The sequence below is a fragment of the Carassius gibelio genome, chromosome B17 (assembly GCF_023724105.1).
Source record: "Carassius gibelio isolate Cgi1373 ecotype wild population from Czech Republic chromosome B17, carGib1.2-hapl.c, whole genome shotgun sequence".
Taxonomy (NCBI): domain Eukaryota; kingdom Metazoa; phylum Chordata; class Actinopteri; order Cypriniformes; family Cyprinidae; genus Carassius; species Carassius gibelio.
Window position 1 is genome coordinate 14256149 of NC_068412.1, and position 288358 is coordinate 14544506.

The window sequence follows — 288358 nt, forward strand, 5'->3', positions numbered from 1 at the left end:
AATTTTGATTAATAATATGTTCTGTGACAATAAATAAATAAAACGCCATGTGGAATAGCCTATTGCTGACTATCTATCCTGTTATTGTTATCCTGCAGTGTTAATTTAGTCGGATGAATGACGTTATTCATTGTCGGGAGTCACGACTTCTAGGTGCATTTAAAGGGGCCGGGTGCTGTGTCTGTCGTGTGTGAGCCGCTGCAAACGGCTTTTAATTTTTGGTAACGCATGAGTACTCTAACGCGTTACTTTTATGAATAGGTAACGCTGTATCATAACTGATTACTTTTAATTGATGGTAACGTTGTAACTTAACTAACTACTTTCCAAAGTAACTATACCCAACACTGATTGCCGCCCACTAATATTTGCACCCTTGGTAAATATGAACAAAGGCGGCTGTGAAAATACATATCCATCATTGATCTTTTTGATCTTTCATAAAAAATAAAAAAAAAATCTAAACTTTAAAGGGGTCATAAAAAAGAACATTTTGTGTATTTGGTGATGAATGTGTTTATGCGGTTTAAGGTAAAAAGGTAAAAAAAAAAAAAAAACATTATTTTCCACATACTGTGCATTGTTTCTCCTCTATGCCCCGGCTTCTGAACCAGGGGCGGAGCGGGGGGGTGGCTAATGGGGCTTAAGCCCCGAATGTTTTGTCAAAAGCCCCGAATCTTTTAGCTTTTTTTAAATAATTTCAACTTTGTTTCATTTCCTCTCAGTCTCTCAGGCTGGAGCGGCAAAAAAAAGAAAAGAAACAAAAGCTCTATTACTGTGCGTTGTGGCGGACGGTAAAGCATCACGCATCACTTCGCTTGTTTGGCAACTGCTGATAAAAACTAACGAAGAAGAATATAAATCATCTTCTTCGTCGTTGTCATTAGGGGCTGGTGGGCTTTTTATTTCACCGCCGTCGTAGCGAGCTCACTGACTAACCGCCTGAAATTAACATTATGGACATAATTTTTTTTTAAAAGGAACTCGTAACAGCAAACCTCACCGGCCAGAGAGAGATTCAAAAGCAATATATCCCAATGTATCAAATGCTAAGTTATTTCAGGGCATGTTTTACAACTGTTCTCGGCACATTAGTGGGATAAGAAGATAGATTCATTGAGAAATATAGCTGGAGAACAATTAAATACAAAATAGTTTGTAGGCTCTACTGGGTGAATAATTTTTTTTTCTGAGTAACCATCATTTTCCCAGATAGTGTATAGATTTTTAGGCATCTCTTTTATCTCAAACAGCCTGAAAAATAGTGCATTTAGCTGACATAAATGGGGGAAAAAAATCTCCCCTGCGGAGTACACCCCTGCAGCCCCCTAGGTTTGGGCTAAGCCCCGAATGTTTACATCTTCTGGCTCCGCCCCTGTTCTGAACTGTCGATTTCCACAAGGTTCATCTCTCTGAAAAGCAAGGTGTGCTGTGATTTGCCGAATGCCTCAAGCCTGAGACTGAAATGTTACGCCACTTAACATATTGTGAAGCCTTGTCCGGCCAGAGCAATGGACCAAAAACAAAAAACCCCATTATAAACAGGATTTCTAGTCGTGTCTTCTTTTGGAAGGCAAAAACAAAGTACACTCCAAAGAAAAGGACAATTTGAACATTGCATCATTTGATCCCTTTAATCAAAGTAAAACAATTGAAAGTGGGGTAAACTCAGATTATTAAAACACTGAGCCCACTCCCTTTGTTGTAAAGCAACCCCACACATGGATGGACGGTCTCAGGATGCTTCACTGTTGGCACAACACAGGACTCATGGTAGCATTCACCTTTTCTTCTTCGAACAATCGATTTTCCGGATGACCCAAACAGTTAGAAGGGAGCTTCAGAGAAAGTAACTTTGCACCAGTCTTCTGCTGTCCAATCCTTGTACTTCCTGCAGAATTTCAATCTGTCCTTTAATTTTTTCTTGGAAAGAAGCAGCTTCTTGGCTGCCCTTCTTGACACCCAGCCGTTGTCTAAAAGTCTTGGCCTCACTCTTTGTGCAGATGCTCTCTGCTGCCATTCCTGAGCAAGCTCTGCACTGCTGGTGACACGTTTCCATAGCTGACTCCTCAGGAGGAGACAATCCTGGCACTTGCTGGACATTCTGGGGCGTCCTGAAGACATCTTCACTGCAGTTGTACCTCTCTCCTTGAAGTTTTTGATGATCCAGTAAATGGTTCTTTCAGGTGCAATATTATTTGTAGAAATATCCTTGCATGTGAGGCCATTTTGATGCAAAGCAATGATGGTTTTTGGAGGTAACCCTTGCTAACAAGAACACAATGATTGGAAGCACTTCCCTTCATTTATAGCAATCAGTCTGCTCTTACAAACTAATTAGTATGATAGTGATTAACCTGAATAGTACTCATTTACACTTTCGCATGTGCTGCTGATATGATTAGTCAGTTTATGTTAGCTGGTCATTTGATTAGTAAATTTGTTTGTGTGTGTGTGAAAAGTTCATTTTTTGGACAGTGAAGTTTTTAGCAATTATTTAAAATGCATCTGATTATTTTGATCAATAATCTAGAAACAATGTGAATGGACCCCATGAACAGCTAAGCAGCAAACTTTGCAAAACACAAAATGTATGTTTGGAACTCCTGGTTCAACCAAAAACAAACTCCAGCACATTCAGTTGTCAGACACGACTGAAACTTCAAATAGGACTGGCTTCTATGGTCAGATGAAATATAAAAAAGCCCTTTCTGGCAGCAAATAGATAAAAAGTAGCCCATGCCCACAGTTATACGTATATTGCTGGATCTTTTTTATTTTGGGCCTATTTTTCTGCCGGAGCTCCATGAAATCTTGCTCCAATGCATGTCATCGTGGATCCTATCAAATACCAACAGATTAAAAAAATCTAAGCCTGACTGCCTCTGTTAGAAATCTTATAATTTACCATGGTTGGATCTTCCATGGACCTGGGAATCTGGAGAGACTCTGAATAAAGGAAAGGTCTCTGCTCTCTTGTCAGGTGTTCTCCAAACTTATCAGGCATTATAGGAGAAAACTCAGAGCTGTAATTCTGGGAACAGGACTTTGCAATAATTGGGTGCCAATAACCATGGCTAACGTGAACTAGAGAAAAACATTCATTTCATAATTTGAGTTTCCCCCCTCTTTCCATTGTTTTACTTCAGTGAAAGGTTAGAATTGTGTAAATTTGTTAAATGAAAGATCAAAAGGATAAACAATGCAAATGTTATTTTCACAACCTCATTTGCTCATATTTACTAAGTAGTATGCCAATATTAGTGGGGAGCACTGTAAGATATGTCACATTTCGTGAAATTGGGTCCCTTAAAGAGATGTTTTTACTTAAAATACAATTAAACTTAAAACCTGTCAGTAGCATACATTTTTAAAGAAGATCAGAACCAGATTTAAATCTTCCCATGTAAGCCTGAACCAAATGTGAAATATAAAAACAATATTTATGAATGTAAAATAAGATGTTTCATAATATTTTATACGTTTTATATATATTATAACATGTAAAATGTTTCACAGAAATGATTTGGTTTGGCCTAGTGGGTTAGTTTTACCTCAAAAACTGAGCCTTCTCAAGTGCCCAAAGGCATCATTACCTATTAAGAAATCCTACGGGAAATAATTAACTTTAGAATAAAAGTAACATTTGATAATCAAACCTACCTAACCACAACCTACCACAAAAGCTACCTAAAATACTCAGTTTGTCAAATTAAAGTTAGTAAAGTATAATAACTTACCTGTTAGTATAGGGCCTTGTCAGCCTGAAAACTCAGGTGTGCAAATATGTACAGTATGTATAGCAATCAGTGTTGGGTATAGTTACTTTGGAAAGTAGTTAGTTAAGTTACAACGTTACCATCAATTAAAAGTAATCAGTTATGATACAGCGTTACCTATTCATAAAAGTAACGCGTTAGAGTACTCATGCGTTTTCAAAAATTAAAAGCCGTTTGCAGCGGCTCACACACGACAGACACAGCACCCGGCCCCTTTAAATGCACCTAGAAGTCGTGACTCCCGACAATGAATAATGTCAGTCATCCGACTAAATTAACACTGCAGGATAACAATAACAGGATAGATAGTCAGCAATCGGCTATTCCACATGGCGTTTTATTTATTTATTATCACAGAACATATTATTAATCAAAATTCGCACTTACTCAGCCCGGGTAGCCTAGGCTACTGTATATTATGAGCACCACAAGATAACTCCTGATTTTTCTTTAACTTTAAATAATGCAGTTATCAAAGTACAAGTATGCTTACTTGTAAACACAACCTTAAACAGGCTTGCAGATTTAAATCCATTTAGAAATGATGAACAACCAGCCAGCCAATGATCTAACAGAAATTAACAGCTGCCTGTCAAACAAAAATGATAACAAACCGAATTAAATCCTTCACTGCCACACAGGCAAATGACAAATCGCTTAATAGCCGAACTAATTATTATTAAAGTGTCACTCACAGTCACAAGCCTAAATTCGCTGTAACACAGTCCTCTTACATTTACTCTTCAAAGTAGTGATTAAAACGTAGCAGAAGCAGATTTTCGAAACGTTTGTCCGACAGTCGATTTCTTTTTCGTTGACAAATTGAAAATAATGTGCGTACTTGTACTTCCATAAACCAAACGATATCCTCTCTGCTATCTTGCCGGGAGTTCGAAAAAAAACCCCCCACACACACAGGGTCAGGCGCAGGGCACAGACGTATCACAGCCATTGACTTTACGATCACAGAGCTTCGGCTCCGCTGATACATCCGCAGGTGGCACAGTAGACCTAGGCATACTGTCTGACAAAAAGCAGGCTGCAGTCGGGATTTTCCTTTCCTTAAAATAACGGATTACTTTAAAAAAAAAAAATAACGAAGTTACTGATTACTTACGCACGAAACTAACGCGTTAAGTTACACATTCCAGGAAAAAAGTAATTAGAGTACTCTAACGCGTTACTTTGTAACGCGTTACCCACAACACTGATAGCAATACAGTTGTGTTTTTAGCAATGTTAAATCTCCTTTGCTACTAATAAAAATGTCTGCTAAAATGTATCAAATACCCCTGATTCATTTGCTCCCGCATCCAAAAACATAAGGGATCACTCTTGTTTAAGGGTGTTTCATCTAAAGGCAGATTTAATTGCGTAAGAGATCACATGTCTGTGGTTTCTTTGCATCACTTGCCAACAGCCCAGATGTACTCAAGTTTTGAGATCAATGCAGCAATGTGTATTTTTTATTTTTTTTGCTGGAGCAGAATGCAGACTGTGTTTGGCCAGGCAAGAACTTGGCCTTGTCTGTGCTCTGTGAATCTCAGCAAGGATAACAGCAATCAGATGTGATTACCTAAATGACGTCAGTGGAGTGTGTGCCATCCTACCTTAGTCACTACTGTAATATAAAGCACTGAAGAAGTAGATCGGAAATAATATGCATATATTTCACAGAGAACAAGTGTTTTTATAATGATAAATGCCACGTTTTATTTCTTTCACAGAAACACTTGCAATCTATGCCTTTTACCATTTCTCTATGACCATTCTGCTGGTGTTCAGTACTAGTAAATAGACTAAACAGTACCTCCCTTTGGAAATAAGAAATGTAAAAATGTACAAATTGACATATCGGGTAAATGTGAGACAGACAAAAGCAAGGAATTTCTCAAGCTTTTGAAGAATAAAAAGACCTAAACAGACACTTTTAGTTTCTATAAATGAAACAGAATGGTTTGTAAAGGCTGGATTATTTACACTGTTAGAGTATAGTGAACTATTATTATTGTCTAAATGTAAACAGATACAATTCTATTTAGTTAGTTTGAATTGGCTTGCACTAACTGAATAACTTTCTGTTTAGAGTCCCATCTCTCTCATTGCTCTAACTGAAGATTGTTGGACACAGCTGAAAATAAATGAAGAATGGAAAGGTGTGTAAAATATACATATTTTAAATCAGTCTCTAAACACTTCTTAAAATTCAATTTAATCACCACACTCATTCTTTAGCAACTTCACCGTTAACAGTCATGTGCCACCCTTCAAACTTAACATGCTTGATAATGCCAATACTTCTTTAATGCCACCTCTTCCACGAATGTGATCTGGATGTGGATTCTGTGAATTTAGACTTTAAGTGCTCACTTTGGTCGAGTCTTCCATTGTCACAGTGACAGAAACACATCAGCATGGACCAATCGAAACAAAATCCCTCAAAGACATTCTGCTTCCATTCATTCTTCCCTCAACTTACCACCAAGAAGGAAACATACATTTCCTTATTAACCTGCATACAGCAAGCTAAGAATTCGATTCACCAACCAGTAACCCTCTGTTATTTTAAAACAATTTTTTTAGAACACTAATGTTTTATGAAAGATAAAGCTTTCACTCTCATAAGAGCAAAACTACAGTTTACAGTACTTCCCCCATTCCCCCGTCTACCTTATTCCTTGGGGACTGCTATTGGCCAGCACAAGCATGGCCTTCCAGTCTTTAGAGTTTAGACCTCTGTGGTCTTCATATTGAATGGACAGCTATCTTTTACAAGTTAGGTTTGAGTTGACAGCCCTAAGTGCTGCCTTGAGCGCAGACCGTGCTGCTGGAGGAAATGGGCAGGGCAAAATGTCTCTCAGAGCTAATGCAGCAGTCTGTAGACTCGGCCATCTCTCCTTCTCTTTCGCAGATGGCAGTCATTGGCCCACTGGGAATGCGACTACGGCTGTTGTACCGGCTGCTGGCTGCAGAGGGTGGTGTGCGTGAACGCCCATATTTTAGGGTTGTTAGTCCAGTGGTAAGACGGGGCAAGGCTCCCTCTGTACGTGCCCACTCTTCATATGCTCTCCTGCTGCTTGTCGGAGAGGTGCACAGTGTGTCAGATTGTGCATGCTCTGAATTAGCCCTCTGAAAACGGGGGTCTGTGCATTTGAGAATCTCAGTGGCTGACATGCGGAAGCCGGATTCTGAGCGGCTGCCCTTCTTCAGAAGCAGAGCTTTAAAACTGTCATTGCTCGTGGATGAGCGCCGCAGATTGCGCTGAATGGAGCCGGTCTGACGTGGCAATGATGTTAGGCTGGGGCTAGAGCCTGTTGGAGTGACAGGTGGGGACGGGAGGAAGTTACGGCAGCGTTCCTCTTCAGAGTCGCCACGGCCCAGTACCTTCCTCTTTGACCTGTGGATTAACAGACAGCAGGACAGGTTCTCAGGTAAGACTTTGGCATGGTTACTGCATGTCTTGCTGTTGATGTTGTTGGTACCATGAGTGTAGAAATTCCATGTGTAGCTTTTTTTAAATCTAGAAGTAAGTGAAAGTGCAACTGTCATTTGTTTCAGGACCGTAAACAGACGCCACTGTCTACTTGGATAAAAATGTTGGAAAATATATCATTTAGAAGGGATGGTTATTTGATAACAGATAACTAAATACCACTACTTTTAGTACTTTATTGCTTGTATTATCTTGTAGGAGTTACGGTTAAAGTTGAGGTAACAGTAAATTTGCATTTAAATAATTCCTTAAATAATACCACCCTGCTTCCTTAAGATTCAGAACATCATGTTCCCTTAAGGTTGTTTAATTTGAGCACTTGGATGTTAGCTCTTTCTAGGCATTAAACTTTGATTCACACAAATTAATAATGACAAAACTTCTAAGAATAACACTGCATCATGTGCTTTTTAGTTCTGTCCTACAACACTATGACAGTCATACCAGAATAATCTACCCAGCTCTGTTTGCTTACTTTCAGGTTGGTTGAAATACATTAAATCGTAACCTAACAAAAGGTGTGACACCACAATACAAACACTGTGAAGCAGAGCTTGGGGATTAGAGAGGGCAAAAAAAAAAAAGAGATTGATCAATTCTTGTAAAGGAGCTACTAAATTATGGGTGTAATCTGACTCTAGCCAAACTACAAATAGACAACAGCAGCCAAGGGCTTGATTACTTGCCAGTCCAATCCACACCTGTAATTTGATGTTCATGTTCTGTCTGCGCAGACTGCTCCAGATGACACGTTTAGACAAACAATTCAACACAAATGCATGAAAACATGACAAACTCTAATAACAATCAAATTGAATGATTAAAAGATCCCAGCTTGTAATAAAAGTCGGAATCATAAAATTTGTCTAGACCATCCAAAATACATGGGTCATTAATAATTCAATTCAAAGAAATACTAAAATGCATTCTATAGAACTTTGCATCAGCCAAATAAAAAAAAAATGTGTTTGTGTAAATTGAAAATATCTATATTAGTATATTATTTCTTAAAAATATATATTTCTATTATTAAGTATTATTATTATTATTATTATTAGTAGTGATTCTGATGAAAGAATGAATAGCTTCACAGACAGATTCATCTATTATGATCTATTATTCATCTATTATCATCATGGTTGTGTGCATGAAAATAAATTAAAGTATTAAAGCTGAATTAAAATGTAATAATATAAGTGTACATAGAGTTGACTTTAATTTTTAATAATGCATTCGTTTTTTCCGTATGAATAACCCATAAACCCATATATACACACTATATTCAGTATTTTTATTTTCAGATTTTCTGTGGCATAAATAAAAAAATAAATCTATTTGATGTCTAAATTTGGCTAATATGTGGGGAAAAGATATAATTAAATCCTCTTCCTGTAATTATTAGTCAGTTCTGAGAATCTAAATTTTTCTCAATCCTGTTTATTAGACAAAACAAAGTTATTTTGATGATCTGGTCACTAATCACATTAAAATGAATTGGCACAAAAAAAAAATTGTGACGATTAAATATTCTGAGCTTTCCTGAATAAATTATGTCAGGTGTTTTTACAGGTCAATACAAATGTAATACAATGCTTTTTAATGCAAATATATATAACTGATTCATATTGAGTAGTGCAAGAGGAACTAAATTATCCATTTACAAGTAAATTATCCATATTACGATCCATCAAAACTTTTAAACTACATTTCCTTTTCAAGCACAGCCTACAGCAGTTTTATGCTCATATTTATCCAAATAACATTTTACTTGTACGCATAATGCAGGCTCTACTGGCTAAATAGAGGAAAACATAACATTACCTATGAATGGCAGCAAAGAGGTCCTCTGTAGTACGGGGACGAACAGGCGTCACCATCTCCCCCACAGCCTCTCCGTTAGCATTAATACTAGATGCACTTTCAGTGCTCGAGTCAAACACAGCACCTACAACCCACACATAAACACTCAGCTTACCTCTCAAAGTGAGAAGAAACAATGGAGACTGCGCATACACTGACTGAAAATCAGAAAGGCATAAAACCCATACTGCAAAAGACATTTTCTGCTCCTTAAATTATTCACACTCCTTTGGTAGTCCTGCTGTTGTGCAATAACTGCACTTTAGTGAGCTCTGCTGAGAATATTATAGTATAAGCCCGCTAACCATCACAGACTCAAGGGCTCTCATTCAACTTTCTTAGCTGATTCAAGGGTAAATAGTTATGTAATGGATAAATGGAATCATAGAGTTCTAGTCATTCCTGTAGCACGTAAAGCAGGACCTGTGTGGGTGGTAATGAAGAGCATCCACTCTGCTTCACTCACAAAGGGGGATACATTTGAGGGTTGGAGGGGTGTTGATATAATTATATTAAAGCAATTTAATTAAACTTTTCAGAAGAAAGATGATCAAGATCATTGAGGCTGTATAATACAGAACATATAACCTAATAAACATAATATTATCTAGTAATTCATGCAACAAAAATGCAGCTTTGCAGATGGATCCAACGCTGATAATGAATTTAAATGCATGATCAAATGGCACAATCATTGTTTGACACACTAAAGTGATCCTCCATACACAGAAACTTTCTTTCTTTTAGGCAAGTAATAATAGAAGCCCTTACCATTTTCCTCATGGTCGTCCTCTTTAAAGCTGATGGATCCCGAGCTGCTGCTTGAACCATCATCTGATGTACTTTTATCATCACAGAGCCCAAAGTCCTTATCACTCAGGCTGAGGTCATGCTCATGAAGAATGAGATCAGAGAGTTGCAGGTCTTGCAGACTGCTTGATGACAACTCACTGCTGAGAGACTGTCTGCCTTTGACCACAGGGGTTGAAGAGTCTGAGTCACTCTCTTCCTCAACCTCTAGGTCCAAAGGAATTGCTTGCATATTAACTGCATTTGTCGAGGATGTGCCATTCAGTTGCCCTGACTCAAGAATTTCTTGCACTTCATGAACCTTTTGAAGCTTGAGTCCATGAGAGACAGGTGGGTGCATAATGGGTGGTATAATAAGGGAAAGACTGGGTTTCTTAGGTGATATAGGAGGCTTCTGTTTTAGCTGAGAACTTTGAGAAGAAGCTGAGGAGTTTGTGCATTGCAGAAGCTCATGGGAAGATAAAACTGGAGATGTCTCAGAGAGGTGCACTAAAACATTCTGGCCAGTATTCCTGACACGTTCATCTGGGCCAGGAGGTAAAGAACCAGTTGATGCCTCAGGGAAATCTTGTAGAAATTTGTTAACTAAATATTCGTGTTGAGATGCATTCATACCATTTTCTGACTGACCAACACAGAAAGCAGTCCATGTTTGATCTGTAGTGTCACTTTCCAGAGACTTTCCTAAGTTTGTTTTAAAATGGTTATTTGCTTGGTCATCAAAATCATCAAAACTGGCTGCTGTAAAAATATCTTCTATTTGCATGAGCTTGACAGGTCTTAGCTGCACCATCTGAAGAGCTTGGGCAGTGATTATTGGTCTCTGAGTCTTCTCTTGCTCTTCAGTGTGGTTGATGTTAAGTGCTTTTTCAATTTCCACAGCCTTCTTAAATGTAGGACAACTCTCTGTGTTCAAAATGGCTGCTGTTTGAAGACCCATCTCAAGTAATGGTGGTGGAGGAGGAGGTGGAGGAGGAGGAGGAGGGGGAGATAGAATGCAAGGTGAAAGTTTCGGTGGAAGAGGTGAAGGAGGTGGAGGACTATTTATACCTCCGTTGCTTGACAGAGATTCAGAGATCTTTGGTGGGGGAGGGGGGAAATCAATAGTGTCAAACTTTTCAGATGTCTTGGATGAATCTGAAAGTAAATTATGTCTCTCTTCCAAGTCAGAGGATAAGTCGGGTAGAAAAGGAAGAGGTGGGGTTGAGTTTACCATGGCTGCTGTCGGAGAGAAAGAAGCAGGGCTGGGTGATTCACATGATGTAATGGTCATGTCAGGTAGAGGTGGAGGTAGCGGTATGTTTCTGATGGAATCTGAGGTGTTGGAGGACAAGGATGTAGAGGAGGAAGACACAGAAGACCGCAGGGAGGACTTTCTTTCAGGCACTTTTGGTTTCAGCTTCCCTGCAGGTGATTTTGCTCTTATTAGAGAAGTAACTGGAGTGCCTGCAGTCGGAGTGTTGGACTGACTTGAATAACCACTTGATGGTGATGTCAGGCGATGAACCTTGTCAGGTGATGAGGCCAGTTTTGACTGAATCCCACTACTGTTGCAGTGGGACGATGGGAATCCGATGTTGTAGGCTGCGTTTCCCATGATTACTTGATTCTCCTCAGTGCTTGCAGATATTCTGATTTGGGAGGAGAGACCCTGGTCAGACCGTGGACCTTGGTAATCCATGTAGAAGTCCCAGGACTCTGCGTATTCTGAGCGCTGACTGCTGCTATCACTGTGTGTAGGTGTGACCGGACAAACAGCAGCTGGTGCAGACATCCCACTGCTTGCTGCACTTATGGTGCTCTGGCTTCTGGGTCGGAGTACCCAAGGGTCTTCAAACCCATTGCAGGGTGCCTGTTCAGAGCAAGTTTTTAGGTTAAGCTCTAAGGATTGCTGGAGACTAGAAATCAACTGCTCACTAAGGACCGAACCATTGTGGTGAGTCTTCCTCTGAGGTTTGCGCCTTAAGGAATCAGTCCTCGCTGGTGGGAGTGGGGGCTTTTTGGCTTTCCGCAGGGAAATGCTGCGAGTCAAGGAGCGGTTGCTGTGCAGACTTGCACGATCCCCTTGACTGTGGTGGTCCTTGCATTCATACAAACTGTGCCTTGCATCTCCCGCTTTATTGATGGAGCCATGACTATGCGACTTCAAACCGGAGTCCAGGTGCTTGGAGCTGTAGAATCCTTCATTGTCAACAGAAAACAATGAGTTTGAGTCCATCATGCTGGTAGAATGTTCCTCACTGACAGATGAGGAGCAGCTTGAGGTGACCTTGTCTTTTGGAGAAACGTCATACATCCACTGGTCAGTGGTTAGAGTGCTGCAGCTTTGATTGCTGCTCTCCGAGAAGTTGGAATCCCTGCGGACACAGTTACGACTGCCACAGTTTCTGCCATCAAGTGTGCTGCACTGGGACTCCGTCTCTGTATGGAAGCCTGTACAGAGGGAGGTTGTGGATTCATAGCAGGAGGAGACAGCCGACAATGAGGCATCAGCAGTACTAAACATCTGGGCTGAAGACTGAGGTGATTTCATCTGGTTATCCTCTGTTCTTTTGTGTCCGTAAAGAATGGAGTTCTGTAGTGCACCACTGAGACTGAACAAGCTTGGGCTATTATTTTGATCAGAGCCTTGGTCATTTGGATTTTCAGCAAGTTTGGAGCTGTTTAATGTACTGCTTCTGGAATCGGACAGCATATGCAGTGATGATGAAGAACCATGCTGCATGTCAAACTGGTAGGACAAGGAGCTTGTAGAGCCAGAATTTATCCTGTAGGGGGAGCTGGTGTACTTTGGTTCACAGTGCTGATGCGCAATGTGAGAAACTTGGCGTGGCAAACTGTGAAAGCTCTGATCACTGTCATTAAGCTGAGTGTAACTAATATCATTACAGTCACTCATGGTGGAAATGCTGCTTGAGGAGGAGACGCTGGCCATTTGGGCAGCAATTCCGTGGCCTCTCTGTGCTCTGATTCTGCGTACTGAGGGAGGAACAATCTTCACCTCTTCTGTTTGGCAGCTGGAGTCACGGGTGTTTAAGCATCTCAGGGTGGAGTTTACGCTTCCCACTCGACTGAGGGTGGAGTACTGATCTGCCATACACATAGAGTGAATTCTGTCATCTTGTTCTTTATTTGCTGTAAGAAAATAAGGAATGAGAATTACAGATATATGGTGTATGTTTACACTTGATTGTCTTTATAAATACATATACATATATATAAATTAAATTATTGTAGTTAGAAATTGTTATTTAATATACAGGATATAGTATAATATAAATATTAATTAGTAAAATAAATAATAATTCACTAAAATCAGTGATAATTCAGATTTTATATATATATATATATATAATTTAAGGTTCCAACATGTACTTAAAGATGCATTCAATAATTGTATATTTATTTTGTGTTAACATGACATCTTGGACCACACTAACACCTAGTGACATAAACACAGAATCATGTTGAAAAATAAAACTTTAAGTACCAATGCCATAGCACAAATTCTATACTGGCAGACAGATTAATGCATTTCCAAAAGTGAAAATGTCCAACAATTGGGGATGCCAGCCTCTAGGAGGTGACATTCAATGTAAAATATAACAGCTTTTATTAGATTACTGATATGACTGGACAAATTTTTGGTTTGGGGACATAATTTTTGTTAAAGGAACATTCATTCAAACATGTATAAAACTTCTAATAAAGTGAGTGAGTGCACCCTTTACATTGTTTGAGAATGGTGCAGTGTACTGTATAGGATTGCAACAATGAATAGGAATCACACCTAGTTCAGTCTGGATGTTGTCAGGAACTCCTGTTATTGTCTTTCTTCTTTGCACCCTCTTGGGTCTTCTTACTATGGTATCAGTATTTGCTGCAGAGCGACGGAAACTGGCCTGACGATCAAAGTTCTCACCTAAAGATGTAACAACAGAAGTATATAAAATAAAACAAATACAGTTTTTTGTTTACATAATATATGTGCGTGTATACGGTGTATATTATGTATAAATAAATACAAACAGGCATGTATATATTTAAGAAACATTTTGTTTATACAGTATATTCAATGTATACAGTATATTAAATAAAATATAAGAATATAAATATATTAATGTATATACATGTTAATATTTTGAAAATATATACAATGTGTGTGTATTTATATATACATAAAAAATATACACAGTATACACACATGTAATTTACAAACTTTTATTTTGGATGCGATTAATAGCGATTAATCATTTGACAGCTCATATTTATATATATATATATATATATATATGTGTGTGTGTGTGTGTGTGTGAGTATTGGCTAATTTTCCCTATTTTTACATTTAGATTACCTTTGACATCATCTTATGCTCACACTTATAGTTTAATAATGGTAACACTGTTAAACGTAATCTTTATCAGATCTCAAACTAATGTCCATTTTAATTATTATAACATGAAAAAATCTACTGGCCCGAGTTTTAATATTGGTCTTATTCAAATTATTATTATCCAACTGTACAAAACAACTGTTTACTGAAAAGATATGTGATTATCAATGGAATAGTTAAGAACACCTCACTAAAAACATATTATTTCAAATTATATTTGATTATTTAACGATGGATGTACCTGTAATGTTGATGGGAATGATATCAGTGGCCACCGACTGGGCCTGCAGTTTCATCTTCTCCTCGGGAGTGGGCAACGGCAAACAGCTGGTCCAGCTTCTCTGGATGTCCATGTCATGTTCCAGTAGAGGGGTCTGAGGAGGCATCGAGTACACAAGCTTCTCCTCTTCATTAGGTGACTCTGAATCCTGCGCACAACACAAACAGACTGATTTAATGAGGTCAGGCTTCGGTGAATGATAGCCTAGCCAATGCCCAGAGATAGGTATTGTCTGATATTTGGTCATTTTTATTGTTAATTTAGTCAAGTGCTTTCCAAAAAGAGCAAAGTAAAAAAGACTCTTGAAGTGCATTTCCCTCCAGTAACGTCGTGTGACTGAAATATTTCTCTGAGCAATAAGCCCAGGGGAGCCCTGAATGGAGGAGAGCTACAGTCTAAATTATTCATGTTAATTTGAGATCAGTGTTACAGTCAGTGTATTCAACCATAATGTGTCTCGATACTCTTTTATTTATTTTTAAAAAAAAATTGGCAAAGAGACAACTTTGATTCTTTTGTCCTGCTTTGCATAACCAGTTAGTATAAATTTGCAAGACTGCTTGAGGGAAATACACCATCTAATTATGTATTAATGTCTAATTTGTGTAATCTACCATACTCAATGTCACCAGGTCTTTGAGGTGAAAAGACGCTTACGGCGAGTGACTTGCACTAGTAGGTTCGGTTGTATATGAAGGTGCTATAAGGACTTATTAGGATCTGAAGCCACCTTTCACAAAGCACAGGGCTACCACTGACTAGCAACTGCAGTGAGAGCGGTACCTTTCTGTTCCAAGATCTCAAATGACAGCAGAGAGAGAGGCAAGACTGAGATAGGCAGTCTAGGACTTTAAACCGCTTGGTGGGAGGAAAGACAAAATTGTAAATAAAAGAACAAAACATGACCAAGTGAAGTGAGACATTACCTTTATTTAGGATTACAGAATGTGGAATGAATATTTATTGTAGTGCTGGAATAAACAGATAGCATGCAAACAGCCACTAGGGGGCAGTGCAGAACAAGTGACCCGAATCATGTCTTCAAGTTGAGTATTTAGGAGAAAAATGGGCCTTTGTCTGTTTCATGCACATATGAGCATACATTAGCTCTCATTATAATACAATACAACAGTTCATTAATTATTGGACTACATAACCAAAAGCATTTTCAATGACAGGATTTTGGTGATAAAACGGTGAAACTGATTATAAATGGCATGCCATACTGCATAGCCAAACTAAATAAAGTTGTTTTTCTAGCAGCAGCATGCATGTTAATGTAAAGGGATGGACTGTGATTAAATTTGTGTCTAAGGTTAGGTTTACCTTCTTTTTCTTCTCTGTCTTCTCCTCATCCAGGTGCACATTTTCACAAAGGCTGGTTGCAGAGAAGGCAGGGGTTTGGGAGTAGTACTGGGAACTGCGGAATCCATCTTTCCTGAGCTTGTCACACTCTGGAGAGGTAAACATAACCATCCAATCATTAACAATTTGTAGTGTTAATGAGTCTGTAAAGACTATTAAACATATCGCAGTCCTATAGCAAGAATTTAAACATTAATTCATGCTTGTTGTGCACAAGCAGCTCAAACTGATATTTTTTAAAAATAATAGAGGCAATAAAATCAAATATTTATTTCCTTCAGACAAAAATCACCCTGTGGAAAACTAAATGAAGCAATAAAAGTAAAAAAAAAAGCATATTTCTTAGAAAAAACAGCTGCAGTGCACATGTTCTGTAAGTGGAAGGACTAGTCATCAGCAGAATTTAAATAAATGAAATGCATAACTGTTTTTGAGAACAATGGAAAGAAGATTTCACATAAAGGCTGAGGACTCTTGTATAACACTCAGAAAATTACTTAACTGCAGAGCCACATTGTCCTTTTGCCCTCAGTCCAGAAAGGTGAAAGGAGAATGATAGACTGTGAACTTATGCTCTAGCAAAAGTATGGCAGAACAATAGATAGATAGATAGATAGATAGATAGATAGATAGATAGATAGATAGATAGATAGATAGATAGATAGATAGATAGATAGATAGATAGAGAGAGAGATATTTATGTCACTAAGAGCTCCAGCCAAATAAAAGAGTAGTGTCTGTTTTTACTGTAGGACTTTAGAAGTACTGTAGGAGTTCAACCTGAATATGTCATAACTGACTGTTGGGTTATGGATGGCCTGCAGAGTTGGGGCCTCCACCTCCACCTAATGCCGCTGACATTATTCATTTATTTCAGCTGATCACCTCCTCTGGCACCTTCATAATGAGCGCCTGCTGAGAAACGCTATTAGCTATTCTCTCTCTCCCTTTCTCGCTCTCTCTCTTCTGTCTTTATGCAGAGCTCAATGTAATCACTAATCTTCCTGCAGTAGCACATGATAAGACACGGCGCCTTATCCAGCGTAGCTTGCAGTTTGCACAAACTGCACAATATCTCAGCTGGTTACTGTGTTATAATCTATAAAATGTAAGCAGAGCAAATCTTGAGTCCTACATTCGCTTTACTTTCAGGATATAAACTGATCATTATTATTTTTTTATTAAAAAAAAAAAAAATCAACTTTAGGCACTACATACTGTATATATATATATATATATATATATATATATATATATACACACACACATAGTCTTACAAAGATATTAATAATGCATAGAGGATGGTAATAATCTTATATGTATATTGTGCACTGACCAGGTGATGAGACACTTCAGACCTGCACAAACCTGCAAAATCAGCAAGCCTGCAAACAACGTATAATGCAAGAAGGAACAGCTTAGCCTGCATTCTTAATGTATATTAATATTTCTCACACAAATGCTGGACAGAGACAAGAGGTTCATTTAAAATACATGAATTATAAAACAAATCACTTTAACCAGAAGTAAGCTGTGTTTCTCTTGCTGTGTTTTATGAGAAGCACATTATTAGCGTATATAACAGTGTGGGTATGATTAAGGAGGCTTAAAATAAGTCAATAATTATAATTAGCTGTGCATTTTGAGCTGTGATCAGTGAGTAGAGGCTAATACAGTTTATAATGTTAGTAGCTCAAAGAGTGAAGGATAGACAAAGAATTAAAGAGAGAGAGTATAATCCTTAGGAGTTAAGAGGACTTAACTTCAAAACTTTCACTTTACCTCTTATTTCTCATCTTATTGCAGGCAACATAGTGTCCATAACAATTACTTCATGTTTCTAAAAGCAGCTTCGTCTACCATCTAAGAAGGGGTTAAAGTAATAGATCGGTCAAAAATTTAAATTCTGTGATAATTTATTCACTTTTAAGTCAATACAAGAATTTCTTCTGTCATATGAACATCTAACAAAACATCTCCTTTTGTTTTGATCTTCATTGTAAGCAAGAATGTTTTACAGGTTTGGAATGACATGAGGGTATCAATGGATGATAGTGTCTGATTGGTGCAAAGGAACCATTCAGTACAAATTGACTGTTGTCACAGAGTGAGGAGAAGAACATTCAGAAGCTGTGATGGGGGTGGTTGATGAATGCAAATATACATATATTTAATTCACAATTATAACAGACAGACAACAGCCATGACCCTGCCAATGCTCACTGGGAAAAAGGGAAAAACAGACATTTGGTGTGCCACCTGCTGTCCCCGCTGGAGCCAAGACAACTCACAAACATGCACAAGTACATTAGCATTCCAGAACACCTCAGAGGACTAGTTATTTAGGCAATAGTAAGGTCAAATGAGAGAAGAGCCCTGAAAGTAAAATGTATCTGGTTTCCAGATACAAAGGGAAGTGATGTTGTTCACCTGTTATAGGATAATATACCCGAGTGCAGCAGCAGCAGCATATTTTAAAAAATCCCTGTGGAGAGTATATTGATGCGAGGTAACATGAACCAAAAAACGTAGAAGATTCAGAAACATAGAGAGTGTAAAGTCGACACGAAACATTATTCACAATCCAATTACTTCATTAAGTGGAACTAATGGATATAGACATTACGTGCTAATGGGTATGGTGCCACTTAATGGGAAAAATTTGGTTATTGTCTCTTATTTTAAACGACTATGTCAAGCATCTCTCCAAAATCACGGAGAGGACATGCATTTGCTTCCAGTATATTAGAGACAATTTGTGGTCTATGCTCCTGTGAAATCATTTTTTTTTTTAGTTTTGCAGTGAGATTGCATTTGAAAGCCGACCCTTTGGTCCATACTTGGATGCTGAGGGGCAAGTACTGTACATCTTTGAAGATATCAATGTATCCCTACTAATGCTGCCATTGTATTGTTACTATTTATTACGTTAACATTTTATGGCTATAAGATTTTGAAGATTTTTGAAATCCTGTATTAGAGTAGTCGAAAACACTGGTTTTCATTGTGATTCATATTATGTTTATTATTAACATTTTGATTCATATCAACAGTTCATAACAACTAAGTTAATGCAAGGTACACAATACATGATTTTAGGCCTGATTACTTAGCTGCCAACATGTTTTTCTGGAGATCACCATCAGGCAGGTAACATTTTGATGAAAGATTATACTACTTTAGAAAAACCTGCGCTATGCAACAAGTAAATCAACCAGTGCAGATTATTATATGTAGTGGAAAATAAAACGGTATTAGCAGTCAATATGGACCTCTGAGGTCTAGAGTTGAAGCAGGTTTATAACATTTGTATCAGGCAGTGTACTGTCAAAATGCTCTGCCGTTTTTTCTGCTCTGCTCATTAAAGGGTAAAATGGTTGTGCAAGAGAACTCTCTGCACAGTGGAAATGTTATCTTCATTATAATGGTCAATGGAGAAATCACATATTCCTCGGCAGGGCATTTTGTATTTGCAGATTATACATGAAACAATTATGCTGAATCTTATTTTCTAATGAATCAACGATGGTACTGTTTAGCTTATATTTAGAAAAGAAAAAAAATGGGGAAAAAATTTACTGTAGTTTTAGTCTCTGACCTCTTAGAACTGTTTTCAGGTTGACTTTGGCCTGATGGTGAAGGTCCTCAACGCAGGCTGGTCTGGATCCTGGCACGAAGACATTCTCCTGTTGGTGCGAGGGGGCTGTGTAGTGCACGGACCACTTGCTCTCCTCATCTAGACTGGACACCGCTACAAGAAACAAGGACAGATTCAACATGTTTAAAGGAAGAAGGTCAGGGGTTTCCGTAAAAGCAATCTGTAACTACTTAGACTGCTGAAAATGGTATATGTGACTATGGACCACAAAACCAGTCGTAAGTCGCTGGGGTATAATTGTAGCAATAGCCAAAAAGACATTGTATGGATCAAAATTATTGATTTTTCTTTTATGCCAAAAATCATTAATATATTAAGATCATGTTCCATGATGATATCTTGTAAATTTTATATCGTAAATATATAAAAACTTCTGTTTTGATTAGTAATATGCATTGCTAAGAACTCATTTGGACAACATTAAAGGCGATTTTCTCAATATTTTGATGTTTTTACACCCTCAGATTCCAGATTTTCAAATAGCTGTATCTCGGCCAAATATTGTCCTATCCTAACAAACCATACATCAATGGAAAGCTTATTTATTCAAAAAAAATGTACAATTAAGAATGGTTTTGTGGTCAAGGGACACATTTAAAAAAATTTAATTGTCTTTTAGAACTATTTAGGGGTGCAAATACAGCTACCTGGCTGATATTAGTTATATTTTTTAATCAGCGCCATTTTAAAACTCCGAGATAATCTTTAAAAATATTAATACATTAGTAAGTCTCAAAATGTATTTATTTATATACATTACATAAAAGAGTACAACATTATAATAATAGCCATAATAAAAAAAATGAGCCAGAATTTTTCAATTAGTTTTAATTCTAATCAACTAAATCCAGATGTCAGCAGGAAGAGATATAATTCAGACAGAAAGAAAAACTCGGCCTTTGGCTGCAGCCGCTGGGCACATAAGATTTGGGATCTGCAGTCATGTGCAGTCTCTTAAGCTCCCTCACAGAGAACACACGGGCCAATCAAACACTTCTGCACCACTGCGTCTAAAGACACTGGAGACATGCTTGTCTCGGGCTGGTGCCTGGACAACCCAGATTAAACGATCAATTATGCCAAGGCCCTCCAGGTAAGATTAACCAGGTCAGTCTTATCCATGCAGTTTTCCATAGAAAAAGTATGACAGTGATTATCGATTATACACAATAATAGTTTCCTCAAGTGCAAAAGGTCATGACCTCAACAAACACACAAAGGTATAATTCACTAGTCCACCAAAACGTCAATGACTCTGTTGCAATATACCCTAAGGCTAATTCAAATTAACCAGTATTGTTATTGGTAATCAAATATACATACACACACACACACACACCATTGTTTCACGCCAAACCAACAGTTCATATAAGTAAAAAAATATATATATTGATACAATTATTATTAATATAAACCAAATAAGATTCAAATATTTGTATTTAATATATTTGAAATATAATCAGAGAATGTATATGCATTGCTCCTTTAAAATTAAAATTTGAAGCTATATCACACCAGCAGCAAGAGCGATATAACACGAGTGCTGTTTTTGTCATGAAGAACACGATCGCAAATGTGATTTTATACAACAGTTCAGTAAATAAGAAATTAATATTGTGTTGTTTATTAAACACAATATTGTGTGTTTTTGTTCAATTTTGACAATGAAAATATTACCTAAAAAGCCCACAGCAGAACTGTTGTGTGTCTCCGAGCAACACAGTAGTGTTGAACCAACGTGTGAACCAATGGCTGCGTTTACACTTGGCACTGCTTTTACACATTAACATGCAATCACCATGAGCCGATCAAACAAAGTTGCAAAGTCAACCTGAAGTGGCTTTATTTCTTATTTGTTTTTTTGTTTTGTTTTTTAAGCATTTTCAGTCGCAGGACATTTTACAAATCAAAGATAAGTGTAGTATGATTCTAACTAGTGCTCCACATGGGTGTTTTCCATCTCTCTTTGCGAAAGAGGGGCGGTGTTCTGTGTGACGTCCACCTGCTGGCTGGATTGCGTTTACATTATGCTGAAATCCGATCACAATGCGTCCTCGACTACCTCTGGACCAGGACAGGCTGATCAGATAAGCTTCTGTTCAAAAGTGTGTTTACACTTGTCTTTTCAATGTGCATGTGGACAGCATCCGGATACAGGCCGCATGTTAATGCCAAGTGTAAACGCAGCCAATGATTCAAAAACCCATCCTTAAAGAGAGCCATTTACTTCATTCCTGAATCAATCAGCCATTTGAAAGAATTTACCACAACCTACTAGCCTATTTAGTATCATTTAATTTATTAAAAAATATTTAAAAACATTCAAGGGATAGTTCACCAAAAATAAATAAATTAATTCTGTCATTAGTTACTCACCCTTATGTTGTTTCAAACCTGATTGACTTATTTTCTTTTGCACAGCATAAAACAAGGTATTTTGAAGACTGTTGGTAACAAATCAGTTTTGATCACCAGTGACTTTTTTTAATTGCATGAACAAAGAATACTGAGTTGTTTCTCTCTTCTTTTATGTTCAGTACTTTATGTTAGGCCATTGTAGCCTAAACATTTAACACAATAATAGCTTTAAATGATCTTTTGGGGGTATTTTCACAGACAAATTTAGTTTGTCAATTAGACAATTTTAGTTAGTAAGCAGCACCCTGTAATTAATAAGATAAAAAAAAAAATATTGACTGACAGCCCTTACAGCCCCTAATAATATATATATATTAATCTAGTTTTTTATTTATTATAGAAACTAATAAATATATGTAATGTAAATATATATATGTGTGTGTATGCATATATATATATATATATATATATATATATATATATATATAATCTGCAACATTTGGTGAAAACTCAAAGTAGAATATATTAAAAATGATAAAAACCGGTCATCATAGCATTACATCATCAATCCAAAAAAAAGAAAAAAATCACTCAAAGTTGCAGAACAAGGTTGTTATAATAAGTCCAATGCCCAGCTATAAAAAGAAACTCGTAAGCAATTGTAGCATGCGTTCCAAATCAGATACATGCAACCCACAGCAGCAGTGATGAATAACTCCACAGTCTACTTGACCTTGAGATGCACGTGTGATAAGATAAACCAAAACCATGATAAGAGGAGCTTACCCTTCTTTTTGAAGTACTTAAGGACAGATTTAAGAGTGGTCGAGATGAACACCATTGTGACGGGTGATCGATTCCCCTGAGAGATGTGCACATAAAGATGTATTAGTCCACCATCGGAGCGAGTGAGAGTGAGGAAGAGAAAAGGAGGAAAGACCCACCACTACCCATACAACACTCTCTCTTTTCTCTTTTTACGCTGACTGGCACAGCATGCAACACTCCCCCTCCTCTTCTACCTCTCTCTCTTTCTCTGTCACTCTCTCTCACACACATTTGCCCACCCTAGAGGATACTCATGTACTGTTTGAGTTGTACTCTCTCTCTTTCTGCGTCTGCCTTCCTCTGCTCATCAGTTGTGCGTCTCTCCTCCCCTCGTGTCTAGCTGTAGCGCATGTCTCTCTGTCGCACTGCATAGGTTTAAGTCTCTCTCACCTTGCCTGTACTGCTGTGGATGTATAACAAACTTGGATCTGTGCCAAGCACTATGGATCACTGACAGTCAGCCTATTGTGTTTCTCTACACCGCCGCAGCCCCCGCCACTCCTCCTTTCACTCTGTCCTTTTTCTTTTGAGCTGGGGGGCCCAAGACGAGTTTGAAAAGGATCCTAGGGCATTCAGCAGAGATTAAGGTGGTGGTAACCCACCCAGCTCCTATTTAGGGGCTCATTGCTGCAGTATTTCATTAGTGTTGAAGCAAGTGTAAGTTTCTTTTTCTTCCTTGCTCCATTTTTTTTTTCTTTTCTTTTTTTCTAATGAACCGTGAAGGGCCACTCAGCATTTTCACACGTGAGGCTAGTCAGAACTGCATTTGGATTTTGATTCAGTGCACATGACTCTGTGGGTTTGCGATATTACTTTATGCCTTTGACATACAGTTAACCTTTGGGGCAGAGAAAACACATTAAGTCTTCAGACCTTCAAGTTAGGTTTCTTGAGCAAAAGACAATTAGACCTAGTATTTACTAAGCATGGTGTGCCAATCAGCGGTGCTGTAAATTAGAGCCCTCTGTTCATCATAACACACTCAGATGACACACAGATGGCCATGATGCATTGACATTGATCCAACGCAGCTACCATCATATAGAGCGTGACGACCACTCAGTGGCACAGCAAATGTCTCTCCCTGGTTCTTGCACTTCATGAATAAGAATAGGCTACAAAAATCTGAAGTATGCTGTAACCGTTTGTAAGGGCGATTTTACAACAGTGGTAAAAATGTTAACTGCCCCTTTGCCACTAATAAACTGATTTGGTAGTTTTCCCTTTTGTCAAATTTAAATTTACTGGAATTTATTCCAGTAATTCACTTTATTTTGGGCAAATCTGAATAAATATTGTGCAACAAAATTGCAGCTTTGTGTATTTTTAATCTGTAGTGAAGGAATTTTATGATTTTGATTTTGGCTCCTCTCACAAATTCTGGTTATTGAAAATGGTGTATTTAAAGTCGTGATGACCAAAAATCGGAAAAATGCCTGGTAGAAGGGCTACCAGAGATTTTAGCATTTTGCAAGCCCTGATTTGGCTCAAAAAAAAAAAAAAAAAAAAAGAAAAATGGTCATCTCAGTTCCCTACATGGTAGCTACTGCTTCTAGATCCACATTGCTTGTTTTTTTTTCCTGGTTGATGTTGTCTGTTCCGTTGGCTTACCCTGGCTCAGCTAAATGTCCCTCATAATGAAATTGGGGTACAGCTCACTAAAATGCTAAAAACGTTCTGCCTGACTGATCCTATTGTGTTTAGTGGTTTCCAGCACCAGCCCTGAAACACACATACTCATATACACACACAAACTAGCACTCTTCCTCTACCATGTCCCAGACAAGACATTACCTGAAGAAGACAAACTTGTCCATGTAAAGCAGCTGGAGGGCCAACATAAATGCCCATTTAATAACCCAAGATTGTTTTTCACTCACTGTATACCCAAAGAACATATGGCAAATTGCATACCTATGGAAGAAACAACTCTAAAATGACTTGCATCGATATACAAACCATGGTCCAGTAGGGATTTTAATGCTGCATTCATGCTGATACAATAGAAATGAATAGGACCGTAATGAGACAGAATGGGGATTGTGAAAAAAACTCCAGCAGTGTGTGGACTCCCTCGAAGATGTCTCAGCTATTGTGTGTCGCTGTGTGAAAATGCCAGACAGACAGAAAAATGCAGTATAACACAAAAAACAGGAAGGAAAAGAAAGAAAGCACTTGAACTGTAATGAGGAATGGGTTTATTATGTATTATTATGTATAATATATAAGCAAAAAAAAACAAAAAAAAAATGAGTTTAAATATGCATCATTTATTTTTTTATTTTTTAAGTTGCAATGCTGGCTTCCAATTGGTGCCCAAATGAAATAAAAGAAAAACACAAAATTTTACATATAAGTGCATCCCTATTTAAAATCCATTTGCTGCATGATGCTTTTGCTATGAAGATCAGCAGGGCAATATCCTTAGTATTTTGAAGTCAGAAAGGTTTCATAAGCGATAACTATTAAATCCTGAATCAGAATTTTCCATATCGATGTTTATTCCGCTTTCCTCTGAATAAACAGCCTTAACAAATGCAAATAAATATTCACCGCAATCACTCTCATATTCATATATGCATAAGAGAGATAATAGTAGCTGAAAAGGTCAGGATGTTCTATCACCTTTAATCAAAGCAGTCATCACACTGACGACGTTCCCTTCATAGTGAGCAAAAACATGGCTGATTAGAGAGAATGAAAATAAAAGTCCCCTAGCAACAGTAGAGGAAAGAGAGGGCGAGTCACGTGAGGCCTGCCCACACCTGCACAACAGCCCTTATCATCCGGCCTGCATGCTACGCTTCACACAACGGACCCACTGTTGGCAACAGTTTAAAGGATTCTGATTGACTGAAGTATTTGGTTAAATGTAAGTATTTGATGTTTAAGACATTAAAGTGGTGATAAAAATTGCCCTCACAAATGTAAGAAGTGCCCCTTAATGGAAAAGTACATTTCTGACCCTGCTAGCAACACCCTTGCAACCACAGCATCTTAGTAACTGCATAACACCACTCTGAAAACCTTTCAGAACACCTCAGCAAGTGCAGAGCAACAGCCATAGTAAACATGTAGCACTCGGGCAAAAAATAAAATAAAAGTTTATTTTACTATTTAAAGTGCTTTCTCCTCAGAAAGCCTTTTACAGTACATTTACTGTTTCCCCAATGTAAAATAGCTGATCTATTTAAACTTGTGGTGAACATTGAAGATGCCAAATTGCTTCATAAACAGCCTAATGCATTATATTACTTGGTGGAAAAAGTGATTATCGTCATTAATACATTCCCACCATTTTATGAATGCAATACGTCTGCTAAGGCAGTGTAACAAACAAGTCTCTCTTAACTTATTGCTTTATTACTGGGTGGGTGACTACTTATGACCATCAAAATAAAGGCTATAAGACAATACTGTTGACTACTAGAATTTATGATAATTACGCATGGCAATAAAATCACAACATTAAAAATATTGTATGGTAAGACAGAGCGAAATAAACATGCATATGCAAAAGAATCTAAGTCTGTATGAGACTGGAGCTCTTTCTCTGCTTATAACACACAGCAATAGCCCTTGTGCCTGACTCTTACATGACCTGCATGGTTACTAGGGTAGCTGTGTTTGATTTCGCTGATAAAATCCATCAAGGGCTCTACATCTCGGCTCAATTCTAAATCAACAAGACCCACACACAATATTGCCTGCGTGGAGCATGTGAAGAGGAACTGCTGATTTTCAAGAGCACTTGATGTGCAAATGCTTCTTAGTTTCGATTGAAAGCAATATGTGGACTGATTTACAGATTCAAACATTTGGTGTGTTGGTCAAAAAGATGATGTTATGTGTCCATCTACTGAACTAAGCAAAGGTGGTTTCTGTGATCATTTGATAGCAAGAAGGTCAGCCACTGCAGAGCCACAGGGTCAGCTCTAGCTGTAAGCCAGTGAGATCAGGACAGTGGCTCAGAATGTGAAGAAAGCTCTTGTGTCAGCACAAAGCAGACCAGCTCGAATAAAAGCCCAACTACACACACAACATGCACATAAACGTAAAGATGTATAGGAATATTCATCACTTTAGATAGACACTGAATTTTCTTTCTATGGTTCACAAATGAACATTAACTCTCTCTTTCACTGGAGAACAGTTAGGAGGAATAGACATTCAGATTTCTAAGTGCGGAGCATTATAACATCACTCGAGTCCCTCCCAGACACAGGCCTGATAAATAATACAGCAGCTAGCCACTCTGCTGTGTCTGCTCAGACATATGTGGAGTATTGATCATTAACATGTCTGTCCCAGCATCGGCTCCAAAGTGTGCCAATATCTGTGTCAGAAAACTGGGCCAGTTCCAGCACAGTGAGAAATACGATCCCCTATAGCATCTCCTGAGCTCATATTGGGATTTGGGATGGTATTTTTACAACCTGGCGTAAAGAAACTCTCTTCTATTCTCATCTTATTGAGTACTAAATATGTTTATGTTAATGTTATGTTAATGTTGCATACATTTGTTAAGAGTTTTGTAGTGGACTATTTTTATGTGCTGTAAAAGAGATACCATGTGTGCAGACATGAGAGACATCTGTGTTTGGACGTATTCCCAGACTGATCTACATTTTGATATCAGATTTTTTTTCTCAGTTTCCGTTCACTTTCCAACTTTCGTATGGAAGAGAGCAGTACGAACAATCTGCTAAACTTCTCCATTTGTGTTCCACAGAAGAAAGTAAGGCATACATTTTTGGCATAACATGAGGGCGAGTAAATGATGACCGAAATTTTATTTTTGGGTAAACTGAGGTCCAAGTCCTCTCAGATGCCTTAGTAAAAAAATAAAATAAAATAACATTCAAACTGAAAATAAATAATGAATCTGCAATGTAAAAGAATGGCGCCATCTTGTGGTACTACATAGTATCTCAGCATTTCATAAACTGACACTTGAGAAGGGAAACTTGATGATGGCAAAAGGAAGTGCAGGTCAGTGCCCCGTTGGAGTGACATTCATAGAGAAAGAGGTGGGCATGTGTGTGTGCTTCCCTGACCAGCTGTGTGTAGCACAAAGCCTATTTGAAAGTCATTACACTAATTAGACCGCATTAGAAGTGTTTACCACACCGTATGGACTGTAGGCCACCACACTAAATAAGTATGTGTTACTGTCCAACACAGAAGCTGAATCCAAATGACTGCCTACAAACATTACAAACATTAGTTACGAACGATACATATTAGGACAGTTGATTTTGTAAATATTTAGTCATATTTGGTATAGTTTGTCTTGCTTTACTGACAGTAGCACTTGAAAGTAGTGATTGCCAAAAGTTTGTGTAAAACCCTAAGAACATGATTTGAGAATTATCCAAAGCGAATCAAGAACTGGATTTTAACTGTAGGTCAGTATGTTTTTTTTTCAGAGACATCTGTCTGCACATCTGATGTAAGTGAAGGGAGCAGCTTGCCTGGCGGATGGGATCAGATTTTAACAACCCTAAGAAATCAGCTATGTCCTGTGCCAAGAACTTGAGGCTTAGTCAACGTTACACACTCTACAATCTTTTAATATAAGGCCCAAACTAAAACTTTGCTCTAAACAAGCGTGTTCTAAGACTGCACATGAAAAGGGATTTATATTACATGCAATATGCACACATATTTAGTTCTGGATTTAACTTCAGATGCAGTGGGCTTAATCTGAGCAAATTGGCTCACTGGCTTCTTGAGAATCAGGTTTGTTTGTGACATATTAAGACTGCAGAAGTACATCTTGTTAACTAAATTTTTACAGTTTGTAAATATAAAAGTCAAAATGATAAAAGCACATGACGAAATGAATAAATTAAAACTTAAAACATAAATCTTAAAAAAGAAAAATTGAAGTTCACTGTGAAATATCCTTTAAAGACAGCTAAAACCTAAATTGAAGGACATCTCATTGAACATTCCTGTATTCTCTTAATGGAGCAGATTATCAAGAAATCTCTCTTTAGTTCAGAAACACTTGCTCTATTGTGTATCTCCGCACTAGACTTGTCATGGCCTGCCTTGTTCCAGACTCTAAACTGGGCAACACATTAAACTACACTTTAATCACCGCACTTCTACTTTTTGCCACCTGGTTAACTTGTTAAAACCCATCTCTGAAGTTTTAACTCCTGCTAATACCACTGGCCATTCTTTGTTATGCCAACAGAAAATACAAAGTGAGAGAATAAATCTATCTTTGAGCACCGGCTTTTGCAACAAATGTTTTTCTGATGAACAAGAGCGAACTAGATTTGAAGCGCTACCTTTCCGGTCCTGGCAGGATGGACTGAAAGTGTAGTTGGGGTGGCCTTGCAGTGGGACGCCCTTTCGAGCTGGTGGTCCTGCCCAGGGTTTGGGCGCCCATAGTGCATCTTGCTGCTGATGTATTTTGGAGGTGAGGAGTCTGCGACGAAGGCTGCCCTCCGTCTTGGGCTGGAGGCGTAGTTTGTGAGTATAAAGAGGAAGAAGTTCATCTTCGTCCTCATAGTAGGTCCTATTCCAGCATTTCCCAGCTGGTTCGGTAGAGAGGCAGTCTACGTATGCAATCATCTCAACTTTAGTCCAGGTTGGGACATTCAACCACAGTTTCCCACATCCACCCTTTTCCTTTTTATCTCCACAAAGCCAGGACAACGATAGGCGTCCAGAGAAACCTCCACACACATTAGATACTAGCCAGAGTTGGACAATATTCTACAAGAGAAAATCTGGGTTCTCCATAGACAAAAAAAAAGTAAATCAAGAATCAGTGAAAACACATCAGGTATGTTGTTTTCCTCTCGCTAACTACCTGTAACTACCTAAAGCTTTAGACTGAGGGAATACGCAAGTTAGCCTGCTTGTCTAATCTGTAAACCAGGATTATCCTTTCACATCCAAGCGCTGCTGAAGGCAGGCTTTGCACTGCAGATGGTCACCTGGGAAAAGGTGAAAATAACACTGAACTAAAGGTGGTACAATTATCATTTTTACCTAAATGCTTACAAAAAGGTAAAAAAAAAATACCATGGCTGAGCAGATGAGAAGAGTTTAACAGTAATCTCTATTAAAACTACAAAAAATGTTTAAAAAGGGACAGTGTCCAAGACAATATTTAACACAAAGCATCTGCACATGTCTTTTGTCTTTTTTTTTTTTTATTTTTTTATTGTTAGTCTATATTTTAACCATTCTGTTGAACATTTTATTTAAATTTTTTTATAAACTGCATAAAATCAAGTCGAACTGTTTGATGGAGGTTGGTATAAAAAGTATCAATGTATTAATTTGATAATAAAAAAAAGAATTACATATAAAAGCTTTTAGTAAATCGCTATTAATCGCTACTTTTTAATAAATAGCTACTAAATAAACAAATACAGATCAACACTTTACTGAGCCATTAAAGCAAAAAGTGTTCAACTGGGTCTAACATATCTTCTTAAACCATCTTGGGTCACTTACACAGCTGTTTGATGTCTATAAGAAGAGTAGAAACTAAGAATTAGAGAGGGAGAGAAAGACGATATGACCAACAGATAGCAGGACAGAAAGAGTATTGTACTCTGTTAAACCAGCGAATGTAACTGTCTAATTCCAGATATTGTGTTGAGCCTCAGGATGGGTGGCAGAAATCTGGGGCTGGAAAGAGAGCCCTCACTCAAATCGATTGACAACACACTCCTAAATTGTATTTCAGCACTTTATGTGTACATAGACAAGCTGGATATAACATAATCGTCCATTTCATCGTGATCAGATCTGATTAAACTCCATCCGGGGTCTAATCCAAACCCTTGAGCCCAATTCTTTGGATGACCGCCAATGGCAGGAACTGGACCAGATGAGAATTCCAGCAACCAGAAGCTGTCCTGCCAAGAGCTTAAACTTACATACAGCCACCCTGGCCCAAAGAGAGCTTTTCACAGAAATACTATCAGATCCACATAAATCTAAGCTTATCATTTAATTAACATGCTTGGCTGCAAGTACTGAATGCATGTCAGTTCTGTGCTCTGCGTTGACCTAAATGAGCCACTTTGAGGGTTTATCGTGGTGCAGACAATTCAGTTTTCGAAGGCTCCTTCCCAGAAACATCTTTTGTTGCAAGCAGTAAAGTATGTGTTCGTGTGGTCATTGCTCACTAGTCTGCAAAGCATCTGGATCCACTTAATTGAATGAGCAGTAATGCATTTGTGGAGATGCACTGCAGATTTGTTAAGCTAAGAGATACAGAGGTTTCGCAAATGTAGCACTTTTTGAGATACGAGAGAAGAAATACGAAATGGCATGTTTATTCGTTATGAATAAGAGCGAGAGAATGTGAAAACACCTAACCAAATTAGACACCTAATAGAATCCCACTTGCTTCCAAATTTCTTTTGCCTCCTACAGAAGAAAGTACATTTAGATTAGTTCCTTCAACGAATCACACAAACCAGCGGCTCTGAATAGAGATTGTGCGCCCCCACTAGGTGCAAGTCTGCACCGCCCGAGTTCCTGCTTGCTTGGGCGCACAAAATACAAGGTCGGACGGTTTCAACAAAAGTTGCTATGGAGTCCCTGTAAGTGGGCCAGAAACACCTGCTGGAGCAGACAGTATGCTCAACTCTGCGTGCACAGCTCTATTGTTGTGTCCATTTGGATCGTATCCTTTGTCATTCTCGACTCGGTGGACGTGACCTTGATCAGACGGAGCTGTTGTGTGGGAAGTTGGCTGTCATTTAATATCCTGTATACTAGAGGTGCATGAATGTTGGAGTAGATCTGCATATGGATTTTACCTTTAGCTGACGTTATTTTTGGTTGTTTTTAGGTTGTGTAACCAAGAACCGATCTTAAATCAATGTTGCATTGGTGTCAGATACAGAATACCAAAATACAACAGCATCAACCTGACGTTATATTGATATATAAATCATTTAATAGAATTAAATAACCTTTAAATAGTACACCTCAAAATGAATAACCATATTTAAACTGTAAATAATAAAATTTTGATGCCTGAATTCACATTTAGGCTACAGTAGCATTTAAAAGCAATTCATTCTATTTTTTATTGTCTTAGTTTTCATTTATTTAGCCAAATGCTACAAAAATTTAATATTGACCATAACAAAATATGATCGGCTTATCCTATACGCCAGAATTAATAAACTGGAGCATCCCTAATCTCAAATCAGGCTTTACACAAACTTGTGGAGTTCATTTCAGCTGAAAAGCTGCTGTCATTACAGCAAAAGGAAGACGTGCACAAATGTACATGTTTCAGATTCCACTTCACTTGTATATATATATATATATATAGAGCTGTCTACTGTATACATCCATGTCCAATATGGATTATTGGAATGCCAATTTAAAGCTGTTTATGACCTTCCCTCGGTATTCCAGTATTTGGACCACCAGTGTTCCCAGCTAGACTGCTACAGTATATATATTTGGTGAACTTTCAATGTTGTAACTACACAGTAATGCTAGTGCACCACACAATCCTTTTAAGCAATAGATAACTTGATTACAAAAGACATTTGTACAGTGCAAACATGCAGCCCATAAAACAAATTGTACAGATGCACTGCATCACACACTCCTACGAAGAAGCATCCTGGAGGAGGAAACCATTTTCAACTTTAGGGGATGCTTTTGGACTGCATTTCCAAATCCTCCCATCTGTCAATCTCTCAATGTTTTGTCCCCCATTCCTTCCACAGTGTTTTAAAGAATGCAGTAACATCCGGAGACTTTGAATCAACAATAAAATCACTAACTCCCTCGAACGCTACCATCTTGGAATCGTCCCCTATGGCATTTCTGAAATGAATAATGACCCCTCTTTGCCTATTATCTCAACCCTGAAAATATGTGCAGGCCAAACTCGATGGTCTCCACCAATGTTCCAGGGATCAGAATTCCACTTATGTGGAAGGGAGGCTCGGCTCTGCACACGCCTAGCGACTGAGACCCTCATGTGGAGCTGACATATCTGGAATGGCCATCATTCTTCAGGCTCCAGGCCAACGCTGGCTAATGTTCATGATTCATAACTGTCACAGGAACCGTGAATGCCTTGTGTGAAATGGGAAAAAGTGCATAATGAGACATTCATGCTTGCATGAGATTCTAACCCAGGTGTTTTAACAATTAAGCCTTTGGAAAAATGATCATCCTCACAGCTGAGACACCCATAAGAGACTCCCATCTCCTGCATCTTCAGTCCAAAGCAAGCAAGAACAAGGCAAAGTCCTCCTACTTGAACAGCTATGATGGGATGATTGGTCCTATGGGTTGGATCGCAAAAAAAGCCAGACAATAACTGGATTACATCCAATTAGCTGCTCTGGCTCTTCTGGAAAACAGCAAAATAGAGAGCGAGGAGGCAGGTACCTTTATCTAGGTCAAGGAAGCTTCATTTATTAAAAAAAAAAAAAATCTTACACAGAAGAGCACTTTGAGGCTTTTAAAGTGAATTACAGTCCACGAAATACCAGTCCCTGCCTCCCACGAGAGACGTCTTCACTTTTCATTTAAGTCACAGAAGGACGCTGATTTGATTCAAGACCTGAGGAGCAGCTGACTAACAGAATGCCCTTTTAGCTGCTCATTAGGGAGCCGCTAAACCGTCTCTCCATCATGTGACACTTTTAGAGAAGCCTGTGGGTTGTGGGTCACCGCATACATTTGCACCCGATGATTACACCTCTGACAACAGGAGTCAGTCCATAAAGCAAACTTTACTTTATGAGAGCAGATGCACTCACTTGGAGGCTGGTGTGCAGTGTGTTGGTGTACAATTAGCTGAAAAAGGAAAATCCACAAGGGTTTTTGAGGGAAGAGGAGGAGTGCTGCTGGTGTTGATATGAGTGATATGAATGCACTTATTATGGAGCTTGACTTTAAAACACGAGCCTGTCTCAACCTGCAGAGAGCCCTCAGCTACAGGCTGACTGAATCCAAGGTCATGGTGCTGCTGCAAAGCACAGATTTTTGTAAACAATACTGTTCACAGAACAGTGAAGTATGCTTTAGGCCAGTTTAATGGATCTGAGCCATTACATATCTATTTCAATCTATCAAGTGCAGAAAATAATGAAAGAACATGCACTATTCAACCCAAATAGCCAGCAAATAGAATAGTTTTAATAAAATAGAAGTATTTTTCTGAAGTTTAGTATAGGAGATTGGGGCTATTTGTCACAGTTCACAGTTAAAAGAGAGTTCATTTAATGCACACTTTCTGTTTTGTGACAACATGCCCCATTAGCAATGTAGGAGTTGTCACAAACTTGCCATTATTTCTAATATAGACTTTTTTTTTTATCATAAAAAGCTATGAATAATGGAACAAACTAAATTTAGAGGAACAATAAAAATATTACATTTGAAAAACAAAACAAAACTAACAATTGTTTTGATAAACATATAAAAAATGAAATAAAATTATAATGTGTGAAATGTGACGCATAAAGAAAAATGACACCACTTAGAACCGTTTTGTGTTCCCTTAACTTAAAAGGGTAAACATGCCAAAACTGTTGAAAGAGTAACCATTTAGGCTATTTTTATTTTACCCTACTATCAAAACACTAAAGAAAAAAGTCAGGAAAGATAACTTTGAAGACTTTCACTTTGAAAATCATTGGCACTAACCAGTCATAACAAAAAGCACTAAATACCAATGTGACTTTTCATAACATGACCTTCAGGTCACTGGTGAGTAAAAGAGGTGACCAGCGTCAAAAAAATCAGGTCACCATACTGAGCAGATTATTTATGCTTGACATGAAAAATACACTGGATAACAAAAAGTCACAAAACAACAGACAAGTAAAAAGAAAAAAGAGAAAAAAAGAGGTGAACGAGAGCAGATCATCCACTCAAAAGAAACACACACTTGGACAAACACACACAACATTGCAAAACAAAAAATTACTATATTCATGTATCATTCGTGTAAAACAAAATGTGCTTTTTTTAAAAGAATATCCTTTCTATTATTTTTTCATATGATAAACATAAAGGAGAATGGGACTGTCAAGATCCAAACGGACAAAAACACCATAAAAACACTTCTATGATACTTCTGAAGCTTCATTATAACCACACAGAAAAGAGCAACCTGCACATTCTTCAACATGTCTTATTCACATGCAGGTTTGTAATGCCAAGAATGAATAAATGATGATTCATTTCAATGTCTGACTGAACTATCCCTTTAAACTAAATGCAAATTTAATTCCATACACTATTTAAAGAGCAGATGAGGAACACAAAATGCCCGCACGGACCCGAAACCAGAAAGAATGACAAAGCTGCAACACTTGCAATACAAACTTGTGTTTGTAAAGAGAAATATGCCACGGAATCACGGCTCGCTGGAGTTCACATAAAAGACAGATCAGATAAAAGTTTCCTCCTTCCTTATAAACAACCTCGCTCTCATCACCTCAAAACTCTGGCACGGTAACCGTAACTTTTCTGACAGATTCCCACTCGGAGCCGCACTTCCTAGCAAGAAAACAAAGGATCCGGAGGAGAGAGCAGCGCTTTGAAACAGAGCAGGACATTAAACTAACAGCTGAGCTCGATCCCCTCCCTTTGTTTTCCATCAGGGAATTCTTGCCCTCTGAAACTGCAATGACTTACGTATGTCTCCTAGCTGTTCTTTGTCTTTCTTCTTCCAGTCCTGAAGGTCTGACACTTACCTCTGAGACAGAACATGTCTCTCCTGTCTCTTCCACTGCGTGCTGGTATTCGCGGGGAAGTGTGTCAAGAGTTTTGCAGCGCACTGTCCTCACACAGCCCCCGTCCCTCCAGAGCACAAACACTCACACAGGTTCATAGACACTATCTGTAACCCCCTCCCTCGCTTTCACCCACGTATACACACACACACACGGTGGCAACCTGCCAGCTCATGCGCCCTGGGAAAGTGTTATCCCAGCCCATAGTCCAGCCGTTCCATAGGACTGACACTGCAGGACAAAGGACAGAGAGGTGGAGAGATTGTGTGAGAGAGAGAGAGAGAGAGAGAGAGAGAGAGAGAGAGAGACCCCCTCCTTCTCTCTCTCTCTCTCTCTCTCTTCATCCCCATCTGCAGCACTGCAGAGCATTGATTGTTCTTAACTTTGCTGTCAGCAGTTCAGCCGTCGCTGGCTTTTGACACACACAAAGTTAAATATAGCTAAATCCCCTCGACTCAATTGTTTGTTACAGGAATAAAAGGTCATTGTCCTAGGCTGTCATCGACCGCTAATGCTCAGTCTAATAGCCAAAACACACAAAACATGCTTTGTGCGCTGCATTTTAAACATGTCATGTGTAGATAGTTAATCTAACAACATCTGAATGCAAATACAGTATACATGAAACCCTTTTCAACTCTACTAGAACGTCATTTCTGTCAATGTAATAGTTTTGTCAATGCCAGTGCTGTTTTACTTTAACTGAAAACACTGGTGTTGACTGTGGAGTGAGAATAAATAGGATGTCTTCTTAACTAATTAAATCAAACTGTTAAACTTGGACTCCTTACAAGAAAATCCCGGACTATCACAAGGTAAATCAAATCACGTTGCTGGGAACCTAGTTTTAAATACTGTATTTTTACTAAACCTGTGTGATAGACTTAATAAACACAGTTAAGTGAGACTATACAGGCATTTTATTAAAATAGGGTGAATCTGTTAATCAGCCAATTCAAAAATGTCCAGGTCATCTCGAAAATTAAAAGAAAAATAAGAAATTATACGTGGTATAAGGAAAATTATTTTCATGACAATCAAGCATATTTTAACCCAAATTTTCATTGCCATAATGCCACATAAACAATCCTTTTTTTTTTCTTTTTTTTTGCCAAATTAGATTTTTTTTTTTTTCTGATAACATTGTGCAGGAAAGTCTCAGTCCTATGTCAGGTTTTTTTTTCTCTCAAAGCAAAACATTTGTTTTATTTTTATTTACTAATTTTTATTTTAGTGTAACATACTGGCTACATGTTCTTAAAGTTCACCCATTAATAGACCAGGTTTATATTTCAAAAAAGCGCTGGTCTTTGAACTTTCTATTCAAATAACCATATATAAAATGTAGGTAACACTTTAGTATAGGGTCCAATTCACACTGATAACTAGCTGCTTATTAGCATGTCTATTATTAACATATTGGCTGTTTATTAGTGCTTATAAAGTACATATAATGCATGACATCCATAATCCTACCCAATTCCCTAAACTTAACAACTACCTTATAAACTATAAGTAAGCATCAAATAAGTAATTAATTGAGGCAAAATTTATAGTTAATGGTTAGTTAATAGTGTGAATTGGACCCTAAAATAAAGTGTGACCACATGTATCATGGATTCCACAAAATATTGAGCAGCACAGCAGTTTTCAACATTAATAATTATAAGAAAGGTTTCTTAAGCACTAAATCAGCATGATTTCTGAAGGATCATGTGATGCTGAGGACTGGAGTAATGGCTGATGAAAATTCAGCTTTGCCATCACAAGAATAAATTACTTTTTCAAATATATTAACACAGAGAACAGTTATTTTAATGTGTAATAATATTTGGTAATATTTGTTTTTTGTTTGATCAAATACATGCAGTCAGTAAGAGCATTTCCTTCAAAAAATATCTCACTGAACTTTTGAACACTAGCATAGTAACTGTTGCATGTGCAATGACAATGCCAAACCCATACTCTGTCGGTCACCCTGACACCTTCCAGTCCTGATGAAACCCTCGACAAAATGTTCTGTACAGGCGATAGCACAAACCGACAAACTCCACATGTCCTCTGCTTACCTCTGTGATGGAGAGGAGCATAAACCCACTCATCATAGTCATCGTCATTATCCAGCTGCTCTCTGTGGCAGGGTAGGAATCGTCCACGCTGCTCAGAAAGAGTGGAAAGACCCAGAGCACCAAGGGTTCGAGGTACAGGGTGACTCTTGCCTTCTGCCAACTCCCCTCTGTACCTCAGAAAACTCCTCTCTCCCCACATCTCCAAGAACCAGTGCCAACAAAAGCCTGACTTGAACCGAAGAGTCAGGCACGTCTCCAGATGCCCCACATTTACGCAAAACAGCAGCTTAAATCACTCAAACATGAAGGGATTTATAAACAAGGGCGGGCCCTTTCTAGAATATCCATGCTTCAAAATATGATGAAATTGTCCTCATTAGCTGCACTACAAGTAGTGCTGGTCTTCGGCATGCCTTTAAGCTCCAAAATACATTCTTCTTTGTTTGTCTAAGTGAGTTTGACTCCAAACAAGCAAAGTGCACTCTCAGGAAGTCCTAAGAAAAACTTTTGGACACAAAGTAGGGAACTTCCTCTGCTCCCCAGCTGTGACACGTCGGTGCGCTGGCGTGAGCAAGTGTGTGTGTGTACGTGAGCGTGCACATTCATGTGCTCCACCAGCTCGGCTGTGTCTGCTCCAGCACTGTTTCTGTATACTCTTTCTTTAGGTGGAGCAAAATAAACTCCATCTGTTATGAATAAGGCGATTTGAAGTGATATTAAACTGAACAGCTCCTGGCTAAACCTCAAGATTCTCACACTACTCCTGTCTGATCTTCATAAGGCAACACTTTAGCGTGGTCCACATGTACTCTATAAATAGATAAGGCGGATTAATCGCTTTAGAGCGTCTTATGGCTGAGCAGGGAAAGGCTCTTAGTCCTGACACATAATGTGTCTGTTATTTTAATGAATTTTGCATGATTATTCATCTATGATGAGTACAGACGGACAGTACAGAAACAAATACACAAAAACAGGTTAATGTGAATGTATCCAATACAAAAACACTGCAAAATCAGAGCAGATATGAAATGTTACTTGTTCATTGACTTTGATCAGCTGCAGTAATAGCATTGCTTTCCGAGAAAAAAAGGAATAAAAAAAACCCCACAATATTTAAAATCTCACATTTAGAGGTGGATATACATCTCTTTCTTAGTTTAAAGACTGTCCTTTGATATAAAGAATTATTTATGTGATTCATACATCAGCATTCATACATTTTCAGAGTTCCAGACTGTGACTAAAATGTTTGCTAATGCAATAAAAATGTCCAGTCATGAAAACATTGTGTAAGGTATCATCTCATAGGATTCCAATATTAAATTATATTATAAGATTGCTATATTTGTTTTCAACATGCAAAAACCACTGCAGCACGAATTGTGATGTCCCATTTTCAAACAAGTGACTCTTTTGAACGAGTTCTTTTTAACGAGTCAGTGAAAAAGATTCAAGGATTTGCTTATGAGTGACATTTATATCGCACAAATAGTATTTTTATCAATCAGCAAATTAAAGAAATTCTTCTGAATGAGTCCTTCTCCCTTGTGGTGTGTTTCTTGGGTTGTACGTTTTTACCATTTACCCATATCGGTGCCACCAAAGAATGTTTGATAATAGTGAGAACGTGTGCCAATTGGCACAATCCGCTTGCCCATAGTCAAATTTTTCCCAAAAGCTTTGAAATCTAGCAGCAATCCAAATCTTCCAGACTGTTTTACATGGCATTAATCTTGAAGCTACACACTCTGACCCTAAAATGCTCTGAGGATGGCACCAAAACAGTTCCAAAGTCTTATATGCCATGCATAGTTTTGTTCAACACAACTCCGCAGCAATGCATGTAAACTGACATTGACTTTAAAACATTATTTTAATTGACATGAAAAAATGTTAATTGTATTTGGGTCAAAGTCATTAAGATGTCCACATCAAAAGAAATTTACAAAAGTGATTTTATGTCCATTTAAGCACATTCAATTTAAGTAAAGTGCCTACTTTTCAAATAAGTTTTTGGAGAATAAAATGTCACAATTTGGTTCAAATAATGTTACATTGTAAGTCAGTGTAAAACAATATTTAAGTGAAAAATTAAAAAAACATGTTTATTCTGACATGCACATATTAAAATATATAAAATAATAAGGGAGCATGAGTAAAACATTCTTACTGACAAATGGGCAAAACCTAGTGGCAAATTTAAAAATGTCATATGTCATATGTCAAAAATCCTAAATTGATTTTTGTTGTAAATATGCCTGTCAAGATTGTTGCACTGAATGACATTTTAGTGAGTGTCTTCTGTAAATCAAGGAGAAATTTATGATATTTATAATAATTTTTGCTTAGAAAAACAAGAGCAAAATTGCAATTAAATTAAACAGACTTTTAAAAATGGGGGTGGGGGTGGCAAAAACAATTTAAAGCAGTATTACAATTTTTGTTTTTATGCTTAAACCCTTTTTCGTCTTTGACCCATTTACATTGTATTAAAAAAACGTTTTATGTGCTCTTGGCATGCTTAAAAGGATCATTAAAGTCTAGTTTCTGGGGCTGTCTAGTTAGTTAATATCTAGTTTCTGCTGCTTAAGGGTGTTACAGTAATAATAACTTGAAACAATAATACAGTCGATTACTTTTGACATTGTTAGGATATTTTATATCTGAACATAAATGTACACTATGTCCAACTGCAAATTAGCAAACATATTTCAGCCACAAGAGGGGGCTATGAACTCAAACATTCTCTTTCACTCTAAGATTTGCTTAAAAGGAAAACTTTTTGTAGTTGTAGCCAACTACTAAATTTGTTAATGTCAATCAAGACATCATTATTCCTTATATTCTGGGATGATATTCAAAACTAAAAACATCAGATAAGGCATGATAAATAAAGAAAGGGGGAGACAAACCATCAAGCCAGAGCTGTAACAGATACCTGATACAGAAGCTTGTCTGAAACGCTTAGCTACCTTCCTGTTTACACAAGATTTTCACTTCTGCACAGTGTTTTTCTGCCATTTTGCCATTTAAACAGCATCAATTATTTTAATTAATTTAAGAATTCATTTTATTTTGAGGTTATAGTTTGAGGTTATTCTCATGACAACTTTTCTTTTGGCAAGAAGGTTGCCATATAAACACATAAAAACAAAGTTCAGTTTGGTTCTGTATTTCAATGCATAAAGAAGCATTGAATAAAATGTAATGACGCTTATGGTTTTCAGTAACTACTGGAATCTCTACAAGGAGCATGTGCTCAGACTGCAAAGTTGAAATGAAATGGAAATGCAATCTATTCCAGACAGACCATAACTGCGGCTTTAATTATGAGTTGGTCGACTCCACCCAAATAAACCAATGAATTCAAATTTCTTCTTCTCCACACATATACTCATTCCAAAAATTAATGTTGGAGGTATTTTGAAAGGCACTTTCCCCCTCTAAAGCAGGACTAAACAACCCTAGGATCAGATGTTTTAAATTAGGACTCAATTGGAAAAAGGAAGCAGATTTCAAGTCCAGTCATATGACCTTTGCAAACTAATAAGTCACATCAAGGGCACTTGTTGAACCATTACCAATGACCTTAACTGACTAATTTTACCCTACATTTCCCCTTTTATCTGTTTTATTTCTCTAGGTTGCTTGTTTGTTTTTGCACAAAAATGCAATAAGCGATCTGAAAATCGCTTAGTTTTCTTCTCACCACTCCTTGTGGAAACAGACCAAACCCAGAGCAGTTTCTATTAATTATTATAAATAGATATATAGTCTTAAGACCTTTCACAATATTCCTTCTGCGTGTATTATTTATTGCATCCGGCTCGGAAATTCAGACACAGACATTAAGACATTAACTTGTAGAAAGGTGATTCTAGGTGATTCTGGCCTACTTGAAATACGTTAAATAATTAATTATATGGACTGAGCTGATTTGTTTCATGGATCTTGCAAAGAGGCTTGATGAAATTATAAACAAAGACCATCCCAATGAGAATTTAGCGTTATTCATAACTTGAGATGAATTTGAAGAGCTCTTTCATCTTCGCTTTCATTTGTAGAAGCCAAGCAAAAAACGACACCAGATATATCTCTGATCAAGAAGACGCTATATATTTTTCATACAACACGTCTACAAAAGGCTGAAGGCTTCATTTCAAGTTCAGGGAGACTTGTTCACAGATTTTCCCCTACAGGCTGCTGCCAGTTGTTATAAGGTTTCTTTCACTCTATAGCCAGACTTCACAAACAGGAAACATTCGCGAAACCAGAAGGAAATCCTAAAGTCTGTCACTGTCCTATATCTCATGATATCTTGAATGATCATATCTTTGTTATTCCAGTATCACAGCTGTCACCACAGACTTCAGTAAGGTCAACATCTGTATCAGCAACCATCTTGACCACAGCGTAGTATACTATAGTGCAATTTAGTAATCTTTTAAAGAAATAAACTTTTGACTGTGAGATATGAAATCACAATAAACACTGGTGGGAAGTGTGGAAACATATGAAATGGAGATTCTCAACCAAGTCAAACGCCAAAATATGAGTTCATGCAGTAAACAACCCTACAAATTTTGAGGAAGATCCTTTCAAAAATACTTTTGACCACCCATTGTGACGGTGCAAACACTGACTGTTAATAAGCAAAATACTGGCCTTCATATTATTACAGCACGGATCCAAAATTATAAAAAATGATCCGTGTTTTTCTACTTTGAGACAGATTTAATAAGACTAACATACATTGTCTAAGCCTGTGTGTGTGTTAATGGTATATGGGAGTATGGGTTGAAAACGATAACTCAAACTCGGTTAGACTGCACCGTGGCAGGGGGGCGATTCTTCGCTTCCAGACTTCCAGGTGTGAATCTGCTGGCTGACTGAGGGATTTAGGAATGTGCTGGATTTTTCCACCAAGGAAAATCATATTTCTCTTTCAGCCCGAATAAGCATCCCTCACTGACCTACTTCTCCACATTCCCGTGAGATCTTTTAATTAGTCTGAAGTGAAGGGCAAACTGAAGGGGAATCTACACAAAAGACACCCACATGCTGAAGAAAAACGATTCCCAGATACCATCATCTGGAATACAGGGAGTAGAATTCAGTCGTAAACAGATTAAAGCCTACAGTTATGCAAAACTTTTGGAATTCCCAAAACACAATAAGCAATTAGAGCTATTTTGTATAATTAACAACAAAACTCTGTTGGAAAAAAACCCCATCTTGAACTAGCCTAAGGTGATTTGCTGTTTTTAGCGTTTTAGAGGGAAACCAGCTTTGCTCACTTGCCCAGAATGTGAGACCTGCTTAAACCAGCTCAGACCACCAAACCAGCTTAGGCTACTTTAAGATGCCCTTTTCACCCAAGAATAAAATGAAAACCATTCCAATGCCATTTTTTATAACATTTTACAACTTACATTCCTTGCAAATGTTATTCTGAGCTAGTTAGGCAAAACAGTCTCGACAGAAAGTTGGACTGAGGCCAGAAACAGAAGGCAAATGATCTGGAACAGTAGAGACTGAGAGGCTTTTGCACTGGAAATGGGACTAAAGGCCAAGAGGACTTGAATCAAACTCAATGAAAACATCAGCCCCTGACCTCTGTGAGTCATGTTGGCCTGAACCCGAAGCAGTCCTTTACTCCAACTCTGCCATGACTAAATAAACTCAATAACAAAAGCGTTTCAATCTCAGAGACTCTACTCTCGGTGCCAAGCTGGATGTAAGTTCAGGGCCCCTTCGTCCAAGCACAAGACACCTATTGTTAAAACAGAGCTGCCACAGGGCAGAGAAGTCCCTTAATGACGCTGAATGCACAGTAAACTTTCCGCTTAAAAAGAAAAGGTATGTTGGATTATTCGATTCTGACATGGTATACTCAAACTTTTACATTAGAAAAAGTAAAACCACACTTCAGTCCCATTATTGCACTACTCTGTAACTCCTCCATATCTACCATTAATACTCCCCACTGCTCTAGTCCTTTGTTCTATGTAAGAAGTACCTGCCATTCTCCTTCCATTATTGTAATTCAATCAGACCTCCTCCTTTTGTTCTATCAAATTAGATTCTCTGAGAAAACCGATGAGTTGAAATCTTACCGTGGTCTGCTCACTAGAGCCTTTCATATCAAGCATGCTTTTTAGTCCAGCTCATGAATCCTGCTATTGAAAATCATCATGAGAGAGGCTTCATAATGCATAAAGAATAAAAATGTAAAACGGGCACACAAACCATCTCATAAAGAAAAATCGAAATTCTGTACAAGTGCTAATACATACAACAGCTTACATATTAGAGCTTTTACAAATTAGCCAGATTTCCTAATATGTAAAAAGAAGTTTTACCAAACAACTTTACGGCCAAAATAATGTATTTAATTAATTAAAATGGAAAAGTAGTAAATAGTGTGTAAATACAAAGCCCTCTGCCTCCATTTACATAACTCACTACACAGAATCATTTCCCAACAACAGCTTACATAAGGAAATACAAATAGTCCGGAGCGCCCATAAAAATCAGTCATGAAATAAAAACAAGCCCACCAAGTTCCACCAAGATGGACTTTACAGAAGTTCCAGTTGGAATCTATTGTCTGGCTGAGAGAGATATGTGATACAACTGTTTAAACAACAGGATGTCACAAGAGTGCAAAACTTTCCCATATGAGTGAAACAGCAGAGTGATCACGAGTTGTATTTCAGTCAGTGAGCATAAAAACACATTTAACAGAGCTCCATAAAATGTACAAGTACATGTAAGAGGTTTTTCTCTTTTTAGTAAAGTAAAAAGTACGGCAAATATCTAATCATTATTCATTTATCTCCATAGTAAAATTGTAATGATAAAGACCAAGTAACTTCATAATCAACATATGTGCGCAGCGAAATAGTTTGTAGGAACTCTACAATGCACCCATTATTGCCATTTAACTTAACTCCATTCACTAAAGACGTGTGCCTTGAACTTCACTAACTTGTAAATAAAATATTCAAAGAAAAACATTCTGATCCAATTATAGCCTATTGTTGGATAAACTTCCAGTATTTTGGTCAGGCCATTTTTGAAATAAGCATTCAACCTTCTGCAGGCCAGATTTCGAATCTTAGCTTGCAACAGTCCATATTTCCTTCAATATGGACTTCAGAGGATTTTAAACTGATACCAGATTTTCATGGATTTGAATAGATTAACACACCAAGGTTCCAGCTTTCAACTCTTAGGAACTCAAAGCTCTCTGCTCGTATTAAGTTATTGCCCAGTTGAGCAGAAGATAAAAAATACAACGTCAGTGTCCATTCCATTTGCAGATAAAGAGTTGGAGGAAAAAAGAAAAAGCACACAAACAATGGGAAAAAATTACATTTCCCTAATTATAATGAGGAAAATATATCCCGAAAAAGAGAGAGGGTGTGCATCCATCTGGCTGTGATAAAAACAAAAACAAAAGTTTCAATGAAAGCCTTCATAAGGGCTGGACCAACATCTGGTTTCGACATGCATTCCCCCTGCAGACGAACTCTGAGGTATGGGTTGGAGTTGCTCTCTGAGGGAAGGAGGGAGAGGTAGGAATAAAACAGCTGGACTGCATACAGTCACACAATGTCTGTATGGTTTATATATTTCAGACCCAACAGTAAATATACTACGCTTTATTGCTGCTATTGTCAAAACAAACAAAATATGGGGGGCTAATGTGCAGAAACAATCGTGTTTATGCAAAATGTTTAATTCCTTTGTGCATTATAACAAACCTTGACTGCATACAAATATATCAGGTATTGATTCATGTATTTATTCTGTGTGCATTTATTTATTAATAAAAATTAAACTACTTCTGCCTCCGAAACAGAAAACTTTTTAAAAAAAAATTTTTTTATGGACATCACCACCACGGACATTGCAGGCGATTCAAAATAATGGTCAATTTATATATATATATCCAAGATCCAACCAATTTCCCATACACAAAATCAAGTCTTAGCCTTCTTTGTTTTTCTCAATAAATATATGATTTGAAAAAATGTAAGCAAAATGGGATGCAAATATGTTGAATCGAATTTCCATCCTTTTTTAGTGTGCATAACAATAAGGTTTGCAAAGACTATAAATTAAAAACAAAATAAACTACACCAAGTAATGAATACAAAATATAAAAAATATATATATTTATAGTTTAAAAAAAAAATTCATGTACATCTGATACAAACCAATTAATAAATACTTCATAAAAAACTAATCTGGTAAAAAAAGTTTTGGGGAGTCCAACAAGTGTGTTTCAATAATTTATAGGAACTTTAAAGAGCCAGTAAGATGAAAATTCTAAGCTCCCTATCACTGTTTATAAGTCCTGTACATTAGGTTTAAATCCATCCAAGGTTTAAAAAACATTGTCATTTTGTCAAAATATCATTTTAAAATTACCTCAATTCTCAGAGATCCCCAAACGGTTCGCGCGAAGCTGTTCAACTTCAAAAGATTCAGTTTCCTTAAACCCCACCTTTCGGTAGCATACTGTGTTCTGATTGGTTAACTAACATAACCAGTTTGGATTGGTTGTTCCCCACACATCTCCACGGTAAACTATGCATTAGCATCTGTTTGGGGTGAATTATGTCTTATTCCTCTCATCGCGAAGCAAACAGTTAAATAAAAAACTTGAACAGTCTCGCTGCTTTTTCTTCTGTGTGTGTGTATTCAAGCCGCGCGCTTCAGTTTGAATCTGAATAGCATGTTCAGCGTGGGGGCGTGGTCACATATAACGAAGGGAGACATGAAAAACAGACATCGTGTTGTTTTCATATGGATTACTTTATCACAGAATATCTGTTCGGCAGCACTTGTTTAGTTTTAAACTAGACATGTCAAGCTTTCTATAGATATTTCTCTCATGTCTCTTCGTTGAGTATTCACGCAGTTTCACTTCATATTCATGACATGTTTGTACATGACGATCAGCGCAGACAGGTTTTCAGACAGCACACATACTGATAAGACGCTCGGGAGAAAACAGACACATAACTTCATAATCATACTTCGCGTTGTGATTCGGAGATGCTCGTTGTTCTAAATAAAGTTGGTAATGAACCATCTTTTATGGCCAAACGCTTCGAAATCCCGCTTTACTCACCGAGATTAGAAAAGCAGTCATCAGTGAAATGTTGTGAACACAACAAAAGGGATTTGTTGTACTGCTCTGGTATTGTGGTGAAAATGAATTTTAGCCATTGGTTCTTCTGATCTTCATTCTTTGGCAGTGAAAATAAAACAAACGGTCTCCTTGACATGATGCTATCACACCAAACAGAGCGTCTGTGTGGTGGGGGTGGGGCAGGTCAGAGTTCCGTTTCTCCCAACACGGTAGGCGGAGATTATTATGCAAAGTGCTCCTAGTGACGTACATAGAGATGGGCAAAAGATTTGAAATCTATAACGACTCGTTTTGAGTCGACTCCTTACTTTAGAAGCCAATAACTTTATAAATCGTGTACTTTTTGGTTTAATTATTTGCACATTGTTTGCACAGATGGACAGCTACATCATACACTGTAATACAGGTAATTTTTGATTTCCCATCTGTTTGGCTCTTTAAAATCACAACTGAGATCACCATATTCTACATATATTTGATCGATGCATTTACTATATCTATTGAAGATAGTCTTGTGTTATTTGTCATTTGTCTGATCATTTAAATTGTATATCCATTGTATCCAGTGTCTATAGATTCCATGTCATAGCATACAGCAGACAAAGAATCACTCACTTTCTTTTTCTCAGTACCTTATAATATATAGTCCAGGGCTGGAAGTCTGGAGCACACATGTATCCACTTATGCTCTGCTTCCTGCACTCCACTCACCTTACTCTAGGCTTAGTTCTGGAGGGAGGGCCAGTGAAAACACCCATTGTTTTCTTTGGAGGTGAAAGCATTGCAGGGAATCGCAGAACAGAAAGTGCAACATATCAACCATGGAGATACAAAGAAATATGTGGGTGTAGAGAAAAAAGGAAATAAAGAAGACTCGTTTCTGCCACCTTGAACAAATCCTACAAATATATTCCAGAATAATCTATCGTGAGCAGAAAGACAGCATTCACATGCTCAGCACAATGGAGAACATCGGCCCTGAGAAGACCTCAATGAGTGCTGGGCCAACCATTATTACTGGCACAGTAGTCTGTCCCAAAAGCCTCTATTTTTTATGTTCTAATTGGAGCTGGAGTTCACAAACAGAGAGTGAAAAGTGGCAGGCAACCACAGGTGCCATGAGATAAAAGTACAACACAGCACAAGCCTGAAAGGAATTCCACATCCAGACAAAGCTAAGCATCTAGAAAGGAATTTGGAATTAATGATCTGGAATCATGCACTGCTGTTATGGCAAGCCATTTTAACGTTTATTCCTAAAATTAACATGCATATTTGATCTTAATAGCATTTATTTTAGTATTTTAGTATTCAAAAAATACTGTAGCAACTTTTACATTAGCTACAATATATTTAGTTAATCACTGCTTATTTGTTTGCTAGTCAGTATCCAAGTAACAGGTATCCGTTGGTATTTTTAACAAATTGTTTAGTTTTGCCACTGGATTCTATGGCTAAATCGTGTAGGAACACTTTTCATTTAAAAATTGCTAGTCAATTTCTCAAATAATGTCACACATTGAACTAAACATGGCATTTTGAATTAGAAGACTATTTTTTTTTTTTTTTCATGTGTGGTATACTTGTTTCTTAGTTATAATCGGTTACACATTCGGCATAAATAGATAAGTAGGCCTTGTGGTATCTAATGAATAGTAAAATCTAAATTGTGAATAGTAATGTAAAGAATACTGAAAAAAAAAAAAAAAAAAAAAGGTTGCATACTAATCATTTAAAAATGCGTACTGTAATATAAAAAAAATAAATAGGCTACTTGTTAGTTTTAAGGAATATGCTTGCCACATTGTAGTTGAATAGATGAAGGTAAAGCACTCACGGATCGTGGTCCTCTTGTGGTTGAGATGTCGCACAGTGTCCTGCAGTGAGTCGAGCCTGTGCTGCAGCGCAGAAGCTTTACTGATGACCAGCGCTGATTCAGTCTGGATCTCCGCAAACATGCTGCTCGCGTGCCGTGACAGATCGGACAGCTGACGGAGGATGTTAATCAAAGTGTGACAGTTCACAGCATCCAGGGAAGCAAACACATCACCGTTAACTTCCAGTCGTTCTCTGTTTATTCTGCCCAGACTCCGGGGCTCCACTATTCTCTTATGAAACGTCATTTTTTTTCATGGAAAAGATACTTTTTTTGGTTTAATTACAATAAGTCCACTTGTTCTTTATTAGTGCTGTTGTCCATTCCGGTGTCTTAACCTGTTCTGCAACCATCCTGACATCCCGCCTCGTGATTCAAAGGATCCTGCCCTTATTCTTCTGTTTGAGTGCTTTCTTAAACTTTCTTCTGGGGGAATCGGTTATCAGGACAGACTCAAACCCCGGAACCCGGAGGAGCCCAATGTGAGGATCTGGAGTTTGAGCAGGACTGCGGATCTCACGCCAGCTTCTGATAAACTAGCATTGCTTTAATCAGAGGTGGACAGTAGTGAAGTATTTTTACTTTACTCAACTACATTTAAAAAGTATCTGTAGTTTACCAGAGTGTTTTACATCGGAAAACTTTACTTCACTACATTCCAAAGCATGTTACTGTACTACATTTTTATAAATTAAAATTACTGACACTTCAAAAGTACTTTTACAGCAAAGTAAAAAAATACTTCACTACTGTCCTCCTCTGACTTTAATTAATTAATACGGAATTGAATTTTTTTTTTACAATAATTATTTTGTTATGGCATGATCAGAGTTTGTTTTACTCATGATATCAGGAGAGAGAAGATTAATCTCTGACATTTGTCGAAATTGATAATGATGCTCCAGTCGACAAGTTAGCCATTTGTGCATACTTTGTACCTTTACAGAGATATGTTATACTTAACAGGAAGCACACTTTAAGAATAAAATATTACAGGAACGAAAGTGTTTCATTACTTCATTTAGCAGGAAACCTAATTGGAAAGGTATCCATTAATGTTATGCAGGTAAAGTGCGCCCTCGTGTGGCATCTATTTGGAAATGTAATTTCTTTTCTTTTGTTTTGTTTTCTTATTTTTTTCTAGGCTAAACTAGAAAAATAGCTCTTGTCTCAAGTTCATGAAATACTTGGTGTTTGCAGAAACCTTCTCTGTCAAAGTAATTATTTTCATAATATTATTTTCACAAGAGTAATTAGATCCATAAGATTAGGATTCAAATGTAGGCCTATATACTGTACAACGATCCATATAGACATGATTGAAAATTATATTTGGTTAAATAAGTCATTTAAATATAGACTATATTGCTGTAAAACATTAGTATTTAGTAACTGTGAATTGAAAACAAGCTAGATGGATACACTTATTTCTGAAGCTGATTTGTGTGGCAATATAAAGAATTTATTGTTTTGGATAGATAGATAGATAGATAGATAGATAGATAGATAGATAGATAGATAGATAGATAGATAGATAGATAGATAGATAGATAGATAGATAGATAGATTCGATTAGATTCAACTTTATTGTCACTACATGTAAGGTACAAGGCAACTAAATGCATCTAGCAGAAGTGCAATAAGCAGTAAGTACAGAATATACAAGGTCTACAATATGTACAATACATAATTTACAGATTTTAAATACTATGAGCTTGGTCTAGGTGTAATATGAACATACTATACAGATTGATTATGTAAAAGTGTATGTAGGCAGAATCTATGAACATAATTTACACTAGTAGTAATGGAGAGTAAAGTGCATAGAAAATATTTCAGAGTGCAAATGTATTACTCAGTGTTCCTGGATGAACAGACAGTAGTGCAAGTAATAACAACTGTTTTTGCTTGTTGTAAATAAATAAATAAATCAGTCAGATGTAGTGATGAGGAGGGCTGAGGAGTCTGTGTGTGTGTGTGTGTGTGTGTGTGTGTGTTGGGGGGGTGTTGAGGGGTGTCAGAGGGCAGAGTTCAGTAAGGAGACAGCTGTAGGGAAAAATCCTATGGAAAAAGCTGTTCCTGAATTTTGTGGTCCTTGTCCGGAGGCTCCTGAAGCTCCTACCGGAGGGCAGGAGGTTAAACAGTCCATGGTCAGGGTGAGAGGAGTCCTTGAGAATGCTGCGAGCTCGATGTAGACAGCGTTTCCTCTGGATGTCCTCATGCAGGAAGTGTTGTCCCTGTGATGCGTTGGGCAGTTTTCACCACCCTCTGCCGTCAGCAACTGAGCAGTTCCCATACCAGACTGTGATGCAACTGGTCAGGATGCTCTTAAAAGCACACCGGTAGAAGTTCACCAGGATTGCTAAAGACAGCTGGTTCTTCTTCAGTGTCCTAGATAGATAGATAGATAGATAGATAGATAGATAGAGAAGGGCCTGGTGTGGATTGAGTGTAATGTTTTGTGTCTAGGGAGGGAGGGGCTGAACAGATGTGTTGCACTGAAACGCTCGTAGCTCCTCCCATCATCGGCTCTTAAAGGCTCTTGTGCGCGCAGCGCTCGTGCACGTCTCGTCGTCAGCCATGTTGTCATGTTGTTTGTCTGACAGCGCCGTATAGCAACAGGTTGTCAAAGACTCTCAATAAAACACTGCAGAAATTCTTTAAAGAAACCCTGAAAGCCGCTTGTCATCACGTTAATTCAGAGGACAATGGAAAAGGATATGTTTTCCTCCCAGGAGAGTTTTCGCGCAGTCAATAATGCTGTTGTGTAATGTGAGTAACGTTAACGTACCTCTTGTAATACTGCTCAAATGTCTGCTCATGTTAATGGTATATGAATTAATCACACTTTATAGCTAGTTAGAATACAGATACAGTACCTGTTATACAAATACAGTCTATGGTAACTTGCATGTAACGTAATTGAACATTTTCTGCTGGTTTTACAGTGGTTGTGTGATGAGTTGGGAAGTGTCCAGTTTCACACTTTTCAAAGTCCTTCAGAGCTTCATAGTACAAATATTAGAGTTCATTGTGAGTCATGTGTCAACTCATGTAAAAGACATGATTCAAAGTGCTTTCGAGCATACTTTCTTCTCACAAACCTGCCAGACGAGAGGCAAACCCGTCTTTCTGCCTTTCACTCTCAGATAAGATGAAGCAGATACTGTCTAGTGGAGTTAAACAAAATACGTTAGTATAAGTTAGCATAAATGGTTAATTGCTTTTGTATGAGATATTTTATTGCTACAATGACTCATTCTCTACGTGACAGTTTCCGGAACATGATCTAATAGATAATGATGATGATGGTTGTTTTTCTAAACTTAATGCATTGGCTAACTAGACAAAATTTTTGGCCATCACAGTCATTGGTCAGTGTTTCTGATCCTTTTATTGGTCTGCCGTCTTTTTTGTTCCATAGCCTGGACTTCATATTGATCAATTTGCTCCTGATCTCTCTCTCTCTCTTAATAATGTGCTATAATTTACTCTATTCTGTAAACGGTTATATGACATCACATAACAATCTTGTTGGGCTTTTAGGGCTCTTTTAAATTAATATTAATCTGCGTTAGTTGATTCCTTTTCAGGAAATGTCCTTGTAAATTCTGGATCAGTGAAGGAGAATGATTTGTCAAACCATAATGACAGATTTTTGCCCTTTGTTTGCAGGTGAATGAGCACATTGCACATAAAATATGTTGGTGGAACAGTGCACTTATTGTTAACTAAAACAATTTATAATGTGATCATTGAAATACAACCGAAATAAAATAATAATTGGCAAAAAATAAATCGCAGAAACTCGTAACCAGATGAATAATTTTAAAATGAAAACTGAAAATATAAAAATAAAAGCTAATACTAAAGCTATAATACTAAAATATATATGTACAAGAAAAATGGCAGTTTTTAAACATAGGCCTACAGCCAAGGAAAATGTTGGCAGGGCAAGTAAAAATTAAAAACTCATGGCCCAATAACTGCGCCATCAAGATCCTTTTTGTTGAGCCCTGATGCAGTGATGTTTTAGTAGTGTGATGTTTATGTACAGTGTATTATGCTTTCTTGCCAGCTGTCTGTCTGTTTGTTCAGGCTTCACTGACGTGACCTGCATGACCTTCTGCACATAAAGCCATCTGACAACGTCTCTCAGAAAGTGGAAGAGCTCTGGGTTCTTGAAATCAGTTAAACAGACGTATTTCAGTTAAATGGATTACAAAACTAAAAGAACAATTGACGAATAAGCAAATATAATTTAACAGTATAGGGACATGAAATTGTACCAACCGCCCTCAGCACCTCTGGTAATAATGCCAGAGATGTTTTATTTATTTATTTATCTATTTATTTATTTTATTACATGATCAAGGCTACACGCTCACTTCTACAAGCAATGCTTTCATTTTATGAGATCTGAGGATTCAGTGGCAAGAACAAAAGTGAACGGTCTGACACACAGACAGGGTTTGTTGGTCTTAATGTGGCTTAATGTCCTCTCCGACCACGAGGCTGTGGGTCCAGAGCGTTTAACATTGTTTGTGACCTGTTGACATCCTGTTTCGTTTTTGCTTTCCTCCCACTTCCTTTGTTCTTTTGTGGCTGTTAAATCATACACAGGGTGGAGGCAGGAGGTGGCGGGACATGCCCAGCTATGACCTCACAGTCTATCTTTGCAGTTCTCACATTGTACTGTACACGTCATTAAAATAAAGTTAGTGAAGGAAGCATGACACCATTACATTGTCCTTTTCTCTGTGATTGAGAGTTTCCAAAGAATTCATATAGTACCAAAGAATTTGACGTTATAACTGACAAGCTAATGATAATATTATGGAAAGAAAAATTTATTTTTAAATGTTTTATTAAGAGCAGAATTTTCGATATTTGCTGTAGATCAATCCATGCAAAATTTGACCCAGCTGCAAGTAACATGCAAAGCCACAATGAAATAACATTGGTCTCTCAAAGCTCTCAGGAACACAGCGGTTTTGGGTGATTTCCATTTGACTCAATATGTACTGGAAAGAGAGCTATGCAACGCATGCAGTTTCCAATTTAAATATAGTTATTCTCATTTAAATATGCAGTTTGTGAAAGATCATTCAATTAAAATTTTACATTTAATGTTTGTTTGCTTTTTATTAATCGTTTTATTTAGCCGTAATGGTAAAGACATTTTTAATGTTACAAAAATTAAATAAATGCTTTTTTTGAATGTTTTTATTTTTTTCATCAAAGAATCCTTAAAAGGTATCATTGTGTCTACTCAAATATTAAGTAGCGCTTAATACAAATGTTTTTTTTTTTTGTAAATAATGATAATAACTAAAAAGTTTCTCAAGTAGCTTTGCCATAATCACAGGAAAAAAATGACATCTTAAATATTCAAATAGAAAATGGCAATTTTAAACCGTATTAATGTCACACTATTATGACTTGATGAGCATTAACAATTTCTTAAAAAAATAAATAAATAAAAACACCTGACCTGCCTAATATTTGCACAGATTTGGTGTCATGGCATTAAATGCAAATAAACAAGTCACTCAATCTGTCCACCGCTCTTTGAAAAAAAGAAAAGCACAGCCAGAGTGTTAGATGGGGAGAGAATGAGAGAAAAGGGAGTGATACGACACGCATGACAAGCTTGCCCTATCCGAGCGCTTTTCTGGAAGCTGGTCCTGTCTGACTGCATTCTGTTCCTCTATTGACCTGCTCCCACAGCCCTACCAAATACTGCCACACATCACTTCCTGTCAGCTACTTTCTCCCTGTTTTCAACGTGTGTATATTCTGCTATCAGTGATTGGTTTTGAAGACCTGACAGCTGTCAGTTACAGCAAAACTGGTCTGTTAAATGACTTCTGATTAGTGGTAGTCATATATTAACCTAGCTGATGCTTGGACATTTTGGGATCGGCCGATATTAGATAAACTGACCACTTAATAGGGGTGTATAAAACCAAAAAAATGTCATAAGTCTGGGTGGTCTAAATGACTAGTCTGTGGTGGGACAGTCTTGTATAATTATGCTGGATGGTGTCTGCCAGCTTGGACTGGCCGATATGTTGATATGATCATATATATATATATATATATATATATATATATATATATATATATATATAGAGAATATAGAAAATGACAAATCATAAACAAAAAAAAAAGCAAAAACTTAAAGTTGCAAGAATGAAATAATTTAGTAGAAGGGTTGGGAATCGGAAAGCTATTCTCTAAAGCCCTACAGACAAAGATACAGTCCTTCAGTTTTCAAATAAACTAATAGTTTTATATTTGCTCATCCTTTTATCCCTGTGGCAGCTGCATATCGTAAGGCTGCATTTATATGACTGTAATTTATTCCTGCGATGGCAGAGCTAAAATTTTGGCATATTTGTGTTTGTGTGCGTGTGAATGAAATGTAATGCAAATAGGATCTATATACATGTTTTTGTACTTGCATATATGTAAATCATTGTCCATTATGTCTGTTTTGGTCTCTGCCTGTACCCATATCAACTCACCCCAGTCATATTTAATATAATTATCTGCCATCTCGATCTTTTTTCATGTGTACAGTACAGAGATGATGTCAGAATATAATTGATTTAATGTGTGAATCAGAGTTCTTGGCTGACTCCCATTAGTGACCCCCACCTCTGACATTTACCGGAAGCATTACCGTAATATTTATTCAATTTGCAAGAGTTATATATGATTTCATCCATCAGTGTCAGGCTTACAGGAATAAACCTACATAGTGCTTTTATTTCATTATACGTCCGAAGACATTATTAGGAGATATAGAGTGACAGCTTACAATTTTTGTTGATTTAAATTTTGCATTTGTACCAATTTACATATTTTTGCTCAGTTTAGGCCTTTTTATAGACTTGAGGTATTTTTCCTCTTTGAGAGTGAGCTTTATATTCTACTGTATCAAATTCATTAAAAGTTCCGTTTGTTGGGTTTTCTTGGCTCTTATTTCATGATTCAGGTTTTACGGGGTTCAAGTGTTGTTTCCACCCAAAGTAATGATCAAGCTTTCTTTGATCGCAGTGAAATCAGTTTCTGATGTTATTAGAAGGAGGATATCGATGCAGTCAGTCATAAAAGTGTCATTGTTTATTAAGATTTTGCACATAGAGCATTAGTCTGTTGAAAACATTTGTATGGGGAGTTTATAGCGCTCATCTCCTCCCTCTCACCCTTCCTCTCTCCTTTACACATCCTCTTCTCTCTCTTTCACTCTGAGAGTGCAGGACGGAGATAGCGACAGCCCTGCACTCCCCTGCCTGCATTATTAATGAGTGGACATTTCTTCTTTCTCTCTCTCTGTGTGTGTGTGTGTGTGTGTGTGTGGTGCAGATGACTGATCTAGCCAGCTGAGACGAGGAGATCAGGACCGCGCTCCTTGTATCCCTGCCACCTGCAGCCATGAATGGTAAGAGCTCTGCTTTATATTTCTATGTGTGTGTGTTTACCCACGTGTCCCAACCAAGAGGATTTGTGTGTCAGAGGACCTTTAGCCTCATAAATGCAGTAGAACGTGAGTTCTTTCCTATTTATCGTGTCTCGTTCATATTTGCGGTGTGTGTGCAGGTGCTACGCTGCTCTCACACACTGCAGCATGCGTTGCTCACACACACTAGCGGCTCTGACCATCCGCTTTGATTTCTGCCTGTCAGCAGCCCATCTGTCACACTGACACCTCACTGCTTATTGATTTAGCTTTTTTGATAGCTGACTTGTGCTTGTTAAAATGGATATACAACATGCATATTGCTGTACATTTGAATAACTTTTATCGGTTCACCCTGTAAATGTTTCAAGGGATGTTGTTTATTGAAAGTTAAGTTTTATAAGATATTCTGTGGCATGTCTGCCTTTTCTTTTGGAGAATGGTTGTTTTTAAGAAAGATGAATGAATTAATGAAAATGAATGTGTTCAGTTATTCAGACAATTCCAGCCAAAATGGCTGCTGTTCTCCTTGTTTTGGATAAGCATTCAAGAGTTAAATTCAAGGGACTGGTAGAAAAAAAAAATGTATCTAGCTATATAATGTGATGGAATGGATATGTTATGCTCGGCTAATCATATTGTGAATGTTAAATGGCAGTTTAAATTGCCAGATTTTAAACTTGGCTCCTCAAATGATGTCATTTCCTCTTCATTTAAAATGGCAGCTCACTCTTAATGTTATGTAAAAATTGAATGCAGTTGGTGGTGATAATTTTGTAAAACAGAAAGTACACTTTTTCAAGTTTTTTTTAATGAAATAGTTGAAATGGAATATATGTGACTTGCAAATGCATGTACAACTTGTTAAAAAAAATCAGAAAAATGTCATGATATTTTTATAGAAAATGTGTATAGTTTTTTTTGAAAGAGTGTTATGTCTACTGCAGCTTTAAGCTGACATAACTCTGTAATTTCAATAAATATCAGGGTGACACGAAGTAATATTTAATTTAAATATTTTCATCTTAAATCTTATGAAGTCAGACCTAGACAACACAAATGGGAATGTGAAATAGTGTATATATATATATATTTTTTTTTTTTTGTCTTTGCATTGTACACTTGCACCGGAAGACCGAAGCGATGTGCCACATATATAATTCGAACAGCCTGACTATGCAAATCCCAGTGTAGCTTGACTGTAACTGTGCATTTAAATGTACCTGCTGATATTAGAATATTGAATCTGCCTGCACTATTAGTAGTTTATTTCTTATCCCTATTTCTTTTTTCTCTTCTTTATCTTTTATTCATTTTGTCTACGTTTCTTGTAAGGTGGTCGGAGTATTTGGGCTATAACCCCAGAGGAGAGGGACAAACATGATCAGAAGTTTGACACCCTCTTGCCAGTACAGGGCTTTGTTACAGGTATGTGATGGGGAGCCATTGTTCAAATGTGTTAATTTTAAAAACCTTTTATATTTTCCTAATTATTATTATATCAATTTTTAATGTGAGTTTAATCTCTTGAAGTTAATAATATATAAATTCATTTACATTGTACTTCATATAAAATTATTTACCAAATATTTCATTTTATTTAATATTTATATTTTATTACATTTTTGTGTATAGGGGAGAAAGCAAGAAACTTCTTCATTCAGTCAGGGCTTCCCCAGTCTGTGCTAGCTGAGATCTGGTAAGAAATCCTGACCATGCACAGTCTTTAAAAAGAAAGAAAAAATAAATCGATGGAGAAGTCTTGACCCGTTTGTTTGTGTTTGGTAGGACCCTGGCTGATATGAATAAAGATGGTAGGATGGACCGGCTGGAGTTTTCTATAGCCATGAAGCTGATCAAGATGAAACTGCAGGGACAGAATCTTCCTACAGCTCTGCCCATCATCATGAAGCAGCCACCTGTGCCAGTTCCAACCATGCCAGCAACACCTCTCGGTACGCTGCCTAACTACACTATATCCTGCAGAGCGTTGATCTAAGAGGCCACTGGGATTGTAGCATGCTTGCACTGTAACCAAAATGTGAATCAGTACACCGTTTGTTGTTGTGCCTATAGATTATTAATGTTAATCTAATTATCACAATACAGAACAGGCCAAAGTATTTCTTTAGTTACCATATCCGGCTGTAGTCACACATGAATGCTGCCCAAACAACAATATTCACTGTTCAGCAATCTGGCCTGCATTGTATGGAGGTCATTTATGTGGAGGTCATTGAAGTCTTAAAGGTCCAGTAGCAGTTTAGTGTTAAAAGGATACCCTCAAGTCATTCCGAACCCGTAAGACCTACAAGAACACGTTTTGTGTGCAAAGAAAACAAGCTGTTGCTTGCCTCCATTTTGGAGAGTATCACGCTCATCATGTATGAGCACACTTCCACTTCCACACGCATTAACACGGACATGCGTTGGCACACAAGACACAGCAGACTGGATGAGGAGGAGAAGAAGAATTATTGATTTAAAGGTTGATAAAAGTGCAAAAGATACTTCCCCATTTGCTAGTAGAACCTCAATCCTCGTGAAAGACCTTCGTATGACAGCAGGTGCACAGCTTGATGGCCACAAGAAGAGTTGAGTTGTAATGTGGAACAGATGGCTGTAACCACGACCTTCAAAGTGTACAGGAAAACATGTCTTTAGCTTTTTAGCTTCAAGATTTAGCTCTTGTTTTTCATATTTGTAAAAAAGCTTTCTATAAACACTAGTGGTTTGAAAACCTCTCAAGCAACCTTGTCTTATTGTCTAGATGTGTCTGTTTGAATTTGCCCTTGTGCTTTTGCAGGAATGGGAACTATGCCAAATGTACCCATGATGCCCAGCGTGCCCATTCTGACCCCTATACCAATGACCACAATGAGCCCCATGCCGGGCATGACTCCCATGATGGGCACCGGGCTGTCAGTGCCAGTGATGCCCACCATCAGCTCTCCAGCCCTGCCTAATGGACCTATAGGCATTTTACAGCCGACCCACATCCCTCTCTCTTCCAGTAAGACAGCAAGTCAAGCCTGAATCTAGTGAAATTGTGCTATTTGTTATTTAAGATTATGACCGTTCGGAGATTCAGTGTGGCATTTCTGATGGTACACTTCAGGTCTTTATTTTGATGATATTTATTTTACATATTATTAAACAGTTTGGGATCAGTAAGATATACTCTGTGTGTGTGTGTGTGTGTGTATATAAGTGCTTTCAAATGATTAATGGCAATTAATCTCATCCAAAATAAAGGTTTTTGTTTACATAACATATGAGTGTGTACTGTGTATATTTACTATGTGTAGATATACATAAATAAATACACATGCATGTATATAAGAGAAAGGTTATGTTTATATATTATTTTGGAAGCCATTAATCGTTTGATATATATTAAATTTATATATATATATATAATTTTTTTTAAAAAAATTTTTATATAAACTTCTTCCAAAAACTTTTAAGAATCTTAATCATATTTTTGAATGTTAGTGTTACGTCATTGTGGATGTGTTGTAAAGCCAAGAGCCAATGTGAATATACAGTGTGCCAAAGGTGAAATGACACTGATCTCTCACTGCAGTCAGCATTTTCTTTGCTTCAGCCTTCCCGTGTAACGCCTAGCACAGCTTGTACCTATAAGACTGAGCTATATCTTGATTTAACAAGCAGCTCTTTATGCATAAACTGTCTCAAAATGACAACTTTGTGTCTTATGCTCTTGTGCACGATGTGTTCCTTCATTAATTGCTTGTACACTGTCTCTGAAAGAGTGTTACTGCCTACATTTTTCTTTAAGGTGTGTTTGTTTGTGTTTTTTTTTCCCGTAGCTCTCCCAGTTTCAAGTTCCTTTTCCTCTTCTCCACTGGGCTTCTCTGCCACTCCATCTTTGCTGGACCTGGGCTCGAGCAGGTCAGGAACTTCCACACATAGACCTTTATAGTGTATAATTAATCCACTGCCTGTGTACATAATACTATCTGCACACAAAGTGACGTGTGCGCTTATGTCTACAGCTCAAACTCCTCCTCCTCCACATCACTGACCAGCAACTCTCCTAAGGGTGGCCCTTCTGATTGGACCATCCCACAGGCATCACGACTCAAATACAGGCAGCAGTTTAACAGCCTGGACAAGCAAATGATTGGTTATCTAACAGGTATTTAATTACAAAGGCTTTAAAAAAGAAAACAGTCGTTTGTCTTATTATTGTGCAAATAATTGCCAGACGGAATAGTTCAGATAGCACTTATGTACTGTAGGTTCTCTTAAGGATGCCTGGGGACAAAACTTTTAAAATGCCTCTGTGATAATCTCATGGTTTTATGGTTAATATGGGATGTAGAGACTTTAGCTGAAGGCTAGTAGTGCATTAGGATGGCAATCCACACCCATGTGGCTCATCCGCAAAGCAGTTGACTGTATCACTTACATACCTCATGACAAAGACCCATGTGCTAGAGAGTTTCAGGAATGAGGACGTAGGTACAACATGACTTTGGAAGGTTTATTTCACAGGTTTATGGCATTGAGTATAAGCCCACTGCCTACATCTCAGGGGCAAGCTGTTTTGTTACACGAAATTTGAGAATGGCACTCATTTTTCTGTGTGAAAAGAGTTTCTAGATGTCGTAATGTGTTGATGGTTTAGGAGGTTTCTAGCATTGTGACAATAGAAATAGCAACCAGCTCTAGTCAGACCAGTTGTTTTAGTACAGCAACAGTATCAACAAGCTGGTTGTAAAAAAAAAAAAAACCTTCAGTTAAAAAAAGACACGGCAAATAGGCATTTTTCTCCCCTATAAATCTAGTAAAAATCATTTTCTATGAATATGGTAATTAGCATCCATATGAATTCTTTTATTGCTTTTTTTTTTTTTTTTTTCTACAGGTCCTCAAGTGAGAACTGCAATGGCTACAACAATGCTTACTCAGACTCAGCTAGCTGCCATCTGGTAGGTGTTTGCCCCTTCCCAGTATTTGCATAAAGCATTTATTTATTTATTTATTTTTAAGAAATCTTGGTAACACTTTCTATGAAGCCCGTATTTATAACACATTATAAGTGTATTCTTAAGGCATTATAATGAATGCATAATACATTATAAAAAACATAATATGTTGTATCATCTAATGAATATTCATAAGAACAGTTTTAATATATTATAATATTTACTTATTTGTGGTTATAGCTTTTAGGAGTATATTGATTTATAACACAATGAACACGTTTTATTCACTTTTACAATTTATTATATTTCTCATAGTTATAATGTATTCTAAGTCTCGTAGCTTGACGTTTTTCTGATGCTAGTGCTACTTTACTTAAAGCGGTCAAAGACTTCTTATATGTAATAAGAAGAAGAAAAAGAAGACCGTTTCTCTCTGATCTCAGCCATAAAATCAGATGAATGTGTAATCTGACGCATTTGCTTTGAACTATTTTTTATTGTAATATCAGTTTGATTATTTTGATGGTACCCTTTAGTCTCCTGTTGATAAGTAACTCTGTAACTACATGTCAACCAGAGTATTAGAATGTCTGCTACTGTAAACATATGCTAACATTTTATTTTGATGGTCAACCAACAGATAAACTGACTATATTGTTTTTGCAAGTACATCATCTTACTATACCATACTAGATTCTACCGTTCTTGAGCTAACTAGTACTCTAATGAGAGTTAGTTGGCATGTAGCTGATTGATTAAGGGGACCATCAAAATAAAATGTAACCATATAAAACATTGCATTTTTTTCAGTAGGAGTATTAAGCTCACATCAATTAATTAACATTAGCTCCACAGGAAACACTCAAATAACACTCAACATTTAACCACTCACAAGCTGTAGTAAGATACTGTGCAGATCTTAAACAATGTCAAGACATGATACAGTCCATTATTCTGTAAATTAAGTTGATTTAATATGGTGTTCATTGTGTGTTATATAAACTTAAAACCACATAGACGTAAGTATTATGTTTTATTATAATTGTTATGATTATTCATGAGTTGATATATTATTAGGTTTTTTTATAATGCATAATGTATTCATGATAATGCCTTAAGAATACCCTTATAATGTATAATAAATACGGGCTTCATAGAAAGTGTTATTACCGAAATCTTAATTAAGGGATATGTTATTGCACAAGAGCAGGTGCATGCAATTTATATATATGTGATTAACAGTTGTTTACGACAGGCCTAATATTATGAAACATGTAAAAGTGGCTTCAAAATACTTCTTTTCTTTGTATATGACATTTTCTGTTTAAAATTTAAGTTAGCACATTTCAGATTGTATAAATATATAGTTACATGCCTTGATTTACTGACATGTTTTGTATGTTTCTTTGTCAGGAATCTTGCTGATGTGAATAAGGATGGTAAACTACAGGCTGAGGAGTTTATTCTTGCTATGCATCTGGTAGACATGGCTAAAATGGGACAGCCGCTGCCTATGGCACTTCCTTCAGAGCTGCTAGCGCCAACAATGAGGTACTGTTGACTAGTTTGTTACCTGATATCTGATTGGCTGAAAACTTTCACATCCAAACCATTGCTCATCAATGTAAAAGACATTTTAAATTACTGTCTGAATTGCTTAAATTGTTTTGTCAATCTTTTTTCTCCATAAATATGAACATTTAGGGGGAAGCTTGGTGATTCTGTGAATGGAACCACTCCCTCGATCTATGCAGGCCTGGCTGAGGACCTCTATGAGCCTGAGCCTCCACAGAAATCAAGGAACAATTGTATGGGTTTAGTCCACACCCATTATTACATAATACAAATATCTATTACTGTCACTTTAAAAAAAGAATCCTCCCACGTTTACACCAGGTATCAAAGAGTTCAAACAGACACATTCTATTTAGGCACACAGATTGTGTAATATTATTTGTTTTGGGGAAAGACATTTAAACAATTGGTATAAATAATTTTCTGAATATTGAATAAATCTAATTTTAGTCTGCTTACCTGGCTGTGATTTGCACCCTACTGATTTTTCAGCTCCCTCTCTCCATATTGCTAAACATTTATAAATATTGTTGTATTAAAAAAGAGGGATATGTTGCCAAAAAGAGGGATAAAACATTTCACAAAAACAAGTTCTATTTTTTTTTTTAATCAAATATAACAGCTGCTTGAAAATTCCAGTTTATTGTAATAATACGAGTGCTTTGTCTATCTAGTGACTTTTGAGGATAAGTTTAAGAAAAATATGGAGATGGGTAATGCTGAGCTGGAGAAGCGCCGACAGGCCCTGCTTGAGCAGCAGCGCAGAGAAGAGGAAAAGAGGGCACAGAAGGCCAGAGAAGAACAGGAGAGAAGAGAGAGGGAGGCACGAGAGCTGGAGCTGAAGAGGAAGAGGGAGGAAGAGCTCCGACTGGAGCGACAGAGGGAGCTGGAGAGACAAAGAGAGGAAGAGAGACTCCGAGAGCTGGAGAGGAAGGAGGTGAGAGGAGGTTTCAGATTCCTTTAAAAAATAAATGTTTACATTTTATACTAACCGCTGCTTTGGTGTTCCTTACAGGCAGCCAAGAAGGAGCTGGAGCGCCAGCAGCAGCTTGAGTGGGAGAGGAGGAGAAAGCAGGAGCTCCTAAACCAGAAGAGTGAGGAGCAGGACGAGATCATCAAGCTCCGAGCCAAGAAGAGGAGTCTGGAGATGGAGCTGGAGGCTGTGGTGAGGATTTAGGACATCAATTTAACAACACGTTTCTATTATGTACAAAATTGTTGTAATACCTATTTTTGATAAAAGATCAAAAATGCTTGATAAAAGATTTCTCTCTCTTTTTAGGGCAACAAGCAGAAACAAATCTCTGACAAGCTTCGAGATGCTGAAGGCAAAAAGAGAATTCATAAAAATGAGCTTCAGATGATCAACCAGAAGAGAGACTCCTGCATCACAGACATCAGCTCTCTGCAGAAACAGTTAGAGGTCTGACTGCTGCATCCGTAACGGCACATATGAATTCTGAACGGGTCTTTGTGTATTCAAGTTAAATCTATTGATTAATTTTATACTAAAATGTCCATTTATTGTTTAAAATCTTTTGCAGGAATTTAAAAGGAAGTTGGGACAGTCGACCATAGAACAGCAAAAACTCAATGACAGACTCCGCAGCCTGAGTCTGAACAACCTCCCTAGTAAGACACATGTGGCCAGTTTTGCTATTTTAAACTTTTTTTGTGTGTGTATGATATAAGCATCTGGAATTGTGAACAAAAACTTCCCTTATAATTGTGTGTAGTTTTCGACCTATCTGTGTTTTTTGACAGCCGATGCCAATGCAGATTATCTTTGGAAGCGGATATAATCCCGATATAATTTTTCTATTATTAATATTTAAGAAATTGTAAATAATTTGACTATGGCTTAAAAAATAAATTTGTAAAAGGTTTTTTTTTTTTAACAAATAAATAAATATTTTATAAAGTTATAATATAAAATAAAAGTAAACACTGTAAACAACAGGGCACTCAGTATTCTGGGAAGTTTGTGTGCATTGGGAATCATATTTTTCAAATAAAGCCAGGGTAACCCTCATTTTACATACAGCACAGAGTGAAAATGACATGAATATGACACATATGTATAAAGCGCAGCATAATTTGAAATCACAATCTCTCAGCGCCGTCAAAATAAAAGTCCTGCCTCGAACACATCGGCCAAGAAAAAAAACGTATCGACCAGTGCCGATAAAAAAAAAAAAAAGTCATATATTGGTCGACCACTAATTGTGAGAGCACATATAATTTGCACGTTTGTTTGTTTGTTTTTTGATGCAGCTGTGGCAGTGAAAACTTTACAGAGGAATGTAGAAGACAAGGATCTTACCTGTCGGAAGCTTAAAGAACAGCTTAATGCTTTGGAGAAGGAAGCTGCAGTTAAATTAGCAGATATGGATCAGTATAAGAAAGAGATCCAGGTAAGCCATTAATATCTCTCAGCCATGACTAATAAATACCTGCAAACCATTCAGAGCAGCACAAACTGAGCTGCATGTTTAGTTAGACTAGTTGCACTAGTTTACAAGATGCTGCTGACTGACAGAGGACATTTTAACTTGAGTGAAAATATTTTATTCCCCAGCTATTTACCTTTTCTGTAACAAACCTTCCTTAACCGATCAGTGCTAACAGCATATAGACTGCTCCTGATGACACTAATGCGAGTAACCCCTATGCTTTTGTCCCTGTGTCTTTATCACTAGCTGTAGAGCTTTTCTGTCTGTCTGTCTACTTGTCTGTCTCTCCCTGGCTTTCGCTGCAGTTTGAGGAAATGGATGACTGCATGCTTAAAGGCCTGCTCTCTTTACTGCGTTGCCTCAGCAATCTCTTCTTCCTTTTGAAGGTCTCTTTTTTTCCCCCTTTTCCTGCTCACTTTTACTGTAGCAGCTTCACCTTTTTTTCATTACCAAAGGTTCTTTACGGCACGTATTATCAGGGATGGAAATTCAATTCACTATGCATTCTGAGTGAAACAATATTTCAGTGTGAGATAATTTAGGGGGAGATTTGGGGTTGAATATAAACAAGTTATGTGACACTGTATTAGTGATTTTATAATATTTCCTGTCTATCTGATCTGGTTTACATTAGAAGTCATTTCAGAGGTGGGGAAACATTACATTTTTAATTATTATTCGTAAAGGTTCCCACGTAATATTTATTTTAGGAAGTGTCAGTTAGGAGCAGTGTTATTTTAGCATCATCGGTAGACTATATTGTTTTTCGTAATATTTTTAATTAGTATTTATTTTTAGTGTTTGTTTTAATTTGTTTTTAATTTTTATTCATTTTGTTGTGTGTTTTTGTCATTTTTATTAGTTTGTGTTTAAGTTTTTGCATAGTTAACTAAGAAAGCACTGTTTTAGAGTGCATTCTGGCTTAAAAGTTAGTGCAAATCCTTTTATTGTGATGTCCTTCTGAGTGGAAAAGGATATTCGATGAGGAAAAACTAGTCTAAATGGATTTTGAATGTGGAAAATAATGCATTGCATACCAGAATGGAGTCAGATGTCTGCAAGTTTGCTAAAAACATTACCTTATGGTCTAAATTACAGGTTGTGTTTATTTTTTATAAAAATTTTAGCTAAAAGGTATCAGGTATCTGTGTTAAGAATGTGAACTGGGTTGTTTTGGGTTACAGTTGAGTTCAGTGTGTCATAATCTTTTGGTTTGTTAATCAGGATCTCCGAGAGAGCCAGAGGACACAACAGTCTGCTTTGGAAAAACTACGCGCCATTAAGGAAGAAAAAATCAGAGAGCTAAAGAAACGCAAGCAGGAGGAACTGGAAAAGAAGAGGAGAGAAGAGGAAGAGCAGAAGTAAGCTTTTTATAAAAAAAAAAAAAAAAAAGGTTTTCTTTTTTTCCTATAATACACTCAAACTCACATGGAACTTCTAAAGAATTCATGATTTCACAACCAAAAATTCTTGCACTATACAGGCGCATCAAACTGGAGAAGGAGCGACAGTGGCAGGAGAAACTGCGGCGTGAAGAGGATGAGAAACAGAGGAAAATACAGGAGGAAAGAGAAGCCAAACTTCGTGAGGAGGAGGAGAAGGAGAGACAAGCTCGTTTACAGGCCGCTAGAGAACAAGCAGAACGAGAGCGCAAGGCCCGCGAGGACGAGGAGAGGAGGCGCAGGGAGGAAGAGGAAGAAAGGAGAGAACAAGAGAGACGCAGACTCGAGGAGAAACGGAGGCAGGAGGAGGAGGAGGACCGCAGGCGGCGAGATGAAGAAAGGAGGAAACTGGAGGAGGAGCGGAGAAAACTGGAGGAAGAAAGGAGAAAACTGGAGGAGGAACGAAAGAGACAGGAGGAGTTAAGATTGGAGGAGGAGAGGAAGCGTGAGGAGCGGAGAAGGAAAGAGGAGGAGAGACGAGAAGAGGAGAGAAGAAGGGAGCGTGAGGAGGAGGAGAGGAGGCGACTTCGTGCACAGGAGGCTGCCATGAGAGATGCGGAGGAGAGGAAGAAACTAGAAGAGGAGAGGAAAAGAAAAGAGGAGGACCGGAAAAGGCAGGAAGAGGAGGACAGGAGGCTTCGGGAGGAGGAACAAAGGAAACAGGATGAGGAGAGGAAGAAGAAACAGCAGGAGGAAGAGGCTACAGCTGTACGAATAAGAGTCGATGAACACAACAAGAAGAACTCTGTTAAATCAGACATTGTTGCTGCTCTTCTGCGCGGCCTGGAGGAGAGGAAAGGTGAGAAAAAGCGTACTGTAAGATTTGAAATCAGCTAGCATGACTAGTTCAGTTCTCGTATCTCTGATATGATTGGAATGATTGAAAGTATCCTCATGATTTCAGGCAGCAGACATCCTCGTGGCACACAGCACAGGAGATCAGCGGCACTGACAACGTTTAAAGCCCTCTACCCCTTCACTGCCAGAAACGATGATGAGCTCTCCTTCGAAAGCGATGACCTGATTGAGGTCAGTTTGGGAGCAAATCTCACAAAACTTGCTAGTCATCTGCACCAAATCTCGAAGACAAAATATAAGATGCTAGCTTTCGCTTTTCTTTATTATATTTTGAAAAAAATGTACCTGTTAACTGTCACTCTGTCCCGTATACGGGACACCTACGTTTACTTCACTATATTACAATTAAATCCTAATCTAATCATGACAAACTATATATCGTTGGAAAGGTCTAAGACTCCTAAATAGATATTTTACCAATCTTGTTTTGTTAAAACTTATGTAAGAAAAGTAATAAATTAATTTATGGCAAGAGTGCACCTCAAAAACCTACATCATAACAGGAGTTCTGACTGACCTTTGTCAACAAAAAAAAAGAAATTCATCCTTTGAAACCCATTTTAAAACTGTACATCAAAGTCATGTTACAAAATATTTCAGTCATGAATTATAAAAATGTATGTTTGGATCATGCACTTTCAAGTCTGTTCAAAAATGTGAGTGACAGTTAAAAGGTGAAACCTTTATATATGCATTTTTTTATTTATTTTTTTCTTTTACTGATGCCACATTCAATTTCTGACATACTATTATTTAACGCATTAAATAGATAAAATGTGGCACAGAATTTTACATTATTATAAAAGATTGATAGTTTAAACAAATACGGTTCTTTAACTTCATAAAAAAAAAAAATCCTGAAATGTGTCATGGTTTTGGTGTCATTTTTCTTGACCATTATATCGGCATTTTAGAATGATTTCTGAAAAATTATGTAACATGGAACACATAGTAGTAGTGACTGCTCTATGGCTAATGATAAAGAAACAAGGACAGTTACTTTAAATGGTAATAATATTTCTCAATATTACTGTTTTTACTGGATTTTTGATTTAGCTTGGTGACCAAGACTTTCAAAAAAATGTTTTACTCATTTATAGTACACACACACACACACACACACACATTCTGATGTGTGTTCTCATATTTATCTGTAATTTCAAATAGATTTTTCTTTGTATGTTCTGTGTTGCAGTAATAACAACTGGCATTGAAAATATTTGTGATTGTGGGAACATGTAGTGAAGCTGTGAAACTCTGGTCAGCCTAAGGTTCAGATTTCGAGTTTACTCAGCTGGATCTGTGTTTGTTTAGGTGGATGAGAGCGTGGAGCGAGAGCAAGGTTGGCTGTATGGCAGTCGGCAAGGGAAGATGGGCTGGTTCCCTGAGAGCTATGTGGAGAAGCAGGTCAAATCAGAGGCTCCGCTCATGGCCAAACAGGCCCTAAAGCCACCGGTCTCCATCTCTGTCAGGTGTGCTCTCCAATCTGAATACCTCATACTGTTCAAATGCTTCATTTACACCTCTTGCACAATCATTTTGTACAACCTTTCTCAATCTGCACTCACAGACAAAGTCCATGTGGGTACAGAGCCATTATAGAAAACATTCACAGCTACAAACTGCATTTCTTTCAAGACATGTTCACACCAAGTCTGAAAGTATAAACCGTTACGAAGTCACAGTACAAATTATCTGTCAATATTTAGACTTTGTGTGAATACAGTTCATGAAGATGCACCGTTTCATTTCGAATGTTGAGCATGATGGTAGAACATGTGGAATATTGTAAAACCTTCTTCACCAGCAAACTGAACGAAGGACCGAGTGGATCACGGTTGAACTCCGCTTTCACCCCCACCCATGCCACAGGCTCCGCCTCCTCCAACCATGGTCAGGTATGCAGGATTCCTTGAGAATAACCGCTTGGTGTTTATGTTCGCTACAATCCTTGTGGTTAAATGCAATTACATTTGCTGCGTGTTTTCAGGTGGTGGGGAATGTGCAAGCTCGAGCTCTGTGCTCATGGACCGCAAAGACGGACAACCATCTCAACTTCTCCAAAGATGATGTGATCACAGTCCTGGAGCAGCAGGAGAACTGGTGGCTTGGAGAGCTTAATGGGGTTCAGGGGTGGTTCCCCAAAAGCTATGTTTCAGTGCTGAGCGCCAGTGATGCACAAGCAGAGTAAATACAAACACTGTGCCGAAGTGGTTTAATATGAATAAAAACAATGCTGAGTGTGTAGCTGTGAGTGTTACATGTACTTTGTCTGTGGAAAAAGCTAACGTGAAATGGTGTTTTCAAACTAAATCAAGTGATTTTTTTTGCATACTAAAACTCACTGGTGTCTTGAGGTGCAGAGAGACTAATTCTGATGTTGTGTTGCTATACTTTCTCTGTTTGCGGTTGTCATTATTCATTTGGGATTATTCACCCCTTAGTTCCACTGATGGATCTGATACAGCAGATGGATCCAGCTATGAAGGTAAGAGAAAATACATTAGGTTTTTTTTCTCTGAGGCAGAGTCTCAAAAAAGTACAGTTTCCCTTAGTAGCTAAGAGAAGATATCTTTGGTGCAAAACTGCATATGATACTGCAACATAAAAATGATTTGCTATTATGCAATAAGAAACAAAATGTAGTTTTGTGGTTCACAAAAATTGACATCATGAAGATTGCTCAATTATTAAATTTCTTATCTTATTATTGAATTTAAAGTATGGAGCTGGTAGGATTTTTTTTTTTTTTTTACATTTTAATATATTTAGTTATATTTTTTATATATTTAGTTTAATATATTTAGTTAATTTTTTGAAAGAAGCAGTTCTCTCCACTGTATTTATTTGATTTAAAATGCTTTGTTTTTTTAATGTTGTAAAATGTAATTTATTCCTGAGATGATGAAGCTGAATTTTCGGCAGCCATTACTCCAGTCTTCAGAAATCATTCGAATATGCCAATTTGCTGTTCAAGAAATATTTTTTGTTGTTATAAATGCTAAAATCAGTACATATATTTAATATTTACTTAATACTAATCCTTTGATTGGGGTAAATCTTTTTTATTTGATGAATGAAATATTCAAAAGAACTGAATTTTTTTAAAATAGAAATTTAGTAATTTTTGATCAATTAAATGCACCTTTGCTGGGGGAAAGAATTGATGCATTCATTTATTTTAATTTAAAGTCTTACTGACCCCAAACCTTTGAACGGTAGTGTAATTATTTATTTAATAATTGATTCTTTTAAACATTCTTTGAGGGCAACCCTGACATTTATTTCCTGTGTATGTACAGTATATTAATTTCCTGTGTATTCTGTGTCTGTTATGCTTGTGAACACACCACACATGAATCTCTCGACATCAGTATTGTCCTTGTGTTCTGAGTTACCCTGAACCATGTTTGTATGTTGATCCTGTCATCAGAATATGTGGCTCTGTACACTTACGAGAGCCCTGAGCCCGGAGACCTGACCTTCACTGAGGGAGACACCATCCTGGTATCAGAGAGAGAAGGGGAGTGGTGGAGAGGCAGCATCGGAGACCGAGCAGGAGTCTTCCCCTCCAATTATGTCAAGCCAAAGGAGGCTGATGTAATTTTATTTTGGAATTTAATGACATTTATACATGATGTTGGTTTGTGATTTTAATAATAATACAAAATTCTCCTTGTTAGGCATCAAGTCTCTCTGGGAAACTTGGAACACCTGCAAAGAAACCAGGTCAGTACATAACAACATCAAGTTATATGTTAAAATGAAATCACAGTAATTAAATCTAGCTGTTTAAACCTATAATGTGGTGTGTTGTTTGTAGAAGTGGCCCAGGTGACCACTGCGCACACAGCTGCAGGTGCAGAGCAGCTGAATCTCGCCCCAGGACAGCTCATCCTCATCCTCACCAAGAACCCATCCGGCTGGTGGCTCGGGGAACTGCAGGTGAGGAAGCAGTTTATGCTTAAATGAGCCGTTACCTCCAATTACGTTAACTAAAGAACTAATAAAAGTTATTTTACTTGATACTTTTTCCATGTGTTCCATCATATGGCCCATATTATTTATAATCAATGTATTTGTGTGATTCAGTTTTTGTTTTACTGTCAATAGTTATACAGTATATCTGGAATTGTACACACAATAATTGACGATTTAAATGGTAAAAAAAAAATCTGCAAAAGTTTTTGATTGTGTCTTCAGGCCAGGGGGAAGAAGCGTCAGAAGGGCTGGTTCCCTGCTTCACACGTCAAGCTTCTGGGCTCAAACAGCGGCAAATCTACACCTGCGTCTGCGGCTGGTAAGAAACAGAACAGCTTTCCAGGGTTGGGGTTTTTCGGGGGAATCTCTCCTCATATCTCTCTCTCTCTCTCTCTCTCTCTCTCTCTCTCTCTTTCTCTCTTTCTCTCTCTCTCTCTCTCTCTCTCTCTCTCTCTCTCTCTCTCTGTGCTCACTCTAGTCGGCCAAGTCATCGCCATATACGACTACACTGCAGTGAATGAGGACGAGCTGAGCTTCTCAAAGAGTCAAGTTATCAACGTGCTAGACAAAAGCGATCCTGACTGGTGGAAAGGAGAGCTCAATGGGGTCAGGGGCTTGATTCCTACCAACTATGTGAAACTGACCACCTCTGATTCTGACCCCAGTCAGCATTGTAAGTAGAGACCCATAAACAGACCAGTCTATTTTGGTTATGTTTCTAATCATTTTACCGGGTTCTGGTTGCGTCTGCAACTATAAAATGTGCTCTCTTTTTTTATTTTGAAAATTAAATTGGTTTCAGATTATTTAAAGAAAATGTTTTTGCTGTCTATGTTTCTTAAATGTGGGTGTTTATTATATGAAATGATTTGTATTTATGTATTACATGTATTACAATTTTGTTACATTATTATAAAGACATTTTTATCCTGCTTTTAAATATAATCAGTATTTAGTGTTATTTTATGGTGCCTTATGGTTCAGTTTATTTTTGCAGTTATAACAGAAAGGGTTTTTCCAGTCTTTAACACTTGTACATGTAGTATATAATCTAATCTTAGACCTTTCCTCTTCTCAGACTCCATATTTGGCCACACATTTATTTCTCACACAATCCTTTCCCCTTCGACTTTGTTCTTCGTTTGTGTCCTTCTCTGTAGGGTCGTAACACTTTTCCTTCCCTCATAAGAGACCCACTGTCCCCCTCTCACAGTGGAGGTGGTCCTGTTAAACCACCATTTACTCACCCAATCACCCTCCTGTATCTTTTCTCACCAGTCTTATTTCTTTTAAACTAAAACAAGGGTTTTTATTCCATTGACTGCTAATCCAGACCGATCTTAACGGATTTGTATTGGGTTAGTGAATGTGGTTTTCCTTTTTTGAATTTTCGTACATTTTTAGTTTGTTAAAGGTGGCAGCTTCTTTTATATGTTCATTTTGGGATGGTGAGATTTCACGGTAAAACTGTTGCTCCTCAGTTAGGTCATTTAAAAGATGTTACACTTTAAGTGTGAAACTGCCTCAGTAAGTCATCACAATCAAATCAGTGATAAACGTTACTTGTATAAGCTGGTTATAATGCAACTTTAATCTAAGTGTTATTAGCCTCTGGTTATTGAAGGCATCAAAGAACAAACTTGTCAGTTTTTGGAGGCACTTTCACCTTGAATCTTTAGATGGTTTTCACTCTTTTGCTTCCATTTTAATTATATTACATATATATAATCTCATTATATTAAGTTTTAGTTTGAAATCAATGTAAGAACACAAATGAAAAACAACTTGTTACTGTCTATGGTGTATTTGCAAATATAGTTCTGCTGATGCTGTTTTAAACCCAATGCTTTTGCCTTATATTTACTGCGTTTTATGCCATGTTTGTGCATGACTCGCTTCTGTATAAACAGATTTGTTAATAATACATAGGAAACTATGCAAACAGTTGTGAAGTTGTGGACCAATGCCTTAATATCATTTTATTGGATGTTGTTAATGATACTCAAGATATCTCAAATACTTGGATCTTGTACTTATTTGATTTGAAGAAATCTAGACATTAAAGTCTTTTGAAAAAAACAAAACAAACGTTGTTCCTTTTTTAAAAAGAGTTCAGTGCCAAAAACACTTCCAGATATGCATTTTTATGTAGCCATGTAATGATCTAATTGTTTGATTATTATTCATATTTAATTAGATAGTTGTGTCTCATATATTTCACCACCTTCATGATCAGTTTCTAGTGACTTGCTGATAGTATTCCTCTAGCTAATCTTCACTGCCATCTGGTTATAATTATCCTACTGTTGTATTATGGGTAAACAGAATAATCCCGCATGCTTGCAGTGTTCATTACAGTAAATGAGCAGGTTTACAAAACACATTCAGGGGGGTAAACTGCTGTTTTTACGGCTCTGGGATGTGGACGATGAAGGCACCTCTAAAGGCACCCCGGATGGTCACACGGACAGACCATCAACAGGTAAGGATTGATGCTGAAGCGGTTTGCAGTGTCATCAACATGCCGCAACTGACATTTATCCTGCTTTAAAGTGTGCTTGCGTGTGTTTGCAGTAAGGTGGTTGACGGATCTTCAGCTTGTGTGCGTTTTGTTGTGTTTATGGGCTTCAAGTGTCTGGGTGAGTTCACCTGTACTGTTTTCTTTTAGGGTGTGCTGACCAGAGCACTCTGGATTCAATAAGCCCGGAGGAGAGGAAACGGCAAATATACATCCATGAGCTCATTGAGACAGAAGAGAGATACATTGAAGACCTACAACTAGTCCTTGAGGTACACCGTCACCGATCAGTTAATTCACATTTATTTATTTGGGGTTTTTTTTTTTTTTGCTTTTATCCAAATCAACTTAGTAATATGAATAAAACAAGCAAATTACAGAAAAGCTGCCAACCGTTTTAGTGGTACCACAATACCAAGAAGAGTACTCCAAAGTTAAATTTTTTACACTTCAATTATATTTTGTGTTATTTATTTAGTATGTTATTAAATGGAAGTTTGTGTTTTCAGTTTAAATATTTTTATGATTTTATTAAATTACATATATATATATATATATATATATATATATATATATATATATATATATATATATATATATATATATATATATATATATATATATATATATATATATATATATATATATATATATATATATATATATAATACTAAGCTTTTTTTGCAGTATTCAGTATGAAATGATTTTGTGAAAGTAAAATATCCAAAGTAGTGTAAGAACTGTTCTTCAGAAAAATCTTTAAGGTCTTGCAGATTCTTCTATATATACACTACCAGTCAAATGCTTTTGAACAGTAAGATTTGTAATGTTTTTTTAAAGAAGTATCTGCTCACCAAGCCTGCATTTATTTAATCTAAAGTACAGCAAAACAGTGTTTTTATATATATATATATATATATATATATATATACATACTGTTTAATATAACTTTTTTATTTTTTTTATATTTAGTAATTTATTCCTGTTATTTCAAAGCTGAATTTTTTGCCTCATTTCTCTCTGATATGCTATATATATATATTAGCATGTATGTATGTTGTTGTTTCTAAAAATTATATTTTTCTTGTTGTCCTTCTTAAGGTCTTTTACAAACCCATGTCTGAATCCGGTCGTCTCACTGAGGCTGAAATGAGCATGATATTTGTCAACTGGAGGGACCTTATCCAATGCAACTCCAAGATGCTCAAGTATGTGAGGTTAACTTGCAAATATTCTTTGTCTTTTACCAATGCAAAGTGTATCATGCATGATGTGTGCATTATCAGGGCACTGAAAGCAAGGAAAAAGACCGGGGGAGAGAACATGCCTGTTCAGATGATCGGAGACATCCTGGCCTCTGAGCTGTCACACATGCAGGCCTATATCGGCTTCTGCAGCTGCCAGCTGAACGGTGCCACGCTGCTGCAAAAGAGAACCGATCAGGAGCCAGACTTCAAAACCTTCCTCAAGGTAGCCTCACATACATCACTTAAACCCTGGACCCTGGACCACAAAACCAGTTATAAGGGTCAGAGACTGAGATGTATACATCATCTGAAAGCTGAATAAATTAGCATTTATGTATTGTTTGTTAGGATCTGACAATATTTGGCCAAGAGACAACGATTTGAAAATCAGGAATCTAAGGGTGCAAGTCCTTAAAAATGCATATTACTAATCAAAAATTAAGTTTTGATATATTTACTGTAGGACATGTACAAAATATCTTCATGGAACATGACGTTTATTTAATATTCTAATTATTTTTGGCATAAAAGAAAAATTGATTATTTTGACCCATACAATATATTGTTGGCTATTGCTAGAATTATACTCCAATGACTTTATTTGATAAATTATTAAGTGAAAGGCTATATTTTCAAATAATTATGTATGGCATATACATTTTTGAAAGAATATATATCCCAGTAGTATAATAATATAGTATAGTAACGATTAATAGTGTAATAAAATATTATAATTGTACGTAATTTATATCATAATCAATGTGAGTTTTTGGTTTGAATATTTTCTTGGGAATAATGTTAATTTTATTTATTTGATTTTTTCTTCAGAAAATTGCTACAGACTACCGTTGTAAAGGAATGCCTTTGTCCAGCTTTTTACTCAAACCTATGCAGCGGATCACTCGCTATCCTCTCCTTATTAAAAAGGTGAGTACATTGAAAATAACTTATTTTAGATCCGTTTCATTATTCTGTATCTGTTATTTTAGATCTTTATCGTTATTGCAAATAATTAGTTAATCAAACCACTGAGGGTGCTTCTTAAATTAGTGAGGGTGTGAGGGTGTGAGGGTCTTATTTCATCACAATCTCACATAGTTGCATTATAATCAATGAAGTTTTCTACACATGCACAATGAATCTCCTATTTACATGGTGTCTACACTGTTATAATGAGATGATTTGTTCTGAATACAACACCTGAACAAAAACTCTGACTATTTGAGCAGTGAGTGGATTCTAATTAAAATGCCTCTGATTGCCTGTTCAAGAAATCAGCAGATATGTCTGTGATCGCTTAGCACTCACTAGCACCCACTTTGAACCGGGCCTGTTGTTAACCAATATTTGTGTGTCCAGATCCTGGAAAGTACTCCAGGCAGTCACATGGACTATAATCAGCTGCAAGAGGCTTTGGAGAAGGCAGAGCTGCTGTGCACACAGGTGAACGAAGGTGTCAGGGAGAAGGAGAACTCTGAGAGGCTGGAGTGGATCCAGTCCCATGTGCAGTGTGAAGGCATCACAGAGGTAAATTAACACAGCACAGTATCTTTTTTTTTTATACAAGAAATAGCTGATTGTCAAAACATGCATTACAAGATCAGTCGTAAGCCATCGTCTAGATGTACACTACCATTCAATAGTTTTGAGTCAGTGAGATTTATTTTGAAGAAGTATCATCTGCTTATCAATGCTTCATTTACTGAACATAAATGAAGTAGAAACAGTAATACTGTGAAATATTACAATTTAAAAATAATGGTTTTCCGTTTAAAACATTTTGTAATACAAAATGTAATTCATTCATGTGACGTGATTCATGTGATTACTCCTCTCTTTAGTGTCACATGATTCTTCATTCTAATATGCTGATTTGCTACTAAAGAAAAATTCAATACATAATACATTTAATAATCATTTAATGCATACTTTCTCAATAAAGTGTTAAATTCTTTTAAAAAGATCTTACTGACTAAACTTTTGAATGGGACCATGAAATTTGAGGGCTGATTGGTTGAAAGACTTTGGCTTAAACTTTCACGTACAGCAGTGTATTCGATTTCTACTCTTCTGTTGTGCCACTCGTCTAGAATCTGACCTTCAGCTCTCTGACCAACTGCTTGGGTCCTCGGAAACTGCTGCACAGCGGGAAGGTGTTTAAGACCAAGAGTAATAAGGAGTTATACATCTTTCTGTTCAACGACTTCCTGCTGTTCACTCAAGCGGTCAAGCAGTTCACTTTCTCAGGAACGGACAAGCTCTTTAGCCCCAAGTCCAACACCCAGTACAAGATGTATAAGACGGTAGGGTTCCACTCCTCTTTACAGAGTAGTCTTCCTTTATGGTTAAACCTTTGAACAAAAGAAAAAAGCACTGGGGCATTGTATGTGTTTGTGTTCCCAGCCTGTGTTCCTCAATGAAGTTCTGGCGAAGCTTCCATCAGATCCGTCCAGCGATGAGCCCGTCTTCCACATTTCCCACATAGATCGTGTGTACACACTGAAGACCGAGAACATTAAAGAGAGGTCTGTTTCAGCCAACTGTTCACATGATCGGCCGCTATTTACATGACACATGAGAGGCTTTATGAACCCTTAAAGGAATGTTGTTATCGCCACACTGTATGGGCAGAGAAAAAACATCGCTTTTCATGCTGCTGAAATGCCACTGCAATTTTGATGCAAATGAATGTTTAGAAAAAAACACGTAGTTTTTGCTTCAAGCTACATTTTATGACCGGAAATGTTTGATCTTCTTGGTATCCTGCTAGGACTGCATGGGTTCAGAAGATCAAAGCAGCATCAGAAGCATTCATTGAGGCCGAGAAGAAGAAACAGGAAAAGAATTATCAATGTAAGTTTTATTTATATATCATTTGGAACACTGAATAGGAGTATTCACCTAATACACAATGATCCAAAGGTTTGAGGTCAGTAATATTTTTGTGAATTTTTTATTCAGTAAGGTACAGTAAATTGATCAAAATTGACAGTAAATGTATAATGTTACATAGGATATCCATTTAAAAATGCTTTTGTTCTGAAAAGATGAATACCAGTATTTTATTAAGTAACAAGTTTGTTTTGAACATTGATGACAATAAGAAATGTTTCTCGAGTACTAAATCTGAATATTAGAATGATTTCTGAAGGATCATGTGACACTAAAGACTAGAATAATGGCTGCTTAAAATTCAGCTTTGCCATCACAAAAATAAATTACATTTTAAAATGTATCAAAAGAGAAATAAGCTATTTTAAATTATTATATTTTGATCAATTAGAGACTTCATGTTCATGTTTTTATATATATATTTTTTTTTTACAGCTCTATCAATGAAGGCAAGTGGAATTGGTCGCCTGCTTGTCACCATCTTGGAGGCAACAGAGCTAAAATCCTCCAAACCAAATGGTGAGTGGTTTTATTAAATGAGACCCTGGACCACAAAACCATTGATATGGGTCGATTTTAAATTTTTTAGGATCGGACAATATTTGGCTGAGATACAAATATTTGAAAGTCTGGAATTTGAGGGTGCAAAAAAATAACAATTCTGAGAAAATTGGCTTTAAAGTTATCCAAAAGTCCTTAGCAACATATTACTAATCAAAAGTTAAGTTTTACCAAATATTTTCATGGAGCATGATCTTCACTTAATATCCTAATGGTTTTGGCATAAAATAAAAATCAACCATTTTGACCCATACAATGTATTGTTGCCTTTAGCTACAAATATTCCCACGCTAGTTATGAATGTTTTTTTTGGTCCAGGGTCACGAATAACAATAATAATAATGATTAGTTTTTTAATTCCCCAAAACATTACTTAATACATGCACCTTCTTTTCTTTTTTTTCAGGAAAGGGTAATCCATACTGTGAAGTGACCATGGGCTCTCAGTGTTACACTTCCCGACCCATCAATGACACTGTGAACCCCAAATGGAATTTCAATTGTCAGTTTCACATTAAAGACCTGTATCAAGATGTCCTCTGTATTACGATTCTTGATCGGGAGCAATTTTCACCAGATAGTGAGTGTGAAAATAGCAAGTATAATACTGTTTCAATAGAAGTAAATTTGAAACTGAACTACAGTATATTTATAATTTAGCATGTATAACTTCACATTCCCTAAAAACTGGCATTGTTCCATTTGTCTTTCTCGCTCAATAGACTTCTTAGGTCGCACTGAGGTTCCTGTAGCCACTATAAAGAAAGAGTTTGAGAATAAAGGTCCATCCACTAGGAGTCTGCTGCTTCATGAAGTTCCCACTGGAGAGGTTTGGGTTCAGCTTGACCTGCAGCTGTTTGACCACAAAGCCCCCAATTGATGAGGATTGACTTCAAGACTGCACTTCAAGCACATCTTCTCAAGATTGCCTTAAAATGTTCTCAACTACTTTGGAACGTACTAATAAATGTGTGACCATAAGGAAGATGAGTTAACGTTCACAACTTTGCCAAGTTTAGATTTTTGATTTAGTGACGGGAACAAAAAGGGAGAATTTGAGATTATTTTTGTTAGTTTTATTGCCGAAATAATTTACTACTGGATGTAGAGATATCTCAGGACCTATATTTTGCTTCAGATATACTTTCTTTATTGCTGTACAGAAAGCTATATTTGTTATAATCGTAAATTGCCTAGATCTGAAGTTGATGAGAACTTGAATATTCTCATAAGCAACTCTAAACCAGGTGGTGCTGTTTTTAATTCATTATCAGTTTGCTCTTCCTGCCAGTTCTTCCATTTAACTTCACCATTATAGAATTAATTTGCACCAACCAGGTGATTTTCTAAAGTCTTACAACCGCTTGTTCACCTGTGTAACATGGAAGGAACTTTTCTTTGCAGAAGCTTACTAGTTTTTATGTAGGAAGGTACAAATGAGGTGATTAACCTGAGATGATTAGTGAAGGTCAAATCACTGTTGATTTTGTGTGCCTGACTGAGTTTTATTTGTTTATTTATGTGTCTTGGACTATCTGCAACATTTAGGCTGCCCACTATATCTGGATTGCTGTAAAGCATTCAGAAAAGGTCTTAATATTGTATATTTTTGCTAAGTTGGAGTAGTATGAACGTTTACTCACTTCACTGCTTTTGTCTCTTGGGTTTTATTTGTTTTAGTTATAAATGTAATAAAGTTGTTGAATATTCTCAAACTGTTTTTGTTCTTAAAATGTTTTTTTTTTCCTCACACTCTATTTTCCTTCTCTTTCTCTCGCCATTTTTCGTTTCTTTTTTTGCCAAGTATCCGTTTTGAAAAACAGTCTCTTAAGCACAAGTATGCAACAGAATCAGGTTTCAGATGCAAATAAAATGAAAATACTGCAACGTATAATGGTTTATTGTCTTCATTACAAATTAAATGTTTTATTAGTTGTAAGAGAATAAGTTTATATACAGTCATACGTCAATAGTCATGAATATTAATTAGGGCACTGTTAATATTCATGAGTCGGGCGGTTGTTAAGGGCGACAGCGTTCACCAACTTTGTTGTGAATGGACAACATGTATAATAAAAGTTTCAAACACTTTCTGAGGTTATGAGTTAACGTACATATAAATATGAACCCATTTCCAAAGTTATTAGAAGGCAGTCTCATCGACACAAAACATGTAGAGTCCGCAGCGATATTTGTGGCGAGAACTGGCGACGTAAGGGCAGCGTCCAACTTTACAGTAAGTTTACTGCATCTCTACATTCTGGCAGACAAACGTGTGTCATTGAAGGTTTTATCGATTATATTTGTTTACAACAGACATTTCCATTTAGATGAATCAGTTTATTCTCTTAAAACAGGTATGTCCAGAACAAACTCGGACGTTTCTAGACGCATTCAAGCAGGTGAATGTAACGAGGCAGAGAGGACTCGACTTCAGGAGCAAACACTACACCTGTGTGCGTGCCGACAAACACTCCATATACACCAAATGTGTAGGTAACACACCAAATATACTCTTACATTTAATCAGACCTGCTCAAAAATGCGCATTCCGACATATAAACCCAGTCAATGTAACGTATATTAACGCACTTTCGTCCCGGTTTTTTTTTTTTTTTTTTAGTTCACATTGTACAAGTTTTTTAGTTACAAAACTGCTTCATCTTAAAAAAAAAATGAATATGTATATATATTTTTTTCAAATTAATAATGCCAACAATGCCAATTTTTTTTCCTCTCTAGACAGTAACAACACCAGTTTCAACATTTTTGGGAAGTAAAAAACAAAACAAAACAAAAAAACAAAACTTTAATTCAAAAATTAAAACGGTGTCTGTATAAACTGGATATTTTCAATGACGAGATCAAACAAATGTAAACACATCATCAATATTTAATCATGTCATCACATCATACACTGATTTATTTATTTTTCTTTACTGTTTTTGTGTAGGAAGGACATGGCCTGATATTGGTGAGAACGGCACTGTATGTGATTGTTGCCACATATTCACAGAGCATGTATCCAAGTATCTGTGTCGAAGCAGTTGAGAAACTAGGTGGGCTCAAATTGTATCCACATTGTTCAAAATAAACTTTTCTGCTCAACTGTCTGAAAATAATGTTTGTATTTTAGCCGAGTATCTGCGTGAAAAGGGAAACTGAAGCTCGTCGTGTAAGACCAGAAGAGGTGAAGAATCTATTCAGTGGGATTTTTAACACTATTGATGAGAAACTATGGACTGTACTCAATCTGTTTAGTAACAGTGACACCAAGGTAGGTTGTTTCAGTATGAAACAGATAAACAAGAAACATAAAAAGCATGTTTTTGCATTCATGTAATGGGATTTTAATTTACACATTGAGATTTAGCATCTTAAAATATACACACGACTGTAGTTTTACATCTCAACACTAAACATAACAAACTCAACTGCCACAACTTAGGCAACAAGATCTTTCACAGAAAGAATATAAAACTCCATAGAGACTGCAAACAGAACAAAAGCTATTGCAACTGAATGTTATTTGTGTTACCATTCATATAAACAGTGAACATGTTACACAGTCTTATATTATTCAGCTTTTTTGTTTAGAATAAGAAATCTCAATGAACTGAAGATGTATATTGTAAGAAAGAGCAGAAACAAATCTATAATGTTTGACCTGATCATTCACAGTGTTGAAGTTTGTAGCAGTCAACCAATTAGAGATCAGTACAATTTGCATTTTCATGTTGCACACATATTTTACTACATACTCTGTTTTTTCATTGCAGAACAATAATACGTTAAAATACAAAGTTCTTTTGAATCAATCCCATAAGCCCATTTATCATTCATGCATCACATCAGTGCTTATTTAATGTGCTCCTTGATAACCATGGACCTAAGAATAAGCAAGAGCTTGTCCATTTACGTATCACGCAAAAACCTTATTCATTTACTAGAGACATATTTCAGAATACAGTAATTTCATAATACACAGTCCATTTCATCCTTTAATAAGATAGAAATAATACACACAATTGGGTAAAGGTGTTGGTAGAATACAAGGATTATTAAAAAAATCTAAGAAAATTAACAATAATAGTATGCACCATGAATCAGGAGATGTTATATACTTAATGATTGAAATAAGCACATAATTACATAATTCTCAGGTGTGTGTGTTTATATATATATATATATATTATGAAAATGAGTAAGATTAAATATGACATTGATCTGAAGGAATTAATACAGGTAGGAAATACTTCATGACCTGAGTGTTCTTTGCATTGTTGTTTGCTTTTGTTTAGTTTCAGTTTTTCTGCATGATTTAGATTTGCTGGTCAGAGTTATGAACTTTACATAAAATACACACAAATAGTAAGGAATGCAAAGTTATCACATAATAATAAGCATTTGGCAAAATGTAAAGTGTGTACGTGGTAAAAAGGTCTTGAGGATGCACAATTAAGATCGATCCACTTGCGTTTGTTGTTTTGTTGTTAAAGAAATGGAGTAGCAAAATAATTTAGACTGACAGTAATATTTTTTTGTTTGTTATGAAAGGTCACTTTAAGTTTCAAAAGATTACCTTGAGTAAATTCTGTATCACCTGAGAAATACTAAACTGGCTTTATAACTACTGAGTTCATTTACTGTTTTTTTATTTTTTAGTTTGATGAAACTTTTACATTTCTCTCAGCATGTTTTTTTTTTAAACAAATGGTCAAAAACTTTTTATACTATGTACTAAAATAACTGTTCCCTCATACATCCTTACAACCTTGGACAAAGCCATTAGATATTTTTTAATAGCTTAATGTAATTGTATTGTTGGTTATGAATAATGCTTTTGACACTTTAAAATAACTGTAACCTCATCAATAAACAAAAAAATTCCCTAATATGAGCTGTGTAATATGCTACCAGATTATTTCCAGTAAAACAAAATATTAGCACACACAGAAATGATAAATGTTTGTAAAAATGTCAAATAATTAAGGAACAGGAAGAGGGCGGCATACGGTCTGCAAAGTGCTAAGTTGCTTGTGCGTAGAGGAATATCTGTGGCAGTGCAGCGTCAGAGCTGAGTTTCTAGGGGATGCTATCTTTTTACAGAACTGTATGTCCTTTTAGCTGCTCTCGGCATGTTTATCCTGCTTGTCTACCTCTGGTAACTGATCTCTCCAGAAGGTGAACTGGCTGAAGGTGTCTGAACAGGGGAAGTCGGTGGTGTTCCCTCTTATCAGAAGAGGGAAGACATGATCCACAACCTCACATAGACGTCCGTAACTAAAACACACAAGAATATACAGATGAATTTCCTGACAGACTGACAAATTTCAAACTATCAGACACTACTAAATTACCTACTGTTAGATTCTAATGAGAATCATTGCTGATAATGTAATGGTATTATAAATATTTCAAAGTGAAATGTCCAGATGCATTTAAATGAGACTTTAGAAGGAAATAGGGGCTTAATTATTATACATAATAATTATAAATAATTTTAAAACAAAAAATAGTAGTTTTTCTTTTAATTTTGGATAATGGAAATGACAAAAACAATCAAAAGTATACAAATGTCTGAATGCATTTAAATTAAAAATAAAAAAATGAGATAATTATAATATAAATGATGTACCAAACAAACAAAACAGGGTTAGTTTTATTACAATATATATTTTTCTTTCTTTAACAATGAGACACAGACACGTTTTGATTCGATCCAGAACTGCTGCAGTCACTTACGATGATATGTTGGTCTTTGCATGTTCTTGGATGAGCTCTCCCTTAGGATTCACAGTGAATATTCTGTTCAAAGGCACTCCAACCTCTTTATATGAATAAACATCCTGGAGAGAAGAACATTCCTTAGAAATGTGTATATATAAGATGAAGGTAATGTTAGCAATTATTGCTCCTAGTACTTACTGTTTCTCTGTTTCCAAAAGCAGCATAGAAGGGTTCTGTGCTTGGATAGAACAGGTTTTTAATGTCGGTCAGACATTCAATTTTAAACTTCTCTGGCTTCTTCTCAATGATCTCTCTGAAATTAAAAGAAAAGACATCACATCAGTAACATTTAATATGGCATTCTCTCAGTTTTACATGTTATACAAATTATACATGTTTTGTGTGTGTTACAACCTGTGAAATGCAGATAACAGACTACTGGGACTAAGCAGCACAGGTCCCATGGGTAGCATGGTGCCTCTTTCATTAACCCAGTGCAGGTAACCCCGGGTCATATCAGCCATGCCAATCGCCCGAGCTGAACAGTACATAAACTTGTAGCCATTCCTGTTAGGCAAAGATAATTAGATATTTTAGACATTTTGAAAATGGGTCAAAAATCTTTTTGCTCACATGTGTGGTGTGGGACTCACTGGCTAACTTTGTGGTAGAGTCGGGCAATGCCCTGATGGGTCCAGTCTTTACCCAGAGTGGGTAAAATGTGTCCCAGGGTGTCAGACCTGAAGAAGATTTTGCTATTTAGACCGTACCTTTATCTGAAAAGCCCATTACATTGCCACAGAAAGTTGCCTTGAGTAGTCTAACCTTGTGATGGTGCCATCGATATCTGAAATCACTATCTTGTCATCCCAGTTCCACAGATAGATGGTGCCCTCACAGCGGCAGGTGCCCTGATACTGGGTGGTGACGCTGAAGACCACATCATTGGGGCCATCTTTTAAGTGGAGACTGGCCTGTGAGGAATATGCTTGTAGCGTGGGTTTCTATAACCTATTCTCTGAATGGATTTACAGGCTTCATGGAAAATGAGACGCTTACTAGCTGTTCTGAGGACAAACGAAGTGTCTTCCTGTAGCAGTGGCCTCCAGTGCAGAGGAGAACCTCAGGCTGATTGCTCACAGGATTCTGTTTAGCACCTCCACTGTCATCTTCACTGGATGATGATTCATCTTTTAATCTATGAAAAATACCACCAGTCAAAATCTATACTCTATACATAATCTACATTCTCAGTCTTCTAAAATATGTTTTGTTTGATAAGAAACAAGATTGAGCTCATATTCTAAAATTTAGTTCCTATTCATGTTTTACGACTTGTTTTTTTTTTTTTTGCGGGGTGGGGGGGGGGGCGTTAAATAAATGTGCAAATACCAATAATTTGATGAGAAATTGTATTAAAACTCATGCGTGATTCATTCGAATACTCTCCTCCCTTACATTTTGTGTCTGAAAGGGAAATTCCTACAAATGCATATTCAATAAGGTTAGGCAAAAAAATAACTTTGTCCATGCATTTTCAGCACTAATTCTTCACTGCATGTTTTTAGTAAAACCTGACAGTACTATTTTAACACCAAAAGACAGGCCCTAAGTCTGTTGAATTCTAAAGACCTGAGAGATGATATAAGATGTTAGTGTTAAGCTTAATTACATCTTTTGGATTGACTAAAGACAGATATGAATGTTCAGTGCAAATATTTGGTGCGATCAACATTATAATTTGAATGAACGCTATTAATGTGTCTTTACAGACTGATTTGCAAACTGTCAATGAAACAGTTTTTTATGGAGAGTCAAAAAAAATCTCTTTTCCAGTGCGTTGCGTGTGAAACTGACAAACCAATAAGATTTGCGCTTATGATCACATGTCCAGAGCTGCTGCTGTTACACATACTTACGACTTGGTGGTGCTTACGAACGAACAGACTTTTTTGCTAAGTGGAAAAATAGGCGTAGAGGAATGTGGAAGCGACTCAGTTTCTACTCTTGTATTTGGTGTTATTTTTTATACAACTGTACTTCAGCTGAAATATGCTAAGAGGTACCCTTTAATCTATTAGGCAGAACAATGCTGTGTATTTCTAAATATGAAACATCAGGTACCTGCTCACAGATGCTGTTCTTATAGAATCCTCTCCACCTTCAATCTGGTCAGATGCTGATTCCTGTTGCAGTAGGAATGATAGTAACTCATTTGCATGTTTTTTTTTTTTTGCATATATAATATTTGCAAACCTGCCAAGTCAAAAAGTCTTGTCATAAATCTGGTGTTGATTCACCCCCTTAATTCAATTCAATTTCCTTTATGCGATAATGCAACTATACCGATTTGGAGCTGTTGTTTCTGCCCCGCCATGAAAACCACCAGCGTCCTGCTTTCTTGGGCATCTTCTCCTTCATGATGTTCTCCACTGTGGCCTGGAGCAAACGCACAGAGCCCCTGATACTCAAAACTCAAAAACTAAATGACAGGATGACTGTGACTGAACGAACATGCAGCTAATAAAATCAACACAAATCCACAAAGACGTACAGGACTAGAGCCGAACACGCTAGGAAAACAGTATGTGAAGAAACCAAGAGCAGAGTAGACGTAACTCAGACAGGAATACTTGGGATGGGATGAGGGGAGATCAATTAAAAAGAAAAAAAAAAAAGAAGAAGAAAAACAGGGAGGAGGGAAGAGACAAATTTAAATGCTCTGGAGTGCCATGAGAGCCGGGGTGTAATATACACAAGGACTTTAAAAAGCCATGAAACACTTGTAGACCACTTGAGAAGACAAACAATACAGAAACAAAACGGTATTTATTTTCTACCACTTTAATCATCATTTACCTATTTAAACTGTGCTATTCATTTGGTTAGTATTGAGGTAGTGCTGACATTTAAATAAAACCTAAATAAGCAAAGGTGTCCAAATTATTATAAATATTCAAAAGTGAGACATGTATAAATGTATTTGACAGAAAATTATGTTTTCAAATAAACATGTTCTTTGTTGCACTGTAATCCACCTGCAGGGGGCGCATGAATCCAACCCTCAACTAATTTAGTTTAAGTCACTTACATATAGTACATGTACATCACTGAGCAATCAATGTTTGACTTTGATATTAACAAGCTTTATTTAAACTACTATAAGGTTACATTGTCAGTGTTTGTTGAACGAATACCTAAAGACCTTTATGTATGTGTGTGTTGTTTATGCAGTCCTTACCATTGGCAAGGGCTTCTGGAAAACCTGCATGGCTAGTACGATAGGAGCGGCCGTGGTCCAATTATAATACCTTCGTGGAGAGAACAAAATGTGCGGAAATAATTGACAAATGTAATGAAACACGTAATTGTAAGTTTAGGTGTATTTTGAAAACATTTTGATGAATGACGTTATTTAAGTGCTTTTATGTGGCAGGATGTGTGACATACTTAGTGCCAATCTTTACGACCAGGTTGGGATCATCAATGATAGATGGATTATCTGCAAACTCCTGATAAGGTATTGCTCGTTCCTCAAATTCCTCTGTGAATGAAAGATTGTAAAAACTATTTACTCCCCTAGCTAATGAAATCTAGGAAAAAAAACTGGATATTAATACAGAACATACAGAATAACAGAACAGCCACAAAAAATTGTTCAAAGGTGGCAGTAATGACATTTTACATCAAATTCTTATTTTTTAAATACTTTAAAATATAAATCAATTATACTTAACAATTTTACTGTTTTTACTGTTATCAAAATAAATTATCAAATAAATAAGCTTCTTTCTTTTAAAAACATAAAAAATATGACCATCCCCAGACTGTTTACTAGTAGGTTACAGTACATCACAACTTGTTCTTTCACCTCTAGTGATCTCTCTGTTTTCTGTCAGTCCTCCACAAAGAGAGATGGCAATATGAGGCAAGTCTCCTAACTGGTCAGAAAAGCTGTCCACTCCACTGTCCATCCCACTGCTGCCTACTGATTGAGGGGACTGACTGGCACTTCTCGAATCTGCCCCGCCCCTCGAAGAAGTTGCTCCATCACTGAACAACACAAAATCATTCTGACAATTAAAACCATTTAAAATACTCACATTACACCTGGATCATAAATGAACAAGTGAACATGTACCTCTTTGGAAAGTACAAGGCTGCCACCTCAGGCTCCAACTCTGTGATGTCATCCAGGTACACTCCATCTGATCCCAGGTGTCGGCTCCTTTTGTCTAGGAATCAATGTAGGATGGCATTATATGCTTCAGCCAAATACATTTTGCTTTTTAAGTTAATCATAAAAAGGCATTTTTAGAGCCCTAATGCTCTTTACCTTTTTTCTTGGATGGAGAGTCTGTCTTTCTAATTGCAAGAGCTCCAGGACTGTGCCGCCCCTCTTCTGGGTCTGTGATAAGATGGGCGGTTGCACTGATGGCCTCCACATCTACAGCAGCGGCAGATGTTACCTCTCCAACCCTGAGATCTTCCACATAGACATCACTGCTGTGAGCCTCCACCATCCCATCCCCAGAGATGGCTCTGAAGTGTGTGCTTTCAGATGGTGGGATTGATCTTGGGGTCACCACCATGGGCTCCAACATGGGCTGCAGGAATGACGGCTGTGGAAAGAGAAGATGTAAAGTTAGCCGCCTCACATTTGTTAAGTGGTTGTTGTTATGTGGCATGTCTTGTGATTATTGTACTTTGGCAGCATGAGGCAGCTCTCCCCACGTCCAAAGCATCTCAGGGTTGTCCGGTTTCCCTCCGCTCCTCTGACTGGACAGCAATTCGGAGTCACTCTTGGGTGTAGATGGCAAGGAGTCATTTGGGCTGCTGTAGGGAAAAATGACAGACATTTGAATTAACTGTAGATTTGTATTTATACAGCTGTTGTGAAATAAGCTAGGACCAATGCCTTCAACTTTTAATTCTTTGTCCTGCAAAACTAAATTCTATGCTTGACAAACAGGACAAAATCTTTCAATTGGACAAAACTCTAGAGAAATGTAGGGCTTTTTAATACAAGGGTCAATATCACCATAGAGTGCCTTTCAACCCTCAAAATACTCAAACATTTTGAATCAAATCATAAATAGTATACACTAAAGTACTATAGAACCATATTAGCTGAGCTCGCATCCACATCACATCACATCAAATTGAGTAATCTGTTTTTTAACAAAATATTAATATGATCATTTTTTTATTCTATTATTTGACAATATTCTATTATCATTCAAATTTAATGAGCAGAGTGCATCGACATAGCAAAATAACACGCATCTTCTTGCAAAAACCAAAAAAAATTCTAGAAAATGTTCAAATGTATCTAAAGAGCCCAGTAAAGCTTTTGTTATGAATATAAAAACTTAGCCTAATATAACATACCCTTTCAAAATTCATTTTTATGTTAAGTTATCATGGTAAATGAGTTGTTAATTTGCAGGACACCCTACAGTGATATTGACCCACACGTTATGGCTTCGTTTCAAATTGAATTACTCTTCTATAGTGGCAGCAGTGGTTACCTGGGTGTGGACTGAAACATGGCTGTTTGTTGAGGGCAGGAAATGGACAATCCTGAATTGGTGCAAATGGGTAAGGTGCAGATCTTCTCCAATCCTTTGCTGTGGGTCAGAAAACAAAGATCTATTTTTCAAATGTCTATTAGTTTGAATGTCATACAATAATAAATAATATACAGTTTAAGAAAAATAGTCTGTTGTTAAATAAACACATCTGAATGTTCTGGTATGTATTATGATATATAAGTTTAATCATCATATTGTAGCTGTGGGAACAGTTTGCTGATGATTATCAATATAAATTGATAAAGCCTTCAGTCCGGTCTCGGTTACAGTCAGCAATACAGCATATACTGGGTTTATTGGTGTGAGAAACATTCCTGTTGGCCTGAATATTTATTTTACGTGTAATCAAATACAATATGATGCAGATGTACACGTTTTTGGATTTCACTTCACAGACATCTTACTGTCTTTTCACTGAAGTGTTGGCACTGCAGTTTTTCGTTTAGATTAATTAATTCAACTGACAGGCACAAATACAATTCTGTTTTTTTTTTCTTTGAAATGTAAACAAGAACTACTAGTCGTGGTACATTGTTGTCTCTTTTGCTATGTATTATATACATGGTGTGTTCATTCTCTTTATTGCAATTTTGCAACTTTATATATTGCAATTGTGTCTTTGTTTTTCATAATGAATGGCTGAAAGTAGGGAGTCTTAAGTGGCATACCTTTGAACAGCAGTCCAGCTCCTTTCATACTGTGTGTATGTGCTGCTAGTTCCTTTCACCCGCTCAGCAAATAGTTCATGAGACATGGCTCTGAAAACACATACAGTATATGCAAACATATACGTAAGTGTATATATATCTGCAAAAGTTAAGAGTAAGACATTGTTTACATTTGTAGTACATTTTTACTTCATGCGTATAGATATAGCCAGTGATAATCTGCAGTGCTTGTCATCAACAGGCTCATTCTTCCATGAAGACAGAGAGCATTGTGGGGTTTCTAAAGAGCTGAATTCAAACTGCCGCTTTGCCAAGCAACACATTCTTGAGTTTAGATTCATTCCCAGCTGACTGTTTTGTCAGTGGCCTTTACCGTCACTTTTTTTATTTATTACTGGTACCTGGGAAACAGATTATTGGTAATGCAAAGCATGTAGTGCACTAAAAGTTTGACCTTTTAACTTGCTAATACAGATTGAACAGATAAAATACATAACTTGTCACTGTCCACTGGGAGTGAAAGAAAGGAAAAGGATGTTTATGTCGTTAAACTGGTTTATATTGCAAATAATTTATTTTCTTAGATATGTGGGGGTAATGCTAGATTGCCCAACATTACAAAGGACTCCCATCGAGCTGGAGCCAGAATTGGCATGGTTTCATGTATTTCGTGGAAAAACATTGGAGGAGCTGTTTGAGCCACTTGTTTACTTCAGCAATAGGACTGGCAACCTCTTTTTCTCCACTTAGCCCACCTCCCTCTCTCCACTGGAGAGCTTATTCGAGGAGTGAACAAACAGACAGCCCACATCACAATACCACTGCAACTGGATTAATTCCAGCAAACTTGCAGCAAAATAATTATGCCACTGCAATCACACAATTGGCAGTGTTTTCAAATGGGTTATGAGAAGGAGGATCTCTCTGCATTATCAGAACCATCTGCTCTGTCCTAAATTCTGTATGCTCTCTATGCTCTATGCAGGAAATAAGATAAGCTTCACAGCTCCTGCCAAGTTGAGCCCGCAGAAAAGTGGGATTTAGATTCCGTGTGAGATCTTGGCAAGACCACTATCCCCATTTACCCACATACAATGTAAGTGAATGGTGACCCCGGGGCTGTCATACTTCAAAAAACACCATTCATCTCAGCACTCAAAACTCATTTATGTTCTCACATACATTAAAAAAGCCCCAAAAATGTCAATTATACATTAATTATATTACATGTCTCAAATCCATTTGCAATGTGCTAAATTAGAACGTGCAAGGCCATATGGTCTACTATGGTCTATAGTTTTAATTTTTATTTTTGATGTTTGGCAGCCCCTGGTATGCAAAAGAATGGCATGGATGCTTTTTGTATTTCAAAAAAACTCATACAGGTTTGGAATGACATGAATGTCATTTGGAATATTATTTATCAGAATAAAGACTTTCTCTATATCTTCAGTTTTTTTCTGACCTGCTTCCTGTAGTCTCTGTGTCATCATCAGAACTCATATCGATGGGAAACATGTCTTCATCTTCCGAAAAGTCTCCATTGTCCTCTCGCTTCATGCTGTCTACTTGAGATTTTCTCCTCCTCTTCCTTCGCTTCTTCATTATTGAACTGTCACAAGGGGACTGCATGGATCCCAGGGTTTGAATGGAGGTTTCGTTTCCAGAGTCAGACAGACGTGATGTGCCTTTTCCAACTTGGGCCTCCATTAAGGCAGAGCCCTCTGAAATTATGGGCGATGTAGCCAAGTGGGACGGCACCATCTCCTGTAGGGAGAGTAATAATAGTCCTAAATGTGGAGGAAAACATCTGTATATCTGCAAACACAACCATTCACTCATATAACCACAAATGTAGACCGTAGCCATAGATTTGGTTTGACTTTCCACTTAAATCCCAGAAGCACAACACTGTGACCCTAATGCCTTGTGATAGATCACTACATCTTAAATTAGAAACAAACTCATGCACGTGCACAGTTTTGAACTGTCTCAAAGTCATGGTTTCATGAGACATAAGTGCATGGCTGACCATTAATATATGATAGTATAATGTTCAGTTGTTTATGTCACTCAATAGCCCTTGAGAACCAGACAACCAGCTCATACATCAGTTATCACTTCCATTCAAACAGACAGAGCATTATTAACTCTAGCTCTGCCAAACATCATCACCACAACATATACGCTGATTATAGTCAACAGCAGGAACCATAACAATAACTAATACAGGAAACCAGTGTTCTGGAGCACTTTCACTTTCTTTAAAGTAGGACAGGTTAAAGTTAGTTAATTATTTGCACCCCAAACTAATGCCATTGGTTGAGGTTGGCAGAGGGTCAAATCCAAGTCTGAATGGCTAATATAGATTATTTTCTACCCTTTATAAATTCTTTGGCTGCCAGCCTGCCACAGAGAAAAATGTGATTTATCAGGATACCTATTTAAGTAATATATGTTATCTGACAATTTGTGTATGGTATTACAAAAAAACAACAAAAAAAAACAAATCCCTTTCAGGAGCTTTAATCCCAAATTCACTGGACTTCAGTGAAATAGATAAAACATACAAATCTTAGCCTTAGCAGTAACTGTCACATTACATGAATGCCGTACACTTTGGTTTCCCATTGCTTTTTACTATAAGATACAATATGCTAATATATGCATGAAACTAATATAGGTTTAAATATTAGCTTTTTTTTATTTTATACAATTTAATTTCAATACATACCTTTCAATACAAGTGCAATTACATCAGCATAAGATCCTAAAATGCTACACCAGAGATTCAATGTATTCAGTGTCCTTCTCTAGAACTGTTACACTTATATTCATAACAGAATATCATATTAACATAAATTATGGTTTTCAAGTTTCTCTGGTGAATGCAATCCAGTGATAGCTCTCTGTTTGCTACTATTTAGTCAAATGAAGCAAAAACATCTAAAACGGTTCAGACAAATAGACAGGGATTCTGCTGGAATTAATAATAACACAATTTAGTGAGCACACAATAACACAAGGCAAATGTTGAGGGATCACAGGAAAAGGGTAACCATTCTAAACGCAGTGTACCTCAGCAGATATTCATCTAAGGCATCTGTGCCTGTGATGAGCAAGAAACCATCTGTGGTCAGAAAGTAATGAGGAAGTTTGAAAGACTAAGCCATGAGGATAACCGACATACACGGACAGAGCTTTTCTAATCTTAGCTGTCGGACAGTATTCAGGGCTTTTCTCTGGTACATTACGTTGCCCTTTAAATTGTCTGGCTTTTGCTTCCAAGCTTGGGAAGCATAAAGATGGTGCCTTTGCAGACAGAACAACAGTGCCCTTGGCTCAAAAAGTCTGTTCTAGAGCAAAGTTTGCAAGCTCGGGTAACAGAATGCATGCAGCTGGATTGTTTCCAGTAAACAAGTTCAGATTTCAAGCTATACTCATGATAAGACTTGCATACCTCGTGTTACATTTCTCAGTGCACAATAATTCTTGGCTGCAGTAAAAGCAGTGCGCCATGATTTATTGTTTGGTACAGGACGCCGGTACTCACCTCATCACTTTCTGTTTCTTTGACAAAGAATGCCTCTCCATTTTGACCTAGTTTCATCTGTAAGCTGACCGGCTCCCCATTTATCTCAATGTCAACCTGAGGAGAAAGGGAACATGGAATGCTGTCACTATAATAAAGGCAACTTACAACAGTAAGCCATGTGCAACACAAGGCCAGTGACAATGCTAATTTTATCCCATCTTCAAACAACAACTTCAACTATCCTCGGAACACAAGTTATGTTTTATATATATATATATATAATCCTTTTTTTTCCCTTCTTTTAAAGTCCACACAATCTATATTTGTTTTACACATCAAAAAGTACAAAAAGACATTGTAAAAGTAATCCATTTGAACAGATTTAATTTAGGCTTTTATTCACATTTAAACATTGATCACTGCACATAAATAGAGGACTTTAAACATGGTTAACGGAAGCCTAAACGGAAACTGGACTTGGTTGATGCAAGATAAAAACCCTAATTGAGCATGTTTACATGCATACCAATGGGCTGATATAACTACCAACAATCAGTTTATTGCATTAATCTGATTTACTGGTTTGCATCAACATCAATAACCTCGTAATAAAAGTAAACATTGTTTACAAAAGTTTGGCTTATGGTTACTTCCATGTAATTATTCATATTATTATAATAGTAAGTACATGTAATGTGTAACAAGGACAACTTAAAATAATTTTAACTTTTTTGAATCAAGAAAAATTGGATGGTCCACAGCAGGTGGATGCAGGTTAAGGTGTTTATATGCTGGACAAAATGGGTAAATATACAACTGTGTCAAGTTTATGACCTTATGCCACCAGTTTGCCATATTTACGTGACCACATGCTTTGACCACAAACATAATTGGTTTAAGAACGTGAATGTAAAAACACTCATTGGACTTGCAGAAGCTTGAATATGCTTGTGTGACACATGACCTCAAAAGTAAAAAATTAAAGAATATAATTTTTGGGAGGTCAAAAAACCTTTAACACACAAGATGAATCAGTGAAATGGTAAGCTGCAATAATATGGAAAATCTCATATGCTGCCACCCTAAAGCATGTCTGTGTTAGTGCTTACCACTTTCTCCCGGGAGCGCAGAACTCCCATCTTGCCGAAACGGACGTGAAAAGGCGAGCACTGCAGAGTGCCGTCGGGCTGACGCACCACAATAACATCGATACAGCCGGACAGGGTGGCGGGGTTAAGGCCTCTGTACAGCTCCTTCACCTGCACAAAAACCTGACCGGCTAGCTGGCCCACGTAGTTCATAGTCTGAATCTGAAATAGAGAGAAGGCAAACACAAAACTATTCAAGTCAAAACCTTAAAATAATCCTACAAATTTCCCTTATTGTTTTATTGTTACAATTAGAATGTTCTGTGCTGCTTTTTCATATGTAATTTTTTTCTGTTAATACTTTTTTTATCATTAAAACAAGCTGTATATTTCTCTGTCAACTTCAGCACTACAATTAATAACTGTTTGTGTGAAAGTGCACAGGTCTGTAAAGTGTGTAAAGACAAATGTGATTTCGATGAGCCATTTGTGTGTGTTTAGTGAGCATGATCAAGCTCAACATCTCTATGATAAACACTTTTCTAGGATTGTGCAAAATATTGCAGTTGCAAGCCTAACCGTTAAGAAAAAACCTGTAGGGTGAACTAGTTCTTATAAAAACATGCAGTCTTGCTCAACTCAAGCCCAGATTTCTTTGGCAATTTAGGTGAAAGGTAAATGATCATAGAACCCCTTAAGACAGCACACAGAAGATACAATGACGTTGCTCAAAAAAGGATTACAAGTGGTGTTCCTCAAGCATTGCCAAGGATTTAATAATGCCTGGTTATTAAACCCAACCCAGAAAACTACTGTCTTTCTGTAGTGCACAGCACGTAATGTTTAAAAGTAATTAGCTAATTGCAAGTGTCTGCAATTTAAAAAAAAAATAGTGTGCACTATTACAATATGCAAGCTAGGGCTTGCGTATTTCCGACAAGGCAGAGCAAGTTGGCATTATAAAGGGAAGGAAAGAAAGAAAATGTATTTTGTATGCTTGAAGAGCTCCCGCACTTTTTGAACAGTTAATTTAATGACTTGCCCAATGACCCCTCCAGCTGTTCATGATTACTAAAAAAATTTATTTAGAATTAGATTTCTGGCCGGATTTGCATTTGTTCGTCAAGTGCCAATTTTCTGAATTAACAGAATTAAACATTTACGTTAAGTTCTGTACAAATGACCCTCAACGGACCGACTGAAGCTGCCTGTGGTCAAACATTTCAAGCCAAAGATATATATTCTGTATATTAATTACAGACTTTGCCTTGAAATCACAGTTTTAAAATTCACTAATCTTTTTAGGATTTCCCTGACTGGAAAGTCTGGCTTTTAGAAAAACCTGACAATCTTATTAGCCCAAATAATTTGCCCCCTAAATTCAACCCTGAGATTGTGTAAAAACCTTCATTGTTCATACGCGACAGAATTAAACTGCACATTTACACAAATACACGGTCACATGGGACTAACATGGCTCCAATAGTTCTGCTGTTAGATATTGGTGCCAATAATAGCACAAGCATCCAAATGTACAGTGCATCTATGATGTTTGATCTGACACTAGAGCTACAGGACAACTACTGCATAACTACCTAATCACAAACACTTTAAGACTCATTTCAACTGATTAAAACAGAATATCATCCAAAGAACAAGGAGGTCAATGCTAAGGTCATTAAAAAGAAAAAAAGCAATAATGATGCATATATATATATATATATATATATATATATATATATATATATATATATATATATATATATAATTGCACGACGGACCCTTACTGTCACATACCCAATGAATGTAAACAATCATTCGCTGTGCTATAAAAACAGAAGCCCTTCACAGTTAACCCAAACAAGTGCATGCATTTACTTTTGCAAATGATTATACAAAGGATGGAAATGAGAGGCCAGGGATGGATGAAATACATACTGTACATACGTTGGATGCGGCAGAGGCGTTAAGATGTCACAGCCATTCAAAAGTACTCAGCGGATCCTCGGACGCGGCTGAACCCGGTTGATGCTCGCTGTTCTTCGCTCATGTATTTTGTCTGGTCACTGACTGTCTGTGTTGGTGTTGTATTTAAAGCAGGGTGGAAACTGTTTGCAGTGAGTAGCAGTCCGTGCCTCTGCAGCTGACATCACAGTTAACCCTTTGCACCCATCTACATTACTAGCTACGCGACGCGACAAATAGCTATAAACCCCCATTTACAGTCAATGAAGCTGCCTAGTGCCTACTGTATCCGCGCGACGCGTCTTTCAAGGTTGGGTTTGGAGTCATGACGTTGCCACACAGTGGACCAATCAAACACTTTGTTGATGCGATGCGACGCGACAAGAACGCTAGCGTTGGCTATTCGACACCGCAAACGTGTCAACATTACCTGTGCACTAAAGTTTTTTTTTTTTAAGCAGTTAACGTTTATTCGAGGCTATTTTTGTTCACTGTTGTGGTTGCGTTTTAAATAGGCAATGTTTAAATCATCGACTGAAATCCTCATTTATCTGTCTAATTTGTATTTAATTATAATTCCTTGCTGAATATGGCATTGCGGTGGTGAAATATGCTGACCATGCATTACATTTAATGCACGCATTTAATGGATTTTACACGCCCAATTTTGGTCACGTGGCAGGAAAGCAGCAGCAGCTGAACTGGGCATTCATCTGTTTACAAAAGCATGAGCATTTGTGTCTGTGACTGTAATCATAGAAGGAGATACGTGGGTGCTTGAGTGGTGGTTTACTGATTATTATTCCACCACCATTGCAAGCTGTCAAAATTGACATGTTTTGCTTGTATTTAATGGCTCATACAGCTTGTTCAATTTGCATATGGGGACAAAAAGAAAAACTGCACAGAGAAACTGTTAAGAAATAGTGTGGATGTTGGTTTAGATCCTGTACATGCCACTAAAATCATACTTTCTTCTCATTTTGATATAGCAGTTATTGTGTAGTGTAATGTACCGTGTTAACCCAGGTGTCCTTTGAGAGGAATTTCAGACCTTGTGTTTGTTTGAATGGTTCAGAGGACAATGTGTGTGTGTTTAAACTGCTGGAACTGCTGTCTTTCTCTGAAAAGGGTTACTTAAGAAATCAAAGTTACGTGTATATGCATGAGTGTATGTTTCTGTGAAGTGCTATTCAGGCAATAAACAACCTAAGAGAGTTTGGTCATGTTAAAGCAAAGCCTGCCCAGCTATCCGATTGCACAGCATACTCTCAGCATGCACTATCTATTTCATCATGATCTGTTGAATTCTCCACAGGATACACCAGAACTCTAGACACTGGTGGGGTCTGTAGGAATCAGAAAATGTGATTTAAAGAGTCTGGGGTCGTGGAGGAGACTACCAATGCTTTATGCTAATAAACACATTAATGTTAACTAATATTAACATACTTCATTCTGTATCTTGATTAGTTTAGCTGTCTCTTGTCAGTCATAACAAGACTTTGTACATAAATAGATCAAATATTCAAAATGATTCAAATGATCAAATTCATTTAGCTTAATTATTATCTTATCTTCCTTTAAGTCTGCCCATATGATTCTTTACAGTGCAGTCTATAAGCTTATAGCACATGACTGATTGTGAAAATACATTCCCAAGAAAACTAGTGAATGCATTCCTGTGGAGGAAGGGGGAGTTGACTGGGTTGGACTATCTCCACCAATCAGAGCCAGAGGGGTCTATGACACAAGGCATGTGGGGTCATGTGTTGACTAAACTGCTGACATTACTATTGTAGGAGGGAAGATTGACACTGAGACTCTTCGGTGAATTGGGGCCTGTTTTTCTGCATCGCTTCATTGTATTCCTGACATCCCAGAGCAGTACAGCATGTACTACAGGCAGTAAAATAAGATCCTGCTCAGTTAGTATGATGGATTGGGTTGTAAACAAGTGGTGAAAGTATGTTTGAGAGCATAACATATGACAATGCACCACAGACTGTGTGAACATTTACAAACAATTTAATAATAATAATAAGGATTACGCCTATAACCGGATTAAAAAAATCTATCAAATGAAATAAAAATGGTATGATGATTAATTTAATTAATCAATTAGTTAAATGTATCATTATTTGCTAAAAAAAAAAAATATATATTTACAAGACTCTAAATTTGATTGCAGACTCTCAAAAATCAAAAGTGTGAATTCAAACCTGAATTTCTCAGATGGTAGTAAAAGTAATTAGTACATTTTTATTTATAATTTTATTTATACATGTACATTTAAAAAAAAAAAAAAAAAAAAAAATATATATATATATATATATATATATATATATATATATAAACTTTTATATTTTTAGCAATTAAAGACACTAAATAAACACTTTATATTAGCAGGCCTAATTAAATTAAATTATATACTGATAATACTATAAAATAATACTTTTTTCTTTAATTCCCCAAAACAATTTCAAGGCCCCCAGCCCATTTTCTAAACTTATTATATTCTATGGACATTTTTAGACAATCCCATGAATTTATAAGTTATTATATAGTATAAGGGGTGAAAATGCTCCATATTTTACAATTTGGCATAACAAGAAAAATATTAATTTTACTTTTCCAGGTCTCCAAATCACTTTTTATCATCTTTAAAAACTTTATTTATTTATTAATTAATTTATTTGTTTTTATAAGTCCTTGGTTGAGAACCACGGGACTTAAGAACCTTGCAGGAACACAATGAAAGAACATGAGGGGAGATATTGAGACTATATTGTACCCTCTTGTCTTTTCTGAACCACACCACTCAGACTCAGTTTGCAAAAGTGGTATCCGAAGAACAGGCTTGGCTGGAATATCATGCTGATGTCTGTTTATTATCAATCAAGCTAAAGACCCTGTTCTCAACAAACAGCAAAACAGTTTCCCTGGTCTCAGCACAAGCAGGCTCTCTCTTTACATCAGTTATTTTAGCCTTGACGTAGCACTGGCCGTACTTAACTGCAAAAAGGGGTTCAGTTACATCACTCAGTATTAACCTGCATTCTGCGTACTTCTCCAGACATTGCCTGACCTTTAATTAAACATCTTATGGCACCCCTTATTAAAAATACTCTAGCTGAATAATAACATTGTACAGACGTCCAAACACTTTGAAGAATGAATTTGCTCCGAGGTTGAACCCAAACCTGGTCAGTTTATTTGGAAATGCTTGTGTAATCAGACACAGTGACGCACTCAATGCTCTTTGGTTCTAGGTCACATAACATGTCTCTGCCGATGGATCGTCCCTCAGTTCAGCCTAACGGGACATTTGACATGCAGGTGCCAAAAGCTCCTCACAATTTACAGACTAATTAATAAACATCAAAATATAAGAAATATGCAAATCATATAAAATTCTAGAAAATGTTCTCAAACCCATGCATATCATTCACACTTTTATTAGAACATGCTAATAATTTGTTCCTGAAGTGCGAACCTTATTTGAAAATAATTATTTCAGAACAATCATTCATGCCACAATCAACACAAAAATACGTAGAATATGCTATGAAACACTAAAGCTATTCAAAAAGCTATTAAACTAATTAAATCATGTTTCTATAATATCTATCTCAGACAGACATTTTTCAGTGTTTTAGTCCATCATACTGAATATTAAACTGACAAATCATGGTGTGTTACCCATGTCAAGCTCGTCTCATTTGGGCTGAATCTCTCATTGTATCCTTCCACCTGATCCTCTGCTATCATGTTTCTATTATCCACTCGTGTATATGAAATAAGCCTTTACTAAAACTGAGACTATAGTCAATATAGAGCAATGCTTGTGCTAACAACTGAGCAGTGAGCTATATACTGGGCTTGAAGGTGTTTTTGTATACTAATTTTACCAAGTGTTTTCTTGGAATGGTGTCCACAGGCGAAACTTGAGAGGCCTGGCATGAAGAGCTTCAAGCGGTCAGGCCCGCTCTGAGAGAGGGGATTCATTGAATCATTCATTAAAACAATGATTCATTCATGTAACAGTGCAACTATTCTGTGTTGCTCTGAGACAGGCGACAGATGATTTCTGCTTTGACTTTGAAGTGTTGTAGCAATTTATTATTTAAAACCTAAGTTACTAAGTATTAACTTCTCATGTATTGAACTGTAGTATGAAACACTACTACACTTGAAATCATGTTAATCTGAATATCAGAACTGTGCTTTTGTGCTACCTCGTGCCTGTGGTAGATTTATATTTGACTGAGCATGATCTTCACTGTTCACACTAACCATTCCCACTAACATTTGAAGAAATAAAAACTTGAATATGGACAAAATTGTTGTAGTTTGTGTAAGTAAATTAAGTGTAAGTCAATTATTTTCATACAACAACCAAATATTGAACTGGTTTAAGTTTATTTATAAGTTCTGAATTTTGATGAAAAATATATAATTATGATGGATTTTTATATTTTAACACACAAAAAAGTTAAAGACATTAAGTTACAGTTAGGCAACAACAACTGTGGACCTGGTAATAATGTTATTTTTAAGCTGTGCATGTTAGTTTCAGGGACCTGTCAGATCATGTCACATGTCATTTCAGGAGGGGCGGGTTATGATGTTGCTGACTGACCCTTACCCCACCAGAGACGGCCAGAATGTACACTTGCAACACACTGTTTCCACATGCTTCAGAGAAGATGACATAAACATTCATACCGATGACAGACTGTGTGTGTGCTCTTAAGAAGCTGAGTTACATTTGAATGGCTGAATATGACAAATGGCTAGCACAAATATGCTGTATTTTAGCTCAAAGATTGAGTGTACTCAGCAACCAAACGTGGATTGATTTCCAAATGATTTATGATTGAATGATATGTAATCCTAAGAGTGACACCGATGAATTTAACTGCAAGCTGCAGTCGTGTTTGGGGATGGTGTGGGATTCCACAGAAACGTGACACATGCTGTGGTTGCAGTAAACATTTTGAGTGACACATTGATCCCTTATTAACAGAATGACGAATGGTACATGCTGTTAACTGTTACATAACATGCCTTGAGGACATGTTATGCATGATAAGCAGGATAATGCTCCCATCCTGAGTATGAGTATGATGCTGAGAAGATGTGTTGAAATGGTTGAATAGATTTATACTTTCCTTCAGGCTGTAAAAACGTGATTGTGATTGCTCTCTAGTGTTCATACAGTGGTACAGCGGAGACTGTAGAGATTTGAAATGTGTAACATAAGGACAGACATACAGTAAGACATAAGTACTTTAATGACATTACGCCCTCATCACAAAACACGCCAAACACAGCTACAAAAATACTCTTTTCTACAAAATACTTCAAATTGTTCTTTTAACACTTCATAACTGTGCATTAAGCTTACGTTAAAAGATCCGGCGGTGACAGAAAAAAACTATTAAAACACCACACCGTAAAAAATAAAAACAGAAAGGTCACAGTAAATAAATACATTTTAAACAAAGATGTGAGTAAATCTGGTTTTGATGGTGCATCTATATGTAATGCAATAATCTAATCTTATACATTTCCTGTATGATCTTAAAGAGAGAGAGAGAGAGAGAGAGAGAGAGAGAGAGAGAGAGAGAGAGAGAGAAACAACAACAACAACAACAGCAAGCAAGCAGTAGATTTACAGCACATCCAGTGCATTATATACAGAGTGTATGTTATATACAGACAGGACAGTTGTGATTGACTTGTCATATGTGTTTTCCTGTGAGGAAAAAGAGAGGCTGGTCCTCTTTGGCGTTGGCGGTCTGAAACTCATCGCTGAGACGAAACCTCCACTCCTCCTCCAGTTCCAGACGAACTACAGTCTGACGCAGAGAGCTGCGGTTAGGACCGATCACACACAGAGTGGCTCCTGGAGCAAAAAAAGAGCAAATACTTATTAAACAGAGGATCATTTTCAGACAGATAGATGGATATATTATTTATCTCCCTGGTCTTTACCTTTCAGGAACTGGAACTTTTTAAGGAATCCAGGAGTCACAAAGGAATCACAGAAGTATAAGAGGAGGCCACTGAAGAGCAGCCCAGTAGTGCTGAAGTTAACAGAGTGAGGTCTGGAGCTGACAAAACAAACAGTCACCTGGGAACAGACAACAAAACAAAAATACTATTTCATGTCAAACTATGGAGGATAGATCACACCGTGGTGATACAACAGGTAAGAACCATGATATTACCATCTAGTTCCACCAATTCAGGGCTGCAAGATTTGGGAAAACACACACACACACACACACACACACACACACACATACAGACACACAGACACACACATTGTCTCAAAACTTAATTTAACTAAAAAAATTTAATTAGTTAAATAAACTGTGACTATGATTTCAAATGCAATTTAAAAATATAATAGGGCTGCAAAATTTAGCCCAAAATCAATATGATTCTATAATAATAATAATAATAATAATATAAAAAGTATTTTTTTTACTATTGTTATATTTCACAGTAAAAAACAAACAGACAAACAATTAAGTAGAAATGTTATAATTTTATTTTACAATACATCGACAACAATTATAGTCCTAATTCTTAATTTGTCAAACATTAAACCAGCTTTTATTTAGGCAGAAAACTGCTTTAACAGCTTCACCTTTGTTGACAACAGTGGGTTTATATGCCACATTGCTTTCCCATATGCACATTTGAAGCCATCCATACCAGCACATGCACAGATGGAGTTTTGCGATTCTCTGAAACATGCAGTGCTTCTATTTAATTGCAATTGAGATTTCAACTCCAATTGTCCAAACCTACATCAGTTTACTCTGGAATGTTTTAAGGTATTAATGGTCTGTTGAAGTACCTCTGGGCCGAGGTTCAGGTAGCAGTCGACAGAGAGGACGGGGTGGCTGTAGTTTTGGGCGCTGAGGGGGAAGAGGTGATGGCTGGTGTGCTGGAGGTATTTCTCCAGCAGTAGCTGAGCTGGTGTGGCCAGGAACAGGTGCTTGCTGTCTGGAGCACAGATGTACTGAGTAGGCTGGATTGTGGTGGGGACATCAGTCATCTGTGGAGAATTTATAAGAACCATTATTATAGTAGTTGCACGGAATATGATTGATATTACAGATCTATAAAGTAAGACATCAATACAGTTTTGGATGTTGATTAGAAGCTTGCCTTGGTCTTGATGATGAAGGTCTCATATCCACCAATGGCGATCTGCTTCTTCATCACGCTGAAGCTGTTAAACCTGCAGATGAGGAGGCCTGCACTGTGGGCACGCAGGTTGAAGTCCACATCATCACATGTGAAACTATTGTGGAGAGAGTGAGATGTTAATATACTTGGACAATAATGGAGGAGGTGACAACCAAAGTAGCTGGACCTTCTAGAAACTCACCGGTTCTGGTTGTACTGCACATTCTGTGTGAGGTCCACGTTGAGTAGCAGGAAGTCGTGTAGGTGTCCACGCGAGAAGGGCTCTTTTTGCTGTCCGGCCCCACCTCCACGACTGGACCACTTCCTCATCCCGCATAAGCCATATTGAGCAATATCTGGAGAAGACTCCATGTGCTGAAGAACCTGTTTCAAGGACACATTTCTTTCTGTCCCTACGGTACCGCTGAAAAACATACATAGACAAAAAGTGATGGACCAATATTGAAATTCTGTTCCTATATTTCTTGACCAATGTCAGTCTTTTTTTGATGACTGGATACATCTAATTGTAAATAAATGAAATCACAAAATGAAGCACCTTTTTGGATCAACGTCAACACTGTTCCACATTACACAAGAATCGTCTGCGAGGATGATGAAGGGCCAGACGTCTTGTGGCCGACTGCCATGCTCCACTCTCCGGCTACGCTCTAACTCCAGGTTATGATAAGACAGCTCTTTAATCAGAAAATGAGCTGCTCCTGAGTACATGGGAGAGAAGGCAACTTTATTAAAGACCTCACTGACATCAGCATCAATAGATCAATATGATAATCTCCTGATGGTTACCTATTCCTGCTCCATTGAAGATAGTGGGTAGGACAAGCATTATATGGTTGGGCCAGTATTTCTTGTAGACGGCCATTTCATACTCTTTAATCACTAGAATGTGCAGGTGGGCGGCACCTTCCATGGCATGATACAGATTAAACAAGCCGTGCTCATGGCGACCAGTGGTGGGCGTGAATATTGGGCTTTTGATGGCATCAGGATTCTGTAAACATCAAATCTGGCGTCAGTTGTCAAGCTTATTTAAAAAGAAGACAGTAGCTGTATATTAAAACTATTCAGTGCACATATAATTTCTATCATGTACTCATGGCACATTTTGCCTCTACTAGTTGACTGCTGGTTTGTACCCAATCGGAAGTGAGGGGCAGTCTCATACTCTCCAACTGGCCTCCTGATTGGCTGAAGGAGAAGTGATGCTCCTTGGATTTGGGAATGATGAAGTAGAGCTGGATTTCCTCTCCCAGTAGAAGGTGAGAGAAGGTAAAGGCATGCAGGGTGGACTACAAAATACAGTCAGACCAAAACACACACATAATAATATAGATTAGTCTATGGATCAGAATCTCAATGGTACCAGTGACCAGATTCAAGCATTCAAGAGCGCTGTGTAATAAACTGTATTAGGGCTCACCTGATACTGCGGATTGAAACCCATATACTGGTGACACTGCTCACAATGATGGTATGTGTTGTAAGCTGCATATTTAGAGAGTTTTATCCGTGCCGTTCGCCTGTGTAGATACACATCTTCATGCCTTCTGGAGTTTCCATCTAAAGCATTAAAGAAATAAACAAACCATTTCAATTATACTAGCCTATTAAAATAGCCAGAACTACTATAGTAGGGCTCAACTAAACCCTATGTGATCGGCTTGATGGTCTCACCATTTGAATTTGGAGTGAAGTCTGGTGAGTAGACAGTGCTGATGTCCTCGTATTTAGGATCATGGATGGTGTAATCAAAGGGCATCACTTGTAAAGTGTCTGTATTGGGCCACAATGCAATGGGCTGATGATATCGCACCAAATCTTTCTCGCAGTCTGGAGAAAAAGGTATTAATCAGTTCACTGATACAGCGCTAGTGTAGCAAGACTCCTGAAGAAATGAAACTTATGAGTCCAACAGAAGACCAATATGTGCTAATTTAACTGACTGAATATTTGGTACACTTTAGACGTATCAGCTAACACTTTAGTTTGGGGAACAATTGTCATTATTAACTAAAACCTTTGGCTCAATAAATTCCTAATTGGCTGCTTATTAATAGTAAGGTAGCTTAGGTATGGGGAAGGATTACTACTATACCATTAAACTATGGCCATGCAGAATAAGGCATTAATACATGCTTTATAAGTACTAATAAACAGCCAATTTGCTAGTAATATGCAAGCTAATAAGAAACTAGCTAGCAATAAAAATTAGTGCCTAAAGTGTTAACATATGACATCATATTACAACATTTGCGATATAATATAATACTTACTGCAGTTGATGTCCTCCTCATCGTAGATGTCCACCTCCATCAGCCTGATCAGCATGCGAGAGAGAATACCCAGAAACTGCAGATATGCCCCAGTCTTCCCCACCTGGACACACATAACAAATTCCATTTGAACCTAGCAGCCAAATACTGACAGTAGCATCCAGTGTTTCAGGTGCTTGTTTACCTGAGGTGGCCCACTTAGCAGCAGCTTTCGTGGGTGGAAGTTATCGGTGCGGCCTTCAGCTCGGTTGCTGCTGTCCATGTGGTGGGGTTTGGGGACCGTCCACTGGCGATAGTAAAGCGACTGCTCGGTGCAGGTCATCATTTTGCTGAGGAGGGGTCTAAAGGAGCTGACCCACTCTACCGCAGAGTGAGGGAGGAAGGAAGTGGACTTGGGCAGGCCACTGGAATCCACTGTGGTGATGAGGTCGTAGATGGCTTTAGGCAGCAGCACCACTGGAGGGCGGCTGAGATTGCGCGCCCAGGAGCAGCTCCGCCGTAGAGGAGAGGCCTGTGTGGACGAAGAGCCGGATGAGGTGGACTTGGACTGCCGCCTCTGGTTGGGCTGCTTGTCTGGATCCAAAGGAGTCCAGTCAGACTGAGGGTGCTGAGAGCCAGCTGGGGAGGCCTGGTTACCCAGTTTAGGGAGATCGTTGTTTACTATAGACCACCAGAGAGATAAGGTCAGTGCGAGAGAAGTATGTAAGTGTGTACGACCTTTGAATTCACCAGTTTCAGGAATCTTATCTTATCCTAAATCCCAAAACAGACCTGTTTCACATGCTTTATTAGCATCAAAGCAAATTTAGGCACTCCACTCAGGATATCAGTTTTATTTATTCAGTATACCAGTTATAAACAGAAAAAAATGGTTTGAAATTGAAAGAATGATGCTACAACTCACATTTGGTCCAAGAATTACAGGCACTTTTGTAAGGCATGGTTTTAACTAACAGCCCAGTGTTACAATTAAAGGACAACTTCTGCCGACAAATAAACATGGGGCAGGTAACGTGGAGAAAGAATATACATACTTCATTAACATATACTACAGGCAATGAAACAATACAAAGCTTGTTGAAAGTTATCCTTCATTTTAATTTGAAGTCATTTTTAAACAATTACGGACATATTTTTGGAAATGTCTCCAAAGGATGAAACAGTAGTCACTCCATTTCCTCTTACTTCCTTACACGAGGTGTTGAAGGATAACAAGAAGATGCTGCATTCTCGGGAGTGAATCCTCTTCCTCCCAAAAGCTGTTTTGAAGACTGTGTTAAAACTCAGATGGCATGAGACTGAGCTGACTAATAGCTTGAGTCTTTTTCTCTGGCTGTCTGAAGGTTTGGGGCAGTTATGGTGTGCCTTCATCAAGTCAATGTTCGTCCAATTTAGTTTTTACATATACCAAATCATTTCCTATATATTTAAAATAAAAAGCTTTATTCTCAGTTTAGTCAATTCTTCATATTTTCTGGTTTTGCAATACTGACCATCCACTACAACCTCCTCATCCTCGTTGTCAGTGCTGTTGAGTTTTTCCGGGTCACTCTCAGACAGGTCACAGCGTGCGTGCGGCCCGAGCTGGGCATCTTGTTTGGTCTTCAGCAGGTACGCGGCCAACCCCAGCTCCTGCTCGAGAGTGGTGCGCTGCAGAGACCAGCAGCTGATAACACGCAGGTCACAGTACTTCAGAGACCTGAGGACAGAGGAACCACACAGGAGGCCTGAGTATAAACCATCAGAGTAAAGCTGTTGTTTTAAGAACTACTCTTTTGCTAAGACTCTATTTGACCATAGAATTTCCATGAATTTTCCATTTCTAATCATTTGTGATTATTAAATGAATGAATGATTCATTTGGATTCAGATTGATTTACTAATGAACCATTCATACTAACATACTAAATGAATGATCTCGTTTAAAAAAAAATGACATTAAAAAACTGAACTACTAAAGCTTGCAAGCATGTTTTATTATATATTATTGCTCTTTGTCAACTCTGTCAAATAACCTCTAAACTAAACTAAACTAAAACAGCACAAACTATTTGAGTAAAATTGCAACAGGTAACAATTTTTCTGAAGTTTAGCAGACCTGTGCAATTTCCCAAAACCATTATTTGGACTAACAAAGTGGGCCTTTTATAGCTTGCTAATTTAATGATTGATGAATCATTTCTAGGAAACTACTCTTAAGTAGTTTTAATTACATGAAATGCAATAAAAGCGCTGGATGCCTGTAATGTTGTCTAAAAAATAACAAACGTTTTACATCAAGCTTATTCAAGTCAACAACTTAGTTCCTGTGAGTGTTTTACCTGGGTAAAGACTCTCCAAGAGGATCCATGCCGGTTAAGATGAGGATACAAGGTAAAGCCTCCAGCTCTAGATATGTCAGAGGAGCCCAGTCTGGGTCCAAGATTTTCAGCCATACCTGGAGCCATATAAAAAGCAAAATGATCTATGATTTAGGGATATAAAGTAGAATATGGACACAAGAACAAATTTTATTTATTTTAATAAAATAAAAAAAATAAAAAAGATTAAAATGAAATACCCTCAGCTGGTCCAAGAAGTGTTTTCCTACAGTGAGAGCAGAGCATGGATCTCCCAGGATGACCTCAAACTGCTTGTGAAGGCCGAGTCTGTTGCGGACATGGCAGAGGCGCTGGTGAGCGAAGGCAGCGAGAGCTGGGGAGGGGATCCTCAGGAGTAGCATGTGACCGTGATGGCTGGGACACCGCTGGGATGTGTTGAGAAGGCACTGCACCATCTCCAGCGTCTCCACTGAGATGTGCTTCTGCAGAGCCTGTAAAGCCTGGCCGCCCGCTGTTGCCATCAGGGCCAGAGAGTAATGCTGGATCAGCACATGGGTGCGAATCACTGCACTGTGTAGTTTCGGGAACCTGAGACCACATAAAGAGATTTGTCAAGCTGCTAAAGCTTCATACAAAGAGAAGGAACAAGGCCAAAGTTTGGGATCTTTACTGAAAACAAACCTCTCTTCCAGAGCAGCAGCCATGCTCTCAAATGAACTGTCATATCGTAGCAGAGGAAGGCCACTTCCAGAGCGGGTCGTCTCCAGCAGCTCGGACACACCAAAGTACTTTGTCTTCTCGTGATAAAGATCCACATCCTAGGTGTGAAAAAACAAATTGACAAAATGTAAAATCATTAGTCATGGTTAACCGCAATGGAGCTGGTTTAAACAGTTAGTATGTGGTATTCTTACATTGTTGAATCCAGAAGGCCAGTGGATTTCATTGTAAGGGCTGATTCGTGTGTACTGAGTCTGCAAGGTGAAGGGGAATGAAGTCACGTGGAGCGTCAGGATGTTGGGAGCTTCTCGAATCTGCCTGCAGTTCAACAGACCGTCCACTAGTCCTAGACTGGAGTCTCCTCCACTGCACTGCCCACTGTCACAAGAAAAAAGACACAGAGATTGTTCCACCAACAGCCAAGCAAAGAAGAGGCTTAAAAGAGAATCATAGGAGACATACCTGCTGATGTCCCAGTGTGCGTGATCGTGCACGAGTATGAAGAGCGTGTAGGGGTTCATCTTAGATTTCTGAATGAGGCTGTTGATTTTTCCCACTGCGCTCTGGTTCAGTTTTACCACGTACTGCTCAGCCTCCTTCACCGACAGGCAGTCTTGGTCCAGTCCTAACTCCCGTAACACCCCTGCAAATACAAAGCAGGAAGTGAGATCTATCTGCAATATGTAACGGACAAGACCTTCAACTTTCTTTTAAAAAGGGAAATATGTCAAAATGGGGAACTGTGTACTGTTGGGCTATTTTTTTTAAAACAAAAAGTAGATTAATGAGTAGATTTTATATTTATCAGGGATATACTTATTATACTTAAGCATCCTTGCATTTTTCTGTCATATATTGTATATTGTATGTACTGTATTTCACGTATACTGAAAAGTTTACCATATTTTCCACACTGTAAGGCGCACCTTCAATGAATGGCCTATTTTAGAACTGTTTTCATACATTGGGCACACCGGATTATAAGGCGCATAGAATAGAAGATACTGCAGTCAAACGTTTGACTGTGTTTGCGTTATTCATCCACTGGATGGAGCTGTGCTAAAGGGAATGTCAACTAAAACTTGATCCATATATAAGGCGCTCCGGATTATAAGGCGCACTGTCGTTTTTTGAGTAAATTAAAGGCTTTCAAGTGCGCCATATAGTGCGGAAAAACGGTAAGTACACACACACACACACAAAACTATTATAACTGCGTTATAAAAACTACCTAGTCGTTTAATGAGAGTTTACTTTAAAGTTTACTTTCGTAAACTAAAATGTGGACTAAAAGTGAACAATTGTAACAGTATCAGTACAAAAACATAGTTTACAACTGTTACACTTAAAATGATACTTTTATAAACTATGTGGGACAATTTACTTCCAAGAAGTAGTACACTTACAGGTATTCTAATAGGACACTGACTTTAGTTTACTTATTTAAATTTTACTTAAGTTTTCTTGATGATATTAAAAACAAGTAGTTATCTTTATAGTTATCGTTTTTGGTGTGAATGGGACTTAAGGGTGTAGTAGAGTCTCATGGGTATTGAGTAGCAGTGCTCTACCTGAGTTCCACAGGTGAAGGACGACTTGATGAAAAGTGACCTCTGAAGGCGGAACGCAGATCAAGAACTCAACCTTGTCGAAGGAACCGAGGTCCAGGTTCTGTGTGCTGGAATCAGCGATGGCGCAAACATGCGAGAGCAGCTTCCGAGCCACGGCAAGCTGTATGGGCCGGATCTCGTGCCATTCTACATAATATTCTATTGAGAAATATGAAGTGTCAACACACCTTATGCTCAATGTATACATCTCATGAACTTCTTACTTGGATACTTCCAAGCACAAGTCAGTCTCACCCGCACACTTGGCTTTAGGACTGTCTCCTGATGGTTCTATGCTAGAATACTGGGCATTGTTCTCAGGACTGGCTTGCTCCAGCAAGGCCTCCACATCTCCATCTGATAAGTGGTATAGAAATGCACTTAAATTCTGTATGGGGAAACCACAGCAGTGAGATCCATGTATGAAACCAGAAGCCTTACCTGGACCCAGGGAACTGAAATAGGATCCTAACTCTGCTGCCATCCCAGAAGACAGTTCATGGACGATCTCTCTCACACAATCACTGGGAGAGAGGAGACTCTCAGCTAAAGCACGAGTCTGGTGCTTCCCTGTGTGATAACGTGGATATCGTAAAATTTTAATTAAATTTCAGTTTACATTTTGGATCGACATGATTATTGCACATGGTTATTAAAATTATGGGCAAAACAGATAAATACATTTTCAATGTTAAAACTTGAAAACTATAAATGTATAATATTTTGTGTAAATAAATCAAAATAAAATTTATTTTTAGCATTTTCAAAGTTAAAGTGATATAATTAAGATAGGAAATAAGTTGAATGCTATAATGTTAAGCACATTTACCAAATTTTAATGTAAAGCTTTGTTATTATTTAAAAAAAAATGATAATAATTTACAATTTAATTATACATATAACAGTGCTATTAGATAACATTGAACATGCACAAATAAATAGCTAATATGCATATCTATAATATGATACAGCCAATATGATACTGATATATTGTGCATCTATAGTCTAAAAGCATAAAAAGCATTCCTATTAGTAATACATTTATAACCCACATACCGGTCACCACCACACATGACTCTATTTCCTGGCTCCTGTTCATGCAGATGATCACCACATAATTGGTCTTGTTCAGTCTGCCTTCTACTAGTCTGTGGAAGGTGTCCTCCAGCGCTTCAGCTAGAGAGGGCGCCGTGTCCAGCACCAGAACTCCTTCCCCGCATGAGCTGGTGGCCAGTTTGGCCAGCCATGGGAGCTGAGAGGGAGTGAGGGGCTGTGCGAGGCAGGGGAGAGGAGGTGGAAACTGTGCATGCGTCTGCTGATACTGCCGGATCTCCGTCAGGTGGGACTCGCGCCAGGAACGCATGAAGATCTGCTCCAAGTCTTCCATCAGAGGAGCCTGGTCAGGTGCTTTTGAAACATCATAGGAAAATGCACTTACACATACTGTACAGACACATATAATATTAAGGAGTCATTTACAGTATATAATGTAAAATAAGAAATCACGGTTACAAAATAATAAAATATTATATTTTAGATATACGGTCCCGGGGTAGCCTCAAGGGGGGTGCTAAGAGGGTCATAAATGTATTAATTATTTATTTTTTTGTTTATATTTTTTTTATATTTAAGTTTTTTTAACAGTGTTATGGTTAAAGTTTTAAACTTCAGATTTTAAATATATTTAATGTGATAATGTTTAACACTGAATTTAAATATTTGTACTGCTTTGCTTTCCTTTCTTAAAAAAATAAAAATTCTTTATTATTTTGTTTACTGTAGTTTTAAATTGTTAGCCCGTGTTATTTTAATTACAGTAATTAATTTAATTTATTTATAATTTATAGAAAATTATAGGATTTTTTCACACTCAATTAGCTTTTATTTGTATATTTTCCATTTTTTTATTTGGTTCATTGTAGTTTAGATTTAGTAATTTTGAGCATTTTTTTCTTTTTCTATTTAGCTTTCATTTATATTTATTTCAGTTTCAGTTTATCATTTTAGTACATCAAACAAACCTTGTTACCTTGGCAACTAACTAAAATAAAACAGGAAAATGTTAATCTAATATTTAACAACACTGATGCAAGCAACTATTGTGCATAAAGCAAAGTTTAAAAAGTTAATATTATTTCATATTTTATTCAAGTGCTATTGTTTAAGTGCACTGTGACAATAAAAAGGACAGTTATTTAATTTAGGAAACAACATCTTTATGATATTTATGTGCTTTATATTTTGCTCAAACAGTACAAATTGATCTTTTTACATGGAAATATAGTCGCCTTTATATTTTAAGAAGTGACTCATCATAATCGAGTTCTCTGGCTTCAAAATGTTTACTGTTGGGCTTAAACAGACTGTGTGGAAGGTGCATGAAATACTATAGTTCTCACCGAGCTGCACTAGATAGTAGACAGTCAGCAGGATGAGCATCTCAGTGGAGATGGGCTGAATGGGAGCGGTGCCGTACTGCTCGTAGACTCGTGGGAGGTTCTGGGAATTGCGATAGCATTTCTGCAGCAGGCCACTCACCAGCACATCCCCGAGGTTCCCACACAAATGTGGCAGTGTCCCGTGTCCTACAGACAAAAACACACACACAAACACAGTCTAGCTGAACAGCTGGCCCAAGATAAAGTGGTGGGAACCGCTATCGGGTACATTTCACGTTCCACAGTAGACAAAACAGATACAACACACAGAAAACTAAAAATTGTTTACGTGTCTAGGTCGATCCTATATGTTTTTTTGTTATTTCTAAAAATCTATAAACATTTTCAATATTTAAAGCACACAAAGTGTAATTAATTTTTATTTCACAATGTAATTTAAAAAAAATATCATTACAGAAACTGGCATTATTGTAAATAGAGTCTGAAAAATGCATATCTTTGTCATTGGTGAAAAACAGATCGCAAGAACAAAACAATGTTGAGTTTTTACCTTTAAAAATGACCGGTCGTAATCCACAAGTATAGAGCAGGTGATCAGGCACTGTGACAGACTCCCCAGGAGCAAGGGGTGGCGAGGACCCAATCGACAAACACCCAGATGCCCCACTATCCGCTGAGGACAAACACATCCCCACATACATTATTAAAGCTGATATATTAGTAAGTAGCCATCCACAGTCCCTAAAAGCAATCACAATACTACATCTCTTAGTTCCGTGATTCCTAATCTGGATGCAATATTACAGTACATGTTTTGAGGCTAAAAAAGGCTTTATTGCAAGAAAAAAACTTTAATATCTAGGGATGCTCCAAACTGCTGATCAGTGATCATTTCCTTTGATTAGGACCATCACCTTCAGCTCAACCTTGCCAAGACAGAACAGCTTGTGGTTCCATCAAACCCATCTTCATCGCAATTTCCCCATCCAGCAAGGCATATCATCCATAACTCCTTCAAAAACCAAGGAGTTTTGACTTTCTCCGACTACATTGCTTAAACTGCCTGGTCCTGCAGATTTGCTTTTTTCAACATCAAGAAGATCAAGCCCTTTCTTTCGGAACATGCTGCACAACTCCTTGTTCAAGCTCTTGTTCTGTCCAGGCTGGACTATTACGATGCTCTCTTGGCAGGTCTTCCAGCCAATTCTATCAAACCTTTACAATTAATTCAGAAGCAGCAGCAAAATCAATTTTTAATGAGCTGAAAAGAATACACCTGCAAAACGAAAGAATTTGCCTGCAAAACCACCACTGGCTCTGCACCCCTTTACCAAAATTCATTACTTCTGACTTATGTGTCCTCTACAAGCTTGCTTTCTGCAAGTGAACGTTGTTTTATTGTGCCATCACAAAGAGGCTCAAAATCACTTTCACAGACTTTTAAATTAAATGTTCCCTCCTGGTGGAATGACCTGCCTGACCTTTTAGACTTGTACTCTTTTCATTTAATAACTGCTTGTTTTCTTACAAAGAAAAAAATAAACTAGTTTTTCTAAGCTTTTTGTATTCTATTCTTTTAATTTATTATTTTATTCATTCAATAAGCTAACTGAGACTTGTTATAGCACTTGTATATCATTGCTCTTTTGTTGATTTTGATTGCTTCCATTGTCCTTATTTGTAAGTCACTTTGGATAAAAGCGTCTGCTAAATGACTAAATGTAAATGATTCAATACATGGTCAAAAGCTCAAAATAACATGGTTACAAGATAAAGGTACTTTTTTTTAAATAACTCCCATCATTTGGTAACCCATAACTGTAGCTGCTGTTCAGTCTGCAAACATGTGCTGCTTTCTTTCCACTCTTTTCCGAACTATTTAAAGCAACCTGATCTGCTTTGGGTAGGAGACAGAATTGTCAAAACATGCACCTTAAAATGCAATTTAATATGCAAACATGGCAAAACTGTGCCAAAAAAAATAATAAAATAAATGAAAGAGAAACTGATATTACAGTACCTATTTCCTACAAATTAAATTACATTTATTATGAATAAAATAAATAATAATGAATACAATATAAAATATTTACATTAAAACAACAAAACAATAAATTGGCATTGGGTTGAATTTCATATCAATCTGACATTAGCAAATAAGTATGCTGGGCACAAAAGGTACCAATGGGAACCACTGTCTTAAGTAACACTTGCTATTATAAGTGCTGATGAGTCACCCATTATTTCTAAATAATGCTGCTTTTTTGAGTGTTTGCTCAGTGTTCTCCAGAGAAAATCAGAAGCACACTCTGTTCAGGTTTGATGAAAAGCAAACATATCTGTAATTATAAAGGCCTCTTTGGCAGAACGTGTGCTGCAGTCAGATCGCATCACATTTTTGGCACTCAAGATACAGGGGTGTAGAAATCCCTGGGGTTTTGGGTTATAATCTCAATTTTTTTTTTTTTCTCTCTAGCCTTAAGCCTTCTAGCCATAAGGCCTTATAATAGCGCATAATGTATTCAATCCTATATATATCAGCACTAATTGCTAATTTAATGGGGGAAAAATCTAATATGATTCCTACAAAAGTATATAATATCTAACAGTAGAATGTAAGAACAGTAAATGTAGAAGCCAAAATACTGTCTGAAATGTAGCCCAAATATTGCTGTTCACTGACATATGAGTGTCTACCTGATTTAGTGCCATTGGTTGTGCTGTTGGGTGCAGGTCTGGGGGTGACTTCTGTGGTAGCAGAGGATTCTGGGGACCATCCCTTGTGCCTCTTTTTAGGAGGCCCAGAATTCGCCATAGAGCCTTGAAAAGAAGCACAACTGTTCAACAGGATTAACAGAAAAGTTGCAGAGAACATCCATCCATCCATTCTGTTTTATAACACTGTAAAACTTAAGAGTCTTTACCAAGCTTAAAGTTAACCCTGACAAACTTTTATTTTTTCTTACTTAATTGTAAATCCCAAAACAACAGAATGTAAATACATTGCTAAATTCACATGCCATAGGAAGTGATTATTATGTTATACATTAACCAGACTGTAAATGTGAGCGCTTGTGTCCCTTGATATGCAAAGAGAAGCAGAACAGAAAGGGAGATGTGTTAAGTCCTAATGAAAACCAAAGCATCAGGAAGTCTCACATTTTATAACACAGACAGAGAGCAGGAGAGAGAAGGGAAGAGACTTTACAGCAGCACTTTATGGAGGTGATAGTCAGAGAGTGCTGAAAGAAAAGAGGGATCTTTTACAGCCCCAAATGCTGAATGATGACAGACACCAACAACAAAAGAGAAGGAAAGGGTCTAGACAATACAGCTGTCTCTTTTTAAAGCATTTCAACATTTCAAAAGGGGTGCTCTCTTTCACTGGAGGTGTGAAGTCTAGATGGGGGGATTCGTTTAGGGACAGCCCCTTAAAAATCTAGGTTTCCTTTTTCTTTGATCCAAGCTTGAAACATTAATACTGAGTTAATAGTAGGCTCTTTCGCACCGGAGTAACCTTTTCAAAGTAGAAAAGGTTGGCCAAAGTTCCAGTTTTTGGTGTTCGCACTGCAGGAACTAGGAATGGTTTTAGTTCTAGGAATTCCATTTGGGGGACTAATTTAGTTCCTGTTTCAGAGTAGGGTAGTAGTACCAGTACCAGTGGCATAAGTGTATGCTGATTGGGCAAATGGGCACAAAACACCAGCTATACGTCATTTTTTAAAAGCCATGTAAAAATATTTACTCCATGAACATGGAAAACCAATGTTTACCTGCTGTCTGCAGCATTGTGTTCTTTTCTCAGCCTTGATGATAACACTAAGTTTTTATAGGAGATTTAGTGAGAATTGTATGCTCTTTCAATTGCATAAATTGTGCGTTTACATTTAATTTCCATACGAAACCCATGACATGCAACAAAAACAACTCTGAACACAGCGTCCTCCATTCACCGGTTGTTGATGTCTGTAAATTCCACAGATTCAAACATTTTAGCAGAGAGCTTCAGAGTTCCTGCTGCCGGTGCGAACTCAACCAGGAAAACGTCCCAAGGGATAAACTGGTTCTCTGGGAACTACGTGGTGCAAAAGCTCCTAGAGACTGACTGCTGGAGGGCAGGATTACCTATTACTGTGGGCTTTCCAGGACCATTGGCCACTATTCCAGGCTGTGCTGGAGGCTGCTGGGGTCCAGGAACATGACTGCCATTGGTTAAGGGAGGGGAACCCTCAGATATATGGAGATGGGTGTTTAGATCTGTGTGATGGGGACAGGATAATCATATATCATAGATTCTATACTTGAAAAAAAAGTGAATAATCATCAGACATTCAGAGTTTAGAAACAAGATAGACAGTTAATGTCTTTTCCATCCATTCTTAACACACTGTGTGTTTCCTACCTGAATGGTTAATTGTGTTTAAGGCCGTGTGTCCTGAACTGGGAAGCAGGTCAGTGGGCCCATGTCCGGATTGTTCCTCTGGTCCAGCAGCTGCATTGCAGACTGCATGTCTCATTCGGCTGTCTGCACATAACATGAGGAACAAATCCATAAACCACAGTTTAACAATCCCTCTGCAAGCTTTGCCTGGCAAATAAATTAAGTTGAAAAAAAATAGGCCGACATTAAAAGAAATCACACTTAAGAGCCACATTACACCAGATGATATAATAACGATCATGATGAATTGAACAATATTAGTGTCCACAACACATCAACAAAAGTTATAATTTAGTTAATGAAAAACATTCTGGAGTTATGTTGCCGTTCACTTTAAATGCTCACTTTAGGTGGATTCTGACTTGGCTGTTATTTTGATTGTTCATCATTTGGAATCATTTTCTTTTGTGGAGCATATAATGCTCACTAAATATGCGCATACACTGCCAAAGCTCTTCTGCCTAATGTTGACGTGTCTCCATGGTAGCAGTGAGCTAAACTGAGTGTGCTGGCCATCTGGACTGTCAGTCTGAGAAGGCAAGAGCTGCTGAATGGGTCAGGCTGACCCAGGATGCTGAACAGGGTCAAGTTAACCTTCCTGCTAGCCGCTAGTTGTCAATATCCCACCACCGATCTTACCTATTCCTTTCCAGCAGATTGGTGGTCCCTTGACTAGAATGCCCTGTGCATTTCTGAGCAGGTGGTACTTTAAGTGCTTCTGCTTCTTAGGCTGTGTGGTGAGCTTCAGGTTGATGTGATTGGCAAACTCAGTGAAGTAGCGGAAGCCCTTCTCTCCGCAGCCCATGCAGTTCCCTGAGAAACCTAAAACAGACAAGACATCCGGTGAATATCTGCTCTCTTATATGTAAGTCTTTGAGTGCCCAGATGTTGTCTACATTCCTTGAAGACCAAGCACTCAGTTTCCATAGCCACAAACCATCACCAGGGGTGAGGGTGCTGAGCGGAGTTGAGGTCCATAGAAACCCAAATTAAAGAGCTTAAAATGTCTCTCTGACAAATGAAAATGTGGTCCCATGAGGTTAGGGTACCCTGACCCAAGAACTGGCTCTATGCTTAGGGCTTTCCCATTTCTACCTCTCTCTCTAGATCTTTTGCTCTTTTTTTGTTTCAAGAGGCTGTTGCAATACACATTATGTTCCAGAGAATCAAGCCTGGAGCCATCTTTAGATGTTTAGTATCATCAAGTAATGAAAAATCTATATTTTTAACAACACTAGTAACAACTATTTAGTAACCGCCCCAGAACAACCCACCAATCATCTAGTAATCATCCTGAATGATCTAGCAACTGTCTGTCTATCTATCAAGCTGCTTATATGAGGGTCATAGAAACCCAAATTAAAGACCCACAAATGTCTCTCTGACACATGGAAATGTGGTCTCTTGAGGTTGGGGTATCCTGACCCAAATCAGAGCTTTGCCATTTTATACTTCTCTTTCTGATTTGTATTTTTATTTTGCAATGCAGGGAATTAAAATACTGGTGCATCAGGCTCAGAGTGTCTTACCTAAAAGTGCGTTACGTCCACATTCATCAGGGAGAAAGCGCTGGTCCACTGCACACACCAGAATGTGATCAGGCATGCTGGGAGATTTCGCTCCGACGAGCAGAAACCCAGGAGGGACTTCCAAAGACTCGGTGGCCATGGATGAGAGCCGAAGGTCTTTGCCTGCCTGACAGAACCCTGAAATGCACAAGTTTGTATCAAGGCACAGTGACTTTATGACCGTACTGAATCACATGCTCTGGCTATAAATGTGCTGACTTACAGCTAAAATAGTCAATATTTATCTGTTGTTACATATGGCTCATCTGATCTCACCATCTGTAGTACAGGATCCCTCTGGCGGAGACCTCATCTGATATTGGATCGGAGGGCTGTTTGAATCGGAGCCATCCTCTTCATCATCATCCTCATCTCCTCGACCTGTAAACAATTATTTAAAATATAAGATACTCAAAACAAAAAAAAGCAATTCATACAGAAGGTGTGATACCACAGAAGGCAGAGTAAAAGCTCACCATCATGAGAGTAAGGCCTTTGCTCTGCTTCCAGGTACAGCTGAGTGAACACAGGTCTGGGCACCACTGTGTTGGAGCGCAGTGACGCCTCGATGGAGTTGTGCAGCACCTCCTCAAACCGTGTGCTCTGAAGGTGTCCTGTATATGAATTCCCCATGACCTTTAATAGAATGACGTTCATTCGTTATGAAAAATGTAAAAGGAAATGTGAATTAGCCTAATTAAAATGGCTAATTCACAAATGTTCTTCTCATGTACTTAATCTCAACAAATAAGTGATGTTTTGCACTGTATTGTAAGCATTCTCTATTAAAAGTTTATAGACGTCAAAGGTACATTATTTCTGTCAAATTTTATTACACAAATTAAATGTATAATAAATGGTAATTTTTGAAAGTAAATAAAAGTATATAAAAAGGAATATATTTGTCTGATAGTGATACTACTAAAAATGTATTAATAAAACATAAAGGTTAATTAATCATATTTCATTGTGGGGCCAATGGAAAGAAAAACAGTAATCATACTGAAAATTAACAAAATAAATTATTGCTACTACTTAGTTTTATTATTACTCTTATTTAAGGTTATCTGAGGACGTGATTTGGACAGCACACAAACATGCCACTCTGACTGTGCAGCCTGAAGTCAGCTCATATAATCTGATTTGATGTCAGTGACTCATCAGACAATCAACCTCTCTCTCCATGGTCAGTAAATATGATTACACCACAGAACAAGACCGAGCTCAAATCATTTACAACAGTTTCCCCGGAGGAAGAAAAAATAGAGGATTTTTGTAGGGTGTCCAATTTGCAACCTCATAAAGTCACCATGATCCAATGTCAGGGCGTCCTGACCCAGACTGAGAGAGAGCGAGAGAGAGAGAGCGAGCAAATGAGAATGACCTACCTCCATCAATAAACAAAGTTAGGAACTGGAAAAGGCTGTGCTCACAGGATGAATAATGCCTTTTATAGATTAACTCATTCGAACGTTGTGTGAGGAACAAACTGGAAGAAGTTACGGAAAATCAAGACATAGCTATGCCGTCATTATTATTTTAAGTTGATTCAGTTCGCAAAACTTGTTTGAGAGACTGATCTGGGATGCTTTCCCCAAAAGCATTGTAAGTCAAAGTAGATCATATAAAAGAGACAGTTGGTGCTAATGATTTATACAGTCTACTAAAAGTGTAGTCATATTAGTGAAGTTTCATTCAAACTTTGCAGGCACTGTCATTAGTGTAGTGATGCACGAAGCTTTGCTCAAATACAAGTCACTTTCAAACCAAACAGCTGTTTGTCAACAAGGCAAAATATGTGAGACCAAATTACTAACAAAATCTGCATGGGGAACTTCTTCATCCATATGCGAAACTCGCAAAATGTGTGGGTTTCTACTAGTGCGGTCAAACGATTAATCGCGATTAATCGCATCCAAAATAAAAGTTTTTGTTTACATAATATATGTGTTTGTACTGTGTATATTATGTATAAAAACACACATAGTATATATTTAGGAAATATGTAAAATATTTAAAAAAATATGTAATATTTTAAATATTTAATAAAATATTTTTCTGAAATATATACATATGTGTGTGTATTTATATAGGCTATACATGATAAATACACACAGCACACACACATATACTATGTAAACGAAAACTTTTATTTTGGATGTGATTAATTGCGATTAATCGTTTGACAGCTCCAGTTTCTACAGAATCGATTGGATTTTGTCTGAAATTTTGCAGAGTAACAGTAAATGTGGTTTACTATGAACTCAGTTCACAGATTTGATTCAATCACAATGGTTAACAGCTCACAGGAAGAGATTATCAGTAAATAATACATTGGATTAGATGGCTTTGGTCCCGATTCATTGCAACTGCATAAAAAAGGACAACCAGCAAAGGCTTCACAATATGTTTTTTGTGTTCCGATAAAGAAAGAAAGTCTTACAGGTTTGAAACAGCACAAGTGAAGAAAGAATTTCCAAATTTGGAAGAACTATTCCTTTAACGTCTGCTTTTATTTTATATGTAGGTAAAGAACACCCAACCGTGTGAATGGCAGCACACTGAAGCCACTAATGATAAAAAAGCTCTAGGGCACCTTGGACATAATCCTCTCTCTTTTAAATGCTCTCTGCCATATGCTACTTCTCTGAGCCCCAACGCTCGTCCCACACACTGGGAAATTAACAACACGGTAACACCCTAAAACAATGACGAAGACCAGCAACATGTCATATAAACATCAACCATTACCACCAATAAAACTTTTATAACCAGAAAGGGAAATTCACGTGCTCTCATAATATTGCTAGCCAGAATCTCTGGGGTCCCATGGCAAAACAACAACCTTTTTTGATTTTTTTGGGGATTTTGAGCTTGGCAGGAGCCCTGCCATGACCCAAAACATTAGCATTTTGTGCTGAGGGGGAGAATAGGCAGTTAAATAAACAAATGCTAACACAGACAGGCTCTGCAGATAGTCAAGGAGATAAAAGAGCAAGACGTGATAGCAGCGAGGATGTTCAGCAGCCCCATCCTCCCAAACAGAGCTTCCTTACAGGGAGGTGATGAGGTCTTTCATCTTTCCCGGACTCCCCCCCGGGATAACATCACCCAACTTTTATGTCTCTGTTTATGTCCTTCTCTCTTACAATCCCATGATCTCTCTCTCTGTCTGTCTGTCTTACCTACCTACACATCTTTTTTACCCCCTTTACGCTACACTTCAAATGTGGAAAGCTAGAAAATATCACAACTGTGACACATTTGTCCCCTCTATTTTACGTCACATTGCTCCACCAAATGCCAATAGGTTTACTGACCTAAGAAAAGCCAACAACTGGACATCAAAAATTGACAGTAAAAATATTCATTATGTTACAAAAGGTTTCTATTTTAAATAAATACTGTTCTTTTGATCCTTCTACTGATCAAAGAATCCTGAAAACACTGTTTCACAGTTTAGAAAAATATTAACTGTTTTTAACATTGATAATAATGATAATGTTTCTTGAGCACCAAATCAGCAAATTGGAATGATTTCTGAAGGATCATGCAACACTTAAGACCAAGGAAAATTCAGCTTTGCCATCACAGGAATAAATTACAGTTTAACATATATTAAAACACAAAGCCGTTATTTTATTTTGTAATAATATCTCAGAATATTACAGTTTTTACTATGATATTACTATTACCGTACACAATTATTACTTTGATCAAATAAATGCAGGATTGGTTAGCATAAAACACTTTAAAATATTAATAAATAAAAATATTACTGACGCCATATTATTAATGGTATTGTATAAAAACATATATAATTTTATTTACTATTTTAACTGTATTTTGCTGAAAATATTACTCAAATTTTCTTAAAGGTCCAAAATTTCACTTTTTAACAACCACAAAGTCTTCTTCAGAATACTACAGTTCTACTAGGTGAAGAGATACACATAAAAATACAGACATTTGGACAGACTCTCTATATAGATGGGTATCTGAAGCTTTGAAAGAGAAAGAAAGTGCTACTTTCACTATTTTTCCTTCTCTAAAGAGGATGGAAGAAGGGGGTGGATGGCTTTAAAGACTTTTAGCTTTGGGAGTTGTATGTGTAAGTGGGGGCTGGGGTCATTCCACGCTCCTCACATACAATAAAACCGAGCAGACGACCAGAAGAAGAGCTGGAAATGAGAGAGGAAACTTATTGTTGAGCAGGGAGTGGGTGACACAGCAGGTCTGTGCTTCGCCTCTGCCCGACTGCGTCTCAACTGGCGCACACACACACACACACACACACACACACACACACACACACACACACTTCTACGTGAAGCCTGCCGCATAGCAACAGGCCAAAGGTCAGGGCTGGCAAACAATGTTTGGGCAGTGCTTTGATGTGCTCAGGCATGGTCCAGCTAGAGGCTCAATGGACACAAAGAGGCTGAGAAGGGCAGTCAGATAGCACTGCTCCATTCTTCTCATCACCTTTAGCCTCTGACCTCTGCACTCCTGCGAGAGATCACATTTCAAGGATGGCCAGTTGCATTCAGACAGGTCTTTTTGTCCAATCTTAAGGATACTGCGGGAATAATTTGTTCATTTTCAGCAGGAGCAGGCATATAATTTGTGAATAAAAATGAAGATAACATCTCAAAGCATAGTGATGTGTCACATTCACAGACCACCTGTCCTAAATAAGCCACACTTCCACCAGTTCTGCAAAGTCAACTGCGTCAACTGTGATATGTGCAGAAAATACCACTCTGGCTCTGAACATTGTGAACATTGCTTCACAGAGCCCAAACATCCTCTATTATAAAAAACTAAGCTGTCTAGTGTCTTAATAACAGATATAAGTCATCTCTTGACAGCTGAAGTAAGTGGTCCGTTCTGAGTTTCAAGATGCCCTTTGTTCAGATCAACACCTGAGGCTCTTGTTACCGATTTCTATAATTACTACTTCAGTTTGACAAATAGTTTGGACTTTTGGAGCCTGAAAAGGCTTTTGTTTTCTTGTGACAGGACTTGTGAGGAATAAAGGCTATCTCCTAGGTTGTTTTCTTCTCTGTGGTTTTTGGCTTTTGAAACACACTCTCATGGTAATTCGTAACTTTGGTGAAATGGTGGCTAATTCGAATGAGTGTGTAAGATCTCATTAGTGCGTTTTGTATGATTACACCCCACTGACAGATTAGGGGTGGACATTCATTGCATTTTTATATTAAATCCATACGAAATCTTAATGCTTTTTTTGCTTTCTCAAGTTATCGAGTTGGATTTTGTGGAACACTACAAAGAGGATCAACATAACACTGAATCAACAAACAGGCTAACTAATACATGCTAACTAATAGACATGCTACCTGTTCTACTTGAATAAATTTTCTAAAAGCACAATACAACTGCATCATTACTAAAGAATAATTTAATGCAGTATATAAGAAGATTCAGACAAATGTGAGGGAGTAACAGTAATTTTTCCTAATGTAAGCACACTTGATTTGCAGTTTCAGCTCTCAAACTTTACTGCACCGTAAGTTTTAAATTTCTCTCATTAATATTGTTACACTTTTGCTACATGGATATTAGTAAAAGTTAGTTTTTTATTTTTTAGATGCACACAATCACATGGGGCAAAATGTTGTTCTAGTATCTTAATGTTTTTTTTTTTTTTTTTTCTACTATGCACTATACTTTTTATTTAAATCGGTATTGTAAAGCAAATGGTGGTGCTTTTACAGCCAAATTTTTAGGAAACTCATTGCAGCAAGCAGCAGTGTTTGTCCTTGAGAGAAGAGATAAAATGTTTGCTTTGTCTACAGTTTGAAATTGAGGGAAACCCAAAAAATCTGAGTTTACATTACAAACTTTCATACTCTTTCACATTATGAACAGAGTATACTTCTTATAAATGGGATAAGAATAGGAAGACATACACAATTCTTTTAGCCGCTATTTGTAATTGTATTAGACAAAAAGCTTTTATTTAAATAATCATTCATTAAAAAAAAAAAAGTTTAGAAAGAGCCCTGCAGTCAGATATAAATTGAATCACATTATGGACAACATTATTGTGCAACAGGTTAGCACTGTCAGCATGTAATATGATAAACAGAATGAAAAATTTAATACAATCCTCTACAGTATGGCCATTAACTCTTCAAAACATTTACAGTGCCTATTAATTACAATACATTTGTAAAACATTGTAGTTGTTTTCTCTTTGTATTTCATAAGTATGCATTTAAATGGTCGAGATGTTGACTTAAAATTATAAAATTTTTAAATCAGAAAGTTACATTAGTTGTAAGTGTGGAAGTTAGAGAGATTGCTTTTATCGAAAAGCCTTTAAAGGTCTTTAAAACATACAGTCATAGTTTTCGTAGGAGATGTGCTGAGATCAGAGAACATCAGGATGGAAACAGCAGACTTTCCTATATATTTGTATTCAGTATACTATAGATCAAGTCATGCAATTACACTAAATGCAAGCACGATCTTACCTTTAATTCACTAGGAATGCACTCAGATATTCCAGGGGAAATTGACTGGGATCGGGCTGTTCATAAACATATCTCCGAGATGCGCGCGCACGAGCAGTCAGCCCTGCTGTGAAAATGCCGCTGGCCGCGTGTGAGGGTTTGTTACAGAGAACAGGACACCCCTCTCTCCTGATGTGTTGGAATCGCCCCTTTATCCTCTGCCCTGTGATCTCACCCCTTATGTCTGTGTAGAGATGGTATCGCCCAACTTCACCGTTTGAGTGGCGTTGGAAAGGTTTTGGGAGTTTATGGAAACTGTCAGATGTGTTTTATACACCAGGTAACGTTAAGTTTATACTTTTTATCACAAATAATAAATACACAGGTCACAAATGCCTTGCGTCAGTACTGTTACTGAAGTAAAACCATGGTCAAAATAAAAACAAAATAAGTGACAATATTGTGACATTTGCTGCGCTTTTCTAGTATTTTTTTTTAGAAAACAACTCTCTCTCTCTCTCTCTCTCTCTCTCACACACACACACACGCACACACACACGCACACACACAAATAAGTGACAATATAGTGGTATTTGCTGCGTTTTTCTGGTATTTATTTTTTAGAAAACAACACACACACACTAACGTTATATACTTTACATATATAGTGGTCTCAGAGTTTTTCATTAACCTTATAAACAGTAACAAGTGTATGAATATGTAATTTATCGAAATATTGACGTACAAGCACGTATTCAAACATAAGTGTATCCACCAACTATTTATCACCATCTGCTGGACAAAGACAGTCACAACACAATTTGTGTTCAGAGTTTATTTCTTTTCTTTTGTAGCCTACTATTTTCCCAATTCAAACATAGGTCCCATTGAATAACTGAGACTATATCATTAGCACTTTACAAGATAGTTGTTTATTAAAATTAGTTAACACTAGGTAACATGACGTAATATTAAACACATTTTTTTCACAATTTTTTAATGTTATATATATATAAAAAGCATGTAAGTATAAATAATTATTCAGTTACAACAAAATTTGTGTTTGGGAGATTGGCCAATGTTTTTTTTTTTTTTTTTATCTTTTATCTTTTCCGAACTTCCAAGCTTCCACTATGTAACTGAGACTACATAGTAAAAATGGTCTAATGGAAAGATATACGTGAAAGAATAATCATGTGTTGTTTTTATTTTATTAATCTGGATTGTGATATTGCTGATGTAATAATCACATGCTAATATACACATGTAGTGAAATGCACCTCAGCATGTGAAACAACCCTGTAAGAAAATAATTGTACTAAAATGTAATTTTAAGTTGGTTGCCATAAGCCATATATAACTATAGCATTATTCATAACAAACTGAGATATACTGATTGTCTGTAGATTATTAGATTCTGACCAATTAATCAGGAAGTCAAGTAATCTTGAGGCACATCACATTCCTGAACAATGAGTTTCATGCAATTTCACAATTCAGGGCTGCATTTCTTGCTTTAATGCTGAGATGTGAAACATGCAAACTCAAGATTAAACAATGTGTTGTTTTTGAAATCTCTAAAGAGTTGCTCTAACGTAACCCTTCACAGAATATGGAGGCCTGTATGAAGATAATGACTTCTCTCATATGTTCCCTCTTCGTCCGGTGACAGAATTATTAAATTGACATGAGCATATCACGTAACTGCCAGCCATCGTGTGCTGCCGCCACCAAATGTTCATTTCTCATTTTTCCCCACAAGTCCCCGTCTTTGGCAATCTGTCATCCTGACGGCTTCTTATTCCCCCACTAAGTGCCCACAGGCGAATGTGACGCTCATTGGTGACAAGAGCATTTTAGGTTGTCATGCACTAATGCAGAAGTTCCCGGGGACCCAACCCGTGTATTCATCTTCATCTGCTTGACTTTGCTCTTTCCGCTGTTGTCATAGCTTTGGTAAATTAAAGATAGCCCCTCCTTCTCCGTGAAGAGCGCTGTCAACAATTTACCCAAATGCACCTCATTAGCTGGTCACGCTGCCACTCAACTGCAGATTTAGGCTTTTAATCCAGGTGAGTTATTGTTACTCTGTCATTAACAGGCACTGGAACCTAATGAGAAAACAAGAGCTGGAACCAGGCCAAAAAAAAGAGAGCTTGCTGGTGATTCATTGGACCAGACCACACCAGATCCCCCCGTCCCAATGGGAGATAATAAGGCCATTTATATGGGTGTCAGTGGACAGGAAGCACGACCATATCTGGACTCTGAAGGGCAGACAATCAAGTCTTCAGAAGAAAATGTTAGAAGGTGAAAGCTGTTTTCCCCCTCCTAATAATACTTCTGGCCTTTTATGTTTTGTGTATGTATTTAGTTGTCTCTTGACCAAGAGTAACTTCAAAACTGTACAGGACGTCCCCCTCCCAAAATTACTAAATGTTGTCAACCATCTAAACTGGCAAGACTTTATAATAAGGTTCAAATAAATAAAGTCTTAAATGTAAATTAAGATATATTGTTATGTTTGTTGATCATGATAAATAAATTGTAATGTTTACAACGTAAAACGCTAAAAATTTACTAGTGTATGTAAAATTAAAATGTGTAAATTGAAATGCAAAATTTTAGGAACTATAAATAAACAACAATTTTGCATCAATTATTAAGTTAATCTAAAAGATTAAATAATGTTATTTCATGTTTGTTCATAGTGCATTCATTTTAATTTATATAACTTGAAATGTTAAAAATATACAATATGTGAAATTTTCATTATGAATCAGGAACTTAAACAATTTTTGGTTATTCTAAGTTATTATATCTTAATGTGAATGATTCAATATTAATACATATACTTCATTCATGTTTGTTCAAAATGCATTAATTTTAAACGATACAACTTTAACCAAGACTAATAAATGTTAGTTATCATAAAGTAATACATTAATTATGAATGAAAACTTAATGCTAATGTTAAATATATACTAGGATGTTGACAAATTAGGACCAAATATAGCATTAGGTAGCGTGAACTAATAATGAATAACAATTCGAAATGCTTATTAATCTAGGTTAATGTAAATGAATAAATACAGTTAATTTGTTCATAATACAATTTTAATTCATACAGCTTGAAATATTGTAAATGTAAAATGAGCAAGAACCCAGACTGATAAATTCTAGTTATCATAAAGTAATGCATTAATGATATCTCTAAATTAGATAAGCATTGTCTTTTAAAGTGCAACCACTCATATCTCATATATTTATTTTTCTAGAAACCACACAGACTTTTATAGTGATGAATGCTGTCTGGTGGGATGCTATCCCTTTAAACGTCTGCCGGCGGGACAGGTATTTCTAATTTACACACCGTGATTACCAAAGTCATTTTAATGAATATCATTGCGATTTTGCAAGCTGTAAAGCATATCATTACCATAAGGCTTTTACACACTGTCCTAACTAGGGATGCGTTCAGCAAAGCCTTAACAAAGTCGTTAAAACCATTTAAAAAGAGCCTTATTTGAGAAGCAATCAAATTTTAAATGATTTTATTACCAAAAGAGTATTTAACAAGTAGCTGATTAAATGCCAAAGGCAGGTTATCTAAGTTTAACCTTCAGAAGAGAAAATGATCAGAGGCTGCCCCTGGCATTGCTGGATAGAAATATCATCCCCCATTATCCCGCCACACCTGAAGTTGCAAATGGCCTTTTGTGGGAGGCATGGAGGAAAATTATGTGATTCAATTAATGACCGTCTTTATGTGAGAGGGGAACTGTGGCACATTGTATAGGATAGTATGGAGGTATGAAGGGTTGGGGGCTGGAGCAGAGTGGACTGAATACGAGTGGAATCATCTTTAAGATGGATAGCATTTGTGTAATATAAGAATAAATGATGATGACCTCATACGCCTGTGCTTATGTGTCATCCAGAGCGTCAAAAACTCATTTCCTTATTTTAATGAAAATTAATTGAGTGGGTAAAACAGTAAAGAGGAAACATATAAAATGCTTCTCATTATCATTAACAAATTATGATAGTATATAATGAAATCATGATAATACTATAAAATATTATATTTTAAGCCAGAATTCTACCTGTTTTTGAGTATGTGCATGATAAATCTAAAATATTTTACAACAAAGTTGCTCATAATGCCCCTCACGGTTAATTAAAAAGTGTCCTGTGCTTATCTGCATACAAAATACATTTAAACGGTGAAAAATGGAAAAGAAACACACAATCATCTATGAAATATGGCTCCTACCTTGCTGACCATTCATAATTATTCTTTTAATTATCTGACATATAATTTGAGTGCTGTGGCTTCTCGGGGTTGCAGATATTAGGCTGTAAATATTAATGGACGGAGGCAATTCACTCACAAGAGGGTTGCAGAAGTAATGAACAATGTGACAGCTGAGTCTTAATTAAGCAGGAAACACCAAGACCAGATCAGGTCTGGACCACCAGAGAGAAGAGTTCAATAACACTGTCTAATCATGCACTTACCAGTTTGTACTTGCTCATTCATTTCTTTCAAATATGCTAATTCATTTCAACGCAAAACATTGATGGATCGATCCAACAAATTGAATGATCGGGTACATTGCGATTATAAATAATGCATTTTCATGACTTTTGGGATTCCTTGTTAAAGCAACAAAATGCACATTTACAGCCCTACAATGTATGCATATTGTTGTTATAAATTCACTTCATTTTAACCCTGAGATATTGTATCCGTAAGCAGTTTGCGTCAGGTGCTCTCGGTGGCTCCTGTGAGGCCACGGGTAGATGATGAAGTATCAAATGTTAGCCGGCCTCTGTGATGAAAGTCTGAAGCAATAAGCTCCAGTAGCTAAAAGGATCTGGTTCAATAGCGATTTACCTCTAAACTGCTTAAGGGTATCTCACAGGTGCCAAGAAGCTTTTTATTTGATACAGTACAGTAGTATTAATTCAGGTTTCTTGTTTTCATTTTTATCTCAATTTATGTCGTATGCCGTGAGTCTCCCTGGGAAAATATTGCCTCAAAGCGCTGTCATATGAAACGAATAACAATCGGCTGTTTGACCTGGCTGTAACAAGGTTAATTATATTTTGCCGTCTCTCTTTTCAATTTTTCTGCCCGATGAATGAGTGATATGTGAGCTCTTGAATATTTCAAGGTGAGCAGAAACAGAATAATAGCTAGCAGTGTTTTGAAATACTTCATGTCACTGTGATCCGAATGTAATTAGGGCTAGGTTTTTTTTTTTCCTCAAGCTTTTACCCTGGACTGTCAGGCACATATTTGATAACAAAGTCCACCTATTTTAAGGTTAAACTAAGTTAACTTTAGCCTGCAGTGACACAATTCATTGTATTAAGTGGTCACTCCCACAACAAAATGAAATGATAAACTATGCAAAGTAGTAGTGGGCCAGAATCAAATTTATATTATTATTAATACAATGCATATTATTATCAATAAAATAGAATAATCTTTGAGCAAATTATAATACAGTTCCATTAGTTTTGTTTCCCTGTTTCTGTTTATAGAACATATTTAAACATATAAAAATAAAATAGATATAAAAAATAAATTTGTTGGACAATGCCATGGCAAAAATGCACTGCTCTATAAAAAATAAAAACAATATAGTATGTTTAACAGATTTACATGCGCATTAACGACTGATCTCTATGATAAATGTTCTAATAATGCCTTCCTTAATGCAAGTTACTCGTGTAAGTGTTAGCTTGCAAAAATAAACGTCAATTGGTGCACTGTACGCTATTACAATCCTACACAGTAGCATTCAGCCTTAATTGTCAATGGGTAATTAAAGTCCAAAACGCCATTGGTGTGATGGCTTTAATTGCCCCTTTAAACACAATACATCGTAATTAAGCGCAGGGCGCGCGGGGTGGAGGGTGAAGGTGACAAACGGATGGCAAATGATCTGAGGATACGCGGATTTGATCCACAAGTTTAATAAGATGTCACGCTCGTTCTCCGCCTCGCGAACGTCTGCTAATTTCGGCGCGCACGAGCATTCTCTGGAGGTGAATCAGCGCGCACGGCCCAGAGCTCCCACACACCTCTTTTTCTTTTCTATTCAGAGAGCAAACAGCTTGCATTGCCCTGCAGGTATCGCAGGCATACGCTTTCACCTTCACTCTTTCTCTCCGGTCACTCCCCAGAAGAGCGCGCGGCAAAGTTTTGCTCGCCTTCTGCCCCTTTTTCCGCGCGTATGCCGCGCGCAGGCAACGGTGCGTGGCCCCGCTCAGCCTTATTAAAAGTGGAAGGCGATATTTCACCCTCAAGAAATATAACAAGATAGACAAGTGAGCAAAGCTAATCCTGGGGATGAAATTAGCAGGCAGAGTCCGGGGCCTGCTGGAGATGATGAACGAGGTTGAACTACCTCACACAGGCGCGCGTCCGCTGGGATAATTACGCCAAGCTCCCGGGCTTGAATCTGTCGGTGGGACTTTTTGATGGCTCTATTTCAATGGGGGCTTGCCTGTGAAATACATAGTAAAAGCTATTAAAATTGAAATTGTTCTAGGGTGGTGTTGGGAGAGCGGGCTATTGACCCTATCAGGCAGTGTTTAATAAGGTGTGCCTTGCGTGGGGATTCTCAGGGCGCTCGGTGTGTCTTTGACAGTTTCACACACACTCACCCTCTCTGTTCCTCACATTCAACTTTTCAACGGAGACAAATTTCATGAAGATTAGTATCGATAACTAGACCACTCAACTGACTTAAATAGGATTTTTTGTGTGTGTGAATGTTTGTAAATTTGACAATATTACAATATCTAACGTGGTTTCAATTGCATTCGATTTATGAAACATTTATATATGGTTTTTTAAAATAGATATATGAATCCTTAAAATGTACATAATTATTAAATACATTGTTTTAACAATGATAAAAACTTACATTTATATATTGTAAATATATTTTTATTTGATATATTATTATTAATATATGTTATATATTAATATTTTATCTAAATATTGTTTATAATATAAATACGATCTATTATATTATCTTTGTTATAATTTTTCTATTAAAATATATTTTTGATATATACTTTTTTATAGTATATAATTATAGTGATAATAAGTGATGCATGTAGCCATATCAAAAAAATAATTTATACATCCACTGATTAAATAGGTAAAAACAGGTGTTGACAGCACGTATTATTGACTGTAAGAACATATATCATGAAGTATTAAAATGTGCTTAATTTGGTTATATCTCAGTTAACATTGTTTATTCAGTTCAAAGATCTACTCAACCTGGCTAGGTAACATCAATAAAAGTACATTTTAAGGACCATGAATGGCTGCCTGAGATACAAATAGCACAGTTTCACTATTGCTAGTGCTAGTTAAGTCGAGTTTCTTTAAATGACCAGCCAAGTTAAACATACAGTGCATGGGACCATGTCGAAATACGTTATCGCTTTACTGATATATACCAGATTCAGAATAACATGATATACACACATGATTTCTTCTACAAAGGCACACCAAAGACATTATTTATGCAAGTAAACATCAGAGGACGCATTGCAAACATCAAGGAGATGTTTGTGCATACGCTGCAGTTGGGAGGGAGATTTTACTGGAAATAAATGTGAGATTCCTCAGCACTTGGCTGTGGGTGGAGGTGTTCGGGTGCACATGAGGATAAAGCACAGTAGAGTCGCATCAGGCTTTGACCAATACGCTGACCCGTCTCCAGGGGAACAATGACTTTGAACATTTCTGCACCCGGCCCTGGCACCTTCATTGTACGAGTGATGGCGCCGGCAAACCTATTCATCACTTTCCACTAAGTTACCTCCTCTTTGTTTTAGTCCACAAATGTAGGTGGAGGGAAACAAAAACTGAGAAGCATACACACATTTACTCTGCATATACATTGACAAATACAAACATTCAAGATTAGGTACATCCTTAAAAGGAGTTTGAATCTTAATTAGGGTAAGACTATCAGTATACAGTTACAAAGTTGACCCACTGAATGACAAATTACAAGATTTGTTTCTTTACATGCTTATGCATTTAATATGCATTGCACATAATTCACTTATGTATAAAATACAATATAAGCAAACATCTATTCTTGGATGAAAATGAAAGACACTTGGAAAAATCTGTTGTTGAATATGACCAGCAGATGGCACCCCTTACCATGAAATGGTACATTTTTCTTCCAAATCACCTTTGCAAAAGAACTCCGTGAAATTCAGAAAAAGCTAAATGTGTTGTTTAAGAGGATGATCCCACTCTCTTGTCTTTTTTTATTTTTTTTTATTTTTTTTATATATAATAATAATTTATGGAGTCTAGCAAAACTCCTGTCTTTTGTCCTTGGAAAATTAATTAAAGTCAAAATATGCAAGCTTTCACAATGATACACTGCATGTGCCTTAGTTTTGTCCTTCTGCTCTTTAAAACACTTTCAAAACCAACTCATTTTGCCTACAATATAAAACTCATGCCCCCATAATTGTGTGAGTTAGAGAACTAATTTTAATTGTTTAGTTGCTAAAGTTGCATTAATGATGACACAGAGGCATTTTCATTACTTTGTGTGTGTGTGTGTGTGTGTGTGTGTTTGTGTGTGCAGGATTTGTATGCATTTCAAATTCCCTGTTTAGCATATCTGTTTATTTGAGTTATGAAAGGGCAGTCTTTATGAATTTTACTATTATGTCAAAAATGTCTTCCCATCAAAAATGTAGCATTGTTTTCAGAATGTTCGGGGTTAAAGTCGAGCATTTTTGTTTGACAAGGCTGCATGTTTATGCAAATGAAAAGCTTGTAAATTGTTCCCATCGTAGTTCTGTGAATTTCCAAAATTATTTAGCTGCCTGGTAGCTGTCTTCCTTCAGAAGAAAGGGAAAATATATATTCTTGGGAGAAGTTTTTGCTCATTTAGTGAAGCCGTAATGATATTTGACTGAAGATTAGAATGGTTGCTGTTGCTTAATTGAGTTACTTGAATGCTTAGAAAAAAGGAGAACATAGTGTAGATTAAAGGGAGATGAAGTAGAAATTAAGCTTTGTGTGAAATTATCATGTTAAAAAGCACATACAGTGTGCAGCTCAAAGAGAACACAAATTTTAGAATGTTAAATGTGCATAATTATATAGTGAATATAGTAAATGTTGTAAAGAATCAAATAAATAACATAATAATAAAAAAATGAATTTAGTTAAAATCCAGCCTAAAACTGTCCCATGGATTCCAGCAGTGCTGAGCGCAGCTGCCAGTGAGGGTAAATGAGAAAGTGTGTTTGCGGCTCCTGCCACACTTAGCAGTTACGCAAATCCAATTGAATTTCCTCTCATATGCTCTCACAGGTATCTTTTGTCCTTTAATCAAATTCTGTTTACGGTTGAGGCAATTATTTCCAATTTACCCACTTAAAGGAGAATGAAAGTGGTCCACCAGGAGACTTGCGAGGGGAGGGGTGCATTGCGCAAAAGTACACAGCTTGCAAACAGGTAACCTCTAAAAGAGCATTTTTGCTTTATCTATGCTCATTTCCCTGTGCTATGATTTAATTTCCCTGCTTTTAAACATGACGAATTACTGCTCTTGTCTTCACTTAATGCTTTTAACAGATCCCAATAAACTGCATTAATCGGCCGCGCGGCTGGCCCGAACCTTCAAGCTGGAGCTGCTCATTTGCCCTATTAGTGAAGAGACTTGAGCCCATAACCAGGTGGATAATCTCCCGGCTTTACTGCTTTAATTATGCCATAATCAGTGCAGCGGTTGGCCCTGTTTAAAAGCAGCCAGGAGCGACACCTAACTGATACCTCGTCTCTCGCCGCTAGCCCATATTCTCTATGTCACAGCCAAGCTCCTCTTTGACGAAGCATGATGAAGGGCGCACTAACTTTGTAGGACAAGACAAAGCTCAAACATATGGCCAGAATCCCCCAGGTGCCTTCTTCAAGAGGGCCGGTCTGTGATCCTTCCACAACTCAGTGCTGTTTTCTTTCAAATTCTTTCCTCTTGAGCATCCACCGTTGCTGGATCTCTGATTCATGACCAATTTTTTTTTTTTGCCATATAATTGCATTAGTTGGTCTTGCATCAATTTCCAGAACCGTCATATGGTAAAAGATATATGACAGGACAAAATGTGAAGCTTTTAATGGCTTAATGAGAATATAGAGTCTCATCAGTGAGCCGTGTGCTCAACATGGCAACATTTCATTTCAATATTTACATGTTTGTTTCCTCAGTTTATCTTGTTAAATGCTTCAGTAAAATGTTTTAGGCCAAGAAATAAATATCTGCTATTTACCTTCATTATTATAAATCAAATGAGCACTTTCCAGTGCGTTAATGAAGACAAAGTGAAATATGGATGTTTTTCTCATTGCATTCGAGACCAATTAAGTGGCCCATTTAAAGCTAATTAGCCACTAAACTTCAATTTGTGTCATGCTATTCACTCTTTTTGAATTTCTCTGCAGTCATACGTTAGTTTCTACAGCAAATCAACAACAGACATCTGTTTCAAAAATATTCACAAATGTTTTACTTCTCATAAACAGAAAGCACATTCAGAACAAGCTAATAGTCTTGACGCCTAAGCTGTGCCGACAGTCCTCCCATCAAAGTGCATTTCTAGTCCTGGAGGATTGCATTTACAGGTACCTCAACAGTTGTCACTTCTTTTTAGAACCGTTCCTGTTCTAAAAGCTGAAAAAGATATTATTTTGATATTGGGAGCGATGTCAACCCTGACATGCACTTTCAAAGTCATCCAAATAAGTCAAATAATATTTTAGTTAAACTGACAGGTGTAATTTGAGCAGTCAATAGGCAGTATGGTAAACGGCTCTCACTGGAATCTCTTTAAACAGTCAGAACCTGTTTAGACAGATTTGTGACAGCCACAGATATCTGCAACCCGGTTCAATTTCACCACTTGACATTTTCACAATAGGTGCTGGAAATAGCACAGAGCCATCCAAGATTAAAACAAGCATGCTAATGCATGCTTATTCAAGTGTTTGATGTAGCTGCGCAGTTGTAGCATGTGCCTTAAGACACGCAAAACACTCCTACGGTTTTACAGTCAAGCCTTTTTTTCCTCTCTTGGCAGTCAGTGGTAAAGAGTCATATGGTAATTCTTCTGGATGAGTTTTTGATGGCATGCCAGCAGTTTTCTTTTCCGCTGAGTAATTTTCCCAGCTTTCCCTCAATAAAGTGTAATCCTCCTTTCGTCTGTCTTGCTGCGAGCTTAACACTGCCAGAGAGAACGCAAGAGGGATGTGCACAATATTTTGACATTTATAAATGGCATGAATTGGAGAAGAGATGTGTAGTTAAGTGAAGCTCTTTTGGTGGAGAACGTGGGTGTTAAATTATATCGCCGATGGTTTTTATTACAGTTACTTTCAAAGAATGCAGGAATCAATATGAGAACATTTCACTTTCAAAACGCATAACAAATTTGTAAAATTAAATTGACTTAGTTTAAGAGATTTATGAGCACAAATAACATTAAGCACACATACATCTTAATAATTTACTATTTTCTTAAGAGGCTTGTTTGAAGGTCAAAGTGAAAATAGCAAAATGTGTGAAAAATAAATATAAAAGTGAATATACTAACATTTATTTGAAATACATTTATTTCATGCATACTAGAAGTACACTACAAATACATTTACATATTTATGTACTTAATAAAAATACCCTGCTGTTCTGCATTCTGCAGGTGTACTTAAAGTCTGCTAAATTTTGTAGTTAATGTATTTTAAGTAAGGCTGAAGTCCAAATAAAGATATACTGAAGTATATTTGATTGTGCTAAAGTGGAACTATTACAAATATATTTCAGCTACATTATATATTTTATATAATTTTTATATATTCAATATTTTATATATTTTTTTTTATATAAAATGTATATTTTATATAATTATGTCTTAATATATCAGGTACATCATATTCTTGCATTTAAAGACTGATGTTATACAGCGATCATACAGTCCTTATTAATAGTGACATTAAAACACATTTTAAAATTATTATTAAGAAATGTACATTGTGCATAAGTGGTACTCCAAATAAAGTTGAATTATTATTATTATTTTAAAGCGATATGTCAGTAAATATGTTAATAAGAGATTTAAACTATACTGTACCTAGTATTACTTTTACTTTTTTACATATATATTACCATTTTACTGTCAGTAATTTACCTACTGTATAGGGTGCAAAGACACATTTTTGGATCACTCTCTGATCCAACACAAGTTTTGTTTAAAATCAACAATTAAATAATAAAAGGTTTGATTTGATTATAAATTAGGTAAATTTAAAGGATGCCCCTACTATATTTCTACACAATATTACCTTTTATAAGTTGCAAGTGAGTGGTAAAAGGTAATAAAGTGAAATAGTGTGGATTTAATGTACTATAGGACCTACAGTGCTAAGACAAAATTTGTCCCAGTTTTCAAACGCTTGCAATAGCAAGGTGTGTATATAATTCACATCTGAAACTAATGTAATAAAATATTTAAGATGTTAAAATGGGCAAATGTGATATATATCTCATTTAAAATAGAAGTTCTTTAAAAAATCATTTAAATAAAATGATTCTTTAAACCTCACATTCTCCATAGAAAGTCAATATTTTCTAATAATGTGCTCTCTTAATTGAATAGACGGACAAAACAATTACGGACACATCTGCATGAAAGGATAGAGCATGAGAAGTGTTTTATCACTCCCATGTGCACACTCACTCTTTCTCTCAGCCCTTCACCTGCTCTTCTCCTGGAGGGCTACAAATGCAGCGGCTGATATGCATGGAGCTCCAGTTCCCCCCTCCTCCATCATCCAGTGGCAGGGGAGGCAGGTTCTCTGTGCTGGCCTGTGGTGATTGATAGGATAGGGGCCGCTGCGGTTTGGGTGGCTAGTAGGGTGCAGTTATCAGGAGGGTTGACACGTTTGCTAGCCCGACACTGGTGTTCTGGTGGGGCACACGTCGTGAGAGTAAAAGGCCCATCACTGCAGTTCTGTCATGAGGGTCCTCTGAACTACAGGCTACAGAGATACCTGGCAGTCATATTTTTTTTTTTTGTTTGCTGTGAGATCATTTTTTAATTATTTTGATTTTATGGATAATAACAAAATCCAAAAAAATCTCACCAAAATTCTGCCTCAGTAAGACAATGATGTTTTGATAAATATAAAAAATGTCAATCTAAAGTGAATTGTTTTAAATGTATGAAAAAATACAGTGGTTAATTTAAGTATAAAAATGGGTATTCATTTTTTTAGATTTATTCAATTGTTAATTTGAATTGTGTTTTTGAACTTGACCAATAGATGGTGGTAATCTAAAAGTAGATTTAAGCTATGCAATGTAATGCAAAAATCATCAACAAAATCAGTTTTACCATGTGTGGATGATTGTGTGCAGTTTTGAGCAGCATGTGATTTGGACATGGATCTGCCAGAGGGCTTAGTTTCTGTGGTAGCAAGTGGTATTTATTTTTGCAGATTTGCAGATGCACGTATAAAAGACGATGGTGAAATTGAATCAGAGAATTCAGGAAGATATAGTGACGGTCTCTGGAGACACCAGGGTCACATGGGAGGGTTTTCTATTCTAGCGCTCTCGTCACAACAAGAAAAAGCTTATTAATCAAGTCACTGAATAATCAAGTATGATACATTTTTGTTTCAGATCAGATTTTTTTTTGTAATACTTAAGTGCTGTAAGAGAAGCACTTTTTAAAGTTTACTTAAAAAACAAAAACAAAGGTCAAATACCCAAACTCTCACTAGACAGAGACAAACAGCGCTTGTAACTAGAGGAAACATTAGGTAAAGAGAAAGAAAAAGCAAAAACGTCCTACAAAAAAAAAAGTATGAGGAGAACTTTGCGGGTTTTGCTGGACTGCAGAATTTCCAGTGGAGGGTCTCAGTGGACCGGGTTCTGGGGGGCTGCTGTGTCCAGAGGGGATGGGTGTCAGGCAGGTGTGCGTGTCAGTGAGTAATGGCACTATCAGCTCGCCGTTGTGATCCATCATGCACGGCGGCCACGGCCAGCACAGGAATCACAAGCACAGCAACATATCATTACACAAGGTTATCACTGCCCCATTACAAGCCCCGATCAATCTACTCTTCCACTGGGCCCTCCGTTCTTTTGTTTTCTTCCCTCCTCTCATTTTATAAAACGATGCTGAAGTAGTTTAGTACTTGCTAAATACTTTTTATGTTGGAAGGGCAGTTGCAAAGGCTGACGTTTAAGTCCTCCTCTCACTGCTTCTGACAGAACTGCTGGAAAGCCTAGAAATCCTGTAGAATTCAACCTGATAACAACTTCCTTTGTGAGATGACCGCTAGTGTGTTAATACTGAAAAAAAAAGCCGAATGGAAAGGGAAATTTAAGTTTCAGTTTCAAAGGAATGCTCTGGATTCTCATGCAAATTAAACCACTATAAATCCAAAAACTATTGTTTATTTGTAATATTTTAAATGAGAAGTAAAGCATTGCTTAATCAGCTTCAGCCTCTCCATATGTAGCTGTGTGCACTCTACAACAAAAGGCAAAAAGTCATTATCGTAAGGGGGTATTATAATTAGCCAAACAATAAAAGTTTATTAATGAACATTAAAATGCAAAATAGTGAAAAGAGATCCTATCAATCAAAGATGACTCCCTTTTTTAGTTTTAATTAGATATTGCAGTTAATGGCATGAGGGGGAGTTTTGAGCAACTTAATTGCAGTGGTTTAATGGACCAACATCTTTTAAAAGTTGAGGATTCAAAAAAATGCATTTTTATTTCTGCTGCTACTAATAAAAAGTCAAAGTACAGATCCCACATGCTTTGAAACCAGTGAGGCTTGTGGTTCTTGTTGCTTTATTTATTATAAACACTTAGATGCTAAGTTATTATTTTAAATATTACATTGTGGACCTCTTCCCTTTGCAATTATGAAACTGAGCAGATAAGCAATGAGACAAAATCAAGCAAAGTATAAGTTATGCTTTTACATGAAATTAACCTAGCCAAAATATAAAAATAAAAGTGTGCTTTTCTTACAGTCTTTCTTGTATTTCACTTTTACCACTTTTTTTTTCTACATGTCATTCCTTTCTCAAGCTCCACCTGATTTGGGCTTTAAATATTACTAACAGTACATTAGCTCTGGTGAAATGTTGAATTGGACCCAAGGAGCTATTTCAGAAGCAGGACAAATTCAAATCGGAGCGCTCTACTTTCCTTAGCTGGGTGGTAATTAGGACATGATTTGAACTCTCTTTAGCACTTGTGCAGTCAAAGAGTGCTCGGACTAATATGCATTCAAGAAAATATGCTGTGTGATTTCTTATCAATCATTCATACTTCTGTGTGGTTCTTTTCTTAGTAGAGTTGTTTTATTTAAAATTTACCACACAGCATTTTGTAAGTTAGTAAATACTTAATATAAGGAGGAGTTGTGGCGATGGAAGAATGTTGTTAGATCTGTTATGTCCTCATGTTGTGCCTGTTGCACTCTGTGATGTACTCATCTTGTGTTTAGGACTCCACACATTTTATGTTTTTTAGAAAAACTTATTTTTCATTGAAAACATGAAGTTGTTGCTTTTGCTACCCGAGCGGACCCTTCAAAATTACTTTTGGGTAACACTTTATTTTAAGTCTAGTCTAATTCTCACAATTGATAAACCATTAACTATGACTTTTGCCTCAATAAACTCCTAATTTGCTGCTTATTAATAGTTTGTAACATAGTTGGGAAGCTTAGTTATTGGGTAGGATTAGGGATTTTAGAATATGGCTAAAAGTACTAAAAAACTGCCAATATGTTGCTAATATGCATGCTAATAAGCAAGCTAATAGTGCTAATAGCATTATAATTTAGACATAATGCACAATTAAGTGTTTCATAACCTTTATTTCTGGAAAATGTTCTGTAAAAATACTCATTTACAAGTATGTTGTACTTTTTTTTTATTTATTAAAGAACTTAGCCATTCTTTTCCCATAGAAATGTAACAATATTTTATAGAACACAGTTATGTTGTGATAGAATTTGTTTATTGCAGATGAAGTGCAGTCTTGAAGGGCACAAGTTTATTTCAAAAGGCACCCCTGATAGCAACCATAAAAAAGATCCTCCTATAATCGCTCACACCGGCTCCCTGATGAGTTCAGGTATGAAGAGAGTCTAAAACCCACTCTTCTGCATTTCCCTCTGTCCTGATTTAGTCTCTCGTTTGGGCTCCCCTTTGGCCAGCCTGATTCATCTGTCAAAATCGCACCTTTTTGCAGTCTGCGTCTCCTTTTGTCCCAGCTCGGTCTAACACTGCGGGAAAAAAGTAACAAACACAAAGCAATGGAACAAGCACAGCACCGGCATGTTCAATCTATTTTTGCCTGTTCTTCCAGCCAGAGCCACAGGCCGCTGCACGTAGCTGCCACAATGTAGACTTCATGTGACACCCGGCTCCAGCACACACTCGCTGACTTTCACTCGCCCTTGTGTGGAGTATAGAGCCAGTTTCAGTTTGGGCTGTTGTTGAAGAGAGAGGGGGAAAAAAGAAATACACGCGTCAGTCTAGTAAGAGTAGATGATTTTGTCTAAAATAAAGTGGGTTTAAACAAGTAATCTGTAATGAACTAATCATAAATTTAGTGTTTTAGTTCCGGTCATTGAATTTGACAGTCTGAGAGGCACACCGCTGAACGCCTTATGGCCATTAATATTATTGGCCTGGAAATCCAAGTTAAATTAAGAAAAATGTGGGAAAATATATAAATAATGGGAAAATAGTAATATCTGTACAGATAGATATATAATGATGAATACAGCTGTACTACAAGATGGATACATGAGTTTAAGCAGCTGAATTATTATGTGAACAATCATGTTTACGCATGTATGCATTTCATATAATTTGTAAAAATTCATATTTAATTTAATATCGAATATTGTTTATAAATAAAACAAGTGAAGCGAAGAAACTTTGTAAACATAAAAAAGTTTCCCCATTAAAAGCCATCAAGGGAAAAATACTCTTTGTTGGTGGCTACTTTTTGACAAGTGAAAACTTTAAAATATAGCAGAGTGCAAAGAGCAGAGAGAGAGAGAGAGAGACAGAAATCGAGAGAAAAATGGAGTGAGACGTCAAATTGAATCTACACAAACAGAAACAGAACACAGCAGATATCTGGCCTAAAGCCATGTAACTTGTAGCTGGAGCGTCTGTGTCACTGCTGTGTCCTTGAAGGCTTCAGGTAAAGATGAAGCGCTGGGAGTTATAGCAAGCGGAACGATCACAATGTTTTAATGAACAGTCCTTTACACTGTCACTCAAACTGCAGTCTCAAAAGAACACGCGGCTCTAGCTCAGTCAAATGCCCGCATATACCCCTCTAATCTCGCATCGCAGACGCTATCAGACATATTCTTTGTGTAAACTGCTGATCTGTAGTTTCAGTGTGTGCTTGATGTAACTGAACATTGTACCAAATATACAGTAATTAATAGGATCTGAATGTCTTAAGTTATTTTTGTTTTTCCTCTGCAAATGGCCAGTGAAAAGAAGTACTCAACCTTCAGGAAATGTTAATCGTCAACATGAGGTGGGCAAACGATGTAATATATTAACTGATTATCTTACATCTACATGTTTGTAGCTCTGTTTTTGGAACTTTTAGGGCATAGATAATTTCAAGTCTAAATTATCATGATTTTTAAGATATCATTATAAGAATTATTATTAGAATTATTATAAATCAGATTGACAAAATGTATTGTGGTAGCAAAATCTATGTATGCAATATATTACAGTTTTCCTTAGACCTGTTGAGGACTTTTAGCGAGTAACAGATCCAGGTCAGTGGTACGTCCTGCCAGAAAGTCTCATATTGCTCCCCTGGAAGCTATATGGGGAAGGCAGGAAGGAGCCATAAATTAATCATTCCTTACCTCAGTGATTGACTACTTTATACGCGCTGGGATGCAAAGACACATTTCTTTGCAATAGAAATGAGGATAGAGTGGTACCCAAGGAAAACATTTCCATTAAAATGTGTAACCCCATGCCACTGGCAGGGAAAGCCTTAGGGATCCTGAGAAAATTTTGCATGCTTTATGAGAGCGTATAAACCAGCAGACATTGTCATGTTAGTGGTTGTGCCGTGTGAGTGCAGCTTTAGTTTCCAGCGTAATGCATATTCCCAAATGAACATGAGGCTACTCTTTTTTTTTTACCTTGGTATATTGTGGTTTTTGTACATTTCAGTTATTTTTTTTCGGATTCTAGTGGTGGCTAAGTCCTACCTGTCCACTTAGCTCAGTTCCTCCTTGTCTTTATCTTACATGAGCACTCAGTTTTACAAACAGTTTAAGCTGTCATCTACTCCCACCACTGTGGAGGAACCCTTGGAAAGCGCTTGCGGGCAAGATTCTACCTGTAGCGACTGAAACGTAGATGGGAAAAAGGAGTCGACAGGCCCCAAAACACTAAAAAATGGAGGCATTTGTGAATGCGTGAACTGGAAATGTGATAAAATGTGACACTAGGACTCAGAGGCCATGATTTTCTCCGTCCGATTTGTGTTGTGCGAGTTTATGTGACATTTAGAAAAAGAGAACATCTCTGGCTTGTCTCTTCACATTGTGTCTGAGCAGGGCCAGCTGCCAGACTGAGGAGGAGCGCGGGGGATGAAGGCAGGCACTCTGCCGGTGACATCCTGTCCGCTCCTGTCATCTCCCGCTGGACAGCACCTCGGCCGTGCCACCCTGTTTCCCTGGGCTAGTGTGATCCACCAGGCTGCTGGCCTGCTTTAGCCCTTGAGCCCTTCGCCCTGCTCACCCTGCCCAACACTCCCATGTTATCAGACTGGCAGGAGCCGTCCCTCCCTTTCCGACTTCATTCAGCATCGGGTAGAGACCATATGAGTGGACTCGGGGGTCAAGCCTACTTACACCCTTATTAATACTCTTTCAGAGGGAATATGCATCATCCTGACTTCCTGCATTGGATATCTTGTGCGCTGAGGCAGAATGTATTCATGCATTCCCGTGTAATGTAATCACTAACAAATATTATTTCGAATCTCTAAAATTTATTTATACTGTCTTTTTTTTGTAATCCTCCAACTTAGTTTACCACAAGAAGCCACTGATACTAAAACCAGTCCTGGGCAGTTATTAACATACGCAAACCTTCATTAAATGTTCAACAAGTAACACACACACATATTTAAACACTGATTCTTGAGACACGGGATAAAACATGTCACACAAATTCCCCTGCCAATAATAATAATAATAATAATAGTAATAATAAAAATGAAGATGATGATTAGTATTATTATTATAAATCTATAATTAAATAATTTTTATTTTCTATTATTAGCTATATTTCAGTTTTTAAATTAACCGATGATCACTAGTCAAGTCTAGACATCATTATTAAGTCAGCATTATTTATATAGCACTTACAATGCAGATTGTGACATTACATTAATACTCTTTACCCTTAAAGTCTTCATATAGATTAAAATTATATTTTGAATTTATGATTTATGTATTTTGAAACTTGTACAATTTTATGTCCGTAAAGAAGGAATGGTGGATTTTTGTTGTACATCTGCACCTACTTTTTTTTTAACACATCCGATGTTCATGAAAACATTTCATCCATATCCTTCATCTTGAAGAATCTTTTTTTCTGCTATGACCAAGAATTTTTATTAATTGAAAAGTTAAATTATTGTTATTTTTAAGTTAGTTTCTTCGCAAGCATGTTGTGTCAAGCCTCATTCTGACTGTAAAGAAATTGTCTCTGTGGTGAGTCTGGTGACAATTCAGTAGATGGAGCTGAAAACCAGTTTCAAATATTTCTTTTTCATAATTGAATTCTAGATTTTCCAAAATTATAGGATAAATATTATACATTATACATTATACACAGTACACATTTGTGTGTCAAAGTCGCAACAAGGAAAACACACATTTTGTGAGAAAATGGAAAGAAAAAGCAGAAAGTTGCACCATAATTTTTTTTTCTTCTGTGACATAGCCAGTTGTTTCCCCGTATTATTACTCTATTGACATTTTAATTGATGTTCTTCTTTGATCCATCATCAGGCTTCCCGTTGTCGTTTCTGTTGACTCTATTAAGACATGTTGTACCTGCTCTGCTGGCATGGGCTGTCGAAACACAGAGTGCTTACTCAAACACACTGAGGAGCCCGGGGAGATGGAGAGAGACAGGAGCCGGCGAACCACAGACATGCCAAAGCGTTCGGCGCTTGCCAAATCAGTTACACGTCTCCTACTTATCTCTTTCCTCAAATCTGTCTCTCCATCTCTCCTCCGAGATGCTCAATGCCAACCATGCTGCCAGTGCCAGAGTGCTGATGCCAAGTAGAAATGACACCGGCTCTCCCCACGGATTGACTTAATTAGACCGGCCTCGTCCCCCACGGTCCTCGTGGCAGCAGGGACAAAGGAAGTTTCTGTCATTTGGATGTGTGTGTGTGTGTGTTTGACTATTTCCAGCAGATGCTCCAAAGCATCCCGACTCTTTCATTGAGCTCCAGTATCATTAAAGTGTCATTGAGAAGTGACATCGCTTAATTTTAGCAGCTCCCAAAGCACTTTGCATCAGGAACAGCCTCGTACACTGGGACATAAGTTTTTTTTTTTACATCCTTTCATCAAACAAAGCAGTTGGAAACTGGGGAAAACATTAAGATCAAACCTTTGTCCATTGTGATGCCAGTCAATAGGTATTTAATCTCCTCTAGAAGCTGCAATGAATAAGTGGAGTGCCGTGTGACCCTTCTGCCTGCTATGTTATCGCCCGGTGCCTGACCTTCACCTACTGGAACACCCTGGATCTTGTCTGACAGTCCTTGGGATATGTGATCTCACCAGACATGTTAGGAACAGCTAAAGTTCTCCTAAAATTTCCTGTGTGTCAGATTAATTTTGTGCAGCACTCGTATAGGGCTCTGGGCAAACGCCTGTATAAAAAGCTCTGGTCTTATTTGTATTACGATAGGATTTATAGGGATTACAATCCAAATTATAGGCTTCTGTACTCGAAAAACCCAATCAATCTTCGCTTGCAATAAAATTTTGCTGGACACGGTTTATTTATGAGCAGGATGCAGATTAGACTTCAGCGGATCACTTGGCACGCGGCGTGATGTAGATTGGGAAATGATGTCATAGACATGACAAAATGTGATTGGCACGCAGTCGCTATGAGACTGTCACCCTTCAGGAGTGTGAGATCACTCTAATTGGGGTGTGACATAGACATCTGCATTATCCAACTGTGCTATGACTTCCCCCAGAGCACCGCTGTGTTTGGTGAGAGTTTGGAGATTGACCGGTGGGAAAGCTTCCTCATTTTTAATTGCTCTCAACAAGTGAAGCAAAAGGACTAATTAAAAGATCGTTTGACACACTGGAATTGGCAGCTATTGCGCACAATATACTAGTGTTTCACAAGTTGTGTGATTTTTAATAACAAGCACAGCAGGCTGATATCTGGTTGGAGCAGGGATATTTAGGCTATTGCTTTTACTGAAATGTTTACAGAATACACTACCATCCAAAAGTTAAGGGTCATAATTTTTTTAATGTATTTTTATTTTTTGGGAAAGAAGTTAATACTTTTATTAAGCAATGATGCATTGTCTTGAGCAAAAGTGATTGTAAAGACATTTATAATGTTTCAAAACGATTATATTTCAAAGAAGTGAAGTTTGAATTAAACTGTAATTTTTTGGGGGAGTGCGCCCATCTAATCTTTCAATCAATTCCAAGGTATAAAACCAGCATCTTACCTCTGCTAACAACGGGTTTGCTAGTTCTCTCAGCATCCCTCTTCCTCCCCTTTTCCTCCTTTTGTACAATTTTGACTGTTATGGGGGGAGTCCCTCTATAGCAGACAGCAAGCCAAATCTTTACCGCTTATGCTAAGATTATATGGGCACACAAACTCATGAAATACTGTTATTCTGAAATTTAGAATCAGAATTCTGAACCAGAATTAATAATGAATAGATCTAGATATAGTGAGTGTATAGATATGTAAATGTGAGATTTCACATCATGAAATCTAAAACATGCTATTTATTATCACACGATGGCGTAATTCTGCATATTTAGTATTTTGTATAGGTATATAATCAAATCGAATAAAAATATTGAAGACATTTTATGTCATCATGTGATGTATGAAATTTATTCTGCGATATTTTATGTAATATATATCCTTTTCTGGTAAACCATTATTTTGAATTAAAATGTTCATATTACATTATTAAATATATATTTTTTATAATTATTTTTTTTACACCTTTCTCCCAGCTTTAATCTTTCTATACATGAAAGTTAGCTCTCAGATGTGATGCGTCAAAGTCATTTAGCTGGTAATAAGTTTGTGAGGGTCAGTTTTTTTCTTTCTTTTTTTATTTTTGCGTGGGATTTAATTAATGAGCCAAAGACTTTTCCATTGTGATCTGAGCAAATGAATAATAAATCAAAAGGGGAGATTTGTCAGGGAAGGAACATCTGTTTCTTACAAGCGTTACAACATGACTGGCGCTGGCCTGCGCCGTGGCCGCGTGGAGACGGTAGGAGTCCTGTGCTCTGGAGCCTCTTCATTTGCTGCTCCACTGAAGGTGAACAAGGAGCTTTCTAATGGGCCTATGATGTTAATAAAAAAAAGAAAAAAAGAATGACTGCCACTCTCCTCCAATTTCACCAGAACCCCTTTTTCGCTTTTGGGTGTCACTGTCCTTAGTCTATGGTTTGTTAGGCAGGGCACCCATACTGCTGTGTCAGTGCTTTACTGGATGATTAATGCAAGCGAAAGCAATCATAAGGCACGGACAATATGATCTCCTTTTCAGCAGAGTTGAACGGCGTACCCACTGTGTACATAAAGCCAAGCATCCAGGCATACGATGCCATAGAGGAGGGGTCTCGTGCAGTAAGTCATCATGTCATTAACCGACGCTATTTCTCGTCACGCGTCTCAGAGGTGCTGTGTTTGAATCATTAGAGAGTGTCTGGATCTTATTGTTAGAGGTTATTCTCCGTTTCTCTCAAAACTGCACTTTACTTTCATGTCCTGCTGAGGGGGAATTAAATGGGTCACTAAAATGAAACATTAAAAATGTGCTTTCATATTACACCAGGCTAAACAGACCCATATGCCACCCGCGGATAATACGCCGCATGAGGTGTCGCGCTCCGGTTATTACTGAGAAAAGTACAGCCGAGACGGTTATAGTCTAGATTCCTAGGAAACTTATGCTCGCAACCTGCAAGGGCAAAACTCCACCTCACCTAGATGCGAGGATAAAATCAGATTTCTCTACAACTAAATGCGCCACATAACACTTATGTACTTTAGCGGGACGTCACGGTGGCAGATTGGATTGAAATTCCTCGTAATCTTTCCCTCACACAAATATGCCACCCGCAGATGCACACTTCGTCCTCTTGGCCCCCACGAGAGATGTGTTGGGCTGTTGTAGAGCCAAATAAATCAGCATTTAGCCCGGGATGTACTCCTTTCCTGGAGTGCGCTGTTTTACGGCAAGGCCGCAGAAGCTAATGTCCCCCAGCTCCCTTTGAAAAAAGCCTCCCCATAGCCATTCATCAGCTTTCCAAGGGAGCGGGCATTGGTTCCACTCTCTGGTTTAATTGTTAATGCTAATTGCTATTTATTGGCTCAGATGCAAATGATAGGCCAGCCAAAGTGAAATTTTATGATGAGTGAACTCCCCCTTTCGCACAAATTGAAAAAGTGAAACAAGAAGAAGATGAAATGAGGCGAGGAGGGTCTTAATGGCGGCTTTTTAATGGGGAAGGCAAAATTAAGACTGATTTACGTGGCCGGATCCCCTGTTTTCCCTCATCAGCCCATTTGGCAAGAAAAATGGAAAAGTAATTGTTCGTCTTTTTTGACGCAAGACCTCAAAGCGTTATTTATTGACTGAAATTAATTGATGTTTATCCTATATTCACACGGAACATGCTCCATCAGCGTTATGAAGTTCAGCACCTCATTTCGCCACCTGCAATTTGCTCTGGAGGAGGCTGGAAGCACTTTGAGTTCTTCTGAAGCATGCCCTCATTTCCTAGCTGAAGTGGCTTGATACTGACCATAAAGACGTACACAGTGTATTATGCCTTTCCAGAGCCCTGCCTCAGCTTAATTTCTTATATTTGGATTTGGTTCTTTAAGTATGGGCACCTTTGGCAATGTGGACTTTAGCAAAATAACACACTTTTCACACTTAAATTTTTTTTTCTTTGTAAATAGTGTTGTCAAACAATTAATTGCATCCAAAATAAAAGTGTATGTTTAGATAATATATGTGTATACTGTGTATATTTATGCATATACAAATACACACACATGCATGTATTTAAGAAAAGTTTTGTTTATATATTAAATATCTTTTACATATATAATATAAAATATGATAATATAAATATATATAAATTGTAAATATTTGTAAATAAATTGAAATGGTCTCTTGTCTTGCAAATTTCATAGATAACATTTTATGTCCTCTACACTAAATTCACATAACATTTTTACACGTTTTTGAACAGTGTGACCAAATAAGAAATCACACACACACACACACACACACACACACAAAAATTGTTCTCTATTTATTTATTTATTTATTTTTGACAGTAGCTTTATTGTTGGTGGTGATGGAAATGACATTAAAACTGAAGGGCAATTATATTTTGTGTAAAGATAGTCCTACTTTAATTCAGTTATTGTTTAGATTATGCTAGTATGTAATATTTTTGTGATGGATTATCAAAGTTAAATATATATATATATATATATATATATATATATATATATATATATATATATATATATATATATATATATATATATATATATATATATGTATATATATATATATATATATATATATATATATATATATATATATATGTGTGAAGGAGGCAAAATAAAAAGTATTATCTAACAGAATTCTTTGTTAAAAGGGATTAAGTTGTTTTGAATTTTTTGTAAGATTTAAAATTAGGGAACACTCTTTACTGTTACTGTTACCTTACAGTTGCTTATTAGTATGCATATTACTAGCATATTGACTGTTACTTAAAAACAATACTTAAAAAGCACATATTAATGCTATATAATGCATATTGTATATCCCCTAACCCTGCCCATTACCTATGCATAACTATCTTATTTACTATCAATAAGCAGCAAATTACGCTAAAAAAACTCAAAACGCTTTGTTAATAGTGAATATGTTTTCCCTAATAGATAGTGTTACTTTTTTTCACTTGTTTGAGATGCACACTTAATGATTAAGATTTAATGATGCCTTTTAAAGTTATTACTACACATGCGGTCCATAATTGCTACAGGTTGATTAGTGCAATATGCTTCCGTAGAACCCCATATATTTACAATGCAAGATAAAGAGCTCAATTTAAAATGTTAGAAATAGCATTGTTTAAATCTTTTAGTAACTCATTGCATTTTGTCTATATAAATTGTATTCTTTTTCCCTAATGTATGGCATTTTTCCTTCAGCCTTAAGAGTGGTGATGTCAAGCTACCAAATTCCAAGCCTCACTAATTACCGTGATTTAAACATTCATTTCCTATGCCAAATGTGAGGACGTGACGCTGGCTGGTATCTCTAGGGAAGCTCACTCTGGGATGTGAGCACAGATGCCCAATGGTTCAAGCATGCAAACACAATGAAGCAATGAAAATGCAAACATGCAGAAGTGAAAAGCAATTTTTGTTAAAGGCAAGCCACACTGACCTTCCATATTCTAGCTCTAACCCACACAACCCTGTCAGCCGTTACAGCTGTCTGTTTACCATACCTTTCCCTATCTCACCTTTCTGAAAGATTAAAATCTTCTCTGCACTGCTGCCAGGTGTATGCCTTGCCAATTAAAATTCAATCCAATCGCGGGGCGCCTATAAGGGCCTCTGGTTTGAGAAGAGAGAGAGTGTTTTCCCCACCATCTGATCTGGGGAGGTTAATGCAGTTAGAGTTATTTCACAGTCCATTAAGGAGCTTATGTTGACCTTGTGACCTCTGAGCCAACAACACCGAATCCATTATCATCACAATGGAATAGCTGCCGGTCCAGTTGACATGACAATGGGCCCAGGAAATCCCACGTTAGCACTTAGCAACGGTGAAAAGGCAGACACTTTTTTTCCCCCTCTTCCTCTCTTCTGTCTTTCTCTGCGTTTGGGTTTAGCCATTAATATAGCCAAACTATAATTTGTATCATTATCATTCAAAAGGCACCGAGAAGGACAATAAAATGGCCATGCAAAGTGATGAAAATTGCTGACGTTTGGGTTTTTTGCAGCGTTTGATTCCATTAGGTGGAAAGCAAATGCTGGTAACTGTTATACGTGACTGAGTGTGTGAATGTGACAGGACGGGAGATTTGGCGGAGAAATCTAGCGGCAGATGAAGTTATCATGTTCGGGGGGAAGTTGGTGACATGAACTTCCTGCTGTGATCTTGTTATGTTTGATGACAGCTCGGGGAGATGAAAAAGAATTGATTGAGGTCCACGCAGAGATAAGTGCACTTTTAGCAAAGTCTAATTGAGATATAAAAAGATTATAAAAAAAAAAAGACAAGATGTTGTCACTTCACAGATGTTGGAAACAGCTTACACAAGAAAAAAAACAACAAAAGAAATGATAATTCTAAATAAATGAATTAAAAGCAGTCCAAATGTGTAGCGCTTACTAATGCTTAAAACATTTATTGTAATTTGGTAATTATAGTAATTTACAGATAAGAGTTTTAGAATTCTGATGAATGATACTAATTTACTAAATCAAAACGTGAAATTAACAAAATATAATTTCAGATTATAATTATACGTCTCCTCTTTTTGCTTAAATGTTAATACTGACAGCAAATATACATATATATATCTAAATATACATATATATATATCTCTGCAGGCTTTTTAATTTATTAATTTTAATTTATTTTCACATTTATTATATTTATTAAACTTATACTTATTTAATATTCATTTTAAATATATTGGTAACACTATAATGTCCCATTAGTTAATAACATAAATAACAATGAGCAATACACTTTGTACAGTGTTGATTAATCTTTTACATATAAACATTTCTGTTCATTGTTAGTTCATATTAAGTAATATTAACCGATACAACTTTACAACATATTGAGCATGAATACATTTTAAAATTAACATGAACTAAGATTAATCAATTATTTAGAAGTATTTTTCATTATGAATTCATGTGAACTAATGTAAATAACTGATGTTAAAAAATGGAACCTCATTGTGAACACTGTACATTTATTTGTATATTTGTATGTGTTTGTATGTATATTTATTTTTTACACATTTTTTATCATGTTTTATACATTTATCTATTTGTTTGTTTGTTATGGTTCTGCATAATATATAATGCTGATTTACAAGAAGGTATGGAAAGCATATAATATTGCATCAAGTTCTGTTTTTAATGTTTTCCTGTTTTCTGAATGTTTATAATGTCTTAAAGCTTTTCAGTCAATCACTAATGTAAGTGTATGACTAAAGATCTTTGTGACAATATTGCATAAGAGTCCGTGTTGGTTTAAGTTCATTAGAATAACCGCTATTATGACATTGTGGACATGCATTTTATTTCTCTCCTTAGAGCTGAGCCAGTCATCATGACCTTCACCTTAGCCTGCCATCTGCACTTTTGTACGGCTATTGATTGGCAGCTGGTTTACTGTCATAGATATTGCTAACAAGACAGGGAAGGCAGTTCATAAGTATGTTAGCATGACGGGGGAAAGTTAGCTTGTACAGCCTCATGCGGCATTCGGTCCGCTGTGAACAGCGTCAGCACAAACGAGTCCAGTATTAGAACCTACCATATTTAACCTGAAAAGGGGGAAAAAAAGAAAAAGACATTAACAAACTTCGACTGACCCTGACCAGCCTTTCTAACTGCAAACCTGCCCCCTTCCCAATCCCCAGAGCCCTGGCTGCCCCTGCAAACCCCAGCAGAACTGCTACATCCTCTCTCCCCTTCACCTCCTCCTTGGCGGTCTGCACTTCCACCAAAACGGCACGAGATGTTTGGGGTGGGGAGAGAGCGGCACGACAGTGAAATTGATATCCCTCCCCGTCCTCTTCCCAGGCAATATGTTGCCTTTCTGGGACTTATCAATGTGATTGATGGGAGGGGGAGCAGCAGGAGGGACCCCTGCTTTAATCAAACCCACCACCCTCAACAAATTGGACAGTGGTGGACTAACAAGTCAGATACTAAGACTGCTCTTCCCCTCCCTCAACTCCAGCTCCTATAAACCCACTTCTCTTCTTCCCCTCCTTAAAAGTTCTCCTTGGAGAAACTCCTTTTGCAGACAGGACATTGGGGAGGGTGAGTACGAAAGATGAGAGGGAGAAAGCATGGGTAAGCTATAGAACAAGACAAAAGATGGCAGCAAGAGAACAGAGTATTACCGTAAGACTCGACTATACAGGAGAAAACTCAACAAAATATTAAATGGGTAGTTTTAAATCAAAATTTTTTAACTAAAGATGATCTAAACCTGCTTGACTTTGTTACATGCACACATAAATGTGCATACATGTATTCTATATTTACATTCAATTCTAAAAGTAAACAATTACAGTATTATGTAGATATGGATATAAGTACATTTCAAATGTTTAAAATTAATCAAAATATATAACTTGAAGTTGGTGTTCCCAGCATGCACTGTGGCCTGAATAATTTAATAATTTATTTACAACGATACAATTTAGCATACTGTAAATATGTAGATTCATTTGCTTTATTTAATATATAAAACATACATTAAAACCTACTTTAAAAATGGCTGCAAAAACTACTTTGAAGTAAATAGATTTATTCATTTATATGTAGTATTATGGTAATTTTGGAGCTTGACAGCCACAGTCATTGTGTGGACAACATTTTTATATATTTTTTTGACAATCATTTTTATATTTTAAAAAAATTCTTCTTTTGTGTTCTCTAGAAGAAAAGACTCGTATAGGTTTGGAGCAACATGAGATTAAGTAGATGACAAAATGTTATTATCTGGGTGAACAATGCCTTTAGAAAAGTCTTTATCTATAAAATAAATGTTATCATGAAGAACCTTCCCTCCCAAATGACTTGCTGTAAACAAAATTTGATAAGCATTGTTCAAGAACAAATCTGAATCTATTGAATCTATTAATATAGTTCACTTGTAATACCTTGCTCCGAGAAAGTTACCCATCCATTTATCCTGAATAATGTAAAACGTAGCCGTATCAGTGTGACACCGTATCGGTGTGATGAATTTGCAAAATGTACAGAATGTGATAAATCATTTGTCATTTTTTGGGTTTGATACAGTAATGCTGTGCGGGGAGAAATGCAGAGCTCCAGTACTTTGATGGAATGATTACAGAAACATCCATAATATTAATGATGTTACTACAGCTGACACAGGGCTCCGCTTTTAAATTTGATTGTAAAGCAGGTCCAGAGAGGGATTTTCTTATTTAACTTCTCTCATTAATATTTCAGTAATATTGAAAATGCGTGAGAAATATTCACTTAACTCATGCCCTCGGGCATCTGATTTACTGCGGTACAACACAGTGGTTGCATTAGAATATTCATGTGTCTCTGTTCAGCTGTTGCATTATTGGCTTTTGATTGTGTTGCTCTTTGAAAGCACCATTCAGCTCTTCTCAATGCCGCTGCCACGTACATCCAGCCAGACACGGTAACAAAGACCCTGGGTGCTTTGCAATTCTCTCATTTGTCCTTCAAGTGCCTCTCAATATTGACCCCTTTTTTCTCACTGTTATTTTCAAATTGTTGCTCAAACGGAGCACAATTGCGAGGCAGACAGTTTTTCAATCCTCGCTCCATTCCGATTGATTACCAATAGTCTGACGCAGAATTCAGTATCATTGCGTTTTCCTCTTTAGACCCGGCCTGACATCCTTCCTTTTTGATTTAAATATCCCACTGTTTTCTCTATTACATTAACATAACAAACAGTGAAATCAATTAGATACAATCCTTACCCAACAGGCCTTGTTGTTGGGTTTGATATTATCTTCTGCATGTGGAAGACTAGAAGTATTCAAAAATGTTTTCTTTTCTGTCTTCTGCGCTTATAATGTTGATAATATATAGATTTATATATATATATATATATATATATATATATATATATATATATATATATATCTGTGTGTGTGTGTGTGTGTGTGTGTGTAAGTATAATGTTTGAACATTTGATTTAAATTTAGCAGTTTAAATTTGGCTCATCAACTAAAATATAATTTATTTTATACATTTATATAATATATCATAAAATATTTAGAAATATAAAAATAAATTGCATTTATAAAATATAGTTTTATCAAACTATGATTTTCATGTAAATTATTCTTTCATATAAATAATGTAAAAAATGTGTTGAAAATAAAGCGGCATTACTGTAATTGCTACTCGGGTGCTCCTTGAATGTTCCCAGCATGCATCTGTTGTGTGAGTCTCCCACAAAAATGTGATGTGGATTTATACGCCCAGAAGAATTTGGTTTAAGTAACAACTATTCTGCTGGCTTAGCAAAGGTTACTTTAACCGCCCGGGATTCATCCGTCCCCTGCAGCGAAGCCCGAGCCGTAGGCCACTTCGCTGGTGGGTAGATGGCGACATTTTTGTTTTCTCCTTCCCTGTCCGTTTTCTCCTTGGTGGCCATTTGCTACAGTAAATAAATTAGAAGGGGGAGTGAGCGTCGTAGGAGAGCTCGACGGCGGTCACCCCAGATGCCTGAAGATGCGACGGGCTGCAGGTGACACAGAGGGTCTTCGAACACCAACACGGGCCCCTCCGTACCTAACGCTCTGACAGTATCTGAGGGAGTGTGGGTGCCGCTAGATTGATGGGTACCTCCGAATTGGTCATTTCTGTGGAGAATGGCCGAGCTCCTTTGCCTAATGATGCCCCATCCATCCTGGGGGTGAGAGTTACAGAGGACCGGGGAGGATGGGTAACCTGCCTCTGATCACTCTTTATTTGGCAGTCAGCTCTCTGTTCACAGGGAACCCTCCACAGCGCACATTAATATTATATATAGATACCCTTGTCAAGGATTTACATTCAGTGATCCGAAATCCAGCAGACAGGGAAATAAGGGAGGGGGCTGCTGATTGATTGTGTAGGACGTTGGAGACCAGAGGAAAGGAAAAAAGAGGGAAAACACAGGCTTAAATTTATCATGATGCCCCTAACATAATGCAAGCATGTGCTCTTTGTTACTGTACAATACAGTTGGTCCATCTTTTTTTTTTTTTTTTTTTTTTTTGCGGACAAACTGGACTAATAAAGGGTATTTCCAACATGATGTTAGACAAAACAATAGTTAAATATCAAAGTACTATATTAGTTTTACTGATGTTATGTGGTAAAAATCACTTTTACACAGGCCTCAAGTGGCCTGTTGCTTTTATAGAATTACAGAATGGCAATATGATAAAACATCTATATTGAATAAATAATAACATTTATAATAACAATAATAATTCTTCTGATGTGTAATATAGTGGTAGGTTGATAGCAACTTGGTGCACTAATATAGATTTAATTTGTAGTGCTTGGCTGTTTTAATCAATGCTTTCAAAAGCAGAATTTGTGACAGCAAATGAATTAAATGCTATATTAGGCACTGTTGTAAGTGTGAGGCTAACACTGTGCCAGACTGAGGGCTCGGAGATGAATCAGACAAGCTATATTTTCCCACTGATGTGTAATCTTGAAGAAACAATGTCATAAAATCAATAAGCTATGGATGTAATGAAGAAATAAGTCTTTGGATTTCCCCATGTGAAGCAATCACACATAGCTTTAACCTTACCCCATGTAAGCATTTCTCTTTACTACATTTCTTAGCAGATGATGCACATTTCTTTGTTTTGGAAATCCTGCCAATAAGTGAATGGATGTGTGTGAGGAACACCAGGCACACAGAGATCATTCTGAAGTTAAACCTCAGCTAACCATGCTGCCATGCTGCTTTATAACCCCCCCTGAACTCGACTCTGTGATTGAGTAAGGCACTAATTATGTTTGCTGAAGCAATATATATATATATATATATATATATATATAGATCATTTTAGTGACTTTATGCTAATTTTCAGGACTTTATTGGTCGGGCAGAGCAAAGAGTTCTTCAGCTGAAGTGGAAGACCATTGAGGAATTTACTAATACATCATCAATACTTGGGCTGTATACTTGCAGATAACATTTCTGCTTCAGTTTACGATAATGAACTATAGAGAAATTACAAAAAAGTAAACTGAGTATTAATTAGGTATGAGTGGAGCAATTTTATGCAGTCTTGGGAAGGTTACTTTGAAAATATAATAGGTTGTTGATCACAAGTTAACCTATTTATAATGTAATAAGTAGTGTAATTATTAACTCTGTTAAAGTAATGTATCTTACTTTGCTAAATTCCTAATGTTTTGCATTATTTTACCCAGGCAGCATTAATCTTACAGTACTCAACACTGATTACGCTCAGACTTTCAAAATTCTTTATCACTTGGCTAAAGATAATGATAATTAAATTTTAAAGCAAAGCCACCACACAATCAGACTTTAGCACCTCTTTTTTACTTTGAGAGATCATGATGAGGTTAAATACAGATTTAAAATCATAAGACATAGTTTAATAGCTATGATACTGTTTTTGAAATCAAATCTTTGCATAGCTATGACAGGAAGCACTCGCATCTAACAATGCCTTGGAAAAAACAGTTCATCTATAAAAATAAAGCATATACATAAAAAAAATATAAATAAATAAGAAATTAAACCGTTATTAAGAAAAAGCATGTGTCTTATTCTGCTAAACCCCTGAAACACTAGAGTCTCATGTTTACAACAGTCAACACAGTTTGGCAAAGAAAGCAATTAATCGTTATAGTTGACATTTTAGAAATTGAAATTTAATTACACATTTTTCCCTCAGTAATTGTAACTGATTATAGTTTGATTTTCTTTGTTATTTATTTTATTTTTTAAATTAAATTATATAACACTATTACATGTAGCCTACTTACTCCCCAAAACTGATCTTATATATGTGCAAGCTATGTGACCATTAATATAATGCATATGTGTGATGTTTATTTTTAGTTAATTTTAAATAAAAATTGCGAAAATATAGATTAGGTTAATATTTCTTTTAAAAATATTTTAGAATAATAATTTGCAGTTTTGGCCTATATAATGTTGGTAATAGCTATAAAATGAAATGTCTAATGAAAATATTTACCTATTTTATCCTTTAGAAATGAGAAATATTAGAAGTATTGACCTTGTATATGTTGGCCTTGACAATACTTGGTATCTCATTGATAATAAAATAAGCGGTCTCAACCATCACTAATTAGGCTACAAAATCTTTTTTGACAGTACTCTAGCATTCAGACATCTGTCATATAAATTGACTGTGTTTTTTTAACCCGACTGTGCTTTGTATTGAAATGCATAATTCACCTTGAGGGGGTGGCTCTTTAAGTAATCTAATATTAAACTGAAGGTGTGAACAAGGAGGTGGAAAATCAATATTATTTGATGTTGAGAGACTTCTAACTACCTCTTGCAATTTTCTGCCTTGTTTGTGAGGACAATGTCATTCCTTATTTATGAATTGATTTTCATTTTAGCTTTTTGAGATACAGCGTGCCTGGTTAATGCACGTCTCCATCTTGCAATTAAGCTGGAACTTTTTGCGTCGCACCAACCAATATAATGACATAAAGAAATGCGCTAAATGAATATAGCACTTAATGGTCCTCACTTCTAAGTGGTGCTTTATTCAGGTCGTTAAGCCATTCATGCAGCTTCTCTTCCTGTTACTTATGCAGTACTTCCTCTCTTGTCTGGGCCCAGCGATGTGCTTGTCTCTCTGCACTGGCAGACGAACGCTCACCAGTGTGTGTTCTCCTCCTGCCAAGTTGTTTCTTCTCAGCGAAAACATTCCCGACATTCCAGCCGCTGGGAGAAAAAGTAGGTGAAGTGGCCTGGCAGGCGCGCTGCGCTTCAATCAACCAATTAGATAATCAAGGGCTTTCACATTTTGTAGGCTGACAATCAACTCTCCCAATTAAAGACCCGTCTGTGCTGCATGCAGCCCTTCAGCACAGCCCATTACTGAGCTCTTGTGTTGGAGTGGGCCCGGCTGATCAAGAAAAATTATGCCCTAATAACAGCGAAACGAAAGAAATTTGGACAAAACGACTCTCTGCATCACAGATTTTGTTTACTAGTGGGTAATTAATTCTCCACATATGTTGGGAACATCTGTCGCGATGACCTGCCATCGAATCAGCGAAACAACTGCTGTGCTGCTCCTCCTCAGGTCATTAGCACAACCATTCAAATTACTCTTCCTCCCTCTGCCTTGTCCAAAACTGCTTCCAACTTTATTTTTAAAGAGCCACCATCCTTCTTCTTTCAGGCTCTCGTTCTTCTCTTGTGCTTGCTGAGAGTTGCTTTCAGATGGAGATGGAGGGGTAGATTTGTATGCTTAGAGACTACAGTGTTCATGATAAGGGGAGGATGGTCAGAGAGTGACTGTGTGTGTACTGTATAATAGGGATATCATTTTAGCTGTTCAAGGGCTGTTGTTTCAATATTATAAATATTATTTGCATGCCAGGTAGGTATTTTTTTAATTAATTTTTTTTAATTCAAATATGTAAACAATCCATTTTCATGTTTTTTTCATTGCAGTACTTTGAAGAATTACATCATGGGCCATATTTTAACATCTCTTCGGCATGTCTAAAGTGCACGGGCGCGGGGGCACTCGGGGCATTTCTGAATCTACTTTTGCGAGTTTAACAAAGCGAAAATGGTGTGCGGGGCGCGTGGTCTAAACGGGTTGTCCTTATTCTCTTAATGAGTAATGGGTGTTTTTTGTGCAGAACATGCAATAAACCAATCAGAGTCTCATCTCCCATTCCCTTTAAGAGCCAGTTGCACTCGTGCCATGACAGATTTGCAGTTTACACAGCGGAATTTGCAAGCACAAAGACATCTCCGAAATGATACGGAGCAAGTAGGTAGCCTAATTCTGATACATGCGATGATTATCCATTATGACATTTAGGCATTTTTATATTTATGTAGCCTACACAATAATATTAACTTACAATGTAATCCTTTAATTTGTAATATTTGCCATGTTTGTGTGCTGCTGTGCATCCCTGTGTTTAATAAGCAGCGTGTACACACATGGACCCGCCTATACTAAATAACAAAGAAGAATAACTCTTTAAATAACAAAGAAAAAACACTTGCGCTGCGCCTCGTTCCGTATTGCACTGGGTGTATGATAGGGGCCCTGTATTATACAGTGACATTAGTGGAAATTCAAAACAAGATGCAAACATTTTTTGTATTTGCATTTTCATTTGCTAAATCTGGAATGTTACTTTATAGGCCGTTAAAAACTTTCTTTCCTGGTCCGGTCACCCTAGTTTTTACTTATTGTCTGGAAGAAAGAAAAACAAAATATTCTAAGCTTGTTTAGTGATTCTATGAGATGGAAAACAAATGCTGTTTTTTAGTCAAAAACCTTCTTTGAATATATGCCCGTTCTTGACATCTTGACTTATGTTCAGGCCAATAAATCTATACATCAGAAAAATGGCAAGTCAGCATAATCATGATCAAATAAGTGGCTGTGGATGAACCGGGGTCTTTCAGCAAGAAGATGCAGAGATGGAGTTTGTGTAGAGAAGAATGTACTGACAAGTGCTCAATTAAAGAAAATGGCTTTGAGTGGCGGCCTGAAAAGTGACAGGTCTTAGGCAGAGAAGAGCCTTTGAGCACAGAACAGAGGAACTAACAGCATTACACCGCTGACCTTTCCCATGATGGACCACCCTCACATGGGATTAGGAAGTTTCAGCCCATGAAGTCTCATGAATTTCAGTATCTTACAGTGTAAGACTGTCAAGAAGGAATTGCTATTCATAGTCCGTGCTATGCGGCTTTTCTAAGTGATCAGACTTGCAGTTTTTACCTTTAGTATGATTAAATGGGAAAAAAAATAAATCTGAAATTTGTTTCCATTTAAATCTAATGTTAAAATCCAAAATTTCAATTAGAATAAAGTGAGATTTAGTAAGAACATCTTTGCTGCTTTTCTGTAATCTTGTCTTGGTCTTTAGAAAGTGCTAGAATGTTCTGAGCAGCCATGAGATGTCAGCGTGACAGGCAGCATCCTGAAACCGCCAGCGCCTGTACATGGCCACTGGGCCGACACATATGGCCATCTCTGCACCCCGGGCCGGCCTCCCTGAGGAACACTTTGGAAGAGGGTGAGATTGTGGAGGAAGGTCACGATAAGTTCGGATGCTGTTGTGCCGGGAGGGAGGAGGGTTGAGTCTGGGCTGGAAAAGAACGCTGAGGTGGCAGCGGTCAAGGTGAGATGTCACACATGATATCATCACCAGGTCCTGACAGCTGATGAACCGCTGACAGATAAATGAGCCATGAAAGAAACCACAATTCTTCCCTTATTTGTGTTTGGGCATGTGTCCCATGTCCCTAAGTTGAAATAACTGAGCCCTGCATAGATTAGGAACCGCTGTGAGGAAATCTTGTCTCTCAATTTGCCACATGAACAATGATGGAATTGTATATTTTAAGGTAGTTTTGCAGAATATAAATTGAATCGGCTACAGCCCAAAGCAAACTGAATTTATTGTTTTTGTTCTATTTGTTCATAAGGCCTTTTTTTCTTTACATTTCATTTCAATTTGCAGTTTTACATAATTTGTTTTACACCAAATTCAAGTCAAATTCAGTAACTTATTTGGAAACTAAAAGGAATGCTTAAATAATTCTGAATGTTTTTAATATTTAAATATTTTTAATGGAATGTTTGTGTTTTTTAAAAATGATTCATCCTATTACCATGCATATCATCATCATCGTTGTTTTTTTTTAATGTACATTTGCTTAACATTTTTACCCAAAACATTAAAGTCCCTTCCCCTCAATAACAACATCTATTCTCTGATAATGTGTGATAACCGGCACTAGAGCTAGCCAATGAAATCTTTTCCTTCCAGCAATCTGTCACTCACATGAGATTAGCCAATTGAGAACAACTGGACACTATGGACCATTTTTTCTACTTCTAATACTTTTATGGTGCCTTTTTTGGTATTGTTTGTACTTTTTGAAGTACTTTTTGCCCCTGGTCACATCAAATTATCGTTTTTTTTTGTTTTTTTTTTTCAGTGGGACACAATGACTTAATGCATCCACATCAGTAGGTGTCAGTATAAAGTATAGATAAAGACAGATGAAGAAAAGCCAAAAAAAAAAAAAAAAAAAAACAATTGGGTACTGAGAGAGTTGCAATGAAAATAAACTAGTGACAGAGCTTTTCTTGTGACACACAGTGTAACAGATTAAAACAAAAGTATGCATCGTTTATCAGATATTGATATGTGGTTGTTGCACTCAAAAGTGCAGTTAGATGAACATGAGATTGTCACATCAACAATCAACAGAGAGAAATCTGTCAATTTAATTTCGTTTTTTTGTTTGTTTTAAATGAAACATAATTGTCCACATTAAAATATGCATATATAATATGATAAATGAATTTTCTTTTCATGCCAACTTGAACGGTTATATACGCCATAATGAGTATCGGAGTAGATAGCCATGTAGTGTGACAAACTGCACAACAGGGGTTACAGTCATTAACCCTTCAACCCTGAGCCCTCTCAGACAGTGACAAACGCCCCACTTACTCCTCAACGCTGCCCATAACAGCAAAACAACACTCCACCAGAGATGGCCAAAGAAGTCTGTAGTTTACTAAGTGGCAACAGCAGGAATTCCAAATCTGTCCCCGCTAATTTTATGTTGAATCAATTAAATCGTTTCGGGGGGCGGAGCAGAGGGGGAGCAATTCCCTCTACGTGATCTCATCTGTGCTTTAATGCAATTGTCCACTCTGAGCCATGCAGCACAGCACATAATAAAGTAATAAGGCTAATCTTGTTTCTCTGTCGCCTCTCCGGATCGACACGGCAGTTATTGTATTAGATCCGTAATGAGATTCTGCACTCCATCAACACGATGGTGCGCCAAGGGGGTGGATGCCTCTTTCCTCAGATAGAAATTTTGCCCATTTACATGCTATCATTAGCTTTATACAAATGTGCCCTTGAGCGCGCCGCACCTCTGCACCGCGCTCGTTTGCAAACACTTTACTTTGGCAGCAAATGATCATCACTGCCTCTTTCCTTACACACACACAGAGACCTCTTTCTTTTGGGAGGGATAGGTAAGCAGGACGAAGAAGACAAGGGCAAACACGCTGTAGTGTGCTGTTCTACAGAGACGGCGTAATGTAATGTAAGCCCACACACAGGCGCAGAGACCGAGATATGCACTCCGGTGGGACGCGCTCATCGGACAGGATATGAAAAGCACAACTTCAGGACGGAGCACATCTCAATCTTCTGACGCTTACATAACTAGACTATATGTGGCCGGCCTAGATATAGTGGAAGACTGTGAGGAGAACCTTACTGTTCAGGGCTCAACAATAAGGATTATTTTTATTTAAAAAAACGGCATCACAGTGACCCTGGATAAGCAACTTGGAGAATGTATAATATAATATAACATAATATCATATAAAACAATAGGAAATTGATCAACGTACTTTCAACAACTGTTGCTTCCAATCACCAATCACTCTTGCAGTTTTAACAAATCTTCATCTACCGTGTGAGTTATCAATAAGGCATAATGCAAATTACCCTGCTATCCATATCAAAATGTGATTGATTATAGTATACAATTACATTCACTATCCACCTCTTCCTCAACGCAGAAGTAAGCCTTTGGGTGAGACTTCCGTTTCATTTGCCGCTAAGGTAAATAACAAATGACCTAGAATTTACAAATGGGGGCGCCAATTTTTACGTCAGGAAAAAGTTGGATAGGTTTTTTTCTACGTAAACTGTGAGAAGCTTTTCTATCATCTCCCAAAAGAATCAAACAATCTCAGCCCAAAGTAAAGTTTACTGATACATTTATCTAAGCCTTCTCAGTGGGAGAAGAGATTAACAAGTCCCTCAAACATCATATAAGAGATAATATTTCAAGGTGTTAATGTTGAATATCTAATTATCACTTTATTTGAACAAAACAAGATTGCACTTAATAAGCAAATTACCATGATAATAAACTGTCTGGATGGGAGCCAATCTGAATATATTAGGTGGAAATATCTTTAGCCCCTGGAACTGGAAACTAAAGTAGGAAATTTTCAAAGATATAATTATTGCGCTCTTTGAGCCACTGGCAGATAAGAATCACTGGAAGCAAATGAGCGTGATCATATGACAAATGTTAAATGCATCATGCTCTGCTCATTGTGGGATGAAGGCACACTCATGTGGTGGCGCTGATAACTTTGAAGGCGTTTCTAAAGGAGAGCGAAGCTTTTGACTCACAACTTGACTTGCGCTGCAGCGTGAAAATGACGCTGTGCAAATGAGATGCTGTCTCTTTAAGACAAGGCTTCTAGTTTGGAGAGGCGATAGATCATATCTAAAATAGAGTGTTTGCTCTTGGTGCAGATGCCATCATTACTAACTACTTGCCGGGGATCCTTGAAAGCTAAATCGCTTGGCGATGCATCATTGAGCATTTACTTGCCTCACCGGCAGATGGGTCCTTGTGGTCCATCTGTTGGAAGAGATGTCTTCAACAAGCCCCCTTCACCTTCAACCAAAGAGATGAGAAGACATTTAAATATTCATCCCATCATAAGAGCCTCCTGGTGGGACTGGGGTCAGTGGTGTGGTGTTTTCTCTGGCCACTAAACTTTGGACGCTGAATGAGGGATCTCGCACCTGGTCTGCTGCACATGTATGCTGTTTGTGTTTATGGAGGAACAGATGAACATTTGGACATGGGTGTATAAGAAAGAGAAAGGAGCAGAAACTATCCTCTCCACTGGTAATTAAAGAGGCTGTTAAAACATCATGGCTTAATGTGCTCATTAATTGTGTGCTATTTTGAATAGTTCATTATAAGTATCTAGTCCAGGGGGGCATATTTCATGCACAAAGATTTTGCTGAACTTGTGGCCTCAGTTAAATGTATTAACTATTCATTTGTTTGGGTATTAGCCATGATTATGGAACTTATATCATTTTTTTATTTTAGTTATGACACTAGCATGTACATAGATCTGTGTTGCTTCAGTTCGGACTTCATGTGCTACGTGGCAAAAGCCAAAGTTTGCGAGCTTCATGGTAACCCATTCTCAGAAGTGGTGCTCTGCATTTAACCCATCCAAGTGCACACACACAGCAGTGAGTAGTAAACACACAGTGAACACACATCCAAAGATGTGTAGATGAAGATGTACTGCTTGTGATGGATTGATAGTTCATAGCCCAGTGTGGTCAGGAATATGAGTGGGTCAGTAAGCACAATGCTGCGGTCCTCTGAGGATTTCTGGAAGGATGACTGACTCTTTATGATCAGCCCTCTCAGAACATCACTATATGAAGTCTCATCATTTCTATGATTATGAAGCAGCAACAATAGACTGAACCCTTGACCCTAGTTTTAGACAGCGTTGCATTATTCGCACCATAAGGCCTTTCAAAACTGCTTCACTCTTCAGCGGTACAAAATTGATTTCTCCTCAAACTATTCATGCATTTCCATGTTGCATTACCCTCTCGCTTCCATACACATGCGCTGTTTTACATAAGCCATTACTGTACGGTGTCACTTGTGTTTATTTCCAACACATGTCTGTGTTACATTGATATTTTGACACATACTTAGCGAGGGGAGAGGGGGCTCCGATTGGGACACATCCTTTTCAGCTCTACCTGAACTGCTCTGTGCCCCACTGCCAATCTAATGAAGCTGTTATGGTGTGAAGACTGACAGGTTAATTATCTTTTATGAAAGTGGGACAAATTGAACTGTGTCTTTCCATCAGTTTTTGATAGATCAGAAGGCTGCTGGAGGTCCTGCGGCAGCACTAGAGTGAATCTCAGAGCTAATCCACTCTATTCCCCCTCCCCTGCTCCGAAAGACATGCAAGAAATACATCCACACATGAGCTAGTGAGCTCCCTACCTAGAATGCATTTTAAAATATTATTTCCAACCATTTATTCACCTTCACGTTGTTATAAACCTTTATAACTTTCTTTCCTCCATGGGAAAAAATACATTTTGGATGGTGATTTGAAACTTAATAATGCATGAAAAAGCACCTTAAAAGTGTCATAAAGGTTATTTGTGAATAAATGCATTATTATATATGTCTTCTGAACTTCTTTAACTTGTAAACCAAACCATTCTGATTTTATTTTGTGAAGTGTTTCATCGACAAGATCTGATTCAAAACAATGATTCATTAATGAGTCAGACATTGGTACTTTTTTTCTCTTGAAATCTCAAGGACACACTTGAGAGAACTTAGGCTGATGTCAAGATATTCAGTCAATAGTTTTCAATAGTTTGTCAATTCAGTTTCTTGCACAGTTGACCCTTCGCAAAGACCTTACTTTTGTGAAGAGGATACTGACAACATCCTGACAGACAAGACTGAGCAGGTTACTCTTGGTATCAACCAAAGTCTCAACTTTTAAATTGTAATTTTTAAGAAATTCTAACAATAAATACTGTTTTGTAGCTCTCTAAAGCCCCTTTCACACTGCACGTCGGACCCGCAATATTTCCGGAACATTGCCGGGTCGCCTTCTGTGTGAAAGCAACCACGTCCCGGGATTGATTACCCCATTGAACCCGGGTCGGGGACCTAGTAACATTGAGGGGTTCAACCCGGGACGAGCGCTGTGTGAACAAAAGCCAGATCTAATTCCGTGTAGAAGCGATGACGCGCGTTATCGCGTGACTCTTTTACCCGCTGTTTTGAAGGAAGATCAACGTTCGCGACGAAAACATATGTGCAAACCGTAATGAAGCAGAGATCAGTTAGTTCTCACTTTCCGCGCTGATGCAGAGATCATTTGCTTGCTTCAGTGAAAGTATAACTTTCCTAGCGTTTTCGACTCGTACATTACACGTCACGCGCTGATGTCACGTGTCGTTACGGGATCTTCAAGGGTCGTGTGTGAAAGCACGCATATATCCCGGGTAATCACTGGCAGTGTGAAAGTGCAAAATTTAGCGACCCAGGAACAATTGCAGGAACACTTTACCTGTGTATTTGCCGGAATGGCAGTGTGAAAGGGGCTTAATGTGTGGTGGCAGATTCGGTGTTATGATTGGTCAGACCACCTGTCAATCAAACTCCTGGTGAAGAATAATTTCTGTTATATGACTTCTAAAGATTTGGAATACGTCACTTTTTGGTGTATTTTTTTAAGCTTAAATGCATTGTAATAAAAGAGAAACCAGGATATTGTTCAAAAAGTCAAGTGAAATATTAATTTGAAGTAACAAAGTCACACTGATAACTTTAGGGTTAGTAAAAAGGTTCCTAAAGAACTATTGTTAAAGCATCATAGGATGTTACCAATGTGAAGATTTCCATAATGCACTGAAACAAGAGCACTTTCTTTTTACATTTTTATTTCATTATTTAAAAAAAAAACATGCCTTAATGGATAAATATCATCTAGAGTTGAGCTACATGAAATTTTACATTCTGCACTACCTATCATTGTCATAAAAATGGCAAATTATCAGATTTTTTAGCAATTTGTTGACCTTCACACAGTCATGAAAGTCTGCTGGGGTCCGCTCTATGATGTCATTTCCTGTTCCATTTCCATATCTCCCATTTACAAAAACAAATATCAAAAACTAAAGACAAAATAAATATGTTGATTCTACTATATATGTAAGTATTAATAATAAGTAAACTTGTTTTATGATTTATTAATTTAGAATGTTGTTTTTGTAGATTTATGCCAATCCACAACTGTGAGGCGGCCTAAACAGAACCACAACAGTCATGTTATAACAGATTCACTTCTTCTTAACACCCTCACTTCTCACATCAGATGCATTAGATATCATGATTTCTTTTGCTCCCTCTGCTCTTTTGCCATCTCATCCAACGTATCTGACCCCTACATCTCACTCGGATACCCCCTCCTTTCCTCATTTCTCTCTCCCAGCTCCGTCTCTCACACAGGCTGTGGCTTGACGCCCATATGCTACCTGACAGGCCTGGCCCAGTAAATGATGGCTATATCTAAATGTTGATGAGAGGGAGATGTGGACAGCGGTTGTGTTTGTAAATGGAGTGTTGTTTGGGCTGGGAGGCTGGGGAGTTTGGAGGAGGCTGGCAGATGTCAAACAGCGGAGGGAAAGAGAGACACGCTCACGAGATGACTTGACAACTCTCTCAGTGGCAGGCCAGTAGATGGCCACTGTGGAAGTGAACTTTCACCCCTTCGCTGTGTGACACCTGACAGCAGAGGCCTATCTCATATCGCTGCCCGTACACATCACTTACGTTCATGTCCAAAATAAGATGGGAAATAGGAATATGTTAATTAATCAGCGGTCGAGGGTCAAATAGATGAAGACACAGCCCATGCCTCAGGCCTCGCAGTGTGAATTTATAGACTGCTGGTCAAACCTTTTCAACGCAAGGTCATTAAGTGGGAATCTGATTGGTACAGTTATACTAAAAGAGCTATTTGTGTGAAAACTGATAGTGTCTGGCTTTACAAAACCTAGTACTGTGTGAGTACCATGGTACAGTGGTCACATGGTTATAACTTGGTACTAATTGGTATTAATTACCATATGTGTAATTACCATATGTGTACTCCAACAACATTTAATGAATACAGTGATTTTACCGTGATGTGTGTCCAAAACAGCATGCTAATACCATGGTATTTTATTGCTAGTTTAATAATTGGTTCTTCTTTAGAAAGTAGACTTTAGATTAGATCAGCAGTGGTCCAGATACAAATAATTCACTTGTACGTTGTATGATAATTTTTTTGTCAAATAAGTAATGCTTAAAAACAAACAAACAAACAAACAAACAAACAAACAAGCAGAATACAGTCTAATAAAATGTTGTGAAACTATGTATCTACCAGTCAAACTTTTGTAAGATTTTCATTTTATTTATTTAGTTATTTATTTTGTAAAATATGTCCCACTAGGCTGTTTTTAATACAGTAAAAACTCCTTAATGTTTTAAGTAATTAATTTCCAATATATTTATTCCTTGATATACATATACATCTAACAAAAATATATATACATTATATATAACTTATATTTACTTATAGTTATATATATATATATATATATATATATATATATATATATATATATATATATATATATATATATATATATATATATATATATATATATATATAACATAATATGTATTATTATTATTATCAGTTTGGTTAGTGACAGTAAAGCGCCTGACCTGACATGTGATTTGTGCTCATAAATGTAACAAATTTCATAGGAATTATGTAATATTGTCGTAATATTGCTTTCAGTAATTTAAGCTTTCATTTAATACCTATATGCCATTCAAATAAAAGAAAAGCAATTAATTAAACTTTTATAAACATTTTGTAATTTAAAACAATAGTCCTGTAATTTGAATACATTTGCAAGTTGAAAATCATATTTTCTCAACGCATTACCTAAACTAATTTCATTATTTACCATAGTCAAATATATTTAAATTACTTGAAAACATTTATTACAATTGTAATATTGCCATAAGCATTTTTAGTTATTCTTTCAGTTCCGTCAAAAAGCTGCAGTGCTGAGTTACTCAGTTTGCAGGTGCTGGACATTTATATACATAAAGATCTACATTTATCTTTATACAGGGTAACGCTGCACAGCTGCTTGAGCTTCTGAAACAAATGGAGCCAGGTCACAGACCAGAAGGCAGCAGCCACGATACACTCATGCGTTCTGTGCATGTGTGTGAGAGAGAGTGTGATTGACTGGAAGGCCTATCTCTCCTCACAAGGGGCGCCGGCAAAGAAGCACTGCACCTCAAGCTCATCGGACGCCCGTAGGCTGCACAGGCATTAGCACCGTCACCCAGGTGACCGATAGCATCGCGCTAACTGAATGAGCCGCACTTTTTACCTCTCGGACCATCTGGTCCCGCTGTCGGAGCGGCCTCCCCGCCTTCTCCCCGGTGGGCTTCTGTCTGAAAAGAGGAAGCAGGACGAGGGGCTGATGAGCGAGGCCTTGGGGCCCTCCATCACTCCTCGCCACCAGGAAGGCACCAGCTGTCTGCACTCATTTGCATTCTCTCTTAGCCCCCCCCCACAAAAATAATGAAATTAGCCACAAGTTTCCTGAGGTGATGCAAGACACGGACTTAGGCAGGACCTGTCAGTGTTTGTGTAGATGCGGGTGTGTGCTTCAGGAGCCAGAGAAGAGAAGGTCATAGAGCTTCTGATGCTAAAACAGAGAGAGAGAGAGAGGGAGAGAAGGCAGACATGCCAGCGTGGCCTAATGTAAGCACTTATTAAGGTGTTTGTACTTGGCTGGCACTATTATAAACTACCATACTGGGCGTTCAAAGAAATCTTGAGACAGTTTATAGTTTATATTTTAACTTAAGAAATTGTTATATTTATACAATCCCTACTATAACAGCTGGTGTAAAGATCTAAGTCTACTTTGGACAAGTCAATTCATCCACAAAACTTTTAAAGAGGGCACCAGTGGCAGTCCATGGCAAGATGTAGGGCTTTATCTGTTTTTATTATTATTATTATTATTATTTTCATTAAAATGTTTCTGGATTTCGTTTAAGTTTGTCTTTACTCTGTAAAGAGTAAAGACAATTAATTAAATTATGTCCAATTAATTAAAATCATGAAATGTACAATATTAAACAATGATTTATTAAAACAAAACAAAATTTTTAAGGCCCTATGAAATGTGTTTTTTTTGTTTTGTTACAGTACCGTTCACTCACACAGAGACACACAAATGCTATTTTTGTGTGACTTAATACTCACAGACAGTAGTGCATATCATGTTTTGATTTAGATGTACTGACCAACTTCTGATGTATCCATCCAAAATTTGGCTAAAATTCCATGACATTCTGCATTTTACTTAAAATTCTGTTTTTATGACTTGAGTCCACGTTTTCCACATTGTGAAATCCTAGGGCTCTAGAGATGAGACATCATCAGAGGAAAAAACTTAGATGAAAACATTAGTTTTTGTTCAGTATGCAAGTAGTTCAAGAAAAAGAGAAAAGTAAAATCGTGTGACGATTGATTCTGCTTTGAATATGTTTTTGTTATATACAGTACAGTGCTGGGGTTAATACATTACAAGTAACTTGAGTTATGAAATCAGATTACTTTTTTTAAGTAACTAGTGAAGTAACGCATTACTATATCTGAGTTACTTTTTTCAAATAATTAACATTTTCTCATGTCTTGACTGACAGTTCTCATGTTGCCATGTTGAGAGAAATTGGGAGTAAGTGCAGAGGTGTGAACATGATGCTTACTGTAGTTTTAGACTAAACATGCATCTAATACTGAATAAAAACAAATGCAAACTTAGAATATTATACAAACCATAACCATAAAATGTGTTAAATAAGACATATATAGCTTATGTATTTAATCCCATTTTATCGGCCAAAGTTTTTACTACTGACCTTCAATGGTCTAATTCAGCCATGTTAAGAAAAGATGACACATTTGTGTTTCATTTTTGTTATTGCTGCTGAATAGTGTTGAACTTTATTCTCCTGGATCATATTCTTCATGCAATTTGTTTGAGCTGCACCCTCTCCTGTGCAGACACGAATTTGCATTTCCTTCAGCCTGAGGCATACTTATTTCACTTGTGTTGTGAAAGGATTTTTAAATTTATAAAAGAATAACTTTTTTATATAAAAAACAAACAAGTAAGCCCTGCCCGGATTTAAAAAGTAACTCAAAAGTAATGTACCGCATTACTTATATATCAGTCATTGCAAAGACTCAGCATGAAGTAACCCCAACTGATAACCAGCAATACAACGGTTCAACTAGCCATGTAAACTGGTCATCAGCTGTTTTTATCAGTTGAGAAAGGCTAATATAAATACATTTTCACTACTATGACATCCAAATGACTTTTTCAGCCAGAGAATTGCAGATACTGAGTGTTTTTCTGTTCGGGTGGTTCTCAGTATTGGTGGTAGAAGCGTGTGCAGTCCCTCTGGGAGCGTCTCTCCATAGCCTGGCTGTCTGCTCAGGTTAGTCTCTGACAGCTGGGCTGATTGATTCTCTGAGCCGAGCCAGGCAGGGGCACAGCCTCACGGTGAGCTGTACCTATCCACCCTGCCAGAGCCAGGGGTCACCGTCAGGCCCCGGGGTCGCTCGGTGTGGGCCACAGCGGACACATCCCTCCATTGCCCATTAGCATCAGCTTTATTTCTTGTTATGTCAGGGCATCCACCTCAGCCAACTCATGTATCCTGACCATTAGTACTCTACCGCTGTCATGAGGGAGGCAGACACACAGTTCCTCAAACAGATACAATAGATCTTCAGTTTTCAGAAGTCTTTCTTTCTTTGTTTTCCCTCTCTATCTCTTCTTAAAGCATGTCAGCACATCCTATCTATCAATAACGTCTTGTCACTCAGGCGGCTGACAATTGCCAGAGGTACAAACCTGTCAATATGCCTTTTGAGGACAGACACCCGTCTCTTTGTGATGCAGCGGGCAGAACAAATGCTTGTCAATACCTCTTCTGATCGGTATTCATCATCGCCTCGGCTGTTGGATTCCATTTGGGTCCCGATTTGGTGTGTGGAGATTCCTGTGTGTTTGGACTTAAAACAAACAGGCTTTTTGTTAGTGGCCGACAGTGTCAGGAATGTACCAGCTAATCCATGCATGATAAGAGCACTGATAACAACATTATGTAGTTCATCTTAGTCTGTGTATTTTGGAGAAGCATGATATTCAGCTCAAGGCTATGGTGTGCAAGCACATGCCATCTGTGAAAGCATCCTTTTCACACCGTTGGCCCAAGGGTGTCATGGGGCACCAGTGGCATTAAAACACCTTTAAATAAAACACCTCTAAATTTGATGAATTTTGGATGGATGTGTGTGAGAGAGAGTTCAGAAGTTCATTTACTAGTAAATGCTAGTTCAAAATACATCTAAAAAACTTTTACTATTTTTTAAAATTATTTTATATTATGGTAATTATAACACACACACAACTGGCAGTGTAGAATGACAGTCATGCTTTCCAGAGATGGTCAGATATTTGGGAATCGTGGATGAAGTGGTATCAGAAAATAATGTCAGATTCAAACAAAAGTGTTTCTGTATGTTAAGCCACAGCTCCAACTATTAATCATCATTAACCCAAAGATTCAACATTTCCATAACACAAATCAAGCTTAACCACACTCTCGAGCTCCAATTGACCCATCTTATCTAAGTTAAAACAGCACACAATCAAAACATGGATTGATAGCAGACCACAAACATCTGTTGCTGCTTGCAGCTGATGATTTAAAACACATAAATCAATAGCATGATCAGTAAATCACACTCGCTACTGTCACAATATTATGCATTAGTCTGAGGGAAGTCAGAAGGGCCGAGGCTTTCGTTGAAGCAGCATGAAATGCCTGCTCGTATCTGCATGCGAAATGTAATTATGGAATCACCCAAGTGAGCTGGGCCACACATCTGCCACAGCATCTGGCGGGCTCTCATCTCAACTTGCCCGCTCCGTTCTGAACAATTCAAATTCCATGCCTACAAGCACATTAACGCAGATTACAAAGCGCTCAGTCTCTACTTAAGGTTCATTCTCCGCTCAGGGGACGATAGAGGAGATTTGTGTCTTTTAATTTTGCAGATTGCCATGCGTTAGTCTCAAATGAGATGCATTTGCATGAAAGGCTGAAAACGCTTTCCAGGTTTCGGAAAGATGGATGAAAGCCGATGTGTTGCTGTAGGTGGCAACCCAGATTTGGCATTTAATCGTCAACTGAAGCAGACGAAATTCCTTCAGAATCACAAATGCATGAAAAGATAATTGTCGATCATTAGCTTCAACTTCAGGGTTATATGATCACAGCCTTTACAGAAGTGAAAAACTTTAAACATCTTCCACTCTCGTCATGATCAATCTCATTATTAAAATTTGAATGTTAAAATGTACAAAAACCCCACTATGAAAAGAAATATTTATACTTTATATACAATTATTATATATGTTTTTAATTAGCATAAATTAATATCAGTACAACAAATAGAACCATATAATTCTTTTATTTGGAAATTTTGCTTTTTGTTAGAAAAATAACGTAAAAAATCTAAATCTCAAACCATCCTAAAATAAGCTTAATTTCCTTTATTGAAAATATGATCCCTGTATTTCCTTAAATATAACAACATATGCTGAAGACTATTTTGAAATTTTATGAATTTTGGGTGGACAGACACAAAAATGAAAATTGTCATTATTTACTGATCCGTATATTGTTCAAAACCCAAATGACTTCTGTGGAAGATATTTTGAAGAATGTTGGCAATCAAATATTGGAAGTCAATGTGAAAAATTTTGAGTCAATGTTTGGTAAATGTATGTAAATTCTTGGGTGTAGTATCCCTTTATAATTGTATCCCATTTGCATGCGGTGTCATCTCCATTATAATTACAAAGAAAAATTAGGAGGGTGGCAGAATGAGAGAGATCTGCTAGATTTTGAAGTGAGTTGAGAAGCTGGGGTGGACAGACAGGTAGGAGGCCAGCCAGCGCGGGCAGTGAGCCTGCAACTCTGACACGTCCTGCTGTGGCTCAGCGGTGAACTAAGACAGCCCATCACTTCACTGTCAGCACTCTGACCCCCTCTCTCTCTCTCGCCGGCTCCCCCGCACAACCAAGCTATTGGCTTTGAAACCAAGTAGAAGGACCCCCCACCCTTCGTGCCTGGACCCCCTCTCTTCTGTGTGAGTGATGGTCTGAATGATGACTCTGACCCCAAACCCCAGACCGACCCAGAGTCTCACCACCAGCCTCACACAGTCATTCTCTCAAAGCCAGAAAGAATGAATGATAGCTCAGGTTCTTTAGAAAAAACTCCTGCCAGTTTTACAGCATACAGTCATGATGAATGTCACAAGTAATTCACAAACAAGATTTGTTTTTTGTTAAAGAAGCTGCTATTTCTCTCTTTTTTTTCTTTTCTTGTGAATTAAATTCAGAGTTATCCCCAGCTGACAAATTATGTATGGCACCTTTGGTGCAGGTTTGACATTTGAAAAAAAAAAAACGACATTTGCATTGTTTTGAAATAAGAAAATTGCCGGATACTTTAAAGTAGTGATTTAATGGAAGTAGCACAAGAGATCTTTTCTTCTAAATTGTGATGTACATCTGAGTAACGCATTAGTGATAAAGTAAAAATGTAGGTCGGGGACTTGGTTGTTTCCATTGGTCTGATTGGATGGAGGCAGATAAAAGAAAGGGGTGGAGTTAAATTACAATTTATTTGAGAAGTCTAGCAAAAGTTACCAGAGAGATGTCTTTAATTTCACTGGAATATTCAGTTTTGACATTTTGACAAAAATGTGCATCAAACAAAAAGGAAAATGCATGCATGAATTGTTAAATAACGTTAATAAAGTTAAATAACATAAATTTTGTATTTGGTCATGTTTTTAGAAAAACATTTATACAATTTGAAATTTAATTTATAGTCTTTTAAAACTAATCCACATAAATTTAATTCACTACTTAAAAAAAATCTAATTATAGAACCTGCATATTGTATATGTGAAAATTGCACTTTTTTTATATCTTCTGTAAAAATAGATCTGGACATGCTGCTGAAGAACAGTAGTATAACTAAGAATCTAATATATCCACAACATGTAAAAATCATGTTTCATATCTATTACACCCTTCTAGCCAGGGAAAAAGTTTTCCCAGAGACAGGAATATGAAGACAAGACTTTTTCATATTTTCCCTGTCTCTACTCATTAGCAAGCTTTACCGCTCTTCTTCATTCTTTCCCTCCTCAGTGGCGTATCCTCTCTCTTGCATATGGCTTCACTCTATGAAGAGGACTTCCCGCCGTCAGCGTGCCTCATTCTCTTCGGTGCATGTTGGCTGGGCTCCACGGTGGAGTTGAAGCCAAGACCTGTCTAGATAGCCCATCAAAAAGCACTCTACGTGAGCCCACACTCAGAGATCTGGGGCTTCTGTGAAGTTCTTCATTACAGTAACTCTCATTATTTCATTATCTAAAAAATGAATGGCAAACTACATGTATTTACAAATCATGCTATGATAGTATTGTGAAAACTGAGAATAATGTCTTTGAAATGCTTTAAAAAATGGCACATCTAGTATGTTGTTTTTAGCCAGGTGCTACATCATCAGCTAATAATCTGATTGAAAGCTTTTCCATGAACCATCACAAAGGCCATCTCTTCAGCGCATCAGCTCTGGGATGTTGTCTAACACCCACATGTCCGGTAGCCATAAGCAGGGTGCTGCTTTCCCAACATGGGGTCAAACTTAGCGTTAAAACAGGGAGTAATCAGATCAGCCAACTAGGGCTTTTTCTAATCGCCGTGATGGAAAAGCGTGTTTTTTTTTTTTTTTCAGAGGCAGGAGTCAGCAGCAGGGTGAGTTATTATGAAGTGATGGACTACCTCAGACCAGGAGCAATCAAAGAGATAGCCCTTGCATCTCCAAATTACTGCTACCCATGCCTCAGATTCATCAACAGGGTGCTGGTAGCGATGCAGGCTAGGATATGCTTCGTACAGTTGTAGGCCCTCACACACACGTTTTCACACAATAGGACGAAGCACTCAGAATTATTTGTGGAAATGAAACCTCTGTAGCAGAAGACTGGATAAGTGCCTTCACCTTTTCCCACTCACTGAAATTAAATGACATTTATTTTCTGTGGCAACAATGCATGGGAAATGTTTCAAAACGCGACGCAATGAGGTGATTGATGGAAGTGATGCAAGAATCTGCGTGTGACATCAGTAAATGCGTAAACTAATGGAGGAATTTCATTAGTCTCTTCTCCAGGATCAAAATCATTGCTATTAAAGAATTCTTTCATCAACACTGCTGATACTGAGTGCAAAAAGCAATTGTGCGTAATACAAATAGCATGTAATTATGCTAAGAGGACGAGATGTTTTTACTCTGAATGCGGCATCGAATGTTTTCTTCACCTCATCTCACCTTCGCACTTTCTGAACCAGACAAACAAATGATGCATGATTGGATATTTAATTTCATTTATTTATTGATTCTGTCAGTTTTCCACTCGGCTATCTCATACAATATTACCAGCGTCGGAGTACAGTCGTCCAAACTTGTCAAAGACGTGGCAGGTAGTGAAGACTGTCTTGAAGGGCTGAAATGATAAGCACATTGATTGGATGTCAGCAGTTTGAAAAACTGTTTTACACTCAGCAGAGATGAGGCAATTATTATAGTTTTTCCATTTAGCACACACACACACACACACACACACACACACACACAGACACACGTTATTACTCAGAGTTCTCAGTTATGTCGAAGTATCAAGTCAATCGCAGACATGTCTCTATAAAACCTTTTAAGAATAAGTTTTTGGGTCCGTAAGATGTTATTCATGTATTTAAAGAAATGAATACTTTTATTCAACAGGGATGCATTCAATTTTTCAAAAGTGACCGAAAGAGAATACAAATGTTCCAGAAGATTTATTATTTATTTTAAATAAATACTACTTAATGAGGGTCTATGGACCCTTCTCCCGAAATAAATCTAACACCCAAGAAAAGCAGAACAGGCCCTGGTTCCATAGCTACCAATGCTGATATCACTGGTCTCATTGTTCAAAGGAATCCAGGCAGAGCACAACTCAAAATTCATTTACCCTTAGTAAATTAGTTCACAGGAAAACCTTACTTTGAATCAACACACATTTCCTTCAGGTTATTATCTATATGATAGAACTACTCATTCATATAATCTTACATATACCATGAATTAGTGATGATCTGATTGAGAGTGTATATTATATGTTTATACCTATGCAACATAGTAGTGTTCTAAGAACCTTTAGTAGTTTGTACGTGAATCTTCTCAGACCTTAAAGGCCTCACATCAGTGACCTGCCTTCAGTTTGCGGTTCTTTTAGATCCTAAGAGGATGAGGTAGAACTCTCTTGGACCACTAAGCCTTCAGCCTTGACTTTCCATTCACCAGAGATCCTAGGATCTCAGCTGATGCCTCTCTTAGCTATTTTTCACTTTCCACTTGGAAGAAACTCCCAATCACCATTAAGTCAGAAAATCTTTGGAATTCATCACTCTTCAAACTCGGAAGAAGGTGATTGCAACTCCTACAGACCGAAACTCCAAACCATCAAGACTTTCATTCCCGACGCTCGTTCCAGGCCAAGGCGATGCAAGTACCATACATTTAACTAAACTAAACAAAGTTTTAGTATAAGCTATAGGCCACGTTATAAATGGTGCTGATGGTTTTACTCAGAATACTGAGGCCCTGCTACTGGCAAGAGCAGCTTCCAAATCCTTAGTAATCATCTTGCTGGATCTGTCTGCTGCTTTTGACACAGTTAATCACTAGATTCTACTGTCCACCCTCAGAAACATGGGCATCTCTGGAACCGCACTCCTGTGGTTTAAGTCCTACCTTTCAGATAGATGCTTCAGGGTGTCTTGAAGGGGTAAGGTTTCTAAGTCACAACTTCTTGCTACTGGGGTTCCTCAATGCTCAGTCCTTGGACCACTTCTCTTCTCCATCTACATGACGTCAGCATGGCTTTTCCTATCACTGCTATGCTGATGATACTCAACTCTACTTCTCATTCCAACCAGATGATCCAGCGGTAGCTGCTCGCATTGCAGCCTGTCTGAGTGGCATTTCTAGCTGGATGAATGACCATCACCTTCAGCTCAACCTTACTAAGACAGAACTGCTTGAGGTTCCAGCTAACCCATCGTTTCATCACAACTTGGTTGTTATTTGGTTATTTTTACTGTTCTGTAAATTGTATTATTCTGCGCAATGCGACATACTGTAAGGACGAGGTCTCAGTCAGTTGCATCAGCAACGGTTGCTTTGTTTGATGAAAACGCCTTGCTAAAAAAAAAAGTTAATCATGGCATCTTTCAGCTACGAGTGTAACACGAGGCGGCAGTATGAAGTTTTTCCACTTCCCTTCCACTTCCGGCAGCCCTAAATCGTCTTTGATTTTGACGACACACCAATTAGCATTATTTAGGTAAAAAGTAATAACAAAGAACGGCTGAATACATGTAAATTAAAATGCTACTTTTAAATGTAAATTTTTTTAGTTTAAAAATATGTGATATTATTGCTGTTGCCTCTAGTAATTCTGTGTGTGGTTTTTAATCCAATACTTTTTAAGCCAGCAAAATAATAATTTATAAACAATGGTTGACTTAAATAAAACATCCCAGCATGTCGGATAAAAACATTTAACCCAACCACCTGGGTCAAAATAACCCAGCATGTGTTCTGTCGAATATTTACCCAACATGAGTTGTTTTTAACCCATTATTGTTTAGAGTGTACTAAAAGTTTAATCATTTCAGTTCACCAACTGTGCAATATATGACTACAAAATATAAGCTATAAGCAAAACTAAATATGTATCTCTGATTTATTTCCACTTAGATCTATAATTAGGAGTTAAAAGGTGTTTAAAATGGCTACACGCAGAAAGAAAGACTATCGTTCTCTCTCTGCTCCCTAACTTAGCATTGGATCTTCTTCACTGCTGTAATACATTCTCCCAGTCAGCCAGCTAATGATGAATACATGAGCCACAACAATTCCTGCCCTCTTTTTTTGCAGCACTGCACAAAATATCTGCGTCAGATATTTTTAGTTGGACTGGATTCAGCTTTTGCTAGTGGCCTAGTTGCTGCAGCAGCTACACAGGCTGTCTTAAAGCATCTCTCCAAGCACGCTGGCTCTCAGTGACCCCCCCTAGAGGCTGACCTGGTCTAAAACACGCCACCTTCGTCTCCACAACCGCTTAATATGAGAGCCTGTGAGGAGCGTTGCTGGAGTTGAAATGGAAATAACAGCTGAAGTAAGAATTGGATGAGGAAAGGGAGGTTGGGAGGAAGGCGGTTTAATTATATATTTCATTTTTTAAGACTGAAAAAAAGCAGAAGTTGAGCAAGGACAAACTAATGTCATAGACTGGGGCGCTGACTGTTTCCCTCTGGCAGGCATGCATGTGATCCCTCTGTCAGTCAGCGTACGCCACCATGACAATCATCTGTGTGTCTTGGCCTCAGGAAATGCTGCAGCTAGCTGTCCTTGTAAACAGCACCCACACTAACTCTAACAACTGCACAAGAAATGCAAAAGGATATTGTATAAGTAGAATGTTCACTATATGAAAAAAAAATCATTTTTTAAAAAATGTGATTATTGCAAAAACTTTGATTGTTGTTCCAAAACAAGGATTTGTTTTACACTCATAATTAGATGACTAATGACTGATGCCAGTCGGTGTAGATTGCTACAGTATGTATGAACTGAACTAGTTAATAGGGGGTTGAGAGACTAGTTGAGTTCGCAATTGCAGTGGCAAAGGGCAGAGGAAGAAGCAAATACATAAAAACAAAGAAGAGGAGGTAATCAGAGATAGATTGTGAATGACAGAACTCATTCTCATGGACAGAGGTGAAACTAGGGCATCAGAAACATTGCAGAAACTCTCATTTGTACTGACATACACTGAAAAATAAGCGCGTTACATAATATAGATCATATTAAGATTGTCAAATGTTTTAATTGTCTTATAATGTTATGCTGCAAAATTATAAATATATAAATATATATATAGTATATACAGACTTGTATTTAAGCTACAAGAGTTTATTTATGAATTTATTTTAGTATTAGTTATTATTTGTTATTTTTTTGTGTTATTATTTTTTTTTTTCGCCAAATAATTTTATTGATGCATTGTATATTCTACGGTTTTATTTATAAATGAACTAATGAATAATTAATAAAATAATTAATAATGACTGAATGTAGCAAAATTATAAATATTTATAAAAATCATAAATTATATTGACTTATTTAAGCTACAACAATTAATTATTTATAAATGTATTATTTATTTGTGATTTTTTTTTTTTTAAATCCAGAATATGTATGTGTGTATGTGTTCTTTTAAATAATTTATTAATACATATTATATTAATTCTACAATTTTATATGAATTTTAGTTACACATGAATTAATGGTTAAATAAAAATGAATAAATTGATAAATGAATTAATTCTGCAAAATTAAAACATTAAATATACATTTACTATAACTATACATGCTATAACAATTTATTATTTATGAATTTATATCATTATTATTATTTGTGTTTTTATTTTATAAAGGATATGTGTGTGTTTTAATTCAAACTATTTTATTAATACGTATTACATTATTTTTTATAATTTTATATTAATTTGATTTATAAATGAATTAATCATTTAATAATAATGAATTGATTGAATGAATTAAAAATGAATGAAATGATAAATTAATAAACGATTTAACAACAACAACATTAAACATTTTATATCTTGTTATATATGACATATTTATTCTTTCTACAGTCAAATATTGAATGTTTCAGAGTTCAAGCATCTGTTCATAACCGACTATAACAAATGTCCTTAATTGGAGTCAGCCAGACACGTTTCTAAAGTGCCCTCAGTCCTTTTGAATGTATAAAATGAATCTCTCCTCTAGCTGATGTTCTTATTTGTCACGTCAACCTGTTCTCTTAAAATAGCCGTAGCCCATGTTCTTTGTTATCTTTCACCTCAGAGTGTGTTTCATTTAACAGCTACATAACAGCAGTGGAACAACAGAAGACTTCAGATAAGCACTCAGGGCACTTAAGACACTTTTTAGCCCATCGAACCCATATTTTAACCAAGCATTTGTTGCCTCTCCCTCCAACATTACCCAATAAAAACAGTCAAGGGATAAAAAATATGAGATTGATTTATTTGCTCCAATGTTCTTCAGAATGAAGCTTTTCTATTTTTTCCCCCTCACAACTGAAACCAATTAGCACAGCTAGCACTTGTAGTGCAGAAGGTAGGTCAGCCCGGAGTAATAAAAAAGTATTGACTTTTCTCTGACTGTAAGCAGACTGAAAGGGGTGCCGCGGCCTTGTCGTACATGAAAAGAGCTCCATTAATTTCACTTATTTCAAGAAGGGCCCCTGTCAAGTCCTAATGTGTCCAATGCACTTTTCGCATTCATACACGCTGACATCTTAGCTGGGCCTCAGCCGAAATGAGTTTACATTATTTTAGCTAGTGAGAAGTTGACGGCGTAATTCCCACTGCACAGCTCTATACGGGCCGGCAGGGAAATGGCAGAGGACTCTTTCATACGTGGCTACTCCTGACTCACTCTAAAGGGAGCTGAGAGTAGCCTTTACACTTTTGAATGGCCAAATGCACATTAAAGTATTTGTTGTTGTTTGTGGACTAATACAATTTTTGGTAACGTAAAAATGCTGATTCTGCACAAATATAAAAAATGTTGCACTAAGATTTTATATTATAAAGAGCTTATGTTCCCAAAAGCACATTTGATATGCGCTTATCCACAAAAAAATGGTCTACAAAAACATCAATAAAAAAAAAAAGCTTTTTATGCTATATTATAATCAGCACAATTTGACATGACAGTGTATAATTATATCGCCTTAATCAAACGCTTGATGAAATGTGCATTTCATAAACCTAACATAGTTTTATTTATTTTTTTCACTGAAAAAGACTTTTGAAAAACCAGAAGCCACTTGCAAAAAAAAAAAAAAAAAGAAACCGCAATGACAACATTAATTACAATAGGTTTTAAAGATGGTGGGATGAAAAAAAGAAACATTAAAAATAAATCCATGACTGATAGCTTCACATGGTTTCAGGCAATAAGCAATATTATGCAAATATTTATGAGTAAGTAAAACAAATCTATTTTAATATTCCTGTGATGGCAAAGCTGAATTTTCAGCAGCCATTACTTTAGTCAGTGTCATATATATATATATATATATATATATATATATATATATATATATATATATATATATATATAAATATTAAGGCCGGGACTCGATTAAAAAAATTAATCTAATTAATTAGAGGCTTTGTAATTAATTAATCGAAATTAATCGCATTTATTCGCATATAAATATTTGACCTGAGAACAGTGAGAAGTAATTTTTTTCACATGGATTTATTGTATACCATTGAATAATGACTGAATACATAAGCTTAAGCAACAAAATAGTTTATTTTTGTTCAACCAAGTCTAGCAGACCAGTGCAATTTTTGCCATGAAGTGTAGCAATAGCATATTTAGAAACAATTTAGAAATAGTACATTTCAGAAATTCAGGAAGCTTATAGGTGCTGGAACCTTCTGTAAAGTGTTTTTTTAAGTAAAACACAATACTGTCAATTACATTCAGAACATTGGAAACCTTGACTATTAGAAAACATCTCTCTGTTGCTTCAGAGGTCATACAAAGTCCAACCCTCAATAACCTTGGCCAAAACAATAAAGAGTTCAACATAAACTGCCAGTTGCACCAACAAAATAATACATAGTTCAACATAAAGTGTAAAGTCCACGCTAGCTGCGAAACGTTCCGCGGTGCAAAAATAAGTTATTAAAAATGCGGGAATTTTTTTTCTGTAATGAATTAATCTTAATTAACGCATTATTTTTTGTGTAATTAATTAATCTCAATTAACGCGTTAAAGTCCCGGCCCTAATATATATATATATAATTATTATTATTATTATTATTATTTTTTGTGGACCGCATTTAAAAAAACACTAAACCATTACGAATCAATATATTTTATTGGGTTTCATTTCAACATCTTGCAGAGGGGATGTAAGGACTGTCTAATTATTTGAGGGTATGCAAACATTTTTTTCAGTAAGCAAACATTTCTGTGGATAATCATTCTTATCTAAATCCTTAATTTACATTCTTGCACTATTCAGAATGCTTCGGATTTGACAATTAAGTCACTGAAAATCATAAACTTGATGTAATCAGGTTATTTCAGGTGACAAGACCCTAATATGGCTCTCAGTCAACCAACACACACTCTCACACACAGGCAATTTCAGCAAGATTAACTGGCAATACCAGAATGCTGCAGTTTCCACACAATTATGTAATGTTGTGTGGCTAAAGTAATCCTTCTGTCTCAATTGAAGAGACCTAGTGCATGGCATTTAAATGAGATTTCTGTTGAACAGCAACAGGTCTCATGTAACACAGATCCCTGTCCTTGGAAGCTATCGTACAGTAACACTGATTTCAATTCATGCTATGCAGAAACTTCAACAGCTTTCAAAAGCCTTCAATAGCTGCATGAGCCATAGCACAGATGAAATTCAGAAGGGTCTGTTTTTATTGTCAAAATGACAGAGGAAATCAGTTCATATTTGTGTAACATGCATAGAAGAAAGCACAGATGGAGGAAACGGTGTAAAAGAGCTGGGGGTCAGGAAAGTACTTTTGACTTTTGGAGGCTTTTCTCACTCTGCCCTACAATACAATGTTCATTTGCATTGTGTTTTTTCTAAAGCTAGGTGCAAACTAAAATAAACAGAGAAAATATTACACAAATAAAAATGATTATTACAAAATATAAAATCATTGCAATGCATATTTCTTTAAAATAGCCTTTAAAAAAGATCATAATCATTGTATGTCTCAAATATGAATAGATATCTTATATCTCACAATATGATTTTATATTCCACAATAGCAAGAAATTAAGTCATATTATATATTATGCATTTGCCGTTCAAAAGTTTGGGTTTGGTAACTTAAGTCATCTGTGATTGACATTATGAAATTATCCTTTCTGTTGAAGGATGATGTTAAATTTCTTAATGTTTAAGGCAAAGGCCATTTCAAATCAATCATGATGCATTATATTTATTTACTATTTATATGAATGACTATAAAAAAAGGAAACGCTGACATAATAGAAGGTGGTGTAAAGTTAATTGATACATATTTAAGAAAAAAAGTGAGAGGCATGTCAGCCGAATTGTTTATTGCGTGGCAAATGAAGAGGCCGAGGGATTTTATATCCCTATAAAATGGATATAGTGAATCACCCAGAGGCGCTTGGTCACTAATGTAGTCCGGTCTGGAATATGAGCGTGTGCGTGCGTGTGTGTGTGTGTGTGTGTGTGTGTGTGCGCGCATGTAATAGAAACACTCACATGCCATTTCCTATCCTGGAGTCAAAGCAGGTTGTCCTACTTTTATATCACTTATTTATTGCTCATTATGAATATCATTCGCATTTAAACACACCTCATATATCACACACACCAAGGTGATGCATTATTCCACCAGTGATTAACAAGAGCAGCCACTAACAAAGCATCATTTTAGGCTAAATATTCCAGTTGCCTACAACAATAAAAAAAAAAAAAAAAAAAAATCTGCTCTGGCTGTGCTTAGAGGCGATATTCGGCGGGGGGACAATGGAGATTGGAGGTCTAGCAAAGGGAGTTTGGAAAAGCAATTACTGAAGCAACATTAAAATAGAAGAGAGAGAAAATAAATGTAGGCCCAGGCTGTGCTGGTATTCTGGCACTAAGATATATCAGTTTGAAAACATGATTGATGAAAGTCTAATGCAAGACGATGGAGAGGCTTTTGCACTGAGGCAATGCACTTTATTAGCCACCATAATTAGCCCTGGTGGTTCAATTTGTTCGAATGGGTGGTGATGATGCAAAAATCAGAACGCAGGGCTGGCTAGTCAGCGGCCGGCGTACAGCCTGATGAAGGGTCATCTTTGTCAAGGGGCTATTAACTAATATAATGCATTAATTACAGAGGAGAGGGAAAAGCGTGGATCCTGTGCCTCTCTGTCTGTCTGCATCACTTCTGATCCACAACTGGCCTGACAACACACCGCTGTGGACGTCACTTCATATCTGAAACAGCTCAAATCACTGGAATACCGCCCTACTCTGATTCCATTTAAGGGTGTTTCTTCTGCTACAAAAACTTGTGGAAATATAGAAATTAAACTCTCTTAAAACACACTTTTTACTGACTGGTGAATTTAATTAGTTTCCTAACAATGCCCAACAGTGTGTAAATTGTACTTGCACCACAGCATTTTTTTTTTTTTTATCTTAAATGTCATTAGATTTTGAGGTGGAAATTACATTAAGCATTTTTGGACCTCACTGACTTATTTAGCTATCAATTTAAGTTTCCTAAACACAATTAAATAGTATTTCATTTTTTTGTATAATTCAGAAATTACTTTACACTTTTTAGTTTATCTTTAGTTATCTTTAGTATATTTTAGTTATCTTTTAAAATTATATACATAGGTTTGTATTACGATTAAATAATATATATAAATAACAGTTAGTTTTGTGCCTAAGAAACTGCCTTAAATGGAAGAGGAAAAACGACAGACGATACAGATTTAACGTTTATATCCAAAACAGTAAAGATCTCATTTGTACAGGAAAAATTTTGTTTCTAATAGACTTCAATCTTAAAAGAAAATATAGGACCTCAAAAGAGCTGCATAAAAAAGATCTAGATTCAAATATCAGAGGCAAAGTTCATTAGTTATGTATCTGAGCATGTCTGAAGCCTCTGTAATCCTCCCTGCATCACTTCCTTTTATCTCCACAATTGAGATAAATCACCAAGCACTGCTTTCAGGTTAAGACATGTTAATCTGGGAAATAACACATCTCAAGGTGTGGGTCCTATGAGGGGTGGGATGAACAAATGAATGGAGAAGAAAGGAAAAAGAGAATGGGTATAATTAAATCAGAGATGCACTTGGAAATTACCATATCCATCATTATCTTCATGCGAGTCAATGCAAAGGAAAAAAAGTGAGGGGCTTAGGAGATTTATAAAAAAAAAAAGGTTTGCATGCAATGTATTTCTCATTGGTGACCGTCAAAGGTAGGCAAACGTGGAACATTCATCAAGCCACAGACAAATGACACTGGGTAACTAGTTAGACAGTGTAATAAGTGCCATCTAATTTCCTCTTTAGAATCAATTTATATTTCAAAGCTTTGGATCGTCATCAAGGGACGAAGCTTTTCCTGTGAGAAATTAGAGATGTGAAAAATGTACCTAACACAAAATACCTTTTTCAGGCATTTTCCACATTACATTTTCATAGAAAATGTATGAAAATAAGAAATGTTTATCTATTATAAAAAAAAAAAAAAAAAAAAAAAAAAAAATTATATATATATATATATATATATATATATACACACACACACATATATATTAGATTTTTTATATATACTTTATATATTTACAGATCTATTTACCTCTACTATTGTATTTACTACAATAAAATATTTTTTATATACATAACAAAAAATCTTAATAAATAAAATTATATAAGGTACACAAAGGCAGGCAGTATCTTGTTCTATAAGACAGAGATGCATATTCTAACTGCAGTTTGCATAAATCTAATATCCAAATCAAAGCCATCTAAAGTGGCGTCATCATAACGTGTGTAATTCTCACGGGATCATCAGTGCCTCTGGCGTCTGGGTCTCTGTCTGACCCGGGTTAAATGGAGGGCATCTTTTGGAGTACATTACTCTCTTAGAAGTCTAATGCATTTTGATTAATCAAAAACAGCTCTGCAGTCGCACTCTCCAGAGAAAGATTTAAATAAATATATAAGCAAACAAAATAATTAGACAAGCAAAACGTACCCTGCACCCCCCAGTGATAGAGGAATGGATGGGCTCCTTGATGATGAGGTGGGAGAGAATGAGCGAGTTCTTCCAGATAACTCATCCGAATAGTGTTGAGGGGAAAAAATAATCCATTCAAAGCAGAACTGCTGTGTGTTCATTGCATGAGCTAGCTGCATTAATTATAGACACTGAGGCAGCTTTGCTAAGGGTTAATGAGCCTGGCATGTGCTAACAGATCAAACGCAAGAATGCCATGGACAATATTGGTTACTGCTTCATGCCTGTTCATAAACCTCGAGTGTTGAAAAAGGGTAACACTTTACAATAAGGTTCATTAGTTAACATTAGTTAACTACTTTATTTAACATGAACTATTTAACATGAACTAAGAATGAATTATAAAGCTACAGGATTTATTAATATAAGCTAACGTTAATTTCAGCATTTACTAATGAATTAATAAAATCAAAAGTAGTGCTTTACAACATTAGTTAATGCACTGTGAATTAACTTGAACTAACAACGAACAACTGTATTTTCATTAACTAACATGAACAAACATGAATAAATACTGTAATAAATGTATTGTTCATTGTTAGTTATAACAATAACTAATGGAACCTTATTGTAAAGAGTTACCAAAAAAGTAATGGGGCCTTTATTTCTTGAAATTGTGAGATTACCTATCAGTAAATATATGAAAAAAAATATATATATATATGTATATATATTATATAAAATCTAAAAAAAAAATCACAGTAAATATATGTATCAGAATATAAACTGATGTAATCTTTCACAATATGATTTTATATTTCACAATAGGAATGTATATTTATTATGCTTTTAACATGCAAAAGTTTGTGGTCTGTAAGATTTTATTTATTTATTTGTATTTTATCAAATTCTCGTTTCTTTGAATTTTGTGACATACATTTTTTTGAATTACTGTGTTCTATTTTAATTTAATTTAAAATGTAATTTCACTAAACAGTATTTACTCCAGTATTCAGTGTCACAAGAAATCATTTTAATATGCAAATAAACCAAACCATTCTAATATGCTGATTTGGTGCTCAAGAAACATTTATCATCATCAATGTTGAAAAGGGTTCTAATGTTTAATAATTTTCTGGAAACCATGATTCTTTTTTTTCTTTGATGAATAGAAAGAACAGCATTTATTTGAAATACTAGTCTTTTGTAACATCATTAATGACTTTCAATTAACTTTTTGATACATTTAATGCATCCTTGCATTATTAATGTATATTACAAAATTGTATCGATCTCAAACTTTTGAACTGTTTGAACAGTAGCGTACGTAATACAGTGGTAAAGTTCTTCTGGGTAGGGAATCACCCCTGAGGCTGAGGGTTTGCCTCCTGTTTAGCTATGGATCAGTGATAATCCTTAATATGGTGTCCTCTGCCACATCAATTATGTTGATCATAGGCACGCTCGTTATGCTGAGTCTTCATTACTGTCAGACGGTGTGAGCACAAGCCTCAGACCTTCACAGTATAAATCAAGACACACTGGGCTACTTTCCAAAAGAATCACAGAGAAACACGCACCACGTCTTTTAACTTGTGACGTATTACGGAATGGCATAGATATGGTGAAGCTAGACCAAGAACTTTGAATGTCTGATGTATTCAGGGAATGACCTGATGAATTCTGTTCCCTCTAAAAAAAAAAAAAAAGTCCAACATTATATGCCATACAGATAACAATTAAAACTCAGAGCGGAACTGAGCTGCCACATCTAATATCAGCCAAGCATACATGAGCGGTGTCAGCAGTAGGGGCTCTCTTATTTATTTCATTCCGGAGGAGGTATTTCCGGGCAATTGCGCTGGATGCATAGGGTAGTGCCTGCTGGTAAGAGCCAATAAAGAACTCTCATCCATGAACGGCCTTCAGCAGAGACACAGTCAATTACCTAATGTGAGGACTTTTTGTGGTGGTGGGGCTTTCTCCTCATTTACTTGTGGGTATTTATTAAATTGCTGTCAAATTTGACAAATTTGCGACGCTCAACAGGGAGGTTGTTTTGGTGGGGGTGCGTGGGTTTAGAATGAACATCGGTCGGTCCCCCTCCCACTACCATCACAGATCCCATATCCCGCTTCCCGAATCATGCCAGCACAGAAGAATGGGTTTTGGCAGGTCTACATGTGCATGCTAGCGAAACGTGTACCTTTTTCCCCTTGAGGTACTCTTTGTGCTCCTCCCGGAAGTGCTTGGTCCCATATGCCACCTGTTCAAAGGGGGTGGAGGTACGCATCATGCCCTCGTACTGCTTATTTCGGCTTGTGTTTGAAAATGGAAGAAAACTGTGAAGAAGAACACAGAAATAGGAATTAAGATATACTTCATAAGCTAATATACAATGAAAAAAACACACACTACTGTTCAGAAGTGTGGGTCAGCAAGACTTTTTTGTTTGAAGGAAGTCTCTTATTCTCACAAAGGCTGCATTTATTTAAGCAAAAATACAGTAACGTCTGTGATTTTGTGAAATATTATTGCAGTTTCAAGTAACTGTTTTATATTTTAATATATTTTAAAATGTAATTTATTCCTGTAATGGCAAAGATGAGTTAATATCAGTCTTCAGTGTCACACAATCCCTCAGAATCATTCTAATATACTGATTTGAAACATCCCTTTTTATCATCACTGTTGAAAGTGATCGTGATGCTTAATATTTATGTGCAAACTGTGATAGACTTTATTTTAAGGTCTAATTATCTCTATTAACAAACAATTAACTAAGACTATTGCCTCAATAAAGACCCAATTGGCTGCTTATTAATAGTAATGTAAATGTTAGGTTTAGGTATTGGGTAGGATTAAGTGTGTATAATATAGTCATGCAGAATATGTGCTTTATAAGTTCTAATAAAAAACCAATATGTTAATAAACTGCATGCTAATAAGCAAGTTAATAGTTAGAATTGGTCCCTTGGATAAAAGTATAAATTTACTGACCAAAAATGGACATTTCCAACATTAGTCCTTTTAGCCTTAATGCATGGAAAAGTAGAGCTTAATCTCAGTGTTGGCCCAATTACTGGCGTCTGGTCTTGGCTAACATGCCTGCTAAGAGCTAACATTCAGCTTTTTTCACAACACAGCACATGCTACTTATGCATCACCACGTCGCCTCATCCTTCCCTCACAGGCACTTTTCATTCTAGTCCAGATCATTTCCAAACCCAAATCGCTTCTTAATCGTTGTGATGTCTTGAGGTTGTTTCTGCACATGCGGCGTGTTTGCTGGGCACACATTCAGTGCAAATAGCGGTTACTTAGGAAAAATGCCAGATGTTAATTACAGCGAGGTTGATTTTGTAAATTGTACCCAAGACACTTTGCCTGGAGGAAGATTTATCCAGTGCGGTACAAGAGGTGTCTGCGCGAGGCTGGGTAAACGTCCGCTGGGCATTGGCTTGGCTTGTCACAAAACAAACAAACAACCAACAACCTTGGCATTTCTGTGAACACAATCTGAAAAAAAAAGATTTTTTATTCCCAATGCTTGTTGTGTCCGTTCCCTTTTTTGATGATGAAACCAGAGGTACAGGTGAAGCCCTGTCCTTTTTAATGAAATCAAAAAATGTAACCATAATCGCTCCGCCTGGAAAAGCAAGAGTTGCACAAATACGGTGCAAAACTGGCACATATTCAGAGTAAACAAAACAAAAAACAGATGGGATCGTTAGATCAAAGATTTTGTCTCATATTTCTGCATTGATACTTTCTGAAACATCTGTTTAGGAAAAGATAATAAGATAATAATAATACTGGCTGGGCCAACTGAAGTGAAACTTTCTGGCAGAACTGGAGTTTGTTCGACACTCTCTTTAGTCATTTCCATCCTGAACAAGATCATTATTTATCAGAGGGCCTCTCCTGTCATGTATGTACCACATAAGCAATAATGCTTGGTAAAGCTTTGATGGTGCAAGGCAAAAAAGGGGGTGACATCAAACACCGTGCTGGCCCTTTAAATAATGGCCCAATCTCCCATAGACATCCTTATCCACTAGAGACACAAGCCTCCCTACAAGACAGATTACAGTGCAACCCATGCTAATGTGCACATGGGACGGACATCACCGAGCAAAAATTAATGTGGCCCCAATGTCCCAGAATACACAACGCTTCTGCTGCTTGCCGGCTGTTTCACTTACTGCTTTCATTGCCACTGAATTGCATTTTAATAGGGTAGTTTTTATTCATTGAAAGCCATTAAGGAAAGTTTGACTTTTCGCAGGGGATCTTTTGGCAGTGCAGACCAATGCCCAGTGACAACACCCTAGGAGGCCACCAAAACAGGAAAAGGGGGAGTGTTTGAGGAAGTAGAGAGAAAGAACAGAGAAGAGGAAGAGGGAGAGAAAAAAGAAAAATATGTAAGCCAGCTTGTTGGGTGACATTGGTTTTTAAAAAGAACAGCATTAAGCACTAATTAATTAATTAATAAGAAGAAATTATAAATAAGAGAAAAACATATATATAAATCATTCCTTAGATATTATTAAACTTTTTTTTTTACGTATTTATTTTAAATAAATCATTCATTTTAATTGTTTGTGCAACCTAATTTAGCCTTGTCAATTCACTAACATTAACACATTTTTTCTGACTTTAATAAAATAAGTTTATTTAGTGGATTTACCACATGAAACATAAGTGTACCTGGCAAAATATAAAAAAATGTAGTTCTCAATGTTTAAAAAAAGTATAGAAAATATATTTTTTATTAAAATACACTTCACAGTCCAACTACTTATTCCTTGTCAAACTATAAGCCGACTAGTTTAGTTCACTATGGAGCTGTTTGTTTTTTCTAAATAATGGTAATCCATCTCAGCATTATCTGCATCGGAGGCTGAGGAGACATCACTAGGACTGAAATTAAGCTGGTGGTGAAAAAAAAAAAAAAAGAGAATAGCAACATTTCGGTAGCTCTTTGAAACATTCCGGAGGAAATTAGCAGGAAATGATAGTGGGATCCTGGATCAAAAAGACTCTAATCATGCTTCGCCATGCCCTGCAGACACCACATGTATAATACGATTTGCACAGTAACCACCTCTCCTATTACAGCCTGTTTGGGGTATTCTGTGTTAATGGGGTTAGCTAATTTACTGTTTAAAGTTGGAGCAAGTAGAAAAAAAAATTAAACATGATTAAAAAACACTGCACATTGAGCTAGTAATTAAAATAAAACGGACGGGTTTTAAAACCAGAGATGCCACTGTTCAAGTAACGTTGTGAAAAATGCTCTTATGATAATCCACTGCAATAATTATATATTCAGAGAAGACGGCTAGCAATGTCTCTGCTATGATGAAATGAAACACAGTGTAGGGCTATTGATAGTCAAAAAAGCTGTATTTTTGGCCGGAGTTGCTGTTGTCTGTTAACTTATTTAGGAACTAACCCCACTTGAGATTTTACCATCTGTTTCAAACTTTGAGAAAATAAAGTGTGGGGCTTCTCTTGTTGTGTGATTAATGTGCATCTAGACAATGTCATATATAAAGACCAAGCAATTTACACAAACTTAAAAATATGATTCTACATTCATATTAACATCTAAAGTGGCCTCAAAATGTATTTGGACAGTTAATTTCACCAAAAAAATGTAAATGAACAGTAAGCCTTCTTGATACTGCAGTGTAAATGTACTGTACAGATAAGATAAGGTGTACAGTGGCTCCAGAAAGTACTTGGACACTTATTCAGTACCATTCACACATTTTTTAATTTGCCTTAAAGGCATAACTAATGAAACAAATTGACTAATGAAAATTCTGTCATTATTTACTCACCTTCATGTTGTTCCAAACATGTATGACTTTCTTTTTTTTTCTGCGGAACACAAAATATGATGTTTTGAGGAATGTTTCAACAGTTCGTTTTCATATAATGAAAGTTGGTGTTGTTTAAGCATCACTGACTTTCATTGTAAAAAAAAAAATATATATATATATATATATATATATATATATATATATATATATAACCTTTCAATTATCTTTTGTGTTCCGCAGAAGAAAAAATAAGTACATCCAGGATATAAAAGAAAAGAAGGTGTGTTTAAATGATGACTGAATTTACATTTTTCCCTTTAAATATGTATAAATGCCACACCATAAGTGTCCAAATACTTTCTGGATCATATTGAGATCTTGTACAGTGATTTTACACTTCATTATTAAGTAGGTTCTGCTACAGAATATGTTTCATTGATTGTATTCAGCTCCAAATCAATACATACATGCATTTCACACAATCTCTAGTGCGGGGATGTGTACATGCGAGTGCTTGTGTGTGTGTAACTTACGCCTGGTCGATGACACAAGTCCTCCACTCCTGCCGTTTGAGCTCCTCTCTGGCCTCCTCCAGGGCAGTGATGGATGTGGCCACGCGCAGGCTTGGCTCCAGGGGCCGATGCCGCTGCTGCTGCACCTCCAGAGGTGGGCGAAAGGGGCCCTGACAGGTACGGGGGATAAGGTAAATGTTTTATTGCCCAGACCCGCCTGCCTCATTATTGATGAGGCCCCTGTGGATGGCCAGCTGGACCTTCGAAAGCCCCAGTCTTTTCATCTAAGACATTAACACACCTGACCAGTGCTGATAATGATACCCCGACCATATAGTGAAGGGCCTGAAGAAGCAGAGGTGGTAGAGACTTCAAGTAATCAAATCTACATGCCAATATAGAATAGTCGTGTCAATAATAGTCTTTTTATTTTGGGGAAATATATACGTAATTTAATTCTTCTTTTTTTATTTGCTTTTTAGTAATGTCAAACACTTGATTGAATCAATCATTAAACTCATTTGCAAAGAAATCTGGTTTACATTGGCGTATATAATGCATATATGATTCCTCATTACTAACATATTTTTAATAACTGATTGATCTACAGTATGTGTTCTCAATCGTGTAACATTAGATTGCATTTCTGAAGGCTTGCATATGGTCTATAAATAAAGTCTGACTTGACCTCTTAACCACATCACCAAACCAATATAGATAAAAAGTAACACCTTTATATATACCTTGGATTTAAATGGAAATACCTTTGCATAGGAATATGGTAATCAAACAATACCATGGTACTTGTCCAGAATGAACGACATTACCATGTTATCTCATTTCTTTTAGACAGATACCATGGTTCTGTACCACAAGCCTCAGTTATTCTTAACATAAAAACCCAACATGTTGACACACAAGCTTTCAGATGTGTTTAGTTGCCCAAACAGAAAGTTTTCCTTCTGAACTGGCACAAACACACTTGTGTCATGGCTCCACATGCATAACTTATTGTCTTGGTTACTCTTAGTTTAAATGTGACCTTCAGACATTGTTGCTTTTAATTCATGCTGGCGCAACATTCTCTGCCCTTGATACTATCAAGACCAGATCAGCACCTGGCACTGACCAATCCCCTTACTTCCCCTAACAATACACATAATCAATCTATCACTCGCAGATGCTTATCACACAGGGAGAGATGCTCCACCTCAGACCACAAATAATTGGGAGAGAGAGCGAGAGAAAGAGGGTGGGTGCTTATTCGGGGGTCTTTGTAAGGGCAAAATGTAGATAAATAATGCATCTTCATCTATTGCACATTGTGTGAAAGATGTGGCAGTTTTTTTTTTATAATGAATTCCCAATAACTCGGCCCAGCTGGGGTGAAAAGCCAGCCCAGGGAGAAGAACTTGGGCTCTAATAAAAAGAAATGACTCACGCTTCATTTCTGCTCACTTATGTTTTACATTAATAGAAACCAATAATAAGAACCAGTTACCATAAAAGTCATGGACCGTAAATAACACAAATGGCAAATACATATCATCAAATCTCCCTCACAGCTGGACAAGATGACATGCTAGATTTAAAAGTACTTAAAGATATTCTTTATCGGGGCACCTTTACATGTTGCGGTATTCCCTTGCTGAGAGTCCCTTAATGGGATCCATGGAATGAAGGGGGCTTGGGTTGACAGGCGTGCTTATCACCGGCTATCTGGCTGTCTAAATGCTTTGGTGGTATCCAGGCGAGAAGGGAAGCACGTTAAATGATATTATTCCATTTTTTACGGCAAGTTTTTTCAAAATGATCTCAGGGTGGCAATAAATCCTGGCTTTAATCATAGTAATCTCAAGATCTCTTTTGTTAATTGTCACCACACTCTGTCATCTTTTTGAGGCCATTTCAGTTGTAGAGTCTAGGGACGTCAACAAATACTTCGAGTTGACAAAATATCCCAGTAAGGGGTGGTGAGACATTTGTTATGAATATAAATGAAGATTTTAGTGCAAGTTAGCTAAAAGACAAATAAATGTTCCTATAACAACTTCAACGTCAGCTTTTTTCCAGAATTTTCGGAACAATATAGGCGATATTGCAGCCAAAATAAAAGTTGTCAGTATTTACTGACCCATGTTGATCTAAATTCATATGACTAACATTCCATGAACTGTATATTCCAAGTTTTATAAAGTCATGAGAATTGAGCTTGAGAATCAGTTAGTTATGATTCATGAACAAATCCTTCAGAACAGTTTTGTAAACTGGAGATCTGACTCATTAAAAACATTTGCTCATGAATAAGACATCGCTACTCATTAAAACAACAAGGACAGCTAGTACAGAGGTCAAGATTTTCTGTAAATAACAATAATTATGTTGTATGACTTTAGAAGCCTTGGAATAAGCACACAAGCCATACTGATTGCTTTTTTGATTATTTTTCATCTCTTTTTAAAGATTAAAAGTAGTCTTGTATTCCACTAAAGAGCAGTATACATTTTAGGAACAAGATAAGGAACAGAAAATGAAGAAAGTTTAATTATTATTATTATTATTCCTGTAAGGGCAATGTCTCACCTGTGGTTTTTTGTGAATGGGTGGTAGTGGCTCCCGTTTTGGCATCAGGTAAGAGAGCTCAGGGGTTATATTAGGGCTCTTCCTCTCTTTAGGAGCCGATCGCACTAGAAGCGGCTTCACTTTTCTCAGCCTCAGCTCCATCTCATCAGGTTCTGCTCTGAACGGTGAATTGAAAACACCTGGACACTAAGATAAGCACAAACACAACAATCAAGCAAGGTGAACAAAACAATGTTATGCTTCCGTTGGCATAATGAAGAGAAAGTCTGTTTCTCTAAATGGCTGCCCTTAAACGTTGCAGAGCACACCTCCAAACACATCCTCATGCCCTCTTTAATAACTCATTTGCTAGCAATGGACTGGTAACAGCTTCCATTGTATCGCTCATCATAGGTATCCATGCAAAGCCTACAGCAAAACACATTTAGCTTTCGGGAAAAGGAGCCCACTTTATTCGGTCGACCACAGCAAAACAATTATACTTGTCACCTCCCCTGAATGGACACACATCCATCACTCTGGCATGTGTCATGTCTGCTGGCGTACATGTCTGCTAGCTAACTATGAGCTGTCTGATCTTACCGTAGCACTTCGGTGGTTCTTGGTTTGGCCTGAGGAATAACAGCTAGAATAATTAGTCTCTAATCAGACGATTCCTTATATGTGCTTAATTAGCAATGGGAGTTTTTTAAGCTTTATTGCTATATATGCTAATAACTGTTACAGGTAATATTATTCAGTAAGGCTCTTGCACCCGTTTGGATAGTGTAGCTTTGGGTGTCACGTGGTGGGGGGTACACCACAAACTCCCAACTTGCCTCGGACTTACAGGAAAAGAGCAATGATGTTGACCCTCGTACCGAGGAACTACATCTATGTCAGCGCAGCCACTTTTGTCCAGCGGAATTTTCTCTGGTTAACGATGAACCATGGGAGACCCATCCATTTTACGGAGACAAGGTCAGACTGTGGGAACACAAGTTGCCCAGCGCTGAGACAGAGAGAGTGAGAAAGAGTAAAGCAGGGAGGGGGAAAGAGAGAATGAGAAAACTCGGAAGAGAGTTAAACCTTTCCTGCACTGACAAGCACTTAAGTCTGAGTTTGAGTGTCCTGCTTTGGATGTATTGTCAGTAATGAATAATGTGCATGTTTGGGGTTTTAATTGATTAAACGTGACATTTAAGACAAATTCTGTTCCTTTGAACTTTCTATTTATTAAAGAACCCTAAAAAAAGTAGCACGGGTTCCAGAAATATAGTAAGCAGCAACAACTGCATTAAAAATTTATTATATTTATAAATGGCTTTTAAGCAATAGCCTATTAAAAGGATGTTTTAAGGATCACATGACATAGAAGACTGGAGTTATGGCTGCTGAAAATTCAGCTTTGCTATGACAGCAATAAATTACTTTTAAAATGTAATTGTATAAATTTATTATACAGTATAATGCACATATGTTCATTGTACATCCCTGTGTATCTTAATATTTAAGACTACAGTTTACTTTCATGCACATTATTTTGTGTTCTATATTTAATTCTACAGTATACATCTTTTTTATATTTTATTCTTATATTTTTATTGTTTACTTTTATATAATTCTTTCATAGCTATATTTATGTTTCTTTTCATCTGTGTTGTATTCTTTAATAATTGCACTGTCCATGGAGTGGACCTGACTCACATTTCACTGCTGGTTATTTATGCTCTATATAATTGTGTATGTGATGAATAAGAATCTTGAATCTTATATAAATAAAATATATGTAAAACAGAAAACAGTTCATAGACTTTTAAAAACGTTACTAACCCGGAAATTTAAATGATAATATCTCAGTTACCATTTCTAACTAATCATAATCATTTAAAGCATTGTTTTAACACATATTCAATTATAAAATGTGTATCTGATCATTAGTCATTTTTTTCCAATATAAATGTTTTTCTTGTGGTCCACGGTCCATTTCCCTTGCTGAATAACCTGGTGCTATGTATTATATTTACAAAATACTTTTGTCAAATAAAAATATTAAATGTAATTTATATATATATATATATATATATATATATATATATATATATATCCCACACACCCTTCTTTTTCTCCTTATCTCCCTCTAAAGCATCTTTTAACTAGCATGTGGTCCCTTGCATCTGTTGTCCATTAGCCTTTAGCTGATGTGTATTACTTCCTGGTTTCTCTCCTCAGACTGCAGGCAGCTGGCAGTAATGTCCTCTTGCCCTGTTCGCAGAACTAAGTGTCCAGTGACCAGAGCAGAAACGTGGGCATGAGCGGTGTGGCCACAAGAGGTTGTGATGACAATAAAAGCATGAAGGAGAGGCCACAAAATGAAATATCTGCTCCCCACTCACTGCTGCTGAATCAACAACGGCCAGAGCACTTCATCATAATTATCAAGACACATTATAGCTAGAGGGATTTCTAAAAAGAACACACACACACACACACACACACACACACACACACATATATATATATATATATATATATATATATATATATATATCAGCAGATGATTGCAGCAGTTATGAGCCCTGTTGTAAAAATAAACACAGGTCTTCATACTCCATACCTAGACAGTTTCTTTTCAATCGGTGACCTCAAATAAATATATGCAGGATATACACACATAATGTGTGTCTCATTGATTCGCCACTGACCTGTTTAGTGCTCAGGAGGAAGTGGAGTCTCTGAGCCTGGATGCTTTTCTCTTTTTCCTCTTTTTCCAGAGTGATCCGTTCTCTCTCTCTCCTCTGGAGCTCTGCAAATTCCTCCAGGTCTCTCCTGGGAAGCAGAAAACAGTACACATAAACCTACAGTTTTTTCAACTTACTCTTCTGTAAGCTCTTGTCTCAGTCCCAAGACATCGGACGATATTCAATACTCTTGTGGGCTGTTCAAGAGAACAGCATGGCTGATATACTGTAATAATAGTATTTCATCTAGATTATGGTCATCTAGATTATTTCATTCTGATTCATGACACGAGTTTACAATATATGATAATACATATAAACATAATCGAACATCAATTCATATTTTCTACCACTACATTTATGCATGTGCTAGAGTAAGCATAACATACAATAAAATAATAATGAACATAAACTGCACAAAACACTTTCTATTACATAGTTATTTTGCTCTGTGCACTGACCTCACTTTTCCTATGATGCATTTTTCTCTTTTCGTACAAGTAAATCGCTAAATAAATCAAGTATGCATAGTAGTCTGGACAGTAGTGATTGTGTTTTCTGTCATGGTCTGAGGTTGCAATGTTTGCATCGCTGTCTGGCCAGCCTCGGTTTGTGTGACCTTTGCTAACCTATATCTCCCGCTTATTATTAATTGCACTGTAGTGGACAAAAGCCAAATAGATTTGTAACAGTGGAAGGGGATCTCGATCTGTGTCTAAGAGAAGGCTGGGGTAACACATAAACCTCATTAGTGTTGATGGGCCGGTAGGGAGACATGGGAGCAGCTAACACAGATGACCTTTGTGTGTCCTTAAACAACACGCAGCTATAAACACCCTGCGCCCACCGAATTGCATCCACTTACAGTGGAATCCACCAGGTGCTAATCACCCTTACCTATCAATAGCTAGGCATGTGGTTTTCAGACAAAAATACAAGCCGTTTACAGAAGACTTCAGTCTAGCTTGTTAGTTAGCTTTTGCAATATGCCACATATCCACATATTAATTAATAAAAGTAATAATAATATGTAAAAAGATATTTAATATCAACAATAGATTAATTATCTATATAACTATGACAGCATTGTGTGTGTGTTCATAGTATATATATATTTTTATAATATTTTGTTTGATATATGAACAACACAGGATTATAATGAATTAAAACTAAAACCATAAAAACAAAATTTACAAAATTTTGGAAAAACACGGCAAACCTAAAATTACAAAAACACAGAAAAGAATTACAAAAAGTAAATATAAATAAATATATAAATAATAAATAAAATATCTAAGAAAAACTTCTAATAGTACTAATAGTATTACAGGGAAATTAAAATAACACAAATAATGGCACATTGAAGGAGAATCATCAAAGTGTTGCAGTATAATTACCGGAGTGCTTTTTGACATTTGTCATAAAGGAATTACAGTATTATCTATAAATTCCCACATTTCTGTTTGATGTAATTTAATAATAATATTAAAAGAATTGTAAAGACCACCAAAAGCTGTTTTTAAGGGATATTTTGAAATAAACAAAATATGATTAATTAGCAGAATTTAAATGCTTTAAAGGTGGTAAACATTAAGATCAATTTGCCCATAAAATGAGATTTAGTACACTTCTCTGTAATGAATGCAGTAATTTGTGTGATTAAGCATATGCATACCGCGGCCTGTGTATTTTGGAGTCTTGCTTTGATAAAAGACCTGCCCTAAATACTATGAAATGTTTATAAAGAAAAAAAAAATTAATAAGGCCTGCAGTTAAGGAGTGAGTTTCACAGATGTCCTTGAAAGGGACACGAGAGCAGAAAAAGTAGCCTGAGCAATGGGAGTCCATAAATTCCCTCTGTGCTTCCAAAGAGTTAAAGATTTGCCATGCTCAAACATTACAGAGAGAAATTTATCTGATTATGGCAGTAATAATTACCCAGCTGTTTATTACAGATAGAGAAATAATTCATGCAGGCAATAGGCCATGGTGGCAATGACACTCCACATTTAGTAAATATGCAAGCCGCTCAGTTCTAATTACTCAAGCCCAGAGGAAGCCCTTATTAAGTGCTGGAACTTTAAGTGTCTTCTTGACAAGTGATAAATTGTTACATTGCACAAACTCTTGCTGTGGAATTGCTGCCCTGAACCCGGGTCTTGACTTCATTAAGGTATGCAGAGAAGGACAACGGAATGAAGATGGACACTGGAACATAGCGGGCCTTGTCGTCAGGCTAGAGCTAATGAAACGACACAGATCGTTTTGAACAAGGAGGGAGGATCCTTCACTGCTGGCAGGGAGAGAGAATGAGAGAGAGGGGCCACCCTGACACGGGCAGTCACTGGCCTCCTTTCATTGGCATGCCGGGCTGGTCTGCTTGTGCTAAATGGATACCATTAGGAAAATTTTGAATAATTTATTCAGGCGCCGGAGCTGTACGGATTAAAATCCTGCCATCAAGACCTTTGAGGGGTGACTAATCAGTCAGTGGGTGATCCTGAGCCCAACGTGAAACAGATTGTCAGAATCAGCGCAGTGATCTTTCACTTCGCATCTTTGACTGATTCATCATGACCTCACAAGCGTTACATAAACAACTAATTAATGCACTAGCAGACAGAGAGAGAAGGACGGGTGAAAATTTTTATAAATGGGACGTTGTTTGTAAAACACAGTTGGACAGATATCACTGGGACAAGAGTTTCTATTCTCACAAATAACTGTTTAATACTGACCAGGCAGATTTATCAGACAATGACCAATTCTGACATGATTAAATGAGCTAGTTACTAAATAATTAAAATGTCGATTTTACTTGCACCACTTGTCATGTTTTTAATATATTTTCACGATATATAGATATTAGGGTTGGCAGTCAACAAAAAATTATAAAATCAATTACATTAAAAGCTGATCAATTGTTTTAATCACACTTTTTTGCAATGATTTTAAGTTAAAAAAAACGTGAATTAAATTGACAATGCTAATAGATATAATTATAACGTTCTATTTTATGTGACCTCAGTATCTGTATACAGGTTTACAACTATCTTGTGTGCTAAATTTTGGCCTTTCCCTAAACAGGAAATAGGATAGAAAAGAAAAAGCGTACAATATACAGTATAAAACACCTTGCTGTACATGATGGCCCAATGTTTTTATAGAGAAATGCAATGTGTTAATGTGATTCATAGGTGAAAAACCCCATTAAAAGAGAACATTCCCACTTAAAGAGAGGCTGGAGCAGGGAGATGGAGGGAGGGGTGGGGTGTTGGGAGTCAGTGATCCAAGGAGCACTTAACAGATTTACATTTAATTTTAGCTAGACCCTTAAGATATTTTCCCACAAAATATATTGGTCGCATTAAAAAATTGACTTCATTTTTATCAAAAGTAAAAGATGGCATCTTACTTCAGCCCCTGAAGCAAGAACTTTTTTATATATATATATATATATATATATAAATGTGGGGGCACACGCAAATCAGAGGTTAATTTTGAATTTCATAACGTTATTCATTTTCAAGTAACCAGAGGCAATTTATGCAGGACATGCTGCTAATGTATATGTCTCAAACATGCCATTAAAAGCATGACATTCCTTTGTCTTTGCAAGAATTTCAAACAATGGTCATCTGTGCACATTAGTCTAATGTAATGTTATGTACAAATATTACTTTATTTGGAGCTGTATACAGTATGCATAAACATTTTTTTTTGTTCACCTGATGTGTTCATTCTTCCTTGTCAATCCTTCCAAATATCTCTTGCGTGCATAATAATTGTGTACATACTTCCTCACATAATAGCCTCGCCACCTCCGCTGTATCTGCAAAAGAAATTTCATTTTTGATTATGATTGCACATGCCCGATTATTATTATTTATTGATTCCTTTATTATTTCACTGTGCAGATAAAGAGTATAAAATTGAGCTCTATTTGGGGACTGTAAAAAGTATTTAGAAGTTAAATTCGCAAAAGACAAATCAAAGTCAGAGCAAATTAAAGAAGCCACTGTCACTTTAGAGCTCGCAGTCATTGTCACTCCATGAAGAATGAGAGTGATAGTTAGTGCCACCATGACAGCGCCACTGAGGACCCAAAACAAAAAGGACAGATGTCCTTCAGGCTGATTAGGTACTTAAAACAATAGCAGGTGAAAAAAATAATAATAAGGCAAAAACTAAACAAAACAAGAATTGCCATTGATCAGAAGTCAATAGATAATTTTAAATAAATTAATTGCAGGCTTGGTTTAAGAGTTGTTTGTGACCTCTTAGACTAGTAAAATCAATGATGCATATTGCTCAATTAGATCTAATACAAATCGGGCCTCGCTTGTAAACACTGATTTCTATTAAAAGGCTAACACATTGGCTTTCAGTAAAAAGCATGATAAACACTTTATAGAGTAAAGGAAATGGCTAAAAAGAAGTGCAATGCTGAAGCTTCAATGTCTGTTGTTTTCAGCTTTAATGGAAAAAGGTTAGGAGGAGCAATGACCTTGTTTTGCAACTGATTAGATGCAAACTACAGACTTTTTTGATTAAGAGCAATCAATTCAATACAATACATCTATCTATCCATCCATCCATCTATCTAATCTGCAATACGTCTTAATTTTAACAAAATAAGCAGGATCATAATTGCATTATTTTAAGATCATAATTGCAAATTCTGCAAGGCGTATGTAAAATATATGACCACAGTTGTATAAACTGACATTCATTAGCAAAACTCATTCATACTTTCCCATGAAGCTTTCCAAACTCAAAAAGAACAATTGTCAAGTCTGTGCTTGAAACAGATCCTTCAGTGAATGTTTTCACAGTTGCCCTTTCTTTTTTTCCTTCAGCAGATTTTTACATTACCGGTGCTTCCCGGACATAGCACTCTATCTTTTACAAGGTCTATAAAAGCTGTCTGTCCTGTTGAACAGCTTCTGTTTGTGTCTAAGTGGTGACAGGACCTTTAGTCTTATATTCTCTGACCCCTGAGAAGAGGTCAAGCTTCATGTTTCAAATTAGACTCACATAACAGAAGTGGGAGCAAAGAATACAGGGTGGGCCCTAGATTTACCACAAAAGATTTGCGTATAAATCACTCCCTCAGTTCACGTTTCTTGTGATTTCCAATGATCACACTAGAAATATGCAATCCTCCATAGCAATGCAACATTCTTCAATAAGCTATGAAATTTTGTAAGACTTATAAAATTCTTTAAAAGTTTCACCTCAGGGAAAAACAATTGTAAAGCTAAAGTTTCTATGCATACCAATAGCTCTATAAAAGTGCCAATATATCACTCAAATATAAACACGTTTGATTTATACGCTGTGAAACAGAGCATGCTGATATGATGTAGCTACCTTTTTACAACTGTAGGCCTTATAACAGATTAGAAAATATGATAGCATATTCATTCATATTTGGATTTGACTTCTGTTAACAAGCAAGTATGTGTAAGGAAAATATCTTATGCTTACCAAGCCTACAATTATTTGATAAAAAAAATGAAGTAAAAACTATAATATTTTGAAATAAATACATTTTAATTAAATTTAAATGAACTGTTTTGTATTTTAATATTGAAAAAAATTGCAATTTATTTTTGTGAATTTTCAGCAGCCATTATTCCAGTCTTCACTGTCACACGATTCTTCAGAAATCATGAAATATTCTTCAGAAATCAGAAATATGCTGATTTGATGTGCAAGAAACATCTCTAACACCAATGAAAACAGTTGAGCTGCATTGTGTGTGTGTTTTTAATTTCAATCTCAAAAGAACCGCATTGATTGTTATAGAAAACAACTTAAAGTTCTTTAATATCACTTTCTGAGCATTTTGCAATGCAAATTCAATGCAAGTAAAAATCCTTATATCATATTTCCATATGTAACATACTGTATTTTCAATAGCTATGAAAACATGAAAAAAGTATTTTTAAAAATGTGAGTATATTTAGGAATTTTTTGAATGTTATGCCACATTAAACCAGTAAAAATTGTTTACAGATTTCATCCAAATCAAATGTATGACCCACAGACTTTTCACTCACTAAACAGCAAGATAAATATTTACCTTGACAGCCATCTTATTGTAGAAATTCATCTTCATGATAAAATATGCTGTCTGTGAAGAGAGGGAGATAGCATTACATTGTGACTGGGCCCTCTGATGTTTTCCCAACATGCGAGGAATAAAATCCTCTTTATACATAATACATAAAAGTCATGGAGACGCAGCAGCAGATAAGAGGGTGGAGTGGCAAGTCATACTTTGTATCGAAGGGAAGTGCCTGTTCTTAATACATAATGCAGACATGGCTGGGAAAATCTATGGAAGTCATACTGGTGACTAATGGAGATGTATGAAGGTAAAATGCTCTTTGCTGAGTTTGATAATCAATGGAATGCTGCTGAAGATGGACCAACTAAACACAGTCAGGAATATTCACAGGACACAAGGCACAAATGATTCACTCACTGGGGACACAAAAGATACTTGATATTGCTTCTTTACATGATAGTAGAGGAAAGATGTTCATATTTTTCAATTATAGGCGACAATAAATTAAACAAAAAGGACACCATGTACAGTTTCCTTGCCTTTTATATATATAAGATGTCATGGTAGTCCATGATTTATTTTCTCTTAAAAAAGTTACTCCTCAAATAATGCAGAATTTCTATATTATACTGATTGGATTTCCTGGATGTTATGTAAAAAAAAAACTTAAACAATACTGTAACTATGTTTTAGTGAGACATAAAACAGGCCACCAACTGTAGGTTGTAACTAAACATACAGAAAAAACATAGACAACCACATTTTCCTGAATATATTAAATATAATATAAAATCTGTTCTCACAAAACCCTTAGGATTTATTTTAGAAAATTAAGAAATGAAGGTAAAAAAAAAAAATTGTCAATACCTTTAAAATATGGAGGAGATAAAAGCATTCCATTGAAAATCAATACGAATTGTCAAATTACAAACTTGCACCAGATGTATGTAAATCATGGCATGAGTGTTAACTGCTAAATGTTAATGAGGGTTATCATAATATAATCAATATTACATGTCTCCACAACTTACCTTTACCCTTTGTCTGAAAAGAGCCCGTGCAGCGAATCCACGCCATATTTTTTGTATTAATGTTGCCTTTTTATGCAGATGACTGAAAAATAAAACAACACTCAGCTATACTGTAGTTCTGTAATTTTAAACAGATTAAATCTAAACTTTTTCCCTCAGAGTCCCCTTTTTTCCCCTCTGCATGCCTGTGATAGGTCTTTCTTGGACAACTGTACATTTGCATTCATCATTAACTACCCTCTAAATGCATGTCTATGGCAACTCTGAACTCAACATGACCATCAATTTCAAAAAGGCCATTTATAACTCCAAAAAATCAATGCGTATAGGAATGGTGGCAACCCTGGAGCTGCACTCAAGAAGCCTAGATTGCGCTTAATTAGCCACTTAACACATTGATCAATTAACTAAAGTAATCTAAATTAACCTACTGTCTGGGAGTTTGTCTGCTCACTGCACAGAAATATGTTGAGGTTACACACTGTAGCGCCCTGTGCACTGGCTAATTCTTGCATTTGAAGACCAAATGCATTAGATTTAGGCTTCAGCAGCCACTTACAGGTATATGCTGGGAATATAAAATTATACACCTGTCCTCACTAACACATCTACCTAACCTATACAATATGAATATGTATACTAGAAATGTCACACACCTATAGAGTGCAACAGCACCCACCCACTTTTCAAGTGTTTGAATAATTCATTTTTCCCTTAGGTATTTTAAACGAGGCTTTGTTAAAGAGTTAAGTCTTGAATCAATCCACCCGGTCACATGGTGAATCACAACATTACAATAATTTATGTACCCCCCCCCCCCCCAAAAAAAGGATATATTTTTGTGTATATATATATATATATATATATAATAACAATAACTTAATTAATTAACGTTACCTGATTACTATAGGTAAAACGTGTCTAAAACACTGAATAAAACTTATTTATTTATATGGCCATGTCTCATGTAGCATAGGGAATGAACTGAAACAGGACTACAACTTACGTTCCCTCTAAATAAACGAATAACCAAACAAATAAGTACATACATTAACTTAAAGAGTTAACTGTCTGTACATATTGAAGCTTGACAAATCGATAATGTTAATAGATGACAATGAGATCTTACCTGAGGAACTCTCTCACCTGGCAGCCCCTGAACCAGCTCTGAATTCGGACCGCAGCCTGGTTCTCTTTCTGTCTGTTTTCCTCCGCAATCCTGTAACATGAGGTGATATATCTTAGGCGTGTTATCCACTGATAATGTAATTATAAAGCATATATGTATTATTTATTATTTTCTAAAAACAGCTTTTAATGTTTTTAACGTTTTGTAATAAAAAAAACAAGACACCATTGTTTTCAAATGTAACGAACTGAATAGTTTGTTTTTCATTACCTGTTGCGGATAAAATATTGCTCTTTTATGTTTTCAACCTGACTGTAAAGTTTCTCAAGTCTCGCCATGTTTCCGGAAGTTTGTTGGTGTCCATGACAACGGAAGAGTCCGTGCGCGCGCGGGCTAGAGAGAGTGCTTTTCAGGCACGCGCAGGGAAGGAGGTGTCACGCGTTGAAGTTGGTTAGTAAGCAAAATTCTTGTCAACAGTTAAGTTTAATTTAGACCCCGTTATAAGTTATAAGTACGACAAACTATTTTTTTATATATATTATGAACTGTACGGGTTTGCATGCATTAACTTATTTGTGTTTTTATGATATTTCCTATTAGATAGCTCGTTGGTCGTTGCGTACAGTATTTAAATTCAAACCGTATTTAAATGTATTATACTGTATGCATTTAATATGTATACAAGGAATGATATTACAATGATGTGGTTTCGTTGATATTATTATAACAAAGCCCCTTATTGTTGTTTGTGCTAGTATTTTACTTTTGTATGTTTATATAATGTACTGTAGGCTATATTAATGTTTACTTCTTTCATTTCTTTTGTTTAATGTTAGTACACAAGCACTTTTTTCTTTACAAATCAAAGTAAGGCCATATATATTTGATTATTTAAATACTTTATTCATGTATTAAATGTACACACTTCATAACATCCTGCAAGAGAAAGACAACACAGAAACATGATTTCAAACAGATCTTTTGAGAATTTCATCCATTTACAGAGCACTTCTGTCTGTTTTTAGTTTGGATCTGATACAGGCAAGATACAAGACGTCCTGCGAAGTCCCGGCAATACAGATAACTGCTGACAGACGGCAGCCAATTTGCTGTCCCGCCACACCAGAGCAAAGCGCTAGAAATATGGGCAGAGGAGTGACCCTTTGGCTGTGTCGCCCATCCATCCGAACCCGGTGGTGGGCTGGCCACCGTGGTAATTGCCTGCGAAACAGTGTTTTGACAAGCCAGACGGGTGTAAGCCATCATTCTAGCAGCACGGTGATGAGGTGTCACCTGGAGAGAGCTGTTGAGAGCCCACATGTTTACATGCAGCCAGGTGACCCAATTTTGCCCTGCATCAGACCACCACTGCATTCTTCACATTGGTTTCACTTCTCTAGATCACACTTTGCTGATTATCACTTTGATTTGGTTGTCAGTGCAAAAGGTATCAAGGTTCTGGGAGGTTTTAATAAACTGTATTAAAGCTTTTTAAAATAATGGAAATAAAAATGTTTTTAGTGTGGGATTTTTCATATCTGTTGACTTATGAAAGATTCCGCACTCTTACAAATAAATATAACACTTGTAAAAAAAAAAAAGAAAGAAAGAAAGAAAAAAAGCTAATTTTAATGATATTCTTGTAATGTAATGTTCCTATATAAAAGAAAAAAACAAACTAAAAATAATAAAATACAGCGATTTGTTGAAAATTTCAATCTAAACCGCCACAGATTTTTATTTTTCCTCGCAATGGTGAAGCCATGTAATTGCTATGTTGGCCGTTATTGCTTTCGGATGATATCACCTTCCCCCTCTCCCTTTGTTTCCCTTAAAGGATAAAGGTGTGACTGTTCCGGTGCAATAGAAAATCATATTTTTATTAGCTGGCCTTTATCTGGGGAAAAGGTAATGAATTGAGTATTGTGTAAGATGGTTTAATCTGCAGGTGTTCTATCATTATTTGCAGTGTGGTTCCACTGAGACAGCAGTAATCCATTAAGAAGGGGGCTGATCCTGCGAGGGGTTTGATGAAGTTGAAGCTCCTCTGCCCCATGCAGAAGGGCGTTTAGCGCTGCCGGCCCCACTGCTAGTGTGCAGGGATATATCACCTGCGTACTCACTGTTTCATCATAGCTCTCTGTTTCTCTACTCTCCAAACAGTCTTCGGTGCTTTAGACTGAGTGTCCAATTGAAAGGAAAACTCACCTTTTGTCCACTCAAAATATAAAAGAAACAAATCTTTTATATGTTTCAAAAAGCTTAATTGATGTTTCTACCTGGGTTTCCTCTGTTTTTAAAAAGGTCTTTGTTTGTCCTAAAAAGGACTTAAATCGGTGCACAAAGTCTTAAAGTCATGGCATGAAATGTTGGATGTACTGCAAAAAACTTTCTCTGTGGTTTCGTTTTGTTTCCCAATACAAATATTGAAAAATCTTAAAATAAGATACATTTAGGCCTACTTGAGATACAAAATGTACATATGAAGTTTTTTTGTTTTCTGAGAAACTGAACAATAATCAATAAATACATTTGTTATGTTGCTGCTTTAGGTTAAACTGTTTTAAATTACTTTTTTCCCACATCAATCTACATACCGTACACCATAATGGTAAAGCAAAAAGCAGGTTTTAATTTTTTTTTATAAAAAAATAAAAAATAAAAATGATTCCATTGCATAAGTATTATACCCTTATCTGGGACAGTTGAAATTTAGCTCAGGAGCATTAAGTTTGCTTGTTACTAAACTTTGAGTGAAGTTAACCTTTGGCGAATTCAATCAAATGGGTACACTGAACAAAATGTTTCATTCATCCAAATAAATAAAAAAATCTATCTTTTATTACTTGATCCAATGACAAATAAGGGCAAACTTATTTTCAGTGTATGATTTGGAAAGGCACACATGTCTTAATAAAAGGTCTAACAGCTGATAATGCATATCAGCAAAAACCAAGCCCTGAGTCAAAAGAACTGCCTGTAGAGCTCAGAAACAGGTTTGCGTCAAGCCACACATATGGGGAAGAGTTCATAAAAAATTCTGCTTCATTGATGGTTCACAGAAGCATGTAGCCACTATTATCCATAATGGAAGAAGTTTGAAACAACCAGGACTCTTCCTAGAGCTGGCCTCCTGGTCAAAGTGAGCAATTGGAGAAGGGCCTTGTCTAGACTCCGACCAAGAACATGATTGTCACTCTAGTTGACAACTCCATGATCATATGTGGAGATAGGTTAAATATACAGAAGGACAAACATCACTGCAACAGTCCACCGATCTGGGTTTTATGGTGGTGTGGCCAAACTCAATCCTCTCTTCAGTTAAGACATGTGAAAACACACTTAGAATTTGCAAAACAATACCTAAAGGACCCTCAGACTGAAACCAGCTCTGCTCATTACCTGCAGAGTACCATCCCACAATTAAAGTGTGCTGGTAGCAGAGTACTGTGGGGCTGTTTTTCAGCGACAAGGACTGAGGGACTCAGCGCACCAAAACATAAAGATAGCCTTAATGAAATCCCAGCCCAGAGCATTCAGAACCACAGACTTGGCAGAAGGTTTCACCTTCCAACAGGACAATGACTCTAAGCACACAGCAAGAGTGGTTTATAGACAACTGTGAATGTCCTTGAGTGGCCCAGCCACAGCCTGAGATTGAACCCAATCAAATATTTCTGGAGAAATCTGAAAATGTGCATCTGCCTTCATCCAACCTGACCGAGCTTAAGAGCTGAAGAGGTGAGGAGAAGAATGGCAGATAATTGCCAAATGTTGATGAGACTGTAAAAGTTATTCAGCTAAATATTTGGTTAAGGGTATGAATAGTTGTGCAAATTACTTATCACAGTTTAAAAAAAAATAATAATAATTTTACGAAATTGTGACAATTCTGTTTTTGCTTTATCAATATGGTGTTTAAAGGGGTTTGAATACTTTCGCAAAGGCACTGTATATCATGATTTAAGAATATTTAGACTTCCAATCTGAACTGGAAATTTATTAAGATATTAAATTAAAATGTAATGGAAATTCTATTTTAAAGCTTTATATTTACATTTACTTACTTAGAGATCACACTCTAAAAACTGCTGGGTTGAAAACAACCCAATTTGGGTTATTTTGACAACCCAGCGCTGGGTCAAAAAGGGACGAACCCAGCGCTGGGTTGTTTTAACCCAACCAGTTGGGTTATCATATTTAACCCAGCCTGCTGGGTTGCCTTTTTTATGGTTTAAAATTACTATATTGCAGGGTTTAAAAAAACAGAGCGGGTGTTTTTTTATCACTGTATTTCAGAAGGAAAACTACTGTATTTAGAAAATGTTCGATATCATTTCGCATGTGCTTGATAAGGCAGTGTTTGTGAGCTCAGCACCGCTCTGCAGCCGTTACCGGAGAAACCTACCTCTCCCGCTCTTAGCGCCTCCTGCTGGAAGAAAATAAACTCGCAGAGTGCAGCCATGTGGGGAAACAATGCATTTCTACGTTAAAATTAACCCAAATTGAGCTAGGCATTAAACCTACAAATGTTGTTCATTTTAAATATCACTTTTACACACAAATAATAATTACCAAAAGGAAAATATTTATTAAAAACAAGAGAAAAGTCAAAAAGTAACATGTTAGAAGAAATGCAGAAAAGGATGGCATTAACAGCTACAGAGTTCATAAACAAAGCATTGAACATTTGATGAATATAACTTAAGATCAAATTGGACTTTGTTCAATTGTATATATTGTATAAAAATATACGAAAACACATACAATAAATTTACAATTAGTTAGGTTTTTTTCCAACTATTCTGGCATGACAGTACACAAATAAATCAAAACATTAACTTTGATATTATAACCTTTAACAGACGCATGTGTGTGTGTGTGTGTGTGAAAGAATGTGAGCAGGTGTATGAATGACAAGAGTGTAAACTCTTCTACTAAACAACACAGAAAAAGCATTTAACTTTTTTTTTTAACAAATTATACACTTACAGTTTGTTTCATAGTCCATGAATACAGATCATGTATCACAGTCAATTTTCATGATCTCTTTAGCATAACTGATGTAATCATGAAGAAACCCCATCAGCACAGCATGTGACGACATCTACATCATCCAGGGCAGCGTCCTCCTTTAAAACCACCGCTGCATCAGTTTAGGGGAAAGAAGATTCTCCTCTCTAACCAGGATTCATCCCAGTCACCGCCTGTTCTTCATCAGTGGCCTAAGAGAAACACATTTGAAAAAATTAAACATTTAATTAAACTATCCATTTTCAGGTAGAGATGTATTCACATCCGTAAGGATAGGTAAATAATCGGTTTTAAAGTTTCAACACTTTGTGTGGTTGTTTAATGTCTCAGTCCACCACAGCGCTCCAGGAGGCTATAATGACAGCACTAGTGTGAGGACATGCGATATTGTTTGAATAAATATTGCTTTCAGAAAGCTTCTTTACTGAAACATTAAAACAGTCATGACATTCACATACCTCACAATATTCATGTACGTGGAGGGCTGCTCTTCAAACGGTTAGTTCACTAAATAATTAAAATGTTTATAATTTACTCTCCCCATGTTTTTCCAGACTCATACAAAATCTGCTAATTTTTTGGAAAACGTATGAATATATTTAATATTCTCTTTTTGTGTCTGGGAGACCAGTATTTTATTTTGAACATACATGTTTGCTATCATATAATTTAAGATGTATTCATATATAAATCAGAATTTACTTCTACAATAACTCTATAATTTATGAAGCTTGAAAATACTGATTATCTAAACTATAAATGGATTAACAAATATTATGAGAAAACTAAAAATATATTAATTTATGTTGTAAAGACAGACAAAAGTCTTATAGTTTTGGAATGACTTGAGGGCAAGTAAATGATTTTTTGTGTGAACTTTACCTCTAAGAGCGAAGACCAAGAATAATGACTCTCCAAATCAGACAACTCCAAAGTTGGTTTGTGTTCTGCAATAAAAAACACAGACATCAATGGTCTTAATGAAATGAGCACGTAATCACACTGTTGTTGCATCAAAATGTGAAGTAAACTGGCAGGAGACAAAAATTTATTTTCTAAAAATAACTTACATAAAATCTCAAAGGAATGATGCTCTCCCATGTCTCTTGCTTTTAACATCTACAAAAACAAAAAAACAAACATTATTTTACTCTTAGTAAAAAAACAACAACTGATAACATGAAATTATGAAGTTTACTTGCCTTAAACGATATTTCCCTCTCTTCAGAAGAAGCTGAGAAAACCTCCTCCTCACACAAGCAGACTTGTGTGTCCTTAACTCCAGTTAGTTTGAGTTCTGCAAAGAGGGACATCAATGGTTTCAATAAAATATTAACATATGCATACATACATATATATATATAAAATCACACTGTTTTTGCATCAAAATGTGAAGTTAACAGGCAGGACGCAACAGAAACATTAATTTTCTAAAAAAAAAAAAAAAAAAAAGTAATAATTTAACTTACATCAGTCTCAAAAGAATGAAGTTATCTTGTCTCTGGATTTCAACATCTAAAAAAAACACACATTATTTTAGTCTTAGTAAAAATAAAGATAACTTGATGTTATTCTGAAGTTTACTCTCCTTAAACCGTCTGTCCCTCTCTTCAGAAGAACACCTCCTCCTCATCCTCACACAGGTCTGGGACTCCTCACACAAACAGCTTCTGTGTCTTTAACTCTCGGCGCGAGGACAATGAAGATAGGAGCTCGACAAGTCTGAAATATTACATGTAAAACATACTTTTAACAGTTACCACTTCAACAGCCTCAAAATAATTATGCTAGTCTTTACTACACAATGCGTTTCCTTTAGGAGACAAACATACATTCAGTTTAACCGCGAAAAAAAAAGACACATTCACATGAGCGTAACCGTGACCATAACCGTCTGTTAACGCCTCAAAAAGTACAGATAATGTAAAATCTTATGTAAATATGACAAAATACATTCACAGACGTTATATTAAAAGTACATCCTCCGTTCAGTAACGTTACATGAGGCAGTTAAGACCTCCGTGTCCGAGGCGAAAACCGCGTCCGTTTTTTATATAACTTATATATATATATATATATATATATATATATAACGTTAAGCTCCTTTGTTTCCGCCTTTCATAAAACCTTCTGCCTTTCATACAACCGGGTAAACAATAAAAGATAACTTTACATTTTGAATATTTAACGTTACTTACCATAGTCTTTCACTCGCTTCTCGCTTCTATCACGCTGAGAAAATGGCGGCTGCTCGCACTGGAGACGTACGATCTTGACGTGACGTGCGTGCTCTCCTTCACGTCCGCGTCCTCAACCCAGGCACGCTGGGTTAAAAAAGAGAGTTATTTTCAACCCAAACTTGGGTTAAAACATCCCAAAGTCCTATCCAACGGCCTCAACCCAGCAGTTGGGTTGAAAAAACAACCCAGCGTTTTTTAGAGTGCATATTGATGCATTGTGTGTTCCATTAAATTAATTCCTTAAACTGTCTTTCCTTAGTCTCAGATAAGTCTTAAGTCTTAAATTTACCTTCATTAAACCTGCAAAAACCCTTTTCTACTCTGTATGACTTCATTAGAAGCTTACAGTAGCATGCATGATGGGATTATCATGCAAGCTATAAGTGCAGCATGTACCGCGTGCTGCTTATTATTCATCATCAGGTAATTCATGTTATTTTCCATCCTCCTTCTGTTTTGCATTTCCTTTCTTCCCTCTTCATCGTCTCCCATTCTCTCTGGCAGACATAATATCAGCTAGAGGAGTGCTCTGTTTCATGTCCTGAAGAAAGGCTTAGCTTACGTTTGATTGAGGTCTCTCCCATCTCACACAAGCACTGTGTTTGCGGATCTGGTGCCAGAGAAGCAGATGCAAGGGCCTATTTGATGGTGGCAAATAATAAAACGTATCATTTGCGTTTGCAGTTTCTCCTCCACTGTATCAGGCACACAGATGCTACTGCACAGTTTTATTTGCCAAAAATCATATGGACTGTAGTTAATGGAATAGGGAGTGTTTGCCATCCAATTTTGAAGAGAGCTGAAGAGAAAATAAATCAAGGCATGTTTCTCTTTGTTATCTTGCTTTGGCTGTGAACGTCCACCGTAAGCACAAACTTGATTATTTTTATCGTTTTACAATTCATCTGTTGGTTACCCCTTCATCTCTATTGAGTCAGACTGTTTTTGTTTTGTGGCTGTTGTCATATAGGTTTTGCGTAGAACCATAAAAAAACAATTTAAATTCTCCTGGGCAATGTTACAACATAGTCGTATTTCTGTAGTGTTTACTTCCACTCGAAAATCTTTTGTAGGAGAGGAATGTAGCACTTGAAACATTTGTGAAAAGTAGAATTTCCCTGTATTGGCAAGATTAAGCAAGACTTTGATTTCTGGAGTTCAAAGTTTCCAGAATTACTATGGCATTGTTAATAATGGCGGTTTGAGAGTGAATAAGACTAAGTCTCCTGGGATTAGGTTGTCACAGTGTTGTTTGGTTTTGTGAATTACATTTTTATACAAATTCCCTTGTTTGCACTTGTGTTTTGTCTATGGTGTACTGTACTTTCACTTACCGAAACATAAAATTACATTTCCCACATGCAGGGAGCATCTTTCTGATGATAAAAACATGACAGTGCATTTATTCAAACAAGGATGTCTAGTGTGATTGGTAATCAAATGTGATGACTTTGGTTTTGACTTTGGCTTTGATTATTTCCATTTATGTAGGGCAAAAAAAAAAACTGTCTGAGGCAACAGAGTTCAATCCACCTGACTAGCATCATTGGTTTAAAGGACTCAGTTAGAGAGATATGTGTACTGTATAAAAAAAGGAAAATATAGATTTAAAATGAAACAAGGGGGAAAATTATATTCATTTTTTTCCATTTATTTTACAGGTTAATATTAGATCACATTTTAAAAATCATAAAATATATTGTAAAATTTAATATATATATAGATTTAAAAAATAAAATGAGAAGTTAGTATTTAATATATTTTGGATTTATTTGCATGCAAATCTCTCTCTTTCTCTTTAAATAGGCCTGTAACAAATAAGTCATATTTTTGCATGCAAATCTCTCTCTTTCTCTTTAAATAGGCCTGTAACAAATAAGTCATATTTTTTTCTTTATTTTAAAATGATAAAATAATATCATATAATACATAATGAAAAAAAAAAACCTCCTTGTATGTTACCGGCTTATTTAAAAGTGTTTGTAATTGTGAATTGAAGTCAGTCTTGAACAGAGTAGTATACAAAGCTATTCATCTTGTGTGTGGGAGGGGGTAGCTCTAGTAAAGACCTTGACCTATGAACTCTGGCCTATTTTAGTCATGGTCCAGTGTGCTCCATCCAGGGCCCGATCCCATTTCTAGCTTTTTGTTTGCTTCATTGCCCACCTGAGCCAAGCAAAGGATTTGTTGCCTATTTACTTGCCTCTATTTCAATGGCTCTGTCCACTTTTATAGGAGCTATTACTACTGAAAGATTAGTTTTCATGGACCTGATGACATGGGACTTTAGTAAGTTGTTGGTTTAAAATACTATTTGACACTGAAAAGTTTTCTGCTTTCACTATCAAATCAAGAGAGTAAGTGGAGCACAGTGACTGGACACAGGCGCTCTTGGAACAAAATGGATTTCTGTTCAAAGAGACCTTGGTGGGCATTTTATCATTATTATGGACTGAACTAATAGAGTGGCTTGTTGGGGTCAGTTTCAGTATAGTGGTCTTTTTAAAGCCCAAAAGTGTATTTGTATATACTCAAGATTAGCTTATATTGTAAATTGTGTTTAGTTCATTTTGTAGCCCAGTATATATTTTATACAGGCATTAATGAGTAACAGTTTACTTTTTGTTAATGCATATTTATTGAATTAATGTGTGCATCTCCAGTCTACTGGTTTGTCAGTAAATCTAAATTAATTGACAACAACACACCAGATAAATTTCATGAAATGTTCTTTCACTGCTTATCTTTGCATATCTAACACCCCCCCTCTCATTCTCTCTCTCTCTCTCTCTCTCTCTCTGTGTCTCACTTGATCTGTTTCCCGATCATTATGGCTACGAAATCATTCTTTAAATTACCCAGCTATCATTTAAAGAGTTAACTACTGCCAAGTTATTAAGCCGCAAAGGTCAGACTTGTTTCTAAAGGATTATCCTTGTTAAGGAGTCGGAAAACACTAAATATTTCTAATCCTATGTTATTTGCCGCTTGGCTGGTTAAAAGCTACTTTAAGCCTCATAAAATTAAAACAGAGCGTTCCCTCAGCTGTGGCAGCCATTGAATTTGGAGGAAGAGGTGCAGAGCCAAAATGTTGCGACAGAATTAAATGTCAAAAATCTTCTCAAGTTGTAGATATATTGTTCACACTGAGTGGTTTTGATTAATACATTTAATCTAAATCATGTGAAGGTTCCTCCTCCTTTTATCCATAAAACGCAATAGGACACAAATCAGTTTTACTGTAGCTTGATAACAATTGGAAAATAATGCATTTTCCCACCCAATAAATTGTTGCTTACACCCCTAACCAAAATCAATTCATCTCCCTCGAATTTATTAAAATCCCAGCCATAAATCTCCCACAATGTTTGTTCATCTGCTTTTGTGATACGTTTCTATCACGTTTGTTCTGGTCTAATGTTTTCCCTGTCGCTCCTGCGTAAAATGGAAAAATCTATTTTGGACCAATTGAATAGTTAAAGAAGTGCGATCCTGGTGAGGTGCTGCAAATAGAATCGATAAAGATGGCAGTGTGCGGTGAAGATAGCACCTTTCCCCTTGAGTTTTTGATTAACCCATCCGACAGTGAACCTGACAGCAATATACCGGCATCGTGTACACGAGGTATTCCCCGAGGCCCTCTTTTTGTCTTTTCATAAACCGTTCTAGACATGTTTGAAGGAGTTTTTATTGGCCTGTGTGTGTGCGCACGTGTGAGCCTATACATGTTTTTGTGAGGATAGTTTTCTTTTTCATTTTTTTCAACAAAGGTGGGCTGGAGCGACTGTTTTTCAGGCCTAATAACTGCATTTGTATATTTAGAAATCATTTGCGCCATTCCATGCAACCAGATCTTTACCTGAGGCTATGAATTGATTGGCCGCGTTAAGAGTATGTCCCACAGCAGTTCCATTTAAAATATGATGCAAACCTCATCAGATGCTGTCAACATCCTGCTAACACTTTGGTAGTTACCATTTTATGCCAAGATTTTATATTGCAAAGAGATGGTCCTCAATCCATCTGTGCTCTCAGACTAATGATTTGGGTGTGCTTCAAATATGAGGATACAATACGCCTCATTGCTGCACATTGTCCAATTTACTTTTGATCAATTACCCATTCTACAGCGACAGGGTCAGTCGAGAGAAGCAGGGATTTGTGATTTATTCCGGGTGTTAAAAAATAATTTGTTTGGATTGATTAACGTTAATTAATTATGCTAATTATATGGGACGAAAACAGATGTTTCCCCTTCTAAGACTTTAATTACAGGCTCTTGCTTTACCTAGAAAACAACATTTGGTGTAGTTTTAAAATCTTAAAGGCTGTAAACACATCACTTAAGAATTATTCTTGCATGACAATTTTCATTGCTTATGAAGTTAAACGAATTAAAGAAATGCACAATATGCAGTATATCAGTATTATATTGGATAGCAGGCAGTATTTATTTATCGGTTGATTGGTAGGTATCACTAAATACTGAATATTTTCATGCTCATACCTGCATTTTTATATTGTGATGACGAAATCTTCGTCATTAGCTAACACACACCTAAAGTTAATTATTATAAACACTAATAATTTAAAAACACTGTTAATAGCACTGTTTAGTAATACTGTTAATTAAGTTTTCTACAGTGTAGAGCTCAAAATATGATAAATATCTATTTTCTAAATTGTCCATTATAAATGCCTAAATGCACTTATTGCAAATAAAATCGTTTTATTTTAGTGTTTCTTTTTTAATTTATTGAAAAATGGTGGTATGGAATTTTTATATTTGAAAATATAATGGTTTCACTTAATTGTTTTTTCTGTGATCAGTAAGCCTCCTAAGCTACACACACATAAAAAAAAAAAAGAAGAAAAAAAACTTTCTCAATTCTCCCCTGTTTCTTTGGTGTTGTACACTATGTGTGATAAGGTTGTCCTCTTTCTTCGACAGGAGCTGTCATCATAATGTGCCAATCATTCTGTTCTCTTGTCTGTCAGGCTTTGATATGGTAATTCACCCTGACTGACTGCAATAATGACCAGTCTTCTGGGTGTGATTAAGTGCATAGCTCTTCTGCCTGGCCCCTCTAAAGCAGAGAAAGCCACACTGACCCTTGTGTGACTGCCTGGAGGCCCCTGCTGTCAGTCCCACCGACCACATTAGCAAACTTGACTTGAACGTAACACCGAATGAGCCTTGATACTGCAGACTTGAACATTTGTTTCTTTATTTATGTTCAGTTTATGAAATCCCAGCTCTTGCATCAAATTGGAATGAAATATATTACACTTCTTGCCATTGTAAGCTTATAGATCACCCTTTCTTGCATACACATCTGCATATCTGCCTTTAAAGTATAACATATAAGATCTTTAAACAAATTGCAGTATACAAAAAACTAATAAGTCTTAATCGCTTTCATGTTGCTCATGACATGCTCATAAATGATACATAAACACCGCTAATTGCTTGTGAATAATGCACATAATGACTGTGTTTCATTATCCAACGCTGAATGTTAGTATGGCTATTAGTATAATACATGAAAGCAGAGGATGTTTTAAGTCAGCCTGCATTTAATGGAACAAAATACTTTTTTATTTTAGAACCTCAGCAATACAGCTGTGTTCTTATATCCAGGCATGGGGGCGTGTGATGCTTTATCATCATCTCTCTTTTCAGGAAAATAATGATATAGAGGTTGATTCTGAAACTCTCAGCCAGTGATGTCCTGCATGTGGAGCGAGAGAGGAACTGCTGATAAAGAGACACAAGCTGTCCGCTGTGATGTAGTTAAACTGTTATCGATAGCAAGGAGGAGACATAGATTATTCTGCAGTGTATTTTTGTGCATGCCCGTGTACACTCTGTGAGTGTGAAGCCGTTCTTCACATTGCTCAGCCTCAATGTCATTTAGCTTCAATGGCAGAGAGGTGTGGCTACAGGCACTGACTTCAATAAAACATTTAATGTTTTAACATTTAACACCTGTGATAACCAGGACATATCTGTGCATTTACTGTAGCAACATAACTCACTTAAAAAGGACTTTCAGTGTGGTTAATCCAAGACATATAAAACTGTATTATATATTTTTTTTTTTCGTGTTTTTGAAAGAAGCCTCTTATGCACACTAAGACTGCATTTATTTGATCAAACATAGAGTAAAAACAGTAATATTGTGAAATAATTAAAATCTTACTTACCCAAAACTAGTAATGTGTATTTTACAGATTATGTTGATATGCATTCTAAAGCTATGAGCTCTTATCATTATTATTTGTTTTTATTTATATTTTATGTATTTAACCAGCATAGATTTAATCTGTGAATAATTATTTTAAATATAATGGACATGTCTCAGTGAGCCAGCACAGAGAGTGGTGCTAAACAGGCTTGTGTGACTCTGAGCTGAACTGCAGGTTAAAAAGTCACTTCAGCCAGTCTATATCAGCTGACAGGAAATGTCACGCTGGAGGAGGCTGATCCAGGATCTGATCTACAGCAAATTTCTATCTCATCCACCCCCTCCCTTGCCCCCTCTCACCCGCTCCCACAACAGCTTAACTGCATGGATTTGCTGCTGAAGTTTGAGCAGTTTGAAATTAAAATGTATTGCTCATTCTCAATGTATTGATTTGCACCTTGCTGTGTCAATATTAACTGCAGCTAGTTTTCCAATAAGAAGTAAAGATCTGCGGGATGGGCAGAGTGGGGCCCTCTCTCTCGCTCTCGCTCTTGTTCATTCTCTCTCTATTAGATCGGAGTTAACTTGTCACAAGTTTAAACACAACACTTTCATTTACAATATCATATCAGCAACTGATATCACTGGGTATGCTTTGTACTGATGGATATATTTCATCTGAGAATTGTGCTACAGTATCTCTGCACTTGGTTTTTATATTATTTTTTATTGTGTTGTTGCAACTATTTATCCCCGACCCGACACCCTTGTTGTGCATTGCTCATTTGCACCTCTGTAATCCTCAAGCTGTTTGCTTCTTTCTCAGAGGCCATTTGCATTCTGCTATGGAAATCTATCACTATCACTATCACTATCACCACTTCAACTTATTTTTTTATTTATAGTAATTATCTATATGGGTACTACTACTTTATCTTCTGAATAACAATTAACTGACTGACCCTGAACTTGGTGAATTAGGTCAGTGGAACTGCTATATTTAATTTGTATTCCTGAAATGCAAATTTTTTTGTTTATTTGATTTTTTTTATTTTGTGTGTGTTTGTGAGTAAAATACTGTGTATATGTTTAACATGACTTAAAAAGATTTAAAGAAGTCTTATTATGTGAATATGTCTTATTATGTGAATATGTATTATTGCTGTTTAAAATACTTTTTCTAAAAATGTTTTCTCTTTATATTATGTGTAACTTATATCCATAATTCAAAATCACAGCTTTTTTAATAGAAATACTCTGTAACAAATATTATTTCTGTCACTTTTTAAACCTGTTGTTTGATTTCAAACAAGGACTAAAGAAGGACAGCTTTTATCTGATGTCAAACACATTAACTCACATTTTGTGTCAGTTGAACATCATGACAGAACAACTTCATTTGTGCTAATCAAGGTTTGACTCATCACAGACTATTTTCAAAATAGTATCTCCTTATGAAAATCAGAGATGATCTCATATATAAAATATACGCGGAAACGAACATCTACAAATTGTTCCCAAAATGAAGCAAACATAATCAAAAGTGAGACATGAACCAGCAAGATGAAGTTTCTGACACATCCTTCAGCTGAAACAGCTCTATCTCTCTCTCTCTCTCTCACCTCAGTGCAGTGGCCCTGTCAGCCTAATCCTATTCCTCCTCTCATTGTCAATACCCATCTAATTCTACTTTAACAACAGTAATTGTCTGGTAGAGTAGAGGCTATAGATTTGCTTTCCTGATGACTCCTTGACTTTTTTCCATTGGTAATACTAATAGAATTCCAAATCCTCGCCACTGTGATCGTGTCATGAGTAGGTCAACAGTTATGTCAAGGTCCTATTGGAACCTACACATCTAACATCTTAATTTAGATTTAGCCATCTTTTTTTCCCTCCCCTCGCGCTCTCTCCACTATCCCTCTCTCGTTCCATCTTTCTTCTTAAACTAGTCATGTATGAGAAATTGCGAGCGTGCTTTCAAGCTAAGGCGCTCGTTCTATTATTACAGAATTCATTTAATTCTGCGACATTCAATTCTTGCATGTGAATTATTTGGCCCAGGCCATTATTGGATGCGTTCCTGTCGGTACTTGAAGGATTATAGATTTGATTTCCATACAGCTGGCACCTTCTGGGAGGGACCGGGTGACTACCGTTCATTTATTTTTATTTATAGACTTTTGAATTGAATTTCTGATCAATGAGGGAGGACGGTTTGTGCTCGCACACTAAGTTTCGACTGAAAGAAAGAGTGCAGGAGAGAACTCAGAAGAACACACAATTGATTGTGTCTTGGTGTGGGGCTAGGTTTCGGAGGATGATGTACACTGTACCGTCCTGATATAGCAGAGCCACGACTAGGCTCATGAGAGTGCAGTTACCTTGTGAGAACTGTGAAGGGCAAGAAGCCGTCTGTTTGTGACTGGAGATGGTTCACGTTGTGTACTGAAAACACTGTCCTCTGGGAAGCAGATTTTATATTTCTCTATAGAACAAGTCTATTTTAACAAATGACCTAAACCTTCCATATTTGTTCAGCTCCTTTGGTACACATTTTCTCCCACATTTACCATTTTCTCAGTTGGTGTCGTATAGTTAGTCAGCGCTGAAGTTTTGCAATCAATTATTAGGATACATAGGATTATGATTTTTGTTAATTTGGTTTGCAGTACCTGAACTAAAATGGTATTGCTAAAATGGTATTGCTCCAAGGTTTTCATAAAAAAAAAATTGTTTCATATAAGCATCATTTTTGAAAAGTTTCTCCTGAAATTGCTTAGAAGAAATTAATTTATACAACTATGTGCAAATTAGTTCATTTGTTTACATGCAATAAGAGTTTAGAGTTAAAAAATGCATGTTCATTGCTCAAGCAATTTGTTACAGGAAAAGTACTGGAAAGAAGGAAGGTACTGGAAAGAATGTCTGACATTATTGAGGATCTTTTTCTAATTAATAAAATGTATGAAGCAGGGGACTACAGTGAAAGTCTATTTTTGCCTTCTATTTACTCTCATCTACTTACATCTTACATCTAATTTCATGTCATCTGCCATATGACAGGGTTTAAACTAGGGTCTTGGAACCAGGGAACTACATTTTGTGAATATTTCAGTAAAAAAGAAAGAAAGAGTATTAGAAATTAGATCCAGATTGTACAGACCCCATTTTAATAATGTCTTTTTAATACAATGATAGTTAAACAGCCAGTTGCTTATTTTGATGGAAGTTTACTGTATGATATAACTTCATATTGTATTCATTTATTTTTTTGAATAATATAACTGGGTCTTTGTATGTGACATTATATAGGTGCCTTTATATTTTAGGATGCGAGTCAAAAGCGTCTTGTAACATTTTGGTGTTTTGGCATCAAAAGTTTAAAAACTCTCAATCTACTTTAGGAGAAACAGCTGAAATCAAGTGAAGTCCTGTTTGTGTGTGTGTGTGTGTGTGTTTGTGTTTTCACTCAGAAAAGCTTTACTATACATAGCTCCAGTAATTCTGCATTACCTGTAGCTCTGGAATATTTTACTATTTGTTTTAAATAAAAAAGCAATTAAATAAATACAAAATAAAAATAGAATTGTATTGCATATATCATTTTACAGATTTTTTTTATTTACTAACAATAATATACAAACGAGAGTAACAACATGAAGTCACATATCAATTTAACTACAGATTACAGAGTACAGATTCTTTTTCAGTCTTTTTAGGTTAGGTTAGGTTAGATTAGGTTAGGTTGTCTTTTATAATGTCACACATTTATTTTATATTTTCCACAATATAAATGGGTCTTTATACATCAAATGTATGTATGTCTTCATGTATTAGGAAGCAGTTGACTTAAAAAGTTATCATAATGTCAGGGTGTCTTTGGTATCAAAAAGTCTGAAAACCCTTGATGTAGGAAAAACAATTAGGAGAGTAAGGCTCTCCAATACAGCAAGTTCCACATGACTCCCTGCATTTTTCCAGTTTCTGTCCATTTCTTCCCTGATTTTACATGTCTAGCATCTCAAACCTCCGTGTTCAGCAGCCATCTCATATTATGATACATCTACTCACTACCCACCACCTCAACACAAGGCCACATCCAACCGTGTGCGGTAACAAGGTCAGCGATGAGAACAGGCTCCACAGACTGGGATTAATTTCCCTTTTTACTGTTGCTTTTTATGGTTGCCTGTCTTTTGTTTCATGTGCTCTTGCGGTGCGGAGCTGTTCTAAGTATGCAGCACTTCATTAGGTCAGCCTGCAGGCGTGAAGGTTCCACTCATTACTGAACACCGTACCTCCAGCGCCCCTGCACTGATGGAGCTTAATGGGATTGAGTATGGACTTAAGAACCTGATTGAGGCCATTTTCCAATTCCTCAATAATTAATATAGTCAGACATTTTGAAAATATTATTGGTCTTGAGTCAGTGGGCTTAAGGAGGAACTTGTGCTGACCAAGCGATCCCTTTTTCATTCTTTGTCTCTTTTTTTTGTCTGTTAGTCTGTCTGCTTGTCTCTTTCAGTATCTCTCGATCAGATTTTCAAAGGTGTTGAGAAGAAGAGCGAGCGAAGAACATAGACTCAAATGGGGTGAAAAGGTAAATTAGGTTGTCATGCTAATTTAGTGTCAGGTGACTGTGTAATTGAATGCATAAGGGAGGCAGTGGAGGCAGGCTGAACTTGACCCAGCTAAAACGAGCTGACCTTGAACCCCCCTCCCCCTTTCATCGCTCCTCGCAGACACACTTGCATCGGGCGGCTGCCGATTCACACTTGCCCTGCCCTCAAGATCCACATGCTAGAGGTCAGCAAATTAAGCCAATAAATCTCTCAGCCTCTCCTCGGCTGTAGACATCACTTACATTAAAATGGGACGTTTGCAAATTTTCCCTCTTGTCTAAATGTAAATGCAGCCGGAGTTTCTCAAACGCTTATGTGAAATTTTAGGTTCACTTTTAAACGCTGCGGTCCATCGCTGTACTTTGGTGTCATTTTCGAGGACATCGTTCATGCATAGTCCATGTGTGCGTGCAAACGGTGTTTTGCACATGCAGTACAAACAGTTTTCTGATCGAAGCGGAATGAAAATGGCTTTCTAAAGCTCTTGTCTTGTTTGCATTAGCGCTCACGCTGGAACAGATCCTTCTTGGAATGTCTTTTAAATAATTCACAACGCAATCACACCTGTTTCCCCCCCGATCAAAAGATGGATATCACAGGTCATCCATTCTTCCAGATAAAGGTGACCTCTCCTTTCTCCCTCTAAAAGACAGTATCAGTTCGGCTTTTACCGAGATCACCTTTGCTCTTAGGAAGAGACAACTTTTACCTTGTACTCACTCTCATTATGTTTTGCATCCAGGCCCTGGTGACCTTCTCCTAACTGTGCGGGAGATTTATTGCTTGGAACACAACTTCTTCTAAGCATGGGGAAACAATGTGCTGCCCATGCCGTTAGGAGAAAGAGGAAGGGAGGAGTGTGTGGAAGGTGTGTGTGCGGGTGTAGAGGTATAGGATTTAATCAGAGACACAATGAGAGGACGGAAAGAAGGAGAGGACATCTAAGGGATAAGGGCACAATGAGATGCCAGAGATTGAAAGTAGCATGGAGTATTCTGGCATGTGGGTTTATGTGAGAGTGTGTGTGTGTGTGAGACACAGAGACAGAGCACAGAGAATTCATTAGCATGGAAAGGCAAGATAGAAGCCTTTGAAGGACAGCCGTGATCCGTCTGTCTGTGTGTGAACTTGGGAAATACTCCTGAGGATTGTGTTGTCTGTTTTGCTACAAAAGTATAGAGATCATAATTTTTTTTTTTTAATGTTACTTAATTATGTTAGATTATCATATTTAGGACTTTTACGCAAATTCTCCTGTGCAAAAGTTTGTACACCCTTTGGTCTCTCATTGCGTTCTATGAGAATCAGTGACTGTTTGTAGTCTTTTGTGATAGTTGTGCATGAGTTCCAGGTTTGTCTTAATTAGTGATGTCCCATTTGAGTTCCTCTCCACAGTAACTGTAGAATGTACTCTACTGTTCAAAAGTTTGAGGTTGGTAAAATTTGTAAAAATGCTTTTGTCTTATGCTAATCAAAGATTGTATTTGATCATAAATACATTAGCAGTTCTACACTAATATTGAAATATTAGTGCAATTTAAAATTACTTTTTAAATAACTAATTGTATTTCTAATAGAAATATTTTGTAAATGGCTTTTTGTCACTTTAATGCATTCTTGCCTAATGCTCAATAATAGTATACATTTCTTTAAAAGAAAAATCTTACTGACCGTAAACTTTTGAATGGTACTGTTGATGTTCAAGAAGGCTAAATATATTATTAATAACCAGTGGTACAATGTGTGTTTAAACAGTATAAAGTGTTTTGTTTTGGAATATGTAAGTATCTGTTCTGTCAGCTTTATCAGGGCTCATTTTAAAAATGATTATATATTTTTACCTATTTGAGATTTTCTTTCTGTTTTTTTTTTTTTTACGTCATTTATTACATCTTTATTTAATTTTACAAATGCTAAACATTTTACATATTATCTGATGTATGTAAACATAAGCACAACTATATATTATATATATTATATTATAGTAATGTTCAGTATAGTAATGTTATAGTTGTGAAAAAACAATAAGTGGCAAGTAAAAATGTTAAATGAGTAAAAATAATTGTAATTGAGTATTTTTGCATAAGCATCACATTCCAGAGGGGTCAGGCTGCCCTTTAATGAATGAACTCATTTCCCAGGCTAATCAAAAACAAGATTCATGGCTTTCTGTTATGCTTTTCTTATGTTATGTAACTAGACATTTCAATATGACAGTATGGATTGCGCTGTTTTAGAGATGATAGTTCCTAAGAGCGGTGCGGTACTCGTGATGACAGGCGGTCTGTTTCCACCACTCGCTGGCTGCTTTCTGTGTCATTGTCTTTAGCTGCGGCACAGAGTGTGGAGATGGATGGAGCCATGCGGGTGAAGCCGCTTCAGTTTCCCCACCGCCGGTGCCTGCCTGTCACGCCAACTCTCACTAGACCAATTAATTATGATGGCCTACTTATGATGTTTAATTGTGATGATTTATAGGGTAAATAAATATATTTGCGAGGACAGCATCTGCTGTCGGGATGAAAAGGTGCTGCTTTATTTCTGTTGTAGTTGTTTTTTGCTCTGTTTGTCGATTGCAAAGAAAAATAGGACATGAAGCAAAAAGAAAATACGTAAATAAATGAAATAAAAATGAAGTGTTCTCATTAGGCAAGGAGGAAATATCAAAATAAAAATTAACTTAAAGCATACAAATCAGTGTCTTGGGATGTCACAGCAAAGAGACATCATTGGTGTCATAAACTGAAGAATGAAAACTGGATCCAATTTGTTTAAATTGCAAAAAAAGTTATTGTAAATGCTTAATTATTTTGTGTTCTTCCCTGAGTAAAAAAAAGTGAAAGTTGCTTTGGATTTAACTTTTCTTTTCTTTTTTTTCTTCTTTTTTTTGTGCTGGCATGGGGGTGACAATGCTCATGTCTCTATTTTGAGAAACATTTTGAGTCCTTGGTACATTTCTGTATATGTGTGTGTTCAGAAGTTCATGGATGCATGAGACGAGCAGTCCCCCTGGTGAGCAGGGCCGGCCGGGACAGGGGCTTGACCCTTCCTCTGACCCCTCATCATTTCCGCCGGCAGTTGACGCTGGCAATTACAGCCCCGACTACTGGCCGCGTCCGGCTGCTTCTGTAGGGCTGGTGATGAATTGCAAATGGCTGGCACCCAGCGCACAACTCCAAACTCAAATAAATCTTCAGCGTGTAATAATGACAGGAGCAGGGAGAAGACTGGCAGTTATAACAAGGCAGCCAGTGTCACCCACTTACGCCAGGCTTTCAAGATCCATCATTACCTGCCAGGCCCCACGCTAAGGTGAGCCGGACATGCAGGCCCAAAAGAAAGATGTGTTGTTTGCAGTAGAGCATCCAGCCAGTCCCATCTGGCATGCTGCAAATGGGATTCTCCCCCCGCTTCTTTCTACCCTCTTCTCAAGCTGTCTGTCACCTCAGGTAGGTTTCGGACGTCCAGTCTTGGTGAGAAAGGACCAGGCTGTGTATGCTGGTTATTCTTAGCATATCAGCACAATGATGTCATCAAGACCAGGGAACGTCATTCTGTCCTTTTGACTTCGATAGATGGATTTTTTTTTTTTATTTCCTTTTAATTTATATATTTTATTTTTAGGCCTAGATACCACTTAATTTTTGGCCTTTTGCCTTAAGCATAGTAGGAGGAGGACAGGAAATGTTGGGGAGAGGGGAGGAAACAAGATCGCAACAAACCGATCTTACATTCTCAAAGCATGTACTGTATGCAAACCATTAAACCTTGACTCCTCTTGATCAAAAATACAGTAATACTGTGAATTCTTTTTCTCATTATTATTATTATCACATTTTAAACTAACTGTTATATATATATGTGTGTGTGTGTGTGCGTGTGTGTGTGTCTTTAAGAATAGTTTATCCTGTTTTCAGTGTCACACGATACTTCATTTATTATAATCAGTTTATTTCTTTTGTAAATATGTTTGTGGAAACTTTCTGATAAAAAATGCTTTAATAATACAAATATATAATTTATTATGCTTGATAATAATTATATTTACAGTATTTGCCAAAATGATTAGAATACTAGTATCTTTTGCTGTAGTGTGTCAGAAGAAAATATCAGTTTACATTTCCAAACATTCATTTTGCCATGTCTCCAAGATGCTTCAAGAGACCTACCTGCAAAGCTACCTGAAAAACTGTATGCAAGTGCAACTAGACTAAAAGCAATGGATGGTCACACCAAATGTTGATTTAATTTAGTTAATAGAAGTTAATTGATAAAGAAAATCTATTCATGGCATTATTTTTGACAGCATCCTCATTTTACAGCATTTTTGCACAAGTGTCTAAAACTTTTAACAGTACTGTAGCTTTGCAGGTAGGTCTCTTGAAGCATCTTGGAGACGTCGCAACAGTTCTTCTGGATTTAGTTTGTCTCCGTTTGTTCTGTTACTTCATGTTATTCCAGATAGACTGGATGATTATGAGACCAGATCTCTGTGTGGAGCACTGGCTGTTGTCAAACTCCTTGCGCAAACAAAAATGTAAACTGATATTTCCTAACAACACTACAGCAAAAGATAGAAATAACTGACTTAAAACCTTTTTTTTTTTTAGTTGGTGAAAATACTAGTCTTCTAATTATTTTGGCCACCACTGTATTTGATTTATTAAAAATGTCAAAATCTGTTTTATTTATATATACAGTACAGAATATGTTCACCATTTTTTAAATAATAAATAAAATTAATAAATAATAAGCTGTGTAATTTGTGAACAATACATCATATAAAAGTATTAACCAAAATCAATTATATATATCTATATCTATATATATCTATCTATATCTATATCTATATCTATATATATCTATATCTATCTATATATATATCTATATATATATATATATATATATTTATTTTTATATAAAATATTTTTAATGAACCTATGAATATAATGTAGACAATCTGCCATTTGTGTTGGCAGTGTTTCTTTTTAATTAATCTCTTACATAGTTAGCGCTAACTGATCACAAATGCCTGGAGTCAATACTTCCTGTGAGTAATAAACTCTCTAATAAAACACTCCTGTACATGGCTCATCAGTGACCTGTGAGTCCTGGACCCAGACCCTGTGAATCCCCTCTCCTCTTTGTATTGTGTGTGGTGATAAATCTTGAGCTCCCTGAGAGATGCTGGACTGATGCAGATGGGTGAGAGGGTGAGGAAGCAGGACCTAACCATGGCCCTTCTCTCTCCTCACCCCTCTCTCTCTCTCTGGACTCTGATTGCTGTATAAACAGGGGTGTCAGGAGCTGCAGATATCATGAAGTGAAATTTAGGCAATTTATTTCCACCCAGTCAAAGGCTGTTCTGTGGCCTATTTTTGGAGGCCCCTTTGGTGGCCTTACCATACGTTTCCACATAATTTATGGTGGCACTGTAACATATGGACTTTTCATCACTGTCCGGCCCCAAACTCCCTCTTGAATGTTATGTTCTCAGTATTGCTGCGGCACTCTCTCTCTCTCTCTCTCTCTCTCTCTCTCTCTCTCTTTCTCTTTTTCTATCACACTCACACACACATACAAGCTCTCTCTCTCTCCCTTGAAGATTTTGTTTTCCTTCTTTCTTCTTTAAGTTTTGCAATTCCTTTTAGTTTTTGTCTACTCCAGGACAATACATAGTTCATATATATTTATATTAAATATGTATTTTCATTTGCAAATTAAATCATACAAGAACACACCAAGGCTAATTATCAGTAACTATGGGTTTTTCAGTCAGAAATCCAATTTCGTAAATATGTGCATTTTCTCTAGCAGTGGTTTTGTATATTAGTTTCAAACGCCTAGTTCATTTTTTTTTCTTAGATTCATTTCTGTGAACTAAACTAAATTCCACTATTATAATATATTTTTTTTTCTCGGTTACTTAATAAGAAGTGAACACCTTGACATACACTGGCATACATTCAGACAAGACCACTTTAGACTCAGCAAAATTAAATTAAAGTAGATTTGAATTGTGTTCTTAGACAAGAATTCTTTTTTATGTCAGGTAGGGGGCAAGTTGTCACATTTTAAATTTATAGTACTACTTATTGTATTTCAATTTATTAATTGTAACGTGATATTTTTGTGTTATGTATTGTTATTTCTGTTCCACAAATCATTTTGCTTTATTAATTGCTTATTCTAATTAGCTGAAAAGCCCAGAAGTTTCCACTGTGACAACTTACCTTATAAAGCACGGCAAAGTATCTGTTATTAGTTGTTAAGACTTTAAAATATGTGCCTAAACAGAAAATGAAAAATGATTTTTATATGAATATCCATTAGAGTATAAAAAGGAAAAGGAGCCTAGCAGCGAAATACACGAACTACAGCATTTGTTAACACACACTGCTAATTAAGCAGTGGCTAGCACGCGTTATATTTATCACTGTAACTCTGACTGGTCATTTGCCGCCGTTTACATGGCTGATGTCTCTGACAATGGTACGAGATGGGAGTGTTTAATGTGTAAAATGGTAACACTAACCATTTCAAGGACTGCATGTTCTGTGTATGTAGAATAAAACTAGCTTCATACTGGCTCATGTCTGTGACATATTTATGTTATCACAACATTTCCTGCCATTACTGAAGCCTCATCATACTGAATATAATGACTGATCTTACAGGTCCCTTCACTACAGGTCCCAAAATGAACAAAATGCATTTTTTAAGGGACTTATTTTTTATTTTTAAGAAACTCTTGAATGGAATTGTTTTTGATCATCTTTATGTCTTCATGCATTTTACTATGAACTAAAATAGCATTAATAACATAAATCACTAAAGTATTTAAAAATACATTTTGCAGCAATTTTACCTTAGATACTATTTTATAGTTTGACATAAAAAAATCTATTTCATTGGATAATTTTAATAATAAAAAAAACCTATAGCCACCTTAAAATTTTAATTGTGCTCAATTACAATTAAAACTACTACAAGCATTACACTAATTCACTTAATGTTCTGTTAGTGGGAAATTATTATTTTGGTTGGCTTCAGTCATATCATATATGATGTGCGTCTGTGTAAAACACTTGCACTTATTAGACACATGCTGTAATGTCTGTCTCACTGAGAGACTTTGAGAGATATTCAGTGATGCTTAGCTGCAATCTGCTTGTGTTTAGTTAATGGATGAGACATGTTACTGATGTCTTCCTGTCTGACGAGCTGGAGCCGTAACCTTCACAGACAGCATAGCAGTGGTTTTCTGACTCATCCTCCCTACATTTATAAACAGCATCAAAGCTTTACTTTCCAAATGACACTGGAAATCCCCTACCCTCCGACGCATACTGACATGGATGTCTGTTTTTGTCACATGACTGCATACATATGAGGTCATTACATTGTCACCTCAGCACTTGGTCTACTTTTCAATTTTTATATATATGGCGAATATACTGATTGTAAAAAAAAAAAAAAAAAAAAAAACGTTTAGTAAATCTAGTTAGAACTGCTATTATTATTATTATTATTATTATTATTACTTTAACAGAAGACTGAATGAGTATGATTCTTTTTAGTTTCATCAACTGAAACTTTTGCTGACTGTTAATAGTAATAATTATAAATTGTTTGACAGCTTATTTTATTACCATGCATTTTTCATATATTTACAGGAAAATAGGACAATTCTTTTGATTTGTTTTAAGTGGCACAAGAGAATTAAGACTATAGGATCTTTTTTTTTGTAATATATATATATGTATATATTTATTAAGTAATCACATAAAAAATTGCAAAAAAAAATATGTATTTTCCCCCCAACCAGATTGCATTTATTATTAGATTTAAATTATTAAGTATACTGTTCAAATTTTTTTAATACTAAACAATTATCACATTTTTTTAGATTATATTATATTATATAGTTTTGTTGTGATGGAGGTGAGTGATTTAACTCTGCAGTTAAATATTACTTAAATAAAGAAAAATTAAAAAAATGTATTCTCGATAAATATTTCGACACATTCAGTTTGGGAGATGCTTTGCCTTTTGTTATTGAGGACTAGCTTCTCACTTTGACATTGAGATGATTGTTCAAAGTCCTCTGCGGCAATGAACCAGTCCCTATTAAAACACTGAAAGCGGTACATTTTTGTAATGCCTCGCAAAATACATGGAAAGAGTCAAAACTGAGCCTCTGATAAATCTTCCTACTGCGCTGCGCTATTGATTATTTCTGCCAAAAAGCTCCCCTGAGGACCCCCTCTGTGTTTATGCCGCCATTCGTTCACATCAATATATCTATCCAGTATATTCATGTCGCCGTTCAAAACGAGCTGCTCTTATGAAATCCACGTAGACCACGCAAGTCTTGTTGTCTTGTGGAAGCTGAACTTCAGATCACTTTAAACAACAGCAGCACTTGTACAAATCTAGCTGTGGTGGGTTTAATAAGCTATGTCAGGTTGTTGCATTATTCTTTACTAATTCTATGGAGGGGCATGTACAGAAATGTGGATTGGTTTGAGCGTGTGTAATAGCATGTGACAGCCAGGGGCAATTCGGGGGTGGATGTTAGATATTACATTGTACCCCACTCAACCTCCCAGCCTCCTGCCCCTCATATTAGCAGTCTTTTGTTTCAGTGAAGTCAAATACAACAATGTCTTGCTACAGTGAATGAAAAACAGAGTGTGTGTGTGTATGTATGATTGCAGGGTTGCTGCTCTGTGACTCATGTTGCCCTCAGTTAGCCAGCAGAGGCCACTCACAGCATATCATACAGCTGACATTCAGACGATACACACAGATCAGACTGCTTTCACCGACACACACACACATACCCACAATCAAAGGTTCACACACACAGTCATTAATATGCTATGCATACATAAAGCATTTCCTTTAAAAGAGCTCTGAATTATGTTGTAGTTCAATATGCGTTTTATTTTTTTTCCTCAAAACAAAGTAATTTAAAGTGTAAATGTTTGATAATTAATATGTCTTTCTAATTTTTCCTTTACATTTAAAAAAAATGCAATAACCTTACTTTGTATTTATAACCATGTAAATATGCATCTAGTCTTTTATTCACATTTGACAAGCTTTCTGGGCTGATCCGATGCTAAAAATCATCAGGCGGTCACTCGTAAAAGCTTATAAATGATTTATCCATGAAAAAATATTAACTGGAGTTTGGACAATTGATCGTCCGATGATGAATGCGAGGCATGTGGATCACAAGGGAGAGTGGAAAGGCAGTAAATACTGGTGTCGTTTTGCTGAAGTACACCATGTTACCCTGCCATCACGCGGCTCTAAAATCACCTAAGAGTGACATGTTAAAGATTCATCACTTATAGCTTTTTATCCTTTTTATGCCATGATATCATAGTCCTGTGACTCTTATTTAATCAAAATGGAAATTTTATGTTCTTAAAATGCATTTTTTTTAAGCTTTAGGCTTGTATACTGATTATTTTATTTATTTAATAATCAAATTATAAGAATTTTTATAAATGTACTAACCATATGTACTTATGCTTTAAAAAAAACAGGATAGTTCTGGTGTAAAACGCACAGTGCCGGTTTCTTCTCCCAGATCAACTCAGCAGCTCATCCTATCATACAGAAGCGTGCGGTACGTCGTGATCCGCCTGAGAAATTAAAAAAGGGAAGTGTTTCTGTCAGCCTAAGCCCAGGATTCACGACCCAATCCACCACGGAGGACTAATGAAATCATCCTAATCCTTCCACCTCCCCTCACCCTCCTAATGCACATTCATTCACTATTCTGTCTTTACCAGGGGAATGGGAAGCCAAATCAATATAGTCCACGGCTTTGAAAACCGTCAGGACAGAGAGAGGAAATAAAGCCTCAGAAATGAAGACATATGTGCTGCTTTCGTGCATCACGCTGTCTAATACTGCATGCTTTATTCAACTGGCAGTAAGTAAAAGAAATATCTCACTGATGAAGGCATATAAGGGAATAAATTTAATCACTCTTCAGCCCTTTTTCTTTCTCTCGATCTCACTCTTTGCACGCTCTCGCTCTCTCCCTGAAGGTTGAGGAAATTCCAAGCTTCGAAATGAATCTTTTCCTGTAATCGGTCCCTGAGGCTGTGTCATAATTCTGTATACAGTATCATAATGACATTCCAATAATCATACGCATCATAAACCCAAGCTCTCGGGTTCGCAGAGTGAGGATGATCAGACGCTCTGTGCCACCCAGCTGACCTGTAATGTTACAATGATGTGATTGGCCGTAATCCCACTGTGAATATGGGTTTCAATTACTTTAAATAATAGTTTCCTCCAAATTTTCTGTAATTTAATATAAAAAATAAGTGTAAATTACAAAAAAACACTTAAAGTTGAAGAAATGCATATTCCTCTAGTGTAACCAAACAGAAGTACTGAAAAAAATATTATTAGGAGCATCCCAAATTACATATTTATGCATTATCCTATGAAGGTTTGTTGTAAAAATAGTGTGTGTAGTGCACTTTAAATACCTGGATGATTAACTTAAGCGAAAAAATTAAGTATCGAATGTTGGACACTTCATGCACTCAACTGTTGCAGCTTTAATTACGTTGCAAAGGGGGCGGGGCTATCAGACTATGATTATTAATAAAAAAATAACCTTGTAAAATTAATCAGATACATGATTGAGAACATAGTGCATAAGTACATAATGTATAAGTGTATAGTGCATCATTTGGGACACGGTAATTGTTTCAAATAGGTTTCACGAACACACTGCCATTAGTCAGTCAAACATATAACTCCGCCCCAAATTCACACCACTGGTTAAGCCACTGTTGCTATTATTTTACCGGTTGTGATTAACAAACGCAGAGTAGGTTGCTTACACTATTGTAGAACTTAATGTAGCATTAAGATAAAATTACAGATTTCAAAAAAATTATTCAATAATGCAAAACAATTTTCACATGAATTGTAAATCTACACATTATTAAGCCTCTATTGTGTATTTATGGCATGCAGCTTGCACAGCTTCAGTCAGCAACACACACATCTTTTCCACTCTGTTACTCCCACTTCTCAAAAGACTACTTTCTTAAACCCACAGGTAGTAAACAACCAATTTTATTTTCAAGAATAGCCTCAGCTTCCATCAACCTCATGTTTATTTTCGAGCAGTGCGAAGGGAGAGAGCCCAGCGCAGAGTAGTATTGTGATATTTGTGCTACGATAAGTCCATAAATAAGATTAATACGGCGTAGAGGAGGTTGTCGGCAGGCCGGGCTAAAGGAAATAAGTTGGCTGTGAACAGAGAATACTGTAAACTGAATGAATCAGTGGGGTCCAGGGCCAGATAATGTGATCATGAGTCCATGTAACTCAGCATGACAATGGGTGCAGGCTTCTCTGCCTCCATGCTTCACTGTTGAGAATGGATTACAGAGCTCCAGTGGTACGCCGTAGACCCATTTTCAACCTGCCACTGAGATAGCAGCCAGATTAAAGTCCACACATGCACACATACACATGTTTATAGCCAGTCCAAACTGAACCAGACGTGAACACTAACATAGACATGTGTCCGTATACTCCATGGACACACATACTCCACATACAGTGATTAGCAGTGAGTATATCCGACTGTTAAACATTGTATGAATTGTTCAGCAACTTGTTTGGGTGTGACCTATAGAATGGCTTGTCTCTTTTGTTTTATAATAATTTACTGCCTTGTTATAAGAAGGTGATATTTCTGAATGGGGAAATTCTTATATTTTTAAATGTGCATATTTTCTAAAAGTGACTTTAGGTGACTTTAGGAATTTTCTTATGCTTACTAAGCCTGATTTAATTAAAAGTACAATAAGAACAGCAATATTTGGAAATATTACAGTTTAAAAATAAGCTTAATATTTTTTTGGAACCTGTGATACTTTTTTCAAGATTCTTTGATTAATTAAAGGTTAAAAAGAACAGCATTTATTTAAAATAGCAATATTAATATACACTACCTTTTAAAAGTTTTAGGTCAGTAAATTTTTATTCTTTCTTTTTTTGAAAGAAATGTAAACTTTTATTCAGCAACAATGTGTTAAACTGCTAAGAAGTGATAGCAAAGATTTATATTGTTAGAAAAGATTTATATTTGGAAGAAATTCTGTTCTTTTAAACTATTTATTCATCAAAGAATCCTGAAAAAAATATCACAGTTTCCAAAAAAATTGTCAGCACACCTGTAGCCAATATTTTAATAATAAATCAGCATACTATAATGATTTCTGAAGGATTATGTGACACTTAAGACTGGAGTAATGGCTGATGGAAATTCAAATTGACATCACAGAAATAAATTATATTTTAAAGTACTGTATATTAAAATAGAAACGATTATTTTGTGTTGTAATGCGTTTCTCTGTATATTTGATCAAATAAATGCAGCCTTGATGAGCATAAGAGACTTCTTTAAAAAAAATGACAAGTCTTACTGATCCCACACTTTTGAACAGTAGCCTACTGTATATGCAGGTGCAGGTACAGTACAGGTGCATCTAAAAAAAATAAAATAATATTGTTAAAATATCATATTTTTGTAACTTATTTTAAAAAGTGATACTTATATATATATATATATATATATATTAGATCAGGGATAGGCAACGTCTGTCCTGGAACTAAACTCTGCAGGACATTGGCACTCCAGGACCGACATTGCCTATCCCTGTTCTTGATTATTCCATATAGGGTTCAGGTCAGGCGTGTTGGCTGGCCAATCAAGCACAGTAATATCATGGTCAGCAAACCACTTGAAAGTGGTTTTGGCACTGTAGGCAGGTGCTAAAGTCCTGCTAGAAAAGGAAATCTGCCTCTCCATAAAGCTTGTCAGCAGATGGAAACATAAAGTGCTCCAAAATCCTGGTAGACGGTTGCATTGACTTTGAACTTGATAAAACACAATGGACCAACACCAGCAGACGTCATGGGACCCCAAATCATCACTTACTTTGGAAATTTCACTCTGGACTTCAAGGAGCATGGATTCTGTGCATCTCCAGTCTTCCCCCAGTCTCCAGACCTTGATTTCCAAACGAAATGCAAAATTTACTTTTATCAGAAAAGAGGACTTTAGACCACTGAGGAAAAGTCCAGTTATTTTTCTCCTTACTGCAGGTAAGATGCTTCTGACATTGTTTCTGTATCAGAAGTAGGTTGATAGCCTCTTTCCTGAAGATGTCTGAGCAATGTGATTCTTGATGCACTAATTCCAGCTTCAGTCCAAAGTGTTTGAATCATTTTTTTGACAGTATTCTCAAGTTTGCTGTCATCCATGTTGCTTGTGAACGTTTTCCTATCCAGTTTCTTCCATCCAGTCAACTTTGGATTTAATATGCTTTGATACAGCACTCTCTGAACAGCCATTTGCAATGACCTGTGATTAACCCTCATTGTGGACAGTGTCAATGATCGTCTTCTGGACCATTGCAAAGTCAGAAGCCTTCCCCATTATTGTGGGATGGTCATTTAGTGAAACTCAAATGACTAATATTTTAATATTTTGAGATACTGGATTTATGACTTTCATGAGCTGTAAGCTCTAATCATCAAAATGAAAACTAAAAAAAAATACTTTACATGTAATGGATATTCATTTTTTTTTGATGCACCTGTTTATATGTATGTATATATATATAATAATAATTTTACATTTCTAATGATACAAAAGTTTCCCATTTCGCTGTAAAAAAATTTCACCTTCTTCAAATGTTAAATTAATTTAATGCATCCTTGCTCCACAAAAGTTTTAATTTCTTAAAAAAAAAAAAATCATACATAACATTTCAACATTAGAATGGAGGACCTTAATGCTACTGTATAAATAGCAGGGAATAAAAGCCATACGAACTCATAAGATTTCCACTGAGTCATGCTGTACATTGTCTGGCGAAAATTTGGAAGAGACAGATACAACGCACATATATACACATTATCAGAATACAGTATGCAAATCAATACAACACACTTGCGTGTCTGCACACTTCAACAGTCTGCAGGCCAGGGGCGCATACGCACAGCACACAATGTGAGAAACACTTGCACAATCCCAAACACTACATCTGACAAGTTTTCATTGGCCTGTTGTATAGATTGGTATATTCACAGAAGTAATCCTTATAACCCACGGTCCTCAGGGACCCATTTACATCGATTTCTCTTCCTCCCTCATTTTTTCTCACTTTTTTAATGCTTATTCCATGAATCATTTGCCTTTCCACACTCTCGCTCGTGGATTACACACATTCGCCTCCTCTCCCGTTCTCACAGGGCTCACACGCTCTTTATCTCCACATTGAGTTGCCTCCCGATGCTTGATGCTGATTTCAATAAGTTGTGGGTTTGACGCACTTAAATCACTCAGTGCAGAATGGCACATAACAACAATAACAAATTACTATAGAGTCGGTCTCTTGTGCAATTAGGTTACAGTATGATTAAATACGAATGCCGTCTGGGTGCCGGTGTGTAATTTGGACCTAGCAGGAGGTTGTGGGAGGCCAAGATGATAAGAGTTTGTGTGCATGTGCGTGTTTGTGCTGTCTGCCAGTGGACCACTTCATTACTGGTGTGTGTACATTCGGCACACGGTGGGAGGGAGATAGCCTCCCTGAGGAAGAGCGCACTGCATCTTCCCCCCGCTGACAGCCACGCATACATCACCACCCTCCTTCCAGTCAGATGCACTTCTCCCTCCGCATTCTCCCTTTATTATCCATTTATTCCCCTTGCTCTTTCTGTCTCTGTGCTTCTCTCTCCTCGCTCTCTCTCTCCCTTTCTCTTATCCACCCCCTTTTTGTCACCCTTTGGAATTATTCTTTTTTTTTTTTTACTTACTTGCTCAAGAGTCTCATTATTATTGCTGGGCATCATTAACATTGATAATTATTCTCAACGTTACCCTTGTGCTGTTTTTAGCACAAAGATGGATCCGAAGTGAACTTTTTTGCAACACCTACAGTACTAATATTGGTTGAATTGAGAAAATGAAATATTGTAGATTATATTTTATTTTTAGTTCTTGATTAACTAATAAGTCAACATTTCAGTGATGGTCAGACTATAGTTATGACAATTCATGTAAAATTGATGTTAATGGCTAATTTTATAATTGTATAATTTGATTTATAGGAATAGTTCACCCAAAAATAATAAAAGAAATTCCAAAAATGTATTCACATCACATAGATTTAGAACTGTTGTTTTGAATTTTTGGACTGTTTTCACTTTTTCACTGTTTCATAAAAAGGTTGATCTCTGCATATTTCTCACCTGATTTAGATGAGATGACTTTTTTTTTTTGCTGGAGAAAGCAATGCTCATTTTAGAAGAAGCAATGGTTTGAAGGTAAAAATGTAAAAATGATACATTTGTTTCTTAGAAAACATGCTGATATTTGCTTTACAAGACATTAATTGATGGACTGGAGTTTTGTGTGGATTATGTGTGAATTATTATGTTTTAATTAGACGATGAACTATCTTTCTGACTGCACCCATTCACTACAGAGGATGAAAAACAAAACCATCTAAAGTAAAATTTTTGGATGCGCTGTTCCGTTAAATTTTTTTCATAGATTTTTTCATTTGATTTTTACCTGAAACGATTGCCTCCTGAGTCAATTTTGGACCCTTTTTTTACACATTTAATGGAATCAGGCGCTTAGTTGTCTCTCCTCTCCTCAGATGATATGTTCATTTTCAAGTGGATGATGCCCAGAATGCTTAAATATAAAGTTTAATCAGAGCCTCTGTTTTCATTTCACCCTCTCCCTTTTTGCCTTTTTTTGCTTAATGTGTTGCACCATCAAGGCAATGGATACCATGATGGCAAATATTGATATCAGATATTTCCCAGACTATGAAGCAGTATCCCATTGAATACATGGATTATCATGCTTTGTGTGTTTTTTTTTTATCCCACTGCCTTTTGCTAAGCAGTAGCAGCAGGCATGTAATCATGCCAGAGAAGAACTTAATGATATGAAAGAGAATTGATTTTCCAGAAAGAGATTCAACTTTGATAAGGTATTAGTATAAGAGAGAAAATGCTGTGAATCTTCATTATGGAATTTTGATATGCACCGACACCATCATTAATAGAGCAAAAGAAAGACAAATGAATCTTGAAAATAGATTCCCACATTTGAGAAGGAGATAGAATTAGGTGTCTAGTTAAAAGAGTCAGCCGCAAGTTTTAATAACACTATTTCCTTGAAGATAATACTGACATTAGACAAAAGTGGAGATATAGTGAAAGTTCATTGTACTGTATTAAACACAGATGAGTTTTGAGTTGCTTGGGCTTAGTTTTGACTTTATTGTTAATGCAGAGCAAACAGTGAGAGCCCAGAGGAGAGATAAAATGGTTTGAAAGTTCCAGATGAAATCTGCTGACTTGAGTATTCATTTTCAAGAGTATTACCGAAATATGAGTTTGAGGATCATGAGACACTGACTTTACTGGGTGATCTTTTCTTTTTCTTTCTTCTGAAACTCAAAAAGCAGAAAAGCAGGAGATAAACTGTAAGTAAAAGTGTTAGAGATCATAAGAAAAATAAATTAAGTGCATCATGTCTGAAATTCGTCTGTTAATTCTGAAATATGTCCTTTAACTTGAATCCATTTGATTTTGAATCAGTTTTTAATGTGGCACAATAGGATATATTGCATTATTCTAGATGGTTTGCTAAATGAATTAGGCATGTGTTGTTGTATGTATGTGTGAGCATGGTTGGTTGGCCATGAGAAGTGAAGTGCTCATTAAAAACTGCCAGCAGGTAAAACCTCTTTCCTCTTCTACTTTTCTGCCTCTCATCCCTCGCTCCCTTCATCTCCATCAGCATCATAGTCTGCACTGTTTTTCTCTGTAGGGTTGGTCACCCTTGTTGATCCTGTCCTGGCTCAGCAGTGTTTGAACTGAATTGTGTGACTGTCAATCATGAAATATACTGTCCTCAATGAAATCCGCACTGGGGCAAAATGCTGATGGTGCTCAAATGTCTGGGAAATAACTGGCTTTGGGGTGCAATTACAGTGGGAACTGACCTCAACTCAGGTAAAGTGACCAGTTAAATTGATTCATCCAATCAAATACTTTCCTAAAATAAATAAACAAAAATAATTTTACTTTGATTCAGACACATTTAACTTTCTATTTTGCACTCATATAGGACCACCTATATGATTGATTTGCTTTACTACAATGAGGTAAACCAGACTGACTCCAAACCTGTGTGAAGAGTCGAATTCCTTTGGCTGCATGACTTATGCTCATATAAAGGTAAGACAAGTGCTGGTCATTGAGGGATTGTTTCATTTACAACTCTGTAGTCTTTCCTGATGTTCATCAGTGGATACAAATCACTGCCTTTTATCACTCTGGCCCAACATAGCAAATTATTCAGCTGTTATTTATCTTCAAGAGCAACTTGATATAGCTCACCCTTTACAATCACTGCTTTATCATCTGTTGATAAGGGTTTCTTTCATTTGTTTGACACAACAAACGAAAAGAGGTGTTTGACAAATTTGGTTGATGACAGATAATTTCATACTAGAAAATGATGTCATGAAATAAAATAAATAAAATATTGAAAATTATAAAACTTGGTTTTAATAATAATAAGTTTTTTTATGTTTTATGTAGCCTTAGGTTGAATACAAACTTAAGATACAGGTGTATTTCTTACATCAAGGAATAGGGACAGTATTTACACCATTTTTAAAACAAAAATGTTTGACATTATTATATCAGCAATCAGATATTTAAAAAATAAATTGGTGTAAAACACATTTTCACTCTGAAATTGCTAGTAAATTGCACAAGTAATACAAAGAAACAGCAAGTAACAGTGAATTAAACATGAAATTTTGATAAATTGAAAAAGTATTTCCTTGTAACACATACTCCAATAATCTTTGCTTTATTTACAAACACTTTTATGGTGTAGGAATCAGTTAGACCCCAAAGGCAAATGAATGTCAGGCTATAATCAATCAAAATATAAATTTGTAGTGTATGGGACTGTTGTCATTTTTGAGGTGATGACTGGCAGCTGGTGTGAGCTAATGGTTCATTCGTGGTGACATTTGTTGTGTTACACACAACAAGGGCTTGAGTAGCACAATCGAGGGCTCGATGCTTTCAGTGCGGTGCCAGTCGCAGCCTAATGAAGATTAATGCACTGAAACTCAGACAACAGGCGAAAGAAAGAAACTTTGCTCTGTTAGTCTGAGCGTGTCTGCAGGGCCACCCCTCTCCCACCAGCCACACCGATGAAACTAGACAACTGTCACACCGCGAAACGTCACGCTCCTGACACAGACTGCTCACTGTCACATGACAGCTTTTTCACACACTGTATCACTGTGTTGTTCCGTCGTGCACCACACACACAGCATTACTTTTCAGTTTCTGCAACGTTTTGCCATCGCTTCAGCACAGTTTTATTTTCTATTTGTCCTCTCAAGCTGAGGCCAAGACTTACATCTTGCAGATGTCTTCAGCAATTTCCCCTTGTGCCGATCTGGCCACGGGTTATCATCCTCTTGCCCTTTTCTTTTCTTCTAAATGCTGTTTTGTCTTCCCGCGCAAGTTTGTTTGTTTATCTGGCTTTGGCAAGCTCTACTGTTTTCGACTAGGCAATGTTGAAAATTGCAGGCGAAAAAAAAACCTCAAGAGGACGCATGTAATATCGCATGTGACGGCGCCTTTTGCGGCCACTTAGCTTACTAGCGCGAGCTCCCGATCCTCTCCTCTCCTGACTCTGTGCTGTGCACTTGCAGTTTTCCCTGTGGGGCGGTGATGGCTTGTGACAGTGGGTGCTGCTGGCTTGTGGTTGCAGAGGGAGAGTCGAGGAAGGAGGCAAAGAGAGATAGGGTTCTCAGCCCCCCTTTATGTTACATATGACACTGCCAGGGCCCCCTGCGCTGGCACTACAGCTGATGCTCTGTCCGGCCCCATCCCCGTCTGCTTGACACTGAGCGGTCTTGCCAAATGCCAGGAACCATAGTCACATCTGCCCATTTCGGGCGGCCTGGTGGCGGCAGGCTGCCTTCAGGCCGGTGCGGGCCGGGAGGTACGTGCTAGCCGCTGCTGCTGATCCACTGACTGACAAGAGAGAGGGAAACAGAGAAAGAGAGTACCTGTTGTCTACGCTTCACTCTTGATCGCTGTTGACACATATAGCTGTCACCACTGCATCAGACGCCAGGCTCTCGGGCTATGTAGACTTTTTTTTCAGTAGCAGATATCTCATGTGAGGTGTCTCTGCCCCGTTCAGATGCTCTAGCTTGCAGCACGAAGGTTAACAAACTGGAAGAAATGCAGAGAGAAAAGGCTACCAGGAGCCAGATGTGTTTGCATATGGGCCGATGCATGTCTTTTCCTTATTGGTAGATTTCAATAAATGCACTGTTTATTCAGTGTCTACACAACCTGGCCTAATTGTTAGAGTATGTGATTCATGGGTAATATAGACTCTCTCTGTGTTCAAATTTGAATTGTTCACTTGCAGATGGTCAAAGTGCTAAAAAGTACTTAGTGTTGTTGTTTTTTACAGTTTACATTTCATAGATGGATATATTATTAAATTAGAGTTCAAATGCATGTAACAAATACATATATTTATCTATCTATAATATAAAGCAATTTTTTTCCCTTTATATGTATTATCCTCATAATGTTCTAACATTTTTGTCACTATATAAAAGGTAGTTGAAAAGTATTTGTATAAATACTTTTGGTAAAAAAAAAAGTTACATTTGTTAACTTTAGGTAATTATTATTTTTATTTTTTTCTACAGAATGTATTCAGTTAGATAAAAGTTAGTTTATTTATACAAATGTATACAAATACACTATGTTCTGTTTCATTGTTAATGTTCATTCATGATACATGAACTAAAATAAATATATACAACTTGAAATATTGAAAAAATAAATGCATGTATTAGTATGTATAGAAATTAACATTAATCTGAAATAGCTAATGTGAAAAGCACAGGTATGAACCTGATCCCACCCCTCCCCCTTCTCTTTCCCAATCATTTTATGTTCCATCTCTTTTGATTGTAGTCCATATGCACCATATTTTTTTATTACAACATTTTCCTATCCATATTCCAATATACAGGCAATTATAGACAACTAATTTAGCTCATGAACCCCCCCCCCCCCCTTTTATTAAATTAAATAAAAAGAAAAATGTATGTATAAAAAAAAAACGACATAAAAATAATAATAAGCATGAGTTTTGTCACCTTACCTTCCTTACCTTCAGGGTTGTCTACACTTCCTTGCTTTAAAATGGACCGCATGAGATGCACCTATGCAGTGAATGTGGAGGAACTGAACTCGTGCCCCTATCGCTCCCCAACATGAAGGGCTGCATATTCTGTTTAATGGAAGTAGAATTATATGTTTTCACCAGGGGAGTGCAGGAATAGAGGGAGAGGGGATAGGTGAGAGATAGAGAGGTCAGACTGTTTAGGCTTTCACACTGGCACTGGCTTTTATGATAAATACATTGAGGTGCGCTGTGACTCTCCATTAGGACATTAGAGTCAGAGCGCACAGAGGTGATTAAAGGCCTAACCTTGTGTGTGTGTGTGTGTGTGTGTGTGTGAAGGGATGAGGGGTGTGTTTTGGTGTGTTTGTCATGATGCCATGTCCGTAGGTTTAGTTAATTTGAGCTATAGTGGAAAGAGAACAGAAACATAGAAACCAACAACAGAAACAGACACTATTGTATGTATTCTCAAAAAAATGCTGGGTTAAATACAACCCAGCGATGGGTTAAATATAGACATACCCAGCAATTATGTTGTTTTGACCCAGCGGTTGGGTTAAACATTTAGCCCAACAGTTGGTTGAAAATAACCCAATCTCTGGATTTGTTGATATTTAACCAATAATTTTTTTAAATGTGTGTATATATTAATTACTGTCAATGACGTAATTAATTCATTAAATTTATTTTAACTACTAATACTGAACATTCAGGTTTTCTGAAAAAAATGAATGCTATTGTATTTTAATAAAACACAATATAAATTTTTATGTAGATGAACAGTATTTACAAACACTCCACCTTGATAATAATATTGAATAAAATATACTGAAAAAAAATATTGTAAATGTCAAAAGTTTTTTTCAGGATTGTTTTGATGAAAAGAAAGTTCAAAGAATTAATCTGAAACTGATTTTTTTGTTCTCCTTTGGTAACAATTTAGATGTCTTTAATGTCACTTTTGATCAATTTAATACTTGATACCACAAACTTTTGAACAGAAATATAGATAAACACATGATTGCTGGCTTCAACTTGTTTTATGCCTCACTGTCACAGTGACCATGTCATAGTGTAGTTTTAGAGTTATGTGCATATTTTATGTTGTTTTGTTCCTCATTTATTGTATGATGTTTTATTTAGTATTTTGCCTGGTACTAAAAGCACCTTTTACACCTTTTAGGATTTCCTTCATCTGTATCAAAATGTGTGTGTGTGTGTGTGGAGGGTCCACAACAAGTAAATTTATACCACTTGTCTCCCATCTAACATCTCCTGAGCCAGGCCCTTTTCCGCAGCAAGCCCCTGACAGCCTGATAGTTTTGGAGTTTCTATTAGGCATATTGCATGGTTGAGGGCGTCCAAAGATTGGTTACATTTTGTTCTGACGGCATTAGTGCTCTTCATATGGCCCATCAGCGCCTGTCGACTTGCTGTGGTGATCTATGATTCTCCCATCACACTCATATAAATCACACACTAAAAGCATTTTCCCTTCCATATTCTCCCCCGTCAAATTTATAATGTTGTAAAAAAAAAGAAAGAAAAGAAAAATTACTCATTGGCGAGTTCCTCACTCCTCCCCATCCCTTGCTCGCTACGTTGCAATAAAATACTGCATATTTTCAAATTACACCATTCCCTTATCAGCGCCGTATTTATTATGAGTATTTTGAGGGTTTAAAATCTGAATTGTGTGCTGAATTGTTTGTGATAGCTCACAGAAAGTCTGGTCTGACCCTGAGGTGTTGGAAAGCATCCTAATTACCGACGCCGCGCCGCTTGACCACAAACAATTGGACGTACAGCCCAGCGCCATTTATGTGTCTCAGTCACTAAATGCAAATCATGGAGGCACTCAAGTGTAACGCCTTTCAAATCCTATCGCCGCTGCTTTCTACCCTCTCATCTGAGCGCTCGCTCAGCTTACAAGATGGGAGCTTCAGTCTTGGTTGACTTGTTTGTTATTACTGGCAGTCTTGAAAATTAGCAATCTTCCCCATTCAAAATAAATGTCGCCATTGTTTAGAAACATGCCCTTTTTCATACGAAATATCGATGCTGAAATCTCACTTTTGATGCATTTGTTTTAAACTAAGAGGTTGTTGTTTATACCTCAGCATATCTTTAAAAGAGCATATGTTTTGGAATAGATGTAATTGGATTGATGATAAAAAATCTTGCTGATTGAAAATTTTAACAATTGTTTATAAAAACAAAGCTACCTAAAACAGTGGTTTTCCTTGACAGAAGTTTAGGTGTACGTTAGTAAAAAAAAAAAAAAAAACATTAATGTTAAAATGTTAAAATTTTCTCAACTGCAAGTGAAATTGTAGTGCATTATTGAACTAAATCTGGATTTCTTAATCCATTTATACCGTAGCACGGATTGTTGGAATCCAGATGATGATAGTGGATTGTTAGATATTACCACATACATAGGTGGCCTCGTGACCTTTGGCCATTTCTGATTGCTGCTCAGCTGGTGCAGATACAGGAGCATTTTTTGAGCATGCCACAAATGGTACACCCCAAGCTTTGGACATATAGTGAGCCCTAAGATCAAGATCAGATTGGACCCCATGAGTTCTGGCGATTGCCCTCTGAGATTGACCAGACAAGGACATTCTTTGCCTACCAGTATGTTCTAGCATGCTGTGTTATCTTCACCAATCGCCCCGAATACAAAGCTTTATCAAAGGGGGTCTTGACTGGATGGCCTGACCCCTCTCCAGAGCTCAGGGGCAGCTACAGAATGGCTGCTGAGAGGCTAAAGAGCTGATTAACTTCCTCTGCAGGCAGGAAGTGCCCTGAAAAACAAGGAGAAGACACAACAGGAAGTACAAGAAAAGTTTTGCCCTGAGGGATTCAAGGAGAAGAAAAGCATTTAAGATGCCAGAAGATTACAAGAACTCTTCCCACTGGACAAATTGGAAATGTGATGTTAATAAATAAAAATAAAAACATGTTATGGCTGATGTTACACTTTAATGCTTCTGACAGGGGACACCTTGAATAATAACAAATATTGTTGTGGTCTTCATGAATGAATCACTCCTCCATCACTACCACTTTTTTGTCTATATAAACTAGCCAATAATTCATTTTGGGCTTTAGTCTCTGTGCTGCCTCAAAAAGAATCACATTCTTCTTCCCAGTCACACTCAATTAATTATTTAGATGTTCTTTTGCATTTTCCAGAGCTGGAGAAAGTCCTGATTACCTGTCATTCTTCTGTCACGCAACCTCAGCATCAGGTCAGTGTTGGATGATCCTCTGCTAGACCCAAAGCACTAAATATCTTAACCTTTTGAAACAAGCATGTCACATATTCAAAATCCCCAAAACTCAACACCACACTCAGATGTTTCTAAAGGGCATGGTGCCAAAGTTTAAAAGGGTTAATCCACCCAAAAATGAAAATTTTGTATCAATCACTTAAAAACCCACATGTTGTTCCAAATCAGTAAAAGCTTTGTCTTCAGAAAACATTCCAGGCCTGCTAAATCGTACAGCCGACGAGCTGTCTCGAGCAATGTTCCCGGAGACTCCATCCCCTGATGGTCCAGCTGATTTGGAGGCGGTTCGGAGCCGCTCAGGTAGACCTGTTTGCTTCTCCAGAGACCTCTCACTGCCAGTTGTCCTACTCCCTGAACGAGGGAACTCTCGGCATGGACGCACTGGCACACAGCTGGCCGCGGGACCTACGCACGTATGCATATCCCCCAGTGAGCCTACTCGCACAGACACTGTGCAAAGTCCGGGAGGACAAGGAGCAAGTCTTGCTAGTAGAGCCGTATTGGCCCACGCAGATCTGGTTGCCCGAGCTAGTGCTCCTCGCGACAGCCCCTCCTTGGTCAATTCCTCTGAGAAAGGATCTACTGACTCAGAGATGGGGCAACATTTGGCACCCGCATCCAGACCTTTGGAAACTCCATGCCTGGTCCCTGGATGGGACATGGAGGTTCTAGGTGACCTACCACAAGAGGTAGTGAACACCATCACTTTGGCAAGAGCACAATCTATGAGACACGCTTGCGCCTTGAAGTGGAACCTGTTCATCAAGTGGTGTTCTTCTCACTGAGAAGACCCCCGAAGATGCCCAATTGTGGTCGTGCTGTCCTTTCTGCAGCAAGGGCTTGAGCAAATGCTGTCTCCTTCCACCCTCAAAGTCCAGGTTGCTGCTATCGCTGCATACCATGACCCCGTGAATGGGAAGTCTCTGGGTAAGCATGACCTTATCATAAGGTTCCTTAGAGGGGCCAGGAGGTTAAATCCTTCCTGGCCCCCCTCTATACCCTCTTGGGACCTGACTCTAGTGCTTAAATCACTACAGCAGGGCCCATTCGAGCCTTTGCAAGCAGTTTAGCTAAAGTTTCTTTCATTGAAAACTCTGCTCCTGCTTGCACTGGCCTCCATTAAGAGGGTAGGGGACCTGCATGCATTTTCGGTCGACGATTCGTGCCTAGAGTTCGGGCCAGCTGACTCCCAGGTAATCCTGAGGCCCCGGCATGGCTACCTGCCCAAGGTTCCCACTACACCCTTCAAAGACCAAGTGGTAAACCTGCAAGCGCTGCCCCTGGAGGAGGCAGACCGAGCCCTGGCTTTGCTTTGTCCCGTCCGAGCACTAAAGTCCTACGTAGACCGGACACAAAGCTTCAGGACTTCAGACCAGCTCTTTGTCTTTTACGGAGGCCAGCAGAAAGGGAGTGCTGTCTCTAAGCAGATGATGGCCCACTGGATTGTGGATGCCATAACCCTGGCTTATCAGGCTCAGGATGAGCCCTGCCCATTCAGGTTGCGAGCTCACTCAACTAGAAGTATTGCGTCCTCCTGGGCACTGGCTTGTGGCGCCTCGCTGAAAGATATTTGTAGAGCTAGGTTCTATAGCCTTCGTGTAGAGCCGGTATCCTCCTGTGTTCTCACCTCAATTGGGTAGTGGTACTGAGAGGCCCCGGTTAGTGTTGGCTTGCTTAAACTGCTCCAGAGTGTTCCTACTGTAGACCCTGTTGAGATCCTCCATCACCCTAAGCAGCTGGATGCGGCAGAACGTCCAGTGCCAGGCATTCATGATGAATCCGTGAGAACCATGGAAGGCTGGGTTCCATATTGAGACCTAAGCGGTACTCATATGTGTATAGTCCACGGTATAGCCTTAGAGCCTGTGTTTCCCCGGCAGATTCCTGCCTTCCCAAGATGGTTTTAATCACCTCAAATTTCTATGTGTACTCTTAAACGGATGCTATATGTGTATTTGCCCCCGAGACCTCCTTTGGGAAGGATGGGGCTTCCGCAGCAACCCGGTTCCAAGTGGAACAGGTACGTTTTCCCAGTGTTATCCAATCTCACCCAGTGAGGTAGTGCTTTGACAATGGTGAGTGTAACTACTTGTTCTGAGCCCCGGCTCCTCAGTGAAAACCTGGTATGCATTGCACCTGCTGCCTTCTTATACTCACGCAGTGATCAGCGGCAACTGGATGCAATAATTGCATGCTAATGTGCATTGGCTCGTTTAGTTTACACTCAAAGTAGATTGGTTTATCGAAGCGATATCTCATATTTGTCGGTCACCAACGTGGTGTCTCCGTTCCCTCCTTCAGGGAACGAGGGTTACCATACGTAACAGAGATGTTACATTGCTGTCTATGCAGGGTCAGAAAGAACTTAGGTTTCATCAAAAATGTATTTAATGTTCCGAAGATGAACAAAGGTCTTACAGGTATGGAACAGCATGAGGGTGAGTAATAAACGACAGAATTAAAATTTTTGGGTGAACTGTCCTTTTAAATAATTGGTGGAATGAGTTAAAAAGCAAATGAAAATGGAATAAAACAGTTCCTCTTTTTTAATGCTATAAGCCTCTTATATATGCCATAAAAGAGGACCTGTATTCCTCACAAGCCATAGTGGATGCTGTTATGCAATCTGGGCGATCTGATCCGAAATTGAAACATGATCACAGCCTGTACTGAACACCATTAGATGAATTAAAGGACTTACAGTACTTTAGCTTTCATTTGAGATTATCCCTTCACTATCCGTTCTGTCTCCTTTTCTCTTGCCAACCTGTTTTGCCATTTATAGTTTCATAGCTGTGACCTTATATGCCAGACCATTTTTTTTCCTAATGCATAATTATATTCTAGAATAACATACAGTATGTACGTATGTCATTGTTTATTTTCTGCAGGAATACTGTAGACATACCAGATGCGCACACACATTTGTGGGTGATACTGAAAGGGTGACTTGGCTTCAGCTCCTCATCTTTAAATATTAGGAGCGAGAGGAGCCAGGCACCAGATGTCAGGCTTCTAGAGTCAGTCTTGCAATATGGCACCCAGCACACAGGTGTGCGGAGGGAGAATCACGGCCTCATCTCCCATTATTTACCGCTATTAATCACAGTGTCACTCATGGAGCCTGATCAGGAAAAACTTTAATTAGCTGTGTTTAAACCATGACAGTGTCCACTTATGTAAGCTGATTTATTCTTTTTTTTACACCCATGCTCCTGTTAAGTATTACTCCGGATGCAAATGCAATTTTTTTCTTTGTAGTATTTTATTAGTTATATAACCTATATATAGAGAGAGGTTGGTAGAGAAATTACATATGCATTATGTAGCTAAAATGTAATAAAATATTAAATAAATAAATTAGAAATATTGCCTTGGCAAATAACTGAAATAAATATGTTAAAGTACAAAAATGTCTAAAACTACAACTAAAATTAAATCTTTACTGTGTGATTCTAATGTAGTATGTCAACATGTCCATACCTTGTTAATCTGGGGTCAGTGCACGCAACCTTTATTCTAACTTTCAACAGATGAAACACTACAAAATTAATGACTGTAGGTCACTAATGGCTTCATTTAGCAGTAGTGATAAGTGGCATTAAATTATCAGAAAAAAAATCTGTATTGATCTGATAGTTTATGAGCACTCAACAAAATTAAATGGCTCTTACGAACACTTAAAATAAAAGATACAGTAAGTACCAACTGTTGTGTTGTATTCAGTCAGATCATCTGTTATGATAAGATTAAAACAGAGAGCCGGCCTCCAAGTAGTGTTGACAATGTGATATTTAAAAAATGTTCTTACAGCAACAAAAAGCACATGCATAGGATGTTAGAAGGACAACTGTAAGAATTAGCCTGGGGAGGTTTGGCATTCTGGCGTAACTTGAGCTTTTAACAACTCATTTATTTTACTGATTTGCTGTAACTGATATGCAACTAACAACTGGACCATGAAAAGTCCTGCTGGTGCCCAGCACAGTCAAGCCTCATTGACTCCACACACCTGACATATAGAATAGCAGATTTCCCTCGCCTCTCACCTCAACCTGGGTTTCACTCGAAAGCACTTTACATCAGCGTTACACCTTAACACAGATTTCTGTGCATTCTGTTAATCAGCATTGGCATCACATGAACGTACTGTAGTTTTTGGGTTAATTATAATGCATGGGAAAGTAGCACAATGGCTTGAATTGAAGTACATAATGAAACCTCTTTGTAAGGTCACAGACATGTTTTGACCTAAAAGTTCATGGATATAGGTGTCTGTATGATGTCAAAAGAACATCCATGCTGTTTCAGTTGTGATATTTGTAAAATATATGTTTTGATAATAGGCTATAGTTCCTGTAAAAAAAATGTTTATGCTTTTTGTGGTATTTTGATAGTGTCAACCAGAGTGATTGTTTGTGTGCAATATACATAAATATAATTATTAATCTAATAATTAGTGATTTTAATTCTTCTGTTATTACACTGCAATAATTACACCATTACACTATACAACACAAAACATTTTTTAAGATTTATTTACATTGGAAAATTACATACATAAAAAATGCTGTTAAACAAATGCTAGAAATATTACAAAGGAATGGCAGTTCATACATTGATTTAAACTAAAAGACTAAAATAGTATATTTATTTATTTATTTCAATGAGTCATTTTTTTGGATGGATATCTCTTGGGAAGAAATTGATATTTTCTCTTGGCCCTGACAATATTTTAAAAGCTGAATAATCACTGAAAAAGCTTAGAACATCCATTTTAGAATGCTGTTGATAGTGAAATTGGACATATAGGAAGCATTTCATTTGTTATCCTGAATCTCCTAGTGCTTCATTTATTCATTAGCACAGGTACATGGGGTAAACCGCATGATTATTCATTAGTAAAGGTATGGGGTAAACGGCATGATTGCCTTTAATTACTGTGCCAACATAAACAATACTGGATAAATGAATGAACAATTAAGGACGCAGGATTCAATACTCAGTGACAAAGGCCTCCAGCTCTGAGAGCCAACCCTTCTTGTTTAGCTTAGTTATCCTATCCTGTCTCTCTCTCTCTGTCTCTCTCTCTTTTGTCCTGCCGTTGGTAATTGTCTACACAGCAGTGACAGATGTGCAATATCGCCACCTCTTCGGGAAAAATTCACAGTTTGTCCAGTATGTCAGTTCCCTCTTTTTAGTGCTCCAGAGGTCCTGCCCCCATTACAGCTGATTTAAAAATGGAGAAAGCACAAGAAGCAGATACCGGTGAGCCCCGAGAGCGCTAGTTAGCGCAGGGCCTAATCTGCATTCCGCCATTCACTTACAGCAAAGAAATTGTGGCAGGCCCCTCTGGCTGCGGAGATGAGTGGGGGAATGACAGTGCCTTGATTTGTTGAGAGAGAATAAATGGGTTTTTCTAAAGCTGAGGAAATATCGCCATTACCAGCCAATTTATGTCTTTTTATCTGTTCTTCAAACATGTCACTTTTGGTACTCTGGCATGGTAATTGCACGGCGTCCAAAAGAAAAGTAGGGGGTGGGCAGCATAGCGAGAGGGAGAGAGAGAGAACGTGTTCAGATGGGCTTCAAAATCCTCTAATCCTGATAAATACCCATTTATGATACTCCCGGCTGATAGACTCATTTTAATTTTGAGTAGCCACACTCGGAGTAAATAGGATATAGAATTGGATTCCAGAGATTATGATTATCTTAAAAGCAAATCACAATTTGCTTATTTATTGCCCTCTGTCTGATTATTTGAAGCCAAAAGGGTCATTCTTATTGGCTGAAAAACAACTCCGAAACAAGAATTCACAAACCTCCTCGATGGTGCCTTTTTATATCCCTGAACATAATTGCTTTAATTTTACAAAGGTTTCACGAGCACATTGGGGTAATGAGTTGTACTAAAAGAGCTAACTGTCTCTAATAGTATTTACAGTCTCCCTGTGTATCGATTGGACAGCACATGAGTTCGTGCCCTTGGCAGAAGCTCTTATTGATGTCCCAGTTTGTCTTGGAGTTGAATGCACTGTAACATGTTATAGATAAAACTCAAATGCTGAGGGCAGTGCATTAACATGAGGTTATAGCTTCAAATTGCACTGTCACATTATGAAAGGATACAAAGGACAAAGACACGTTCTTGAGACATGTTTAGCTCATCAGTTGTTAGCCTCACTGAGCCATGTAATGCTTTACGGATGTGATGAAACCATGGACTGAATTAACTGTTATTAGAGCTGCTCTTCACTTGTCATGCACTTTGATTTTATTAGTTATCACAAGTATTTGTATGTACACAGAGGTTAGTTCTAGTATAAATACTTATTTGTGTACTGTACATTTACATAGACAATGCAACATACACTAGTAACATTGACAGCCTTTAAAATATTATAATTTCACATTTAAGACATTTAGAGATAAACACATCGTTCTGAATTCCTTTTAGGTTTTGGAATATTAAATTTTTATTGTCAAGTATTGTAAGTGATTCATTCAGTTTTTTGTGTGTGATTTCAGTTGTGTTCAACTCATTTCAAAATTGTATATATATACTTATTTTTTTTATCATTGGATAGAATAAAGAAACACCACTGAACTATCACAAACATAGACAATTTTATTTGTGTGTTAAATTCTAAAGCTATATGATAGCCTTAGGTAGGACCAAAACTGCAATTTAATGCATTGGGGGCAGAAAATCACCCACATCCATAGTGCCTGCACCAGCGCAAACTGTATTTAGGCGTTAAAATAGTACTGTCAGGATTTACTTAAGACACGCAGTGAAGAATTAGCACTGAAAAGGCATTGACACTCTTATTTTGGCACCTGACTTTTATTGAATATGCATTTCTGCAACGTGATTTACATTTGTGCTTGTCAAAATACTGTTTTTTTGGCGCCATTATTTAACACCCCAAAAATAATAGTCTTAAACTATTCTATCCTTGTGTCATAAGTAGATCACCCACATCTGATGAGCATCGACTCTGCTTATTTGCGACTTCGCTAATTTGCACTACGCTTGCTATATTGCATTGGTCTATATGTAAATTCAATGTTGTTTTTGTGTTCTTTAATTTGCGCATTGTCAGTAAATCACTCTCAGAAATTTCCAAGCCCATCTGCAATGTCTTGGAATTGCGGTCTCGCGCTAATTTGCCCTGTTTAATAAATCTGTCGCTAAATGTCATTTGCTTTCATATGTCTTGTGACTGATTGCAGCTTGCCAAATTTAGCATTCATATTTTTAATGTCATACATTTTAGTCAAGTTGTCAAATTTTATCTTTTTTTATACAAAAACATACACAAAACAAATATGACAAAAGTTGTACATGTGTAAATACTTTCACAAGTATATTTCAGAGTATATATCCACACATACAAAGTGGAAGTTCATACAAATACAAATGAGATCAGGCTGTGATACAGTATGACGTATATGTATATACCTGACTTCATACCATGTAAGATGTACTTAAACCATCTTTTAAGACTGCTAAAACATTGGATTCACTTTACATTCTGTAGGGTATTGAAGTCTGATCCATAAGGAGCTCGGCGGAAGGGTGCTTGAAGGTCGCAGTAATGTGCATTTCAGAATTCTAGAGACAATTCTAAAGAGCAGAGAGAAAATGCTGCGGATTTATCTTACTTGAATTGTGTGAATTGTGCCAGCCAGAACTCTTTGTCGGATTGGGATGGAGTTCTGTGTTAATGTGTCTTTTGTCTTACGGCTCCTTCAGCACTCATTTGCATTCGGCGGGGTTATTACAAGCACACAACAGCCCGATTCATCATTTCCCAGAAAGCCTGTGTTCCAAAAGTCGCAGACGAGTATTAAGTGCTGATGGCCTTGCGATGAATTTCATCTTAGCCACGGCAAAGACAATTTCACCCTCCTCCTGTGTTCTGCGGAGCTCAAAAAGGCACAGCTTTCAAAGAAGCTAAATGTGATTGGCCCTCTTATGTTGAATCCACTGCGAGCATATTTTGACACAATACAGGAAACAATACGCCAATGTAAGGACCTAGTGAGATTACTGAAAGTTTAACCGAGTGAAGCCTGTGTAAAGCATGTCTCCACTCGCCCAAATCCTGTTAGTGCACTTGTACTCATCGCGCTCACGTATTGCCCATAGACTGTACCATTCAGACAGGAACACTGGAAATTAATTTGAACTATTAGCTCAAAGTTTAAACTATTAAACTTCTGTGCAGGCATTGTGGGTAAGCTGCAGTCAGTGAAAAGGTAGATATTTTCCTTTTCCCTTTTTTTAATTTAAGCTTTTAACATCATTAATTAGAGTCATTGTAATGAAGAAGTGATCTATTGTCACTTCGTCTCGTTGTCTGGCATGCTAATGAGATCTGCTGGCGTGTTGTAAGCGGATGCGAGGCTTTCCGGAGGAGATGACGCTTGACATTGAACAGGATTAGAATCGCAGACACTGGATTCCAGACAAGTTTGATTGTTAGATTGATGGGTTTTTATTGATTTATGGAGAAAATTACTTTTTTGTTTAGATATTTTTAATCAGTGGTGTTTTAGCACTTTGTGAAGATTTTTTAAAATAAATAATACATTTACCCACGTGTCTTATGATTGTCATAATTCTGCAATGCTAAAAGTAAATTCATTAATAAATAAAAACAGTGTTACTTAATAAACATATATTCCCTAAAGTAACAGTTTACTCAAATTAAAATATGTAATCTAATATTTGAATAATAATTTTAATGTTTCAGCAATCATTGATAAACAAATTGATTGATTTTAGTGAGACCTGAGAGATTTTCCGAAACTCATTAAAAAGTTCATATAGAGATGATAAAATAAATCCATAAAAAGCATGACGTTTAAATGTATAGTTCACCCAAAAAGTGAACTTCTGTTATAAAATACTCTCGTTCTCGTTCCAGTCCCATAAGACCTTTGTTCATCTTCAGAACACAAATTAAGATATTTTTTGTTGAAATCCGAGAGCTTTCTGATCCTGCATAGCAACGCAATCACATTGAACTGTAATTTTATAAAGCTAAGACAATACCTTTTTTCATCAAAAAAATTACAAAAAATAAAAATAATAATACAAATAATGTGCATTTTCTAATGATTTAATGTTATGTTTTATTTATTCATTTTTGCATAACTTTGGTATAAATGCCATATTTTTTGGACAATGTTAAAAAGTAACACCCTTTCTGAAGTCCTTTTCAATGCACTGAGTAAATAAATTGTATGATCTCCATCTATTGTTTTGTATACATATTTATTACAGCTACATAGCTAGCCAGCTAACTAAATCCTACCCAACTTTTGGTCTAAAGTGATTAGTGTTTTGCATTTGTTTGTTGTTGTGGCATTATAATGTACAACTTTTGTGCAGTTCTACAGTTGCATCTCTTCTGCATGCATGTATTCACATCTGTTAATTGTGTGCATGTCAAGGTTGCTCTGTGTGCGGGAGTGTGTAGACAGAAAGAGGGGGCTACTCTCAACCATACGCACTCCTCATGCTCCATTTAAGATGATGATTATTTGCTTTGTTCTCCTGTCCGTAAATTATCATTATTCTTTTGACAGCTTGTCGGCTGCGGAGCCCAGTGTGTGAAGCAAAGTGTTTTTAGAGCGTTCTGCTTTCAAGTTGTTTGTGTGTTTGTGTTTGCGTGTGTGTGGGCACAGGCCTTGTATTCGCTCTCATGTGTTTATCCACAGCAATATGGCCTGACCACTCCTGACAGGACCATTGATTCAACACCGTGAAACAAACAAATCAAAAATAGCACGCGGAAAACAACCAAGATGGGATTTCACTCTCTGGTCATCCTTTCTGACAGATTTCCTCATCTTATTATTTCCCTACTGGAGCCAAAGTGCTGCTCCTGCCAATGATTTCAAAAAGGTAAATGTTTTTCATAGCTTATATGTCAAAATGCTTAATTTAATAACATAAGGCAATAGTTCAAGCAAAAATTAAAATTATACATTCACCCTAAAATCACTTCAAACCCATGTAGCTTTCATTATCTGTGTTCATTTTTGAAGAATATAAACCATTTTTTATATAATAGAAGTGAATGAAGTCCTAACATCTGCTCTGTAATTTGTAACTCTAAATTGTCTAGATTCTGATAAAAATGCACATTTTCTGTGGTTAATTATTCAGTAACACTAATTATAGGAATAATTAGTTATTCAAGTCACACATGATGTGCTATATATATTGATCATGTGGCGTAAACAACACATTTAAGCAAATACCAAAAATGTGCCATTTCTCATCATGTCAATGTGAGCATGTTTCTGTCATGTTTGAAAGATGCTCCTAAAGTCTCCTGTGTTCGCCTCCCACTGTCATCTCGATGCTGAGGCCCAGCAAGCTGGCAGGGGCTGACCCTGAGGTGCTGGGAATTATGGGTAGTGGGATTACCTATGGTGGCATAGTCTAGTGCTTCCTCTGTGAGACTGGCTGGGCTGAGCAGATGGCAGTGGCCTGGCAGTCACAGCATGGGGTGAGAGATCTCTTACGCAAATGCCAATAAACTCAAATTTTCAGTGTGTGTGACGCAATGCAACCGCAGTTTCCCGTTGGGCGGTTCTGTGACAGCTGTATGTCAAGGCTTTCCTCTTATAATTTTTGGTGGATTTATACAGCATTGAGCACATAAAATATACAAACAACTGATGATCATTTACATTATCATCATGCATTTTTTTCATGTGATCAATGCTTTATACTAGCATCAAATCACCCAGCATAAAATTGAGCTTTAAAAAAAATCTGTATTCTCAAACTGTTAATTAACTTAATTAAAGGTAAAAACTTGTAGAACTTAGATATTGATGATGTATGAATTAGAGAACCAATGACTTGTTTACTTAATTAGAAGATTGATAATCCTTTAACTTAAGCTTGGCGAGGAGGAGCAATTGATTGTCTTTTAGTTGTATATAGATTGCTGTTTGGCTGGAAAATCTTTAAGTAATCCTTTTTTGGATCTTTTTCCACCTCCTTCTTTTTTTCCATCCTTTTCTCATCTTCTATAGTATGCTATGGGGTGCTTTGAGTCCTACATTCAAAACAAGGATAATTCATTCAATAGTCTGGCGTAATAAGTCAGTTATTTGTCCCACTTTGAACATTTTGCACAGTGGAGGGTTTTTAAATACTATGACTTTGATATTGTTTTTATTTAATTTAATATAATTTTATTTTATTCCTGGGGAATCTTTAACAAAATAATTAATTTGATAGGCTGAGATGATAAACCAGCTAGCACTTCACAGGCCTATTATTTGTCCCACTTTGCATGACTTGCTCAGTGGAAGGTATTTAAATACTGTGTTTTATTCTGTATACTGTTTATTATACAGTAGTGGCCAAACGTATTAGACACTTGGCATATTTAAGAGGTTTCACTTGTTTTTGCTGAATTGGCCACACACCCATAAAACTAACTATTGCTGGAACTACCTGCGATGGAAAGCCCCCTCAAAGTCCAGACCTCAACCCCATTGAGCAAATTTGGGGCGAGTTGAAAAAAACCAAAAACTGGACAGATCTATGGTACATTCAAATGAAAGCCTTTGGCTTGAGTTGCAGAAAGCATGGGATAACAATAGTGTTGAAGTTCTCATGAAATATATTGACACAAAGAGATAAGCCAAAGAGATGTGCTGCTGTAATTGCTGCAAACGTACCAAGTATAAAAAGGCAAAAGTGAATATTTGCTGTGCTCAGACATCTGCATGTTTCATGAACATTATGAAATTAAATCATGTTGTGGAGGCAAAAAAAAATATATATTTTTCAGATCTGTCAGGTGTTCTAATAATTTTGGCCACCACTGTATATTTTTATATATCTTAATTTTATCCCTTTATTTGATTGCTGGAAAATCTTCCATAATTTTTAGATCCATTTACATCCAATCCTTTTCTCATCTGCACTGTAACATTGCATGCTACTTTGAGCTTTACATTTTTTTTTTTGTTGCATGTTTTTTTTTTTTTTTTTTTTTTACAAAGCAAATATAATTCATCCAATAGACTGAGATAATAAACTAGCTAGCACTTCTCAGGCCTGTTATTTGGCCCACTTTGCACGACTCGCTCAATGGAGGGTAATATTTATGGCAGGGATGTTTGGGAATGAAAGCCTTTTACATTTTAATGAGCACTAAATAGGAGCGGAGAAATATTGTTCATTAGGCGTAATCTGTGGAATTGCTTGAGTGAACTTCCTCATGAGGGTGTTTTAAACGCCTCGCTCAAGTAGAGCAGTTTGTATGGTAATTAAGATGCCGTTTCGCAGTCAACATCTGTGTTGTATTTTGAGGCCGCTGATTGTGTTGTGTCTGTGTCAAACATTGCAGAAAAAAAGAGCGTGCATTCGTCTGCCGCGCACCTACAAACTCTTTTATTCTTTCGTTCCTCCCGCTTATCCCACACGCTCTCCTGCATAAACACACACAGGGCCTCTCAAGTGACAAGAAGGGTCCTTTTTTTCCTTCTGGAGCACATTAGAAAAAATTACAGTGCTGACATTTCTTCATTAATCATGGCGGCCGGTGGTGGCAGCGAGCGGCGCGGAGCCTTGGCAGACGCGAGTGTCCCCGCCGTGCTGGCAGCCGAGCCCCAGACGCCAGCCTCTCAATGCCACAGCTGTTGCTGCCATCAGCCTTGCAAACATATGACACCCACCCCAGATCAGCCCGTCCACACCAGCTTCCTGCGTATCCCAGAAGGGCTGAGGCCTGGTCTGGTGCAGCCCATGTGTGCATGGATGGATGGAAGGATGGATGGATGGATGAATGACCTGGATGGATGGATTATGGGATGTGGTATTCCTCAAGGCCAAAGTGGAGTGTCGCTCCTTAGAGAGAGTCTACTTTGCCGTGATTGCTCAGTCTGAGCTGATGTCTGAGAAGTGAAGTGAGCTGCAGGGTGTTGTATTAATTCATAATTTTCTCATTCCTGGTTATATATCAATTTATGTGGCCCACCTGAGTGGTCTCGGTCCATTGTCCTGAATGGACTGCTTTATCACATTGCATCTTTTTGTGTATATTATATTATATATATATATATATATATATATATATTTTTTTTTTTTTAAAGATGACAAAACAGCACATAAACAGTTTATGTTAACAGAGATATCTCAATATAATATCAGGCAAAAGTATTTTTTATTATCTTTTAAATAGTTTCTAGGTTTATTATTATTATTATTATTATTCCAGCTAAATCCCTGCAGCTCATTTAAATTAGGTTGAATTATTTTGCATTTGTGCACACCCCTCACCAAATGCATCCCATGCATGGGTGGCAAATGTCTAGTTCTCAGTATGCATGTGTGAGTCATGTGTTTTCTGTGCGTATGAGTGTATATGCAAGGTATACGAGTCACTGGCTAGAGGCTGAGGTTCTCATACCACCACTGAGCTCCGTGTCCCGCCATATGGTGGAGACCGCTGGGACTACATAAGGAATCAGGCCAGATTGCTCGCCGAAGAAACCCCCCCATTTCTTATTCCCCTCTTATTCTCACACACACATAAACGCACACTTCTATATGTGAGAGGCCAGACCTCCATCCTTAGAGTCGGAGAAAGTAGGACAGGTTGAAGGAGTGTAGCGAGAACAGACCCAGATGTGACACACACACACACACACACACACTCTCTCATACATTAGACATCCACACTAGCCTCTCCCTATGACACACACAGCAGAGTTTTACCCCTAGCATCTCCTTATGACCACTTTACAGCAGTTTCCTCTCTGCCCTCCCACACCTGTCTCTCCCAGCACACCCACCCCCTATTTATAGATTATACTATCCTATTCTGTATCACATGGCTTCCTATCGTTTCTTTAAGAACACGTCTCACTTTCTTAATGTACAGCTGTATTGTCGAAGTAGTAGGCTTGCCATCTACACTACCTTCGAAGGCGATTAATACATTTATTCATCAAAGATGCATTAATTTGATCTAAAGTTACAGTAAAGCCATTTACAGTGATGCAAAATATTTCTATTTCAAATAAATGCTGTTGTTTTGAGTCCTGAAAAAGTCACATTTTTCACAAAAATATTAAGCAGAACAACTGTGTTCAAAATAGATCAATTGTTTCTTGAGCACAAAATAGGCATAAGAGAATGATTTCTGAAGGATCATGTTACACTGAAGCCTGGAGAAAGGGCTGCTAAAAATTCATTAAATATATAACATTTAAAAATATATAACAGTGGAAAAGGTTTATATGAAATTCTACTCAACCCCTTGCTTTTGAACAGTAGTGTAGTTGTTTGTTGTATGATGTATGTTGTATGTTTTTTAATATACTGGTGCAATGCTGGTGTATCCTATATATGTATATTGTCACTAAGCCCCACCGATTTGAAACTCCTTTGGCCTTTGCATGTTTGTGTAATAAATAATTCAGCTAAAATGATTTCCCTGTAGCTTATAGCATGGCACTCAAAACACCAATTTGATTCCCAGAGAAGACAAGAACTGGTCTTAACTTACAATGTGCTTATTGTGTTCATATTGTACTGCAAAACACATCTGCTTCTATTGAGGTACGATACAGATAAAGTTAGGATAAGGTGTTATGGGTAGGTTTACGATGGGTCAACAGTGTAATTAATTAATATGTAATTGCATAAATGAATTACGAAGTAATTACATGCAGGTATTTAAAAAAATATAAGTACAAATTAAAAACATGTATGAACACAATAAGTGCATTGTATCAAATTATTAATTTAAGTGTAAGTACATAGTTAAAGCAATATACGGAAATATACAGTAATATAGAAGAAAAAAATGTATTAATGGATTTATTTAGCATGGCAGAAATCATTTGATATTTGAATAATTTGAAGGAAAAGAGTCTGTTTTTTAAATTTGGTATCTTGGCAAATTTGAATAGTTTGAGATATCTAAGAGTCATGTGATATTACCAAGTGTTTTCGTGTATTTTTTTCTTCTTCTTCAGGTATCCATTAAAGGAATTTTCCAGATTATTTTCATTTTATTATCTATAGACAGTATCATTGGCATACTGTCTATTGCCACAGACTCAGTCATCTGTATTTAGAAGCTTTTACTGTAATACCCCTGCGATGGAAATCTACCATATGGAGATATCAAAGGTCAAGAGTATCAGACATCAGTGTGGATGTATACTGTATACAACACTACTGCTTTGCACTATAAATATCCCATTATAAACATTTCCACCGCCTCATTCTAAATACACAAGAGTGTGTTACTAGGCTCCCATCTGTCTGTCATTGTATCGCTGCTTTGTTTCAATTTCCCTACAGACAGGAGTGGGGGCGGCTCTGTTGTGTCGCGGGAGGGTTTTGACTTTGTCTTTGGATCTCAGCTGTTTCCAACACGCCTGTCCTATCAGTCACAACGTCACCACGCTTTTCCCTCCTGGCATTGGTCCGGCCCGTGCCAGGTGTCTCTGATGGCACTGACATGACCACTAATGTGCTGCCAGATTTTTTTGCCCACCCCTGCAGCTTAGTTTGGGGGTGATGTTCCTGGTGTACCACCGCATCGTCCATCTTCCTCCACCCAGTTCACGGCCTTCCTGTGAGCGTGTGTGTGAATCCACAAGGCCAGTCTCGCACACATTTTCGTCACTCCTCCTCTATCACAATCGTCTCAGTGGCTGAATAATTATAACACAGTGTAGCTACATAACATAGTGAATGAAATAAATTAGTGTAGCAGTTGGTAAGAGCGACTGGCGGTATGAATTTGTGACTGTAATGAACTTCTAAATTAAAGAGAAAGAGACCGTGTTGTTCTCTGGCATTGCTTCTAGCACCCAGTTACATCAAAATTCTCTCTGAATATTCAAACAAGCTCATTTGTGATGTCTGCTGTGTGTATGAGTTGTTAACATCCCTCCGTTGAGTGTTAGTTATCATTCTGAATGCTTGTCGCATGGAGTACAATGGGATATAAATGAGAACACACACACATACACACACACACACACACACACACACACACACAGAGTTCCTGCTAGGTTTTTTTTTTCTGCTGTGTTTGTCACCAGATACCACCATTACTGTTAACTACGCTATTAAATCCAGTTCCTATGCGTTTCTCCTCTTTTTGTGTGTCGTGTTGGGACTCATAAAGCAGCAGCAGATGTTAACAGTGCGCACATTTAAAGATTAGCAGGTTTTAGACAAGCAGTAAAGCTGCGGTGGGAGAAGCGATATTAATGTAGTGGTTTTATGTTGCAACACAGCTCACAGTGAAGGGGCAAAACATGAGCCATGTGAGAATCAGGGGTGTGGGAACACATTGTGTGGTCATTCATGAACGCACCCCTTTGAAGAGGACGAGAAGGGTACATAGGATAGAGAAAATGTTAACTGTAGTGGTTCGGGGCCAGAATCCTGTTAGATTTGGAGTTGTGGTACCATGAAACTTGAATGCTGTCCTTCACTGTTTGATCTGAGTGTGAGTGCACACATGAATGCAGAAAATGCTGCATATATCACTAATCTAGTAAGATAAAGATCTTAAAGTGTTTTACAAGTAATTTATATATATATATATATATATATATATATATATATATATATATATATATATATATATACAAACCTGATTCCAAAAAAGTAGGGACACTGTACAAATTGAGAGTAAAGAAGGAATGGAATAATTTACAAATCTCAAACTTATATTTTATTCACAATAGAATATGGATAACATATACAATTTTGAAAGTGAGACATTTTGAAATGTCATGCCAAATATTGGCTCATTTTGGATTTCATGAGAGCTACACATTCCAAAAAAGTTGGGACAGGTAGCAAAAAGAGGCTGGAAATGTTAATTGAAAATATAAGGCACAGCTGGAGGACCAATTTGCAACTTATTAGGTCAATTGGCAACATGATTGGGTATGAAAAGAGCCTCTCAGAGTGGCAGTGTCTCTCAGAAGTCAAGATGGGCAGAGGATCACCAATTCCCCCAATGCTGTGGTGAAAAATAGTGGAGCAATATCAGAAAGGAGTTTCAGGTTATCATCATCTACAGTGCATAATATCATCCAAAGATTCAGAGAATCTGGAACAATCTCTGCATAAGGGTCAAGGCCTGAAAACCATACTGGATAGATACAAGACTCATTTAAAATGGATTGTGGCAAAGTGGAAAACTGTGGTCAGACGAATAAAAATGTTCTTTTTGGAAAACTGGGATGCCATGTCATCCAGACTAAAGAGGACAAGGACAACCCAAGTTGTTATCAACACTCATTTCAGTAGTCTGCATCTCTGATGGTATGGGGTTGCATGAGTGCATGTGACATGGGCAGCTTACACATCTGGAAAGGCACCATTAATGCTGAAAGGTATATCCAAGTTCTAGAACAACATATGCTCCCATCCAGACGTCGTCTCTTTCAGGGAAGACCTTGCATTTTCCAACATGAGAATACCAGACCACATACTGCATCAATTACAACATCATGGCTGGGTAGAAGGATCTGGGTACTGAAATGGCCAGCCTGCAGTCCAGATCTTTTACCCATAGAAAACATTTGGGGCATCATATAGAGGAAAATGTGACAAAGACCTAAAACAGTTGAGCAACTGGAAGCTGGTATTAGACAAGAATGGGACACATTCCTATTCCTAAACTTGAGCAAATTGTCTCCTCAGTCTCAATTTAGTTCCCATTACACTTACATTGCATGGACAAAAAAATCAACAGGAACTGAAAATTTGGTTTGATTATAAACGTTCTATCTTCCAAACATGTTTGGTTCAGTAAAATGAAGGAAACTCTGTACGGTTCATGAAATGAAAGTTAAACTTATGATGTGTACACATAGCTACAATGTCTTTCCCCCTTAACAATTATGTCAATGTACAAATTACTTATTACAAACAAAATCAGCTCCCTGAAAATGTACAGTATTGCGCATTGGAGTGTTTTGTGTATGATTGACGAGATCCCCTTGGACTGAATAAGCGCTGATGCTGGACCCGTAAAGCCGAGACCCACTGCACCATTTTCGACTGTCCTAGATGAAAGATTGGCATTGTGAAAAATCGTGACAATTTCTGTGATTGTGGCTTCTAATTGCTGGTCTTATGTCACACAGTGAGAGAGGTTCAAAGACGGCAAATATTTGCAATGATCTTATTGGATTGACAAAATCTTGCCGTTTTAGAAGGATTAAGACCTTTGTTCATCTTTAAAAACAATATAAAATAATTCAGGAGCTTTCTGACCCTGCAGAAGCTATGTGAATACTTTTTGTGTGCAAAGAAAACCAAAATAATGACTTTATTCAACAATTTCTTCTCTTCTGCCACAATTCAGTTCACGTTCATGACAGTACCACTACACATGAGACTTCTGTTTTCTTTGTGCACAAAAAGTATTCTCATAACTCCATAAAATTATGGTTTAACCACTGATGTCACATGGACTGTTTTAATGATAACCTTGCTACCCTTGTGGGCCTTGAACCTATCAGTTGCGTTGTCTATGGAAAGTCAGAAAGCTCTCGGATTTCTTTAAAAATATCTTAATTTGTGTTCCAAAGATAATCATAGAACTTACGGTTTTGGAATGACATGAATGTGAGTAAATAATGACAGAATCTTAATTTCTGAGTGAACTATCCCTTTTTAGTTTTTGTGAAAACTTAAAGACATATACATCTATTTAGTTCAATTGAACAAACAAATATAATATCTCTAATGCTTGCTTTTTTCAAATCTTTTACTTTCTCTGTTGTAAAGTCATGTAGGTAGACTACTTTTGTGTCTTTGACTGAGGTGTGTGTGTTATAGGACATAAATCAGCAGGCTTTGGATCTGTTTACTGTCCTTTATCTTAGCTGAATATTAATGTATGCAGAAATACCTTGAGAGTGGATGGTCCTAGTGAGGCTAGTCTCTCCTCCTTGAACCTACCGACTCCTTTAATTACTCCTGACCTCCTTGTGTGGAATGTGTTGTGCAGTGTTGGATTCAAGCTCACAAATCATACACTACTATATTGTTGTGTCTGACAGGTGACAATGACTGAAGCTGTGATTTAGTGCCAGAGATGGACACCCAGAGAGCCAAATACTGCTAAGAGTATGTTACTATATTTTAAGGTAGTAATACTGACACAATAGTTTGTATGGATATTAGTGCAACATCTATTCTTTACAACCAAAACATCACTAAGGTGCCAACTGACTTTACAATCTTTTATTTACTAGATCTTATTTTTGACTTATTTCATAAATATATACAGAATATATTTACCTAAAGGCACATGATTTGTCGCACACAGTCAAATCTAATTTTTTTTGACAGCTTGTTGCTGTTACAGACGACCTTGTTAACTCTGCGGTATCGTATTAGTTACTTTTTGTTGTCAAGCGATGGGTTGCTGTACATTTAAATCAGGAATTGAAGCGAGTGCCCCTGGACAAGGCCTTCACCCACCTGCCAACGTTTCTACATTATTTGCCAATATTCCCTATAAATCATTCTGTCGTTTATGCATCCATATCATTCAGGACAATACTGATTTAAATGGAGGAAAGTTTTATAAATAAACACCTCACAGCATGCAAGACTTTAAAACAGACATTTCCACTCCTCACTAGTTTGACACGGCTATAATTCAGTGTGTGAGTTTGGGGATCCTGAGTTATGGCAGTGGCTCTGTGTTGAAATAGCCTGTACGATTTGTCCTTGTCCGAACAGTATTAAACTTTGCCCGCCATTTTCACTGGGCATCACAATAGCTGTTCCCTGTAATTTGACTTTTGCTTTATCTTCCTGTTATCGCCCAGGAATGAATGAATGACGGGTGACACACTGAAATTTAACAAGAATTAGCATTACATTTAGATCTCTTTCTGTTTCACATGTCATTTTCATGTGGACTGTTCACAGTCTCTCCCTTAGGCCTGAAGATCTTAGCAGAGGGCAACATTTCACCTTGACCTGAAGCTGAGGTGACCAGGCAAGCACACATACAAAAAAAAACTATTTCACAGAATTAAAAATAGGCCGTGGCCTGGCTGTCGTGCACTTCCCGTGGCCTCGGTGTGGCTGCGGGGTCTCGCTGGCTCCTCCAGCTCTGTCTTTCACATGAGATTTGAGGAGACTGGGCCGCTGTTGCTAGTTCTGCTTGCAGGCCGAGCACAGGGTGTGCGCTTCTGTGACGGGAAGAGAGGGAGAGCCCGGAGACATCAACACCAATTGGCACTAATTAGGAGGCCTGGGCTTACTGGGGTTGCAGCCACGTTCATGTCAGGAATACTGATGCCAAACGAGTGTTGAGACACTGCCGCTGTCACCACTGAACTCACAAGTGGTGCGGGGAGGGGCAGAGGCCTCAGTAATTATAAATGCCTCATGTGTCCTATGAGTAGCTACATTACTACTGCTAAAGACAATGGCTATCATGCTTAGTTCCCACTTACACACAGATCGGTGATCTACAATAGGCTACATGGCTTTTGATTAGTCCGTTGGGAATTAATGTTGTGTTTACAAATTAATAATTAGTGGATTTTTTCAGGTTTATGAAGATTGTAAGACATTTGTTATGTGTTTGAAACGCCAAACTCAGTATCGAGATGTATTTTCTGTTTTAAGTAGTTGTGTGCACTATCTTTTGAAAAGCTCTTTTCTTTCATGAGTGTATCTTGGTGTAAGTTGCTGTACACATGATTGTGTTATTTTAGCATTACTGATATAGTTTGTATTGACGTGTGGAATTAGCTATTAATTTAATATTTTTAGTTTAATTTCAGTGTAATGCTGTACAAAAGTTTGTGGTCGGTAAGATATTTAATGTTTTCTAATAAAGTCTCATGCTCAACAAGGCTGTATTTATTTGATCATAAAAAAAAAACATAATATTGTGAAATAATACTGCAATTTCTGATATTGTTTTCTTATTTTAATATACGTTCAAATATAAATATAACACCGAATTTTCTTACTCCAGTCTTCAGTGTCACATGATCCTTCAGAAATAAATCTAATATTCTAATATATAATTATCAGTGTTGAAAATGTTGTGCAGCTTAATATTTTTTTCCCTGATTCTTTAATGAATAAAAAGTTAAAAAGAACAGCATTTATTCAAAATAGAAACATTTTCTACACATGAAAGTCTTTATTATAATTTTTATCTATTTAACACATCCTTGCTGAATAAAAGTATTCATTTCTTAAAAAAAAATAAAATAAAAAATAATTGAAAACATTTATTCACCCCAAAGTTGAATAGTGGTGTTTTTTGTAAGACAAAATTTCTATTTTGAATAAACACTGTTCTTTTAAACTTTTATTTTTTCATTATTGCTTCATCCCTACTTTTTTTTTGTCAATGTTATGTAAACAACCTTTCACATAAGCTACCACTTTTTGAGTGAGCTACCACTTTATCGCTTGTTATTCTGTAATGGTATCATCTCTGTTTGTGAGACTAGGCTCCCCTTGCTTCTGCACATGATTCTCAGTTATGGAAAAACATCTTAGGAAAATCTTCCTGACTCCCTAATCCTGCTATTCCAGTGACAATTTAGACCCTTGCTGGTCTGTTTCCCATCCAGCTGTGTTTTAGCCCCCATACTGGCCAATCACTGCTCTTTATGGGATTATCCAGCCCCCCATAATGTCCTCTGTCCTCATCGTCCCCAGAAAAATCACTCTGGCCAAACACAGCAGGGATCTCACCTGTGGGAGAGCATGACTCAGCTGACCTGCAGCGGACCGCATTGTTTACTGATAATCTGCCTTTGGCAGACATGAGAGAAGATGTATATGAAATGTGCAGTTCTCTTTCCAAAATGTTAACTTCTTGTTCAGAGAACAAAATTGCCAAGCTTAGCCAGTGGTAAAGACAATGGCAGTGAAAGCACTTCTTTGACCAAACAGATGTTGCGTCTCATCACCACATGAATCATCATATGCATTTCTATCCTGGTGTGTTTTCAGTCATTGAGACATCATGGAGTTTAGGTTTATTAAGCTTAATCCAAGAGGAAAAATGAATCTCATGCAGAGAGCATGATAGAGTCTTTATTTATCGCCACATGACCAGGGCTGCTGGAATTCATTTCTGCAAATGCTTAGCAAAGCCAGAATCTCAAAGCTTGAGCATCTTGCATAGTGTTTGCTTTGATGATAGTAGCGTAAAACAAACTGAATGTGAGGTGTAATTTAATTATAGTATAATATAGTTTAACTGAACGGAACTGTTTCATATTCATAATGTTGCTTCCTTTTATTTGCTTACCCACAAATCAGTGTTGATATCTGATCATTTCACTGTGGTAAGCCTGTGTTTGCTACTAAGTTTAGTCCAGCCAGCCTATTTTAGGAAAGGAGCTCTTGACACAGGACTGCGCCAGTGAAAAATCTTCCCCAGATTGGATTCCATAGGAGCATCACCAGGAAACAATCAATAAGTGAGCGGAAAGAGGCCCGTCTCCCTTGATCGCTATGTCCCAGCGCCCTCAGAGCCGAGGGAAGAGTCAAGCATGTGTGCTTTCTAATGAACCCATTCCCCTCTGCTTTGAAAAGGCTAGTTATTCAGTTTTATGTAAATTTGTAGTATTTTAGGATGGCCAACCTGGCCACCAGGAATCATTTAAAAATAATAAATTTATTTGGCACATAACCTCTCTCAGTTTTTATGCTATACAGACACAATAGCCATTTTTTATTTGATTATTATTATTAAATAAAATAATAAAAATAAAAATGCAGTTTACTTCCCATTGCTTTTCTATTTTTTTTTTATTATTATTCATATTTTAGTTTATTTATTTATTTTTGACCTAAGTTATTGCTCCAAAGGGAATCATTTAATAATATTACATTTCTCAGCACAGTCTAGTGTTATTACAGTTTTTCTCAGTCACTTAACATTTCTCAGATCAGTCACTTTACATTTCTCAGATCAGAATTGCAATTCTTAAAACTAGCTGTTCAATTCTCACATCAATGTGTCACTTGTGCACATCAAAAAAGCAGTTTCTCATTTCTTTAAACAAGTTGCAAATGCTTTGGTACATCCATGCAATTGATTATGCACATTTATCTGCGGTTTCCTACATATCAGTTGCTAATGTCATGTCGATCAAAATGTATTATATAGTTTTCTGTGCAGTAGTCTTACCCCTCAAAACATCTAGTCTCTAGTTCATTGTATAAGTCATTAAATGCAAAATGGTTAATCTAGTTGTCACAAACTGCCAAGCACACTCTTTATTTTTATTTTTACAAATTATTATTAGACTTTTTGTCAATTTGGCATGAATTGTGCAAGTGAATCTTGGCCAATGAAGAGAATGTAGATGATAAACCAATGATAAACCATTTCTCTGAAACAGCTCAAAGGGTCATCTCATGAGCCTTCAGTTGGAAAGCATATACTGTATAGACAGAGGACAACACAAGAGTTACAAATTCTGAAAATTGACTTATTTTCATCTTTGTGCCCATATTTCTTTTTCCTTTTCTATATCCCAAAAACATTGTAAAGGATTTTTATTTTTTGGTCAGACCACTAGTAAAAGTGTAACTGGGAATTCTATCCAGACTCTTTCAGTCAATACCCCACATACAATAATGTGTAAATGTGTATTTTTGAAATGATTATATGGCATACATAAGAATATGGCATACTGTTCAATACAGTAACTGTCATCCAAAATGTTGCCATAGATTACATCAGAACATCGCTCCAGAGTAAATTGTTATAATGACAACATGACTAAACAATTTGACTGTCTTATCCGTACACAATGACACAAGGACTTGTCATTCTGATGGCACTGACATATTCATTGATACAGATATTTACTTTTGAGAGATGAACTAAGGATTTTGAGTAAGAGACTGGCTTTTGCAGGAGATCCACGGTGTTTTGCTATTTGTACAAATTGTTTTGAGAAATGCACTTACTGTTTTGCAAATTGTGAGTTTGATTCGAGAAATGTACCAAAGCGACCGAGAAAAACTGTAATATTTAGATGGAGTTTCTTGTTTGCAATAATGCAATTTATTGACCTGCATGCTGGAAATATTTATAATATAATATGTATCAAGAAATATATTTTTAAAAAAGCTCAATAGTGTTGTAGTCATGAAACTGTATGTTATTTTAATTTCAGGTTTTCCCTGTTATACTTAGTTTTATTTTTATTTATTTTTACATAATTCATTTAGATGTAATTTCATTTATGTACTCTGCCTAGAACACCCTAGCAACCATTTTCCAACAACCTGGTAACTTACACGAACACCCTACCATTGTATCAATGAGTTTTGTGCCATTCGTATTTTCTTTCAGTAACTTAAGACTGTATTATTATCCTCTGATGTATCTGAAGCTAGTAGTATAGCATCTCATATTCCTTTCAGCATTTGTGGCATTGCACAACCATCCATAATCACGCACACTTTGTCTTGCAAAAGCTGCCCTCATCAGAAAAAGTTAAAGATGACAGAGATGTAGAGGGGCAGGAAACCCTCAATTTTCCTTGCCTGAGCAACCAATCTCCATCAAGATCAATTAGGAGCCTGCAGCAGCAATGGCTTCAGACAGGTTCAAGTGTCCTGACATCCTCGTGTCTTTCCTGCTGGTCACACCTCCCTGGGACTGCCTCAATGCCCGCAAACACTTGCTCTTTTTTTTTTTTTTTTTTTTTTTACTTCTGTCCTCACGTCTGGGATATTCCCTTGAATGTCAAGATAGGTGTTTAGAGATATTTCTCTCTTGCAATTTATGTGTTTATTGTCTAAACTAAATGTTTTATGTATATGTGTATGTACAGTATGCATTTATTAATTTATGCAGTAATCATTATAGTATTTTTTTTTTTTTTTACTTTACACATTGGTAGTGCAAACCATCCCCATTTACAATATCCCACTTCAACACATAAGGAAATGTAATTTCTAGTAATTTACTAATCTAGGAAAAAGAACAACAACTCAGTTTGGTTAGAATTCAAATCAACAAGTATAACGATAGCTAGCTAACTATAGATAGATAGATAGATAGATAGATAGATAGATAGATAGATAGATAGATAGATAGATAGATAGATAGATAGATAGATAGATAGATAAATATTGAATCCCTTTTCAGGCCTTTCCCCCCACATTTCAGCTCTTATCTCGACAGTGTTCCAATCTTGTCACATGACATGAAGGTAAACTGGAAGAGAGAGCGTTTTCTTACACAAAGACTTATCCAGTTTAAGTAAAATCCCCATGAGTGTTATAACCCATTTTAAGCACTACCAAGCAGCTTGTTACTGCCTCTCTCCTCTGGCTGCTTGTCTGCCTTTTCACTCCATCATTCCACACTTCTATCGCCATGTGTGCAGACAGAGATGGACTGTGACAGCAGGCGGTGGGCAGTGCCTGGTCCCAGACCTGCGCCCACCCCCCATTGCCCCACAGGGAGGGCAGGAGATGAGCCCTGTGCGCCGGTGGCCGGAGGAGCTCTGCAGAGAACACATGTATCACTGTAATGTCTTGTGAAGGGCCACTTTGCCAAGAGTATTAATTAGAGGTCAGGCTTTTGGGGAGCTGCTTTGTTTCAGCCCCAACTCCGCGCTCTGCCAGGTCAGGGCTCCACTCCAGCATGGCTACGAGGGAGGCTGCTCAAGGCCTGTGTGTGTGTGTGTGTGTGTGTGTGTGTATAAATGTTGGCAGGAGGTTACGCATCACACTGCTTGATCTCCATACCACATTTTATGTGCAGAGAAATTAAGCGTAACTACAAAGGGTGAAAGTTCATTTAAAACATGTAAACATTTGATCTTCTCTGCTTTTCATTTGACCAACAGTTGAATTTTACACTTCCATTTGTGTGTTCTGTATCTTACAATGCACTCGTTTTGCTTTGTATTCATCCACACCACTCCCTAATTTTCAATGCTACAGTATACAGTATAACATAGTAAACATAACAGACATTTGCATAATTTCTTATCGGTTAGTGCACGTGCTGCTAACCTTACCTGAAATATCTGCTGGTCATTTTTGTTATGTTATAAACATGCTATTCATTATAAATATAATATAGTATAATATAAATTATTACAAATACGTATTTATATTTTTATAATATATAATCAATTTATAAAATTAAATGTATATTGTATATGCTAGGTAAAAAATGTTAGCCTGATTGCACTGTAAGTCTCTTTGGATAAAAGCGTCTGCTAAATGCATTAATTCAATTTGAATTTAATTTAATGTTATATAATCTTAAATATAACACACACACACACACACACACACACACGCACACTTTCTTTAAAAATTAATTTTATTCAAAGTTTTCATCTTTTATCTTTTGGGTAGAGGGTTTCTTTAATCTTTTGTAAACACATTTTTTTGTGGGTAATGTGAGTATGAGACTGGCTTCATTTTAAGATGTTGTCCTTCTTTTTTTAAATAACTTTCCCAGTCTTTTTTCGTTTCCTCTGTTCTCAAATACACATCCTTCCCCCCCATACACAGTTTGTTAGTGCCGTGGCAATCAGTGCAGACAGGCCTGTACAGGTGTTTGGGAGATGACCGTGTCAGAAGTTAACAGGATTTTGCCTCCGCTATGGAAACCAGAGATAGAAATCAGAAAATGTTTATGTGATATTGCATCCAGAGTGACAACTGTCAATAGGTTCTGGATGGAGGTGAGGCAGGTATGGATTTTTGAAAGGCGCTCTTCCAACCCTGCCTGTCATTAGATAGTGACCAACTTCAGTTTGCCTGTGCATGTTGAAAATTTAATCTGTCGACAAATGCTGTATTAATAGGGTCCAGCGAGACTGGGGGAAGAAAATGAGGGGAGGTTGGAACGTGCCAGGCAATCACATCCTAGAGGCCCTTACAGACAATATGTTTTTACAAAAGATTGAAAGAGTGACAGCATGTTGGAGATGGAGCACAGCTTCTAATAAATTGTATTCTTAATTTCCTAGAGAAATATTGTATCACAAGAAAGTCCAGGAATCAAATCAGGTGGCAGGTTGTATATGTAACTGTGGGCATGTGAGAATGGCTGTACATTTATATATCTGTTAAATATTAGTGTTAACATATACTGTAATTATAATTCAGACCATTTCAGTATAATGTAAATTCAAGTAAAAACTTGTTACACTTTTAAAGGTGTCCTTGTTACAGTGTAATTGTATATTTAAATACTGAGGAATATTAATTAACATCATGTACTTTCTATAAGGTTAGACTTAGGGTTAATTACATGTAATTATTCATATTTTATTCTGCAGTAAATACATATAACGTGTAACAAAGAACATTGTAAAATAAAGTGTTACCTACAAAATGTTATGGAAACTTGTAAAGTTCAACCCTAAACACATATATTAATTAAATGCATATGTATTAATTTATTCAGCTTTTTTGAAAGCCATTTTTATTATAAATGGCCAGTTTTATTATTATTTTTAAAATAACTTTTTAATGAACATTTCACCTAAAAAAAATCTAATCTGTCATTATTTGCTCATTTTCATGCATGAGTATATGATGACAATATTTTTTTTTTGTGTGTGTTTGTGTGTGTGTGTGTGTGTGTCAATTACAGTATTCCTTTAAGAGTTTACACTTCACCATAACTGCTGCACAAACACTAAAGTCTCGTCTTGGTTTCCCTGATAAATCCAATATTTGCACAAACTAATCTGTTATAAGATAAAACATTCTCATACCAGAATGACAAGTACCTGAAATGACACCTCACTACATAACAGCACATATCGCCTTGCAGTGATTAGCCTGTGTTTCTCAATGCAGCCATAGATGTAGATGTTGTAGACGTGTCTTGCGGATTTAACTCTGCAGCTCTTTATCCTGTGTGTCCAGGGGTTTGTTTTACTGAGCACTCATTGTCTGAAATACACACTGTGGGAGTGAAAAGGCATGACCGCTCCAGCAATTACTGACTCCGCACCTCTGACTCTTTAATTTGTTCCTCACGGACTTGCCTGCAGCCAATACGCAAAATCAATAGTCTCTCCTCCAGAAGAACTACTGCCAACAGCTCCACTGACATATGAAGATACACGTTCTTACATGAAGTCAAAAAAGAGAGGATTGCACATATTGTTACTTGTAATGTTCAGTGATGGGCTTAATTGTTTGTTTGTGTTTTTTTTCTTGGCAGTCTTTATTTTTCTGCAAATCCGCTAAGTGGCTGTCTGTCAACATGAGGTAAATTGTTCTTACTGAGCTGTTAATCTATGCTAGATCCATGAGCTATTTAGTTGTAGTGCAGTAAGTGTTTCTCTGTTCGGAGGAAACCACTCATTAACACAGCATGTAACAGGATTTGCTCTTAGCACTTAGTAGTTGTCGAAATCCACTTTACCTGGCTTTTCTCATTATGTGATAATGGACGGAGAATCACAGTGGCTCGATAGCCTCCCAATTAATCTCATCTACATTGTGTTAACTGTGTTACCGGGAGAGTGTTGCTGCTTTACAACATTTTGCCAGACATTTTTTAGAGCAAGTAGTAGGTTAATATGAAATGAGAGAGGGGTTGCACTGGGGTCGCCCAACAATGCTTTACATCTTCATTAACATAACTTATGTAATTAAATAGAACAGGATGTGTTTTGATGATGAAATCACAACTGTTTTCCTGTACGCAGCTCCCTGTGGTAAACCAATACCTATACAGTATGGAAGACGAGAAGCCCGCACAATGCTTTTCTTCTATAATGTGTTGTATTTCCAAAATTATAAGGTAATTATAAGGTAATTCTTGATCATTTTTGGAGTGTGTTATTATTTTAAGATTAGATTGACTTCTGTTCAATCGAAAATTATGTATGAATATTTTAAAAAGGGGAAAAAATATATATATATACACTGTTTCTATAAAATATATGGATTTTTTATTATAAAAAGGAAATCATTTCCACTTATAATTCATATTAGGTTAAATTGAATGCCTTTAAATTGCAAAAACTTTTATTTTGCTCTGTCTTTTTTCCCCTAAAATTCTTCTGTAACTTTCTGTGTGGTTTTACTGTGAGTCAAGAGTGAGATCTCCCTCCCTAGGCATCTTATTTTTAGACATTGTACATATTCTCCCTCTGAACATAGGCTAAAGTGCCCCAACAACATTAATTGTGACTTCAAGCTAAGTTTACAAACTTTGTGGCCCAGAACATGACCGGTGGCCTGGTGTTAGACCTGTTGGAGAGCCCTTGTTCATTAGTGTTATGGGCAGGGGGCGGTCTGTGCTCCTTATGTGTGTGTGTTGTGGCTTTTTGAGGGCCGGACTGTGAAGTGCCGGTGAGGAAGCAGCCTGCAGACTGTTTGTGCTGATGTCACAGAGAGGTATGATGACGTGTATGCACCAACAGTGCAGTTAGGTCTGTCAGTGTGCATCCATCATGGACGTGGCCGGTCACTGGCCCCTCTCCATCCCCACAGCTGAGACCAATGTGGACAGACAGTTGGAGCCCCTTGTATTTAAAGCTAAGAAGTTCAGACAGATGACACCCCTCAGGGAGGGCTGCAAATGTGCGTCCCCTCCCCTGCGCTTTTTGAAATTCCCGGAGTAAGGCGAGAAATCCTGCTTATTGCCTGTCACTGTTTCGATTCGGTTGTTGACTAGCTGGTCATCCAAGAGTCTATTGAATCTCAGCTATGTTCTCTGGTTGTGTCACTCCTGTAGAAAATGAGATGTAAAGGGAGAAAATAATGCTGGTTGCCATTTAGCCAAATACTAAGAGACACTTTGAACAAGTCGAAACATGACCCGTGGACCACAAGCCACAAATTCTAAATCATTGATGAGAGGCTCCTTTTAGCTATATGCTCTGGCCGCCCCGTCAATCTTCTTCGCCAATTATGTGCCACCATCCTTTATGTTTTTCAAGGAAGAGGTTTTATTTTTGACCTTCGTGACCTTCTGTTTATGCTGGATTCATTCTTGAAGCGTCCTATGATATTGTTCCTTTCATTCACATCAGAATGATTGCTGTCATATTTCATCTTATTTGATTGACTTCTACCAAGATTAACTACATGGCTGAAATGCATACCTATGCCAAATGTGCTCATTGAGAATGCCCTGAGGATCATTTTATTCCTCAGAGGTTGCTGCTTCATAACTCTGGAACCAAGTGGAGTTCTCATTTATATTTCTCTGAAGCATCAGTTTTGTCTCGTATGTTTTTATCTGAAAATTTTGAAGCATAGTTCAGATGATTTGGTCTCAAATTAATTTAATTTAAGAAGGTGTAATTAAAGACTTTAGTAACTTGACAAATCTAAGTCATGTTTGTGGCTTTTTTCTCTTCTCTTTTACCGTTGTGTGTGTGTGTGTGTGTGTGGTGTGTGTGTGTGTGTGTTTATATATTGTGCATTATTTACAAAAATAATTTTACTATACTGTCTTTCATCGTCATGCAAGTCCACCAGGAAAAAATTCAAGCTTACGCAGGATTACATATTATGAAATGTGAATATTTAAAAAGGAAAATAAGAGATGGAGAGCAAACGCTTAAATCTTCAAATCTCTGGAAACACTGAGCTTGTATATGCATTAAACTCCAGAAACAAATGTTTTCTGAGAACTTCAGATTGTTTATTGATTTTCATCTCTGAAGCTTGAGTAAGTCTGTCTGAGGGGCTCCCACGGGACTCCAGGGGTTCGATGAGGGTGTCATGTTTCAAACCTGGCTGCACACTGTGCCATGTCAACTCCTGGGATATGATAACAGGTAGAATGAGTGGAGAGGACAGCAGTCCTGTTTTATCTGGGTTCCTTACTGGTTCTCATTACAAGGTTGGAGTTCACCATGACTTAGATTTGTAAGTCCTATCTGCACAGCTGTGATCCAACTGAGACAAATACAGTGGAGTTGATACCCACAAGGAGTTAATTCTTCTTGATCTGACCTTTAAAATAAGTTTGTTTATGTGACCTAATATTTACACGTTACATATGTACTGCATGAAGCACATTTTGAATGGCCTTACAAAAATGTATATATATATATATATATATATATATATATATATATATATATATATATTAGGGGTGTAACGATACGCGTATTCGTATTGAACCGTTCGGTACGACGCTTTCGGTTCGGTACGCGGTACGCATTATGTATACCGAACGGTTCGTTGGAGTAATTTATTATATTTGAAAAAAAAAAAAAAGAGAGAGAGAGAGAAATATAATGATATGCGTTCAACAAGGTAGCCCAATAACCCAAACAACGTAACAGGCAACGCCCCTGACACTCCCGAAGAAGAAAAAAACACCATCTTATATGTTTATGTTAGGCTACTCAGCAGGCGCTCGCTCACTCAGTACGCGCTGAAGGCTCGTTGCAAAATAGCCAATGCGTTTAACAGACTAGAAATGAGAAGATCCCCCAATAACCAACAGGTCTGGTGTTTGGGTGCACTTTGGATTCCCTTTAAGCTATAATGGTGATGGCAAGAGAGTGGTGGATAAAAAAACAACGGTATGTCGCATCTGCAACATGACAGGGTACACCAGCGGGAATAAAAAAAAAAAAAAAAAAAACACCAGCGGGAATATCTGGGATATATGCGTCAGTACTATCTGGGAAAAGACGAAAAAAAGGAGAAACATGCACGCAGCAAACTATCCCTGCAGCATTTAGAAACTATAGCTTACAGGGAATCCAACCCAAACACCAGACCTGTTGGTTATTTTAGGATCTTATATTTCTGGTCTGTTAAAGGCATTCGACATTTTGCAACGAGCCTTCAGCGCGTGCTGAGTGAGCGAGCGCCTTAGGGGCCGTTCACATATCGTGCCTAAAAATGCATGGAAAACGCTAAGCGCGTCTTTCTCCTCCTTTCCAAAGCGCTTGGGCAGAAGCGCTCATGAGGCGTCTGTCTTTGCTAAGCAACAATGACGTGCTCTCTCCATGAGACGCGGAAATTTCAGCGAAGGATAAATGGATTTGCAGCTCTAAAAATCGCTTGCAGTAGCTCTGCTACTAAATTTATTTCAAAATTGCAATCCATATACAACTATGATCAGCTGTTCCTTCATCTTGGCTGAGCTCTCAACGTTGTTACGGGAAAGGATGAAGCTGATTGGTTAGTTCTTGTCACATGACCCGCGGTGCGCTTGCGGCATTCTGAAAAGTTGAGATGTTTTTACATTTTGCTGTATCTAAAACGTATCGAACCGAACCGAACCGTGACATCAGTGTATCGTATCGAACCGAACCGTGAATTTTGTGAACCGTTACACCCCTAATATATATATATATATATATATATATATATATATATATATATATATATATATATATATATATATATATATATATATAGGTCCATTTTACTTCTGTAAACTAATATATTTCTAATAGTATCAAACTAAGTTCTCATGCTTTGTTTCTGTGAAAATTAAACTGTAGATGTTTAATAAATGCATAATTTCTATAAAACGTAATAATTTTATAAATGCATATTTGTATTTTTATTTCATATCCTCAATAATTGTTTGATTTTTCTGTGTGAATAATTAAAGGGTGTAATTTCATAACATAATTTCTTCACTTTTAATTCATGTGCAATTGTGAAGGTACCTTTTTGTGGTGTATGTGCAGCTTCAAATGCAGCTTCTTGTGGTGTAAAGACATAGTAACGACTTGTTTTTGTTTGTGTACACATGTGAGAGCCAGACAGAGATCTGGCACATGCCATAGCATCTACTTAGCAGACACACTCTGCTTATTTTCTTACGTATGTCACGCTCATATAAATAGCATTGATTTAAGTACCAACCATTCACAGCATCTGTGCTTTTTGGCAAAGGCTTCATTTTGGCACATGGACCTCTTTATTTAGGTCCTTGCGTTTTCTTCTCAAATGGACCTTGAGGACAAACAGCCACCTAGCCAGTGGCTCCATGTTGACAGTCCTCAGATTAGGAAGATCTGCGGCCTGACCTTAGCACAGGCTGTGTCTGAGCAGGTTCCTGGTATCGCATGACCAGTCATAATGGTGCGTAAGCCACATTGGGGACGCTGTCAGCACTGTGCTTCTCTTCACTTTGCCTACTCAGAAACCATTGGCCAGCACCTCTGGAAAAGCAGATGATCCTCCCAGTCATTGGCGGTGACTTGGTTTTAAACGATCCCCATCATTTATTAAAGGAAGATGTTTGAAAACAAAATATTCAACTCTTAGATAAATGTCCAGTAAGATCTACTGGCATGATAACTAACAAACATTACTGTCTGGGTTGCATTGCAAATATATTTATGCAGCAACTTGGAGCACATCTGTTGCTGTGAATCATAATTTGAGTCACAGCTTGGTGCCCTAGTAATTACAAAATCTAATACGTTTGCTCTCACTTAAAAGCCTTCATGTTCCATACACATGAAACAGCAAACAAGAGATACGACTTCAAAACACGGCTGCTTTCAAGGTAAAGGCAAGATTCAGGTCTAGATGCTCGGGCTTGTTTTTCAGACTACCTTTTTAGGCTCTGGCGAGGATTATGTTAGGCATTTATTTCTGCATTTTAGTTTATGTTTTCTCTAATAGTACATCATGTTTGTTTGTTAGGAATTATGTATGTATGTTTGTTTGTTTCTATAATTGTTTATGTTCTCTTTTAGAGAGAATGTTTGTTTGATGCTAGGCATTCATGAATAGATTTATTGTTTATTTATTTATATATAATACTGGTAGATGATGTTCGTCTGATGTTAGAAATGTATTACTGTTTTCTGTTCGTTTTCTATTTCCATCTGCTTTCTATTTATTTATTTTACTAGTAATAGACCATGTTTTTTTATTTAGGAATTTTTGTGTAATTTATTTGTGTTCTGTGTTTTTATTTTCTCTAGTGGTCTATGATGTTTGTTTTTTACTAGCTTTTGTTACTGCATTCATTCATTTATTGTTTTCATAATACTAGATGTTTGTTTTTGTTTCTTTAGTAGTTTATTTTTTTATTTTTCAAGCAGTATACCCTTTTTGATATTAGGAATTTATGGTGTTCTTTTTTTTCTTTATTTTTTCTTTAATTTAGTAGATGGTGTTTGTTTGATGCTAGACTTTTACTACATTATTTTGTTCATAATACTAGATGTTTGTTTGATATATTAAGAATTTATTGCAGGAATCTTTTATTTCTTTATTATTATTATTATTTTGTTAATTTTTTTATTATTTAGTATGTTTTTTTTTTACATTAGAAACTTGCTACTACATTCTGTTTGTTTATTTGTATTATTAGATGAAGATTGTTTAACATATAACTGCAGCCTTGTTTGTATGTATTTATATTTTACTAAATTGTCCCTGCTTTTATTATTTTAAGAAGTATATTTAGATGTTTAATATATTTAGAAGATTGTTTGCACTGATGCTATTACATATAGGTGCCATGGTACCAACATTTTTTGAGAATGTACCATGGTAATACCGCTTCTTGGACATGATACATGCTGCCATCTCATGTCATTCATGTCATCCTGTAATTTCTTTCAGTTTCAACTGGAATTCACCTGCACAGATCAAACTTTGAGAACTTTGACAGTGAACAACCACATTATGTCTTTGAACAAGCCCTGGTCAGCAGGAACGTGCTCTACCAGCACCTTGTTATGACATCTCAGATGAGGAAGAAGACTCTCATCACCAAGGCATGTCCTGTATAAAGAGCTTGAAACGAAGAAGGCGAAGTTTATAACATATTGATGCCTAACAGCCCAGAAGATGGGAGCCATGTTTCATCCCCCCTACACTTCTCCGCTGCTTGGCAGACATGCCCCTTGCCTTGCTGCATAATCATATTAATTTATGCCCTGAATCAATTATGCATTCAGATTCTCCTGATAGCTTGTCACTTTTTATCCATTAGTCTTTATGCGCCGGTTGTAGGATGGTAAATAAATAGAGAACACAACACGCCCCGCGTCGCTGGAGGTGTGGTGAGGCATCCGAGTGTATTTGTGGAGATTTAAGGGTTATTAAGAGAAAAGGGGGCAGTCTCTTTCATTTTTCTTATCTTGTTTGACACCTCGCCGGGTTTCTTAATGGCAGCAAAGGAGGGGCCGACAGGGTTGAAGGTGTCACATCCGAGTCGTATTTAACAAAGAGAGAGGAAGTTAACCAGGACTCTTGCCATAAACGATCACGCCACAAAATGCAAATAGTTCCTCTGATGAGGCATGTTGCTGCTCTCTTGACGGCGTCAGAATAGTGCAATTACCTGAGAGAAGAGAGCTGGCACTGGAGGGAGGTACGAGCTGGAGGAGACAGACTTCGGCATCTGGGCTCGTGTTCACAAATTGTCTTATTGCCGAGAGTGTTAATGTGGAATGAGATATCCGCCTCCGAACTGACCTTAAACAAGATATGTAAGGATGATTCACAAGCGCTGTCAGGAAGACCAGCTGTGACGAGGACTTCTCATTGAGAGACTGCACAACTCTTATTTTTTATTTTGTCAGAGCGGGCAGACAGTGCTATCACTGTGTGTTTGCTGCTAATGGCAAAACTCATTTGTTTAAATATATGCTATCTGGATAGAGAGCTAATGGTTAGCAGCTCTCTTGGGCTAAAAGTTGCACTTGCATGTTTGGTGGTCCAGTAAACTGAATGCAGGCTGCTGAGGGGACCAACTACACTTCAAATGTAGATGTTTCACAGAGACGACAGGGCAAATGTGGAGTGTGTTGTTTTTGTGGTCATCATAGCCTCAGATATTTTAATTCCATTGGACGCTTTGGTTTAATATGTTCTCCACATTTAACCAAACCAATTAATTAAACAAACTCAAATTTTGCAATAAAAATAAAAATTAAAAATCAAGTTGCCCGTCTGTCTAACATGAATTTTTACTCCACAAACCAAAACACTGGTGTGTCCACAAATCCCTCATTAACAAATGGACACAAAAAATAAATAAAAATAAGATGAGAATATTAATTTGATCAGTTAACCTCAAACAGTTTGGACTGACTAAATGTCTCAAATGTGAGATTATTCATCAAAGGTTTTGGGATGAAAGTATATCTACCTATCTATCTATCTATATTACACCGTTACACTGTCACACACACAATTCTTCTATAGGAATTCACTTCTATAGGAATTCATAATAAGTGCATGTATGAGGAGGAAATCAGAGAATTGATATAAAGCAAATGGCATTCCCTTTACGTAATAATAGGAAACCTATCGGGTTTCTACAGGGTTGGGGTTACACATCAATTAATGCCTAAATGCGGAGCAATCCGATCCATTTTCAAGCTGTGAGCTTCAGCAGTGTCTTATATTACGCAACGATGAGCTAGATATCTAACACCTTTCATTTCATTTTCTGCTGCTACAAAATGTTCAAACAAAAATAGCATTCCTCCATAAGGCCATGTACAGAGAATCTCTGAGAAGTCTCCATGCCTGATACACTTTTTGTTGGGTATAATATGAAATACAGAAACATTTACAAATACAATTAAATGTTTTCTTGATTATGCATCTGTAATTAACTGCAAAAAAGACAACATCCATTTTATTTGTCCAATATGGAAATTGAGAATAGTGATGACATACAGTCACAAACTGAAGCCTTATTTTATATTTGAACATCCTTCAATATAAGAAAGAAAGACAAAGAATTCAGTACTGAAGTGTGATTTTATGGTATGCAGGTGTGTAATATAAGATCTGGCATTCTGGCATTGACCTTCGACCTATATGTTCCTTGACCTATGACGTACTAACTAACAACAACTGCAAAAATAAATTACTCTGCTATTGTTAAAAGTCCAGTTAACCACAAGGAAAGTACATGTACAGCAGGTACACTTTAAAAGAGCCATTCAAATCAGAGGACTTCTCTGCTCCCGTGGCCTCGTGGGATAGCAAATTGTCCACTAGCTGCATACTGCAAATTTTCAGCATTTGCATTGTTTTAAATGATCCTGCTCATTTGACATAGTTGCTTTTAGCATATTATATAATTGGGAAGTATGCTTATAAAGACACCTAAAGAATGAACGAGAGCAGATCAGGACCATGGACAGCAGTCAGGGGCTAGTGGAGGCCTACATCTGAAAGCATGACTGCACACACATTTCTGAAATATGAATTTTCATTAAATCAATGTGAGACCACTCAACGAACAAAGCATTTATTTCTATGTAAAAAAATAATAATAAAATAAATAATAATAATAATTAAAAAAAAACCTCTGCTGAAAGTTTTCCAAGCGCCCGACTGTTCATTTTCTTTTTCGTATTAGTAAAATCAACGAGTTAAAAAAAAGATACGTGAGAAGAAAGTATCAGCCGGGCATGCTATTATTTCATGC

The 288358-nt window shown here is 37.0% G+C and overlaps 7 protein-coding genes and 1 long non-coding RNA gene across 18 annotated transcripts; 3 read left to right on the forward strand and 5 right to left on the reverse strand.

Moving 5' to 3' along the window:
• Positions 1–5448: 5448 nt before the first annotated feature.
• nhsl1a (NHS-like 1a) lies at positions 5449–49148 on the reverse strand. 6 transcript variants are annotated; one of them, XM_052580819.1, is made up of 9 exons: positions 48661–49096; positions 19579–19731; positions 15942–16069; positions 14577–14763; positions 13733–13864; positions 9904–13077; positions 9094–9217; positions 7974–8007; positions 7002–7176 (listed from the first exon to the last, which is right to left on the reverse strand). In XM_052580819.1, exons 1-9 carry the CDS (start codon positions 48944–48946, stop codon positions 7141–7143), a joined length of 4254 nt encoding a protein of 1417 aa, XP_052436779.1. In that variant the 5' UTR covers positions 48947–49096; the 3' UTR covers positions 7002–7140. The 6 variants fall into 6 exon arrangements, with proteins under 6 accessions (XP_052436774.1, XP_052436776.1, XP_052436778.1 ...); XM_052580814.1 differs by lacking the exon at positions 7974–8007 and having other exon boundaries at positions 5449–7176; positions 48661–49148; XM_052580816.1 differs by lacking the exons at positions 7974–8007; positions 48661–49096 and adding an exon at positions 37655–38141 and having other exon boundaries at positions 5449–7176.
• Positions 49149–51219: 2071 nt separating this feature from the next.
• On the forward strand, positions 51220–80543 carry itsn2b (intersectin 2b). Of its 2 annotated transcripts, XM_052580161.1 has the most exons (39): positions 51220–51471; positions 56074–56149; positions 57503–57595; positions 57803–57866; positions 57956–58122; positions 58974–59180; positions 60001–60082; positions 60187–60329; positions 61062–61125; positions 62536–62673; positions 62827–62930; positions 63372–63634; positions 63713–63862; positions 63980–64120; positions 64242–64329; positions 64972–65111; positions 66375–66511; positions 66634–67391; positions 67497–67621; positions 68765–68922; positions 69258–69348; positions 69441–69637; positions 69895–69938; positions 70884–71050; positions 71134–71179; positions 71274–71395; positions 71654–71750; positions 71910–72104; positions 74100–74221; positions 75051–75157; positions 75236–75419; positions 76025–76123; positions 76556–76723; positions 77287–77499; positions 77600–77721; positions 77967–78049; positions 78524–78607; positions 79056–79229; positions 79372–80543. In XM_052580161.1, the coding sequence occupies exons 2-39, from the start codon at positions 56143–56145 to the stop codon at positions 79527–79529; spliced, it is 5502 nt and encodes a 1833-aa protein (XP_052436121.1). In that variant the 5' UTR covers positions 51220–51471; positions 56074–56142; the 3' UTR covers positions 79530–80543. The 2 variants fall into 2 exon arrangements, with proteins under 2 accessions (XP_052436121.1, XP_052436122.1); XM_052580162.1 differs by lacking the exons at positions 69258–69348; positions 69441–69637 and having other exon boundaries at positions 51225–51471.
• Positions 80544–80689: 146 nt separating this feature from the next.
• On the forward strand, positions 80690–81918 carry pfn4 (profilin family member 4). The gene is made up of 4 exons (XM_052581406.1): positions 80690–80885; positions 81007–81141; positions 81603–81708; positions 81786–81918. Exons 1-4 carry the CDS (start codon positions 80772–80774, stop codon positions 81812–81814), a joined length of 384 nt encoding a protein of 127 aa, XP_052437366.1. The 5' UTR covers positions 80690–80771; the 3' UTR covers positions 81815–81918.
• A 57-nt stretch (positions 81919–81975) lies between these two features.
• LOC127976756 (phosphatidate phosphatase LPIN1) lies at positions 81976–101088 on the reverse strand. Of its 4 annotated transcripts, none has more exons than XM_052581401.1 (22): positions 100932–101088; positions 95286–95486; positions 94195–94290; positions 92107–92408; positions 90642–90731; positions 89911–90009; positions 89086–89215; positions 88716–89001; positions 88521–88614; positions 88251–88432; positions 87830–87923; positions 87621–87690; positions 86934–87011; positions 86726–86818; positions 86504–86565; positions 85439–85577; positions 85205–85353; positions 85033–85119; positions 84794–84946; positions 84578–84692; positions 84395–84498; positions 81976–83932 (listed from the first exon to the last, which is right to left on the reverse strand). In XM_052581401.1, exons 1-22 carry the CDS (start codon positions 100998–101000, stop codon positions 83773–83775), a joined length of 2853 nt encoding a protein of 950 aa, XP_052437361.1. In that variant the 5' UTR covers positions 101001–101088; the 3' UTR covers positions 81976–83772. The 4 variants fall into 4 exon arrangements, with proteins under 4 accessions (XP_052437361.1, XP_052437364.1, XP_052437365.1 ...); XM_052581404.1 differs by lacking the exon at positions 100932–101088 and adding an exon at positions 97212–97533; XM_052581405.1 differs by lacking the exon at positions 100932–101088 and adding an exon at positions 97203–97533.
• Positions 101089–102508: 1420 nt separating this feature from the next.
• On the reverse strand, positions 102509–126444 carry greb1 (growth regulating estrogen receptor binding 1). 2 transcript variants are annotated; one of them, XM_052580979.1, is made up of 32 exons: positions 126298–126444; positions 120271–120430; positions 120071–120175; positions 119756–119932; positions 118866–119048; positions 118188–118310; positions 117911–118042; positions 116483–116605; positions 114336–114458; positions 113786–113971; positions 112443–112793; positions 111828–111956; positions 111642–111743; positions 111348–111545; positions 110239–110419; positions 109971–110154; positions 109738–109874; positions 109296–109644; positions 109057–109172; positions 108229–108434; positions 106920–107395; positions 106736–106838; positions 106137–106292; positions 105883–106022; positions 105599–105751; positions 105249–105453; positions 104998–105160; positions 104641–104862; positions 104418–104553; positions 104104–104304; positions 103230–103368; positions 102509–103140 (listed from the first exon to the last, which is right to left on the reverse strand). In XM_052580979.1, the coding sequence occupies exons 2-32, from the start codon at positions 120425–120427 to the stop codon at positions 102977–102979; spliced, it is 5520 nt and encodes a 1839-aa protein (XP_052436939.1). In that variant the 5' UTR covers positions 120428–120430; positions 126298–126444; the 3' UTR covers positions 102509–102976. The 2 variants fall into 2 exon arrangements, with proteins under 2 accessions (XP_052436939.1, XP_052436938.1); XM_052580978.1 differs by having other exon boundaries at positions 103230–103395.
• Positions 126445–126474: 30 nt separating this feature from the next.
• LOC127976520 (uncharacterized) lies at positions 126475–211706 on the forward strand. Its single transcript, XM_052580982.1, has 5 exons — positions 126475–126616; positions 128378–128586; positions 129555–129630; positions 210224–210534; positions 211168–211706. The coding sequence occupies exons 1-5, from the start codon at positions 126585–126587 to the stop codon at positions 211179–211181; spliced, it is 642 nt and encodes a 213-aa protein (XP_052436942.1). The 5' UTR covers positions 126475–126584; the 3' UTR covers positions 211182–211706.
• Positions 178765–209596, reverse strand: spata17 (spermatogenesis associated 17). The gene is made up of 10 exons (XM_052580981.1): positions 209469–209596; positions 209199–209288; positions 208070–208151; positions 207051–207101; positions 204691–204794; positions 200927–201050; positions 198243–198428; positions 195681–195829; positions 191523–191658; positions 178765–178896 (listed from the first exon to the last, which is right to left on the reverse strand). Exons 1-10 carry the CDS (start codon positions 209534–209536, stop codon positions 178816–178818), a joined length of 1071 nt encoding a protein of 356 aa, XP_052436941.1. The 5' UTR covers positions 209537–209596; the 3' UTR covers positions 178765–178815.
• Positions 211707–213766: 2060 nt separating the features above from the next.
• On the reverse strand, positions 213767–215353 carry LOC127976606 (uncharacterized). The gene is made up of 3 exons (XR_008157895.1): positions 215303–215353; positions 215115–215179; positions 213767–214423 (listed from the first exon to the last, which is right to left on the reverse strand). It is a non-coding gene; the product is annotated as an uncharacterized LOC127976606 (long non-coding RNA).
• Positions 215354–288358: the final 73005 nt, after the last annotated feature.

What these genes read in the sequence shown, in the direction of transcription:
- pfn4 (XM_052581406.1), top strand. Translation starts at nt 80,772, where the DNA reads ATGAACCCATTTCCAAAGTTATTAGAAGGCAGTCTCATCGACACAAAA. An exon ending in GGGCAGCGTCCAACTTTACA is followed by an intron (nt 80,886 to 81,006) that starts GTAAGTTTACTG and finishes CTCTTAAAACAG; the next exon opens with GTATGTCCAGAACAAACTCG. An exon ending in ACTCCATATACACCAAATGT is followed by an intron (nt 81,142 to 81,602) that starts GTAGGTAACACA and finishes GTTTTTGTGTAG; the next exon opens with GAAGGACATGGCCTGATATT.
- itsn2b (XM_052580161.1), top strand. An exon ending in ACCTACAACTAGTCCTTGAG is followed by an intron (nt 74,222 to 75,050) that starts GTACACCGTCAC and finishes GTCCTTCTTAAG; the next exon opens with GTCTTTTACAAACCCATGTC. An exon ending in TGCAACTCCAAGATGCTCAA is followed by an intron (nt 75,158 to 75,235) that starts GTATGTGAGGTT and finishes GTGCATTATCAG; the next exon opens with GGCACTGAAAGCAAGGAAAA.
- LOC127976756 (XM_052581401.1), bottom strand. Translation starts at nt 101,000, where the DNA reads ATGATAGCAGAGGATCAGGTGGAAGGATACAATGAGAGATTCAGCCCA. An exon ending in AAGAAACAGAAAGTGATGAG is followed by an intron (nt 92,409 to 94,194) that starts GTGAGTACCGGC and finishes CTCTCCCTACAG; the next exon opens with GAGATGGTGCCGTCCCACTT. An exon ending in GCAAAGACCAACATATCATC is followed by an intron (nt 83,933 to 84,394) that starts GTAAGTGACTGC and finishes TGTGTGTTTTAG; the next exon opens with TTACGGACGTCTATGTGAGG.
- LOC127976520 (XM_052580982.1), top strand. Translation starts at nt 126,585, where the DNA reads ATGGAAACTGTCAGATGTGTTTTATACACCAG. An exon ending in TCAGAAGAAAATGTTAGAAG is followed by an intron (nt 128,587 to 129,554) that starts GTGAAAGCTGTT and finishes TTATTTTTCTAG; the next exon opens with AAACCACACAGACTTTTATA. An exon ending in AACGTCTGCCGGCGGGACAG is followed by an intron (nt 129,631 to 210,223) that starts GTATTTCTAATT and finishes GTCTGTTTTTAG; the next exon opens with TTTGGATCTGATACAGGCAA.
- nhsl1a (XM_052580814.1), bottom strand. Translation starts at nt 48,946, where the DNA reads ATGACGTTTCATAAGAGAATAGTGGAGCCCCGGAGTCTGGGCAGAATA. An exon ending in AGACAGAGAAGAAAAAGAAG is followed by an intron (nt 14,764 to 15,941) that starts GTAAACCTAACC and finishes TGTTGTGCGCAG; the next exon opens with GATTCAGAGTCACCTAATGA. An exon ending in GGACGACCATGAGGAAAATG is followed by an intron (nt 9,218 to 9,903) that starts GTAAGGGCTTCT and finishes TGTGGGTTGTAG; the next exon opens with GTGCTGTGTTTGACTCGAGC.
- greb1 (XM_052580978.1), bottom strand. Translation starts at nt 120,427, where the DNA reads ATGGGGAATTCATATACAGGACACCTTCAGAGCACACGGTTTGAGGAG. An exon ending in CCTTCACCTGTGGAACTCAG is followed by an intron (nt 110,420 to 111,347) that starts GTAGAGCACTGC and finishes TTGTATTTGCAG; the next exon opens with GGGTGTTACGGGAGTTAGGA. An exon ending in GTGCAGTACAACCAGAACCG is followed by an intron (nt 104,554 to 104,640) that starts GTGAGTTTCTAG and finishes TCTCCACAATAG; the next exon opens with TTTCACATGTGATGATGTGG.
- spata17 (XM_052580981.1), bottom strand. Translation starts at nt 209,536, where the DNA reads ATGGCGAGACTTGAGAAACTTTACAGTCAGGTTGAAAACATAAAAGAG. An exon ending in AGGAAGAATGAACACATCAG is followed by an intron (nt 201,051 to 204,690) that starts GTGAACAAAAAA and finishes TCTGCTTCCCAG; the next exon opens with GAGAGACCTGGAGGAATTTG. An exon ending in ACTTGTGTCATCGACCAGGC is followed by an intron (nt 191,659 to 195,680) that starts GTAAGTTACACA and finishes TCTTCTTCACAG; the next exon opens with TTTTCTTCCATTTTCAAACA.